Source organism: Triturus cristatus, chromosome 6 (assembly GCF_964204655.1).
Source record: "Triturus cristatus chromosome 6, aTriCri1.1, whole genome shotgun sequence".
In the NCBI taxonomy this organism is placed as follows: domain Eukaryota; kingdom Metazoa; phylum Chordata; class Amphibia; order Caudata; family Salamandridae; genus Triturus; species Triturus cristatus.
In genome coordinates this window covers 737,208,322-737,496,679 of record NC_140589.1, presented here as the reverse complement: position 1 = coordinate 737,496,679, position 288,358 = coordinate 737,208,322, and the positions used below count along the sequence as shown (strand labels likewise).

The 288,358-nt window shown below is 47.9% G+C and overlaps 1 protein-coding gene across 4 annotated transcripts; it reads left to right on the top strand.

Moving 5' to 3' along the window:
* The first annotated feature begins 53,023 nt into the window (after positions 1-53,023).
* LOC146817800 (heat shock factor protein 2-like) lies at positions 53,024-257,207 on the top strand. 4 transcript variants are annotated; one of them, XM_085611270.1, is made up of 13 exons: positions 53,024-53,202; positions 62,575-62,683; positions 79,519-79,646; positions 87,799-87,912; positions 92,721-92,845; positions 93,255-93,330; positions 95,369-95,415; positions 147,407-147,476; positions 186,882-187,021; positions 207,814-207,987; positions 225,504-225,579; positions 234,263-234,344; positions 256,595-257,115. In XM_085611270.1, exons 1-13 carry the CDS (start codon positions 53,101-53,103, stop codon positions 256,879-256,881), a joined length of 1,530 nt encoding a protein of 509 aa, XP_085467396.1. In that variant the 5' UTR covers positions 53,024-53,100; the 3' UTR covers positions 256,882-257,115. The 4 variants fall into 4 exon arrangements, with proteins under 4 accessions (XP_085467396.1, XP_085467400.1, XP_085467397.1 ...); XM_085611271.1 differs by having other exon boundaries at positions 53,045-53,202; positions 207,850-207,987; XM_085611274.1 differs by lacking the exon at positions 87,799-87,912 and having other exon boundaries at positions 53,031-53,202; positions 207,850-207,987; positions 256,595-257,207.
* The last annotated feature ends 31,151 nt before the right edge of the window (positions 257,208-288,358 follow it).

Here is a 288,358-nt window from a genome sequence, read left to right as displayed (position 1 = left end):
GATGTATGTCACTTGGTCCTGATGAATTGCCATTCGATCCTCCTGACGAGCAAGGCAAGAAACATGTTGACCTGTACAAATACGAGTAGAGCGTAAATGATTTTATTTATCACAGCCACATATACGCCACTCGACCTTCATTTTAATGAGGCAGGGAACCTATCTGAATAAAGGTCTCTTATTGGATTCCCTTACCTTTTTTAATCACTGCACTCACCACATTTACTCACTTTGGGCCCCTCACCCCCACTACACCATACGGCGTGGAACAAAAGATCTCCGCCAAAGAGCCCCGCATTGGGTGCCCGTCGGGTATTGCAGCGCCGACCCGACGAGGAGCAGGCCCAATGATGAAGCATGACACCTAGCTGGCTGGGTGTGTGAGGGCCCTAGTTCCAAACAAGGGAATTCCCCTATCCCCTTGTAATATCAGTTGGACTACTTCCGTAGTAATAGTTACTTTGGCTCTCTTACCTGCTCACGACTCTTTTTAGGAACTACATACTCTTTCTTGTTTTGATTCTTATGGGCATGTATGTAGGACCTTTTAAAGCCCACTTGTACCCCCCTCTTTGTTAAGTAATATGCACGGGTTACCCCCGTGGGACTTCTTCAGGTTGCCAAAGATGCAAATTGCCTCTTCTGGCCCATTGTTTTTATCCAATATATATAAAATGTATATATATTTTTTATTCCTCTTTGATGTAGCATTCACCTTGTCTGCACACACATTGAGGGGCACTCTTTCTGAGTCCGGGTTTTAGTGGCCTTTGGATTCTTTACTCCTGATACAACCATTCGTTGTGTCCCTTTTTCACCTGACGCACTTAACATCCTCGGCGAACAGCAGTACACACCTACTACAGTGTATTCACCTCACACCTTTTTTAACAGACCGTTAACTGATATTATCCTTTTTTTGACAACTACGCAATCGCTTATTCCTTGGTTGCCTGTTTTCTATTTTATTTTTGGGTTGGAACCCCGTTCCATTCTCAGCTCCCTACCTAGGACACTGCAACATAGGTAATTTACTTGCCCCGACTGGGTTTGACACCATGTCAAGATGGCCGACACGGTTACCCCCGCGTATGAGCCTATGGTGTCCCTAGTTCCTGGCGAGATCACGTGCAGTTACCCTTCCGGGGCTGGCCCCGCCTGCATTTGAGCGCCGGTGGCTATAGAGACACAAACTCAAGCTGACTGCAGCCATCCCGTTCCACCGGCGGTGGGGTAGGTCTCATAGTAGGATCCATTGCTGATCAGGTGAGCCTGTATTCATCCACGAGCGGTTCCGGCCGCCGTTGTAATATAACTGAGGTGCTGGCTTTGGGTGAGAGGCGGCTGAATCTAGCGGTAAGCGAGTGCCTTTAACCATTAGTTAACCACCACCAGTATGAGCCGCGACACAGGGATAAGATGCTCCCGTCCCTTTACCCTGTAACCTCTCATAGTGATGTTCCTTTACAAGTCATTGACAGGGTCCGTGTTGGCTCTTCCGACTAGTTTTTTTGGGGGCTTTGTTTGACTCTGCCCTTGTATTGGAGTTTCACTTTCATTACGCTGCCCCCCCGCCACCCTATTGCTTGTTTTGCATCATAGGTATTTTCCTTATCCCAGGTGTGCTTTAAACTAATTGGTGATTTCTTCACTATTCTGCCCCTATAGGACACTACATGATAGGTGTCCCATGACCCGCCGGCAACTGCTGAGGTATGACTCCTACAATTGTAGGTGAGTCCATGTGCCACTATCCTCTTGACGAGTTTGAGTCCTGTTTTTAAGTCTTCCATTATGATCTCACTGTAAGCCTTTTAAGAAACATTGACACTTAAATTTGCAACAATGTGAAGCATGTTTGCTCTTACCAAGGGTCATTATTATCAACTTATAATTGCAGTGTTGAGAGAGTCGTTGCTATTACTATGTCTACAACGATATATACAAATATGTTATTGTTGTTTTTCTTTACGTCGTCCTCCATCATTGTGGTCACTTCTCCCACAGTTTGATTAGTTGGGAGGTAGGTGCTTCCACCTCTCCTTGATGTGCAGATGTATGTCACTTGGTCCTGATGAATTGCCATTCGATCCTCCTGACGAGCAAGGCAAGAAACATGTTGACCTGTACAAATACGAGTAGAGCGTAAATGATTTTATTTATCACAGCCACATATACGCCACTCGACCTTCATTTTAATGAGGCAGGGAACCTATCTGAATAAAGGTCTCTTATTGGATTCCCTTACCTCTTTTAATCACTGCACTCACCACATTTACTCACTTTGGGCCCCTCACCCCCACTACACCATACGGCGTGGAACAAAAGATCTCCGCCAAAGAGCCCCGCATTGGGTGCCCGTCGGGTATTGCAGCGCCGACCCGACGAGGAGCAGGCCCAATGATGAAGCATGACACCTAGCTGGCTGGGTGTGTGAGGGCCCTAGTTCCAAACAAGGGAATTCCCCTATCCCCTTGTAATATCAGTTGGACTACTTCCGTAGTAATAGTTACTTTGGCTCTCTTACCTGCTCACGACTCTTTTTAGGAACTACATACTCTTTCTTGTTTTGATTCTTATGGGCATGTATGTAGGACCTTTTAAAGCCCACTTGTCCCCCCCTCTTTGTTAAGTAATATGCACGGGTTACCCCCGTGGGACTTCTTCAGGTTACCAAAGATGCAAATTGCCTCTTCTGGCCCATTGTTTTTATCCAATATATATAAAATGTATATATATTTTTTATTCCTCTTTGATGTAGCATTCACCTTGTCTGCACACACATTGAGGGGCACTCTTTCTGAGTCCGGGTTTTAGTGGCCTTTGGATTCTTTACTCCTGATACAACCATTCGTTGTGTCCCTTTTTCACCTGACGCACTTAACATCCTCGGCGAACAGCAGTACACACCTACTACAGTGTATTCACCTCACACCTTTTTTAACAGACCGTTAACTGATATTATCCTTTTTTTGACAACTACGCAATCGCTTATTCCTTGGTTGCCTGTTTTCTATTTTATTTTTGGGTTGGAACCCCGTTCCATTCTCAGCTCCCTACCTAGGACACTGCAACATAGGTAATTTACTTGCCCCGACTGGGTTTTACACCATGTCAAGATGGCCGACACGGTTACCCCCGTGTATGAGCCTATGGTGTCCCTAGTTCCTGGCGAGATCACCTGCAGTTACCCTTCCGGGGCTGGCCCCGCCTGCATTTGAGCGCCGGTGGCTATAGAGACACACACTCAAGCTGACTGCAGCCATCCCGTTCCACCGGCGGTGGGGTAGGTCTCATAGTAGGATCCATTGCTGATCAGGTGAGCCTGTATTCATCCACGAGCGGTTCCGGCCGCCGTTGTAATATAACTGAGGTGCTGGCTTTGGGTGAGAGGCGGCTGAATCTAGCGGTAAGCGAGTGCCTTTAACCATTAGTTAACCACCACCAGTATGAGCCGCGACACAGGGATAAGATGCTCCCGCCACTTTTACCATGTAACCTCTCATAGTGATGTTCCTTTACAAGTCATTGACAGGGTCCGTGTTGGCTCTCCCGACTAGTTTTTTTGGGGGCTTTGTTTGACTCTGCCCTTGTATTGGAGTTTCACTTTCATTACGCTGCCCCCCCCGCCACCCTATTGCTTGTTTTGCATCATAGGTATTTTCCTTATCCCAGGTGTGCTTTTAACTAATTGGTGATTTCTTCACTATTCTGCCCCTATAGGACACTACATGATAGGTGTCCCATGACCCGCCGGCAACTGCTGAGGTATGACTCCTACAATTGTAGGTGAGTCCATGTGCCACTATCCTCTTGACGAGTTTGAGTCCTGTTTTTAAGTCTTCCATTATGATCTCACTGTAAGCCTTTTAAGAAACATTGACACTTAAATTTGCAACAATGTGAAGCATGTTTGCTCTTACCATGGGTCATTATTATCAACTTATAATTGCAGTGTTGAGAGAGTCGTTGCTATTACTATGTCTACAACGATATATACAAATATGTTATTGTTGTTTTTCTTTAGGTCGTCCTCCATCATTGTGGTCACTTCTCCCACAGTTTGATTAGTTGGGAGGTAGGTGCTTCCACCTCTCCTTGATGTGCAGATGTATGTCACTTGGTCCTGATGAATTGCCATTCGATCCTCCTGACGAGCAAGGCAAGAAACATGTTGACCTGTACAAATACGAGTAGAGCGTAAATGATTTTATTTATCACAGCCACATATACGCCACTCGACCTTCATTTTAATGAGGCAGGGAACCTATCTGAATAAAGGTCTCTTATTGGATTCCCTTACCTTTTTTAATCACTGCACTCACCACATTTACTCACTTTGGGCCCCTCACCCCCACTACACCATACGGCGTGGAACAAAAGATCTCCGCCAAAGAGCCCCGCATTGGGTGCCCGTCGGGTATTGCAGCGCCGACCCGACGAGGAGCAGGCCCAATGATGAAGCATGACACCTAGCTGGCTGGGTGTGTGAGGGCCCTAGTTCCAAACAAGGGAATTCCCCTATCCCCTTGTAATATCAGTTGGACTACTTCCGTAGTAATAGTTACTTTGGCTCTCTTACCTGCTCACGACTCTTTTTAGGAACTACATACTCTTTCTTGTTTTGATTCTTATGGGCATGTATGTAGGACCTTTTAAAGCCCACTTGTCCCCCCCTCTTTGTTAAGTAATATGCACGGGTTACCCCCGTGGGACTTCTTCAGGTTACCAAAGATGCAAATTGCCTCTTCTGGCCCATTGTTTTTATCCAATATATATAAAATGTATATATATTTTTTATTCCTCTTTGATGTAGCATTCACCTTGTCTGCACACACATTGAGGGGCACTCTTTCTGAGTCCGGGTTTTAGTGGCCTTTGGATTCTTTACTCCTGATACAACCATTCGTTGTGTCCCTTTTTCACCTGACGCACTTAACAACCTCGGCGAACAGCAGTACACACCTACTACAGTGTATTCACCTCACACCTTTTTTAACAGACTGTTAACTGATATTATCCTTTTTTTGACAACTACGCAATCGCTTATTCCTTGGTTGCCTGTTTTCTATTTTATTTTTTGCTTGGAACCCCGTTCCATTCTCAGCTCCCTACCTAGGACACTGCAACATAGGTAATTTACTTGCCCCGACTGGGTTTTACACCATGTCAAGATGGCCGACACGGTTACCCCCGCGTATGAGCCTATGGTGTCCCTAGTTCCTGGCGAGATCACGTGCAGTTACCCTTCCGGGGCTGGCCCCGCCTGCATTTGAGCGCCGGTGGCTATAGAGACACACACTCAAGCTGACTGCAGCCATCCCGTTCCACCGGCGGTGGGGTAGGTCTCATAGTAGGATCCATTGCTGATCAGGTGAGCCTGTATTCATCCACGAGCGGTTCCGGCCGCCGTTGTAATATAACTGAGGTGCTGGCTTTGGGTGAGAGGCGGCTGAATCTAGCGGTAAGCGAGTGCCTTTAACTATTAGTTAACCACCACCAGTATGAGCCGCGACACAGGGATAAGATGCTCCCGCCCCTTTACCCTGTAACCTCTCATAGTGATGTTCCTTTACAAGTCATTGACAGGGTCCGTGTTGGCTCTTCCGACTAGTTTTTTTGGGGGCTTTGTTTGACTCTGCCCTTGTATTGGAGTTTCACTTTCATTACGCTGGCCCCCCCGCCACCCTATTGCTTGTTTTGCATCATAGGTATTTTCCTTATCCCAGGTGTGCTTTTAACTAATTGGTGATTTCTTCACTATTCTGCCCCTATAGGACACTACATGATAGGTGTCCCATGACCCGCCGGCAACTGCTGAGGTATGACTCCTACAATTGTAGGTGAATCCATGTGCCACTATCCTCTTGACGAGTTTGAGTCCTGTTTTTAAGTCTTCCATTATGATCTCACTGTAAGCCATGTAAGAAACATTGACACTTAAATTTGCAACAATGTGAAGCATGTTTGCTCTTACCAAGGGTCATTATTATCAACTTATAATTGCAGTGTTGAGAGAGTCGTTGCTATTACTATGTCTACAACGATATATACAAATATGTTATTGTTGTTTTTCTTTAGGTCGTCCTCCATCATTGTGGTCACTTCTCCCACAGTTTGATTAGTTGGGAGGTAGGTGCTTCCACCTCTCCTTGATGTGCAGATGTATGTCACTTGGTCCTGATGAATTGCCATTCGATCCTCCTGACGAGCAAGGCAAGAAACATGTTGACCTGTACAAATACGAGTAGAGCGTAAATGATTTTATTTATCACAGCCACATATACGCCACTCGACCTTCATTTTAATGAGGCAGGGAACCTATCTGAATAAAGGTCTCTTATTGGATTCCCTTACCTGTTTTAATCACTGCACTCACCACATTTACTCACTTTGGGCCCCTCACCCCCACTACACCATACGGCGTGGAACAAAAGATCTCCGCCAAAGAGCCCCGCATTGGGTGCCCGTCGGGTATTGCAGCGCCGACCCGACGAGGAGCAGGCCCAATGATGAAGCATGACACCTAGCTGGCTGGGTGTGTGAGGGCCCTAGTTCCAAACAAGGGAATTCCCCTATCCCCTTGTAATATCAGTTGGACTACTTCCGTAGTAATAGTTACTTTGGCTCTCTTACCTGCTCACGACTCTTTTTAGGAACTACATACTCTTTCTTGTTTTGTGCATTATTACATTTCACATTATTGTCATAGCACATTAGTAGGTTTCTCTCTCTATCAATCTCAAACCAGTTTGTGACTCTGCTGTATGCTTTCACGATGCAGTTTTAAACTTTCATGTGTTTCACGAGGCACACTGTTAGTCATGTTTCTTAAGTATGTAATAGTATCACACCCAATGAGCAGGAATTGATTGAGCAAAACACTCTTAAATAATCACGCTCCATCAGCACTAACTATAAAATCTAGCACAGCGTGGATGACATATAAACTTCCCAAACATTGAGAGCGTGCAAATGCCAGCTCATGGGACCTAACTTCAGATGTTCTCCGTACTGGGCATAGAAACTGTCTCTTCTGTAAGGTATAGAGGGAACAGAATAAGGTAAAATGTATTGTGCTTTGTGCTTTGGTACCATCATAAGGGCAAGGGTGGGGAACGCCATCAGAAACTGAATAGTTTTGAGGCAAAATCTAGTTAATAAAAATGTTTGGATTTCTGTTGGGATTACTTGCAAATAGAGTGCAGGGTATTGACTCAAGGTAGAAGTTAATGGTAGGTGCCCATCTACTCTATGACTCCTATTTGCCATAAGCAATGATGCAGTGTGTCTGAAAAAGAGCTCTTTCACTTTTTGCCATGACCAACTGGCAAAGTCAGTCGGGTTGGAGAAAAGGTCTGGGAGGCCGAGCTCATTAAAGCTCTGATTTATATGTTGGAGCCAGGGAATGTTAAGTGAATTGTCCAGATAATCAGCCACAATTGTTCTGCAACAGGGTGCCTCAGCTTTCTCCATACATTAAGCCAGAGTAAAAGGGGCTGTAATTTAATATAATCTTAAATAAAACCAAGCCCTACTTCTTCATGGCAGAATATGGTGGGAGTAGATTGTGGGGCTGCCAGCAATCTTCTTTAAAATTAGTTTTACATGTTTTGTAAACAGTAGTGTTAGCATATCCCAAACACCAGCACCAAAAGTGGAAATAGATACACATTTACTCTTAAAAATACATACTAATTCACCCACCGGTTTGTGCCCTAATCTTTTAGCAAATGTTAAAACAGCCTCAATCGACTATTGAAATTGAGGTAATCTGACATTCAATAAATATTTCCAATTAAAATTATTGTCAACTGATATATCCTGATCTCTAAAATGCGGAACTTTAGCAATTTCTGGGTCGCTAAGCAAGAATTTCAGAGTTTTAGATACCTTTGGTTCACATTTCTTTACAAAGGATTAAGTAAAATTCGTTGTTACTCCCAGATTGCCCATAAACCTATTAAGGGCATCCAAAAGCGATTGGAGACCATTGGCAGTCCATACATTCAATACTGCATCATCTGTGTATAATAATACAGGAACTAAACGTGAACCCATCATCGGGATATCCTTTCCAGTGTTACACAAGTAATCCTTGAGGCCATTAATGAACAGTAAAAAGAGGAACAGGGCTAATACACAGCCTTGTCTAACCCCTACTGCAGAAGAAATTTCTTCCGAAAGATCCCCTTCCCTACTATACCGATTTTAGCTTTGGTCTTCGCATGGAGTCTGGGGAGCAAATTTATGATTGCGCTGTCTATTCCCATTTCTGCCATAATCAGCCATAGTTTGAGCCACTCAACCTTGTCAAAAGCACACGTTAAATCCATGAAAGCCAGATGGACACACCCTTTTTTGGCCTCCGTGTATTTTTGTGCAAAAAGACACAGATTCAAGATTTGCTCAGTGGTATGCAAACCAGGGAAGAATCCGAACTGACCATCCAAGAGCCCTCAAGTCTCAACTGCCCAATTTTCAAATTTAACCGGAATTCCACTGTCCAAAATGTTGACTGTACTAGGGTGCTAAAGCCTCCCCTCTTCCACTTTTCCACAGCCATGTTGGCAGCCATCTTCACAAACAGCTGGAGTACCCACACAGGCATGTCAGATGCCTAAGGCGCCCTCTTTATCACCCTCTTTACTGCCCTTTCCTACAGTCTACACGTCTGTCTCACCACATACGGCACCTCTAATGACACTCCCGCCCCTTGATCAGCAACGTGGCTGTGACTCCGTGTCGCACAAGCCCCTTAGCAGTTGTTTCTACCAGTTGTCATGGGCATCCAATCATGTTGTAAGTGAGCCGCCATAGACATTACATTAGGCAATAAGCTCATTTTCAGTGAAAATGTGGCAAATGCAAACCTCTTGTTGGAAAATGGCCCTTTCTGCAGGGTCACCCCCAAATGTTTTGCCTTCCTCCTCCCCTTTTTGCCTATGTTGTTTTTGTTGGCCTTAGGGCTCTGTGCACTTTACCACTGCTAGCCAGTGCTAAAGTGCTTGTGCTCACTGCCCTAAACATGGTTTGATTGGCATATACTTGTTTGCAATATTTAATGAACCCTTGTAGAGTGGTATATCATATTCCCATGGCCTGTAAATAAAATGCTACTGGTGGGTCTTCAGCACTTATTGTGCCACCCACTTATGTAGTACCTTAAAATATGCCTGCCATTGAGCCTGAATACAGTGTCACACTACCATTTAAACCTGGCCTTTAAAACCCCCTGCCTAGCCTTAAACACCCCTTTTATTACATATAAGTCACACCCAAGGTAGGCCATAGGGCAGGGTGGTGTGTAATTGAAAGGTAGGACATGTACCTTAACGTTTTACATGTCCTAGTAGTGAAAAACTCCCAAATTTGTTTTTCACTACTGTGAGGCCTACAACTCTCAAAGAATAACAATGGGGATTCTTTATTGCATTTAATAAACTGTAATTCCTAAATGAGAGGAGGTAGATGTATCATGTTTGGTACCTGTGAAATTGGAATGATAAGCCGTCTTTAATAGTGAAGTCAAATTTATTATTACAATTTTGAAAATGACACTTTTAGAAAGTTGACATTTTCCTACTCTTAGCCCTGTGTGCCTGCAGCCTGTCTCGGATACATGACTGAGGATGGTGACAGCTGGGCTTTGTCAGGCCTCTAAAAATCACAAAAATGTAATCTACTCGACCTTACTGTAACATCCTTAACCAATAAATTGGTCTCAAATAGTGTGATCCTAGGCAAATATTTTGACAGCATGTATAATAAGAATTGAGCCCACATGTAGGGTACACATGATCTGTGACTTGCCTCTTAGTTTGCTAATAGAATTATCATGAGGGCGGGGCAGGAATATATCAAAGTTCATGTTTAAAAACTCACTTTTAAGAAATATATTACTAAAGTATGATGTGGTGGCACATTTTCCATTGAAATGTCCACAAACTTTCCCACTAACATGCAGTTTTACTAATGAAACTATATAGCGTAGAAACAATGTTTGGAAATTAGGTTTAAGCAAAAATATTTATTATTTGCAGTTCACCGAGTAAACTGTTCTGATTTGTTTCATCACATAAAATCTTTTTATCATCACACATAAATACAAAAATGTGCCTTCATAACTACTGAAATATAATTTGAAAGGTGTGTACAGTTCACTTCTTAGCTATTTCAATGTTGTGCTAGAAAAAAAACTGAAGTCTTACGGCCTTTCATTTTACACGTTTTGCACAGCACAATTGTCACACAGTTCACTTTACAAAATCCTCTAACTTCACAGTCAGAGAAAGATAAGCAAACGTATGAAGACAAACTGACTTTTTATCTCTGTCTATGAAAGTAGAGAAAAAGTGACGAGAAAAAAACAAGATTTAGCATCTCTATTACTCGTTCACTTTGTAAGTGAACAGAACAGCTGTTTTTTGTCAACTCGCCAGAACAGACGAGTCGGATCTAAAAATAGCTTGCACTGACGAAATCTGACTTGCCAAAGCGAGTGGGTGAGTAGATTACTCAAAAGGCCTGTTTGTGTATTCCCCCTAGATAGCCACACCTAATGGGAGCTTAGGTTTCACTTAATTGGCCATCCTAGGAGGTTAGGAGGGAGGAGCTTGGCACAGCCTCACACTTACACCTGAATAGGCTGTGTCCTGTCCCTAGACAAATGGCTGCATTCCCCCCCTGAGGTGAGTCTGGAGCCAGGGCAGGAAGGGAAGACCTCTGTCCACTTCAAAGACCCTTCTTTGAAGTCTACCCTACTTCAAAGGCACCACTGGGTATAAAAACTGGACCTCGGACCCTACCACTTCAGTACACTTCTGGACCTGTGGATACTCTGCCAGGAAGAAGGACTGCTGTGCAGCTGAAAGATTGCCACTCTGCTCGACTGCTGCTCAGGAAGAACTGTTTTATTGCTGTTCTGACTTGCTGCCCTGTAGCTTTTCTGGTCTGGGTGAGAAGGACTGGACTGGCATCCCTTGACCCCCCCAGAACCCAGAGTGACTCAGAGGGCTATTTAGCTGGCCTCCTGATATGATGCCTCAGGGACATAAAAGACATCCAATTAACCTGCTTTTGCACTTGGACTCTGCCACCTGTGAGTCTTCCCTACCAAGTGGTGCAAATCCAGTCCTGGGCCCTTGGAAGTGGGCCTAGGGTTCTTGCTTCAGCCAAACCCACACATCCTCTCTTCAACGGGCGTATTGGCACCATGGCGTGCATCTGAACCAGCACACCGCCCCTGTTATGTGACCAGAACTGGTGCATTGCCTCTGCTGCAAGGATCGACACCGACGCATCGCCTTTGGAACCAGCACTGTGCAACGCTCACCCCAGCACGAGGTCTTCATATTTCCATCGACGGCAGCCTTGACAACGACGCAGAGAACTCCACATCGCAGCCACTGTGCTCATCGAAGCCGATGCATCGCCGTTACTGTGCAGATCAAGACCAGCATATCTCCGCCACAGTGAGTATCGACACCAACGCAACGCTTTGACATCAATGCATCGCTTCAGCTGCGTCCCACATCCTCCTCATCAACAGGATCCTCGACTTCGACGCAACTCAGACTAACGTACTTTTGCTCAGTGATCCAAACCTGGTCCATGTAGCCGGCCTACGTTCCATCGCGGTCAGCCTAAACTTTTGTCTTTGTGCCGGTCCAGCGCACCCATAGGTCCTCTGTTGGCACCTAGTTATTTTTGGCGCTATTTTCACTTATTTCTTTAAGATTCAATATCTCCAGTTTTACTCATTGGGTTTTTGTCATTTTCGAGTCAAATAATTTATTAAAATATAATCTATTTTTCTAAGTTGGTTTGGGATTCTTCTTGTTTTTCACTTCATTACTGTTCGTGTGCTGCATAAAATACTTTAAACATTACCTCCAAGTAAAGTCTGACTGCTTGTGTGCCAAGATACCCAGCACAGGTTAATTTAGTGACTTTTCGTGGTTCCCCCAGCAAGGGACTGTGGCTGTTGCTTGACCAGGGCTTCCACTCCAGTGGAAAAACCCCATTTCTCACACCTCTCTTCAGAGAATAAATTTAAAGCCTGTTACAAAACGTCTGCTTAATCTATTTACACTGGATTTGAAGTAGTAGTGAGCCTTTCACCTTTAGTGATGCAAGATCCGTGCCATGTGCTGCAGCTGGTATTTCACTGGGAGTATGAAGGGTCACACTGCGCAGTGCAGGCTAAATGGCCCGAGATGGCTTTGAGGAGATCTACTAATAAAGCTGGAACCGCCAGCCACGGTCACATTCACTTACTTCCTGCTTTCTCCTCCTCCACACCTTGTCACTCGTGTATATCGTAATTTCTGTACCCTTCCCCCATTTTTACTCTCTTTCGTCTCTGAGTTCTCTTCTGTCCTTTTCAGCTTTTGCCATCTCATTTTCTATCTTCTCTTTCATTCTTGCTAAAGGGTCAACCACTTCCTTTCTTTTCCTTTGACCCAGTCTCTCTCTGCTTTCTCTTCTCATTTCTGTATGGTTTCCCAGAATCCTTCCAGACCTTCTGCACTCCTAATCCTGTCTCTTTTTTCACCCTCGACAAGCCTGTGCACCTTATTCTGGGCCAAACATGCAACTCAAAAATAGAATGCATTTAAACTACTTTCATTTCATTGAGTTTTATATTTTTGAACTTGTGCTGCAATCTGTCTAATTATCCTCACTCGCTTGCAACCTGAAGCTGTCACATGGGAGACAAAATGGCGATACATTACATGAGTCAGGAACCTAAACAGGCGCAATTGATTACTGGCAGTTCTGCTCTCTGTGAGGAGATAGGTGGATGTGGGCCAGAGGCACCATTCTGGCAGGCACTGCAAGGAAAATCAAAGCTGCTGTCCGCCACCTCAGTGTTCAGGTTAAAGGAGGCTCACCAATCACAACATTCTTTACTTGGTCACTCATGGTGGGTGGTGCTAGTTGCCAGAAAACATCAACAGGCTCCTCATTCAGGCTAGCAACTCGTGTGGAGGTGTCAGGGCGGCGCTATAAATGGGTTACTAAAGCATTTTAGTGCAGTGATGCGTAAACCACACTAAAGTGCTTTAGTCTAAACCCTGATGCGTGGTGCAGGAAAGTGGCTCTTTTTTGCATGGTTCCCCCCCACTTTTTGCCTGATGTTGATGTTCTTTGACTGAGTGTGCCCTGGGTTCCTGCCAACCAGGTACCCAGGGCCTATGTTCTTCCCCTAAAACTGTACAGTGTCTACACCCAAATTGGCACCTCTCTAGCCACATGTAAGGTCCCTTTTAAAAGGTACCCTAGGTATTAAGGGCCCTGTGGCCAGAGAAGGCCTCTAAGGGCTGCAGCACTTATTGTGCTACCCTCAGAGATCGTGTACCTTAACACCCACACACTGTCATTGCAGGCTGAGTGTTTTGGTGCAGAGAAAACTGAAGAGTCAACATGGAACACATCTCTGTGTGCCATGCCTGCGACCCATTGCCTATGGCATAGGCCAGCCACCTCTTTAGCTGGGTGCACTATGCCACTAGTGAGGGTACAGGTGCATGAGCTCTGTGCCCCTACAGTGTCTAAGTCTATTCTTAGACATTGTACATGCAGTAAAGCCATAAAGAGTATATGGTCTGGGAGTTTGTCATGACAAACTCTACAGCACCATAATGACTGGGAAGTTTGGTATCAAACTTCTCAGCACATTAAACCCACACTGATGCAAATGTGGGATTTAATGAAAAATGCACTCAGAGGGCCCTCTTGAAAACAACCAAACTCTAGTGTCCTCACTGACTGGATGCTTGCCAGCTGCCACCCCCAGACATGTTTCTAGACCCCTGGGTCAAGAGCCTCCTGCTCTGGAAACGAAGCACATCCTAGGCAGAGGTGCCAAGCCTTCTCCCCCAGGATGGGTAGGGTCCTCGAAGGGGAAGCTTTAAAGGCTTGCTCCTCTGTGAGCTGACCCAGTCATTTGCTGCTCCCAGGAACTGGCCCCCACTGGTTCTGACCCCCACTTTGGGCAGAAGAATCAGCGGGAATACCAAGACAGGAGGAGAGGTGTGCCCACCTTTGCCAACCCCACCCTTCAGGTGGGGGAGGCGAGGTGAAGTACAACTCTCAGTCACTGCCATCTTAAAGATGGGGCACCCAGCCAACCAGAGTGAGGCGTATGCCCCTTTCCCACTGGAGGGTGGCATAATAGGGGGTGTACCCACCCCAAGGAAGGGACCCATTGGTCTCAACCTGTACCTACCTGAAACTCCTCTAAAGCTAGTATTTAGGGGCAACCCCAAACCTTGCCTCCTCAGACAAGAAGAGAGAAGAAGAAGAAGGACCGAAGTGCCGTGCTGAAGGAAGAACAGGAGGACACCAACTGACTTGGCCCCAGCCCTTGCAGCCTGTCCCGACCTCGACCTGCTCCAGCCGAATCTCAGCAGCCAGCAGCCCCCCAGAAGCCTGAGGACCTGCCCTGCCTTCCCTGAAAAGATTTGTCTCCCATGAGCACCGGATTTGCTCACCAACAGACTCTGGCTCTGGCCAAATCCGCGAGTCTGCACCACTTTGCACCCGATGCCCATGGCCTGAGTTTGAGTGGCCCAATACCACAAGGAGGTCTCCCCGTCGATCCTGACCTGGGATCTGGTGATCCCTGACCTATCTCAAGTCTCCCGACTATCCCTGCAGCACCTTTCTGGAGGATCCCCCCGACTGCGGCCGGAGCCGGTAAGGAAAACCCAACGCCAAAAGACGCCCCTGCACCCAATGCCCCATGGCATTGGGTGGCCCAACCAACAGTGTCCCGGCATCCCACGACATCCCAACTTACCTCTATAACCTGTCTTCCCTCCAGAATATCTTCGTCCCCAAGCCTGCAGTGTTTGTTGAAACCAGAGAATCCCCATGAAAACAACAGGGCATCCGATGCCAAAACAGCACCCTGTACCCGGCCGCCCCTGTGCTCCCTGAACCTTGTGGCCTGCTCATGAGCAGCCACCAACCGGAGGCCCCCTTTCTCCATTGGATAACATTGGGCCTCAGCACTCTGCACCCGGCCGCCCTAGTGCCGCTGAGGGTGCTCTTGGAGTGCTTCCTTGACCCTGGGGGAACCCTTGTTCTAACTCCAGAAACCCAACTCCAGAAACCCAACTCCAAAAACCAAGTACTTACCTGTAAACTGATAGGTTAATTTCCTCCCATAGGATTGCATTGACAAAAACGTTCTAAGTTTAGAGTTAGAAATTCTATGAAAAGTCATACAAGTGTGTTTTGATAACAAATTGCATTACTTACCTTTATCCAGAAAATGTCCCAGTGTGGTATCTAGGTATACCACACTAGGTAAGAAAAGTAATCTGAAAAGTAATCCAACAAACTACTCACGAAGTAATTACAAAGTAAATGTGTTAGACCTGGCACCTTGGCGTGAGTCTCCCTTCCACTTTTTTGTCGCTGTGCCTCATGTGTTTTGCTGGTGTTAGCTGCTCAGAGGACTGTGTCACTGCCAACCAGTGCCACAGTGCAAGTGCTCCCTATTTAAAATGTATATGTTGGTTGGATTCCATGATTGGCTTATTTGGTTTACTGTCAGACCCTAGTAAAGTGCACCAGGAGTGCCAGGGCTTGTAAATACAAATGCTGCTGGTGGGCTTGCAGCACTGGTTGTGCCACCCACAGAAGCGGCCTGGTAAAATGTATCTAAGGTCTGCCATTGCAGGGCCTGCGTGCAGTCTGGTACTGTCATGCTGCCTGGGTAAGTGCACACACTTGCCAGTCCCTAAACCTTCCCTTAACTTCATATCAGTCACCCCTATGGTAGGCCCAAGGGCAGGGTGCATTGTAAGCATAAGGTAGGACAAGCCCTGATGTGTGTGGCATGTCCTAATAGTGAATTACAGCCATTTTCGTTTTTCACTATTGTAAGGCTACCTGTTCTCCATAGGCCAGAATGGCTGTTAGAATTGTTACATTCTATGATCCTAACAGACCCAGGGAACATGGTAGAATTTCGAGTTTAGTATGCCTGAACTCAGAATAATAAAATACATCTTTTAGTAAAGTTTATTTTAATATTCTGTGTTTGCAAACACCACTTTTAGAAAGTTGGTATTTGCTTGCTTGACCATTTCAGCCCGCCTCTGCTATGATGTGTATCTGCCTGTCTGGTTGTGTGAGTGACAGGGCTGGGGAAACCCAGAGGGGCAGGGCTAGGTAGCCTGGTGGTGAATAGGAAGATTGGCAGTCAGATGGGTGGGAGGAGTACACCTGGGCTCTGAATAGGGTTGTGCTCTGCTACCACAATGCTGGCTCCACCTCCTGCGGAGCGGCTGATGGCTCTGCCCTGCACCCTGAATAGAAAGGCAGAGTCATGTCAACAGAGTGCTCAAGAACTGGTTTGGACTGGGCAAAGGCCCCTCTAACCCAGAGGAACAAAGGAATTAGGGGTATAAGTATTGGGACCCTGCTCCCAAGAAATTAGATCCTGCTGAAACAAGAAGAACCTCTGACAGAGGAGAAGGAACTGGGAAAGCTGTAGGAGGAGTAACTGTCCCTGACCTGGGGGATTGGCCTGCAGTGGTTGCCTTGCTGCTGAAGGAGAGGAGAAAGACTACTAAAGACTTTGCTTCAACTTGTGCTTTGAAAAGATCTCCAAGGGCTTGAACTGAGCTTGCCCCCTGAACGAAGTCCCAGGACCAGTGGACTTCACCCCCAGTTCCCCAGAGTCTTTTGGAAGTGCCTGCTGCTGCTGTTGGGCCTTCTGAGGGACTGCGTGTCGCAAGGAGCTGGAAGCGCGACGCAAGGAAGAGAAGCGTGCCGCCGTCGGAGCCGCTGTCGTCGCATCTCGCAGAGAGTGTCGCCGCTGCAGCATCGCATCGAGCGGAAGCGTCTCGCATCATTCCGGAAGTGTCTCGCAACGCCGAAGAAGCGTGTCGCTATCGCAGCCATCGTAGCTGTCGCATTGCACCGCATCGAGTGAAGAGTCTCGCATCGAGGAGGAAGCGTGTCTCCATCGCAGCCATCGTAGTTGTCGCATTGCACCGCAACCAGAAAAGCTCCTCGCATCCACGGAAAAGCGTGCCGCCGTCGGAGCCGCTGTCGTCGCATCTCGCAGAAGGGGTGTCGCCGCTGCAGCATCGCATCGAGCGGAAGCGTCTCGCAACGTCGGAGAAGAGTGCCGCTGCCAAGGCCGCTGTTGTCGCATCTCGTCAAGGGTGACGCCGCTGTAGCTGACGCATCGAGTCGAGCCTTCTCGCAACATCGGAGAAGCGTAACGCATCTGGAAGATCCCGTCTTTATTTCTTTTGCACCAAGAACTTCAACGCATCTGCATCGCTGCAACACTTTCGTTGCCCTGCGTGTCGCATCTAAGGTACATTGACTTAAAGTGTCGCATTTAAGAACTTAAGAGCCCCGATATCGCACCACCTCACGCGGTCCCGGTCCCCACGGCGGGGAGTCCCCCCCCGGGTCCCCCTGCACCACCTTCGGGCCAGATGGGTCCCCCCCCCCCCTATTCATCTGCTGCACCCCACGGTTTCCCATCCCGGATAGCGCACACGCCCATTCCCCCTAGACAGGAGGCAACTATACAGCCGAATGGGCAATGGCGGACTCGGGACATAGCCTAGGCCTTGTCACTCAGAACTTCATGGCACTCCCCAGTTTGGTTCTCCTCCCCAGTTTTCTAAATAGGAAATGATCTGCTACAATATAGACCACTTCCACACGGAACAAGACATAGACATACTTTCTACATTGATGTTGGTCTCGGTTTCTACACATGTAACATACTCCTTTCCATGGAATGTGATGTATGTATGATTATATTCTAAAGTGCCAATAAAAAGAATTTTCAAAAAAAAAATTTAAGAACTTAAGAGAAACTAAGCAATCTTCTAACAACTAAGCAACCGTATTGTGTATTTTTAATCGTTTAATGGTCTTGTGATAATCCTATATAAAGAATCCTTATTTTTAATATAAATACCTGTGTGGTGTCCATTTGTAGTGTTGTCACTTGGTTACTGTATGTGTTCACAAGTGCTTAACCTATAACGCTCTGAGATAAGCCTTGTCTGCTCGCGCCAAGCTACCTAGAGGGTGAGCAGGGGTTGTTTTAGGAGTGTAACCCCCTACCCTGACTAGAGGAAAGGTTCCCTGCTTGTCACAAGTACCTACCTGTGCCAACCAGAGAACCCGGATTCTAACATTGGTGGTCAGCGGTGAGGATTCTGGACTTGCATTTGTGACTCATGTACAGTGATTTGTGAACACTACTTAGTGAGTGCAGACCTTAAACGCAACCAATACTTGTTGGTAGATTTCTTTTTTTGGACTGTCTATTTTTGAGCACTGCCAAGCTTTACCATGGTAGAGAAAGCAGCATCCGTAGTCTCTGTGAATAATGAATGGGAATGGGATGAAGAGAAACTGGACAGCTACCCGTTGAAACAGCTAAAGTTCTTCTGCAGGAAATTTAAAGTTTCTACAACTGGATGTAAAAACAAGGCAGAGTTCTACAAGGCGCTGAGGGCCTGGGTAGAAGCAAGGAATGCCATTGATGATGAGAATGCAGATGAGCAGCTGGATGGGCCAGTGGGCTCAAGAGGAAGGAGAAGCCCTTCCTCTGCTGGTAGCAGTGTGTCTAGTAAGAGTATATCTCTAGAGGAGCTGGCAGATAGAAGAGAGAGTAGGATGCACAAAATGGAAATGGCAAAACTCAAATTGAATGGGCAGCTGGAGCTAGAGAGCAAAAAGCTGGCTCTGGAAGAGAGAAGAATACAAATGGAGCATGAAACAAAGTTGAGGGAATTAGATCTGAAAGCTAAGAGTTTAGAGTCTACTCCCTCTGGTGGCAGCACACCGTCAGTGCAGACAGAATCAAGGGTGTACATACCCAAGGATGTGGTTAAGGAATTCTTCAAGAATGGTGACATAGGGCAGTGGTTTAAGGCCTATGAGGTAGCCATGTCTTCCCACCGGGTCCCTGAGAAAGATTGGGGAGCGGGGTTGTGGGGACGGTTCCTTAGTGAGAGGCGGGATACACTGCTGGATTTTCCTTCAGATGATTATAATTCCTATCCCCATATGAAGGCTGCTTTGATCTCTAGGTATGGGTTGACCCCTGAGTTGTATAGGCAAAGGTTCAGGGGTTGCACCAAGATTCCAAACAGTACGTATGTTGAGTATGTGACTTTTTTTGCAGAGCACTGGATGGTTGGGTGAAGGGTAGCAAAGTTAATGATTTTCAAGGGCTTCTTGATTTAATGGCATGGGAGCACTTGTCCAGTAATTGTTTTCCTGAGCTACGCCAGCACCTGATTGATAGTAGGCTGACTAACCCTAGGAAGCTTGCTGAGGAGGCGGACCGCTGGGTCAGTACCAGGGTCCACAAGGGTCAAGTGGGAGATTCCGCCAAAGCTGGGCAGGGTCCCCAGCAGAAGTGTGGGGGGGGACAAGGGTAAACAGAGGGAGTTCCAGAAGAGGCCCCAAAGTAATCCCCAAGGGAACCAAGGGAAAGGTTCTCAGCCTCCCCCACCACAGAAACCGCCCGGGGCCCCGACAGGTACACCTGTTCAGAAGGGGCCCATCAGATGTTACAAGTGTGGTAACATGGGGCATTTTGCCTCTGATGTGAAATGTCCATTGTTTGGTAAACCAGCACCCACTGGTGCTCCATCCCGGCAGGTGACTAGTGTAGCCCTGGGGGAGGAGATGGGTGTCCAAGGTGGGTGGGGTCCCACAGAGATGTCCCTGGTCTCATTAGGAGACAGTGAAGTGGTCCCCCAAACCCAGCTGCCTGAGAACACTAAAAAATACAGGCAGTGGGTGACCATAAATGGCCATAGGGTTGAAGCTCTCATAGACACAGGAGCCAGTGTGACGGCTGTCAAGCGCCACCTGGTGTCTCAGCAGCAGGTTGTCCCCGGAGCATTCTATCCGGTTGTTGCCGCCGCCAACACCGAGAGTCACTGCCCAGTGGCTCAGGTTCCCTTTGAGTGGGGGGGGTCTCTGGTACTCTTCAGGTAGCTGTGAGGCCCGCCATGCCTGTAGACTGTCTGTTAGGGAACGACTTGGAGAGCTCACCTTGGGCTAAGGTGGAGCGGAGTGCTCACCTGGAGACGTTGGGTATGCCGGATTGGGCGTGTGTCACCACACGGTCCATGGCAGCCAGTAGAGGTACTCAAGAGGTCCTGGAGCCTGAGATGCAGGCCCAGGGACCGGCCTTAAAGAGAAGGAGCAGGGGGGCGCGGGAAACCGGCCCCTGAAGTTCCCACGGTCCAGGAGGGAGCAGACCTTGAGGGGGATGCCCTGGAACCTACAGGGGAACAGATAGCGGAACTGGGGGACCTGCCTGAGCTGACCCATTGGCAGCAAGAAGGAGGACCCTCCAGGGAAGAGTTCTGCAGGTAGCAGAAAGAATGCCCTTCTCTTGTGGGTATGCGGCAGCAGGCTGCAGACCAGGCCAACGGTGATCAGTCCGGAACACATTTCATTTACTGGGAGAACGACCTCCTGTATTCTGAGCCTAAGGTTGCTGAGCCTGGGTCAGCCCGTGGGCTGGTGGTACCCCAGCGCTTCAGAGCCTTCCTACTGGGGCTGGCTTACGATGTACCCTTAGCAGGACATTTGGGGCAGGACAAGTCCTTTGAAAGGCTTGTCACCCACTTCTTTTGGCCCCAAATGCGCAGTAGTTCAGATACTCACTGTAGAACATGCCAAACTTGCCAGGCAAGTGGGAAGAGTGGAAGGAAGCAGAAGGCTCCACTCCATCCGTTCCCTGTGGTCGGTACCCCATTCCAGCGAGTGGGGATTGACATTGTAGGGCCACTGGACCTCAAGACAGCGATGGGCAATAGGTTCATCCTGGTCCTGGTGGACCATGCCACCCGGTACCCGGAAGCCATCCCTCTGAGGACAGTGACGGCCCCCATGGTAGGACGTGCGCTGATGGGAATTTTCTCCTGTGTGGGATTCCCTCTAGAGGTGGTGTCTGACCGAGGTACCAATTTCATATCTAAATATATGAAATCCCTTTGGCAAGAGTGTGGTGTAACCTACAAGTTCACCACACCTTACCACCCCCAAGGAAACGGGTTGGTTGAGAGATTCAACTGAACCCTCAAAGGCATGATAATGGGCCTGGAAGGACCCATGAGGCGTAAGTGGGACGGCCTCTTACCATGCCTCCTCTTTGCTTACAGAGAGGTGCCACAGAAGTCACTAGGGTTCAGTCCCTTTGAGCTTCTGTACGGACACCCAGTGAGAGGACCTCTAAGTCTAGTCAAGGAAGGCTGGGAGCAATCTCCCAGGAAACCTCCCCAGAATGTATATAGTTACATGCTGGCCTTCAGAAACCAGACTAGGCGTTTCAGGGAACTTGCTGAGGCAAACCTGGAAGCCAGCCAGGAGGAGATGAAGCGGTGGTACGACCAGAATGCCACTCTGGTAGAGCTTCAGCCTGGACAGAAGGTATGGGTCTTGGCCCCCGTGGAGCCCTGTGCGCTCCAGGATAAGTGGACCGGTCCCTTTGAGGTGGTGGAGCGCAAGAGTCCGGTTACCTACTTGGTGGACCTGTAGTCTCCTAGGAACCCCTTAAGGGTCCTACATGTCAACCGCCTCAAGCCCCACTTGGAGAGGTCCCAAGTGGGCATGCTCTTGGCAACAGATGCTGGGATGGAGGAGGAGACCGAGCCTCTTCCTGACCTCCTGTCAGTCAAGGAGCAAGATGGGTCAGTGGATGGTGTCATCCTCCCTTCCACCCTGACCCCTGAGCGACAGAATGATTGTCGCCAGCTGCTGGGACAATTTTCTGACCTGTTTTTCCTGGTTCCCGGTTTCACTGATTGGTGCGTCCATGATGTGGACACTGGGGATAGTACACCTGTGAGGCACAAGGCCTACAGGGTGACTGACAGGGTAAGGGCCTGCATCAAGGAGGAGGTCTCCAAGATGTTTGCCCTTGGGGTAATTGTGTCCTCAAGCAGTCCTTGGGCCAGCCCAGTGGTCTTGGTCCCAAAGGCTGCAGCGCCGGGAGCCACGCCCGAACTCCGGTTCGGTGTGGACTACAGAGGACTCAATTCGGTCACCAGGACTGACGCACACCCCATCCCCAGAGCTGATGAGCTCATAGATCGGCTAGGAGCTGCCAACTACCTCAGCACGTTTGATTTAACGTCTGGGTACTGGTAGATCTCCTTGACCGATGGGGCCAAAGAGAGGTCAGCATTTTCCACCCCTGATGGGCATTACCAGTTCCGGGTTATGCCCTTTGGGATGAAAAATGCCCCTACCACCTTCCAGAGGTTGGTCAACCAGGTGTTGGTTGGGCTGGATTCGTTCAGTGCAGCATACCTGGATGACATCGCAGTGTTCAGCTCCACGTGGGAGGAACACCTGCGCCACCTCTGGGAAGTGTTGATGGCGCTGCGGAGGGCAGGCCTCACGATCAAGGCTAGTAAGTGCCAGATCGGGCAGGGTTCAGTGGTGTACTTGGGGCACCAAGTTGGGAGTGGCCAGGTGGCACCCCTTCAACCCAAGATAGAAACCATCCTGAATTGGGAGTTGCCCAAAACCCAGACAGAGGTGAGAGCCTTCCTAGGTCTCACCGGGTACTACAGGAGGTTTTTCAAGGGGTATGGCAACATGGTTGCTCCCTTGACGGCGCTGACTTCGAGGAAGCAGCCCAAGAAGGTGATCTGGACTGACACCTGTCAGAAATCTTTTGAGGCCCTGAAAGCTGCTATGTGCCCGTGCTTTTGGCTCCCAACTTCTCCAAAGAGTTTATCGTTCAGACAGACGCTTCAGAGCATGGTGTGGGGGCTGTTCTTTCACAGATTAATGAAGAGGGCCTAGATCAACCTGTAGCCTTTATTAGCAGGAGGTTACTTCCACTGGAACAGAGATGGAGTGCTATTGAGCGTGAGGCATTTGCTGTGGTCTGGGCGCTGAAGAAGCTAAGACCATACCTGTTTGGATCTCACTTCCGGATTCAGACAGACCACAGGCCCCTCAGATGGTTGATGCATATGAGGGGTGAGAATCCAAAGCTGTTGAGGTGGTCCATTTCCCTACAGGGTATGGATTTCACGGTGGAACATCGCCCTGGTACAGATCACGCCAATGCTGACGGTCTATCCAGATTTTTCCGCCTTAGTGATGAGGAACTCCCTGGGTTAGGGTAGTTCTCCCCACTTTTCAGCTGGAGGGGACACGTGTTAGACCTGGCACCTTGGCGTGAGTCTCCCTTCCACTTTTTTGTCGCTGTGCCTCATGTTTTTTGCTGGTGTTAGCTGCTCAGAGCCCTGTGTCACTGCCAACCAGTGCCACAGTGCAAGTGCTCCCTATTTAAAATGTATATGTTGGTTGGATTCCATGATTGGCTTATTTGGTTTACTGTCAGACCCCAGTAAAGTGCACCAGGAGTGCCAGGGCTTGTAAATACAAATGCTGCTGGTGGGCTTGCAGCACTGGTTGTGCCACCCACAGAAGCGGCCTGGTAAAATGTATCTAAGGTCTGCCATTGCAGAGCCTGCGTGCAGTCTGGTACTGTCATGCTGGCTGGGTAAGTGCACACACTTGCCAGTCCCTAAACCTTCCCTTAACTTCATATCAGTCACCCCTATGGTAGGCCCAAGGGCAGGGTGCATTGTAAGCATAAGGTAGGACAAGCCCTGATGTGTGTGGCATGTCCTAATAGTGAATTACAGCCATTTTCGTTTTTCACTATTGTAAGGCTACCGGTTCTCCATAGGCCAGAATGGGCTGTTAGAATTGTTACATTCTATGATCCTAACAGACCCAGGGAACATGGTAGAATTTCGAGTTTAGTATGCCTGAACTCAGAATAATAAAATACATCTTTTAGTAAAGTTTATTTTAATATTCTGTGTTTGCAAATACCACTTTTAGAAAGTTGGTATTTGCTTGCTTGACCATTTCAGCCCGCCTCTGCTATGATGTGTATCTGCCTGTCTGGTTGTGTGAGTGACAGGGCTGGGGAAACCCAGAGGGGCAGGGCTAGGTAGCCTGGTGGTGAATAGGAAGATTGGCAGTCAGATGGGTGGGAGGAGTACACCTGGGCTCTGAATAGGGTTGTGCTCTGCTACCACAATGCTGGCTCCACCTCCTGCGGAGCGGCTGATGGCTCTGCCCTGCACCCTGAATAGAAAGGCAGAGTCATGTCAACAGAGTGCTCAAGAACTGGTTTGGACTGGGCAAAGGCCCCTCTACCCCAGAGGAACAAAGGAATTAGGGGTATAAGTATTGGGACCCTGCTCCCAAGAAATTAGATCCTGCTGAAACAAGAAGAACCTCTGACAGAGGAGAAGGAACTGGGAAAGCTGTGGGAGGAGTAACTGTCCCCGACCTGGGGGATTGGCCTGCAGTGGTTGCCTTGCTGCTGAAGGAGAGGAGAAAGACTACTAAAGACTTTGCTTCAACTTGTGCTTTGAAAAGATCTCCAAGGGCTTGAACTGAGCTTGCCCCCTGAACGAAGTCCCAGGACCAGTGGACTTCACCCCCAGTTCCCCAGAGTTTTTTGGAAGTGCCTGCTGCTGCTGTTGGGCCTTCTGAGGGACTGTGTGTCGCAAGGAGCTGGAAGCGCGACGCAAGGAAGAGAAGCGTGCCGCCGTCGGAGCCGCTGTCGTCGCATCTCGCAGAGAGTGTCGCCGCTGCAGCATCGCATCGAGCGGAAGCATCTTGCATCATTCCGGAAGTGTCTCGCAACGCCGAAGAAGCGTGTCGCCATCGCAGCCATCGTAGCTGTGGCATTGCACCGCATCGAGAGAAGAGTCTCGCATCGAGGAGGAAACGTGTCGCCATCGCAGCCATCGTAGTTGTCGCATTGCACCGCAACCAGAAAAGCACCTCGCATCCACGGAGAAGTGTGCCGCCGTCGGAGCCGCTGTCGTCGCATCTCGCAGAAGGGGTATCGCCGCTGCAGCATCGCATCGAGCGGAAGCGTCTCGCAACGTTGGAGAAGAGTGCCGCTGCCAAGGCCGCTGTCGTCGCATCTCATCAAGGGTGACGCCGCTGTAGCTGACGCATCAAGTCGAGCCTTCTCGCAACATCGGAGAAGCGTAACGCATCTGGAAGATCCTGTCTTTATTTCTTTTGCACCAAGAACTTCAACGCATCTGCATCGCTGCAACACTTTCGTTGCCCTGCGTGTCGCATCTAAGGTACATTGACTTAAAGTGTCGCATTTAAGAACTTAAGAGCCCCGATATCGCACCACCTCACGCTTCCCGGTCCCCACGGCGGGGAGTCCCCCCCCCGGGTCCCCCTGCACCACCTTCGGGCCAGATGGGTCCCCCCCCCCTATTCATCTGCTGCACCCCACGGTTTCCCATCCCGGATAGCGCACACGCCCATTCCCCCCTAGACAGGAGGCAACTATACAGCCGAATGGGCAATGGCGGACTCGGGACATAGCCTAGGCCTTGTCACTCAGAACTTCATGGCACTCCCCAGTTTGGTTCTCCTCCCCAGTTTTCTAAATAGGAAATGATCTGCTACAATATAGACCACTTCCACACGGAACAAGACATAGACATACTTTCTACATTGATGTTGGTCTCGGTTTCTACACATGTAACTTACTCCTTTCCATGGAATGTGATGTATGTATGATTATATTCTAAAGTGCCAATAAAAAGAATTTTCAAAAAAAAAATTTAAGAACTTAAGAGAAACTAAGCAATCTTCTAACAACTAAGCAACCGTATTGTGTATTTTTTATCGTTTAATGGTCTTGTGATAATCCTATATAAAGAATCCTTATTTTTAATATAAATACCTGTGTGGTGTCCATTTGTAGTGTTGTCACTTGGTTACTGTATGTGTTCACAAATGCTTAACCTATAACGCTCTGAGATAAGCCTTGTCTGCTCGCGCCAAGCTACCTAGAGGGTGAGCAGGGGTTGTTTTAGGAGTGTAACCCCCTACCCTGACTAGAGGAAAGGTTCCCTGCTTGTCACAAGTACCTACCTGTGCCAACCAGAGAACCCGGATTCTAACATTGGTGGTCAGCGGTGAGGATTCTGGACTTGCATTTGTGACTCATGTACAGTGATTTGTGAACACTACTTAGTGAGTGCAGACCTTAAACGCAACCAATACTTGTTGGTAGATTTCTTTTTTTGGACTGTCTATTTTTGAGCACTGCCAAGCTTTACCATGGTAGAGAAAGCAGCATCCGTAGTCTCTGTGAATACTGAATGGGAATGGGATGAAGAGAAACTGGACAGCTACCCGTTGAAACAGCTAAAGTTCTTCTGCAGGAAATTTAAAGTTTCTACAACTGGATGTAAAAACAAGGCAGAGTTCTACAAGGCGCTGAGGGCCTGGGTAGAAGCAAGGAATGCCATTGATGATGAGAATGCAGATGAGCAGCTGGATGGGCCAGTGGGCTCAAGAGGAAGGAGAAGCCCTTCCTCTGCTGGTAGCAGTGTGTCTAGTAAGAGTATATCTCCAGAGGAGCTGGCAGATAGAAGAGAGAGTAGGATGCACAAAATGGAAATGGCAAAACTCAAATTGAATGGGCAGCTGGAGCTAGAGAGCAAAAAGCTGGCTCTGGAAGAGAGAAGAATACAAATGGAGCATGAAACAAAGTTGAGGGAATTAGATCTGAAAGCTAAGAGTTTAAAGTCTACTCCCTCTGGTGGCAGCACACCGTCAGTGCAGACAGAATCAAGGGTGTACATACCCAAGGATGTGGTTAAGGAATTCTTCAAGAATGGTGACATAGGGCAGTGGTTTAAGGCCTATGAGGTAGCCATGTCTTCCCACCGGGTCCCTGAGAAAGATTGGGGAGCGGGGTTGTGGGGACGGTTCCTTAGTGAGAGGCGGGATACACTGCTGGATTTGCCTTCAGATGATTATAATTCCTATCCCCATATGAAGGCTGCTTTGATCTCTAGGTATGGGTTGACCCCTGAGTTGTATAGGCAAAGGTTCAGGGGTTGCACCAAGATTCCAAACAGTACGTATGTTGAGTATGTGACTTTTTTTGCAGAGCACTGGATGGTTGGGTGAAGGGTAGCAAAGTTAATGATTTTCAAGGGCTTCTTGATTTAATGGCATGGGAGCACTTGTCCAGTAATTGTTTTCCTGAGCTACGCCAGCACCTGATTGATAGTAGGCTGACTAACCCTAGGAAGCTTGCTGAGGAGGCGGACCGCTGGGTCAGTACCAGGGTCCACAAGGGTCAAGTGGGAGATTCCGCCAAAGCTGGGCAGGGTCCCCAGCAGAAGTGTGGGGGGGGACAAGGGTAAACAGAGGGAGTTCCAGAAGAGGTCCCAAAGTAATCCCCAAGGGAACCAAGGGAAAGGTTCTCAGCCTCCCCCACCACAGAAACCGCCCGGGGCCCCGACAGGTACACCTGTTCAGAAGGGGCCCATCAGATGTTACAAGTGTGGTAACATGGGGCATTTTGCCTCTGATGTGAAATGTCCATTGTTTGGTAAACCAGCACCCACTGGTGCTCCATCCCGGCAGGTGACTAGTGTAGCCCTGGGGGAGGAGATGGGTGTCCAAGGTGGGTGGGGTCCCACAGAGATGTCCCTGGTCTCATTAGGAGACAGTGAAGTGGTCCCCCAAACCCAGCTGCCTGAGAACACTAAAAAATACAGGCAGTGGGTGACCATAAATGGCCATAGGGTTGAAGCTCTCATAGACACAGGAGCCAGTGTGACGGCTGTCAAGCGCCACCTGGTGTCTCAGCAGCAGGTTGTCCCCGGAGCATTCTATCCGGTTGTTGCCGCCGCCAACACCGAGAGTCACTGCCCAGTGGCTCAGGTTCCCTTTGAGTGGGGGGGGTCTCTGGTACTCTTCAGGTAGCTGTGAGGCCCGCCATGCCTGTAGACTGTCTGTTAGGGAACGACTTGGAGAGCTCACCTTGGGCTAAGGTGGAGCGGAGTGCTCACCTGGAGATGTTGGGTATGCCGGATTGGGCGTGTGTCACCACACGGTCCATGGCAGCCAGTAGAGGTACTCAAGAGGTCCTGGAGCCTGAGAGGGAGGCCCAGGGACCGGCCTTAAAGAGAAGGAGCAGGGGGGCGCGGGAAACCGGCCCCTGAAGTTCCCACGGTCCAGGAGGGAGCAGACCTTGAGGGGGATGCCCTGGAACCTACAGGGGAACAGATAGCGGAACTGGGGGACCTGCCTGAGCTGACCCATTGGCAGCAAGAAGGAGGACCCTCCAGGGAAGAGTTCTGCAGGTAGCAGAAAGAATGCCCTTCTCTTGTGGGTATGCGGCAGCAGGCTGCAGACCAGGCCAACGGTGATCAGTCCGGAACACATTTCATTTACTGGGAGAACGACCTCCTGTATTCTGAGCCTAAGGTTGCTGAGCCTGGGTCAGCCCGTGTGCTGGTGGTACCCCAGCGCTTCAGAGCCTTCCTACTGGGGCTGGCTTACGATGTACCCTTAGCAGGACATTTGGGGCAGGACAAGTCCTTTGAAAGGCTTGTCACCCACTTCTTTTGGCCCCAAATGCGCAGTAGTTCAGATACTCACTGTAGAACATGCCAAACTTGCCAGGCAAGTGGGAAGAGTGGAAGGAAGCAGAAGGCTCCACTCCATCCGTTCCCTGTGGTCGGTACCCCATTCCAGCGAGTGGGGATTGACATTGTAGGGCCACTGGACCCCAAGACAGCGATGGGCAATAGGTTCATCCTGGTCCTGGTGGACCATGCCACCCGGTACCCGGAAGCCATCCCTCTGAGGACAGTGACGGCCCCCATGGTAGGACGTGCGCTGATGGGAATTTTCTCCTGTGTGGGATTCCCTCTAGAGGTGGTGTCTGACCGAGGTACCAATTTCATATCTAAATATATGAAATCCCTTTGGCAAGAGTGTGGTGTAACCTACAAGTTCACCACACCTTACCACCCCCAAGGAAACGGGTTGGTTGAGAGATTCAACTGAACCCTCAAAGGCATGATAATGGGCCTGGAAGGACCCATGAGGCGTAAGTGGGACGGCCTCTTACCATGCCTCCTCTTTGCTTACAGAGAGGTGCCACAGAAGTCACTAGGGTTCAGTCCCTTTGAGCTTCTGTACGGACACCCAGTGAGAGGACCTCTAAGTCTAGTCAAGGAAGGCTGGGAGCAATCTCCCAGGAAACCTCCCCAGAATGTATATAGTTACATGCTGGCCTTCAGAAACCAGACTAGGCGTTTCAGGGAACTTGCTGAGGCAAACCTGGAAGCCAGCCAGGAGGAGATGAAGCGGTGGTACGACCAGAATGCCACTCTGGTAGAGCTTCAGCCTGGACAGAAGGTATGGGTCTTGGCCCCCGTGGAGCCCTGTGCGCTCCAGGATAAGTGGACCGGTCCCTTTGAGGTGGTGGAGCGCAAAAGTCCGGTTACCTACTTGGTGGACCTGTAGTCTCCTAGGAACCCCTTAAGGGTCCTACATGTCAACCGCCTCAAGCCCCACTTGGAGAGGTCCCAAGTGGGCATGCTCTTGGCAACAGATGCTGAGATGGAGGAGGAGACCGAGCCTCTTCCTGACCTCCTGTCAGTCAAGGAGCAAGATGGGTCAGTGGATGGTGTCATCCTCCCTTCCACCCTGACCCCTGAGCGACAGAATGATTGTCGCCAGCTGCTGGGACAATTTTCTGACCTGTTTTTCCTGGTTCCCGGTTTCACTGATTGGTGCGTCCATGATGTGGACACTGGGGATAGTACACCTGTGAGGCACAAGGCCTACAGGGTGACTGACAGGGTAAGGGCCTGCATCAAGGAGGAGGTCTCCAAGATGTTTGCCCTTGGGGTAATTGTGTCCTCAAGCAGTCCTTGGGCCAGCCCAGTGGTCTTGGTCCCAAAGGCTGCAGCGCCGGGAGCCACGCCCGAACTCCGGTTCTGTGTGGACTACAGAGGACTCAATTCGGTCACCAGGACTGACGCACACCCCATCCCCAGAGCTGATGAGCTCATAGATCGGCTAGGAGCTGCCAACTACCTCAGCACGTTTGATTTAACGTCTGGGTACTGGTAGATCTCCTTGACCGATGGGGCCAAAGAGAGGTCAGCATTTTCCACCCCTGATGGGCATTACCAGTTCTGGGTTATGCCCTTTGGGATGAAAAATGCCCCTACCACCTTCCAGAGGTTGGTCAACCAGGTGTTGGTTGGGCTGGATTCGTTCAGTGCAGCATACCTGGATGACATCGCAGTGTTCAGCTCCACGTGGGAGGAACACCTGCGCCACCTCTGGGAAGTGTTGATGGCGCTGCGGAGGGCAGGCCTCACGATCAAGACTAGTAAGTGCCAGATCGGGCAGGGTTCAGTGGTGTACTTGGGGCACCAAGTTGGGAGTGGCCAGGTGGCACCCCTTCAACCCAAGATAGAAACCATCCTGAATTGGGAGTTGCCCAAAACCCAGACAGAGGTGAGAGCCTTCCTAGGTCTCACCGGGTACTACAGGAGGTTTTTCAAGGGGTATGGCAACATGGTTGCTCCCTTGACGGCGCTGACTTCGAGGAAGCAGCCCAAGAAGGTGATCTGGACTGACACCTGTCAGAAATCTTTTGAGGCCCTGAAAGCTGCTATGTGCCCGTGCTTTTGGCTCCCAACTTCTCCAAAGAGTTTATCGTTCAGACAGACGCTTCAGAGCATGGTGTGGGGGCTGTTCTTTCACAGATTAATGAAGAGGGCCTAGATCAACCTGTAGCCTTTATTAGCAGGAGGTTACTTCCACTGGAACAGAGATGGAGTGCTATTGAGCGTGAGGCATTTGCTGTGGTCTGGGCGCTGAAGAAGCTAAGACCATACCTGTTTGGATCTCACTTCCGGATTCAGACAGACCACAGGCCCCTCAGATGGTTGATGCATATGAGGGGTGAGAATCCAAAGCTGTTGAGGTGGTCCATTTCCCTACAGGGTATGGATTTCACGGTGGAACATCGCCCTGGTACAGATCACGCCAATGCTGACGGTCTATCCAGATTTTTCCGCCTTAGTGATGAGGAACTCCCTGGGTTAGGGTAGTTCTCCCCACTTTTCAGCTGGAGGGGACACGTGTTAGACCTGGCACCTTGGCGTGAGTCTCCCTTCCACTTTTTTGTCGCTGTGCCTCATGTTTTTTGCTGGTGTTAGCTGCTCAGAGCCCTGTGTCACTGCCAACCAGTGCCACAGTGCAAGTGCTCCCTATTTAAAATGTATATGTTGGTTGGATTCCATGATTGGCTTATTTGGTTTACTGTCAGACCCCAGTAAAGTGCACCAGGAGTGCCAGGGCTTGTAAATACAAATGCTGCTGGTGGGCTTGCAGCACTGGTTGTGCCACCCACAGAAGCGGCCTGGTAAAATGTATCTAAGGTCTGCCATTGCAGAGCCTGCGTGCAGTCTGGTACTGTCATGCTGGCTGGGTAAGTGCACACACTTGCCAGTCCCTAAACCTTCCCTTAACTTCATATCAGTCACCCCTATGGTAGGCCCAAGGGCAGGGTGCATTGTAAGCATAAGGTAGGACAAGCCCTGATGTGTGTGGCATGTCCTAATAGTGAATTACAGCCATTTTCGTTTTTCACTATTGTAAGGCTACCGGTTCTCCATAGGCCAGAATGGGCTGTTAGAATTGTTACATTCTATGATCCTAACAGACCCAGGGAACATGGTAGAATTTCGAGTTTAGTATGCCTGAACTCAGAATAATAAAATACATCTTTTAGTAAAGTTTATTTTAATATTCTGTGTTTGCAAATACCACTTTTAGAAAGTTGGTATTTGCTTGCTTGACCATTTCAGCCCGCCTCTGCTATGATGTGTATCTGCCTGTCTGGTTGTGTGAGTGACAGGGCTGGGGAAACCCAGAGGGGCAGGGCTAGGTAGCCTGGTGGTGAATAGGAAGATTGTCAGTCAGATGGGTGGGAGGAGTACACCTGGGCTCTGAATAGGGTTGTGCTCTGCTACCACAATGCTGGCTCCACCTCCTGCGGAGCGGCTGATGGCTCTGCCCTGCACCCTGAATAGAAAGGCAGAGTCATGTCAACAAAGTGCTCAAGAACTGGTTTGGACTGGGAAAAGGCCCCTCTACCCCAGAGGAACAAAGGAATTAGGGGTATAAGTATTGGGACCCTGCTCCCAAGAAATTAGATCCTGCTGAAACAAGAAGAACCTCTGACAGAGGAGAAGGAACTGGGAAAGCTGTGGGAGGAGTAACTGTCCCCGACCTGGGGGATTGGCCTGCAGTGGTTGCCTTGCTGCTGAAGGAGAGGAGAAAGACTACTAAAGACTTTGCTTCAACTTGTGCTTTGAAAAGATCTCCAAGGGCTTGAACTGAGCTTGCCCCCTGAACGAAGTCCCAGGACCAGTGGACTTCACCCCCAGTTCCCCAGAGTCTTTTGGAAGTGCCTGCTGCTGCTGTTGGGCCTTCTGAGGGACTGCGTGTCGCAAGGAGCTGGAAGCGCGACGCAAGGAAGAGAAGCGTGCCGCCGTCGGAGCCGCTGTCGTCGCATCTCGCAGAGAGTGTCGCCACTGCAGCATCGCATCGAGCGGAAGCATCTTGCATCATTCCGGAAGTGTCTCGCAACGCCGAAGAAGCGTGTCACCATCGCAGCCATCGTAGCTGTGGCATTGCACCGCATCGAGAGAAGAGTCTCGCATCGAGGAGGAAGCGTGTCGCCATCGCAGCCATCGTAGTTGTCGCATTGCACCGCAACCAGAAAAGCACCTCGCATCCACGGAGAAGTGTGCCGCCGTCGGAGCCGCTGTCGTCGCATCTCGCAGAAGGGGTATCGCCGCTGCAGCATCGCATCGAGCGGAAGCGTCTCGCAACGTCGGAGAAGAGTGCCGCTGCCAAGGCCGCTGTCGTCGCATCTCATCAAGGGTGACGCCGCTGTAGCTGACGCATCAAGTCGAGCCTTCTCGCAACATCGGAGAAGAGTAACGCATCTGGAAGATCCTGTCTTTATTTCTTTTGCACCAAGAACTTCAACGCATCTGCATCGCTGCAACACTTTCGTTGCCCTGCGTGTCGCATCTAAGGTACATTGACTTAAAGTGTCGCATTTAAGAACTTAAGAGCCCCGATATCGCACCACCTCATGCGGTCCCGGTCCCCACGGCGGGGAGTCCCCCCCCCGGGTCCCCCTGCACCACCTTCGGGCCAGATGGGTCCCCCCCCCCCTATTCATCTGCTGCACCCCACGGTTTCCCATCCCGGATAGCGCACACGCCCATTCCCCCCTAGACAGGAGGCAACTATACAGCCGAATGGGCAATGGCGGACTCGGGACATAGCCTAGGCCTTGTCACTCAGAACTTCATGGCACTCCCCAGTTTGGTTCTCCTCCCCAGTTTTCTAAATAGGAAATGATCTGCTACAATATAGACCACTTCCACACGGAACAAGACATAGACATACTTTCTACATTGATGTTGGTCTCGGTTTCTACACATGTAACTTACTCCTTTCCATGGAATGTGATGTATGTATGATTATATTCTAAAGTGCCAATAAAAAGAATTTTCAAAAAAAAATTTAAGAACTTAAGAGAAACTAAGCAATCTTCTAACAACTAAGCAACCGTATTGTGTATTTTTAATCGTTTAATGGTCTTGTGATAATCCTATATAAAGAATCCTTATTTTTAATATAAATACCTGTGTGGTGTCCATTTGTAGTGTTGTCACTTGGTTACTGTATGTGTTCACAAATGCTTAACCTATAACGCTCTGAGATAAGCCTTGTCTGCTCGCGCCAAGCTACCTAGAGGGTGAGCAGGGGTTGTTTTAGGAGTGTAACCCCCTACCCTGACTAGAGGAAAGGTTCCCTGCTTGTCACAAGTACCTACCTGTGCCAACCAGAGAACCCGGATTCTAACATTGGTGGTCAGCGGTGAGGATTCTGGACTTGCATTTGTGACTCATGTACAGTGATTTGTGAACACTACTTAGTGAGTGCAGACCTTAAACGCAACCAATACTTGTTGGTAGATTTCTTTTTTTGGACTGTCTATTTTTGAGCACTGCCAAGCTTTACCATGGTAGAGAAAGCAGCATCCGTAGTCTCTGTGAATACTGAATGGGAATGGGATGAAGAGAAACTGGACAGCTACCCGTTGAAACAGCTAAAGTTCTTCTGCAGGAAATTTAAAGTTTCTACAACTGGATGTAAAAACAAGGCAGAGTTCTACAAGGCGCTGGGGGCCTGGGTAGAAGCAAGGAATGCCATTGATGATGAGAATGCAGATGAGCAGCTGGATGGGCCAGTGGGCTCAAGAGGAAGGAGAAGCCCTTCCTCTGCTGGTAGCAGTGTGTCTAGTAAGAGTATATCTCCAGAGGAGCTGGCAGATAGAAGAGAGAGTAGGATGCACAAAATGGAAATGGCAAAACTCAAATTGAATGGGCAGCTGGAGCTAGAGAGCAAAAAGCTGGCTCTGGAAGAGAGAAGAATACAAATGGAGCATGAAACAAAGTTGAGGGAATTAGATCTGAAAGCTAAGAGTTTAGAGTCTACTCCCTCTGGTGGCAGCACACCGTCAGTGCAGACAGAATCAAGGGTGTACATACCCAAGGATGTGGTTAAGGAATTCTTCAAGAATGGTGACATAGGGCAGTGGTTTAAGGCCTATGAGGTAGCCATGTCTTCCCACCGGGTCCCTGAGAAAGATTGGGGAGCGGGGTTGTGGGGACGGTTCCTTAGTGAGAGGCGGGATACACTGCTGGATTTGCCTTCAGATGATTATAATTCCTATCCCCATATGAAGGCTGCTTTGATCTCTAGGTATGGGTTGACCCCTGAGTTGTATAGGCAAAGGTTCAGGGGTTGCACCAAGATTCCAAACAGTACGTATGTTGAGTATGTGACTTTTTTTGCAGAGCACTGGATGGTTGGGTGAAGGGTAGCAAAGTTAATGATTTTCAAGGGCTTCTTGATTTAATGGCATGGGAGCACTTGTCCAGTAATTGTTTTCCTGAGCTACGCCAGCACCTGATTGATAGTAGGCTGACTAACCCTAGGAAGCTTGCTGAGGAGGCGGACCACTGGGTCAGTACCAGGGTCCACAAGGGTCAAGTGGGAGATTCCGCCAAAGCTGGGCAGGGTCCCCAGCAGAAGTGTGGGGGGGGACAAGGGTAAACAGAGGGAGTTCCAGAAGAGGCCCCAAAGTAATCCCCAAGGGAACCAAGGGAAAGGTTCTCAGCCTCCCCCACCACAGAAACCGCCCGGGGCCCCGACAGGTACACCTGTTCAGAAGGGGCCCATCAGATGTTACAAGTGTGGTAACATGGGGCATTTTGCCTCTGATGTGAAATGTCCATTGTTTGGTAAACCAGCACCCACTGGTGCTCCATCCCGGCAGGTGACTAGTGTAGCCCTGGGGGAGGAGATGGGTGTCCAAGGTGGGTGGGGTCCCACAGAGATGTCCCTGGTCTCATTAGGAGACAGTGAAGTGGTCCCCCAAACCCAGCTGCCTGAGAACACTAAAAAATACAGGCAGTGGGTGACCATAAATGGCCATAGGGTTGAAGCTCTCATAGACACAGGAGCCAGTGTGACGGCTGTCAAGCGCCACCTGGTGTCTCAGCAGCAGGTTGTCCCCGGAGCATTCTATCCGGTTGTTGCCGCCGCCAACACCGAGAGTCACTGCCCAGTGGCTCAGGTTCCCTTTGAGTGGGGGGGGGTCTCTGGTACTCTTCAGGTAGCTGTGAGGCCCGCCATGCCTGTAGACTGTCTGTTAGGGAACGACTTGGAGAGCTCACCTTGGGCTAAGGTGGAGCGGAGTGCTCACCTGGAGATGTTGGGTATGCCGGATTGGGCGTGTGTCACCACACGGTCCATGGCAGCCAGTAGAGGTACTCAAGAGGTCCTGGAGCCTGAGAGGGAGGCCCAGGGACCGGCCTTAAAGAGAAGGAGCAGGGGGGCGCGGGAAACCGGCCCCTGAAGTTCCCACGGTCCAGGAGGGAGCAGACCTTGGGGGGGATGCCCTGGAACCTACAGGGGAACAGATAGCGGAACTGGGGGACCTGCCTGAGCTGACCCATTGGCAGCAAGAAGGAGGACCCTCCAGGGAAGAGTTCTGCAGGTAGCAGAAAGAATGCCCTTCTCTTGTTGGTATGCGGCAGCAGGCTGCAGACCAGGCCAACGGTGATCAGTCCGGAACACATTTCATTTACTGGGAGAACGACCTCCTGTATTCTGAGCCTAAGGTTGCTGAGCCTGGGTCAGCCCGTGTGCTGGTGGTACCCCAGCGCTTCAGAGCCTTCCTACTGGGGCTGGCTTACGATGTACCCTTAGCAGGACATTTGGGGCAGGACAAGTCCTTTGAAAGGCTTGTCACCCACTTCTTTTGGCCCCAAATGCGCAGTAGTTCAGATACTCACTGTAGAACATGCCAAACTTGCCAGGCAAGTGGGAAGAGTGGAAGGAAGCAGAAGGCTCCACTCCATCCGTTCCCTGTGGTCGGTACCCCATTCCAGCGAGTGGGGATTGACATTGTAGGGCCACTGGACCTCAAGACAGCGATGGGCAATAGGTTCATCCTGGTCCTGGTGGACCATGCCACCCGGTACCCGGAAGCCATCCCTCTGAGGACAGTGACGGCCCCCATGGTAGGACGTGCGCTGATGGGAATTTTCTCCTGTGTGGGATTCCCTCTAGAGGTGGTGTCTGACCGAGGTACCAATTTCATATCTAAATATATGAAATCCCTTTGGCAAGAGTGTGGTGTAACCTACAAGTTCACCACACCTTACCACCCCCAAGGAAACGGGTTGGTTGAGAGATTCAACTGAACCCTCAAAGGCATGATAATGGGCCTGGAAGGACCCATGAGGCGTAAGTGGGACGGCCTCTTACCATGCCTCCTCTTTGCTTACAGAGAGGTGCCACAGAAGTCACTAGGGTTCAGTCCCTTTGAGCTTCTGTACGGACACCCAGTGAGAGGACCTCTAAGTCTAGTCAAGGAAGGCTGGGAGCAATCTCCCAGGAAACCTCCCCAGAATGTATATAGTTACATGCTGGCCTTCAGAAACCAGACTAGGCGTTTCAGGGAACTTGCTGAGGCAAACCTGGAAACCAGCCAGGAGGAGATGAAGCGGTGGTACGACCAGAATGCCACTCTGGTAGAGCTTCAGCCTGGACAGAAGGTATGGGTCTTGGCCCCCGTGGAGCCCTGTGCGCTCCAGGATAAGTGGACCGGTCCCTTTGAGGTGGTGGAGCGCAAGAGTCCGGTTACCTACTTGGTGGACCTGTAGTCTCCTAGGAACCCCTTAAGGGTCCTACATGTCAACCGCCTCAAGCCCCACTTGGAGAGGTCCCAAGTGGGCATGCTCTTGGCAACAGATGCTGGGATGGAGGAGGAGACCGAGCCTCTTCCTGACCTCCTGTCAGTCAAGGAGCAAGATGGGTCAGTGGATGGTGTCATCCTCCCTTCCACCCTGACCCCTGAGCGACAGAATGATTGTCGCCAGCTGCTGGGACAATTTTCTGACCTGTTTTTCCTGGTTCCCGGTTTCACTGATTGGTGCGTCCATGATGTGGACACTGGGGATAGTACACCTGTGAGGCACAAGGCCTACAGGGTGACTGACAGGGTAAGGGCCTGCATCAAGGAGGAGGTCTCCAAGATGTTTGCCCTTGGGGTAATTGTGTCCTCAAGCAGTCCTTGGGCCAGCCCAGTGGTCTTGGTCCCAAAGGCTGCAGCGCCGGGAGCCACGCCCGAACTCCGGTTCTGTGTGGACTACAGAGGACTCAATTCGGTCACCAGGACTGACGCACACCCCATCCCCAGAGCTGATGAGCTCATAGATCGGCTAGGAGCTGCCAACTACCTCAGCACGTTTGATTTAACGTCTGGGTACTGGTAGATCTCCTTGACCGATGGGGCCAAAGAGAGGTCAGCATTTTCCACCCCTGATGGGCATTACCAGTTCCGGGTTATGCCCTTTGGGATGAAAAATGCCCCTACCACCTTCCAGAGGTTGGTCAACCAGGTGTTGGTTGGGCTGGATTCGTTCAGTGCAGCATACCTGGATGACATCGCAGTGTTCAGCTCCACGTGGGAGGAACACCTGCGCCACCTCTGGGAAGTGTTGATGGCGCTGCGGAGGGCAGGCCTCACGATCAAGGCTAGTAAGTGCCAGATCGGGCAGGGTTCAGTGGTGTACTTGGGGCACCAAGTTGGGAGTGGCCAGGTGGCACCCCTTCAACCCAAGATAGAAACCATCCTGAATTGGGAGTTGCCCAAAACCCAGACAGAGGTGAGAGCCTTCCTAGGTCTCACCGGGTACTACAGGAGGTTTTTCAAGGGGTATGGCAACATGGTTGCTCCCTTGACGGCGCTGACTTTGAGGAAGCAGCCCAAGAAGGTGATCTGGACTGACACCTGTCAGAAATCTTTTGAGGCCCTGAAAGCTGCTATGTGCCCGTGCTTTTGGCTCCCAACTTCTCCAAAGAGTTTATCGTTCAGACAGACGCTTCAGAGCATGGTGTGGGGGCTGTTCTTTCACAGATTAATGAAGAGGGCCTAGATCAACCTGTAGCCTTTATTAGCAGGAGGTTACTTCCACTGGAACAGAGATGGAGTGCTATTGAGCGTGAGGCATTTGCTATGGTCTGGGCGCTGAAGAAGCTAAGACCATACCTGTTTGGATCTCACTTCCGGATTCAGACAGACCACAGGCCCCTCAGATGGTTGATGCATATGAGGGGTGAGAATCCAAAGCTGTTGAGGTGGTCCATTTCCCTACAGGGTATGGATTTCACGGTGGAACATCGCCCTGGTACAGATCACGCCAATGCTGACGGTCTATCCAGATTTTTCCGCCTTAGTGATGAGGAACTCCCTGGGTTAGGGTAGTTCTCCCCACTTTTCAGCTGGAGGGGACACGTGTTAGACCTGGCACCTTGGCGTGAGTCTCCCTTCCACTTTTTTGTCGCTGTGCCTCATGTTTTTTGCTGGTGTTAGCTGCTCAGAGCCCTGTGTCACTGCCAACCAGTGCCACAGTGCAAGTGCTCCCTATTTAAAATGTATATGTTGGTTGGATTCCATGATTGGCTTATTTGGTTTACTGTCAGACCCCAGTAAAGTGCACCAGGAGTGCCAGGGCTTGTAAATACAAATGCTGCTGGTGGGCTTGCAGCACTGGTTGTGCCACCCACAGAAGCGGCCTGGTAAAATGTATCTAAGGTCTGCCATTGCAGAGCCTGCGTGCAGTCTGGTACTGTCATGCTGGCTGGGTAAGTGCACACACTTGCCAGTCCCTAAACCTTCCCTTAACTTCATATCAGTCACCCCTATGGTAGGCCCAAGGGCAGGGTGCATTGTAAGCATAAGGTAGGACAAGCCCTGATGTGTGTGGCATGTCCTAATAGTGAATTACAGCCATTTTCGTTTTTCACTATTGTAAGGCTACCGGTTCTCCATAGGCCAGAATGGGCTGTTAGAATTGTTACATTCTATGATCCTAACAGACCCAGGGAACATGGTAGAATTTCGAGTTTAGTATGCCTGAACTCAGAATAATAAAATACATCTTTTAGTAAAGTTTATTTTAATATTCTGTGTTTGCAAATACCACTTTTAGAAAGTTGGTATTTGCTTGCTTGACCATTTCAGCCCGCCTCTGCTATGATGTGTATCTGCCTGTCTGGTTGTGTGAGTGACAGGGCTGGGGAAACCCAGAGGGGCAGGGCTAGGTAGCCTGGTGGTGAATAGGAAGATTGGCAGTCAGATGGGTGGGAGGAGTACACCTGGGCTCTGAAAAGGGTTGTGCTCTGCTACCACAATGCTGGCTCCACCTCCTGCGGAGCGGCTGATGGCTCTGCCCTGCACCCTGAATAGAAAGGCAGAGTCATGTCAGCAGAGTGCTCAAGAACTGGTTTGGACTGGGCAAAGGCCCCTCTACCCCAGAGGAACAAAGGAATTAGGGGTATAAGTATTGGGACCCTGCTCCCAAGAAATTAGATCCTGCTGAAACAAGAAGAACCTCTGACAGAGGAGAAGGAACTGGGAAAGCTGTGGGAGGAGTAACTGTCCCCGACCTGGGGGATTGGCCTGCAGTGGTTGCCTTGCTGCTGAAGGAGAGGAGAAAGACTACTAAAGACTTTGCTTCAACTTGTGCTTTGAAAAGATCTCCAAGGGCTTGAACTGAGCTTGCCCCCTGAACGAAGTCCCAGGACCAGTGGACTTCACCCCCAGTTCCCCAGAGTTTTTTGGAAGTGCCTGCTGCTGCTGTTGGGCCTTCTGAGGGACTGCGTGTCGCAAGGAGCTGGAAGCGCGACGCAAGGAAGAGAAGCGTGCCGCCGTCGGAGCCGCTGTCGTCGCATCTCGCAGAGAGTGTCGCCGCTGCAGCATCGCATCGAGCGGAAGCATCTTGCATCATTCCGGAAGTGTCTCGCAACGCCGAAGAAGCGTGTCGCCATCGCAGCCATCGTAGCTGTCGCATTGCACCGCATCGAGAGAAGAGTCTCGCATCGAGGAGGAAGCGTGTCGCCATCGCAGCCATCGTAGTTGTCGCATTGCACCGCAACCAGAAAAGCACCTCGCATCCACGGAGAAGTGTGCCGCCGTCGGAGCCGCTGTCGTCGCATCTCGCAGAAGGGGTATCGCCGCTGCAGCATCGCATCGAGCGGAAGCGTCTCGCAACGTCGGAGAAGAGTGCCGCTGCCAAGGCCGCTGTCGTCGCATCTCATCAAGGGTGACGCCGCTGTAGCTGACGCATCAAGTCGAGCCTTCTCGCAACATCGGAGAAGCGTAACGCATCTGGAAGATCCTGTCTTTATTTCTTTTGCACCAAGAACTTCAACGCATCTGCATCGCTGCAACACTTTCGTTGCCCTGCGTGTCGCATCTAAGGTACATTGACTTAAAGTGTTGCATTTAAGAACTTAAGAGAAACTAAGCAATCTTCTACCAACTAAGCAACCGTATTGTGTATTTTTAATCGTTTAATGGTCTTGTGATAATCCTATATCAAGAATCCTTATTTTTAATATAAATACCTGTGTGGTGTCCATTTGTAGTGTTGTCACTTGGTTACTGTATGTGTTCACAAATGCTTAACCTATAACGCTCTGAGATAAGCCTTGTCTGCTCGCGCCAAGCTACCTAGAGGGTGAGCAGGGGTTGTTTTAGGAGTGTAACCCCCTACCCTGACTAGAGGAAAGGTTCCCTGCTTGTCACAAGTACCTACATGTGCCAACCAGAGAACCCGGAATCTAACAAAATGTATTGTAATTTCAACTGTTTATTTGACTTACCTGTAACCAAACCAATTGCATTTGACTGCATTCCAATGTATCCAACTGCATTATTCTTGAAAAGTACTATTACACTTATCTGTGCCAGCCTTGCTTGGTTCTAGAAATAAAATACAACTAAATAATATTTTTATACAAAACAAATTGGTCAGAGTTCAGCCTTGGCGTGTGTGACATCATTTGTGTACAATGAATGCTCAACGCTACCCTCTGATAAAGCTTTACTGCTCGCCCACACTACCACAAATAGAGAGTATGGTATCATCAACTTTAACCTCTATAAGACTTTGGGGATCCACTGTACTCTGTGCACACTATACCTTACTTTGGTATAGTATATACAGAGCCAGCATACTACACGTGGTACTTGCCAGAGCTGTGTTCATGTTATCAATATCGGGCGTTCAACAATATAACTCTGGTTTGCAAGCGCAACATGCTCCCAGGTGCATAAAATATCACATACATATTCGTTCTCAATTTGGATAATTTGCACTAGAACACATGGTTGGAGACTACCCCTATGCCTGCATAAAATTCCATTCACATATTTTTCCTTTGTGAATCGAACCTATGAGGTTGATCTCCTAAGCCTACTTGCTGTTTTCCTGGAAAGAACCAAATGTTTGGAGTAGGTCGCACCTTCCACAATCATCCACCATGTAGTACCTTTTCCCCATCTACATAGCTGCCTATGTTTCAAATTGCTAATATGTGACATTTCCATGGCTGCAGTGCATTTATGAGTGACATTCAACAGACAAATGTGTGACACTAGATTGACACTTTCTCGTAAGTAAATCCAAGCAATGAGGTGCATGGAAAGGGAAAACTATCAGAAATTACAACCTTTTGAGCTATAAGAAGCTCTAAAATATCTTGAAATTGCTGAAAAAAAACCTTAAATGGAAGATTAACCCTTGCTTTACAATGAACACTAAATCTGTGCATATTTTGCTGCAGCCTCTGTTATGTTGTGCATAATACAATTACAGCAAATAGTTAAGACTGGCTTTAAGTGCAGGCCATCCGAACTGCATATTTCATGTAATGCTGGCAACTAGGCGGTTACAGCTGCATCGAGTTGGACATTGTCAGACATTACTCATGCAATCTCAACACAAAAATAATTATTTTTCTGTATAAAACAAGTTATTTTTCACAGTCTCAGTCTACAATATTAATTAAGAAAGGCATGCCTCTAAACGGTGCAAGCTAAATGTATTTGTAGCCTAATATGGTAAGCACATGCTGCAGAGATCAGGCGAATTTCCCAGTACATTGTCTGAGATTGAGAGTCAATGTCTCACCTGACTGCCAATGTCCACAAGTGCTTTGGGAGTGCATTTGCCATGTAAGCGTTTCACACTTGAGCTGTGTGTTCTTTGGGCAGACGGGGCAGGGCTACAACACCAGTGTAGCGCGGCGGGGCCTGTGTCGTAGTTGGCCACAGCAGCGCTAAAGAACGGACACAGGACCACCACTAACTCCTCGTGGCCAGAAGACCCCGAGCGGTCTTCGACCTCATTTATTTATACCCTCGGGACAAGCACGCCCCGAGGGGTGTATGTATGCGTGTATAGTGCAACATTGTAGGAGAGAGTCCGGATGGCTCTCTACATCCCTCCTTTCTTTCAGTTCAGGACTATCAAGTTCTCCACGTTCATGGAGATGTATATACAAAATCCTTCAGCCTCTGACTCGGGACTGGATTCGGCCGGAGACCATACTTCTGGCTCCGGACACAGGGCTTCGCTGATGCACTCAACGGGGCATACTCCGAAGCTGAGCCTTTTGTACCTCCGGAGGCCAACATGTGTTGAAAAGGTGGTAATGTACCGGCTCTCTGGCTCCAGTTCCAGCTGGTGGTAGCCGGCGTTCAGGTCCAGCTTAGAGAACCACTTTGCCCCATTGTTGGAGGGAGGACCACCGGGGAGTTGGGAGGACCACTCCGGGGCACCTTCCTACCGCAAGGTTTATAGCCGAGCGCCGCTGAGAAGCCTCCTAGGAGAGGTCCTTCTCCTATGATCGTACTAGGCCCAGTAACACCACCACACAGGACTCCGTATCAGTTGCTTATCTAGGTACTTTATCATGGGTAGCACATTCGAAATATTTACAGGGGGATCGAGAGATCCAGAGAGAGTCTCAATGTCTTTGTAGGGACAGGGTAGCGGGACAGTCTTAGTACCAGCCTGGTACGGGGGAGCTCTGCGCCAGACCTTGCGTTAGGCCGAAGGTGGCTCCGGGGACCGGAGCGGCAGGTGCTGGTCTCAAAGCAGCTCGGACGTGGAGAGCCACGACGGTGTCTGCAGGGCTCGGGTGGTAGTTCCGCTTGGGTCGAGCCGCGACGAGGTCAGCTGGGCTCCGATGGCAAGTTCAACAAGGTCGGGCCGCGACAGCGTCAGCAGGGCCCCAAAGGTTCGTGAAGGTCTTTAAGCACGGTGGAGCCGCGACGAAGTCAGCAGGGCTTAGAGCGTGGTTCCAGGATGAGTCTTTCTCCGTAGGGTCAGCCGCGATCCGATCAGCAGGGCTCTTGACTCCGGGATACAACTGCCGTCTTGTTGCAGGGTCGCCCTAGATATAGGTCTGGAGCCCTTTGATGTCCGGACCCTTGCGCCCGGGGGGCGGAGAGGCCGGGTCGGGAGCGGCCAGACGCCCAGCAGGAGAGGCGCCAGGCCCCAGAGAGCTGTGGGGCGATCACACCTAGGTGTGGGAGGACGGTTGGGGGTCCCATCGATACTGCCCTCCGCCGGGAGTGGGGAAGTGTTCACGTGGTACCCCCCTGGCCAGGGGTTGGTGCCTTGATGTCGGGCCTTGCTGGGACCGAGGCCGGGTTGAGCGGGGTCACGTAGGCTGGTGCGCCGAGTCACGTACAATCCAAAATGGAGGAGCCCCGAGGTGCAGGGGACCTCGTGCAGCTTAGCGAGGGGGAACAGGACCACGCCACGAGGCCGGCCCCAACACGCGTCCCCCCCAGCTGAAGGCAGGGAGAGTCACCCATCTCCTTGGGGGTTCTCCTCGCCGAGGCGGAAGAATCTGGACAGTCAGCATTGGCGTGGTCGTTGCCGGGCCGGTGCTCCACGGTGAAGTCCATCCCTTGCAGCGAGATGGACCATCGCAACAACTTGGGGTTCTCGTCCCGCATCTGCATTAGCCACCGCAGGGGCCGGTGGTCAGTCTGGACTCTGAAGTGGGTGCCGAAAAGGTAGGGCCGGAGCTTTTTGAGAGCCCATACCAGGGCGAAGGCCTCCCGCTCGATGGTGCTCCACCTCTGTTCTCGGGGCAGCAGTCGGCGGCTGATGAAGGCCACCGGTCGGTCGAGGCCCTCGGTGTCCATCTGGGAGAGGACCGCCCCAACCCCGTACTCCGAGGCATCAGTCTGAACCACAAATTCCTTGTTGTAGTCAGGGGCCTGTAGCACAGGGTAGCGCACATTGCCGCCTTGAGGGCTTCAAGAGCGGTCTGACAGCGGGGCGTCCAGTGCACCGCCTTGGGCCGCTTTTTGGAAGTGAGCTCCGTGAGGGGGCCCACAATACTGCCATAATCCTTGATAAATCGCCGGTAGTAGCCTGTGAGGCCTAAGAAGGCCCGGACAGCTGTTTGGGTTGCGGGGGGCTCCCACGCCTGGATGGCATCGACCTTCAACTGGAGGGGCGCCACCTGGCCACTCCCCACCTGATGGCCCAGATAGGTCACGGATCCTTGACTGATCTGGCACTTGCTGGCCTTAATCGTGAGCCCGGCCCTTTGGAGAGCGGCCAGGACTTCTCTGAGGTGTTCTAGGTGCGCGGCCCAGTGGTCGCTGAAGACTGCAATGTCGTCTAGGTAGGCCGCGCTGAAAGCTTCTAGCCCGGCCAGGACCTTGTTCACCAGACTCTGGAAGGTCGCTGGGGCGTTCTTCATACCGAAGGGCATCACCCGGAAGTGGTAGTGCCCATCGGGGGTGGAAAAAGCGGATCGTTCCTGGGCGCCAGGGGTGAGCCTGATCTGCCAGTACCCAGCGGTGAGATCGAAGGTGCTTAGGTAGCGGGCGGCCCCTAAGCGGTCGATCAGCTCGTCTGCCCGTGGCAGGGGGTGGGCATCGGTCTTGGTGACTGCGTTTAGGCCCCTGTAGTCCACACAAAATCTGAGTTCCGGGGGGGTGCCGGGGGCGGCGGCCTTCGGCACCAAGACCACAGGGCTGGCCCACGGGCTGTCGGATGGCTCGATGACTCCGAGGGCGAGCATCTTGGAGACCTCGGTCTGTATGCAGGCTCGGACTCGGTCGGGCACTCTGTAGGCGCGGTGTCGCACCGGGGGGCTGTCCCCGGTATCCACGTCGTGGACGCACCAGGGGGTCACCCCGGGCGTAAGAGTGAAGAGGGCAGCGAAGGGTTGCAGCAGCTTCCGGCAGTCATGGCGCTGTTCTGGGGTCAGGGTGGTGGAGAGGTGGACACCCTCCAAGGAGCCGTCTTGGCCCGATGACCCCAGGAGGTCGGGTAGGGGCTCGGAGTCGCTTTCGCCCCCATCGTCGGTAGCCAGCAGCAGGCTTAGTTCAGTTCGGGCAAAGTGGGGCTTGAGCCGGTTGGCGTGTAGGACCCGGAGGGGGTTCCTCGGGGACTCCATGTCGACCAAGTAGGTGACGGGGCTCTTCCTCTCAACCACCTTGAAGGGCCCGGTCCACGTGTCCTGCAGGGCGCAGGGGTCCACGGGCGACATGACCCAGACTTGCTGGCCCGGCTCGAACTCGATGGTCGAGGCATTTGCGTCATACCAGCGTTTCATATCTTCTTGGCTGGCTTCGAGGTTGGCTTCTGCCAGGGCCCGGAACTACTGAGTCTGGTTCCGCAGGGCCAAGAGGTACCTGTAGACGTCGGGGGGGGGCATCTTGGACGTTCGCCTCCCAGCCCTCCTTGACCAAGCTGAGGGGCCCTCGGACGGGGTGCCCATACAACAGTTCGAAGGGGCTGAAGCCCAGGGATTTCTGTGGAACCTCTCGATGGGCGAACAGGAGGCATGACAGCAGGACGTCCCATCTCCTCCTCAGGGGCTCTTCCAGGCCCTTGATCATCCCCTTCAAGGTTCTGTTGAACCGCTCGACCAGTCCGTTCCCCTGGGGGTGGTAAGGGGTGGTGAATTTGTAGGTGACCCCACATTGTTGCCAGAGGGATCTCATGTATTTCGAAATAAAGTTCGTACCCCTGTCGCTCACCACTTCTCGGGGGAACCCCACCCTGGAGAAGATGCCCATCAGGGCCCGGCCCACCACTGGAGCTGTCACAGTGCGGAGTGGGATGGCCTCGGGGTATCGGGTGGCGTGGTCGACCAGTACCAGGATGAAGCGGTGGCCCAGGGCGGTTCGGGGGTCGAGGGGCCCCACGATGTCGATCCCTACTCGTTCGAACGGAGTGTGGACGGCAGGAAATGGTTGGAGGGGGGCCTTGACTCGACCCCCAGTCTTCCCGTTAGCCTGGCAGGTCTGGCAGGACCGGCAGTGGTGGTCCACGTCTCTCTGCGTTCGGGGCCAATAGAAATGGGTCACTAAGCGGCTGTAGGTTTTGTCTCGCCCGAGGTGTCCGGCGAGGGGCACGTCATGCGCCAGGTTCAGGAGGAACTCTCGGAATCGGAGGGGAACCACCAACACACGGCCGGCTCCTAGTTCGGCGACTTTCTGCTCACTATATAATAAGTCATTGTCCCAATAGATCCAGTGGGTTCCCGTGGGGTCCCCCGAGGCCTGGGCGGCCGCTTGCTGTCGGGCCCCCTCGAGGGACGGGCAGGCCTTCTGATCTTGTTGGAATTGTTCGCGGGTGGGGCCCCCGTCGTGGCGCCACTGGGCCAGCTCGGGGATCTCGCTGAGGGAGGCAGCCTCGTCGGGTGAAAGTTCGGATGGCCCGGCCTCATCGTCAGGCTCCTCCGTGCCGGAGGAGGGTGGCAGTTCTCGACCCGCAGGCTCGTCAGGGGCCGCTGCAGCGGCTGGTTGGGCTGTCATGGACCGGGTGGTGGCGCAGGCCCACTCGGGCAGCCCTAGCATTCCCAGGTGCTCTCGGCGCTCCACCTGGGCCCAGGGGGAGCTCTCTAGGTCGTTCCCCAGGAGGCAGTCCACTGGGGCGTCGTCGCGGACAGTTACTTTTAGGGTGCCTGACACTCCTCCCCACTCGAAGGGGATCCGGGCCATCCGGCACATGCTTTCGGTGTTGTCCGCGGTCCGGACAGGGCATAGGACATGCGGCAGGATCTGTTCGGGGGTCACCAGGTGGCAGCGGACAGCGGTCACACTGGCCCCAGTGTCCCGGAGGGCTTCGGCCCGTTGTCCATTGATGGTGACCCACTGCTGGTACTTCTGGGTGTTGCTCGGGATGGAGGCTCGGGGCACCCTTTCTCGGGAGCCCAGGCATACGAGCGACATGGCAGCTGGTTCCCACTCGGGGGACCCGTCGTCGCGGTTTTCCTCCTCTTCCTCTCCTTCCCCCAGGGCTGCGGCGGCTATTTGTCGGGGAGGGGGCCCAGCGGTCCCATTTCGTCGGTTCACGGGGCAGGCCGGGTCGCTCGCATAGTGGCCTGTCTGTTGGCAGCCGAAGCAGGTCACTGTGGGTCGGGGTCCATGCCTGGCGATGGGGGTCCCCCTACGGACCAGGGTCGGGGACGTGTGGTTGGCGGCTTGGCCTCGTGGCGGGCTTCGGGGCGGTCCAGCCGGGAATTCTCGACTGCGGTGGGACACCCCTCCTCTGCCCCGCTGGCGAGGAGGTCCCGTGGTACTCCGTTGGTAGTCCCCCACGGGGTTCCGGGGGACCCGGGTGTTGACCCATCGGTCAGCTTCGGCGGCGAGCTTCCGGGGCTCGGTCAGCTTGCTGTCAAGGAGGTGTTGCCTTAGTTCGACAAAGCAGTTGTTGGCGAGGTGCTCCCAGACAATGAGGTCGAACAGTTCGTTGTACGAGGTGACCTTGCTCCCTCTTATCCAACCCTTCAAAAGCTCGGCTGAAGAAGTCCACGTATTCGACCCATGTGGTCCCGGGGAGCTTCTTGCAGTCCCGGAAGCGCTGCCGGTACATCTCGCCTGATAGTCCGTAGTGGGTGAGTAGGGCCTCTTTCATGTGGTCGTACGAGGTCATCACTGCGTCGGGGAGTTGCAGCAGGGTATCCCGGCCCTCGCTGAGGAACCTCCCCCATAGGCCGGCACCCCAATCCTTCCGGGGTACCCGATGGGAGGTCATGGCTACCTCGTATGCTCGGAACCATTGCTGGATGTCGTCGTTTTTATAGTACTCCTTGACGACATCCTTGGAGATATGAACCTTTGGCTCGGTCAGTGGCAGCGCGTCCCGGGATCCGGGGGTGCTGGTCTCCCCCGTTTTGGATTTCAGTTCGAGTTCCTTGAGGCCCCTCTCGTGCTCGAGGGATAGCCGCTTCTCTTCTAGTTCCCAATGGCGTTTCTTTTCTTCGATTTCCTCCTGCAGCCGTAATTGCTCCAAGGCCAATTTTTTCTCCGCCAGTAGGAGTTCACCGTCCAGCCGGAGTCGTGCGAGTTCCAATTCGTGTGTCCGGACCCTCTCCCGTTCTCGCATTTCTTCGTGGGATAGGCCGGCTTCCGGGATGCTTCGCCCCCCATCTGCCGGGGTTATGGTCGGCGGCAGGTTTTCGTCCCGGGCCGAGGTCCCTTCGGCTCGGGGTGGAGTGGCCTCGGATTCTGCCCATGCTTTCAGGGCTTTCTGCATCTCTTCCTTGGTGCCCAATCCTGTGGTTGGGATCCCTTTGTCCTTGCAGAATTGTTTCATTTCTTTGTGGGTGTATTCTTCCAGCCTTTCTGGCTGGAAGGTTGCGGCCACGGTTGTTTCTTGGCTGCTCATGGTTCTCTTTCTTTTTCCGTCTGGTTAGGCAGCGGGTGCGTTACTTGCCTGTACGATTGCGTCTGGCTCGGATCCCGTCGCTGGCCACCAAATGTTGGAGGGAGGACCACCGGGGAGTCGGGAGGACCACTCCGGGGCACCTTCCTACCGCAAGGTTTATAGCCGAGCGCCGCTGAGAAGCCTCCTAGGAGAGGTCCTTCTCCTATGATCGTACTAGGCCCAGTAACACCACCACACAGGACTCCGTATCAGTTGCTTATCTAGGTACTTTATCAATGGTAGCACATTCGAAATATTTACAGGGGGATCGAGAGATCCAGAGAGAGTCTCAATGTCTTTGTAGGGACAGGGTAGCGGGACAGTCTTAGTACCAGCCTGGTACGGGGGAGCTCTGCGCCAGACCTTGCGTTAGGCCGAAGGTGGCTCCGGGGACCGGAGCGGCAGGTGCTGGTCTCAAAGCAGCTCGGACGTGGAGAGCCGCGACGGTGTCTGCAGGGCTCGGGTGGTAGTTCCGCTTGGGTCGAGCCGCGACGAGGTCAGCTGGGCTCCGATGGCAAGTTCAACAAGGTCGGGCCGCGACAGCGTCAGCAGGGCCCCAAAGGTCCGTGAAGGTCTTTAAGCACGGTGGAGCCGCGACGTAGTCAGCAGGGCTCAGAGCGTGGTTCCAGGATGAGTCTTTCTCCGTAGGGTCAGCCGCGATCCGATCAGCAGGGCTCTTGACTCCGGGATACAACTGCCGTCTTGTTGCAGGGTCGCCCTAGATATAGGTCTGGAGCCCTTTGATGTCCGGACCCTTGCGCCCGGGGGGCGGAGAGGCCGGGTCAGGAGCGGCCAGACGCCCAGCAGGAGAGGCGCCAGGCCCCAGAGAGCTGTGGGGCGATCACACCTAGGTGTGGGAGGACGGTTGGGGGTCCCATCGATACTGCCCTCCGCCGGGAGTGGGGAAGTGTTCACGTGGTACCCCCCTGGCCAGGGGTTGGCGCCTTGATGTCGGGCCTCGCTGGGACCGAGGCCGGGTTGAGCGGGGTCACGTAGGCTGGTGCGCCGAGTCACGTACAATCCAAAATGGAGGAGCCCCGAGGTGCAGGGGACCTCGTGCAGCTTAGCGAGGGGGAACAGGACCACGCCACGAGGCCGGCCCCAACACCCATTAAGGTCTGCCACGATGTCGTCCATCATGGGGGTGATATGATGTTCCCTCTTTACTGAGGCATTAGGCAGTCGCATGTCGACACAGAGTCGGATGGCCCTTGTTGTTTGGGCTTGGGCGCCACGACCAGCGGGGACACCCATGGAATAGAGCCCGAGACCGTCTCGATTACGTCTAGTTCTTCGAGCTTTCGCAGCTCCTCCTCCACTTGCGGGCGCAAGTTGAAGGGCACCCGCCGGTGCCTGAGAGCCACCGGCCGTACTGAGGGGTCAATGTGGAGCTTGAACCTCTTGCCCTTGAGCTTCCCGAGTCCGGTGAAGAGAGCTGGGAACTCCAGCATTGCTTCCGCATGGGAGTCATGGATCTGATTGGCGAAGAAGACAAGTCCTAGGTCCTCTGCTGTATGGCAGCTGAGTAGAGTTCCCTTTTTACCCTCTGTGACGTGTAACCGTGCCTCGGTGGAGTAGCTCCTGCTGGCGATGGTGGTCTGAATGACACCACGGAGAGGGAGAGAATCAGTGCCTCCATATGTGTATATTCGCCGTGGATGGTGCAAGAGGGGGTCGCGGTGACAGACGGTCATATTGGTCGGAATGCATCATATTGACAGACGCACTGGTGTCAATGAGGGATTGTACCTCTGTGCCTTCGACTGAGACTGAGCACATGGGAGGTGGTCTTCGACGGGAACCTGTCCGACTGACATACGATACCACGAACACGTCTTCGTCTTCGTCCTCGTATATCGGGCGTCGTGCCTGTGGCTGGTCATCCGGCACTGGCGGTGGGTTGTCGAGGGCGATCTGGCGAACCCGCTGAGACACGCTTCTGGGTCTTGACGATGGTTGCCGGAAGTGCCCTCCGCGGCACACTCTGGCGTAGTGGTTTAGCCTTCCGCAGCGGGAGCACGTTTTCCCTTTCGCCCCGCAGACGGTTGTTGCCGGGTGGTCTTCGCCGCAGTATCCACACTGGTGGCGGTTTGGGCGCATGGCGAGGTAATGTGGGGCGTCTCTGGATGGCCTCCACCTTTTCTTCTTTGATGTGCGGGGTCCTAGGCAAAGACACAGCGGCAACCGGTGTGTGTAAAGCAGCTTCCATCTCTTCTGCCCGGGCGTCTGACAGTTCATGAGAGCGAGCTAGGACCAGGATTTCGTCCAGAGAGATTCCGGGTTGTCGGAGGATTCGCTTCCGCAGGAGCTTTGAGCGGCAGCCTAGGATGATCTGATCTCGGATTTCCTCCCGCTGGTCTGTGAAGGGGCACGTGCTAGCCAGCCGGCGTAGCCGCGCGTAGAACATGTCGACTGATTCGGTATCGGTCTGCCACGCCCTCCGAAACTTGAATTTCTCGAAGTCGGGGTTGAGCTGTGGGTCGAAGTGTCTATTGAGCGTGGCGAATGCCGCCTCGTAGTCGTCGTCATTCCCGGTGTTTGGGAGCGTCTCGAACAGGTCATAGATCTCCGCTCCTCCGTAGTAGATAAGGAGTGATCGTTTTGCGGTTCCATCAGTTTCCCGGGTCCCCTTAAAGTAATGATTTCGCCGTCCGAACCAGGCCTTCCATCATGGCGCAGCAGTGGCGGGATCCGAGACCTCACTGAATGGGGGTAGTGGTGCGACTGTGGTGTGGGTGAACATTGGTGGTGGTGGGTTGGCACCAACGATTGGATTTTGCCCTCCATCTTGCTGGGCGGCCGCACCTGCGGCTGGTGCGTTGCTCATTGCGGCCAGGCAGGGGCGCGTAGGCGCAAGTGCGCGGCTTGCGCATCGACGTGCAGCTCTGGGGCGTGTGCTTCAGTCTGTGTCCTTGTTTTGCTGACTGTGCAGGGGTCCGTGTGACTGCAGGTAGGGGCGCGGCTGACTTCGTGGCACAGTTCTGTGCATGGGGAAAGTGTGCGCCAGCAGGGCCTAACTGCCACAGCCCCCTTCGGATGGTGCACTGCCGTCCCTCCTGGCCAGGGACGTCCACGTGGCGTAATCCTGTTGTGTGTGTCTCTTCACCCCTTTTTTTTCACTGTAGATTTCCCTGATATTAAAGCAAACATAGCCTGCAATAAGCTGAAAAAACATGCAGTCTCTCGTACTTTCCAAGATACTAATACAGCATGTCTGTAGAAGTTTAAACCGCCCCTATTTGCAAATGTAGTAGTGGGACACTTTCCGACCATCTCATTCTAGAGCTTAATTTGTCAAAGAAAATATGTACCGGTGCCCAGAGATTTCATCAGCCTCCTGTCGGTGCTGTTGAAAGGTCGGGGTGCCAAATCCCAAGGCTGAAAGTCTTTAATAAACCTCAGGCCTCTTTAATTTACTGCAAAACACTCCCTGCCCCCTTTATCTCACTCTTGCAGGTTCCTTGTCCCTTTGATTACACCCACACATCCGGAGATAGCCAAGCTAGTAAAAGCATGACACATACTAACGCCTTTTCCAAGACAATATATATACGCTGATTTACGTGATGGCCATTTCTAATGTTAGAGATTGTCTTTAAACGAAAATGAAACTCTCAAATATACTTCAAACTTATGTAGAAATTCTGAAGGAATCACATTGTTAAGGAGTGGGAAACACTATTCAAATAGCAAATAATTAATATAATCGATACATATCAGTGTTCCATAAAGTCTACTCTTTCATGTATAATCACAGTTTCCATAATAGTATGGAAAACACGCGTGTTAAAATGTGCAAAGCCTTAAATTATGTTTCACAAACAAAACAGGAGGTGCGATTTTTAAGATCCTTACACTGAGATGCGAACACATCACTGTTCAAACATGGCTGCTCTGCTAGCACCCTCACAAGTTCTAATGCGCTTGCCCGTCTTCTATGTCTCTATAGTGTACGTTCGGAGTATCTGATGCAGCAGTACTCGGTTTTGATCACATGACATGAGTTTTCTGCTGGTAGAGCGAATCTGCTCTCGAAGAAACAATGTTCAACATGAAGCCCCATTGTAGCGTTCCCAAATTCCTGACCAAGATCTGGGCTTTGGTGGAAGATCCCAAGACTAACGATTTCATCTGTTGGAGCCAGGTGCGTGGACAGTCTCAGGAGCGCAAAAACTCAATAGCCAGGTGCAGCCGTAAAAGACAGCCACTTGAACATAACCGCCTCTCAGGAAAAGTGATGTGCACCAAACCAAAACCAGGCATTCTATTTAAACTTTTTTCGCCCAGTCAATTGCCTGCAGTTGGTTTGTTCAATTATACACTGACCTGGTTGAAAATATGCCTTCGCAAATTTAGTTTTTCATACGAAACTTGAGGTCTATTGAGCGTTGATGTTTTCCGCATTTCCCAAAGTATCAACATTGACATTTTCAGTCTGTTTATATCTACTGTTTTGCATATAACAAACAGGAGCATATAATAGGACGTAGGACGTGACTGTGACAAAAAGTCACCGCACTTTTACCAGCCCCGTACCAAGCCTCCCCCACGCTCCAACACAGGGAGAGAGAGAGACAGACACACAAACACTCACTCTCTCCTATATCTGTTTTTTTCGTCCATCCACAACGACCCGTGCTACTTAACTATGTGGTGCTTTAACGCAGCCGTGCTCCGATTCCTTATTCAATACACGAGTGGTCTTAATTTCTTCAGAAAGGCAATTCTCAGGTCCAGGAATGGAGGTGGACCTGCTGTTCTTGAGAATAACGCCAGTAGTTTAATTGTATTGTTCTGTATTGCAGAATTAATATAGCGCTTACTACGCCTATGTGGTGAACTGAAGCACCTACAGGTGTAGCAAGGTACGTCACGTGGGGTTGGGAGGATGTTTTCTGATCCTATGGGGAAAGTGTTTCCATGTTAAGAGTGAGGGATTGTTATTATTTTATTGACACTAAGCATAGCAGTGTGTGGAGGAAGAGGTGTGAGAAACAGAGAAACAGGTTTATGGTTTTCATTGTGCTGGCAGCTTTGACCAACTCTGCAGGACCCTGTATGGTATTTCTTATGCTTATGGTCTGCTTAGCTGGTTACTGTTCTATGTTATTTAATCTGAGATATTATGCGTAGTTGTGGTCCTGACCTGGCATGGATGGAGGGAGAAAGAAGTGGAGGAATCTGCTGGCATGGGCATTTTGACTATTGTTCCATACATTAGTGTCATTGTGAGATGCAATGAAACGGTAGTGTATACATATTTGGGACCTGCAATAGTGGGGTAGATTAAAGTCTTCTGCTTTGTCCAGCAGAGTGTGACAGATTTGTTCAGTTATTCCGTTCCTGTTCATTTGGTGAGGTCTGTCTTTTTTGGCTATACAGTACTGGTGATGGACAATCCTCGTAGCAGTCATATCTTATGTGAATTTAAGAGGTATAACCTTTTGTGTGTTTGGTATGAGTTACAATTGTCTGGTGACCGCTGAGCATTATGGTCTTAGTATTATTAGTGTTAGTTAGTGGACCATAAATGTAATATATGAAATTACGTTACTATTTTATGCCCCAGCAAACCCTAGTTCAGCCCCTCTTAGCTTACCTGCATATCCAAAACTGTTTGGGTTGTTTCCAAACTGTAAGCTGAATGTTGCGCTTGAGGGTGTGAATGTTTATCTAGGCTCTGTTGCCCGGGATTTGTTGGAATGCAGTTATCTTGGCAGCATACTGCAGAATTAGTTTCCGGTGTTGAGAGACACATCAAGATCACGAGCACTTGTTATCAATCTGTTAAAACTAGTGAAATTGAAGGTGTGTGTTGAGGCTGAAAGAAATGTGAACTGACTTGAGCAGTAAGCTTGGACCTCACCCTGCCTATCTCTGGCATTGTTGTAGTGGTCTGAAGCAAAGGTTAGGAGGGGGTGGAGTCAGAGCTATTTACTTGCAGAACAAACATGGTAGATAGCGTGGTAACAGCATGGTGACTGAACATGTGATTCCTATGAAACGTAGCAACAACTTCCAAGAGATCTGGGTCATTTTCTAGGCCATAACAATATTGTTACTATTGTCAATGGAGGTAACACTAACTTAGTCGATAGCTTATCTGATTTGGGCAGTGCAGTGGACGATGCCAGCGAAATTTTTAATAAGTACTAAAGGCACCCTGTTTAATTACATTGGAGGCTCTAAGTTTGGTCTGTGTACTGAAGATACTTCAGCTTTCTTACTTCGTTGTTGAGAGACCTTAGAAGATGGACTTTGGTCTCTTGAAGGCCTCTTCTCAAATTTCTTTAAAACCTTTTTTGGAGGCTCGTTAGTAGGTGTTGATTCATAGCAGAAGTTTCGATGAATGGCCTTCTGGCGCTCTTTTTGAGTTATTTTTAGCCATCTCTGAGGTACCTTCAATCAAGGGTTTCCCTGGCTGCCATCTTCTGAAGCCACTTCAGCAACCTACCCTTTCTGTCCTGCAAAGTCTTTAGCTGAAAAGGTTTGGTAGATCTTGCATTCCTGTGCGTTATGAGAGTGATAGAGGCAGTAGATCTGTTCTTTGCAGGGATCCTCAGAATCTAGCCAAAGCTTCCCACAAGTACCACAAGGGTGAAAATACCTTTCTTTGATGCATCTGACATAATGTTCTTTCAAAGTTCATAGCAAATGATGGCAAAAAATGTTATGAAGTAATCACACTGGTTGAAAAGTTAAAGAGTTGATCGTTTTCAGGTTTTCCTGAAGTAGTTTGAGCAGAGCTCATGGAAACTCCCTCCACACAACAAACAGTAGGAAATCTGAAGTATGGTGGCTTCTGAAGGAAGTGGTGATCAGTGCTACAATCTAATTGGTGGTTGGAGTTTAGTCATTTTCAAATTGAGTTTAGGAAAATAAAGTGAATGTTTTGCAGCCTTTGCAGGGTATGCTTGGTATAGTACTGCTTTTAATTTTTTCCCAGCTCGACGACTGGGAATGATTCCATCATGTGACTGTCTGAAAGATTCAATACTGGAGATTTGTTTACTCGAACAATTGGCACAGATGCTTCCTTTGTGAGCTGGGAGAGCAAAAATATAGTGTCCATTGAAGGCCTGTGTTCAAGGAAGGAAAAGACTAAACAACTTCATTTTTCTGGAGCTCAGAGCAATTAATCTAGCTTTCAAGACTTTTCTATTGTCTATGTCAACGCACAGTATCCTGATTAGAACAGTCACTTCCAATACCAATATATTGCCCTATCTGAAGAAACCAGGAAAAATGAAATTCAGACCCATATTGCTGAAGGCTCCGATGATTTAAACGCAGCTTTTAGCCAGGAGCGTTTTATTCATCAACACCGTTCACATAAAGGAATATTGGGCAAGATCATGCAGAACAGTTGCTAAAGGAAGCAATGTGACATCAGATGAGAGCCTCTTACCCTTTCAAATGGCAAAAGCTCTACTTTTGGTACCAGCAAGAGGATCATAACTTTCCCCTGCCAAGATTTCATTTTACTTTAATTGTTGCGCACCCCCAAATCTAAGTTGCAGTTTACTTCAATTAAAGGATATGTACCAGACCGTTCACAGTGTTTTATTGCAGCATCACTCATGGAAGGCAGCTTACGACTTTCTGCTTGGTAAACGCAGAATCACCTTGAACTAGCAGAGGCCCCGGACTCCAAGATCCACCCATTGGATAAGAGACTTAGGGGCATATTATCAAGGGAAACATCGCCGCTTTTTCGGCACATAGCTCTGAAAAAGCGGCGATTTTTTTTGTTATCCCCCATTCAGAAGGACACGCTAACAAGCGTTAGCTCGTTTCCTTGCGACTTTGCATGTCAGCGATCAATATCGCTAATGACATGCAAAGAAGGCGTTCCTGAGCACAACAACATGGGAATCCTCGCTAACACGACTTCGCGATATTTACAAGCCATGCAGCAGACCCGCAAAGCGATAAAAATAACCGCGCTAACCGCGGTTATCGCAGGAATGTAATGCCTGCTTTTAAATTGATTTAGGCATACTGATAATGGGAGGTGAACTGCCAGGTTAGGTCCACACTCCCCTATCAGCAAGCTTCTCCTTAGCGCTGCGGAATCATCGCTGGATTTCACGCGCTATTCCTGATAATCGGCCTCTATTGCTGGAATTACATCGCCTGTTAGCAAAACGTTGATAATGCGTCGCTAACACGGCGATGTAATCCATCTATAAAGTAAATCGCGCTAAGCGCGATTTGCGTTAATTATCGCATCTCCTTGATAATATGCCCCCCTGTCTGCTTCCATTATTCTGAAACCTATGTCATGCCACTCCCTCAGGTGTCCTGCTGTAAGGATTTTTGGGACCCACTCCGCAGCTATCTCTTGACTCTCTGATGTCCCCTATATATATTGGTAATAACAACTGTACACTTCTTTATTGTTGATGCTGAGGGTCAAATGCTGAGGGTTAAATGCGTTAGTAATTGTGGGAGCCGGCCTCGTGGCGTGGTCCTGTTTCCCCGCGCTAAGCCGCACGAGGTCCCATGCACATCGGGACTCCTCCATCTTGGATTGCACGTCACTCCACGTGACCACCTGTATGACCCTGCTCTACCCGGCCTCGGTCCCAGCGAGGCCCGACATCGAGACGCCACCCCCGGGCTCGGGGGCTACCACGTGAGCCCTTCCCACTCTCGGCGGAGGGCAGTATCGATGGGACCCCCTGCCGTCTCTCCACACCTGGGTGTGATCACCCCACAGCTCTCTGGGGCCTGGCGCCTCTCCTGCTGGGCGTCTGGCCGCTCCCTACCCGGCCTCTCCGCCCCCTCCGGGCGCACGGGTCCGGACATCAAAGGGCTCCCGTCCTATATCTGGGGCGACCCGACAACAGGGCAGTAGTTGTATCCTGGAGTCAAGAGCCCTGCTGATCGGATCGCGGCTGACCCTACGGAAGAAGACTCACCCTGAACCACCACTTGAGCCCTGCTGACGACGTCGCGGCTCCACCGTGCTTAAAGACCACCACAAACCTTTGGGGCCCTGCTGACGCTGTCGCGGCCCGACCTTGTTGAACCTTACCACCTGAGCCCAGCTGGCCTCGTCGCGGCTCGACCGAAGCGGAACTACCATCCGAGCCCTGCAGACGCCGTCGCGGCTCTCCACGTCCGAGTCGCTCTGAGACCAGCATCCAAGGTCTGGCACAGCGCCCTCCCGTACCTGGCTGGTACTAAGACTGTCCCGCTACCCTATCCTCTTAACGAACACTGAGACTCTGATAGGATCCCTCGATCCCTCTGTAAATATTGCCCGTATTACTGCCGATAAAGAATCTAATCTTGCAACTACTATTGAATCCTGTGTGGTGGTGTTACTGAGCCTAGTACGATCATAGGAGAAGGACCTCCCCGAGGGGGCTTCTCAGCGGCGCTCGGCTATAACTTTGTGGTAGGAAGGTGCCCGGAATAGTCTCCCCGACTACCCGGTGGGCCTCCCTCCAACAGTAATGATCTCAATGTTGTAATTCACAGCAAATAAACTTATTTCCTTATGTTAGTATTGAGACAGTATTGATAGAACGATATGTGGAAATTACATTTCTTCCTCATTCTTTGCTGTATAATGTACAATATGCCAATGTATATGTTTGAAAATGAAAATAAAGATAAGAAAACAGATCTATGTAAGACAGTTACAAGGAAATCTGTTCATATTCTAGCGAGGCACTTTTGTCATGAATATGATACCAAGTTGCTTTAAGAAGGAATTCTCACTAGATGTTAGAGGGGATAATTTTGCAAAGACCCAGATTACAGCCTCATAAAGAGATGCGCTTTGTCCCTGATTCCTGTGTACCTCACATTCTGGAGACCCAATGCCCCTCAATCCCCATCTCTAAGGTAATTAGACATGCAGCAGACTTGACCAATGCACTCTTGCTTTCAGCCTTGTGTTCAAACATATGCTTATCTCACGATAAAGAGAGTCAGACACCTTGTCACAAGGCGATTCATCCATTACCAGCTTACTTTTAAAGCCATGCGGTGGCTTGATTCCAGAACTCCCCAAACCCGTGTAACTTATTTTGCAATCCTTTGGGACGCCTGGATATCAGCAAGGTGTCATCTGTCAATAACAGGGTGAAAACTGTATGACCTCCTAACAGAGTCTAATTTTTGATGCCACTGATGTGAAACTCTACTACCTACAGGCCTTGAAAAATCTACTCGCCCACTCGTAATTGCGAGTAAAATTTTATCAGATCGAGCTATTTTGAGCATCTACTAGTCCCATCAAGCCAGTGAACTTTGGCTGGAAAGGAGCAGGTGTTCTTTTGTCTTTTTACTAATTGCTGCCTGGAAAATTGAGTTAATTTTTCTCTCTCTTACTAAAGTTAGAGGTTTTTGTCAAGTGAGCTGTCTGAAGATGTCCGTTATTTTTCTCTAACGCATAACTTAAAAATAAATAGCCTGAAAATAATATTTCAAAATATATCGGGAATTACCAAAGCAGTTTCTTTTATAATTAAGAAGTGTGTTGCAAACAAAGAGTTAAATAGGAGCAAAACAAAACAGAACTCTTTACTTGGTGATGTGCAAATGACTCATATTTTCAGAAACTCTATTTTCAAACATTATTGCTTGAAGACTATATAGTTTTATCAGTAAAACCGCATTTCAGTGAGAACGTTTGTGCCCATTTCAATGTAAAATCTGTTGATTGCAAATGACGGTGTGCTACCACTTCATGCGTTAGTTATTTATGTATTTATCGAAAGTGATAGTTTTTAAATATGATTTGAGAAACATTGCCCTGATGACAATGCTGTAATGAGCTAAAAGGCAAGTCAGGGTCATGTTTGTGTATCCTATATGTGGCTAGATTTATAGTATATATGGAGAAAAAGTTTAGTCTATTAAATCAAACAAAAGAGTTTGCACAGCAGACATACTGAACTCACACATTTGAAGGTGCTCTCATATCTGATAATGAAGAAAATGGCGGCTCAATGAATTAAAATATTTGCCCACGATCACATCATTTGAAACCTGTTTATGGGTCAAGAGCATTACAAAATAGGTCGAGTAGATTGTTTAAGTCACTAGACCTGCAGGTCTAGTAACATTTTAATGATTTTTCGAGGCCTGACCTACTTAATCATTGATGAGAAACTCTACTACCTATTTAATGTATAGGGTAAACAGCAGTAGTGCTGGTGAGCACCTCTGCCAAAACACCTTTGTTGATTGGGAAGGATTTTCACCCCGCCCCATTTGGCTCCACCTGGCCATGGCATGGTTCCCATCATGTAGTGCTACTAAAGTCTTCAAAAGATTTATGGGCAGACCGAACAGCAACAAAAACCCCATAGAGGCTCTTCTTTCTTAAGATGACATATGTTTCCAGCAGCATGTATAATATGAAGACTTAGAAATATGATATTATTTTGTATCCAGACTTTTGGCCTAAAATGAATATATTTTGTTTGTTGTCATTCAAGCTGATAGAGCAGTCGTGTTCAGAGTCGTCCTTATGGCTTTTCTTGTGTATTGGGACTAATTTTGCGCTAACCGAGGAAAGCGGAATATGGACACCTTTTAAAAAAAATTCTATTGCTTTTGAGCAGGATAGAGTGTACTCATGAAATGAGATCTGTGTTTATACAGACCAGCCGGGATTTTGTCTGGTCTAGAGCCTTTTCAGTTTTTCCTCGTTTGATCTCTGCTCCTGCCTCTACAAGAGGATCCGGATCACAGGTCGAAGCTGTTATCATATTGATGTTACTGAGGGATATGTCTGTTGCTACAGTACTGCTATCCCAGTAAAGGGAGGGAAAATAGGCATAGCATCACTCATTGGTTTATGTGGGCTCAGGGCTGGAGCTCTGCTGCTCTAGAAATAATTATTTACCCAGTTGACCCATAAAGAGATTTTGTTACTTTCTTCAAATTTTCAAAATATTGTAACAGTTGTGGCACTGAAGCTGCACAATAATATTATCCCCATCCTTCTTATGCATAACTGTTAAGTGTCCGAAACGTAAGAAAAGCGCCCTTTTTCTTATCCATAGAATCAGTCATCAAGTGGGTATGACCATCAACTACTACTACTATTAGCACAAGGCTCTAGATGCAGAGTATTATATGAACTCTGATTGCAGGATAGAAAATGTTGTACATGATCTTACCTGTCAAGCTAGGGCAGTTAATGCTAAATTCCACCGCTGGCCATTTCTTTTGAGACTTGCTCCTTTTTGAATGGGTGGCCATTGAATTGACCAGCATGAGTTCCCTTTTGATGCTATGAGCCATCTCTCCTACATCCTGGCTGGACGATGCGTCTGAATCCACATCAAAATCTACGCTGTGTGACAGCACCCCCAGAGTGACGGTCCTAGATGTGAAATCAACCTTTTGAGTCCAATAAATCAAGTAATGATTTCATTGGCGTGGGGTGTGACGGGAGGCAGTATGCATAACGAGTGGACCACCGGTGTATTTATACCTTGCTTCAACACCTGAGGTGTTTTGCAGGAAAGGAGTAACTAATTCAATTGAATTCAGGATTCTGGTGGAGAATGCCAGATGTGTGCTGCACTCTGTTAAGAAGGATGTTAAATTCAGCTAATAAGACATCAGCACAAAAAGCGCTGGCAACCTCCATTCTTCCTCTCCAGCAGCCTCTCCTTGATGTTCACTGAGGCACTTTCTGTGTTGCGATGGCATGTAAAACCCAACTGCACTCTCCATGAAGACTGTTCTCTTCCACAAGTTCTGTGGTTACCACCTTTCAAGAATGTTTTGTGAGAAGCTGACCTCTCCCTATTGGTTTAAAGCTAGTGTGAATGGCAGAGATCAGAGAGGGTATTTTTAAGATGGTATATCTTTCTACCCTCCTTCAAGAATAATTTGTTAGCAGATAACCTTGAAAACAATCTGCCTTTACATTTTCCCTTCTTTACAAACAGCATTCCTGTAGTTTTCCCGAAAATCTGTCATTTCTTGCAACTGGCTAGCCACAATGGACGAAAATGCAAACAACAGCCTGAGGTCTGACCTCAATAAAATGAAGGCACCCCACAGAATACAAAATGGTTTATGGCCCACAAACTATAGACAGTTGTACCTATGGATGACCTACTTTCTAGTCACATAAAATGGTTACAAGGTGTGATTTACATATTGTATCAAAGATTTTCTTTGCTATTATGTAATTTTATGTACTCCTTATGGTGCCTAACCAAAATAGAAAGTTATTTCCAAAGCCCTGCTGGAAGAGTAGAGGAAACCACGGTTCCGAGTGGCATAGGTAGGGATGTAGATCGTGAAACAGGGAGCACCTGGGCAGGTTGGATAAGCCTGAGAGTTTCTGAAGCCAAATTATTTTTCTACAAAGCACAAGATAGCTTTGTTTTTTCGTGGCAGAGGGCTGCCTTCTTCAGGAAGATAAATTGATGTAATAAGTTTGTATTACTTATTTAATACTCAAATGTCCGTTTTGCAAGCTATATGGATTTGGATCTGCCACTTATTTTGGCTGTGGTGTTTTCTTGTGTAGGATGGAAACAGCTTCATTGTGCTGAACGAAGAGAATTTTGCGAAGAACATCCTTCCCAAGCACTTCAAGCATAACAACATGGCCAGCTTTGTTAGACAGCTAAACTGGTGTAAGTACTTAAGCTACCTCGACCGCAGTCAATTTTTGAACATTCTATTTGTTAATTCTATGCGTCTAAAGAATTGTAAGCCATTGTCAGTGAATTCACTTCATAGTCAATTAATATTTCGTAAAAATGAAAAATTATTTATTTGAAAAACAAAAAGGTTTATACTTGTATAGCCTCCAGAACGTGCTTCAGCCTGACCTGTAAAAGAGGTGGAAATGTAATGGTTCCATTTGCAGAAATATCTGGTACAGGAACAGTTGGTGTAAATGGATCAATGAATAGTAAGTCTCCTCAATTATTGACCCTTGTGTCTGTTCTCATCATGTGAACTGGATGGTCTATTCTTGTGATTATTTTTGTAACCATTAACCAATACCATTCTAGATTGTTTTGCAGTGTACCACCCCCATGCCATATCTTCCTGGTTTATGTTCACATTTATATCCACCAGTTTTTAAACATCTGACCTCCATGCTAGGTTTTTGTTGTGACACCCAGGCTATCAAATGCATTCAAGTTTTTAAAACAGGACCAGGTTTAGTATAGCAGTGCATACGAGGTGAAGCCAAAATGATGTCAAAGTCTTCACCTGTGCGGACCAATGTTTCTTAACCTTTGAGTGAGTGTGTGAGCAGTTGTATGGGTCTGTGAATGGGTGTATGAGTGGCTATATGAATCTGTGAGCAGATGTGTGGGTGGCTGTATGGGTCTGTAAGTAGGTGTGTGAGTGCCCCCAAGGACCCTCATCATCCAAAGGAACTTCATCCCCCAACCTGTAGTGCACCAGCAGACGTGTTTGTTGAGTGGTGGAGAAAGGAGTTGGGACCTCCGACCTGCTCTCAGCGATCCTACTGTGTGGGTCTTACTGGTGATAGCAGGAGGGGTTCTTGGCCCCCAACGATCCTCAGCATCCAAGTGGACTTCTTCCTCCAACCAGTAGTGCACCAGGAGGCGTGTTTGGAGAGTGCTGGGCAAAAGGAATAGGGCCTCTGACGACCTCTCAGCAATCCCGCTGTGTGGGACATACTGGTGGTAACAGGAGGGGTTGTTGTTCCCCCAGGCCTCTCAGCATCCAAGGGGACTTTTTCCCCCAACCAGTAGTGTGCCAGGTGGCGTGTTTGCAGAGTGCTGGACAAAGGGAGTGAGGCCTCCGACGACCTCTCAGCAATCCTGCTGTGTGGGACATACTGGTGGTAACAGGAGAAGTTCTTGGCCCCCAAGGACCTTCAACATCCAACGGGACTTCATCCCCCAACCAGGAGTGCGCCAGGAGGTATGTTTGCAGAGTAGTGGAGAAAGGTGGGAGGGCTCTGATGAGCTCTTAGCAGTCCATCTGTATGGGACTTACTGGAGGTAACAGGAGGGTTTCTTGGCCCCCAAGGACCCTCCGCATCTAAGAGGACTTCACCCCCTAGCCAGTAGTGTTCCAGGTGGCACATTGGCAGAGTGGTGCAGAAAGGGGGTGGACCTTCGAACCCTAAGCAGTCCCGCTGTGTGGGACTTACTGGAGGTAACAGGAGGGGTTCTTGGCCCCAAGGACCCTCAGTGTGCGAAAGTGCCACATTTGACATGGTTAGCCCCCACTTGGTGGCTGGAAAATGAAGTGGTTTTGATCGTAGTGCACAGGGCACCTGCCAACTAGGTTCCCTGAGCCAGTGCTTCTTCCCTAAAAGCGAATTCCACAATTGGCCCTTCAGGCCCCCTGTAAGTCCCTAGTAAATGGTACCTGGGTAACAAGGACATTTTTGACTGAAGAGGGTCCCTAAGGACCCCTCACCAGTGCATGCAGACTGCCACTGCAGCATGCATGGCCTGGTACAGATAAAATGACAAAGTAGACATGGCACACTGCCTGTGTGCCATGTCAACTAGCACTGCCTAAGATATAGCTATGTTATCCCTCTAGCAGGCCTTACCAGCCCTAAGGCAGAGTGCGCTATATCACAGGTGTGGGCATATCTGCATGAGCAAATATGACCCTACGATATTGGGGTCTATTCCTTAACGTTGTAAGTGCCAGGAAAGCCATAGAGAGTACATGGGCTGGAAACTCAACAACGCGAGTTGCACAGCACCATGATGGCTTCACTGAACACAGTGTATCTGGTACTAAACTACTACTCTCCATAAACCCACACTGATGCCAAAATGGGATTTATTGTAATAAGTACCCAGAGGGCATCACAGAGGTGCCCCCTGAAAACCTACTAACCCTGGTGTGGTCACAGACTGAATGTAGGCAGCCTTCCACCACCCCAAGACATGTTTATGGACCCCTGGGTCGAGAGCCTCTGCTTTCTGGGACCAGAAACAATGCACATCCTGGGCAGAGGTGTCACACCTCCTCCCCCAGGATGGGCACAGTGCTTGAGAGGGAAGTTAACCAGTAGGGCTCCAGGAGGCTAGTTTGCAGAGTGGCAGAGAAAGGAAGCGGGGCCTCCTAAGAGTTCTCAGCAATCCTGCTGTAAGGGATGATAACAGAATAGGCCTCCCTCCCACATGTTTTTTTATTAGCTGGCCCCAGGGAGGTGGTGGTCCCCGAGGCATGGGGGTCGCATGGCCCTCGCTCATTTTTACTGTAAAGCCCAGAAGTAGTGATGGTCCATGGTGCTCTAAAGAACCCATGGAGGGGGATCCGTGTGGCCCCTCCAATATGTAAATGAAGCCTCGGGATGGGTGGTTCCCGGGGCTAGAAGAGCCTCTGGAGGGGGTCACCGTGCACCCCCTCCTTTTTTACCAAATGCCCTTGATACCTGGCCCACCCAGGGGCTAATTTCAAAACAAGCACAGATACCCACACTTATTTTTTTCTCTGAAACCACTGCGATTTTCAGATAATTTAAAAAAAATGCTTTTTGGCCCTGTCGGGGTCCCAGGATCAGATTCAGTGGGTCAGGGTTTTCCCACCTTGCCTCCTTTTTGAGTTTTTTCCGATCGTTTTTTCTGGGACTCTGCTGAAGCTGAGTCCCAAGATGGCTGCCACCACTTCCTATTTCAAGTGTTGGCAGCCGATCAGATCTCAGCTCGAGAGTGGGAGGATTTGTGAAGCCTTTGTGTCCCTATATATATAAAATAGTTTTTCTCTTAATATCTGAAAAAACACTGACACATTCACACCAATTCACAAAAAGGTCGCTTTCTGGACAAACAACTACCTTTCTGCCAAATTTGGTGTAATTCTGTTCAGCAGTTCGGGCTGTAGTCATGTCTAAAATTCCTTTGGAAAATTGCATGGGGAGAACGCATTTTTGGACCCCCCTCTTCTTTTTCTCGGCCCCCACTTGACAAATCAGCCTGAAACTTTCAAAACATGAGCTGAACCGACTGCCCTAGTTTTGAAAATGTGTGTGTGTGTGTGTGTGTGTGTGTGTGTGTGTGTGCGTGTATATATATGTGCGTATATATATATGTGCGTATATATATATATGTGAGTATATATATATATGTGTATATATATTACATAAAAAATTCTGGTCTAGTTATTCATCAGGATGTCAAATATGCAGTTAGACAGTTCAAGATTTACACCCGATTTATTACTTTAACCTTAGTTTAATTTCTTTCTATATCACATACATGCCAGTAAACGAATCATCGAAACATAACAGAAAATACGCAAAACACAATACAGATGTAACATAAACATAAAACGAACACAAACATTGTACAGATTAAAAAATATACAATGCAGTAGGTTTAACCAATTTATTTATATTTCTGTGATTGGCATAATCTGCTAAGTCATTAGGCTTTGTAGTGTAGTCACATTTGACACTAACATTACATATTTGGTCTTTTTCTAAATCCTATTTCTTCCTGATATCCCTGTTACAAGGCAGATGTTCAGGCCTTGCTGCCCTTCACTTTTGAATGGTGGCATCGCCATTCTTTTTTGTTGCCACCTGCTTTTGACTGGTCCCTCTGGGCTGCATATTGCTGTCAGCTGCTTGACACCAAAAGATTTGACCACATGACCCCTATCCAGGTTAACGTACGCTGGTTGGCTTTGCAAGGGTTGCTTCATCACTTACATGACATTTGATCTTGGGCAGCTCTGTATGTGGCTGATAGCAGTGCATACAGAGAGTGCCAAAGAGTCACCCAGACTGCGGGCATTCAAAGATTGCCTTTTCCCATATTGAAGCACTCTAGCTGGCAGTTTCTATAACAGTTTCAGCACCAAGAACATGCAATTCATTAGCATTTGAAACTTGTCTGCTGCATCGTAATAGCTGTCCATATTCTTTGAAATCCTATTTCTTTCTCTCTACTTTCTTCACTTAGGTTGTGATTGGTTGGTTTTCTTTGTCATAGTCATTTGAAAAAGTGTATTGTAATTCTCTTCATAATTTAATGTATACCTGCAAATTATTGAGGTTAGGCAGTATTTTATCAGGTGTGTTAACTATAAAGAAAATGTGTTGAGGCTTCAGTGTCTTACAAAATACAAGGCAATAATGATGCGGATTGAAAAGAGTTGCCATTTGCAAGTGTTTCTAACCTGACTCCTACCAAAAATAAAACTCCTTAAAAAGGCATAGAGGGGGCGTGGTCTAACTGGCGATGCAGTAGGACACACGCTGGAGGAGCGCCGGCAGGCCGCCGCGCACTAACGCTATCACTGCGGAGCTGGGGGCTCCCTGACGCCAAACTCGGGGGTGTCCTAGGTGCGGGGGATCTGTGGCACCCCTCGACGACTGGATCGGAGGCTTCCAGACTTGTAACGCGGGCGGACCCCATATCCCGAGAAGATGCCTGACGCTGCCCACCGCCTCCAGAGGTGAGTCTTTGCGGGAGTGACCGTCCTGACAGTGGAGGGTGCAGACGGCGGCCCTGGGATGCAGGCGCGGCCGGACCGGCGGTGGGCCTGTAGCCGGGCCGGATCCGCCATTTCCCGCGTCACAGCGGTGGGGCGCCTTGGACCCCGGGGCCCTGCTGGGTGGTTCTCCCGGTCCGGGGGGGCCCTCCCCTTGCCTCGATAGTCGGTGGTGGCCGCAGAGTACTGGTAGGAGGCCGCGGCTTGATTTCCTGCCGCCATTTCACCTCCCCCCTCCTTGTGGACATCGTGACAGCGCCTTCAAGAGTGTAAAAGTCCTGGGCTGCATCAGCTTGCGGTTGTACGGCTCCTGCGTGGAGGAGCACACACTTCCATCTGCCTTGTGCCTGTGAGAGTCCTTGCAGTGGCTTGCGTGGAGCGGCGGCGGCGCGGGGGTTTCTAGGGCCTCCAGGAGTTCGCTGCAGCGGCGGTCGCCATATTGCCTGGAACTGTGAGTACTAGAACTGCTGGGGTGCGCATCTCTGACCCCTCGCTGTGGGCCCTGTGGGGGCATTGGGGGCGGGTGATCACCCTGGTCGGCACAGAAATTCTACCATCAGGGAGGCCCAGCTATCATCATGCCCCTCACAGGTGCGGGGCGGGAGATGCCCTTGGGGCTGCCACTGGCCACCATTTGTAAGGTTGTTGACCGGGACTGCGTCGCGGGATAGTTTGGGGCCCTGCCTGCTTGCCACGCTTGAGCCGCATTGCCCCCCGGAGGTAGCGGGGGCGGCGGGAGGTATCATGGGTCATCAGGCTGCCCAGCGACAACGCCTGTAGCCCGCCAGTTTGTGTAGCGGTGGGGCCCGGACGGCGGCGGTTGGTGAAGGGGACTGGCCGTTGCCGACACTCGCTGACCTACAGGTAGCTGAGAGGCCTGGCGGTGAGTGACGATCCCAGGCGCAGGGAGGCAGCAGAAGCGGACGGGGGGCGGCTTTTGAATGTGGAGACCCCGGCGAGACCTTGCTTCCGGTGCCCCGCCTTTGCGCTGTGAGGACGTCCAGTGCCGGGGGTTGCCTGGGGCCCGGGCCGCCTACGTGCGAGACTCTGGTGGAACAACGATCGGGGATTCCTCATACTGGGGGGGGGGGGGGTCCTGGAGACTTCCTTAGGTGCTGCCTGTTCCCCGCTGAGTTGCCTTCGCAAGCCCCTTGACACCCGTTTGACCTGCTTGCCTGGCCTGCTCCTCCTGCTGGCTGGTGCCTGTCCTTACCATTGGGGGGACGCTTCCTTACCGGTAGGGGGGGGCGGTCTGCTCCTTTGACTGTGCATTGTCGTCGGCTGGTGTTGTCCACTTTGCTGGACTGCTTCTCCCCATCAATTCACGAACTTCCCTGCTTGGAGGCTTACTGCTGTCATCTTGCCTGATGCTGGTGGTGTCGGGCTGTGGCGCCTTGGGCGTCACTCGCCTGAGCCTGGTCTGATAATTCTCGCTCTGATGGGTTGAGAGCTGGGGCTCGGGCCTGACTGCATGTTTCCATAGGGCGCTCATGTGCTTTAAAGGGCTGCGGGGGGGCCGACAGGGGCTGCTGGCATCTTGAGTGACTCAATACTGCGGAGCTGTGGTGGTGACCTGACTTCTGAAATCCCCTACTCTGCACTACTTGGGTCTGCTGGGCCCGCGGTGAGACTGAGCACCTCTGACGGAGTCTGCGGTGGAGAGGGGGACCTTTCACGAGGCCAGTGCTTTGCAGTAGCGGCGGGGGGACCTCCGTTATCTGTTAGGTCTTCACATCGGCTGTCCCACTGTGTCTCCAGTATGACGCGCACTAATAGAGTCAAGGATGCCCCGGGGCTAGCCCCAAAGGACAACTCGGTGGCGGCTATGTGGGGCTATATGGGCTCGTCTGCATCCGCGGAGGGACAGGCGCCGGCTGGGGGGGACTCGCTCCCGGTGACACAAGCCTTTATGTCCTCCTTCATGTCTGAACTGAAAACTGGCTCCCTGCGCACCGAAGTGCACTCTTGTGTCAGAGAGCTCCGGAGAGAGGTTGCGGATCTTGGGAGACGGGTAGATGGATTGGAGAAGACACTGGATGCCCGGACGGAAGACCAGGAGCAGCTTTGGCAGCGCCTGGCTGTCCTGGAAGACCAACACATAGAATTGCAGCTGAAGCAAGAGGATTTGGACAATCAAAGTCGCCAGAATAACCTCCACATCCGGGGGGTCCCTCTTGGTGCGGAAGGGAAAGACATCATGACGTATGTGGCGCAGCTGCTGCATGAAGTGTGGGACTGTGACGATGCCTCTCCCCGGCCCTGAATCGGGCTCACTGGATCTCTGGGCCTGCGGGCAGATCGGGCCTTCTTCCTGATGTATTAACCAGGGTCCATTTTTTTACAGAAAAGGAAGCTATTCTACGGGCGGCACGGGCCGAGCAAGATCTCACGTATGAGGGACATAGGATTCAGATTTTCCAGGATCTGGCCCCCACTACCCTTAGGCACCGCCGTACCTTCAAACCAGTGACTGATAAGTTGCAAAGCCTGAATATCTCCTATCAGTGGGGTCATCCTTTTGCGCTTATATTTACCTGGGAGTCTTGGCGAAGGGTGATCCGGTCCTACAGGGATGCAGCGCAGTTGCTTCGACTCCCCGCCTCACGACCCGACAGCCCCGCTCTTCCTCCATCCTCTGCAAGGGTTTCTGCTGAGCCAGCCTGGTCAACCGTGCGCCGGCGTAGGCGCACCCCTCCTCTCAATGAACAGGACTCCCTGCAGGCTAAACAGGACATTATAGAACACATTAAGTCCTTAGAAGGCGACAAATCTGACTCTGGCCCAGAAACTCCACCTCCGTGATCAACGATCTGGGTGTTTGTGGTGACTCCTGGAGCTCATCTCTACGACCACTGCTCCTTATGGTCTAGTGCTTCCTAGGTGAGCTTGGTCTATGGGGGGGGGTCTTGCAGTCCCCCAGCTCTTAATCCTCCTTTCTCTTTTATGTGCGGGGTGGCTAATGCCGGAGCCCTCTCTTTAGTTTACTTCGAGACCGGTGGACAGCGTACCCCCCTCTGTTCCTGGAAGAGTGACGTCTCTAGGCTTGTCCAAACCCTCGGGTGTAGGCTGGCCGGCGATTGGAACAGGGAAATGTGGCCCGGTTGGCCGACGTTGGGTTCATCACCTCTCACTTTCTGTCCTCCTACTTACCTGTATCTCTCCTTCTTCTTTTCTGCAGGTGCTAGGTATGGCAGGTGGTTGCTTCAGCTATCACGGCGCGCGCTTGGGGCTAGAGTCGGCACGCTCCTGCGTGTCCTCCCTACCCCCTGGAAGCGCATCCTTCGGTGGCATGATGGACTAACTTGGAACTTGACTTCCCTATGGCTGTTTCTGGCCCATTAAAGATACTAACCCTTAATGTTAAGGGTTTGAATTCCCCCAACAAGTGGCAACAGGTGTGGCGCTACCTGCGACAACGTAGCCCGGACATTCTTTTTCTGCAAGAAACTCACCTGCTGCATATAGACACCCCTCGCATGGCACACCCAAGCTATCCCCTCCAGTTCTGGGCTGTTCTCTGTAGGCCTGGAATCAGGCAGGGGCGCGCTAAAGCTTATCGCAGACGGGATGGACGCTTCATAAGGGCGGAGGTGCGGGTGGGGGGACGCCTACTTACACTGTGCAATGTTTATGCACCGAACCAGATGCAAGACTCCTATCTCCGAGCACGAATTCGGGAACATGTACCACATGGCGAGCCCTCCTTAATTTTGGGGGGAGATTTTAACCTTGTGTGGGACCCTGCGATGGACCGTAGCGAGGCTTCCTCCAATGGGGCGGGAACCATGTCCTCTGCACTACGGAAACAGATAACGGATCTTGGTTTGCTGGATGTTTGGCGATATCATTCACCGGAGGTGCGGGATTCCTCGTACTATTCCCACGTTCACCGTTCGTACTCGCGTATTGATTATTTATTCAACTCCCATGATGCCGTCCGGGACACGGTGGGGGTGTCTATGTCCGACATATCGATATCTGATCATGCCCATGTGGAGCTATTACTGCAAGTTTCGGCCACTTCTCCTGCCCGCTCTCGGCGGTGGCGCCTACCGCTGCACGTCCTGCGCGACCCGGCGGATGTGGAAAACATACGGTCCGCCATTGACTCCTATTTTGTAAACAATGATCTTCCCGAAACTCCGTTTCCAGTGGTGTGGGATGCGGTTAAAGCTACCATCCGCGGCCGCATCACCTCCTTAGCGATTGCACGTGCCCGGGGGTGCGCCGCCTGGAGGACAGCCTTTCCAAGGACATAAAGGCGCAAGAGCAGCAGGATCAGGGTCATTCCTCGGTCGCGAATCGACGACTGCTTGCTAACCTCCGGGGTCAGCTACGCACTAATAAGGCAGAGCGGTCCCTGCTAACCTCAAAACAATGATATTTTGAGGGGGGAGACAAAGTGGGCAGAGTACTGGCGCAGAGCCTGCGGGCACGCGCGGCGAAGGCCCACATATCAAATATCCAAACACCGGATGGGGTCTGGGCTACCACGGAACGAGCTAAATGTGAGGCCTTTAGGGCCTATTACGCTGCCCTCTATAGGGCGGACGACCCCTCGCCAGTCGATTTATAGATGACTTCCTAGCCCAATGCCCCTGGACACCAATTCACCCACAACATGCCCAACAATTAGAAGACTCCCTCACGGCGGAGGAATTGGCCAGATGGCTTGCCATTGGTTTTCTACCGTATGTTTCTGCCGCAGCTCCAGCAACATCTCTTGCGACTGTATAACTCCTTCTCGGGTGCGGAGGGACCGTCGTCCTCTATGGGTATGGCGGAAATAGCCCTTATTCCTAAACCGGGCAAGGACCCCACGCTTTGTGCGTCTTACCGCCCCATAGCTTTGCTGAACACGCATCTTAAAATCTACACCAAAATGCTCGCTAGACGCTTGGACCCCCACATGCCCGGCTTGTGGAACCCGACCAAGTTGGCTTCATCCGCAGCAGACAAGGGGCAGACAACGTGCGTAGAATCACGCACCTGATGGGGAAAGCCCGACTCTGGAAAATACCAGCGTGCCTTCTCTCGCTGGATGCGGAGAAGGCGTTTGACCGAGTGGATTGGGGCTTTCTCCGAGCGGTATTACAAAAGGTCGGACTGGGTGAGAATATGATCTCTATGATCATGGCTCCTTATCTTTCTCCGCAAGCTCGGGTTCCAGTTAATGGGCAGCTTACAGATCCCTTCTCAATCTCTAGAGGTACAGGACAGGGCTGTCCCTTGTCACCTCTGCTGTTTGCCCTGGTGGTACAGCCCTTAGCGGAAATGATTCGGCAGCACCCGGACATACATGCGATCCCCCTTGGGGATCGGCAAAACAAGGTAGCACTCTTCGCGGATGACCTTATCCTTACCTTGTCTCGCCCGCATACATCTCTTCCATACCCTTCTGCAGTCTTTTGAGCAAGTCTCGGGCCTCAAAGTTAACCATGGCAAATCCTGGGCTCTGAATCTCACGATCCCACCAGAAGAGGTGCCGGTCCTGAAAATGCTCGCTCCTTACCAATGGGCCACGGAGCACATCTGATATCTCGGCCTCCAACTGACCCCCACCTTGGACACATGGACCCAGGTGAACTGGCGGGAGTGCCGGAGGACTGTTTTGGAAGACCTGAGGGGTTGGAAAAACCTCACGATCTCTTGGTTGGGTAGGTTTAATGCCGTAAAAATGTCAATACTTCCTAAAATCTTATATTTATTTCAATGCCTCCCCACCCCTATACCGCAACACCAAATACAGGGCCTACAGCGCGATCTCATCCGCTTTATCTGGGGCGGGCGCAGGCCGCGATTCTCCCACAGGACCCTCATGTCACCGCGCGACAGAGGGGGCCTTGCGTGTCCTAACCTCTTGGACTATTATTGGGCCTCGCATCTCCGTTTCGTGTCGGAATGGATAGCCGTTGAGAGTGAAAAGGTATGGTTCCATATGGACAGGACGGTAACTGGGCGTTCAATTTGGGACCTTGCCTGGCACTCCCGCACGGCAGGCTCGCGCAGTGCCTACATAGCCGTCCCTACCAAAACGGTTCTGGATATATGGGACACAATTGCAGTACGTAAGGGTTTAACGACCTTTCCTTCCCCCCCCACACTCCTATCTCGGGCAACCCAGACTTTCCCCTGGCCCTTCATCCGCCAGCCTTTGCTAATTGGGTGCAGGGGGATGTAGGGTGATTGGTGATCTTTACGAGAGAGGCACACTTAAGACGTTTGCCCGGTGTCGGGAGGACTTTGGACTCCCGATGAACGTGGGTTTGCAGTACGCGCAGCTGCGGCATTTGGTGTCCTCCCCAGAGATGCACAGGGCCGCTACTCGTCCGTTCACCCCGTTTGAATGGCTGGTCCGTTCCTTTGATGAGTCAAAGGGCCTGATCTCTCGCACATATCAGATTTTACAACATCCCCCGGCCCTATCTCCGCACCCCTACCAGCGCCAATGGCAGGCGCTCTCAGCCACGGAAATCACCTCAGCGCAGTGGCATCGGCTTTGGCGGGATATTCCTGGGGTTTATCGCAGTGTCCCGCAGAGGGAAAATGCATATAAAATCATGAAGCAATGGTACTATACGCCTACTCGCCTGCACAAAATGTTCCCTAGCGTGTCCCCATCGTATTGGAGATGTTTTGAAGGCTCCTGGAGATTTCATGCACATCTGGTGGGCGTGTCCGCTCCTGACCCTGTTCTGGAAGGAAGTCCTTAGCCACATTAAGGGGGTGCTGGGGTTTCCGCTGCCTGATTCCGCTATTGTGATCCTTTTGGGCCTTAAGCCTGTCAGTTTGAAAGCCCTTACCCGCAGCAATTGGACCATAGTGCTTCATATGCTAGGGGCGGCCAAACACACTATAGCGTTGTCTTGGAAAAAAATGGACTCTCCCCCAATAGCGGCTTGGTACACGCGTTTATGGCATGTGTTAACTATGGAACTTTTTACAGCGCGATTATAATCGCGTGATACACGCTTCACTGCTGTTTGGCGGCCCCTATTCCAGTACCTTTGTAAAATAGAACATGCGCGTTATTTACCCTCCAATCTCAGAGCATTACGCCTTTTTGAAGACGCCCTAATTCCGTCAGATCCCAGTAGACTCCTTGCATGATCAGGTCAGTCCTCAGAGACGCCCCGTATGACAAGCCCCAAGACCAGCACGCCTCATGTTCTGCGCTGGTGCGTACACACTCCCGTCCGTCTGCCTAGCCACTATTGCTACTGTCATTCTCCTCTCTTCTTTCCCCTCTTTCTCTCTGGCCTCCCTCTATCTAGTTTTCTCTATCAACTTTTGGCGGGCTTCGTGCCTGCGTTCTTATGGTTTTTGTTCTTGAATTGCAAAGGGTCCCGACGCTTCACATAACGCCTCTATATTGCCATGTGTTTTGCTACGCGGTCGGCCCCACAGGTGTTGTAGGCGACATGCTGTGTTTAAAATTGTTTTATACTGCTTTCCTATAACCATCCTGAGGAGCCTTGAATGAAGCGCGGCCGACCCTGACTGGGTTGTAGGCTTAACGCTTTGTCAATGTGGACCTTGGTTCCCTTTTGTTTGTAAGGGAAAAAGAAAAAGACAAGTTTAAAAAACAAACAAAAAAAAAAGGCATAGAGGGGTCGTGTCAGAAAAAAAACAGTACATCGGCAAGTTATGGGCTTGTAACTACAAATTACAAAGATTTACTAATTTTCTGGGATTCACTTCAGTCTAAAGGTGTACAAACAGAAATATCTGAAATTTGGGTGTCTACTTGTTCCCCTTAATATAATTCTCTGTATTATGGACAATACGGGGGTCTTGTAGAATTGCCCGATATTTTAAGTGTCTCCTTTCCCTCTAAATAGTAATCTCTTATTTTTAAAGGTGGAGCTAAGTTGTTTTAACCAACAAAAGTAGCCCTTGAATCTTTTAGGTTCATAAAGATTTTCCGTCCTTGGGCAATGACCCTAGTTTTGATGGGAATATTTTGGATTAATAAACCATCAGAAGATTATTAAGGGTTAAGAAGAAAAAAAACTGTGCTTGTGTACCTCATTTGGACGTCTGCTTGGAAAAAGGATTATAGGTCAACATTAGAAGTCAAGGTTTGTGCTACGATACTATAATTTAATAATTGTTTGTTGCTTTATGAAAATTCACTTTTCTTCTAGGTCTTGGCAGATTCCTTCATCTATTTGGCTTAACTTTTTGGCATATATTGGTTCTGGGTGGTTGTTATACATCTTTCTTGGCATGCCTTGTCCACCAAATGTGCACAACTGTTTAACATTTGGCATATCCATCCTGCAAGAAAGACAATGGTAAAGGTGTGCAGAAAGTGAGGCAAACGTTAGATACATACATTTCTGCAGGGTAAAATTTTTTGACATGTTTAGCCTACTTCTAACATTAATTAAGTTACCTGTCAAATAGTTCTCTGGAGCACCCAATGCCTTGGTACTTAATGTGTAGAAGGGAGACATGCTAAAGTAGGTAACTTACCATGTCTCTGCAGTGTTAGAATTTAAAAGTGCTACTTAATCTATACATAAAGCAGTATTGCATTTGCAAAGGTAAACTTGATGCCTAAAATACTTAGATATCTGCCTAGGCCTCTGGACCAGCTACAAGAAAAATTGGACATAATTTGTTCAGTATTAGAAATCCAGTTCATTAGTTAACTTCTTATTTTGTTGGAATGTCACCAAAATAATTGTTATAAGAGTTGCACTATTCTGCCTGCACCAAGGGAGCATCTTGAAAGTAGATTGCCAGGCGTTACCCTCCTTCAAACAGCAGGGACTATGTAATTCGAGTTCCCTAGTGCAAGGCTGACCTGAAACATCTTTAACAACCCTCAGGAGCTGATACTAAATGCTCACAAAAAAGCACAGACGGAAACAATTGTTTGGATGGTTTTATTCTTGTGAAAGCAGAGTTGAAGTGTGGGTCTGTTTTTGAAGCTCTCCTGTTTCCATCCAAGCTGGCGCTGCGCCTTCATGTTGGCATAGCGAAACCAGTAGGTCTTCCACTGTTGGCCAGAGGGAGGTACCTCATTTTAATAGACCAGCTTCTTAGCTGGCTAGAAGGGCCTCGGCATAGGAACCAGTCTCCTGCCATCTGTAAAATCCATAGAGTATTGCTTCCAGTGATTGTTTTAGCCAAAGATCACATGCTTCGAGAAATATACTGGCCCACTCGATATGCCAAGTCAGATTTCATCAAGATGGTTTATTATTATGGCCTACTGGCCCGTTCTGGCAAGCTGACAAATAACAGATGTTCTGTTCACTCACAAAGTGAATGAGCAATAAAGATGCCTTTAACTCTTGTTTTTATCTTGTCAAATTTGCTCTGCATTCCGAGACAGAGGTCAAAAGTCAATTTGTCTTCTTACATTTACTTTTCTTTATCTGACTGCAAAGTTAGAGGGTTTTGAAAAGAGACCTGTCTGGCGATTGTGCTGTGCGTGGAATGAAAGGCTGTAAGATGTCAGGTTTTTTTCAAACACAGCATTTAATATCTAATAAGTGAACTGCACAAACATTTCAAAATATATTTCAATAGTTGTGAAAGCTGTGTAGTGAAAAAAAAGAGTTTTACAGGATGAAAGCAAATTGGATACGTTTGTGGCAATTTCAAAAGGAAATGTGCTGTCTGTAGATGACAGTGCACTCCAACATACTGTTTTAGTATTATATTTATTCAAAGTTCGTTTTTTAAACATGAACTGAGAAATATTCATGCCCCCGCCCTCATAACAATGCTATTAGTCAACTTAGAGGCGAGTCAAGGGGTCAAGTGTACCCTATATATGGGCTAGATTCGTATTATACATGAAACAAACATTTAGTCTATTAAGTGAAAGAAAAAGGTTTGTTTATACAGTATAAATGCTGAACTCACATATTTGAAGGTGCTCTCATATGTGATAATGAAGAAAAAGGCAGCTCCATAAAATATTATACTTGCTTAGGATCACACAATTTAAAACCAGGCTTCGGGTCATTTACATTACAGTTGGATCGAGTAGATTATTCAAGTTACTAGACCTTCAGGCCTAGTAACATGTTTATGATTTTTCAAGGCCTGGATCAGGAGACTTGACAATGTTCTATTCAAGGATCAGGAGATTTGACTAGCTGCAAAAGTGTGAAGGGCACGGTGTAGTAAGTGTAGATTCAGTGACCTCCACCAACTATGCTCTGCTGGGTGACTTCTATATCATGGGACTCTCACCACCCACCACCTAAGAATTATAATACTGTTGGATTTTGAAGTGGCAAGGAGATGTTGACTTGCTGTCTGCCTGAGCGTGGACGCTTAAGTTCTTGACTCTCGCTCTCCTTTGTACATGCACTGTCGAGTTGATTCTTAAAGGGTCCAGGAAGCTGTTGTCCACAGGCAAATCCTGGACAAAGAAAGCTAATTGAAAGAAAGAAAGAAAGAACCAGCACACCCAGTGGGACTGACATTTGGTCCAAAGGAAATAAAGTTATAGAAGTATGTCTTCCCCTTCGATCTTTGGTTTGGATCCTCTACAAAAGCTCTTCAAAGTTTGGAAGCTCTGGACCATTTAGGAAGAACTTGTGCAATTTTAATGCAAACAAGCAAATACCCATCACTTTGGCATCACATAATTGACAGTTGTCATCGAATATTGCAGTCATTTGTCTTCAGAGACCACTTGCTACCAAAAACTGTGCTGTGCAAAGCGTGTGAAATGAAAGGCTGGAAGATAAGTGGGGAGATACGTGCTATATGTTTGGTTACATGTGTTGCGCATTACCTCCCCTTTACTTTTCTTTTTCTCCTTCCCTGTTATACGCGCAGTTTCTCAATTTATTTGGTCTCTAATTACGAATGTATGATTGGCACTCAATTACAGGCTGAACACCAACATTCCTGCAGGATCCAAGAGACAATACATGCAGTGGCATGTGGTAATAGACACTTGCCAATACGCCTGCTTCAAAGGACTCTTAATGTGCAGGCTAAATATGTGATTATTGTGTGTACTTACACACTTGCATTATCCACTTTTCCTTCATGCACCTAGTTGATGCTGTCATCTCGCAAAAGTACCTGTAAGCCTTGTCCTTGATTATTTCTCCTGCTACACTAGACATGGACTGTTACTCTAATCTATGTATGCACTGAACCATGTATGCTGGATGTATTCCCCAACAGTGCTTGATCTTGTATGCCTAATGCTGTACCGTAACTTAAAACTCAATGAAATGGATTCACACAAAAAAAATGAAAGGCTGTAAGAGGTCAGGCTTTTTTTCAAACACAGCATTTAAATAGCTAACAAGTGAACTGCACAAACATTTCAAAATATATTTCAATAGTTATGAAAGCTGTGTAGTGAAAAAAGAGTTTTATAGGATGAAAACAAATCAGAACACTTTACTTGGTGATGTGCAAATGATAAATATTTTTCCTGAAACCCAATTTCCAAAGATTGTTATGCTCCATATAGTTTTATCTGTAAAATAGCATGTTAGTGGGAGAGTTTGTGGCAATTTCAATGGGAAATATGCTGCCTGTAATGACAGTGCACTACAACATCATGTTTTAGTAGTATATTTATTAAAAGTTAGTTTTTTAAACATGAAATGAAAAATATTCCTGCCCGCCCTGATGACAGTGCTATTAGTCAACTAAGAGGCAAGTCAGGGGTCATGAGTACCCTATATATGGGCCAGATTCGTATTATACATGGATCAAACATGTTCTGGGTTTTATAGAACCATCTTTTCGTCACTCACAAGGTCTCTGTATTAAGTTGAGGTGTGTCTTGTATCCTGTGATATATATTGTCCTCAGTGGATTTACTTGTGTTTTCTACAGGCCAGAAGAAAAGAATAGCAGCTATAGGTGCAATCCAAGGGGGAGTATTGTAGAGTGTAATTTTAGCATGTAATCTCTGTTCAAGAAATGGAAATCAGAGAGGCTGTGGGTGATGCAGCATAATATTCACATTAGTGGTTATAAAAGTTGAACTTTTCAAGCCCTGTATGCATTTCTTGATTTTTAGACGGATTCCGTAAAGTCATACAAGATGAAACTGGCACATTCAAGCAGGAACGAGTTGGAACTGGCAAATATCACCATCCCTTTTTTAAGCAGGGCCAGGAAGAGTTACTGGCCAGAATTAAGAGGAAGGTAAGGGGTGCATCCATTTCCTCAATAGTGATTAGTAACCCTGCAAAGGTTAGTCCTGTTTGCATTCAACACATACAGAGCATATCGTTTTACAGAAATCATTGGGCATAATTCCATAATCTGCACAGTGTAGTACCCTGTATCCAGGTGTGGAATTCCACATATATTTCAAGTATAATTTGAAGATAACTAAATATACATGAATGTATGTAAGGATTATTACAAGGCCACCATTAGCTAATTAGTGGCTCCTTGGTGTAGGTTATCATAAAATGTGTGGTACTAACTCTGCAGAATATTTTTGGGAGGAAACAACTTAGGTTATCATACAATGTGTGGTGCTAACTCCGCAGAATATAATTTGGAGGAAGCGAAGAATTTGTATGGGCATTGCTCTCCTCACTTGACCTCTGTACAACGGGAATTGTGCTAATGTGTGCTGAGGAAGAATGGGTAGTAATATAGTTCAGTTGCCAGATGAGTCGATATACGTTTATAATCATGCCAAACTTTGTCTTTTTTTTTCATGTAGCCAGTATTTTCTGGTGGGTCATTTCTGAGCTTATCTGTGTTTAAGTTTTCGGAGCACTGCGTATTCCTAGGAATTGCTGTAGCACAGGCTTTTAAGAGTTACATTTCTTGTTGCGAAGAGCATCTGTGTGACTCAATATAAAGATTTTAGAAACTGCTTTTTATGTACCACCTGCTTCCTCCTCAGTTTTCCAGAAAAACAACTGAAGGTGTGGGGGCAGAGATGCTAGCTTGATGATTGGTGCAGAGGGGTTTTATGATGTAGATTGCACATGTTCTCTTAGTCCTGGTTTGCGGTACTCAAGTGACACTGGTTCAATTCCAGGTCAACTTACTCATGTTCTCTGTCCTCCTTACCTGTCCTTTCCACATGGGTGTTGTCAGCTACCCACTGACACCGCATACTCAAGGTTTCTGTAGATCAAGAATCTTACTCTGAGTGGTCATATTGTTGCTTATAATAACCCCCTCCCAACTCTCTCTCGATCCGTCTTCACAGAATTAGCAAACGTATAAGTTCACTTCTGCAAAATAGAAAACATTATTAGTCCCTTTCTTCACCATGCAATCCCCTCTTATACCTACATCTGGTGAAATCTTAATGGACCAAGTTTTGCGGAAATAGACAGCATGATCATCCTCCTGTTATTTTTGCCAATATTAGCTCTTTCTCTAGCCCGGCAGACGTTAAGCTGGAAGGAGAAAGACCTTTAATGGTGTGATAGGTTGTATGGACGGGGAGAGCTTAGCCTGTAAAGACTGGGTACTCTCCTTGCAGTAGCCTGCTGATTCTGACCCAATATTTCAGAAAAATGGCAATTGGGAAATGTATCTTTTCCCCAGCACCCCCTTCATGACAAGATGTGCTTGTGGCTGAGGAAAATATCCCGGCTTTCTGAAGAGGAAAAACATCCACTAATGGGTCAAGAGGAAAAGAAGGATGGAGAGTGTCTTGGCGCTAATTTGAGGGTGAAGCGTTTGGTGTAAAGGCCTTTACAAAAATGAGGGTGTTGGGATATCAGCAAAGACATTGCATTACTAGTATTAAAAGGGGATCAGTACTAATGCAAGGAAGGTTGAATGTTATGTTTTAAGTAGAGACCTTGTACCAAGATGGCTGCCGACTGACCTCGACGAGAGTTGCTGCAGCTTCTCTCCCTCTGCGCTTTCTTAGGATGCCGTGACAAAAGGACGCTAAAACCACCCCATTTTTTGTACTCACCTTCGCAATGATATGAGGCTATTGGGCATCGGGTGTCAGCTGAAAGCCAGGTCGTTTGCAACTGTTCCCTACCTGCTGTCTCGAAACTCCCGGTACTTTCCTGGCATGCCCCTGGAGTGCTGCTGGTATTCTGAGCAGATTATAGCCCCGAAAATGGAGAAAGCCGACAAGGCGGCCAAAGCTGCAAGCAAAGACTCCCTGAATGTATCTGCGGGCGCATGGGGGGCCGCTGGAGCTCCCGGTGTCCTTAACTCCAAAGCTATCAACACTGCTCCTGTGTCTACACGGGGGCCGAACCCAGCACTGCGAGGAGGTCCGGCGAAAAAGGCTGACGGCAGTGGGAAGGATGTCGGCGCTGCTGGTGGGACCCGGCTTCGTGCGGCGGCGGCCACAGCAGGAACACTGCGACAGCCGACGGTGGTGGACGCCTTCTTCATGTCCTCGCCTTCGGCCCCCTCCGGCCAAAGAAGCAAAGGAGAGCATTCCCGGTTTGACGGAGGCAGGAGCAACAGAGACTGGGGAAGCCATTCAGCCCTACGTGGGAATAGCGCTGCATGAACAGACCGGAGCAGTGCTTGCAGGTGGATCTGGTTAAGCAAGTAGAAGCCTTGCAGGTAGAATGCACAGAACCCTTACCATCGCAACTTCCTTCCTTGGAGACTGTGGGCGAGCGGGCGGACAATGCTGAGGCCGCACTAGAGGGTGGTAACTCAACAGCATCTGTGGGGTCATTGGGGATTTGTGCAAAGAATGGGACTGAGACCGAAAAAATAAGCAGCAACTGCGCTATCAGCACTGATGTAAATGAAGGGGTATGCCTTACTGCACTTGCGGATAACACTGTAGATTATAACCCAAAACAAATCCCACAGCGCCATGAGATGACGCATGGATCTCCCTAGGGGGGTAAGTTCTACTCGCTCAATGATGACTCTGAGTTTCCGTCACTTAGCGACTTTAATACTTCTGAAGAAACGGGCTCAGGGGAATCCTGACTTGGCAACGGTACGAAAATTGGAGTGGGATTATTCGGCTACTAGCATGGTTTATGAGAATGATGGGCAAGCGGGATCAGGTGGTCCAGCTGTGCCTCCTGGACCCTCTGTTCCTCCCTCACTGGACTTAGTATACTCTACCCTAAAACAAATGCAGGGGGATGCCAGAATGGAAAGTAGGAGGTCGCTTCAAGCAACTAAAAACTGCAGGCCTCCATCCGTAAAGTAAATAAACTATGCACTGAAATGGCCGAAAGGGTCACCCATGTGGAGGATAGAACTGTTGCTTTAGAGGAAGAGGTCAATAAACTACAGGAATTTACGGAACAGCAGGAAAAGCAAGCCATGGACGTGTGCTGGAAACTCAAGGACTTCGAGAATCGGCAATGGAGAAACAATGTCCGATTATTATGGATTGCCGAAAATGCTGAAGGGGGAAACATAATGCCCTTTGTTGTATCTCTGCTATAGGGAGCTTTTCGGATCTTGCCCATTGAAATTGGGATATGGAGGTCCAGCGGGTCCATCGCTTTCCAATGGTGCAGAGGAGGAATAACCCAGCCAGGCAAGAGGAGCGCCCTAGAGCAATTCTGTTTTATATCGGGAACTTTCTTCTTCGACAAGCTATAATAGACAAGGCAAGACTAGACGCCAAGCGGACTCTTGACGGACACACCTTTTTTGCACGTCCAGATTTTTGCCACACCACGCTGGAGCGCAGATGGAGACTCCGACAGTTGATAACTGCATTTCAGGGGCTGGGCTGTGAGGCGTACTTGTTATTTCCTGCTCGTCTCAAGGTTATTGTTAACGTGCGGATTCAAATGTTTTCTTCTGAAGTCAAAGCTAAAGAATTTATGACAGAGCTGAAGGGGGCAAAAGGGAGGGTTGATGATGTAGCCCGCTAGCTGCAAGGGGGCCTGACAGCAGAATGACTGATTATTAACTAGTGCTTTTGTATTTTATATTTCCTCTGCTAAGCTGTGCGAGGGGGTTTCTTTGGTTGTGGTATATATAGGGGTAGAGGGGGAGAAGAGATAGCAGTAACTTGAGATGTGAGATCGGGTGCCACACATAGGTCATGATTGACTTATTTGCCTGTACGGGTTATTGGGGGGGGGTGGAGAGGAGGGAGGTCTGGCTCAGGGGGGGGTTTGGGGTTCAGGGGGGTAGGTCACAGCACAGCACAGTACAACGTATGAGGAAATACGGGGTTAAAGGTCTTAGGAAGTATAGAGAATGGTTCTCCTTTAAAAGGGAAGTGGAGGACACGGTGGTATTAAAAGAAAGGAAAAAAAATAACTCTACGCAGAAGGAAAGCTACCCAAAATTGCTTTATGAATCTTATGAATCTTAATCTCCTCAATTAATATTTGTGGGCTTAACGATCAAGCCAAGCAGTGGCAATTATTTTGAAAACACTGCGAGCTATGTGTTCAAGAGACCCATATAGAGGGTACCAGAGGAGGAATTCTTGAACAACTTGGGTTTAGGCTACTGGTGGCCACTAAGCAAGGTACTAAAACCAGAGGGGTCGCTATTCTCACCCGAAAGAAATATATAATTGTTAAAAGAAAACTGTCAGATAGGTGGGGTCGGTGGGTATTAGTGGAATGTGTGTTTGCTGGGGAGCCATTCACTGTGTGCTCGGTGTATGGGTCAACTGCAGATGACCCAGAGGTATTGGAGTTTTCGGATGATGAGCTAGCCAAATAGCCTACCCCACTAATAGTATGTGGCGATTTCAACATCAATGGGCTTGGAGGACTCTGGGGAAATGCTGGCGAAATATATTCTGGACGTAAGAGAAAGGTCTTTTAAGGCACTTACTAATATGGTTAGCAATCATGGACTCATAGACCTATGGAATCATTTAAATATAAAAGATCCCGGTAGTACGTTTTTTTCTGCCCCACACAAGGCGGTTTACTGACTTGATTAATTCTTTATTTCACATTCCTTAGTGCATCGGGCTAGAATAGAGAAACACCCAAGGATATTATCGGATCATAACTCCCTAGTCCTTACAGTGGCTTTCACTAATGGAGAGAGGGGTGAGCAAGAGGACATGGACCTCTGAAAGGGGGCTTCTAATAGACTCTGAATATGTCCTCCATATGAAGGGATGGATTCAGGCTTTCTGGGATATAAATAGACACAGTGCAGGTGCAGTGTGGGACGCTTTTAAAGCGGGGGTTAGAAGGGAGACACTTAGTTTTAGTCTACATCGGCAGAAGAGGGAGGCGCAATGTGAGGAAACGCTCTATAAAAACTTAGCCAGGATTGAAGAGGAGCTGGCAACAGCGGTGAATGCAGGTTTGTTAATTGACGATACCCTGCTTCAGCTAGCCTGGGCCAAGGCAGAAATTGGAGATCGGGCTGCCGCAAAGGCAGCGGAATGTTAAACAAAAAACCTTGTTACCATGTCTGGATTTACATTTCATGGATTATGGGTTTATACCAATGGGAGTTAAAGGAAAACTTGAACTGGTGACTGGCTAAAACCTTGGTAGGAATTGGACATGTTGAAAAGGTCCCCTTTCTGTCATGGTCACACCCATTTACTCACCAATACTGATGTTTATGACTGGAAGTGCACTGGAAACCTGCTAACCAGGCCCCAGTGACAATACTATTTCACTAAAACAAGGTAAAAGATACAATTGTGATACAGTTGGCATGCACTGTGGCACCCCGTAAGCCCTTAGTAAATGGTACCCATGGTACCTAGGGCAGGGGTACCACAAAGGGTCACTAAGGGCTGCAGCATGTCTTATGCCACCCTAAGGGACCCCCCATACAAATTGCATGCAGAATGCCATTGCAGGCTGCGTGGCATGGTGAAATCACGACATGGCACACACCTCTGTTTGCCATGCCCAAGTCACTGCATATGATATATGTAAGTCACCCCTACAGCAGGCCATACAGCCCTAAGGCAGGGTGCACTATATCCTATGTTAGGACATACCTGCTTGAGCAGATATGCCCCTGTGATATCTAGTCCAAACTACTAGATATTGCAAGTGAACGGAGAAGCCATGTTAAGTTATGTACTGGCCACTGGTGTTTACGAGTTACCAAGCTACATAATGACATCACTGAAACCTATGGTGTTTGATATCAAACACCTTGTCTTAATGAACCCATTCTGATTCCAGCATTGTATTCATTATGACATTCATCTAGAGGGCACCTTAGAGGTGCCCCCTGAAGCCTACTAGTCTTCTAGTGTGATGGCTGACTAGTCCTGTCCAGCCTCCCACCACAGATGAGTTTCTGAACCCCATGGGTGAGAACCTGCGCTCCCAAGAGGTCAGGGACAATGCCTGTTCTGGAAGGAGGTGTTATCACCTCTTCCAATCAGATGACTAGTGGATCTGCATATCAAGGACTGAGACTTCAAAGCCTCTACCGCCTTTGATGTGCAACCTCCGCTTTGTCCTGACCGGGAGAATGCCACCCCTGCCCTGAGGGCCATTTGGCACCAGGACAGGTGGGAAATTAGCTATGCAATAGGTGTGTTGCGCTCACAGGCTAGTCACACTCCTAAGGTGGGCTACCTAATGTGCGCCACAAAGGAAGGGTTCCACCATATTATTTTTGATGTAACTAGGAAATCTGGGACAGGGTTATGCTCACTCCTCACAGAAAGTAGCCATATAGGAGGTGTAGTGACCCCAAGGGTAAGTAGTCTATTGGCGCCTACCCTTCACTCCCCTTAACACCCCTAAATCTAGTATTTAGGGAAGCACCTGGCATCAGAGAATCCGATTCGGCTGACTTAAGAAGAAGGACACAGAAGAGCTGAAGTAGCAAGAACTGAGGATCAGCAACTGACTTGGCGCCAGCCCTGCCTGCTGTCACCGACAATTGCAACAAAGTCGACTCGTCCTGCAGCTGTCCAGCCTCCACAAGTCTGGGAGGGCAGTCAGCACTTCGCATAACAGCCAGTATCTCCTGTGGAGTAGCGGAGCTACTTCCCTGCATCCTGCAGGCACCGAAACGCAAGCTCCAGTTTACCGAACTGCTGCCCCCCGGCCTCACCGACGCAGCAGCCAACCAGAAGGAGGTGTCCCGTGCTCCCAGAGGTCAGCCACATCTCCCCAGCGAGTAACTAGACGCTAAACTATCCAGGAGCTCTCTAGCACTAATACCCAGGGTACCGGTCCCCTTGTAGCAGCCAAGACTTGTTGGTAGTTCAGTCCGGACACCAACCTTATATAGACCCACCAGCTGATAAGCCCAGCTCTCTCTTTGTGTCCCCATCTCCAGGTCGTCACTTGAAGCAAGTGTCTCTGACCGCAAAGACCCGACACCTCAAAGCATCTCTGCACCCGAGCACCACAGCCCGAGTGCAAGCGAACTGACGGTGCCTCTAGCAACCAGAGACCACCCAGACCTGAGTCCACATTTGAGTTCTGCCGGCCTGTTCCCCTAGTCCCTGCCTGCAGCCTCTTCCTGCAGGCTCACTGAAACAGAGTGCCGCTGACCGCCACAATCCGCTGGAGCAAAGACCACTGCACATGAGCCCCACAGCCCAAGTCCACACCAACCGACGGTGCATCACAGCTCCAGAGACCCTAAAGACCCAAGCCTCCGTTTGGGTCCGAACCGACTGGACCCCCAATCTCCACTTGCCGCTTCTGTTTACAGGTACCATTTCCTATTGAATTCAAGGAGCTGCACGACATCAAAAAGTGCCTCTGCATCCGATTTCTCCAGAGCCGACCGAGGAGACCTGTTGGTGCTGCTTTGGACCTTGGCTCATACTTAAGGTTTAGTCCTGAAGAACAGTCCTGTAAGTCGTTGATAAGTGGTCCGAGGCAGTCTATGTTTTCACCATAGGTTAACATTGCCACAAATACAGTATTGTCAATTTAAATGCTAAAAACCTATCTTGAAAAGTACTTACTGATTACAAAGATCTAGGGTGCCTAAAAAAATATAAAAATCTGTGTTATTTTTATAACTTGGTGTTGGATTTCTTAATTGAGCATGTGTCCTATTTATTGACTGTGTTTGTACAACAAATGCTCAATTCTCTCCTTTAATTAGCTTGCGCTGCTCGACCACACTACCACAAAATAAAGCACTTGGGATTTTTTAAGAAAGCCCTGTAAACCAGCAAGGGTTGCCTGGACTCTCCACACTCGGTACTTCGTTTTAGTGCACTATATAGAGAGACGGCTTCCTACAGGACAAAAAGAGAGAGAGAGAGAGAGCGTGTTACTGCTGAGCGGACAGAAAGCACCCCGTACTAGTAATAAGAGAGAGAACCAGGCAAAATGGGGAAGGAAGAGGATAAATGAAATGGGAAAGGAGGAAACCTATAAAAGAAAAATATTTTACAAGAAACCTATTTTTTAATTTTGTGAATGTCCCCACCACTCCTTTGTTTCAGGTTAAAAAAGAGGCATCCAAAGATTGTTGGCAACCTTCCATCGAGGGAGTGGACCAGCTCCCCATACCGGAAGGATGCATGCTTCCGCATACTCGCCAACATTTTGTTAAAGAGGTAGGATTTGTGTTTTTAGCTAGATAAACACCATTTTGTCCTGTTAAGTAAAACATTTCTACATATGCCATAAAGTGCTGTAAAACACTGCTACCTAAAGAAAGGTGCATAATGGAAATCATTGAGTACATATGTGGGATTCACCCACATATATTGAGAGAGAATATACTCCCCCATCTCATTAAACCTGACCTCATTGCATACCATCCCCACGTTCATATGCTCTGATTGCTTACTTTCATCTTCGATCAGTAGCGTCTTGTTTGTTAGGAAGGCTGTTAGTGCAAGAGCGTAGGCATATTGGTTAAGAAAAATCACAGCAGTGCATAGTCATTTTAGCTTCCACATTACTATGGGACAAATGCATGAGATGCTGAACAGATACTTGACAATGGAAATATAAATAGTTGCAAGTATTCTTGGGTAGTTACGCAATCCAGGCATACGTAATTATTTTGATGAAAATATCAGTTATTGGGGTGCAGTAGTTTCCTTATGGAGCAGGGTCTTCCTTTGAATCTTGGTTTTGAAGTAGGTTTTTTATAGTGTGCACCTCTAACGTAACAGTTTTCACATGGAGGTGAAGTTCTTAAAGTAGATAGTAAACCATTTATTCCATCCCTTTATTATGTCAAGTGGGTTTTCTTCGACAAGGAAAATGTGCCCTTGATCAATTCTTCCTTCGGGACCGCAAGCTAACATCATACATTTCTGTAAATCTAACAGCAAGGATAACAGATCCACTACAGACTGTTTGCGGTCTTAAGTCCAGCCTCTGGTTCTGTTATCTTTCCAGCCTGGTGCAGAAGAAGCAGATACATGCATGCTAACTCTACTATTTTACACTGTTCAGGAATCTTTATGAAGACACTTTCAGGCTTTCTGCTGAAATCTCTGACAAACCCCAAAAAGTAGTAAGAGAATGTAAGAGGAGGTCCAGTGTCCTACTCGAGTGTTACTGACGCAAGAGTAGTCACTAATGCATACATGCCAGCTTTTAAAAACATTCAAGGGGAAGATATGGAAATTAACAAGAGACCTCAATTTTAACTTGCATTGGAGGAAGCTGAAAGGATTTTTTTTTTTAAACAAAATCGTGTGGCTCCTCCCTAAATTGGGGGTGTGTTTTATATCCGTGTGTATTGCCGACTGTGTGTAAGACCATAGAGTACTCTGTCAACCATATTACGGAAAAAGGCTAACAAAGTCAATTAGAACTCTGCCTCCGCTCACCCATCAGGGGAACATACATCATATTTAACAATCTGCCATTACGGTTGGAGTCATTTTGGAGAAATGTTGCCCGTGGAAGAGCTGAAGCGCTTCATTTAAAGGTTAAAGCTGGATGGCAGGTCAGCATTTTTTTGTTCTTTTTGTTCCAGTCTATGCTGAATTCAGCAGCATCCTTCCTTTCTAGAATTTAAAGTCACCAGCAATTTGCAGCTTGAGGGCCTTGGGACACCTCTGTTAAACATTTTTATTTATTTTTTAAACAGTTGATAAAGCAGTCGGATGTGAGCAACCCACCATCAAAAAGTTAAACAAAAGGTTTATAAGTAACACCAAAATGGACTGCCAAAGCCAAACATTGCTTTGTTTTTCGCTCTTGGACACACTTGCCTCTGTTTCTCTGAGGAACACAAGCATTTCATGAAACAGGATCTGAAAAAGGTAAGTAACCGAGTTGGAGGAATGGGGAAGCTGTGTAATTCCCTTAGGAGTGATTTAATCTCGGGGAACTTACCTAAGACCATTCCTTCCAATTTCCTAACTTTGGTAACTGCTGCAGGGGTGGTCTTCTTTGTCTCCCACAGTATTTCTTCACCCTTCTGGACTGAGTCATCATTATTGCTCACTCCAGCTCCCTCAGTCCATCCTGTATATCCTATCGGTGACAAAATGCGGGCTAGGGCTTTGTTTAAATTAGGGCGCTGTTCAAGTTTCTCTGCCTGGTATTCAAAACAAACCATGACTATGGAGTAGATACAATCCCATTTACTATAATCTTGCATATTCCTACTACTTAACAGTGCTTCCAGGTAATGTGCGTCTGCTGCTCTGTAAGACCAGTTCAGTGTATATATCCTTTTTGCTTGTTGTGTAGCTGTGTCTCCATATGTTATGCCTCTGTTTACATCTGGGTTGTGCTAACCATGGCTATTAAGCAGTGTTACATGGCTTGTGTCTTGTTGCTTGTAGGTGTACTCCGTGTAGCATACTCTACAGTATGACCGTCTCAACTTCAGGGTACATACAGACCACTCATAAAATGCGATGGAGCTGTGCAACAGCTCGTGGTGTTGTGCAGTTGTGTTTGCTGCACCATGCTTGAAGCACATCTTTCAATCTCACCCCACACCTCCCATACATACATCCCATATATGCCATTCCACATCCAGCACCCTATCAACCATGCCCTCCTGAACTGCACCTGGAACCTGATGCAATTTGCAGTGCTTTATGACCTAGTCATTAGTACAAAACACTGTGTAAATCCTCCAATACTCCAAACTGTTTCCTGTTTCACCAACTTCATTCCAAAATATTATGGTTTGAAACTTTTGCCCCCTTGCCCCCCTTGACATCTGTACTCACTGAACTAAGAGTATGACTGCCCCTCGAACAATTCAAGAAGTCCTATCTGGAGTACAGCAAACTATTGGTATCTACTGACAAGGTCATCCCCAGTTTATGTTTGATGTTATTTAAATTTGTATGCATTTGAGCCCTATTCCTCAAACCCCATGATAAGTGTATGTAATCGCCATTTTACCCATTTGTGTGTACTAACTTTGCCATCTACTGAAATGCATTTATTTGTTTGTGGTGTGTTATTGGAAATTTATACAAAGCCGTGCTGTTTAGGAAATGTTTGGAGCTGCGTCGGAAATGCAGATACAAATCCAGAATGCTGATTTTTAAATAAGAATTATGTTTTTTTTCCAAGGCTTTTATTATAGGGTTTGGATCTTATAAACGGGTCCACAAACGTACACAAAACAATGTATTCTCTTCAGAAAAATTTTATAAAACTTTTTTTTAAAGTATACATTTTGGAACAATGCATTTTATTCACAGGAAAAATAACAGCTGTCGAGCTTCATCAATAGTATGAGTATTATATTTTATAAAAACTGGCTTTAAAAATAGGCGATGAGGAACGTGTAATGCAGGACATATAAAAATTACGGGATTTAAAATTTTGAATGCCATTAATGCATAACCACAAATTCTTTCTTTAGCTGGTAAACTTTGCCAGACACCCATAATATATTTCCGTGGTAAAATATTCATTCTTAATAAGAGGAACAAGCATCTAATTCTGTAGTCTAAATTCCAATTTACGAATGGTTGGGATCTATTCAAAGTGTAAGTGCAACAATAAGATTATATCTTTCCTCTTTTAAACAAAGTTCAATATCATGCCAAGCACTAATGTTACTTGCCAGGTTTTTCAATAAGCATTTTAATTGCAAAATAGAACCTTTAAAACATTCTGTTGAATGTGAAACATTTTAAATGCGTAAGAAACAATTCTATAAAAGACATCATTTTCCCTATTCTTATTCCCTATTCTTACTGTTATTAAAAATGTCTCTGAAAATTAGATTCCTTAGGGTATTCTTTTCACTCCTAAGTAGACAGTGACACCAACGAAGCAATGCATCTAGCGCCTGCACAAACGTGCTAACCAACCAAGCTCCAGGCTGATGTCTTTGGGTAGCTGCAAGAGTGTGCAAGCTACACAGCTTACAAAGAAATAGACCCTCAATTGTATCCATAAAGACCCATTTTTTCCACTTTAATTATGTGAGTGGTATACAAAAGACTCAGAAGATCCTATGGAGTTATAAAATGGTCTAAGGCTGTATGCATGGAAAATAGCCTCACTTGAAAAATGTTGAATATTATCTTTTCATTTAAATGACTGGATAGAAAAATCCCAAAATATGGATAATTATTCAAAAATTGCAAGGTTTTATAATCAAATTCCCACTTAATCTTAATTTCCTTCATATATTTTTTGCTTTTGTAAATCAGAACTTTACTATTTGTAGTGTTAATTTTAAGAAAAATGAGAACTTGCAAACTGGTCTAGACGTATCAAGCATGGATATTGTATGGTCCCCTACTGTTGGTGCATCACACTTAAACTCAGATGTAGCTGGAGGCAAGTCCTACTTATATAAGGAAAATAGTAAGGGAGCCAACAGACAGTCCTGTTTAAGACCACTGTTGGTTTAATTCTGCGGTATGCCTATACTAAACAATTTCTTTTACACAGCATGTGTCTGTCTACACGATCGAATGCCATAGAGAAATCTATAAAAGCAGCATAAACATTGACCACAGATAATTACATATTTTTCCAAAATGAATTGTAAAACATGCCTATGTTATCCAGAGTGAAACAATTGTTTTGAATCCTTCTTGTTTCATAGGAATTATCTTTTTCTTGGTCACCCATTATTTTAAATGCTCAAGATGACTTTTAGCAAATATCTTCCCACCAGAATCGAGTAAGGTGAATCTTCCTACAATTATTCTGAAATTACGTGGGCCCTATTTATGCAACGGTACAATAATATTCCCAGTCCAAGATTCTGGAGTAACTGCTTAAGGATAGCAGTATCGAAACACGGGAGGTATTATTTTTTTACTAAACATTACAGATCAGCATAGCCCCTGGAATTTGGGAATCACAGGAGTGAGAACTCTTCTTTGATTTAAACTAGAGAATAACTTTTGAGTGTTATAATATCGCTTTCTCTTTGTTAACAATTACCGTATTATGCTTTCTTCTGCAGGTGCCATTAGCTCGCCTGGAAGATCGGACAAATGGACCAGAGGATGTACACAAAATCCTATCCCTCATCCAACAAGTTCAAGGGAGACAAGATGTTGTCGACTCCACAGTGGAATCTTTAAAGAGGTGCGTAAAACATGCATATGATGTGTTCTCCGAGAACTGCCATGGTCAACAATGACGATGGGTCTGATTTAGAGTTCGGAGGACAGGTTACATAGGGTATGATGCACTTTCAATATGGCGGACAGTCTGTCCATCACGTTATTGCCGCAGTAGCCCTCCCTCTGAATTTTACATCATGCCCTATGTCTTCTGCATGTTTTATCTCAAGTTTGATCTTGTCATCCTACAAGTTTCAATGCCTTCAATGTGGTGTCTTGATAAAGTAGAAAAATAAGAGCAACAAGCGGTTCTCACCTTAAAAATGTTCATCGCATCTCACGACTAATTCGTTCACCTGTGTTTTATGCTGTATTATTGTCCGTTTTAGGAACAGGCTCATGATTAACTACCTTCTACCTTTTATTCCCAGGGATAATGAGGCTCTGTGGAAGGAAGTCCTGGACCTGAGACAGAAACACTTCCAGCATCAGCAATTTTTTGCGACTGTAAGTCACTACAGCTTTTTATACTTGCCCTAATTGAAGTCGGCAATATATATCATAACATGCATGCATATTCCAAATTCATGCACATTTGATACTAAACCATTTTTTATAATGACTTTATGCTCTATACATATTAAATGATGGCTTCTACTACTAACTTTAAAAAAACAAAATTGTATTTTGACTTTGGCTAGTGTGCTATGGAAACATGGATCAAAATTACAAGTCATATTGATGCTATAAAGATGGTTAGCCCAAACTGATATAGATTATTTGTCAGTAAGACACAGTAGGTGAGCAACATTTTAGTTTTCAAGTAAAAAAGGACTTTTACCTGTGAAAAGACACAATTAAACTACCTACATGTTTCCTGCAGATGGTTCTTATGTAAACATGAGTCGGCTGTTGGACTTGTGTATCGCTATAGCAGTAGAGTAGCACATCACTCCCCGCTTAAGACCTTGTGAATTAACTTACCATGTGCCCCCAAACTCTTCTCCCTCCACTTAGCCTCCTTTTAGGTCATTATTGGCTTATTTTGGTTCTCCTGTCATCTCTTAGCTGCCAGCCTCCAAATGATTTGCTCCTACCCCTTCCTCAGACAATCAGTCTTGGGTTGCATTACTGGCTGTCTCTGTGGTATCTGCTACTGATTGGCCACACTCCGCAAATGCACAACCATGCAAAGTGTGAGATTAATTGCTTTCCATCCTACATTACAACAACAATCCAATATATAGCTAGACCATTTCTCTCTTCCAGTTCTGCTAAAAACCTCTAGGTTCTTAGTGATAGTGAAATAATGCTCTCCCCCATAGTCACCCCTCCGGCCAGTGACCCGCTCAGGCATCTAAAAATCTGCTCCCGCCTTATCTTCCACTATACTAAGACCCTGGTGAATGCTTTAGTGCTCAGTACACTAGAATAATGCTGCTGTTTCTCATGTAATGCTCCTTCCAACCCCTTGAAAAAGTACTCTACTTTGCCACCACACTACTCCTCTCCCAGTGCAGACAACAGAAAAGGCAGTTTATTTAACAGTGCACCTCATTTGCTATCCAGGGTCTTCAGATTTTCCAATGACCTTGCCATATATTCCTTTCTTTAAGCTGATCTCTTTTTAGGCCCTTCATCAGTAGGATCCTACCTGCAGTTAATACTGTCAGCAGTCAGAGCAGCAACATCCTCAGTCGAAAGATTAAACCATCCATATCCCACACAGCCTCACCTTGACTGGAAACTCAACGTAGACGTATTGGGCAATTTTATAACTTGTGGCAAACAGTATTGTCTTTAGCCACACAAAATTTACCTCGTAACTGCTCAAGGTTATGAGTTCTTTCCGAGAATGCCCGTGCACAGTGGTGACATATTGGGAATCTCACACTGCTGGGAATTCACAGACTATGTTGTTCTGCTTCCCCTTTTAGAAGCTTCTTTGTTATTACCTTATTGTTGATCTCCCATTGAAGTTTGGGCAACACAACCTATCACGAGAGTATCAGACGCTTCCGCTGTTTCATTTATTGTATTGTATTTCCTACAAATGTCATGGCAGCACCATACAGATATTTGTTAGCAAAATATAACAGTCTGAATTGTTTTCACTTTGTTCTGTTTTATTTTATAAACAAGACCAAATTTAAAAGCTGAACGTTAGGTGGTTCTATTTCCATTCGGCATGAAATACCTTAAGTGCTTTTTACTGATGCATCCAGTTGACTTTTCACTTGTGAAGTAACTTGTGTATCATGCCTTAGAATTTGTATAATCGATTTTTGAACTGCTCAAAGGCTTTCATGATTTTGATCATCGCCATTATTTCAGATGGGTCCTTAGTTTTCTTTATCACTTTATTTTTTGCTACAGCAGGCAGTAATTTGTATAGCTTTATCTGTACCAGCACAAAATGTGTTGAGTGTGCTAAGTTAGTGAGTTTAAAGTAAAATGAATAAACTGATTGTAAAATCTCTATCAACTGAAGATAGTGTAAGTATCGTATGATGTAACCTCTAAATTTCAAAATGTCGTTTTTCAGATGGCTCAATCACATTCCTTGGACCAAGTCTGTTTGCAACAAAATCAGTAAGTTCATATCTACTGTATGCGTAGTATCAAAACTCAGTCCCCAAAGTTGGCAGTACATATGTGTGTGGCCAGAGTACACTGATTCATATAGTAACATTGAAATATTGTTGGTTTCCACTAATCAGTAGAAACTGCACATTTGTGGACGACATAAACTTAGGATGGTACCAGACTGATTCCATGCACCGAGCGGAATATGTTGTTCCCTTAGACCAGCTTCATAGTGCCACCATAAGCCCCCCTAAACTAGACAAGGAGCAAACAGTTCTGGCAACCACTAAATGTGACAACCCTCTTTCGGCAGGAACCATGGTGGCAGACCTAGAGCCTTTCGCTCAGGCACTCGTGCTCTCGTTTGCTCAGAGAAATATACAAAGAATACACAAAGGGCCATTTTCAATGTTTATTGAACCAAAGTGATTCTTGTATAGAAAATATGTGCTGCAATGATCAATAAACAGAACCAGATCAAAGTCATAAGTGTCAGGACAGTGAACGGGATGAAGAGTTCCACCATCTTGCTGAGACAATGTAGATATGTAAGCATGTGTAACAGTATAACAATCTAGCATACTCTTAATATGCAAACCCTAACCTACGTCTAAGGGCATACATGTATGCCTGCCAAGAAACCCCCTACTGGATGATCCCATTACCTGGTAGGTAAGAATGTAGGTACCCATCTTGGTCACCAACTCGACACCACTCGTGGAGGTGTCAGTCAGCTGCTGGGCGAAAGCATCAACATGCTCGAAGTCAGCCGAAGTGTCTCCTCTGATTATACTCTGAAACAAAAGACTATATATAGAAAATGGCATCCTTGCCTTGGGCTGCGATTGTCATCAGGCTGCCCTCGTTTGTATTTCACAGATAGCTGTGTCGCTGTATAGATGTAAATAACAAACACATTTGCACAAGGCATGTGAGAGCCTTGTACACAATGCCAAGACAATGTGATAGTGTTCTTGCAAAGTTTATTCGTATTAGCAAGGTCCTTGTTTTCAAGAATCTAACCCAAGTGTCACAAATGTAAAAGTGTGTCAAAAGTCAATGTGGGAAAGTGAAGGCAGCTTTAGGAAAAAGCTTTGTACCTGTAAAACTGGCAACAGGTCTTACTAGGCTTAACTGGGACACATGACAATATGTATGATGACAAACATTTGTTTCTTTGAACTGTTAGTATTTGATAGAGACTTCTAGCCACATATTCCTTACCTTTGAATTTCCTCAAGCCGGATCTGGAAGATTTTTCATGAGCAGTACCCCTGCGCGCCGGTAGGCGTCATCGATTGGCTCCACGTGGCAGCATACCTGCTGTAAGTTACATCCTCGTCACCTTTATAGGCGCCACCTCCGCATTCTGACATCAGTTCTTTTATTTCCACGCCAGTCAGCGCTGATAGAGGAGAAGAGATACCCCTCTGTCAGTTTTTGACAGGAGTTTTGCAATATTTTGTCTACCTTTTATCAGGTTTTATCCTCCTGGTGTGTCGAGGATGTCATCGAGGAAGACCGGTTTCAATCCCTGTGGCGCCTGTCGCTGTGACATGCTGGTGACAGACCCACAGCTCATGTGTTTCTGGTGTCTGGAGTGCGACCACGACTCCTAGTCGTGCTCTGACTGCCGGGCCATGGCGCCTTAGGCTTTAAGGGAGCAGTCCCTGAAGCTGGTAGCGGCCCAGTAGTCAAGTCTTGACCAAGAGGAAGGTCTTGGAAGCATTCCAAGATTCCAAAGTCCTTTTCATCCCACTCAAAATTATCGGGGCATTCAGGTAAGAGGCACAAAAAAAAGTAAGTAGTTGAAGCGTGCTTTGACTTCTCCTCATCCGTTGGTCGACTTGGCGAAGGAACACCGGCGCTCGAGGCTTGGTTCCTCGGAATCTGCGCCAGGGCAGACTCTGCGTCGCTCCAGTTTTCTGGAAGCCGGAGCAACCCAGCTCAAATTAAGGATCTATTTTTGAGCAGCCCGACCCCTCTGGTGCACCTTCTGGCACTGCGGAGGTTGGAGGGGGCCCAATATGGTTCCACACCAGCAGCTCTGGCCTATGATGGACCCCCATTGATCCAGACTGGCTCCGGTCGTGCCACTCTGGCCTTCCCCTGTGCCGACCCGATTCTGCTCCCAGAATACCACTTGGAGCTGTGTCGACCTATGCCGATTCCAGCACTGACCGCACCCATACTCTAGGTTGGGAGGGGTCTCTGAACCCCTTAGAATACCAGCCTTATGATCAGGATATGGACTGGTGTGAGGAACTGGGTGATGCCAGCAGACTAGATACGTCTCCTGATACCGACATGCTTTCTCTCCCTAACATTGCTACAGAGGAGGAAGCTACATGGTGTGGAGGGCGGCTGCGGTCCTTGACCTTCAGTCGCCCATGGTGGAAGCCAAGACTGACATCTAGATGGGGGTGCTGTAATCGGGAGTCTCCACCTCTGCATTCCTACTCCTGTTAAACAAAGCCCTCATCAATGTCCTTCTGGGGACCTTGGCAAAACCCAGCACAGGGGCTCCTGTGAACGGGACAATTGCCCGCCACCCCGCTCCAGGGGACCCAAATTCCCTCACTCAACACCCTGCACCAGATAGCTTGGTGGTCAAGGCCTCCACTTTCCATGGCGCATTCCCTGGTTCTCCCCTGGACAGGGAATCGAAGAGAAAGAACAGCTTGGGAAAGAAAATGTTTTCCTCCACCCTTGCATTGCGGTCAGTGAACACTGCATGCTTATTAGGCTGCTACTCCCACACCCTGTGGGAAACGGTTGTGCAAGTGCTTCCACAGGTCCTGGAGGAGGCCCGGGCCATTCTCGCCCAAGCAGTTACAGATGGAAGAGACACAGCGACGTTCACTGTAAGCTGTGGCTTGGACATGACCGAGTCACGGGTTAGAGCGGTTTCGTCAAACGTGGCCCTCAGACGCCACATATGACTGATAATATCTTGCTTTTAGGGGGATGTCTAGGCTTCCCTTGTGGACATGCACCTCTCTCTTCGGAGACGAGGCAGACTCTGCCCTAGGGCACTTTAAGAACTTGCAGGCTACAGCCAAGTCCTTGGGCCTCTCGGCTGCCCCCCCACGTCTGCCTTTAACTCCTTTCGTGGCCACGGAAGGGGCTTTCAACTGCACACACCCTTTCCGAGCCATTCAAGCTTCCCAGCCTCTGTGTGGCCGAGGGTGCTGTTCCTACCGACCTCGTGGGTCGGGTAGCGTGCGCTTATGTCCAGCCACCACCCCGGCACCTGCAGCCTCCAAACCTTCCTAATCTTGCCATTTTAGATCATCGACGTCCAGTTGGTGGTGGGATCTGCTATCACCTCCACCGCTGGCAGTCCATAACATCGGACAGGTGGGTTTTGCAGATCAACTGAAGGGGCTACTCCCTCCCCTTCGAGATCACCCCTCCCTCCATGCCTCCATCTTCCGACCAGCTGAACATGAGCAGGGAATGTTCTCTCTGAAGCTGGGTGGGTGGCATCTTGAGGAGTGTAAGATCAAGTTGCCAGCAGTTTGTTTTCTAAAGAGTTCGGTGTTCACAGTCCATCCTTTAGTGTCAGTCTTACACCTAGGAAATGAATAGTATTCTGACTGTGTTGCATGGTAAATCTTATATTGATGTTGTTATTCATACTTTGTGAAACTGTTTAAAATCTATTTCATTGCCCTCCCAGGCAAAGAAAATGTCATTAATATACCTGAGCCATATCGCGGTAATGACGAAGCATTATACCAAACTATACAAATCTGGCTTGCGCAGGGACAAAAAACACATCAGAGCGGTCCAAGATTCAGTTTAATTACCCACATTGACTGTTGACCAGCATCTAGAATTAGACTCTCCATTAACAATGGATGAAGTTCGGGAAGCACTGACGGCGCTGGCTTCCGGGAAAACCCCGGGGCCAGACGGACACCAAACTGAATTCTTTAAGACCTATGCAGAAACCCTGGTGCCCCGACTGCACGCCTTATATACCTCGGCAATAGGTAGTATGACCCTACCATAATAACATAAAGTGTGGTGGAGGGTCCAAGGAATATTTATAGACCTCCCACGGATTATTTCCCCAATCAATACTGTCAAAAACATACAACTAATCCGGGGGTCTGCTACAACAACCACCTATCTGGGGAGTCTCTGAACATAAATGTCAAGAAGAGTACTACAGAAAGAAATTACAGAGTGAGAAGACCCTTATAAACAATCGGATTCCCATCACTCACCAAAGTGATCAGTTTCATCATCTGGGTATCCATCCTACCATCCACTGTACCTCTTGATCATAGAGTAATTCCTAGTGGATTGTATCTTGAAAGAGTCATGTAGGAGGAACAAAGAAACAAGAGAAACCAAACTCTCAAAACATATAGATGTGATCTCAAGTGGTGTATGGGAGTGATGAGTGCAGTGCAATGGTGTGAAAGTGGAATTTAAAAAAGTATTTACAAGCGAGAAAAACTTTTATTGAAATATCTATTGTAATCCTTACTAAAAACAGTGCAAAAAGCAGCTTTCAAACATAACTGCTTGTGGGTAAGGTCGACATGTTTCAGCCTTTTGGACTAGTGGTCCACGGCTTTCTTCAGGACCTGTCTATAAATGTTGTTGCTACTGCATTATTAAAAGGAGTGTCAAAACAGTGGAAACACAAATAAGAAAACAGTTGAAAATAAGGTTGGAATTAATACAACCTCGTGTGCCAAATACAAATCCTCCGTATCGACGGGATGCAGAGGGCACCTGTAAAAAAAGCACATATGTGTCTAAATTTCTTTTCATAAAGGAAAAAAAATGGGTATTCAAACTACACAGTGATACATTAGGCTTAAACAATGCCATACCATGGACTGCCCTACAAAAATAGTTGTGATCACATTGTGGTCTCATGGTCAGATCCGTAATGATTCCTCCTACTATTTACACTGGACAGTTGTTATAAGAAGGGGAATTATTGCTTTACTCTACATTGGTTTCAGGTAGTATAGGAACATCAAGCATAAGCAGTAAGGACAAAACATCACCCCACTGTTTTAAAATGCAAGTGTTTAGCTCATTGTTAGAGGTCATTGGTTTTAGGCTGCAACGTCGGACACAACGGGGTTTTTTATGCAAATATACTGGCGGACGTTATGGACTACAATTCCCTAGTCAGCCGACGTCATTGTGTAGTTCTAGATGGCCCCTATCAGCGTGTTCTAGATTTATTATACCTACAGCCGTGGGAGGCAATAGAGATTATACAGTGGCGCAAAAAACATTAAGTGAATGGGGATCACTGTCCCTCACTGGAAACGGTAGGAATATTCTCTCGTATTCGCCTTTTCACGGCGCCATCCTCAAGTCTGTCCTTTATTTGTTCTGATTGAGGCACTAGACAACTACTATTGAACTACAAGTTCCTTGTTTGGTGACGTCACTTGGTAGTTCATCAACGCCTCGCCCTGTACGTTTCCGATTCGATTGATAAGTGCAGAGAATTGAGCATTTATAGATTAGTGCACTACACCAATATACATGGCGACTATGGTCCTTCAGTGTCGGAATGCAGTTTATTACCAACACACTACATTTTACGACAGTGGCGACGTCACTTTGTAGTTCTGTGTGACGCAGATGTTGAGAGCCTTGGCCATCCTAACAGTTTTCAGCTGTGAGATTTCATGATATAAAAAAAGCCCGAACTTCCTGTCCGTTACCTCCACATCCAGCTCGGGTCGAGCTAGAGGCAACGACAGACAGGTGAGATCTCTTGTGCGGGCTGTTTTATCGGCATGTCCAAGACATTTTTTATGCATTTTTTATGCATTTTATATTCTTTCGTGGTTCACATATGTCTTTGTCCAACTAGTCCGGCTTATTCAATGCCAAGGAGGGATTGTTAATGGGCCTTCCAAGTTGATTTTACATTGAAGGAAGTGGGGCTAAGACTTCTAGTAAAGCCGGGAGCTTGGGAGCAGCATTCTGTTATGTTTGAAAGCTGCTTTTTGCACTGTTTTTAGTAAGGCTTACAATAGATATTTCAATAAAAGTTATTCTCTCTTGTAAATCCTTTTTTAAATTCCACTGTCACACCATTGCACTGCACTCATCACTCCCACACACCACTTGAGATCACATCTATATGTTTTGAGAGTTTGGTTTCTCTCGTTTCTTTGTTCCTCCTACATGACCCTTTCAAGATATAATCCACTAGGAATTCCTCTATGATCAAGAGGTACAGTGGATGGTAGGATGTATACCCAGATGATGATACTGATCACTTTGGTGAGTGATGGGAATCCGACTGTTTATAAGGGTCTTCTCACTCCGTAATTTCTTTCTGTAGTACTCTTCTTGACATTTATGTTCAGAGACTCCCCAGATAGGTGGTTGTTGTAGTATGACTCTACCCCCATCAATGTGCACAGCTAATGTGGTCTCCTTACTAAAGCCGGGCAAAGAACCATTGTCCCCTGGATCATACAGACCTCTAGCAATTTTAAATGCAGATTATAAAATATTAGCAAAGATCCTAGCGAACCGGTTGGCGCCGTGTATCCCTGCCCTGGTGTTCCCGGACCAGAGCGGGTTTGTTCCTGCTCGCAACAATGACCTCAATATCCATCGCTATTTTAGGGTACACCCTTTGAACTGGCCTCGCTCGGGTTGCCTGCTGCTCGACCTCGAGAGAGCTTTTGATTCCCTGCCTAAATGTGGCATAGGGCCTTACTTTCTCAACATGCTAAGGCTGCTATAAAAACGTCCGACGGTTCGGGTCAAGGCAGGACCTTAGATCTCAGATCCTATAAAAGTGGGGCGGGGGACTAAACAGGGCTGCCCGTTGTCCCCTCTTCTCTTCTCACTGGCAGTGGAGCCACTAGCGACTTACATCTGGGCCCATGTCGACATGGGTAACCCTCTAGGAGATGGCACTCACACAATTTCACTCTATGCGAATGATTTGTTGCTATATGTGAGAGATCTCCATGCCATTCCGGCATCACTAAACCTGGCACTAATAAGGTTCGCCAAAGCCTCAGGACTACATGTAAATGCAGCGAAATCCATTCTCTCTCCTTTCTTGATGACAGTGGCGGACCCGGGTTACACCCTTGTGGGGTCACAGTGCCGCGGTGCACTGGTGCGTTTAGATACTTGGGGGTACGGGTGTACCGTGACAGGGAGGACCTTTTTGAGGGGAACATCATCAGAGCCACCACTGCCATTCAGTCGCAGATGGGTTTCGGGTAGGATTTCCCTCACAAATATGGCGATTCTCCCTCGCCTCCTTTACTACTTCACTACCCTGTCTATTTACATTTCGCCCCCATTCTTTTGTAAGTGGGAAAGGACAATCCGGGATTTCATTTGGGGGGCGTTGAGACATAGGGAAACTATATTTGCCAACAGGTCAGGGAGTGCTGGCAGTACCCAATTTCGAACACTATTATCTAGCCGCACAACTGCAATGGGTAGCCAGATGCCTGTTTTCCCGGCACCTGACTGATAAAGCCTCTTTGCAACCTCCAATAACACACCACGCCCTGCTTAGTGCATTTCATCTGTGTGCAAAACCTGGGGACCTGGGGTCACTGTTGCCCAATATAGCATATAAATGCTACCGCAGATAATTATTTCTCACTAAAGGCACTATACCATACGCCCCAGCCATCCCCTAACTGGGTACGCCACGGGGCAGCACATACACCACAGCAGCTGAACAGCGTAGCTGGGACACGGCAAGTATTCAAGACACCGGGGAACTTTTTCTGGATGGCTCCCTCATCCTGTACTTGGAGCTTATATCTGATGTAAATATGCAGCCTGGTCAATTCCTATTACATCATGCACTCATATCCTCTCTATTTTCTAAGTGAGGCAATCTGGCCTCGGAACCGCCCATGCACCACACGATGCAATACCTGCATGTGATGGGGGATGGTGGACACCTGACACATTGGTTTGCGTCATCATTACGAGAGCACACAACACTTGACCTGACCCTCCCTGAGACAGCACTGGGAGGCCGATCTGGGTCATGCTTTCACGGATAAGGAGTGGGTAACTACTTCGGAGGGGCCGACGTAATGTACTTCGTTATCAACAATTCAAACAGATCCAATTCTTCATACTACACCAGGCATACCTCGCCCCGGGCCAGATTAATAAGTATTTTCACCTACCCGTTTACCGGACGCAGACATACTACATATGTTATGGCGTTGCCCTGCTCTAGGCGAGTACTGGTCTAGCATAGCTGCCACATTGGCCACCAGCACAGGACGCGACATTCCCTTCTGTTGGGAAACATACATTTTACACCTCTTTAGTAGAAGCAAGAAGAATAGGGCTTCCTCCCGATTTTTAGACCTGGGCCTGGTAACCGCGAAACGCTTGGTCACCAAAATATGGAAGTCCCCGATACCTCCCCACACAATAGCTTGGCAACAATTACTGCTTAACTGGGCTAGGGCAGAAGGGGTGGCTTTGCGTAGAGAAGCTCTGTTGGGGCTATGCAAGTTTCCCTTTGCTAGTAACTGGGACGCCGTAGTAGTAGCCTTGCAGGATCTAGTGGCAGTTGCGGTGGAAACACAGGGTGAGACACGACACCAGCCCATCCAACACTCAAGCTCAGCTGGCACACATGTTGAAGCCCAGGAGGGGTGAAACCCTACTGACATAGGCAAGGCATCGCCATCAAGAGATTTACTAGAAGCTATCACTGACAGGGTTCTCGCTGGATACCATACCAGGCAACAGGTCTCAGGCAATCTCCCTACCCCTGATTACTTTACTTTGTCCTCATTTTGTTGTAACCTACTCCCACAGTTTGTATGAGTGGGACAATCATGTTCAGTAGATAGGCACACTGGATACCGCAACATCTCACTAAAGTCATTTTACAATTATAATGATACTCGTTAAGTAATAATCTGTGCCTCCACAGCCTCAAGTTACTACTGTATCACTGTACTCTGTATCATGAGCTGCATTACCCTAATGCTTTAATGATGTATGATGCCACTGCACTGATGTACTTGTTCGGAATGTTTATGCAAAAAATGTCAATACAAAAGATTTTAACAAAAAAAAAAATATATATATATAAACCTGAGCCATATACTTATCTGTTCAGTCCATTTGGCTAGATCATTGCTCCAGAGCACCTGCTCCTCCCACCAGCCCCTCGTCATTGCTCCACGAGGACGTCATAGCTCTCTTGGCCAAGGGAACCATAGAGAGGGTCTTGGTGCCAGAAGTAGGCTGTGGTTGCTATTCCTGCTACTTTCCGGTCCCCAAGAAGGACAAGGGTCTTCATCCTATACTAGATCTCCGAACCCTTTACTACTTCCTCAAAAAGGAGAAGTTCAAGATGCTCACATTGGCTCATGTCTTGTCTTCTCTGGACCCAGGAGGCTGAATGGTAAAGCTGGACTTGCAGGTCGCCTCTTGGGTGTTCAACAAGGTGATGGTGGTGGTCGCAGCTCATCTGTGCAGGTCAGGGGTGCCAGTCTTCCCCCTATGTCAACGACTAGCTGCTAAAGGCGAACCTCCTGCATTCGCTGAGGTTCACTCTCAACGTGTTGGAGTCACACCTGACTCCCTCTCAGGCGCTCCTTCACATCTGAGCTGTTCTGGACTCAGTGTAGTTTTTAGGCTTACCCTCACAAGCAGCAAGTGCAGGATATTCAGGCTATGATACCAATGTTTCATCCTCGAACCTGGGTTTCGGTGAGACTGACTCTGGGGCTGCTGGGCCTCATGGCCTCCTGCAGTTAGCTGGTGAGGCAGGCCAGATGGCATGTTTGTGCTCTGCAGTGGGACCTAAAGTTCCAGTGGGCACAGTATCACGGGAATCTCTCCGACATGGTCCAGATGAGGAAACTGCAAAGGACTTGCAGTGGTGGCTCAACCACGATTGAGTCAGAAGCAGACCCCTCTCCCTTCCCCAACCAGATCTCACAGTAGTTACAGATGCGTCACTCCTGGGATGGGGCAGACTCCTGAGGTGGAGATCAGAGGACTCTTAGCTCCTGTGGAATCTGGAATCCACATCTATATGCTGTAGCTTCATGCAATCCGACTAGCATTGAAAGCCTTTCTACCCTCCATTAAGTGAAGGCTGGTGCAGGTGTTCACGGACAACACCATCGCCTTGTGGTACTGCAAAAAAAAGAGTGCGGGTGGGGCTGTGGACCCTCTGTCAAGAGGCCATGCATCTCTGGACATGGCTGAAACAACAGGGCATATCCCTGTTGGTTAAACACCTGGCAGGTTCCCTGAACACCACAGCAGACTAACTCAGCCCTCGATACCTAGCGGATCACAAATGGCGCCTCCACCCAGAGGTGGCGCAAGGTCTCTTTCAGCAGTGGGAAGAGCCTTGGTTAGATCTGTTCGCCTCCTCTGACAACGCGAAATGTCAGCAGTTAGTGCACTGGACTTTCCAAGGCGGCTCTCGCTGGGATACACTTTTTGTCTCGAGTGGAGCTCAGGTCTCCTGTACGCCTTTCTGTCCATACCACTCCTGCCCAGAGTTCTCAAGAAGATCAGGAATGACCCTGCCCAAGTCATCCTCGTAGCTCCAGACTGAGCTTCTGGTATTCTGAGCTTCTGAACATGAGCGTCGATCCTCTAATCAGGCTGCCCCTTTGGGAACATCTTCTGTCACAGCAGAAGGGAAGGGCTCTCCACCGAACCTGTCAACTCTCCTCCTTGTTGCATGGAGATTGGGTGGCAGCAGTTGATAGCTTTCGACCTTCCTCCTGAAGTCTGCAATGTTATTCTGGCAGCCAGACTTTCCTCTACCAAGACGGTATACGCCTGTCATTGGAAGAGATTTGTATCATATTGTACAGAAAAGTCAATTGACCCACTTTCTGCCTCCCTGTCTGATATTTTGCTTTTTATTCTTACCCTTCCTTGCCCAGCAGGGCTCTGCTTTGTGCACTTTTAAGGGTTATCTTTCTGCTCTGCCTGCCTTCTTGCGGCTTCCTGACTAAACCTCTTAATGTAAGTCCCCTATTGTAAATTGATTTTTGAAGGGCCTTGAACATTTGTTTGTTCCTTTTTCTTTTATTATGTCTCAGTGGGACCTTAATTTGACCCTCACATTGTTGATGTGTGCTCCTTTCAAGGCCTCTTCACAACCACCCCCTCTGGCTGCTCACGATTAAAACAGCCTTCCTCGTGGCAGTTACATGTACCCTGTGGGTGAGCGAGCTGCAGGCTTTATCTTCCAAGCCTCCATTCTTATCAGTTTATCCGGACTTGCCTGCCGAAAGTGGCAACACCGTATCATGTGAGCCAGTCTGTCAACTTGCCCACTATCTACCTGCAAGACACCTGGACTTCTCCTCACTTGCACTTGTGCCCCCCCCTTGCATCCGTCGCCGCCACGGCGGGGGAAGCTCCTTATCCTACATCGCCACCAAGACCTGGAACAAACTGCCCCTCCACCTCCCAACAGCACCCTCCCTGCCGGTTTTCAGAAAGAAGCTCAAGACCTGGCTTTTCAACGGAGATAGGGCACCCTCAGCGCCCAGATACCCCTATGGGTGACATTGTTTCGTTATACAAATGCTGACTGATTGAGTGATTTATGCATATAGTCAAATTATACATGTTTACATGCACAGGCATATGTTGTACATTTTCTTTTTGAGTATGGTGGTCATGTAGGAAATAGCCAACTCTTGAGTAGTCTTTTGAAAATAAGGTAGTTATCCGTGGATCTTGGGTTTGGGGATAGTGAATTCCACAGTTTGGCTGTTTGAACAGTAAGATGTACCACCCATAATTTTTTTTGGGGTGTTGAGGCGAGGTGGCATTCTGGAGCGGAGGTTCCTTTGTTGTATGTATTTGGTGATTTTATTCTTGATGAAAAGTGGTTCTGTTCCATGCATTGCTTTGTCAGTGATACAAAGCAGCTTGAAGGTGGATCTTCTGGCAACCAGTAACCAATGTAGGGCTCTGAAGGCACAAAAGATATGGGCTTGTGGCTTTAAATGGAGTAGTCTGGCAGCAGAATCTGAATTTGTTGTAGCCTTTTTATAGTTGATAAATATGATCAGTGGCAGAGGCCATTTGCGTAATCAAGTTTAGACAGTACAAGAAAGATGGTAGCTTGGACCTGGAAATCCTAGGTGGGGGAAGATGTGTTGCAGATTTTTCATAGTAATGAAGCTTGATCTTGTTAACTTATCCACTTGGGTATTCATTGATAGGTTGGAATTCATGGTAATTCCAAGGTTTCTTACTTTCTTGGATACTTTAGGAGGTGGTCTCAGTTTGTCAGACCAGACGCAGAGTGGGTCATATAATTTTTCTAATTGGCACATGTGAGTATTTCAGTTTTGGACGCATTCAGTTTGAGATGACTCCAAGATTTCCATGGATCAACAGCTCTGAGGCAACTGAAGATTTTTGAGCCAATACCTTTGAGGATTTCCAGTTTAAGAAGTATTTGTGTGTCATCTGCGAAGTTATAGCATGCGAGCTGACATTCATTGATCATTGATGGTAATGACTTCATGTAGATGCTAAAAGCATGGGTAAGATGATAGAGCCCGGAGGGAACCCTGCTTTTGTGAAGTACGGTTTGGAAGATAAAGAGGGAGCATGGATGACACTTATTCCGTTTTGAAGGTAGGATGTGATCCACCCCAGACCAGTCCCCTCTATGCCGACTTTGTAGAGTCTTTGGATTAGAGTGTCATGATCAACTGTACTGAAGACAGCTCAAAGGTCCAAGAGAAGTAGTGCAGGGACCCCATTCCGGTCTACTGTATTTTTAAGGTAATTTCAGATGGCAGGGAGGTCAGATTCTGGGCCTCTTCCTGAACAGAATCCTTTTTGGAAGTCAAAGTATGGATTGGCTTCAGCGAATTGTGGCATCTGGGTGAATGCTGCTCTTTCTATCAGTTTGCCCAGGAAAAGTCCATTTGTAATCGGTCTGTAGTTGTTTGGGTCATGTTGTTCCAGAGTTTCTTTAATAATGGGAGACATACTCCTGTAGTTAAAAAAATTATTGAGGATTGTTTTGACCAGTGTGGCAGCAGAGATAGTTAAAAGAATGTTCTTGAAGATTTATGGTGGACAGGGGGCAGAAGGGCATCCAGCTGGCCAGCTTTTTTTGACAAGATTCATACATTTAGTTTCTGATAGTTGTTTGAAAGAATGTAGAGGCTGGGTTAACCTACTCTTGGAGGGGATTGCTAAGAAATAGGTTGGTGCTGGTGGTTTTCCTTTGTTTTATAAAAGAGTCTAACATGTCTTTTTTGGTTTTGTAATGATTTGCCAGTTAGGCAGAAAATTCTTAAGAAATTGGATGAGATCCATCTGTGCATTTAGGTTTACGAAATTCAGTGAGAATGTGATAAAATTCTTTATTTCCACATGTGGCATTTTGAATCCTCTTTGAATAGTAGCTTTTTAGGATTTGAGATTGTTAACTTGTATATTCTAAGTTTGTGTAGGTGAAGTTTGTCTTGATTTTTGTTTTTGTTTTAAGCCTGGTGCGTTGCAGCTTTCCAATGTGTTTTATATTTTTTAGTTCTGGATTAATCAAAGTGCTAGTTTTCTTTTATCCTGTTTTTTGTTTTTAGTGGTATTAGGACGTTAAAAGCTTCCTGGAGCCACTGATAGGGTTTTTAACTGAATTCATTATGTTGTTTAGATCTGTGTTGAATGTTAGTCGTGTTTCTAAGTGTTCACAATTGAGTTTGTTCGACTGTCAAAATGTTGGTGCATGTAAGGTGGCCTTAGGTATGGCGATTTGTGGTGTTTTGTATTGGAAAGCTACCAGATGGTGGTCTGACCATGTGACTGGAGTAATCCTTTGAAAGGTAACTAGTTTTGGATTTGCAAAAACGACATCTAGGATGTGTACAACGATGTGTGTGGCTTTGTGGACGATCTGATGTGGTGATGTGACTTTGTTTTCTAGAGGAGTGTAAGAGGGGTGGGCGGAAGAAGAACCGAGGAGGCCGGATTACGGGCTCAATGAAGTTGCTTTATTTTAGGTTACAGTGCCAACAAAAAGAAAAAAAAATCAATATGGAAGGGATGATAGCGTCTTCTCCTGCGAATGGAGTCTGGGTCGCCTTTCTTCCGATCCTTGAGCATTCTTTCGTTGAGAAGGGGTAGGAGGGATGTCCCAGGAGGCTCGCACGGGAGAGAAGCAAACAAAAACAAGCATTGGCATAGCCAATAGGTCTCGCTTTTGGGACCTTATAACTGTTTAGCCAGAGCTATTGGCTTTTCCAATGTCTTTAAGCTTTCATAGAGCAGCGTGGCTGCTGTAGAGCATGTTGAAAAGTCATAACAAAAAAGTGCTATAAGCATTTTTGTTACCTTATATATAACCAAGTAGACATTATGTACAGCTGAATGACTTGTAAAAAAAGATTTAACATAAAAATAATTTCTTCAAATTTTTTTGTACTTGCAATGTGTGTGAATGTGATCCTAGTGAAAAGGAAGAATGGCATTGCTCACAGGGAAGTTTTCCAATGGATGAAGTGGGCTGATCCAATGCCATGTGCTGGAAGTTGTAAGGAGGGGAAGAAAACTATGAATGAGAGAACAAAAGACCAATGAATGAAGTGGGCTTGCTTATGCATACATTTAGGAATCAAAAGGTCTTGGCTAACGCCAGGCCAAATAAATCAATAATAAATGGGCAAAGTCAAGAAGATTATCACACCACTTATCTTCTCTAAATACTTAAGTGCAGGAAGAGATGAATTAGCCAGCAGCTCTTGTGCGAGTCTGCCGTGTGTTTCTGTGCATGTGTTTAGATTGGGCTATTAGTTTTAACATGAAGCACAGCCCCCATGATCTCGGCAGGGAAAGGCAGCATCTGCCTGTATAAAGACGAGTTTTCGGATCACTGACATCACCCCATGAACACAAATGCTGTAGAATGCACTTGGTGGTGAATAAATGCATGTGCTGTCACCAACACAGGGCTGTATCTGTCCCTAAAAATATGTAATTTTAGTTGTGCGAATGTGCCTTTTACACTGCGTAATGGCTGACAGCCCATGGCAGCTTCCTGGCCTACTTAAAAAATCTTTTTTTTTTAAATAGCCTGAGAGAGGTTAGGGCACCACTGGAGGAGTGGTCGAGAGAAGTAACTAGAGTGGGTGGGGTGCGAAGAAGCAACTGAGTTACCTGAAGCTGGGCCCTGGAGAGGACAAAAACTATATCTAATTAAAGCCAGTAGGGGTGGGGAATGCTAAGCAGTGCATGTTAAGTGGGATAAGGGAGCAAGACGGAGCACATAGGTGAGGGAGTTGTTTGTGGGTGGTGGAAGCTGCACACAGAGGATAGAGCTGGAAAACAAGTGCACACTCATTGTATATAAAAAGAAAAAAGCTGTTCCCTACATGTGAGCAGCGGAAGAATATACGTCGTCCATTGGCACACGGAGAACATCAAAGCGGCCGTGCGGCCGTGAAAGTGATCGTGATCAAGCACGGCGCGCGCGCCCACGCACATGCACTGTAGCTCTAAGCTGGCCATGGTAGCACTTTTTTGAGCCCTCATAAAAAGTCTCGCCAGACCAGCGCATGCGCTGGGTCAGGCGAGACCTAAAAAAAAAGCAGTTAGCAACCCTGTCTTTGCACTGGTCTGGCAAGACAGAACCCTTCACCGATATAATGGAGTCCGTAGGGGTGCGGCGTATATAAAGGAACAAAAGAAGGAAAGGTGGACTAAAGGGAAGGGTGAAGCACGGTGTCAGCGAAAGCAAGGAGATACAATCTGTGGATCGGATGCTAGGGGACACCCTAAGACGTCTCTGACCTGTCGCAGTCGGTCAGCACAGAAGCCACACGCAACGGTGGTGAGGCAACTTAGGACCTCTAATAGGGTGGTGATATGGCGTGCGGGATCGGGGTAGGTGTAGGAGATGGTGGGGGCACACACACACACAGTGAATACACTCGGTGAACCCTTAAACTAACCTCCCTGACGGCCCTCCCTGTTACTCCCTCCCTACACTCCCTCCCAAGTCACGTACCGCATCAGCCGCAGCTCTCCTGAGCTGCGGCGGCTCTCCAGCGTCATCCGGGGGTGACCACCACTCTTCCGTCCAGGAGTCGAGTCCTTCATCGTCTTTCGGATCCTGAAGGTTGGGGCTCTCCGTGGTATTCCTCCCGTCGCTCGCGAAGCTCTGTTCCCGGTATGGCTCCTGTAACACGGCGTCTTCCTTCTCCACCTCTGAGCACAACAACAACGCGCCTTCCTGGTTCTCCGGTTCTGCCTTTAGTGGGCGTGGCCCCGCCCCTCCGTGTCTCGATTGGTCGAGAGCACTCAGCTGTCCCTGACATCCCTGTGGGCGAGGAGAGGCAGGCGGTGTTAACTCCTGCTTCCCCGGTCCTGGTGACTTGCTATACGTGGATGCAGTGTCATGGGGATACAAAGGCAGGAGTGATAGCGTGGCATTCCCGTCGACCCTCTCACATCCCCCTTCCCTAACTTTCTTGCCAGCAAGAAAAATATCGAGGGGATGACGTGATAAGTAATCTGCATTACCCTGTTTCTTCCCTTTTCGATGTAAAGTGGTAAATCGGAAGGGTTGGAGAGCTAAGAACCACCTCATGACCCTGTCATTATGACCATTGTTGCGGGACAACCACTCTAAAGGGGCGTGGTCAGTGTAAAGGGTGAACTCCCTTCCTTCCAGGTAGTATCAGAGCGATTCGATTGCCCATTTGATCGCTAGGGCTTCTTTTTCTATCAACAAATAATTTATTTCCCCGGGGAAACAGCTTTCGGCTGAAATATAGTATAGGCCGTTCTTGTCCAAGGGGGTCTGTTTGGGACAGTACAGCGCCTAGCCCTTGTTCTGATGCGTCCGTTTGAAGGATGAAGGGTTTTCTGTAATCGGGGCTCAGGAGAACGGGTTTGGAGGTAAGGGCTTGTTGTAGGCTCTGGAATTTCTGCTGGAGATGTATGGAGGGGTTTTGTAACTCTTTTCCAGTGTTTTTATGCTTTTGCAGGAGATCAGTTAAAGGGGCTGCTGTTTGAGAGAACTCGGGAATAAAACATCGATAATCGCCCAAGATACCCAGGAAAGCCCTCAGCTCTCTTTTGGTGCGGGGAAAAGGGATGTCTGCTATGGCTGCGATTTTTTTCTTTCCGGGTTTGATAAGCCCCTCCCCCAGTAAGTACCCAAGGTATTTCACGGACCTAGAGGCCATCCGGCTTTTAGTGGGGTTAATAGTAAGGCCACCCTCTCCTAAAGTCCGAATGACTGTGGTTAGGTTGTTTAGATGTTGTTCCCACGTGCTGCTATGAATGACTGTCATCGATATACGCTGCGGCATACTCAGCACAGGGTCTGAGCAGGGTGTTCATTAACTTCTGGAAAGTGGCAGGAGCCCCGTGCAACCCAAAGAGCAGCATGGTGAACTGATACAACCCTCCAGGGGTCGAGAAGGCTGTCTTTTCTCTGTCTGTTTTTGTAAGGGGGACCTGCCAGTATCCTTTATGCAAGTCCAACGTGCTGATGTATTCTGCCTTGCCCAACCTCTCAACCATCTCGTCTACCCGAGGTAGTGGGTATGTGTCGAACTGCAAGATCTTATTAACCTCACGAAAATCTATACAAAATCTTATGGAGCCATCAGTTTTTGGCACTAACACGATGGGTGAATTCCATTTACTTTTAGATGGCTCTATGACCCCCATATGAAGCATTTGTTGTACTTCCTGCTCCACAGCCTGCTTACGAGACTCGGGAAGGCGATACGGGCATAGTCTCACCCGCTTCCCAGGCTGCGTAATGATTGCATGCTTGATCAAGTTGGTTCTCCCTGGGGAGGTGGAAAACACCACCTGAAGAGGCCTCAAACAGGTATCCAGGGTGTTTCTCTGTTCTTCGGTCAACTCCGAGTCTATACTTTGGAGGCATAACGCCGAGGAACACGAGGTCAGGGCCACAGGGATGGGTACGTCCCCGTCCCATTGTTTCAACAGGTTTATGTGGAAGATCTGTGTGTTGTTTTTGTTTCTGGGATCCATCTCGAGGTGGTAGGTGACTGGTGTAACTATCTCAACTACTCGGAAGGGACCCTGCCACTGACCCAACAACTTGTGGTCGGAGGTAGGCATCATGAGGAGGACGTGGTCGTCCTTCAGGGCACGTGCTTGTGTTGTTTTATCGTACTGTTGCCTTTGACTCTCCTGTGCGTTTTCTAGATGGGTTCTACATATACTTCGTATCTCCTGAAGATGGGTCTTTAGGTTCATGACATATTCAGGGAGGGGTTTGGTCCCTTCGGGTCTTTCTTCCCACTCCTCCCTGGCCATGTCGAGAAGAGTACGGGGTTGTCGACCATACAGTAACTTGAACATGAGTATCCGGTGCTTCTCTGGGGTTTGCACCGAATAGTGAATAGCGCCAGGGGTAACATATCCTCCCACCGGCGGGTCTCAAGATTTAACATTTTCTTCAGGGTGACATTGTACCGCTCCACCAGCCCGTCCATCTGGGGTGGTAGGCCGCCGTACGTATCTGTTTTATTTTTAGCTGGGAGCAAACCTGCTTCAAGAGTTGAAAGATAAAGTGTTCCCTGATCAGTTATAACTTCCCTAGGAAACCCCACCTGGGAGAAGATGGTCACCATTGCCTTGGCTATCTGTTGGGCATTGGGATGTCGGAGGGCCACTGCTTCGGGAAACCGGGTGGCGTAGTCCACTATCAATAACGCATATCTACACCCACTGCGGGAGGGGAGTAAGGGCCCGATAATATCCATCCCAACACGAGAGAAGGGTTCTTCAATAATAGGCAAGGGATGTAAGGGAACCTTAGGGGATCGATACCGACTGTTCTTTTGGCAGATGGGGCACTTCTTACAATACTGACGAATCTGCTGGTATATACCCGGCCAGAAGAATTTCCTCAGGATGTCTTTTTCTGTCTTTTCCTCCCCAAAATGACCCCCTAATAAATGGCTATGTGCAAGGAACATCACCTTCTCACGATAGGACTGGGGTACAAGCAACTGGAGCGGATGGTTCTTTCCCCCTTTTCTATAGATCAGTCCTCCTTTTGTAAGGAACTGGGGACCTACTTGGGTAGGGTTCTCGGCGTCTGTGGCCTGGTTCCAAGCTTCTCTTAATGTTGGGTCTTCCCTTTGGGCGGTGAAGAAACCCCTATCATACTGCCAAAGGGGCTCTTCGTTTGTCTGGGTCAAGGCAATCCTAGTCCAATTTCCTTTTTCCCTTTTCTTCTGGTTCCTGCTTTTCGGGACTTTCTCTGACGGGTGGCCCAGGACAGGTTCCTGTGCAAAAGGAGCGGATTGGCACCAGTCGTCCCTATCAACACCTTGATCCGGTACCACAGTAGACAGTTGGGGATAGTCGCAGCCTAGGACTAATGGCTCTGGCAAGCGAGGTACCAACCCTACCCGCAGTGACACGGGTTGATAGGAGGGTCCGTGTTGTATCCACACATCTGTAGTGGGATACCGTTTGTTGTCACCATGAACGCACTGGATATTGACCTCTCCTGTGGTTCTGGTGACCCCTCCCGGTATGGCAGATGGTTGCATCACGCTTTGTAGGCAACCTGTGTCCATCAGAGCCCTTCAATTCTCTCCGGTCACCCTGACGGTAGCAGGGTTTCTTTCCCATGGGATTGCAATAAGACTGGGTGAGTCCAACCTCCATCGGTTTCTCCTTTTGAGGACACACCCGGGCAATGTGGCCATAGGCACCACAGGCAAAACACTGAGGTCCGGGATGGGGTGTGGGTGGTCGGGGGGAAAAGGGGCACAGAGTGTGGTATAACAGAATGACAGAGGTTGAAACTGTCACGGCCACCCTCACCACAGATACTACTGTGCTTCCCCCCTTCCCCTCCCACTCCCCCCCCCCCCCGACCTATCCTTGCTCACATCTTCAACTTTCGAGATCGCAATGTGATTTTGCAAACGGCACGAGTTGCTCCTCCGGTCCATCTTGAATTACACTGTGACATTCTTTCCAGATTACACAGCAGCGGTCACTAAACAATGACGTAGCTTTCTGGAAGTAAAGACAAAACTTAGAGCCCGAGAGCTCAAATATTCACTGCTGTTCCTGGCAAAGTTGTGGGGAGAAGCGGAGGGGAAAATCTGGTTTTTCGCTACACTTGAGGAAGTACACAAATGGCTGGAGGGATGGCGTTAAGCCTCGGGCCTAAACGACTGGGCAAGAAACAACAACAGCAGCAGCTAAAGGTTACGGCAACATCAGAGTCAAGGGAGTCAGATGCAACAGAAGACGTGCTGCAAGCGACGGGCGGACACTGAAAGGACTGCACAGATATGGGACTCTAGCCCGGGGAGGGGTAGAGAATTATAACGAATAGCAAGCGGAACAACAGTATCGTCGACACTAAGGAAGCGGACCAGTGCTCGAGACTAGACTAACTGTAAACTTTATAAGAACTGGCGAGTAAATTGATGTGCACTGACCTATCTAATTGGTGGGCGGCCCATCGACATATAACGTCCTGAACATGGGGATGGTCCGGGGTGATCAGCGGACAGCTCTCCCCCCCTCACGGAAGTAAAAGTTCTGGGGAATAAGCACTCTGCAAAGTTTGGGTGGCAGGTAGTTTTAAACCCGTCGTGCAGGAAGAGGGGTGGGGGCCGGGGACCAGTTTAATGTGAGTTTTATTTTGATAATACAGGTAAATTGCAGGATTATGGAATATATACAAAGTGTAAGTGTGATGTTGATGCTGCATTGTTTGCTATACTCTCTCATTAACGCTGTAAACTATGATGCATACACACATCCTGCTCGATCTTTTAGACCGCATGACCCATGACCCCTAACACGGACGGCTCTCCTTTATCTGTGATATCATGGAACGTAAATGGCCTTCGAGATAAAATAAAACGAGGGCTGGTCTTACAATATCTTAGGCGCAAGGCACCAGCGGTGGCCCTGATCCAAGAATAGCACCTGTGGGGTCTACCTGTAAGGCCCTGGATAGATGAGGTTTTAAAATGGTGGCACACTCCGAATTTACTTCGGGTTCACGGGGGGTGGGTGTTCTGATTAATAAGTGCTTCCCCCTTATTGTTACCGGATCTAGGACAGACGATCAGGGGCATTTTGCAGCAATAACGTGCCAGTGGGAAGGACACACATATAATTTAGTTTCAGTATATATCCCTCCGGCTTTACATCAGTTGGCATTTCCGGCCCTTGGTAATTTTCTCCTGACACTCCCACAGGGCGAGTTAATAATAGGGGGAGACTTCAATACAACATTAGATGCCACAATAGATCGGAAACCCCCCCCAGGGATCAATGCGGCAAAAACCTCCATTTAGTAGAATTCCTTGACGCCTTTGGTCTCATAGATGTTTGGCGATCAAGATTCCCGCAGGAGCGGCAATACACCTTCCGCTCGGGAGTGCATAACAGCCTCTCAAGAATAGATTATGTTCTTACGCTGGCGACTGGTTTAGAAAGAATTGTGGAGGTATCCCACTTACCTAGGGGTATCTTGGATCATTCCTCTGTGTTAATCAAATATACATCGCATAGCGCGGGACGAAGTCGCATCTTTCCCATATACCCTGGATTTCTTAAAAACCCGAAGATATGGAAAGGTCTAAATAGAACGAGTCAGTACTTCGCGGAAAACGAACACTCAGTAACATCCCCGACGATTTTATAGGAGGCGAATAAAACAGTACTGCGAGGCCAAGCAATTTCGCTAATCACATGTCATAAACGAGACAAGTTACAGCACTTAGAGACGTTAGAACAAGAGGTGCGCCAGGCTGAAGCACACCACGCCTCGGACATTAATGACACCACGGCACATAGGTTGGACCTGACCAAACAAGAATATAGGGACTATATGTGGGAGGGGGCAAAGGCTAGACTAACCGCAACACAACATACCATTTACGAAGTTGGAGATAAAGCGGGTAAGCTTTTAGCCTGGTTAGATAGGAGGGAACGTGCTAGTCGCTGGGTGGCACAATTGAGTTTAGAAGATAGAGTTATCACCACAGACTCACAGCAAATAGTTGATGCGCTAGCATGCCACTATAAGGGAATATATACATCAACAACACCGGTCACAGTGGCTGATAATCTAGACTTTCTCAGAGATATCCAAATGCCAACACTCGCACCTGAAGATACCCAAGCACTAGACTCAGCTCTGACACGAGAAGAACTTACATTAGAAATAGGAGCGTTACAAGCTGGGAAAGCTCTAGGACCTAACGGGGTACCTATCTAACTCTACAAAATAGCAACAAGTCAAATCGCGCCACATTTGCTTAACATGTATGTAGCCATCCTAGAAATAGGAGAACTTCCCAGGGATCAACGGCTGGCTACAATAGTAGCCATTCATAAACCAGGCAAACCACCACAGAAATGCACATCCTATAGGCCAATTTCACTGCTAAATGCAGAAGCTAAAATTTTGGCAAAAACATTGGCCGCTAGGTTGCAACCACATCTCACCACGCTGGTGCATCCAGACCAGTCGAGGTTCATGCCGGGCCGTAATACGACACTTAACCTGCGGCGATTGAATAGCATAATGGTCCGCGTCCCCTTCATCAGGGAGGATGCTGTCATTCTCTCCTTGGATGCACATATGGCCTTTGACTTAGTTGAATGGCCATTTCTTTTTGCTGTCCTTAAGCACATGGGTTTTGGCCCTAAATTCTGCGCATGGGTACAGTTATTGTACACAACACCACTGGCGCATGTAGTGGCGAACGGGCGCATTTCAGCTGATTTCCCATTGGGACGGGGTACAAGGCAGGGCTGCCCGTTATCTCCGCTGTTGTTTTCCCTGGTGCTTGAACCATTGGCAGCATGGATAAGAAGAGACTCGATTATCCGGGGGCTAAAATGGACGGAGGGATGGGAGGATCGTAGCTCATTATAGGCTGATGATGTGTTGCTCTATATGGCATCCCGCGAGCGCTCCATCAGTAGACTCCTAGATGTTTGTGTGGCATACGGCAGGTTCTCTGGCTATACCATCAATTGGGATAAATCGCTCATGTATGTTCTATATGTCCTCGGCGAAGAAGGCGTTATGGGGGCACTGTACAATAAATCCTGGAAAAACACGCTCACGGGGCCCACGGCACACACTGTGCACATATGGTTCTCTGCGCTTCATGCACTAGACTGGGAAGGGGTAATAACACAAGCTACACCACTGTGGGAAACCCGTAGATTAGGTAGACTATGCAATAGCAAAGGTTTCCAATAGTGGGACCTAATAGGTATCTCCAGGGTAGGAGATTTGTGGAAGAAGGGAGGTGTCATCGCGTTTCCTCAGCTGCAAACGACGTATGGGATGGGGCCAACCGAAACTTTCCGCTACATGCAGATCAAACATGCACTCAGAAAAACGATTCCGCCAGGCACTGAACTCCCAGAGGCATCACCGCTAGAGGATAGACTATTGACAGACCACATGACTAAAAAAGCTATTTCCCAAACCTATCGCAAAATTACCAACAATCAACCAGACCCCACAAAAACTCTAAAGGAACGATGGCAGACGGACATAATGAACCTGGATGAGACAGACTGGCAGGAGGCGTTGGCGTCACGGAGAGAGGTTGCTGTACCCTCTAAATTAAAATTAGTACAACTAAAAATACTGCACCGAATCTTTTATACAAGAATAACCATGCACCAGCTGCGCCGCATCGACACACCACTTTGTTTACAGCAATGTGGTGAAGCGGGTACGTTTTACTACACTATGTAGGAATGCCCGGACATCAAACCATACTGGGTAACTATCATTGGCACAATCTCAAGGTTTGGTGGGGCTGACGTAGCGCCGGAACCCAGGACATGTCTCCTTAATATCTGGGAGCCGACAGATCTTAACCGAATGGCCCAAGAATGGGCGACGCTGGGCATGATGATAGCCAAACGCAACATAGCTCGACACTGGGGAGCAAGGACACTTCCCACCTATCAGCGGTGATGTAGGGATATGGATAGCGCAATGATAGCAGAGAAAGTGGCCTATGTACATAGAAGGTGCCCCAAAAAATGAACACGTGTGTGGGGTAAATGGAATACTTTCAGGGGCAACATCTATGAACCGCCTACAGATGAATCGATGACGGATGTCAGCGAATAATGGTCATGTTCAATGGTGCGAACCGTTAATTGTACAATGTAACATGACAGTGTTATGTATATAGAGAGAAATTGTTGGGAAACAAAAGTTGTAAGACACTCACTATGTAATTACACAGTGTAGCATGTGTATGTCTGCACTCTTATATCCACGTACTGTGTACCAATTATGCACGATTTAAATGAAAATAAAAAACAGTTTACAAAAAATAAAAATTGCAGGATTCTAGAAATAGTAGGGTTTCCACAGATCTCCTACATCAGAGCTCAGGTTCTTACTATGGTGCCGCTGCCAAAAATCAACCAACTCATTAAATATGACAATCCTCTTCTTAGGTATCCTCACAAAAAATGTATACAATTCATTCTCTGTGTTTAAGCCCTTCTCCAGATCACATAATGTGCTGATTATCCAGCTTCTGTCGGCCGAAAAAGCAATTCTTGATCAGAAACTCCTGCCCCTGCAATTATCCTTTGTATCACATGAAACGTAAAGTCCAGTTTTCCAGGATGACCAGTGCTCTTAGAGAAAACCAAGCCACTGTTGTCATTAAAATAAGCAAAAAGGTGTGACTATCCCAGTTCTTCAGTGGACATTTAATATTTTGACTTATTCATGCACCATGTCTTCAAAGGGGGGGTGTTAGACCTGTCAGCCCTTTGGGTGGTCCCTCCTCATCATTATTTATTTTGTCCCACTTTTGCCTCAAACCCTGTTTGAATTTTTCCTTTTTGGGAACCACCAGACTTTTTCGTGTTGCTACAGATTCAGGGAGCCATTTTAGCTACCCCTGAAACTTCTGTCTGAGGGCCTGAAGCACAAAATGGTGGCCACCTGTGACATCACCAGCATCCACTGGAACCTACCAGCACCTTCCAGAACATTCCAGGAGCTTCCAGAACCCTGTGACCGTTGGAGGCGGTTTAGAATGTTGGGAGGATAAGAGAGGCAGTTGGCAGTTGGAGCTGGCAGTTGGCACCTGACTGGTGAAGAGAGAGGAGCACAACAGTGAAGGAGGAAGGAGTGAAGCAGCAGGGGTGGAAACTTGTGCCTGGAGTGGGGTCCATAAACCCACCCTTGATACTTGTCCCTACTGATGGATCCCAGCCTATAGCCCTGTGTGGGAAGAAGACAGAAGAAACTTATCCTAAGGACCTGGACAGCAGGAACAGGCCTTAGAACCAAGAAAACAGCAAGATTCTGACCTGAGAACTGGTTTCCCTGGAGTCCGGCGTCGAGTAGCCTGACGACCTGGAGCCCGAGGTGGAGAAGCGGCGCTGACTGAAGTAGCAGACGTCGTACCCGGAGCCGCCAGAGGTCGTGAGAGGGCGCCGACGGAGGTCGTGAGGAATACCAGAGGTCGAGGAGGAAGTGAACCGAGGTCGAGCGAGCGGCGTCATCGGAGGAGTGAAGTCCGCCCTCCGGAGTCGTCGGAGACCGAGGTAGAGGAGCACCGGAGGTCGGGAGTGAGGATCGCACTCCGGAGTCGCCCGGAACCTGTGAGGAGGAGCACCGGAGGTCGGGGGTGAGGATCGCACCCCGGAGTCGCCGGAAGTCGACATCGAGGCCAGGCCGGCCGACGTCATCGGAGCCGAGAGCGCCATCGGACCGGAGCCGCCCGAAGTCGACATCGTGAAGAGACTGCCTGACGCCGTCGAATCGGAGGTCGAGATCGACCCGAGGCCACCGACATCGGACTGGAACCGCCTACCGGCGTCGTCAAAGAACGGACATTGTGCCGAGGCCGCCGAGACCGAACCGGAACCGCCTCACGGCGTCGACACGACTCCAGCGGCGTCGGAACATCAGAAAAAGGGCAGTAAGTGGAGTAGAGGGCGCCTAAGGCCCTGTGGAGACCTGAGAGACTGCTCTAAGGGGCTAGGGAGGTGCTGAAACCAACCTGACTGTGCCTGGGGTGAACTGGGACTAACCTAGAGAGGTTGTGTGGAGAAGGAAAGCCAGGGCATTGGTATTTCCCCCCTTTGATCTACCTCAGTTTAGGCCTCAGCCTTGTCCCAGCCAGGGAGTAGCCTCCCCCCTCAAGCCTTCCACAACCCTACAAGCTGTGCCTGGGCCAAATCAGCCCTTAAGAAGTGAAGTGTCATCTGATTATATGAGGGGTGCTGTATACTTGTAATTATTTATTGGGGATACTGTATTTATTGAATTTTTATCTATTTATTGCTGCACTATATTTATAGGTCCACAGGACTTGTTGGTGTACAATATTTATTGGTACAGTATTTATTGCCTCAAAGTATTTAATTGTCTGTATATATTGCACTTGTATTTATGCCCTGTTATTTATGATCACCCCTATTTATTTCATCAAACAGCCAATATTTATTTGACCTGCACTAATTGGAACTTGTATATTGTGATTGACCTATTTATTTTTCCAATCAGCAACTAAGAGAAAAAGATAAAGAAAGAATATTTTCATAATTTTTACGGTGTAGAGTCGTTTTTGGAACGGATGCACGCATGGTTATTGTATGGGTATATTGTATGCTTAGCACTGCGCCTGTTTCCTGACCACTCGAGCCAAGCTACCACAGTGTGTTCGGGGAGTCCACCACCACCCTGCGGAGTGGGAGTGGGCGTTTCCAACATAAATTGGTGGCAGCGGTGGGATAGAGCTGTGCCTACATATACTCAACAATAACTGTGGGTAGTCCATAGGCCTACACCGGGAGTTTTCTCACAGCGGCCTTCCAAATTGTGGGTTTTTGTTTTTTCCAAATTTACTCTGGTGGTGGGAGGAGGTATTACTAAAGGTACCCCCCTGCATTGTTACTGCACAAAACCTGTCCTCTAACCTGAGTGGGCAAGATGGAGTTTGTACTGGAAGATTTAGAAACGTACACTGTGGCCCAACTCAGGGAGTTTTGCCAGCGGGAGGGGGTGTACTGTCCCCCAGGAGCAAAGAAGGGTGCACTCCAAACCAGCTTAAGGGCTTGGGGGGAGGCACGCCGAGAAAGCAAGGCTGAGGAGGAAGACAGGGATGGAGAGCCTAACCCCGAGGGGGCTGAGATGTACCAACCTGAGGTGGGGAACCTGTCAGCAGGGCCCAGGACACTTTCTAGGAAGGGCAGCACTGTCTCTAGCGGGGGCTTATCCAGCGTGGAGTTAGCAGATCGGAGAGAGAAAAGACAGCTCACATGGGATTTAGCAAAGCTGGAGAAGGAGAAGGAGGAACAGAGGTTGGCTCATGAGACGGAGAAAGAGAGGATGGCTCATGAGATAAGACCGAAAGAGATAGAGCTTCAGATCTTAAGAATTGGGGCACCAACTGTTCCTAATGGTGGCAGCAAAGACCAAGAAATCACCAGGGAATCCAAACCTTACCTGCCAAAGGACATAGTAGCTAGCTATGGGGCGGGTGACGACATCGCCAAGTGGCTAGCAGCCTATGAGGTCTCGTTGAGGGCCCATGGGGTTCCAGTGAAGTATTGGGGAGGAGGATTGTATAGGTACATGCCTCCAGCTGGTAGGGATGCTTTATTGGCCCTCGAAGAGGATGAGCAGACCCACTACCCCACCATGAAACTGGCGCTCATCAGAAAGTTTGGACTAACACCTGAAAAGTACAGACAGAAGTTCAGGGGTAGTCACAAACTGGGCACACAGAATTGGGTGGACTTCCTGGACTATGCAAAGAAGGCACTGGAAGGTTGGATTCAGGGCAGTGAAGTAAGGAACTACGAGGAGCTGTTTGACCTAGTACTGAAGGAACACCTACTCGAGAAATGTTTCCCTGAACTGCGGCAACACCTGGTGGATAGCAAGCTGACCAGCCCCCGGAAGCTTGCTGAGGAGGCGGACATTTGGGCTAGTACCCGGGTGTCCACAAGGGGGACTGGAGGGGATACTCAAAAGGCCGGACAGGGCGCCCCCCAGAAGAAAGAGGGGGGGGAAAAGAAAAAGGAGTTCTCCAAAGGCCCCCAAAATAACTTCCAAGGGAAGGGAACAGGATTCACCTCTAAGGCTAACCCACCCAGAAACCCTAATCCTGGCCAGAGTCAGCAGCCAAGGGTTGTCCATTGCTACGAGTGCGGTGGCGTTAGACACTATAAAGGAGATCCGAAGTGTCAGAAACGATCACCCCCTCCCACTGGAGGAAAGCCCCCCGGAGTAGCTAGTGTAGTGCTCGGGGAGGAGATGCCCTTAACTAAGGGAAGGGAGTGGGCGGGTGTCACTTTAGTGTCCCTGGGAGAACGGGAGATGGTTCCCAAGATCCAGGTGCCCGCAAATACCGCAAAGTATGGGCAGTGGATCACCATCAACGGCCAAAGAGGGGAGGCTCTGAGAGACACAGGAGCCAGTATGACTATGGTGCGTAGCCAGCTGGTGTCTCCAGAGCAGGTAATTCCCGATGTACTCCACCCAGCCGCGATGGCTGACGGCAGAACAGGTCACTATCCAGTGGCCGAGGTTCCCTTTGAATGGGGGGGGGGTTGCAGGTTCACTTCGAGTTGCCGTAAGCCCTGCCGTGCCAGTCGATTGTCTGCTGGGCAATGACATGGAGCACAACGCTTGGAAGGAGGTGGAATACCGGACTCACACCGAGATGCTGGGTACACCTGACTGGGCCTGTGTTAGCACAAGGTCCGAGACTACCCGAAGAGGGAGTTCATTTCGGCTGGAGCCTGGAACAAAGGCCCAGCCAGCTGCCAGTCAAGGGAAGAACCGAGGACAGGAGGAGCCTGCCTCGGCGTCTCCACCCCGTAGGACGGATAGGCCACCGGAGGTGGTGGACCAGGAGTCTGCGGAGGGGGACGTTACCAACCTGGAGGACCTACCCATCCCGGCCGAGTGGCACGTGGAGGGAGGCCCGTCCAGGGAGGAATTCTGCCAGGGCCAGAGGGAGTGCCCTACCCTTGAGGGGCTGAGGCGACAGGCCGAAGCCCAGGCAGCAGGGAACGTTGAAAGGAACTACAGTGTTTACTGGGAGGATGGCCTCCTCTACAGTGAACCCAAGGCACCCCTACATGGATCGTCACGAGCCTTGGTAGTTCCTCAACGTTATCGAGCCTTCCTTTTAGAGTTGGCTCACGAGATACCATTGGCAGGACACCTGGGGCAAGACAAGACCTTCGCCCGTCTTGTCCCACACTTTTATTGGCCTCAGATGAAAGTGACGTCCGATACCTACTGCCGGACATGTGTGTCTTGCCAAGCCAGTGGGAAAACAGGGGTGAAGCTGAAAGCTCCCCTGGAACCACTTCCTGTCGTTAGCACCCCCTTTGAAAGGGTGGGCATCGACATTGTGGGTCCATTAGATCCCCCGACTACAGCTGGTCACAGGTTTATCCTGGTTCTGGTGGATCATGCCACACGGTACCCAGAGGCGATACCTCTGAGGACCATAACAGCACCTGTTGTGGCTAGGGCCCTGATGGGAATCTTTACCCGAGTGGGTTTTCCCAAGGAAGTTGTGTCCGACAGGGGGACCAACTTCATGTCAGCATATATGCGGGCAATGTGGAAGGAGTGTGGAGTGACCTACCGGTTCACAACTCCTTACCACCCCCAGACCAATGGTCTGGTGGAAAGGTTTAACAAAACCTTAAAAGGCATGATCCGAAGTCTGCCTGAAAGCCTGCGGAGGAAATGGGACGTCCTCCTACCCTGTTTACTTTTTTCCTACAGGGAAGTGCCACAGAAGGGAGTGGGCTTCAGCCCCTTCGAGCTTCTGTATGGGCACCCTGTACGTGGACCTCTTAACCTGGTGAGAGACGGATGGGAAAGAACTCCCAGAAAGCTCCCCCAGGATGTGGTGAGCTACATGCTGGCCTTCCGGAGCCAAATGGCTAAGTTGTGGAAGCAAGCTTCTGACAACCTGGAAGCCAGCCAAGCAGTGATGAAGGCGTGGTATGACCACAACGCTCACCCGGTGGAGTTGGAGCCTGGCCAGAAGGTGTGGGTGATCGAACCCGGAGAGCTTAGTGCCCTCCAGGATCGCTGGTCAGGACCCTTTGAGGTGTTGGAGAAGAAGGGTAAGGCTACCTACTTGGTGGACCTGAAGACCCCTCGTCAGCCCCTGCGGGTGCTGCATGCCAACCGCCTCAAACCCCACCACGAGAGGCCCGAAGTCATCTTGATGATGGTGACTGACGGAGGAGAGGACGTGGAAAGCGAGCCTCTCCCTGATCTGTTTGCGTCTCAAGAAAAGGATGGGTCGGTGGAGGGAGTGATTCTCTCCCCATCTCTAACTCCTGAACAGCAGGAGGACTGTCGCCAGGTCCTGGGGCAGTACTCTTCGTTGTTCTCCCTTGTCCCGGGTAGGACTCACCTGTGCGTCCATGACGTGGACACAGGAGACAGCCCACCTGTGAAGTCCAAGATCTACCAGATGTCAGACAAGGTGAAGGCCAGCATTCATAGTGAAGTCACTAAGATGCTGGAGCTAGGAGTGATTGAACCTTCTAGCAGCCCCTGGTCTAGTCCGGTGGTGTTAGTACCGAAAGCTGCACCACCGGGTGCCCAACCAGAACTGAGGTTCTGTGTGGACTACCGGGGACTGAATTCAGTGACCAAAACTGACGCTCATCCGATCCCTAGGGCGGATGAATTGATTGACCGGCTGGGAGCTGCCCAATATCTAAGTACCTTTGACCTTACTTCAGGGTACTGGCAGATCTCGTTGACTGATGGAGCAAGGGAAAGGTCAGCCTTCTCCACGCCCAATGGCCACTACCAGTTCTGTGTGATGCCCTTTGGGCTCAAGAACGCACCTGCCACGTTTCAGCGCCTGGTAAACCAGATCCTCACCGGAATGGAGAGTTTCTCTGCTGCTTATCTGGATGACATAGCCGTCTTCAGTAACAGCTGGGAGGATCACTTGCGTCACCTGCAAGCTGTTCTCCAGGCCCTGAGACAAGCTGGATTGACGATCAAGGCCAGCAAGTGCCAGATCGGGCAGGGGTCGGTAGTGTACCTTGGACACTTGGTGGGTAGGGGAGCGGTGCAACCCCTCCAGGCGAAGATCGAGGCCATCATGGCCTGGGAACCCCCCAAGACACAGACTGAGGTCCGAGCATTTTTGGGCCTCACGGGATATTACCGCCGCTTCGTGAAGGGGTACGGTACCATCGTAGCCCCCCTCACGGAGCTCACGTCCAAGAAACAACCTCGACGGGTAGTCTGGACGGAGGCTTGTCAGCAAGCCTTTGAGAAATTGAAGAAAGCCATGTGCGAGGCCCCGGTCTTAAGGGCCCCAGACTTTTCCAAGAAGTTCATTGTCCAGACAGATGCATCAGAACATGGCATTGGGGCAGTGTTATCGCAACTCAACGAAGAGGGTCTGGATCAACCCGTGGTTTTCCTATCCCGGAGACTACTTCCCAGGGAACAGAAGTGGAGTGCAATAGAGCGTGAAGCCTTTGCAGTGGTATGGGCTCTGAAGAAGTTGCGGCCATACCTGTTTGGCTCGCACTTCCTGGTTCAGACCGACCACAGACCCCTTCGCTGGCTGATGCAGATGAAGGGGGAGAATCCCAAGTTGTTGAGGTGGTCTATTTCCCTACAGGGGATGGACTTTCAGGTGGAACATCGGCCTGGAGTGGACCACGCCAATGCAGACGGTCTCTCAAGGTATTTCCGCCTTAGTGATGAGAACTCCCAAGGGGTTGGGTAGCTCTCCCCACTTTCAGCTGGGGGGGACGCGTGTTAGACCTGTCAGCCCTTTGGGTGGTCCCTCCTCATCATTATTTATTTTGTCCCACTTTTGCCTCAAACCCTGTTTGAATTTTTCCTTTTTGGGAACCACCAGACTTTTTCGTGTTGCTACAGATTCAGGGAGCCATTTTAGCTACCCCTGAAACTTCTGTCTGAGGGCCTGAAGCACAAAATGGTGGCCACCTGTGACATCACCAGCATCCACTGGAACCTACCAGCACCTTCCAGAACATTCCAGGAGCTTCCAGAACCCTGTGACCGTTGGAGGCGGTTTAGAATGTTGGGAGGATAAGAGAGGCAGTTGGCAGTTGGAGCTGGCAGTTGGCACCTGACTGGTGAAGAGAGAGGAGCACAACAGTGAAGGAGGAAGGAGTGAAGCAGCAGGGGTGGAAACTTGTGCCTGGAGTGGGGTCCATAAACCCACCCTTGATACTTGTCCCTACTGATGGATCCCAGCCTATAGCCCTGTGTGGGAAGAAGACAGAAGAAACTTATCCTAAGGACCTGGACAGCAGGAACAGGCCTTAGAACCAAGAAAACAGCAAGATTCTGACCTGAGAACTGGTTTCCCTGGAGTCCGGCGTCGAGTAGCCTGACGACCTGGAGCCCGAGGTGGAGAAGCGGCGCTGACTGAAGTAGCAGACGTCGTACCCGGAGCCGCCAGAGGTCGTGAGAGGGCGCCGACGGAGGTCGTGAGGAATACCAGAGGTCGAGGAGGAAGTGAACCGAGGTCGAGCGAGCGGCGTCATCGGAGGAGTGAAGTCCGCCCTCCGGAGTCGTCGGAGACCGAGGTAGAGGAGCACCGGAGGTCGGGAGTGAGGATCGCACTCCGGAGTCGCCCGGAACCTGTGAGGAGGAGCACCGGAGGTCGGGGGTGAGGATCGCACCCCGGAGTCGCCGGAAGTCGACATCGAGGCCAGGCCGGCCGACGTCATCGGAGCCGAGAGCGCCATCGGACCGGAGCCGCCCGAAGTCGACATCGTGAAGAGACTGCCTGACGCCGTCGAATCGGAGGTCGAGATCGACCCGAGGCCACCGACATCGGACTGGAACCGCCTACCGGCGTCGTCAAAGAACGGACATTGTGCCGAGGCCGCCGAGACCGAACCGGAACCGCCTCACGGCGTCGACACGACTCCAGCGGCGTCGGAACATCAGAAAAAGGGCAGTAAGTGGAGTAGAGGGCGCCTAAGGCCCTGTGGAGACCTGAGAGACTGCTCTAAGGGGCTAGGGAGGTGCTGAAACCAACCTGACTGTGCCTGGGGTGAACTGGGACTAACCTAGAGAGGTTGTGTGGAGAAGGAAAGCCAGGGCATTGGTATTTCCCCCCTTTGATCTACCTCAGTTTAGGCCTCAGCCTTGTCCCAGCCAGGGAGTAGCCTCCCCCCTCAAGCCTTCCACAACCCTACAAGCTGTGCCTGGGCCAAATCAGCCCTTAAGAAGTGAAGTGTCATCTGATTATATGAGGGGTGCTGTATACTTGTAATTATTTATTGGGGATACTGTATTTATTGAATTTTTATCTATTTATTGCTGCACTATATTTATAGGTCCACAGGACTTGTTGGTGTACAATATTTATTGGTACAGTATTTATTGCCTCAAAGTATTTAATTGTCTGTATATATTGCACTTGTATTTATGCCCTGTTATTTATGATCACCCCTATTTATTTCATCAAACAGCCAATATTTATTTGACCTGCACTAATTGGAACTTGTATATTGTGATTGACCTATTTATTTTTCCAATCAGCAACTAAGAGAAAAAGATAAAGAAAGAATATTTTCATAATTTTTACGGTGTAGAGTCGTTTTTGGAACGGATGCACGCATGGTTATTGTATGGGTATATTGTATGCTTAGCACTGCGCCTGTTTCCTGACCACTCGAGCCAAGCTACCACAGTGTGTTCGGGGAGTCCACCACCACCCTGCGGAGTGGGAGTGGGCGTTTCCAACATAAATTGGTGGCAGCGGTGGGATAGAGCTGTGCCTACATATACTCAACAATAACTGTGGGTAGTCCATAGGCCTACACCGGGAGTTTTCTCACAGCGGCCTTCCAAATTGTGGGTTTTTGTTTTTTCCAAATTTACTCTGGTGGTGGGAGGAGGTATTACTAAAGGTACCCCCCTGCATTGTTACTGCACAAAACCTGTCCTCTAACCTGAGTGGGCAAGATGGAGTTTGTACTGGAAGATTTAGAAACGTACACTGTGGCCCAACTCAGGGAGTTTTGCCAGCGGGAGGGGGTGTACTGTCCCCCAGGAGCAAAGAAGGGTGCACTCCAAACCAGCTTAAGGGCTTGGGGGGAGGCACGCCGAGAAAGCAAGGCTGAGGAGGAAGACAGGGATGGAGAGCCTAACCCCGAGGGGGCTGAGATGTACCAACCTGAGGTGGGGAACCTGTCAGCAGGGCCCAGGACACTTTCTAGGAAGGGCAGCACTGTCTCTAGCGGGGGCTTATCCAGCGTGGAGTTAGCAGATCGGAGAGAGAAAAGACAGCTCACATGGGATTTAGCAAAGCTGGAGAAGGAGAAGGAGGAACAGAGGTTGGCTCATGAGACGGAGAAAGAGAGGATGGCTCATGAGATAAGACCGAAAGAGATAGAGCTTCAGATCTTAAGAATTGGGGCACCAACTGTTCCTAATGGTGGCAGCAAAGACCAAGAAATCACCAGGGAATCCAAACCTTACCTGCCAAAGGACATAGTAGCTAGCTATGGGGCGGGTGACGACATCGCCAAGTGGCTAGCAGCCTATGAGGTCTCGTTGAGGGCCCATGGGGTTCCAGTGAAGTATTGGGGAGGAGGATTGTATAGGTACATGCCTCCAGCTGGTAGGGATGCTTTATTGGCCCTCGAAGAGGATGAGCAGACCCACTACCCCACCATGAAACTGGCGCTCATCAGAAAGTTTGGACTAACACCTGAAAAGTACAGACAGAAGTTCAGGGGTAGTCACAAACTGGGCACACAGAATTGGGTGGACTTCCTGGACTATGCAAAGAAGGCACTGGAAGGTTGGATTCAGGGCAGTGAAGTAAGGAACTACGAGGAGCTGTTTGACCTAGTACTGAAGGAACACCTACTCGAGAAATGTTTCCCTGAACTGCGGCAACACCTGGTGGATAGCAAGCTGACCAGCCCCCGGAAGCTTGCTGAGGAGGCGGACATTTGGGCTAGTACCCGGGTGTCCACAAGGGGGACTGGAGGGGATACTCAAAAGGCCGGACAGGGCGCCCCCCAGAAGAAAGAGGGGGGGGAAAAGAAAAAGGAGTTCTCCAAAGGCCCCCAAAATAACTTCCAAGGGAAGGGAACAGGATTCACCTCTAAGGCTAACCCACCCAGAAACCCTAATCCTGGCCAGAGTCAGCAGCCAAGGGTTGTCCATTGCTACGAGTGCGGTGGCGTTGGACACTATAAAGGAGATCCGAAGTGTCAGAAACGATCACCCCCTCCCACTGGAGGAAAGCCCCCCGGAGTAGCTAGTGTAGTGCTCGGGGAGGAGATGCCCTTAACTAAGGGAAGGGAGTGGGCGGGTGTCACTTTAGTGTCCCTGGGAGAACGGGAGATGGTTCCCAAGATCCAGGTGCCCGCAAATACCGCAAAGTATGGGCAGTGGATCACCATCAACGGCCAAAGAGGGGAGGCTCTGAGAGACACAGGAGCCAGTATGACTATGGTGCGTAGCCAGCTGGTGTCTCCAGAGCAGGTAATTCCCGATGTACTCCACCCAGCCGCGATGGCTGACGGCAGAACAGGTCACTATCCAGTGGCCGAGGTTCCCTTTGAATGGGGGGGGGGTTGCAGGTTCACTTCGAGTTGCCGTAAGCCCTGCCGTGCCAGTCGATTGTCTGCTGGGCAATGACATGGAGCACAACGCTTGGAAGGAGGTGGAATACCGGACTCACACCGAGATGCTGGGTACACCTGACTGGGCCTGTGTTAGCACAAGGTCCGAGACTACCCGAAGAGGGAGTTCATTTCGGCTGGAGCCTGGAACAAAGGCCCAGCCAGCTGCCAGTCAAGGGAAGAACCGAGGACAGGAGGAGCCTGCCTCGGCGTCTCCACCCCGTAGGACGGATAGGCCACCGGAGGTGGTGGACCAGGAGTCTGCGGAGGGGGACGTTACCAACCTGGAGGACCTACCCATCCCGGCCGAGTGGCACGTGGAGGGAGGCCCGTCCAGGGAGGAATTCTGCCAGGGCCAGAGGGAGTGCCCTACCCTTGAGGGGCTGAGGCGACAGGCCGAAGCCCAGGCAGCAGGGAACGTTGAAAGGAACTACAGTGTTTACTGGGAGGATGGCCTCCTCTACAGTGAACCCAAGGCACCCCTACATGGATCGTCACGAGCCTTGGTAGTTCCTCAACGTTATCGAGCCTTCCTTTTAGAGTTGGCTCACGAGATACCATTGGCAGGACACCTGGGGCAAGACAAGACCTTCGCCCGTCTTGTCCCACACTTTTATTGGCCTCAGATGAAAGTGACGTCCGATACCTACTGCCGGACATGTGTGTCTTGCCAAGCCAGTGGGAAAACAGGGGTGAAGCTGAAAGCTCCCCTGGAACCACTTCCTGTCGTTAGCACCCCCTTTGAAAGGGTGGGCATCGACATTGTGGGTCCATTAGATCCCCCGACTACAGCTGGTCACAGGTTTATCCTGGTTCTGGTGGATCATGCCACACGGTACCCAGAGGCGATACCTCTGAGGACCATAACAGCACCTGTTGTGGCTAGGGCCCTGATGGGAATCTTTACCCGAGTGGGTTTTCCCAAGGAAGTTGTGTCCGACAGGGGGACCAACTTCATGTCAGCATATATGCGGGCAATGTGGAAGGAGTGTGGAGTGACCTACCGGTTCACAACTCCTTACCACCCCCAGACCAATGGTCTGGTGGAAAGGTTTAACAAAACCTTAAAAGGCATGATCCGAAGTCTGCCTGAAAGCCTGCGGAGGAAATGGGACGTCCTCCTACCCTGTTTACTTTTTTCCTACAGGGAAGTGCCACAGAAGGGAGTGGGCTTCAGCCCCTTCGAGCTTCTGTATGGGCACCCTGTACGTGGACCTCTTAACCTGGTGAGAGACGGATGGGAAAGAACTCCCAGAAAGCTCCCCCAGGATGTGGTGAGCTACATGCTGGCCTTCCGGAGCCAAATGGCTAAGTTGTGGAAGCAAGCTTCTGACAACCTGGAAGCCAGCCAAGCAGTGATGAAGGCGTGGTATGACCACAACGCTCACCCGGTGGAGTTGGAGCCTGGCCAGAAGGTGTGGGTGATCGAACCCGGAGAGCTTAGTGCCCTCCAGGATCGCTGGTCAGGACCCTTTGAGGTGTTGGAGAAGAAGGGTAAGGCTACCTACTTGGTGGACCTGAAGACCCCTCGTCAGCCCCTGCGGGTGCTGCATGCCAACCGCCTCAAACCCCACCACGAGAGGCCCGAAGTCATCTTGATGATGGTGACTGACGGAGGAGAGGACGTGGAAAGCGAGCCTCTCCCTGATCTGTTTGCGTCTCAAGAAAAGGATGGGTCGGTGGAGGGAGTGATTCTCTCCCCATCTCTAACTCCTGAACAGCAGGAGGACTGTCGCCAGGTCCTGGGGCAGTACTCTTCGTTGTTCTCCCTTGTCCCGGGTAGGACTCACCTGTGCGTCCATGACGTGGACACAGGAGACAGCCCACCTGTGAAGTCCAAGATCTACCGGATGTCAGACAAGGTGAAGGCCAGCATTCATAGTGAAGTCACTAAGATGCTGGAGCTAGGAGTGATTGAACCTTCTAGCAGCCCCTGGTCTAGTCCGGTGGTGTTAGTACCGAAAGCTGCACCACCGGGTGCCCAACCAGAACTGAGGTTCTGTGTGGACTACCGGGGACTGAATTCAGTGACCAAAACTGACGCTCATCCGATCCCTAGGGCGGATGAATTGATTGACCGGCTGGGAGCTGCCCAATATCTAAGTACCTTTGACCTTACTTCAGGGTACTGGCAGATCTCGTTGACTGATGGAGCAAGGGAAAGGTCAGCCTTCTCCACGCCCAATGGCCACTACCAGTTCTGTGTGATGCCCTTTGGGCTCAAGAACGCACCTGCCACGTTTCAGCGCCTGGTAAACCAGATCCTCACCGGAATGGAGAGTTTCTCTGCTGCTTATCTGGATGACATAGCCGTCTTCAGTAACAGCTGGGAGGATCACTTGCGTCACCTGCAAGCTGTTCTCCAGGCCCTGAGACAAGCTGGATTGACGATCAAGGCCAGCAAGTGCCAGATCGGGCAGGGGTCGGTAGTGTACCTTGGACACTTGGTGGGTAGGGGAGCGGTGCAACCCCTCCAGGCGAAGATCGAGGCCATCATGGCCTGGGAACCCCCCAAGACACAGACTGAGGTCCGAGCATTTTTGGGCCTCACGGGATATTACCGCCGCTTCGTGAAGGGGTACGGTACCATCGTAGCCCCCCTCACGGAGCTCACGTCCAAGAAACAACCTCGACGGGTAGTCTGGACGGAGGCTTGTCAGCAAGCCTTTGAGAAATTGAAGAAAGCCATGTGCGAGGCCCCGGTCTTAAGGGCCCCAGACTTTTCCAAGAAGTTCATTGTCCAGACAGATGCATCAGAACATGGCATTGGGGCAGTGTTATCGCAACTCAACGAAGAGGGTCTGGATCAACCCGTGGTTTTCCTATCCCGGAGACTACTTCCCAGGGAACAGAAGTGGAGTGCAATAGAGCGTGAAGCCTTTGCAGTGGTATGGGCTCTGAAGAAGTTGCGGCCATACCTGTTTGGCTCGCACTTCCTGGTTCAGACCGACCACAGACCCCTTCGCTGGCTGATGCAGATGAAGGGGGAGAATCCCAAGTTGTTGAGGTGGTCTATTTCCCTACAGGGGATGGACTTTCAGGTGGAACATCGGCCTGGAGTGGACCACGCCAATGCAGACGGTCTCTCAAGGTATTTCCGCCTTAGTGATGAGAACTCCCAAGGGGTTGGGTAGCTCTCCCCACTTTCAGCTGGGGGGGACGCGTGTTAGACCTGTCAGCCCTTTGGGTGGTCCCTCCTCATCATTATTTATTTTGTCCCACTTTTGCCTCAAACCCTGTTTGAATTTTTCCTTTTTGGGAACCACCAGACTTTTTCGTGTTGCTACAGATTCAGGGAGCCATTTTAGCTACCCCTGAAACTTCTGTCTGAGGGCCTGAAGCACAAAATGGTGGCCACCTGTGACATCACCAGCATCCACTGGAACCTACCAGCACCTTCCAGAACATTCCAGGAGCTTCCAGAACCCTGTGACCGTTGGAGGCGGTTTAGAATGTTGGGAGGATAAGAGAGGCAGTTGGCAGTTGGAGCTGGCAGTTGGCACCTGACTGGTGAAGAGAGAGGAGCACAACAGTGAAGGAGGAAGGAGTGAAGCAGCAGGGGTGGAAACTTGTGCCTGGAGTGGGGTCCATAAACCCACCCTTGATACTTGTCCCTACTGATGGATCCCAGCCTATAGCCCTGTGTGGGAAGAAGACAGAAGAAACTTATCCTAAGGACCTGGACAGCAGGAACAGGCCTTAGAACCAAGAAAACAGCAAGATTCTGACCTGAGAACTGGTTTCCCTGGAGTCCGGCGTCGAGTAGCCTGACGACCTGGAGCCCGAGGTGGAGAAGCGGCGCTGACTGAAGTAGCAGACGTCGTACCCGGAGCCGCCAGAGGTCGTGAGAGGGCGCCGACGGAGGTCGTGAGGAATACCAGAGGTCGAGGAGGAAGTGAACCGAGGTCGAGCGAGCGGCGTCATCGGAGGAGTGAAGTCCGCCCTCCGGAGTCGTCGGAGACCGAGGTAGAGGAGCACCGGAGGTCGGGAGTGAGGATCGCACTCCGGAGTCGCCCGGAACCTGTGAGGAGGAGCACCGGAGGTCGGGGTGAGGATCGCACCCCGGAGTCGCCGGAAGTCGACATCGAGGCCAGGCCGGCCGACGTCATCGGAGCCGAGAGCGCCATCGGACCGGAGCCGCCCGAAGTCGACATCGTGAAGAGACTGCCTGACGCCGTCGAATCGGAGGTCGAGATCGACCCGAGGCCACCGACATCGGACTGGAACCGCCTACCGGCGTCGTCAAAGAACGGACATTGTGCCGAGGCCGCCGAGACCGAACCGGAACCGCCTCACGGCGTCGACACGACTCCAGCGGCGTCGGAACATCAGAAAAAGGGCAGTAAGTGGAGTAGAGGGCGCCTAAGGCCCTGTGGAGACCTGAGAGACTGCTCTAAGGGGCTAGGGAGGTGCTGAAACCAACCTGACTGTGCCTGGGGTGAACTGGGACTAACCTAGAGAGGTTGTGTGGAGAAGGAAAGCCAGGGCATTGGTATTTCCCCCCTTTGATCTACCTCAGTTTAGGCCTCAGCCTTGTCCCAGCCAGGGAGTAGCCTCCCCCCTCAAGCCTTCCACAACCCTACAAGCTGTGCCTGGGCCAAATCAGCCCTTAAGAAGTGAAGTGTCATCTGATTATATGAGGGGTGCTGTATACTTGTAATTATTTATTGGGGATACTGTATTTATTGAATTTTTATCTATTTATTGCTGCACTATATTTATAGGTCCACAGGACTTGTTGGTGTACAATATTTATTGGTACAGTATTTATTGCCTCAAAGTATTTAATTGTCTGTATATATTGCACTTGTATTTATGCCCTGTTATTTATGATCACCCCTATTTATTTCATCAAACAGCCAATATTTATTTGACCTGCACTAATTGGAACTTGTATATTGTGATTGACCTATTTATTTTTCCAATCAGCAACTAAGAGAAAAAGATAAAGAAAGAATATTTTCATAATTTTTACGGTGTAGAGTCGTTTTTGGAACGGATGCACGCATGGTTATTGTATGGGTATATTGTATGCTTAGCACTGCGCCTGTTTCCTGACCACTCGAGCCAAGCTACCACAGTGTGTTCGGGGAGTCCACCACCACCCTGCGGAGTGGGAGTGGGCGTTTCCAACAGGGGGGAAATACAGTTGAAGTCTTACCAACGCGTGGACTGATTTGCCATCCTCTCGTACAGAGCAGGAGTATACATACTGCAGCAATGCACCACAGATAATAAAGAAATCCATGAATGTGCAGATACCATTAATACAAGAAAGGAAGGAGTAGCTTCTCTCACGTGGGTGCAGAAGTCTTCCAGGGTCAGCTAGCACATGGAGCACCATCAGATCTCTCATCAGTGCCCTGCCTCTCCGTCCAGCAGAGTAGGGCCTACATGACTAATCAGTGACATCTACAGGTATATTCCGGTCCCCTCCAGCACTTTCTTGGTCTTGTCAAATTCAGTTAGGATCCTCTGACTTCCACAGAAATTTCCCTTTGCTTCCATTAGCAGCATAAAGTGAACCCATTACCAACATTTTGCCCTTAGTGGCTATTTTAGTAAATACATAGAGAACCCAGAGGTCTGAGCATCGTGCAATTGCAGAAAGGAGCTGGCTACCCGACCCATCTTGAAGACTAAGGTGCCAGGTGGAGTGGACGAAGGATTACAGACAGAATCATTTCCACACACAGTCTCTTCTCAATATATCAGATTCTGTTAGTCTCCTGAAGTAGCAGTATATCGGGAAAATGAGTGGTCATGTAGGAAAGGTTGTTTTTCTTTAGATTAAATGAATGAGATTGTTTACATTAATAGATCAAATAGAGAGATCATTGCATATGGATACAATGTCCATATGTGCAAAGATGGTGACAAAGATGGGGAGGAGAGAATGTATAGGGGAGATAATGTGGAGATCCGTAATATCCAGCATAGAGATGGGACATGTGAGGAAGAAGGAAAGAGAAACAGCAAAGCCTCTAAATACCACTCTGGGGGTAAAGGGATTCTAGTACAGCAATGACTACTGCAAGGAAGGTGACACTCCATTCTCTAATGGTGGAGAACACAGTAATGGATAGGCAGGAAAAGCCAAATATCACTCAGCACATTCTAATATGTCTCCCAAGAATTTTAAAACATTAAACAGATGAGCTAAGCACACATGCACCCCCTACAGAAACCAAAAAAAAGAAGGCAGCTGCACTCTGGTGATATTGTGAAAATGGGTGTTAACAGTTGCTGTGGTATTTGTATTGAAGCAGTGCACACAGGAAGGGAGGTTAAAAGCCCTTGATTTGACGGTCAAGAGAAAACTAGAGCATGGGCAGCTGGAGTCCATCTTACCAAATGGTGAAATAGAACAGGATTTGTGTTAGAGGAACAGGTGTCTTATTTAAAATATATAGGGCCACAGGAGACGAAAACAGTATCAAACACACAAACGACAGTGGGCCAGATCAGATTGTGGCAAATCATGGCACTCAAATCAAAACGTCTTAGCTTTCCAGGATTACCTACGCTTGTACTCCTCTCTACCTGTTGCCCTATCCAGCTGTCTGTCCCAACCAGACCATTTTCTTCTTACTGATATTGGCATTCAGTTTACAGCCTATCAATGTCAGTGCCTTTGTCTATTGTTGTGTCCTCTGTTCGTTTCAAGCAGCCAACAATCTGGAGTTTAGCTTTAATTGTTGAATTTCCAAACCCAATCATTGAGTTTGCTATTGATATATTCATTCATGTGAATACTCCTGCAGTAGGACAATGTGCAGCCTCTGCATTTCATATAAGAGTATACTGAATAGCGCTTGTTAGCTGCTGTTCACCCCCTGATGTTCCCCGTGTGGAGATTGTAATCCCTTGGACGTCTAGACATAGAAGGGGGAGTGTGATGTCTGCCGTGGGCTGAAGGAACATAGGGGCAAGTTGTGCACTTGGGAAGTATTGGGTCGACTAAAGAAGAGGAGAGAGGAGCCAGCCAGGATCGGTAGGGGGTGTAGGGAAATAAACTAAAGAGAGAACATTGGGCAACTGGAGGCAAACAGCGGGAGACGAAAATGGCGGCGCCGTAACCTTTAGACAAAATCTTGGAGGCGCTAACACCTTGCAAATCTGCGCTTTTGTTTATATTTATTATTTGTGGTAAGAGTCAACAGCAATGGTAAATAAAAAAATAAAAAATGTTTAATTTAAATACATGCTTTTGAAACCTACCACATATCTCTTTTAGAAGTCCTCATAGCAGGTCGAAACGGGCGAGTGATCCAAGATTTGTTGTTTAGGTAAAAATACCGCAACAATCGGCAGTGAGATGGAGAACAAGCGGCAGGGAAAGCGTTCGCTTTCACTTCCGCTTTAAAAACAAAGAAGCCCGCAAATGGTGCGCGCGCGCCACTGCAAGCCATGTGCTTTAAATTATCGCGCCCGTGTCTGGGCACGATAATTGAAACCACATGGCCTATTGGTGTCTATTACGCGCACCAAGCGCGTAATAGACACCAATAGGCCATGAGCGGAGCAATGAGCCCGCCTTTGGCCAATTGCATGCAGTCTTTTACAAAAAGACGCACGCAAAGGCCAATCGGGTACAACAAAAGGAAAAGCACACGCACGAGCGTGTGCGATCCCTAGGTCAGCTACCCAAATCCCATTTTTCAGGTACTAAATGTCTCGCGCTGCGCGAGCAGTTCTGCGCACTGAAACGCTAGGCGCGAGACCTAAAAAGCATCGCCAGTTAACCCAACTGGAAGATGAGCTTCAGCAACTGGAACTAGATAATACCAATATGCCGTCGAAGACACGCTACACCGCCTTACACTACAATGAGAAGAGTAAAGGATCAAAACAGGGGAACACATGATGGCCAAACACCTTATTATGCAGCACCGATTGTATGAACTGGGAGAAAGGGCTGGAAAAACACTGGCCTGGCTAGAAAAGAGAGAACAGGGGGAGAGATCGGTGTCAAGCTTGACGACGCCAAATGGTAGGACTATAACACATCCCATGGATATAGCGGAGGCTTTTGCAGATCATTTAGAGCAGATTTACTCTCCCACTACGTACACTGCGGAGGATTCTCGTCAATTCCTCTCTGACAGCAACATACCAACTCTTTCTGAGATGGATAAAGTGGCTCTAGAGGATGACTTGACAGATGAAGAGATCAAAAAGGCCGTAAGCCAAATCCACTCGGGGAAGGCCATGGGGCCCAATGGGACTCCCATTGAATTCTTAAAAGTAACTGCCTCCAAAGTCGCCCCACATCTGCGAGCCATGTACAATGAAAGCTATGAGTAAGGGATACTGCCTAGTGTCCAACATGTGGCGTCCATAGTTGTAATCCGTAAGCCGGGGAAGCCTGGTGATAACTGCGGCTCATACAGGCCAATCTCATTAATCAACGTAGAAGGCAAGATCCTAGCTAAAGTTCTCGCCACCAGGCTGGTTACGGTTATCTCATCCTTGGTACACCCTGACCAATCTGGGTTTATGCCAGAGAGGAATACAGCACTCAACATTCGCCGTCTCAACAATGTGCTGGCACGTAGGGAATTCTTGGAAGAAGACGCAGTAGTGCTGTCTCTAGATGCCTCCATGGCGTTTGACTCTATAGAATGGCCGTACCTATTCGAAGTCCAGGCGAAGATGGGATTTGGTCTGAAATTCTTAAGCTGGGTAAAATTACTATACACAGATATACAGGGCCAAGTGAGAGTTAATAACTATACCTCACGGACATTCACACTGCGGAGGGGACCTCGTCAGGGCTGTCCTCTTTCCCCACTGATATTTTCTTTGATGTTGGAACCGTTGACCGCCTGGATCCGTCGGGATGTTATGGTGAGGGGCTTGAAATGGGCGGAGGGTCAGGAAGATCGAATATCCCTCTATGCAGATGATATTTTACTATACCTAGCCTCCCCATATAAATCCATACATGGCATCCTGAACATCTTTATGAACTTTGGGAAACACTCTGGTTATCAAATAAACTGGAGTAAATCGGTACTATTTATGCTCCGGGGGCCGGTTCCCCGTCTCCCACAGAATTGCAAGATTGAAGTAGCAGTGGAGGGCTTTCGATACCTGGGAATATATGCCAGATCTGACCCAACCCTTTTTTATGATCGCAACTTAGCCCCCCCACTGGCCCTGCTAAAAACAAATGTTAAACATTGGGGGTCCCTGCCCCTGTCAGGTCGCGCTGCCCTTTTTAAGATGCTAGCTCTTCCCAGCTTTTTATGTATTCTCCAGAATTGCCCACATCGAGTTCAGGATATGTATTTCTCAGCAGTGGAGAGCGAAGTCCGTACACTGCTCTGGGACGGCAGGGCCCCCCACATCGCTATCAAAAAATTGATGAAAGGATGGTATGATGGGGGAATAGCCCTCCCAGACCTTAGACTCTACTACTGGGCCTCACAACTGGTGGTGGTAAACCAGTGGATCTATCGCTCTCCCAGTGATCCCGCCTATGTGTTAGATAGATATCAGACTGGACGATCTGGTTACCTAGGAGCGCTATACTCCAAAGTGAAACGAGGGCGATATTTTGGGCCTCTCTCTCATACTGTAGAGATTTGGCACCAGGTAAATTCACGTCTGGGATGGTTGAATGTCCTCACAAAAGCAACACCGCTATGGTATGCCCAGAGGTTGGGTTCTCTCTGCCATCAACCTGGCTTCGATAAGTGGGATACTATTGGGATTTCCGTGGTCAGAGACCTAATTAAAAGCGGGTCGATCCTAAGTTTTAAGGAGCTCCTGGAACATTATAAGATGGCGCAGGGGTAACTGTTTAGATACATGCAAGTTCGACACACCCTCACCACAGCCCTGCCAAACCTCACAGAGATACCAGAGTCGTCACCGCTGGAGGATTGGCTGCTAGATGGGCCACTACACTCCAAAGCCATCTCATTGACCTATAAAAAATTATGTAACAACCTGCCTGACACACTACACAAACTTAGAGAGCAGTGGGAGGGAGACTTGGGACCCCTCGAAGATGAGGACTGGCAGGCAGCCCTGCTGTCCCCGAAAGAAGCGGCCATCACCCTCCGCTTCCGATTGATACAATTTAGAATTCTCCATAGATCATATCTAATAGGAGTGACATTGGCAAAAATAGGGGCCAGAACTGATGCACTTTGTCTTAAGGGCTGCAGCCAAACAGCTACCTTTTACCATATGATATGGGAGTGCCCAGAGCTCTTACGACTATCGGAGGGGGCCACAATCCATATCCAAACTGCCTTGGGGAAAGCAATGACTCTCACACCAGGATTGGGCCTGCTTAATATATGGGTGGCAACAGACCTCACAGAGGTGGAACAGCAACTGGCCAAACTCGGCTATACCCTTGTAAAAAGGGAAATAGCCAAGGGGTGGGGGGCGGCAAGTGCACCGTCAATCCAGATATGGGCAAAAGAACTTGATAAATGTATGATTGCTGAAAAGGAAGTATTTATAACGCGGGGTGCCCAAAGAAGTTGGATAAGAAATGGGGCAAATGGAACGTATATCGTGGGAATATCTGTATCTCCCCGATGGAGGAACTTGAAATGAGACGAAGTGGAGATCGAGAAGAAGATATTGTGTAAATGTGACTTTTCTTCCCTCTGATATTGTAATGATGTAATAAGTGATTGTCCATAATACTGATTGCTAATGTATGCGTAACTACGAATGAAACTAATAAAAAGAAGTTATAAAAAAATATATATATCTCACTACGATTTTAAGACATAGTTTTGGGTGATGACTAAACTCGAATGACAAGGGAAAGGGATGCCGATGGCCCATTTTTTTGTTGCATTCGGTGGGCAGAAGCCGCAGGAGGGAGTGCACAAAGGGGTGAAAATGAGCAAAGCTCACCAGCGAAGAGGCATCATGTGAGACATGGGGTAGGGGGGGTGGCGGGGCTGGCAGTAGCGACAACGGAAAGCGCCCCACTCTACCCTGGCTACGCTGTTGGGATCATATCAAATCATCAGCAGTTTTTAGGTCTCGCCTAGCGATCCAGCGCATGCGCTGCTCGTCTTGGCAAGATCTATTGTCGTCGGTTTTTCGGCGGAAGGGGGACAGGAAATGTGCACGCGTACGGGTCAGGTGTACGCGTGCACATCGCCTGTCCCGTACGGGTCATGTGTACGCGTGCACATCTCTTGTCCCTCCCTGTCTCCTGCTCGCTGTGCCTGCGCGGACAGGAGATGTGCACATGGAGACAGCTTGTTGTTCAAGTAACTAAGGCGAGCCACTTGGCAACAGTCTCTGCTGAGCGGAAGTGAGGAGGAGGAAACCTACAGATGGCGGAATCGTGGCAGAACAGCCAGATCCCGACGCACGGTGCGCTGACTGCAGGCGTCGTGCCAGCGCCCTCCAAACCTGTTACATACAGAAGCATAACCTTTTTTTTTAATCAACACATCGATTTTCGTGCTAATTAACTTGAGATACAGGTTACAGGCGCATCAGTCAGGTTGTCTCAAAATGGAGGCATGCAAGAGGCATCTAGCGAATGTTTACACATAATGCCCTTTACGATAATAGAGGGCGCAATCTAAACTTGCAGGCCCCATACGTTTTAGCATACTGTTACTCTACTGTAAAAGATGTCTTACACAGATCACTTCTAGCCTGCATGCGTGGCGTGCGTGTGCACGCAGGTCCGGGACTATTAGCCCAGTGACTAATGTATCCTCCAAGGGGATCGGCGTTTGACCTTATGATCTCAGGTAGAAATCCTGATGGGTGCACTCAGCCCTTCATCCTTAGAAGGTCGATAACATGGGCACCACTAAGCTGGGTAACAATAAACATCTGTCATTCAGAGCTAAGCTGCTGCAAGGGGTCAGCGTGCCCTTTACAAATACACATTGTTACATTCCTCTCTACTGGAGTAGGTTCTCTCAGTCTTTGTCTGTGACCTCTCCATTTATCCAAACCATGATAGGGGGCAGCAGGAGGTCAATTGTGCACCAGCACACGGTGACCCTTTCAAACAAGCATTTGCATTGCAATAGGTCTCGCATTTACGCAAGTTTGAGCTATTCGCATTGTAAATGACAATGTCTTTTATTTGTTTTGGTTTTTAAAACAAATAAAAGGCATTGTCATTTGCAATGCTAATAGCTTAAACTTTCGCAAATGCGAGACCTAATGCATTGCGACTGCTTGTTGGAGTGGCATCCGGAGTGGTCATAGACCCCAGCACCAGAGTGCGTGAAATGGAAGAGTCACTGTCGTTCTAGAATCTCAAAGTGTCACAGTGGGCTAGGGCCAGGGTTGGATTGGGATTAACAATCGACCTGGGCACACAAAAAAAAAAGTGGCCCACATATTGTCTTTCTGCAAAACACTGCTTTGGTGAAATTTTATTTTTAAAAAATGTACGGATCAGTTTACACTGGTAAAAACACACCTGAAAACAAGTGAGGCCACTTCTGCTTAGGCCCCCCTGCCCCCGCTCAATATGCATACATTAATGGGCCGGCCCAGCGAGAGAAAGGGAGTGACACCTCCTCCTGTTGATAAAAGGGAGGTAATGGACGCCCATCTGCCCCCAGAAAGGCCACTCAGGCACCCACTGGGCCCCTGGCAGTATCTGAACAATGCAGAAACTACCCAAATCGGCCCCACAGACTGCTCAAAAAAGCAGCTCACGGCTGGAACTGGACACCAGCCCCTCTGGCATTGCCCGAGTCCCGCGTTACCAATCTAACCCTGGCTAGGGGGGATGACGCAGCCTCCAGTACCGACTGCCGTTCTCCTCTCAGCGAGCCTGAGGAGCTCAGGCTTTCCATGGCACGTTTCCTGGGGTGCCTTGAAGAGCAGTCCCGCCTGCAACATCATCTGTGCCAGGAATTGTGCACCGGAGCAAAGTTTTGTAATTAGACCACCCAGTCTCTGGCTGCTGCAGGGTCGACAAAAAAAATGCCATCTGTTGTCATGCATCACTTGGAGCTGGGCAGGAAAGAGGAGGGAGTAGGTGAGGTTCAATTCTCGAAGCCTGCCTTTCAATGCTGTGTAAGATGTCTGTTGGTGCTGGACAGTGATAGTGTAGTGCGGAAGAAGCATGATGTTAGCATTGTTGATACGTAGCAGGGATAATTTGCTAGCCTCCTTCAGTAACTGATCCTGGTCCCTGTAATGGAGATTCCGTGCTACCAGCTGTCTGGGAACGGGTCCCAGAGTCGGACTCCGTGCCTGTATCCTGTGTATTCGTTCTTTGTAGAAAAAGGGAGAGAGTTTTCTGTTGGCATAAAGCTTTTATTCCAAGTTTCTATGAAGGATATTGCTTTGAGGCCCTCCGCTCCCTCTGTCAGTCCACTTCATGAATGTTTCAGCAGGATCGTCCCTCTACATCCTCCACTCACTCCTCAAGGCAGCGGATCTGCGACCAGTAGTCACATGTCCACTGACTCAGGCTGTAGTTCTACAAGTGTCTTTTCTGTGTTTGTGACTCTGAGAGCTTCTTATGTTCATCGTGGTACAGACTGAGGTCCACTGCTATGGCATCTATTTTGTGCTCCAGTGATGTCCTGGTGTGTTCGGTGGCAGTCAGGATGAAATCCAGTTTCTCCGAGAAGTCCGCCTTAGTGAGGTCCTTTTCTGTAGACCTGCTCAGTGCCCCCGACGCCTATGCCACTATTGTGGATCTGAGCATTTCCATTGTGGCTAGAGGTGATCAGGATGTGATGCCGCAGACAGGCCTTCTTACAGCAAGTTGTCAGTTGCACCTGTCGCATAAGCAGCCCAACTAAAAAAAAAAGTACATTTGCGCTAGTGCTGTAAATGAGAAGCATGGGTCATGATAGCTGCTACTGTGAGGGAGGGGGCAAAGCGAAGTGGTCAGAGGCTTCTGGGGTCCCGTCCTCCCCACCCCACCCCACCTTCCAAGGTGGCAGCGGCAGTTGGGTTAGCAGGTGGTGCTGCAGGGGATAGTGGGGCCCAAGGCTGATGAGTGAGTGAAGGGAGTAGCACCCTTCCTCGCCAGTGCAGTACCACAGTCTGCAGGCCAAGCTTGGGCCCCAATGGAGCTTCAGTGCTGCAAGCGTTGGGAAGGCCACAAAAAGGCTGGGTGTGCGTTGGAGGTGGGGGAGGAGCGTGTCCCAGTGGGACACCCGTGGCCCATATATTGGTGTAGCAGACAAGAGGAGTATCCGGGGAGTTTCAGGGTCGTATCATTAATGGTAGGCAGGCCCCACGTAGGGTCTTGTGAGTGCAGATTGCCCTATCCCACCGGGGGAGGGTCGACACAGACCAGGGCAACTTTTGGATTTAGTGTCCTAGGGCCTCCGGGGGGGTGGGGGGAGGGGCTGGGTGTATCTGATCTGTTCTTCAGCGGGCGTGGGAGCAGTACGGTCCGGGTCCACCCCTCAGCGTGAGGTGACCTCGCTGGTCTGTAGAATAGGTTGGCCCAAAGTGCATCCCCATTCTGAGTAATAATAGCTACTGCCAACTCAGTCCAGGCTGTGCGGTGGTTGGCTGTCCCAGAGCACAAGCCTTTTGTATTAGTATCCCTGTGAGGAGGCAGTGCTGCCATTGGTTAGGTGTCTCTCCAGTCCCCTGAACCACGTGGTTTCATTGTGTGTGTTGATGGGAGGAGTTTGATAGCAGTTTCCATTTGGTCACCTTGTGCATGATGCAGTAGATGAAAGTTTTTGTTTGAGAAGGCTGGTTTTGTTCTTGATAGACATGCCGGTCTGCACACTCACCTTCCTTGTCCACGATCCCTGAAATCTTTTATAAGTATTTGATCGGCGACAGCCACTAGAGCATTTCTTTGTTTAGAGTTGAATTCTCCATCCCTGATAGAAACCCCTTGTCCTGCTGTCTCCAAGGCAGTTTACCTAAATGTGAAAGCAAAAGTGATTTACGATTTTGGCTAGTCTAAACTTTTCCACCCTTTGGCTTTTGGCTTGAGAGTCTAGGAAAACTTGAAAAGAACAGGTATTTTTCCAGGATTGGATAATCTATGCTGTCCTGCTGCCCGGGAGGAGACACAACAACAAAGGGCATTATCTGGGTGCTGGAATGGCAACTTCACCTGTTTTCGTCCCAATCTCCACCTTTTCATTTATATTGCCTGTATTCTGAAGGACACAGGCATCCTACTGTAGATGTAACCAGAAGAAGCACAAGGCATCTCACCTTGGCATCCATGGTGTGTGATCTGGTTCTGTTGACTGGAAGTGGTCATTCTGTCCTAGAACTCTTTGAACCATCTTTCTAACCATATTAGTCTTGAGGTATCAACATTTAAAGTTATTGTCAAGTCTTAACTCTTAAGTCTAGCTCTCAGAGGGAACTGATGAAGCCAGTGACCTCAGTCGGTACACCCAGTCCTGTGGGGGTCTCTGCCACTGGGAAATCTTAAATGCATGTGGTATATTTGGAGAACTTGGCCCCCAATCTTTACACTCCAATGGGATGCCATGGTATAGGCTAGCCCTCTACTACATGTGTCCCACTAAAAGAATTGCAAGCTGTTGGATGCTAATTGGCTGTAGGACTCCCCTGAATTTGTGACCTAATTGCACACTGGTATCCAGGCTTCTGGTACATTTTTCCATATAGATAAAGCAATTACTGGACATTGAGGTTATTGATTGTTATGTACCTTGTTGGAGCCCTACTACCTCCTTAAGTAACTTGATGACTCTGACTTGTCTGGTTTTATAGACAATTGTGCTGGAGACACAATAATGAACCCTTTGTTTCTAAGAGTTTTCCCTGTGCTGGGTATCTGACTGGTATGTAGCTTCTACTCTTGCACAATTCAGATATGTCCTTTTGTCCTGGCCTCCTCAGAGAAGGGAAATGAGGTGGATCTTACCTCACAGGTACAAATATATGGAGTTATTGTTTGCCTTCAGGGATTGACGTCTTCACAACTCCTCAGATGATAATGTTTTAACACCACCTAATGCGCAAGAAGGTATGCTGAATGTTTTTTTATGGACAAGTTAGTATTCCTATGCAAGTAATCTGGGGTAAAATGGTGTCTGTCGGGAAGTGTTACTGAAGGTAGGTGACTTTTTTCAGCCCTTGCATTGTTCGTGATGCTAAATATTTCTGCATGCGCTGTGGTCTGCCATTCTTGAACAGCCGTAAACATTTGTAGTTTTGATTCACCTAACATTAACTATATGCTCTTACTGTTCTGTGCTGAATCATTTGAAGACTGTGGCTTCTATCAGTTGTGCTTCATTTGTACTTGAAATCCATTTTATTTGGTACTATTTAATTTTGCCGCTAATTTTGCGAATGATTGATAGGTTTTTTTTCTTCTTTTTTTTAGACCATTGATGATTGACAGCGCTGGACACTATAACCAGCTTCTTGCGTCAAAGTCTGAAGGCAATAGAAATGTAAGCACCATGATGTCTTTTTATTTGATGAAAAAATAATACTGACCAACTCCAAGGGCGCTAGTCCACTCTTCTTTTTAGCACTATTCTGCAGCCCAAATACTCATTGGATAGGAAATTGTTTCTGTGATACAAGGTGTAGATGTTTATTTATTCTATTTCCTGTTTCTGCCTACCAAAAGACTGATATAGAACTCTGATTGCAACGACTTATTGTTAATAATAAGCAGACAAGAAAACAACTCAGAAATGTTATATGTTCGACTGACAGATCGCTCAAGTTTCAAATTGACCGTTAAGTAATGCATAACATAGCTAAATAGACACTAGCCACAGAAAACGTCTGAGTTCCTTGAACTATATATTTTCTATCCGTTTTAAACATTGAAGACCTCTAAATCACTTTTGCATTCACATCATTGTTAATATAACACAATTGTCTTTCCCATCTGTGCTAAACACATTTCTCCGTTAGTGATGAGTTTAGTATTTGATGTGGAGTGAAGAATTTGAACTCAAAGCAAACTGGGACCGCTGTGCATTTTAGCCTTTAGTTAGACAACCCTTTCAACAGTGGTTGGGTTAACAAACATGGATCCAAATACTACACCACTAATGGTGAGAATTCAAACTATGGAAGAGACACCTCACGGGACATCCAAGTGGAAACAGAAGAATATCATCTACTGTGTCTCGGGCTTCCGCGCATTGGCGTCGGGCTCCCTGGTAGTGGACAGGTGTGCATTCCTCTAGAAAGCCCTTCAGATCCTCTGTGGTCACATCTGCCTTAGACTTATAGAAGAAGTGAAGATAAGCCACCAATTCCTCTGCTAGTTCTTTCTAACACACTAACACTGTAGCATCATTAGCTCATAATGTAAGTTCTTGTCTGATCTCCTCTCTTCTGATCATGCTATCATCTTCCCTGCTTTGATGCACCTAGAAGCACAGCTGGAACTCTCCACTCAGCAGAGTTTTATATTTCTCCCTCTTAACTCTGGAGTCTTCTCAGTAAAATCTTATCTGGCTGCTATACATGTACTTTGTCCACTTGTATTATGCTCCTCTAGGTCCATGCACTTCTTGTCGCTCTCTCATTCTTTACCAACAGTATCTGATATCGTGTCTCCCCATACCACGGGTTTGTATGCTTCCTATTACGTCACCCCTGCGGCCACTGTATCTTATTCACCTTTAAGTAGTTTATTGTAGCTTGTCTAACCCTATCAGTCACCTTCAGGTGAATTAGGTGCCATGTATCTAATTTTCCTTCAGGTCCGTGACCCTCCCTATAGGTGATGAACATCAGTGAAGAGTTATCAGGGCTCCCACAAACCAAGTAGTTCTTCTCTTCCAAACTCAGGATTGCATTGTTTGCAATGAAAAAATAATTTGTTTGTAGGCTGTGTGGCTGTAGATACACATGCTCTGCATACTCCAGCCACCTAGTCCTGGGCTTGGAAGTTTACAGGTTGGTTTTCTTCGACAGAGTCTTTAGAGTCACAGAATGCAATGTGACTCCTCCCTTACTAGACAATGGTATGGGCATAGACTCAGTCATCGAGTTTGGGCATACACCAATAGGGCTCATAGATTTATTGTGTCTTACAACATTTTTCAGACCCACACAGTGGAACATCAATACCCCCCATTGAACAAACCAGTTGCATTCGCTCTAGCCATAACTGCTTTTGCTTCATTAACTCCCTCGGAAGACTGACACCCAGTAATTTAGTCCCCAAATGCCAGGGCCCCTGCACCCTTTCAGGGCCACATGCCCTCTTCATCGACCTTTGACGCTGAAGAATGTGGATTCTCAAAGGCTGATGAACCACAACAATGCTCCTTGCCAATCCTGTCTCGCCATTCACTCAAAGAAGTCCTTATGGTATCGAAGGAAGAAGCGCACTGCAAGAGTAACCACCGGATTGCAGCCGATAGCCCCGACATTTTCTGCAAACAGGGCACTTACATTGCTGAGGAAGGAGAGGACGCTAGCTCCTCCAGCATTCTGCCACGCCAATACACACCCAGCCAAAAGGACATCTCGTCCAGCGGCTCCGAACCTGAGGAAGTCTGACTGTCTCCAAAACCAGCAGTCCTCGGATGTAGACTACACCCAGAGTTGAAAATACACTCGGCTCTGACACTAATTCTAAGCCTCACAACAGGCCCCATGCTGAGACAGAGCACTGCTCCCAAGGGTGTAAGTCATCAAGTGCCATGCTCAAAATGGCTAATCTTCCCTGGGAACGTTTTTAAATCATCAGTTCTTTTCTCTTTCCCACTGTCTTACAGAAAAATAACATAATCCTTCGACCAAACTATGTAATGATCTTTCAGAAAGAAAATTCTAGCAATCCATGCTCAGTTTCCAACTCATAGCCCGATTGCTAATTTTGATGACTTCAGCCTGCCTTCTGGTCCTATACTACCAGCCTTTAATCTTATATCTCTGGGGGAATCAGCTGAAGAACTTACTAAATGTAAATGGGTCACCTCTAAACCCATGCAAAATCTGATGGTTCGAGGCATGTGGGCTGCTGAATTCATATCTGTGCATAGATCGCCGCCTAGTGTTGGGTCCGGATGTTTGCACGTTGTTGTCCTGGAAGAGTCTTCGAAGTATCCTGGGATAGGTGACTCCTCCCCTGGACTACAGTGCGCATAGGCATCCTCTCCATCCTCAGATTGTTTTTTTCCGCCATTGGGTTCGGATGTGCTTATCTTGACTCAAGTTAGGAAAAACTTTTTACAGGCCAAAAGGCCTTTAGTTCGGGTCGGTACTGTTCCCGATCGGTATCGATAGTTATTTGTTAGTCTACTAACTTTAAGACCAACTCTTTTCGCATCATATCCGACCATCGACCCGACTTCGACGATGGAATCGAGGACACCATTCAAGCGGTGTCCTGTATGCAATGCGAAATATCCCCATGTCGACGTCCACCCGGTGTGCAACAAATGCCTTTCACCCGATCACGACGAGTCCACATGTATGGCCTGTGCCCGATTCCGATCCAAAAAGACTCTCCGAAATCGACGAGCGGCGAGACTTGAAGCGCAGCAAGCGGCACCTGCCCCGACCAACATCTTCAGCGCCGAGGACGAAGATGTGGAAGACGTGGAGAACCTACCCTCCAGCCCTGCTTCCGAACACAACTCCGGATCGGAAGACATCGAAGAACGACTCTTTCACAGAGACGAAGCCGACACCGAGGTAGGAGACTACAATGAGGCCTTAGGGGCCGAAGAGAGTAGCTCCGGTGACGAGCAAGGCCTACCCGTACAGACGGAGGATATCCCAGTGCGTCAGTCTATGGCTCCGGTCGAGGGATCGCCTTCGGGCCTTACCCAAGACCTATCCCGCAGTTCTTCAGCCCCGCCCTCTGGCCCGGCCTCGGACATTCAGCGGCAGCCATTACTACCCAAAACGACTGGTTTCCCTTCATCGAAACCGAAAGCCATATCGGTTCCACAGAAACCGAAACTAAAAGTAACACTGGTCGGATCGAGGCCCACCACACCTTCGACGCCAGCCAAACCTGTCGGCACCGACCGCACCAAACGGGACTTCGGTGGCGAGCTCGCAGCAGCCGACGTCGGCGCCGACACACGGAAAAAGGCCATCGGTGCCGCCAAACCGCCTCGGCTCCCGGCACCGAAACAATCGGCTCCAGCCACAGTGGTCAAAATAGCTGCTGCGTCTCACACTACTTCGAAAGCAGCACCAAAGGCACAATCATCGACGCCGTCGACAGCTACTACCTCTCCTCGACTCGATGACCCCGTGGCGCCGAAAAAGTCCACGCCTGCCTCTACAGAACCGGTCGGCGCCAAAGAACCGTCGGCGTTCCAGGTGCGGCAAGTTGCAGCATCCTTGCAACGCATCAAGGAAAAGGCAGCCCTACAGGACCCTTCAGGCCCGAGCCGAAAAAAGCTCAAAAAGCTTCTCCGGCACCGGCCAACATCACTTTTGGCCTGCCGCCATCCACGGCACCCAAAATGTTCGAAATCAGAACACGTGTCACCCACACTAGGATCACGCCTGCCGAACGCTCTCCTACGGAGACGTCACCATCCCACATCATCGATGCCGACACCGGCAGAATGATGTTCCACAAGCGGAGGATAACTTCCGAGCCAGCTTTGGACTCCTACCGGATCCCTCTAAAGAAAAAGCTGCCAGTGGATTCGGAACCAGTTCTTTACGAACCTATCCATACCTCTTATCAAGATCCACAGTCCTTCTCTCCGACACACTCTGAAACCGACGTTTTGGAGGACTACATGGGTGACCACGTCCCCTACCCCGGAGACATGGACCCTGACGGCCAACAGGACCCTGATCAGGCTTGGGATGACCCTGCAGACCCGGGTGCACATATGGATACACAGGACACGCAGCTATATGGCGCGAAAACATCTCCCACAGAGGACACTGCCGCATTCAACGCCCTTATTGAACGTGCTGCGGCCAATCATGGTGTGCAACTCCACTCCGACACAATCGAGGACGATTTTCTAATGGATACTTTCGCATCCTCAGAACGGAATATCAAAACTCTACCCATGTTGAAAGGTGTCCTCAAACCAGCAAAGGACATTTTCAAAGAACCCACCAGGGCACGAGTAATAAACCCCAGGATCGACAAAAAATATAGGTCGGCGCCTGGGGACCCTACCTACATTAGAGGCCAGTTGCCTCTGGATTCCATCGTAGTCGCCAATGCTCGCAAACGGGCGCACTCACAGACAACTGGGGATGCTCCTCCCCCGGACAAGGAGTCCAAGGTGCTAGAGACCTCCGGCAAAAGGGTTGCAGCCCAGGCAGCTAACATATGGCGTATTGCCAATACTCAGGCGCTCCTAGCTCGCTACGATCGCGCACACTATGACACATTAGAAACATTACTCCAACATCTCCCTGACCAATACAAAGAGGGAGCAGAGATCCTCATCAGGGAGGGACAACTCCTCACTAACGCATCCATTAAGTGTGCACTGGATGCCACAGACACAGCTACCAGAGCAATAAACACTAGCGTCATGTTACAACGACACGCCTGGTTGCGAATCTCCGGATTCAAACCGGAGGTTCAGAATAACATCCTCAATCAGCCGGTCAACCCCGACTACTTATTCGGACCAGAGGTTGACACCACCCTAGAAAAAATAAAAAAGGACACAGACACTGCAAAGTCCATGGGGGCTCTCCAAACGCAGACCTTTCGGAGTGGCTCCTTTCGTCGCCCCGGAAATAGAGGAGCAGGTAGAGGACAGGGGTCACAGCAAACCTACAACAAGGGCAACACCCAAAGTACCTACGATAAAAACACCCGGGGTGGATATCGTGGTTCAAGCACAAAGGGTAGAGGACGCGGATACGGCAATACCAGATCCTCTCCCAAGAACAAACAGTGACGCCCTCTCCCTTCCTCCCGACCACATAACACCTGTCGGGGGAAGGCTACAAAGGTTCCTGTCCACGTGGAACTCCATCACCACGGACAGGTGGGTCAAAGATATTATCAAACACGGTTACTGCCTAGAATTAACCTCAACTCCACCCACAATACCGCCAAGACACCGTCCTATGTCCTCAGAGCACTTAGCGCTATTACAGCAGGAAGTGCTAAGTATGCTGCAAAAAGGCGCAATAGAGGTCGTACCCGTCCACGAGCACGGTACAGGGGTGTACTCCCTGTACTTTTTAATACCAAAGAAGGACGGGTCACTCAGACCCATACTAGACCTGAGACCCCTCAACCGCTACATTCTCTCAGAGCATTTCCACATGCTCACCCTCCAACAAGTCCTCCCATTGCTCAAACAGGGAGACTTCCTAGCCACGCTAGACCTCAAAGATGCGTATTTCCACATACCCATTCACCCATCACACAGAAAATATCTCAGGTTCACTATTCAGGGGCAGCACTACCAATTCAAGGTTCTTCCCTTCGGCGTGACAACAGCGCCCAGGGTCTTCACAAAGTGCCTAGCTACAGTGGCTGCACATTTACGGAGGCAACACATACACGTCTACCCTTACCTGGACGACTGGCTTGTTCAGGCAAAGTCAGCCCAGCAATGCGCCAGCCACATGTCCCGCACCATTCACCTCCTTCACAGCCTGGGGTTCTCACTAAATTACCCAAAATCACATCTCCAACCCGCACACGTACAACAGTACCTCGGGGCGACCATAGACACTCTGGCAGCCACAGCTCAGCCAAATTTAGTGAGGATCAACAGCATGCAAATGCTGATTTCCAAGTTCAAACCCCAACACTCCCTTCCCGCGAGAGTGTTCATGCAGTTGATAGGCATGATGGCCTCCTGCATTTTCATAGTCCCACACGCGAGACTACATATGCGCCCGCTTCAGGAGTGCTTAGCCCGTCAATGGACTCAGGCTCACGGGCAACTAAAAGACCTAGTGTTGGTGAGCCGTCGGGCATACAACTCTCTGCATTGGTGGAATCCACAAAACCTTTGCAAGGGCCGACCGTTCCAAGAGCCTGTTCCACAAATAATACTGACAGCGGACGCGTCTCTCCAGGGATGGGGAGCTCATGTACTCAATTACACAGTGCAGGGACTATGGACAACACAACAAAAGAAGATGCACATCAACCTTCTAGAACTGATGGCAATCTTCCTAGCCATGAAGGCATTCAAAGTACACTTGTGCAACAAAGTCGTGTTGATCCGGACGGACAACATGACTGCCATGTACTACATACAGAAGCAGGGAGGAACACACTCTCCACAGTTGTCTCATCTGGCTCAGAGCATGTGGAAGTGGGCCATTCAGAGGAACATGTTCCTCATGGCGGAACACCTCCCCGGCAAAGACAACCAGATGGCGGATCTGCTCAGCAGACACAGCCACCAGATGCACGAGTGGGAGTTACACCCATCAGTACTCCAACCGTACTTCCAGCAGTGGGGTCACCCAGAAATAGACCTATTCGCCACAAGCGAAAACGCAAAATGCCAAAGCTTTGCCGCCAGGTTCCCACATCCGCAGTCGCAGGGCAATGCGATATGGATGAACTGGTCCGGCAGATTTGCGTACGCTTTTCCCCCAGCACCATTGATACCGCTGGTGGCTCGCAAACTCAGACAACACTCACTAACACTCGTCCTGGTTGCTCCAACGTGGGCACGCCAGCCATGGTACACCACCTTTCTCGAACTTTCCGTGGTGCCCCACCAAAGACTGCGGATCAAACCCGCGCATTTGACGTAGAACCATGGAGAGATTCAGCACCCAGATCCGCAACAGCTGAACCTGGCAATCTGGCTCCTGAAGTCCTAGAGTTTGGCTACCTAAGCCTGCCACCTGACTGTATGGACATCATTAAGGAGGCCAGGAGACCCACTACCAGGGCTTGCTATGCAGCCAAATGGAAAAGGTTCGTCATTTATTGCAATAATACTGACATTAACCCGCTAGACGCATCCATCCAAAACATAATTTGTTACCTCCTACACCTGTACCGATGCAATCTGGCATACACCTCAATACGTGTCCATTTGACCGCAATATCAGCCTATCTCCAAAACAGGCAGCACCTCTCTTTATTCAAAGTGCCTGCCATCAAAGCCTTCTTGGAGGGACTTACACGAGTAATTCCCCCAAGACACCCACCAGCACCGGTGTGGAACCTCAACCTGGTCCTCACCCGACTGATGGGTCCACCCTTCGAACATCTCCACTCATGTGAGATTCAATTCCTCACCTGGAAAGTAGCTTTCCTAGCGGCAATCACTTCGTTAAGAAGAGTTAGTGAACTCCAGGCACTAACCATTCAAGAGCCATTCATACAGGTTCACGCCAACAGGGTCATACTACGTACCAACCCCAAATTCATGCCCAAAGTAATATCGCAGTTCCCCATGAATCAAACTATTGAACTGCCTGTTTTCTTTCAAAACCCACAAACTGTCGCAAAAAGAGCACTCCATACACTAGATGTAAAGAGAGCCCTCATGTACTACATCGACAGGACTAAAGTCTTTAGGAAAACAAAACAACTTTTCGTTGCCTTTGCCCCACACCACAAAGGTAACGCCATCTCCAAAGCAGGTATAGCCAGATGGATCGTTAAATGTATTCAAATTTGCTATCAAAAGGCTAAACGCACATTAACGATTCCCCCACGAGCCCACTCAACACGTAAGTTAGGGGCCTCCATGGCTTTCCTTGGAAACATTCCTTTGCATGATATATGTAGAGCAGCCACCTGGTCCACTACACACACATTTACCAAACACTATTGTGTAGATGTGCAATCAAAACAGCAGGCAGCTGTAGGACAGGCTGTTCTCAAAACTCTTTTTCAGACCGCTGCAGCTGGCACTGGTAGCCACCGCTAATAGAGGGTACTGCTATATATTCTATGCACAGATATGAATTCAGCAGCCCACATGCCTCGAACTGAATATGCTACTTACCAGTATGCATCTGTTCTTGGCATGTAGGGCTGCTGACATTCATATCGCCCTCCCTCCTCCCCGGCGCCTGTAGCAGCTACAGCTCTCAGAATTACTGTAAGCATGGTCATCACTTTCTGTATCTACTCCATCACTGCCACAATGGCGAAAAACAATCTGAGGATGGAGAGGATGCCCATGCGCACTGTAGTCCAGGGGAGGAGTCACCTATCCCAGGATACTTCGAAGACTCTTCCAGGACAACAACGTGCAAACATCCGGACCCAACACTAGGCGGCGATCTATGCACAGATATGAATGTCAGCAGCCCTACATACCAAGAACAGATACATACTGGTAAGTAGCATATTCAATCTAATAATATTTTACACGCTTCTCAATCCTATTGTAAAGGAGATCCTGAACACCTCATTGGAGTCAGCATCAGTTTCTAAGTTTTGGAAGCAAGCTCTTCTAATCTCACTTAGAAAAACACTGAACTTAATATTTTAAGTAATTTCAGACCTATCTCACTTTTGCCAGTCGTGCTGAAAATGTTGGACAAACTAGTCAATAAACAATTTACCCGTTACCTGGAATCTAATCATCATCTACATGACTCGCTATCCAGATTTAATTCATGTTTTACCACCAAATCTGCCTTGCTCTAAGTTGCTAAGTTTATTAAGGAGAATCTCGAACAGTATTCCTCCGCGATGGTGGTCTTATTTGACCTATCCTTGGTGTTTGATACGGTATGTCACAATCTCATTAAACAGGCTCAGGAAAATTGGAATCCAAGGCGGTGCCATGCCGTGGGTGTAGTATACTGTATCGTGCTGTTTTATTCCCGTACTGTTCCTTTAACTTCGTGGAATCTTATTCTAGAATGGTAGTATGTCATGTGTAGTTCTAATCTTCATGTCAGTTGCTTGTCTGTTCCTGCTCGGATGCCTGCTGCATCCGTGGGCTCTTTATTTCCTCCTGCTTATCCGCAATCTTATCTATGCAAATAAAGAACGGAAAGACATTCAAGGAGTTCCTGTTTTTACTTGGATCTACATACCACAATTTGGTACCAGAAGTGGGGTAGATTCCTTATCGCCACAATTTTACGACGGAAAAGAGCCCACCGGAGCGATTTATTGGAGCGATTTACATCCTCGTTCACATTTCAAGAAATTTATTCACATTTAAGGTCAGTGGAAAAGGAAAATTTATTCATTTCACGGCTACTGTAGTGTCACGCGAGGCGCGAGACGACTACGTTCAAATGTCGCTCACCTCGTCATTTTGACCAGTACGTTCCTCAGCCGAATCTGAATCTTGCGGTCATCATTCCAATCGTCTACCTTCATTCCAGCTTCCACTGCTAACTACCGCACTGCATCCTGGGAGAGCGTGATTTCGTCACACGCTCGTTGGCGGCCATCTTTAATTGGGCCTTTTACGCTACTTCGACTCCGAGTCAAGATTACTTCCGTTGTTTGGCACTTGCATTAGCTACCACGCACCGTCGCTTCACCAGATCACTTCATGACTGTTTCTGTTATGGTTTATCTGCTTTGTACGGCGGTGATTCGCACACCAGGTCTACTTCAGCTAGTCATCTCTGTGAGAAGTTGGCCTGATGTATGATGTCACTAGTTCTAGTGTACACCTTATATCAGTCCAAACAACCCTTATGGTGATTGGTTGTAAAGTCAACCTTATAGACCAGCTATCCTAGTGGTAGCATGGACAAGAGCAGTCTTAGGCTAAACTCTGAATGGCATGTGAAGCCAGCTGTGATACCATATATAATCCCTTGAATACCAAATGAAAGGACACCACAACAGATATATATATAAAATAAAGTGTATTTATTCTAGTCAAACCCTCAGCACTCTTTATGAGATTAGAGGTAAGTACAACACAGTCTTATTTAAGCATACATTAAGTCACACAGGTAAGTAATACAGTTAGGCCCTAGGGGCCACGCAAACCATATACTAAGTAAGTGGTATAAGGACCACTGTCACGGAAATAGGATAGGCCTAGGCCTAGGGAATCGCTGGGGCTACACTACACTAGCAACAGTTAGGAAGTGGGAGGCCCACGGGATTCAGGTGCAGAGTGGAAACACTCACGCGTAATGCGTAAAAGTCGATAGAATTACTAGCAGTTAGAAATTAACAGTTTAAGGACACTTCTGAAGCAGCTAGAGAGTCGAGACTCGGAAACTAGACCCTAGGATAGTCACTACCCTTGTGAGCACCGAAGTACCCAAGTTACCTAGCCCACGGGCTGCGGGTGCATAGGTGTGAACTTGCGTCGGGTTTCGTCGTGGACTTCTATGGATGCCTGAAGGAAAGTTGCTGACAGGCAGTCAGTGAAGAGTGTCCGGTGGATCCCAAGGCTGGGATCAAGAAGAGAGGAGACCTGCAAGCAGAAGGGACAGAGTCAAGGTCACTAGCCAGTGACCACGTGGAACCAGGAAGGAACCAGGCGATGTCGTGAAGATTGCAGGTGAAGGTGAAGGTGAAGCTTGTCGCTGCAGCCACGGGAACCAGGAGACGTCGAGGACGACCAGGACCAGGAGGCGAGCTGTCCCACGAAGGCTCTTGCTGTCGGCGGTGTCAAAGTTGAACTAGGACTCACCAAGCCTTGGCAAGCGGAACCCACGAAGAACGGTGGACTTGCTTCTGGTGCAGACCAGGAAGGTCTGGGGTGCTTCTCCTTTGCAGGGAAGCGGGAGCCAGTCTGGAGGAGCCAAACCAGCAGTGAAGATTTCGGGATGCGTCGTCACAGAGGCCACTAGCCAACGGGCAAGCAACCGGACAGGCGCGGCAAGCAGGAAAATGCAGAAGGGCCCCACGCAGGACTCGAGGAGTGTGGGGGGCTGATCTTCGGTGCAGATGGTGCTTGGGGTTGGGGCTTCTCAATCCCCGGTGCACAACTTCGAGGGTGCCTCAGAAGCTGCGCTGGAAGATGCTAGCCACTTTTCCCAGGTAGCCGGTCCCACGTCTCTCGTCGCCTCCACGGATCTCAGCTCGGCTGTGGATGTGGATCAGGGTCAGAGAAGTCTGGAAGTCAAGGCTCTGGTCGGGCTCTGCAGTCGGTTCCTCGTATAACTTTAGCAAAGCAAAGGGTAGTCTCTTGATGGTGCCTGTTTGCACAGGGTAGCCACTCCTTGGCCACAAGGGAGATTCTTCAGTCTTCTTCTTTCGTCGAATGTCGAAGGTCCAGAGTTTCTGTTCAAGTTGCAGGTTCAGGATAATCTAATTTCCTGGGGCCCAGCTACCACTCTTATACTAATCTGGGGGGCTGGGTTGCCTGCTAGGTCACGCCTTATGGGTGGGACCTGGGAGGGGGTGGTTACACCCCCTTCCCTTTGCCCAGTTTCGCGCCAGGACTGGGGCTGGAGTGCCCCAGCACCGGTTTGAACTGGACTATGTACGGGACACCTTGTGTGCCCCAGGCATGTCTCATTCCTTTCAGCCCTCCCTGCCCCAATACACTAAAGTCTGTCTGGGGAGGTGCTAGCACCTCCCCAAGCAGGAAACCTATTGTCCAAGCCTCCCTTGCCGGGATCACTCCCAGCAGCAGGAGGTCAGACTTGTGTCTGTGGCAGCAGCATCCATTTTGTGATGCTGAGCCTTTGGTTAGAGTTAAACAGCAAAGTAGGATTTTAACATGTCTCTCCCTCTAGAAGGGGGGAATAATATCCTCATCACCAGAAATGGTATGGGGGTATTATTCCAAAGTGTTAGACACCTTACACGACATGTTTTGATAAAGCCAAACCATAGTTACCATAACCGTTTAAGATTATAAGGCACTTTAAGAGTATATGGTAGGCTATATCATAGAACAGCTATAAGGACATGGTTCCGAAAGCTGCAGACAGGCTCAGCTCATGCTAGAGCACCGTCTCACATGTTACCAAGTACTCTGCCTCCAGGATTGTTAAGGCCTGCCATAGGAGTGACTGATAGGTACACATGTGTCTATATATAAGGGTAGATATAGGCATACTATATCTAAGCAAGGGGTGATTACACGACCTTGTCCCAGCTGAGTGATCAGCCAGTTGTGTCTGATTGGAAGGCCAGATCAGGGGTGGCATAATACATGCTGCAGCCCCTTGGAGGCCTAGTGTACACCTATGCCCTGGGTACCTAGGGTACACTGTACAGGGTCCAATAAGGTGATCCTTACCAATTGGGAATGTACCTAGGGTACATGGAGTCCATTTTAAAGAGAGAGCAGACAGCCTGAGACCCTGAATGGCAGGATCTCAGGCCAACTAAGTCGAAAAACCAGCTAGACACTAGGCAAAAAGTTGGGGGTAACCATAGTCAGATATCCACCTTCCTACAATCTCATCACTGTGTTATAACTTTACCTGTGTTGCACATCGGTGATTCGCGCACCTCTCCACCTCAGTGAGTTGTTCTATATTTATATTAACTCCTATTCTCTAGAGTAACAGCTTACTTTGCCACAGTTTTTACACGAGCCTAATTTGCTGGTCGATCATTCTAACATTTTGATATAACTATCTACTTTGACTTCTAATGGCATCCAGCCAAAGTGTCATCCAACCAGCACCTTTTCTTATCAAGCCGGGCAAACCAGACTTGAAATGGTCAGAATGGTTAAGAGAATTTGGAAATTATCTCACTGCTATTGATGCCGACAAGTATCCACCTGCGAGGAAATTAGCACTGTTGGTGAATCACCTTGGCACAGCTGGTCGCAGGGTGTTTGAGAATCTTCTGCACCATCCTGCTCCCAATTCGGAAGGTGCCATCTGGAATGTTTTCGTTGAAGCCAAGCTGCGTAGGGGAGTTCCTGTTTTTACTTGGATCTACATACCACAGTGGGTCAAATCTTTTCTTGATGACATGATGCAGGCTGTTATTATTTCACCTTGTACGTCCACCCCGAAACCTCTTGGCTACGACGTCTAACAGGGCTCAGCATTAAGTCCTTCTCTTTTTAATACCTATCTAAAACCACTGGCGATCCTAGTTGAATCTTGGGGCCTGATTGTGATCTCATAGTCCGACGATACTCAACTTCTCCTGTCTTTTCAGTAGAATGACGTTGAAGCTCTGATTTAATTTAACCAGTGCCTTAAGTGAGTAGTAGAGTGGATGCGCAATAACCTTAAGCTAAATTCCAATAAAGCGGAGATCCTCTTTGAGTGGTCTTCCGGTTCAGCAGGTGCAGTCCACTCTTTGATGCAGCCTCTATTTTCTGATTCAGGGAGCAGCAGGCAGTCTCCTTCTCCCTTCTTTCGAGTCCAGTAGTGATCTGAGGACTGAGGGTCTGGAGTGCCACTTTTATGCCAAATTCTCATTTGTGGGAGGGGTGGACCCTCTACTCAAAAGAGCTGCAGATCCCAACTTTATGCCACTTTCTGGGGGGTTGGCCCTCAGACAGTCCCAGGATAACCCTCTCTACCTAAACCAAGATGGCGCAAACCTTCTTCTCCTTTGAGCGGCCCTGGGTACACCCCAGAGGGTACCCAGCTTAATTAGCCACTCCTTGTGAAAACCCGTTCTGCAACAGGTTTTCCCCCTCTGGAGGTGCTGCCAACTTCGCTGCCTACCCAAAGGAGCAGGTAGGGGAAGGTGTGATCGCCATTTGCTTCTCTGAAGCAATAGCCTCTTCAAAGCTGGTCCATCTCTGGCCACCACCCACTAACCATCCTGGTGGATGAGGTCACCCCTCCTCCCTTCAGCAATTCTCTTTGTTCCCTGTTCCTGGGAGCGCTTCACACTTCCTAGCAGGGAGGCAGCATGTTGTCTTGGGTGACAACTGTTGCAAACAAACAGGAAACGCTTCCAAATGTTTGGGCAACAAAACGGTGACTTTCTAAAGTTACCTTTCTGTTAAAAGTTACCTCATGTCTGATCTCAGCAGTGAGTCGGGTTTAATGTAATGATTGTGTTACCTTGGAGTAATATTTTTGATGGTGCCAAATGTATGTTAGCACTTAGTGCGGTGGCTAGTGAAACTCCATGTTCACCAATGGGAGCACCAGCCTTACTATAGTAAAAATTTCAATTTTGTGTTTTCACTGTCGGGCCATGCTAAATACAAAAGAAACATGTCCTTTTTAGGTCTCGCCTGAGACAGCGCTTTAGCGCTGCTCTGGCGAGACTTATAGTAAGCGAGTTTTGGAAGTGCAAACAGTGGCTTTTCAGGCCTCCAAATACAGTGCATGTGCCCTGGGCGCGCGCACCATTTGGCAGCCTGAAAAGCACTGCCTGATCACTTGCTTTGATGTCCTCAGTGAGCCGCGCGGCCACTGAGGACATCAAAGTGCACACCATTTGCCACCCCCTTGTTTTTTCCTTTGATCCCTATCTTTCCCTTCCTCAATCTCACCCTCTCCCTGCCTTTTACAACTGCGGCCCGCACCACTGCGCCCGCCCCCACTCCCCCCTCCCACTCCCTCCTCGTCAGCTTCAGTGCGCTCTTGTTCTCTGTCTCCCAAACATCATCCAGCAACGATGCCATGGCTGGTTTCACTTTCTTTGTTTAATCACTTTGGCCTTTTATTTACCCCTCCCACCTGCCAAACAGCATCCAGCAGCATTCACCATGGCTTTTTATTTATGTAATAGAGCGCCCGTAATGCTAGCCTCAAAAGAACACCCAGCCAACCTCCCTAACAGCATCAAGCAGGGATCGCCGTGGCTCCCCTCCCACCTCCTAAACCGCAATAAGCAGCAATCGCCGTGGCTGGAGTAGGTGTAGTCACGGGTTATAGCTTTATTTTGGGGGTTTATGATTCTGGTTATTTCTTTTGAATTCAGTGCAACACCCTTGTTTCCAACACACAGCTGTGCCTGGCACTAATTGGGGTAGATTTATTCACATGGGTTCCTTCTGAGCTGTGAAACATCCAACGAGTACCTTGGCTAAACCCAAAAAATCAACCCCCCACCGCCCCGGAAGGTGGGGGGGGGGGGATAGGGGGAGGTACACCTTACCTTGGACCCTTCCCTGGTTCCCTCTTAAATCCTACCCCAGCATCCTCCCTTTCAAGCCAGTTGTCACATAACATTTATTTTTAGTCACAATTCGGCAACCACTATTCACAGCATTATCTCTGGAATGGACTCCAGAAGCGTGCACAGCTAAGAACCTTCGACTATTCGAGGCCTCAGTGTGCGGAGCAGATGACTCTCCCCAGACGCCACTGGCCCAGGCAGGCTGCTTCTCGCACCCCTTGAACCCCCCCCTCCAAGGACCCCTTATCACCTTTCGCCAGTCACAGCATTTCCACGGAGCTCTCTGATTGCACAGCTGCCGGGCCCGGCTCCTCTCGGTCTGCTGCTGCTGCTCCTACCGATAAGAGTGCCGGCTCGTGGCATCTTTTCAAAAGCTGGGATTGAGCGTGGGCCGGTGGGATACCTGTTAAACAGAACTGAGCCCTGGCCCCTGTCCCTTTGTGCAATCGCTTCTGACGTGTTCACGTGAAGGCAAAGAGACAAAGCCAGAGTTTTTGTTTTGTTTTGCAGTTTTATATAGCGCTAACTCTACCCGAGCGCTTCACCTGAGCACCACTTAGTTTACGTTACACACGCACATTCATCTTCGGATGGCGCAGGATGTTGAGCCGACACCGAGCTCGAACCTAGTTCCCCAGTTTTAAAGTCGGCAGCTCTGGCCATTACGTCATATCCTCTCCGCTGAGTGTGGCTATACTGCCTCTCTTGTATTAGTGATAAGTGAGAACCCTCCCCACCCCAGCCTCCCCGACCCCTCAACTGACTTTAAAATCGATTACTTTGGCCTGCCTGTAGGTAAGGGATATGTGTTTGTGTGCCAAGCACAGTGACGTGTTCAGTGTCACAGGCAGACAATATTCAATGGACTCGGTTCTCGCAGGTCATCTGTGTGTCTCCTCTCACAACATAACATCCCCAGTAGCTCGTTTTACTTTATACTTTTGTACAAAATGACCAGCTGCGGTTTTTTTCCTTCCACGCTACAGATTGCCGAGGCGGACGCAGCCAGTAACAAGCATTTGCAATGCAATAGGTCTCGCATTTATACGAGTTTGAGCTATTGGCATTGTAAATGACAATGCTTTTTATTTGTTTTTTTTTTTTAAACATAAATAAAAGGCACTGTCATTTACAATGCCAATAGCTCAAACTCGTATAAATGCGAGACCTATTGCATTGCAAATGCTTGTTTAATAATATGCACCCTGCCTGGTTGGCTACACAAGCCTTCCATAGGGGCAACTTACTAATATAAAAAGAGAAGGTTTAGTGCTGGCAAAGGGGCTTATTTTGCCATGTCAAGTTGGCAGTTTTAAAGCTGCCCCATTAGGCTGCAGTGGCAGGCCTACAGGAATGTTTTTACCCTGTTACTGTGGTGGTGGCACAATTAAATGTTGCAGTCTGGTAGTGACATTTAACTTACTAGCCCTGGGTACTTCTTGTACCATATACTAGGGACTTGTAAGTAAGTTAAATGAGCCAATCGGGTATTAGCCAATGGTACACTACTTTGAGGGTCAGAGAACATGCACTTGGGCCTGGATAGTAAGGTCCAGAGCACCACAGTCACCTAACCAGCAGCCTCAGTTCAAAAGCTTGGGTGCAGTGATGAACATTAAAGAAGTAGTCCTTTCCTACAAACAACAACATCTGTTGTACCTTAGATGCCACAGTCACAGACTCTTTGGGCATTGTTAACAGTGTTCTCGTCTCAGATGCCATGACTAGCTCCGTATTTCAGGGTTCAAGCCGGAGTTCCAACAACATCTTCTGAATCTCTCATTCAAAGGGGGACACTAGTATGGGCTACATGTTGATAAGATGCTGGAAAAAATCAAGATGTACACCGACATCACAAAATCCATGGGTGTCCACCTAAATCTTGCTGCTAGGGGCTGATTTCAGAGGCAGCAGCTTTGAGGAGGAGGTAACACAACTTTCCCTGACCAACCACACTCTTATCCGAGGTAGCAGCAGTCTGTTCACCAGCAGGGAGGAAATGGTTATACCAGAGGCGCCTACAGGTGCAATAACAACAAATATAAGAGTAGAGGCCTGTCTGTGGGGAGACGTTACGATTTCCTCTGCCACTCGGAGAAAATCACCTCAAATCAATGGATTCTGGAGGTGGTTCATCATGGCTACTGCCCAGAACTCATCACAACGTCCCCCAAACATCTCAACTTGCACACATACCCGGACGGGGGGGCGCTAGAGGGCGCGCTGCGTGATGGCTGCTTCTTGAGGCTGCTCCGCCGGTCGGGAGTAAACATTTGCCAAATGCCACGCTTCTGGGGGATCAATCTGTCTAAAAGATGTGGCTCCATGCATTGGAATGCCTGCACTACTTCAGGAGCACTCTTAACTACATAAATAAGAGCTTCGCGGCGCGAAAACAGATTGTGAAGAGTGGCGGCGGGGAGCCTGATCGGCGCTCCCAAGATGGCGACTGCGAGACCTCAGTAGCAGCGGAACCTATAACACATAGCGCGGGATCAATTGTGAGCTTGTCCAGTACACCAAGCATAGCCCCTTAAATCGGAATGCCAGTGGTGTAGCTGGGATGCTTTCATATTAACAATTAAGCGCTCCGCGGAGAGTAAACGGATCATGTGGAGCGGCGGTGTGGGGGCTGAACGGTGCTACCAAGATGGCGACTGCGAGAATACAGCAGCGGCGGAACCTGTAAAGCATGGCGCGAGATGAACTGCAAGTTTGACCGTTAAACCAAGAATAGCTCTTTAAAGCGAAATACTGGCGCTGTAGCTGGGGCACTGTCATTTTAATAACTAAGCGTGTGACGGAGAGTAAACAGATCGTGTGGAGCGGTGGTGAAGAGGCTGCACGGTGCTACTAATATGGCGGCTACGAGAGCTGGACAGTGGCGGAGTCAGTAAAATATTGCCAACTACGAACTGGCTGGCCGATCGGAATCTTGCGCTGCAAGCAAGGTAAAGTAATCTCTGCTGCCGCCGACGATTGGGACATTATTACACGGGAGCAGCACCCGATCTCTGCGAGCACAGTGCTAGCCAGGACGGTCATAAAATGGCAGATATGAGCGGTGGAGGTTCCGCTGGTATGCTGCTGAAGTAAGTTGTGTGGGCGACTGGATTGAATGGCAATACGCATACCCAGCAAGCAGACAAATGCACATGAATTCCAGAGCGGCGCCCTGTAATATGGCTTGTCGGCGCGTTTTTCACTGACGCCAAAGTAGCTGGCGGATTGTTCGTCGCTTCTGGAGAAACAGCGCGATTATTTCCCTTCGGGACACCCTCGCCACTGCACTGCTTACAACGTGAGACCAAGGTAGCAACACCATATATACTGCAGACACACCTCGACAGGATTGAGCAGGTTGGTGCTGACAGGAATGAACTGTTTGAAACTGCGCTTGTCCCTGTACGGAGTTTGCCCGAAGATTGCGCTGACCTCTAAATGTAAATTGATTACATGCCGTTTAGCGTTGACCTGGGCTAACTAGTGGACGCTCTTGCAGGGGGTTTGTCTGGCATCATCTTCTTATCGCGTGCCTCATACTGACAGGTGCTTCTGATCACTATGACAGATGTAGTCCTACTGCGGCGTTGCGATCCGCCGGCGGGTTGCCGATGCAGTGAGAAACAAGTGGCTATCCCCGCTATCTATAATCGTCACGGACCCTACCACCACGCTCTCACATCACCAATAGACCACTGGCTGTCATATTAATTACCTGACTGCGTAGTGCATTATCTTGCAACCTGCTAAAATTACCTGCGGAGGCCCGCCATACTGCTAGAATGGGTAAACCAGACAGACAGCAATCGAAGCTCTCTTTTGAAGCCAAGCTCCCTACTAAAGAGTCAACGGCGCACTCAGATACGGAGTTAGATGTGGAACAAACTACCAGCAAAGTCATGAAAACTGAACTCCAGGCAATGCAGCAAAGCCTCCAATCTATTAATGGGAAATTGGATTCTCTCACCCAGCGAGTGGACAATATGTCCAATAAACTCGATAAGCAGGAAGAGCGTCTCGATGCAGCAGAGGACCGCATCACTGCTGTGGAAGACGAAGCGCATAGCACATCGTGCAAATGCACTGACATGGAGAAAATCCTGGAGGTCATCAAAAGTAAGGCCGAAGATTTGGAAGCAAGATCACGTCGCAATAATGTCCGAATAGCTGGAATTCCTGAAAGCACAAATACGGGACGAAGGGGAACTTATGTGGAAGACATGCTGCGTGAGGTGTTTGGAGCCACTAACTTCTCCACAATGCTGATCGTCGAACGGGTGCATCGTTCGCTTGCACCCAGGCCTCCACCCAGTGCCCCACTGAGACCAATAATTGCCCGGATCCTCAATTATAGAGACCGTAAAACCATCCTGAGATTGGCTAGAGAGAAGCAGCAAATCAATTACCAAGGTAATAACCTGGCTTTCTATCCAGACTTTACAATAGCAGTTCAGACGGCTGCGTGTGACATATGACGGGCGCGTAACTATACTTCAATCACCGAAGGCTGCGCAGGACTTTATAAAGAAGACAGTCGCCAATCGGAAGGCGCAAGGCCGCAAAGAAACAGACCAGGATTCTGACTAAATGCACAAAATTGTAGACTAATCTTTCACCATTTGCACACCGAATGTCCCAGCACGTGTAATGACAACACAGAGGATGAGCGTGCTTGTCGTCCGGTGCTGTATTAACCCTGAATATTGTTTTGAACATTCGGATCGAGAAAGACCTACCATCTGCATACAATTGTGGACTGATATGGTGGGAGGGGTGGTGACTTGGGATGCAAGTGAACTTAATATATGTGAAATACCTGTTCGGGGGTTTTGTATCTGCATCCTCATCCTGGCCACACCGTGCGATTCCTTTGGTATAAGGGAGGCGGCTGAATGTTTTGATCCCCGGAACACAGGCCGAGGACAGGTGGGATTGATCCTTCACTGGCGGTAAGAACTGCACCGTCTGTACGCATTGGTACCTGAACTGTATGATACACCCAATAGACTTTTGGGAGGGTGTACTGATGTAATTTGTCGCTGCCATGCAGACATACAGCCCATACCATGGAGCAGGGCGCTTTTCCTCACTTACAACCCGCCTTCGTAGATATGTGCAACATAGGAATAATAGCTCATTGATTGTACACAGTAACCAGGATGTGAGGCCTATTTTTAGTCTGCTATCTATACGGCACCCAGGCACTCCCATATAATTCACCGGGTCCGTAAGACACCACTGCGGGAGGGGCAGGCGGGAAATCAGATGCATGCAATTCGCAGTCTCAGTATGTGTCACACAGATGCCGTTCTATTATTATTCGCTTATTGATGTACTGGACATGGCACATATATTATTGTATCCACCCAGAGTAATGACACACTCCCGGACCACATCCACCACGGTGGATGTCGTTGCTAGTCCTCGGCGGATTCTCCCCAAGAGGGAGCTCCCAAACTACGGTTCTAGGTATGTTGCATTGGTTGAAATGGGATTGTCTTTGGTGTGTTTGGGATACCAAGGTGGGGGGAAAGGGAATGTTCTTTGTTTTGTAGGTTACCTCAACAGCATCACATTAACACCTTACATATCTTTCATAGTCATACACGCAACTTTATACTGCTGACTTATATGACAGATATGCGTGACATGCACACTATGCACGACCATGTCGTAACTATGGACCATAATAAGAATGACAGATAGACTGCATTCATCTCAACTTAACCTGTTGTCATGGAATGTGAGAGGATTGAATAATCTGAAAAAGATACGCCAGATATTTGCCTATCTAGATAGATTACACGTACATATAGCATTATTACAAGAGTCTCACCTGGCTCCGTCCACTAAATGTACTATAGGAAGTCGATGGGCGGACGCGGTTCTGACTTCTTCATGTTCCTCTTATTCTAGGGGGGGGTGATCATTTTAGTGAAAAAAGGTTCACAATTCCGTGTAGAGCACACCATAGCGGACAAATTGGGCCGGTTTATTATAGTCATAGGGCACCTCAGAGGTCACCACACCACAGTATGGACCAAACGTGGATGGCTCGGGGTTCTATAAATCACTTTGGTATAGGCTGGAGGCATATCCAGATATCTCTGTTGTGGGGTGGAGATTTTAACCTATCATTAAACAAGCACTTGGACAGATCAGACTCATCTAGAGAACCCCATAGGCAAGCAGTGGCTACGCTACAAAACATTATGGAGAATCTAAATTGGTGGACATTTGGAGGACACGTTACCCCCTTCATCGGGAAGCTACATATAACTCCACAGTACATAATAGCTGGTCCCGTATTGATTACTGGCTGGGAACGGAGGAGGTCCTCTGCTGGACTCGTCATATCCGGCATTTGCCCAAGACCCTCTCCAACCACAAACCAGTGCTGTTAACTATGGAACTGCCCCACTACATGCCGCCGCCATACATATGGCGATTTAATGCCAAAGCTCTAATGGATTCCTCATACACTAACACCATAGAACAAGCAATCATTGATTATTTTGCCTTTAATAAGGCCTCCACAGATTATCCCAGTCTACTATGGGAAGCATTTAAAGCTACTATTCGCGGAGTCTGTTTAGTATGAATGTGGGCATTCTAAAGGATATCCCCACTCAACTCGCTCAACGGGAAGCTCGACTGTGCGCTCTAGAGCGGGAGTACGAACAAACTCACGACTCATCCTTCCTAGGTGATATTAGGTTGGTCATGACAGAATACCAAGAGTTTGCAGAATCGGAGCTCAAATATATTTCAATACATCACATTGCACGGGCATATGGGGAGGGGGCAGGCCGGGCCATGCGTTAGCAAGTAAAATCTGCACTGGACATAAACACATACGGTACTCTCAAAAGACAATAGTGGCGCAACTCATTATGATATGAAGGGCATCCTGCAAGCTTTTATGGATACATACGGCAATCTATATGCATCACGTAACACGGCCACACAGACGTAGCGATAGCTTGGTTGTCTGATGCACAGAGGGAGTATTTGTCACAACCGGTAACAGTAGAAGAAGTAATTGAGGTAGTCAAGTCCCTGCCCAATGGTAAGGCGCCGGGACCAGACGGTTTTACCAGTGAATTTTATAAAACGTTTATAGATATACTTGCACCTCACTTAGTAGAAATGTATGGGGACGCCCATATTAATCAGATTCTCCGCCCGACGCTGCGAGAAGCCATGCTCATTGCCCTACTAAAACCAAATAAGGATCCGGAGCACTGTGAGTCATACTGGCCACTGTCTTTAATAAACAATGACACAAAAATTTTAGCCAAGCTGCTTGCCCAGCCACTACAACCCTTAATGAATAATCCTATACTACCCGATCAATCCGGCTTTATACTGGGTCGCTCCACAGCCCAGAACACCTGAACACTATTTGCATTATCACATTATTTGACCCCAGACCTTCAAGCAGCTGCAGTCCTTTTGGATGCAGCAAAAGCATTCGATTCGATCGAATGGACTTACCTGCACACCATACTGCACAGGATGGGATTTCCCCCGATCTTTCTGCAATGGATTCAAATATTATACACACAACCCACAGCGCGGATACGAGTTAATAAATATGTATCTGATGCTATCCGGATTGAACGAGGAACGCGGCAGGGTTGCCCCTTATCACCCTTACTATTTGCAATTGCCCTTGAACCGTTGGCTTGAAAGATACGGCAAGGTCATAAATATGCAGCTCTTCAATTTCTACAAAGGCCACTCAATATCTCACTATATGCAGATGATATGGTGCTTTATGTTAAGAATCCGGCTACTAATTTGTCCCCGCTGTTGAGAGAGTATATTAAGTTTGGTCATCATTCTGGACTCCAAATTAATTGGGCTAAATCCCTTATTATCCCATTGACAGACACCACTCATCCACATCAGGCAGAGTTCTCCCTCGAATTACAAACTGATCCCGTTAAATATCTCGGAATCTAGTACCATCGGGACCCCGAAATAGTTATCCGTGCAAACTATGGGACAACAATTAGTAAGATTGAGGAAAAGCTGGAGCAGTGGATAAAGCTGCCTCTGTCATTGGCAGACCGGATGGCCATTGTCAAGATGGTTGTGTTGCCTAAGTTCCTGTACCTCTTTAATAACATTCCAATTACCCCGCCGAAAGCTGTCTTCCAAAAAATATCTACTGTAGTAAATCGCCTCATATGGGCGGGTAAACCAACGCGCATTGAGTTACGAGCCTTTCTCTAAAGGGGGCTTTAAGATCCCAGACTTCCTCCTTTATTATTTATGTGCCCAAGCGCAATACGCACACTTTTGGTATCATCCAATCCCGTTTACGCCCCATGTAGCCATTGAAGATGGGGATGCGCATCCCATTCCATTGACGGCTATTTTACCTTATCGAAGACCCTGCCTACACCCTCATGCTGTTAACACTATCGATACAACCAACGCAGCTTGGCAACGCATGGGAAAACTAGCCAATAAATTGCCACTCTACGCCCTGGCGCTACCTTGACATTTTCATCCGGAGCTGTCAGTTACCCAAGAAAAAGTTGGCACAGACTTATTGCGAAATGTAGGTATAGTTGCAATGGGAGACCTATATGCTAATGGATCCTTTATTGAACCAAAGGAACTAATCTACATTAGTAATCAGACGTTACTTTTTCAATTCATCTATCATAGACTACAAGCTGCCATTCGGAAGCTGTATCCCACCTATCCCAGCGAACCACCACAGCTAAACACCCTGCAAATGATTCTTACTACATCCAACAGCACACATATGGTGACACGACTGTATACACAACTTCAAGGCGATATTAATGACTCTACTCACAAAGCATTGGCGAGATGGAATATCACGCTAGACACTCCCATCACAGAGGAAGAATGGGTTATTTGTTGCACCACCACTAGCATGCTCACACCGAATGGCAATTTACGTATGCTTCATTATAAATAATTGCACCAAACATACCATACCCCCGCGCAATTACACAAGTATGGGCTCCGCCCAGATGCAAGATGCCAACAATGTGGAGTGGATAGGGCTGACTTTATACATCTAGCATGGTACTGTGCTGCAATTCGTGACTACTGGACTGAAATTATAAAGCTACTTAGTATGATGTTGGGAGTCACTATTACCTGTTCAATCCGTTCGTGTCTCTTGGGCCTAGTCAATAGTGTGAAATCCACCAAACGTAAATTCTGTATGATAGCACTACTATTGGCTAAACGTCGAATCTCGCTATGATTAAATATGTGGCCTATTGTAAAGATACCCTAAACACATATGAGGAAGAGTTACCTACAGGAGCTAAACCCAGGGATTATTGGATGTATCTGGTTGATTATCTTCAAACACATTCTATTGTATAAACATGATCTGTTATGAGAGGAAATTGCCTGATAGTATTTTAAATGGACACTATGCACAATACTGTATGACTACGATATATGATTTGTAACCTGTAATTTTGTTCTTTGTTTTCTTGAGCATTGTATGCTTTTGCAAATAATTATAAATAAAATAATTTTTTTTTAAACTTGCACACATACCCTCGGCAGACAACATCTTCACCTTCTCCAGGAAAAGATGCAACTGCTCCTCCATAATGGGACAATTGAGAGAGTGCCAGGCAAGGGCGTCTGTTCTTTATTTCCTCTTTTCCAAGAACTGCCACCTCAGGCCAATCCTGGACCTCAGACCCCTGACAAATGCATCTTGGTGGAGCGTTTTCACATGACAACCCTGCATGACTTCATCCCAGTGTTAGACCTCAAGGACACCTCCTTCCACATAGTCATCATCCATGCCCACTGGTGCTACCTTAACATTGTGGTAAGTAAACAACACTACCAATTTAAAATACTGGCTTTTGGGTTTACCGCTGCCTTAAAGGTGTTCACGAAGTGCCTGGTGGTGGTAGCCGCTCATCTAAGAAGGCGCAGAGCTCTTGTTTTGTCCTATCACAACGATTGGCTGATCAAGAGTGCAAGCAGCATTGACGGACCCATACTCAAACTGCAATCTCTCGCTCCACTGCCCATTATTCATCATAAATGCCACCAAGTCCCTCCTACAACTTCTACACGTTCATTTCTTACTGGGGACCAAATTAAATGCAGTTACATGCAAGTCTACCCCAACCAACATAGGGTGTTGACATGTCAGCAACTGATGCCTCTTTTTCAGGCCTATTGTCAGCTTACAGTCAAGACAGTAACCAAGGGATGATAGCCTAATGCATTGCCACATTCCCCTCTGCAAGGCCCCCCTCCCCCCCCCCCCCCCCACCCAATTACAAGAGTGCTTCTCGGTGCAATGGTCACAAGTGTCGTATCACTGGGGAGACCTAGAGTTGCTAAAGGCCAGTGCTCAACGTGCTCTGAAATGGTGGAACAGCAACAATCTGTTGCTGGGCAGACCTTTCTCAGACACAGTCATGCAGGTAACCATTACAGTGGATGCCTCGCTTACAGTCTAGCCAATATGACGACCGAGGGATTGTGTCCCCCTCAGTACCAGGGGTGGCACATCAACTACCTTGAGCTGCTGGCTATGGGCCTCTCTCTGAAAGCATACTTTCAAGCCATTAAAGGCAAAGTACTTCTCATCAAAATAGACAACATGACAGGCATGTATTGCCTCGAAAAGCAAGGTGATAAGCACTCTCTCCTGTGTCATTACCAAACTAGTACAAGAGATCTGGCTTTGCGCCACATATCACTGCATACAGCTCCTGATAGAGTACTTTCCAGGGGTAGATGTCCACTTTGTGGACCTGCTGAGCATTACGCATCAACAAGTCCACAAGTGGGATTCACTCACATCTAGCATTGAGGCACCCCACAGATAGACTGGTTTGGCACCCCATAACATAAAATGCCCCACCTACAGCTACCCGCACTCACAGTGCATGACCAGTGCTCTATAAATTATCTGGTCAGTGATACTTGCTATGCTTTTCCTCCCCTCCCACTCCTTCCGCACATGGTATGGAAGATGTGGCAAACATCCCTCACACTCATCCTAGTGACCCTCACATGAGGCAGTCTCGCTACTCAACACTCCTTGAGATGTCAGTCAGCCCTGACGAGAAGCTTCCAAACAGGTTGGATCCTCTCACAGAACAAAGGCCAGATCCAGCACCCAGACCCCAGGCAACTTAACCCAAAGATTTGGCACACAAGGTCTCAGATTTTGGTTATCTTCATCCCCAGCAGGAGCGCATGACCATCCTGCGGGAATACTGTAGGACTACTGTGCAGGACTGTTACGCTGCAGAGTGGAAAAGGATTGACCACTACTGCATCCCTAGGCAGCTGCACCCTTTAAAGCCTACTGTTTAGAACATCATTTGCTACATCTTGTGCCTGCAAATGTTAGGTCTCACGCTTCCATTCTGCTACACCCAGCCGCTGTTGGTGGCGACATACAAAACACATTCTTCCTTATTTAGGATAGCTCTCATCAAAACATTTGTGTCATCAAGAGGATCATACCTCTCAGGGTCCATTCTGTCTGTGCATGGACCCTTAATGTAGTGCTCACCAAACTCATGGGTTCCCCCCTTTGAACTCCTGTAATCTTGCCCTTTACATTTCCTCTCGAGGAAGGTGGCTTTCCTCCTATCCATAACGTTCCTTCGATGCATCAGTGATGGCAAGTACTTACCCTTCAAGAGCCTTTCATTGAGGTTCACAGGGCTGTACTCGGACTGTACTCCGACATCCTCCCCAAGATAGTATCCCTTTCCACCTCAATAAAACCATAGAGCTCCCCACCTTCCCTCTCGTCACTCGAAAGACTTCTTCAAAGAAAACCTGCAAAAATCCAAAACCTAACACTATCTGGGATGAGCATGCAGAGCATTTAAATCTACAACACTACGTGCTGCAAACAGATGCTTTAGGGTTAAGTAACATTTTCCTTCTTGAATATGTTTTTGGGCCCCTGAAAATGAAAATAATGCTGCTCGGTTGCAAGTTTCTGCCTCCACATGTCCTTCAGCCCTTGTGATCCCGTCCAGCTTCATTGCATATGTTAAGTCCTCGTGTACAAAGCAGCATTTACCTGACTGAGCATCCTGGCACTAAAGTTAACTGGTCCATGCTACAAAGCTCTCTCATAATTGGTCTTCAAAAGAAAAGATTTTCAAAACTTTACGAAATGGAAAATAGAATCAATCTTTTTGAGGTTGCATGGTAGTGTATTCCAGAGCTTAGCTGCTAAGCAACTAAAAGCCATACCAGGCCCTCCTCACCTTGAGCAATACCAAATTACAAGCTTTGGTTGAATGAAGTGATCAGCAGGGGATGTACCTGTGGAATTTTGGGCTTTTAATATAGAAGGCAAAATCAACATGCTTAGAGAGTTCAGCCTGATTCTCTTCTCCACTGGTAACCAGTGAAGTTTCTTCCTGTATGCTTACACATGTGCCCATTTAGTGCATGGATCAGCCTAACTGAAGCTTTCTGGGGGAGCTGAAGCTTCGCTAAATATTCTTTAGAGATCCCTTATTAACGGATGTTGCCATAGCCTAACTTTGATAGGATTAGAGCATGAGTCATGATTATTCTGTCATCCAAGGACAGAAATGAAAATATTTTCTTCAATTATTTCAGGTATAAGAAACCAGTGGACACAGGTTTATTGATTTGATCTTTTAGAGATACTTTCTCATCCAGCTGAACCCCTAGATTTTTCACCCCTGTTCAAGTGATTGAAGGAGTTCCTTCTTCCAGCAATTATATGCTGGAGCCAGTTTGTTTTGACCAAAAACTCCTTGTTATCGAGCAGAGTTTCTAGTGTTCATACTCATATATTTCGTGGTTACATGGAGACACTCTTTAAAAGAGAAGCTGTTAAGTTTACAGTTCCCATCGGGTTGTATGACTAGCTATTGTAGTCGCCGTATATCTTAAACTGGTATCCAAAACACTGAATTACTGAGACAGCAGAAGCACATATGTATATCAAACAATATCCGACTTAGTGATGATCCCTGTGGTAACCCCATGCTTAATTGGGTAACTCTCTGGCAAAATTGAAACTTTCTAACTTCAACCATATAGGTATACATTGCCTTTCTACACATAGATAGTCCTGTCTAACGGATCTTTCATTAGCATATTAAAATCTCCTGCTATCATGGTGGTCCTCTGAAGATGCTATCATTGTGTCCAAGATGTCATATATGGCGGTGGTTGGTAGGACTGATAAATATTTATACTAGCAAAAGCTATTTTCTCCCCATTCCATCATCCCATAGCATCACTTATCATACTTCCAACATTTCCCTAGATGAAACGTATGTGATTTCTTCAAAAGCACCTTGGACTGTTTGGAATATCCAGGATGCCCTTGCAACATCTACTTCCCCCTTCCAATAAAGTGACAATTATTGCTAATAAGATTAGTTTTTTGGACAGGGACCACCTTGGGTCCATATCTGAACATTAGTTTAATCACCCCCTCCTTGTTGTTGTTCCTTGTACTATTAATATTCTATGCCATGCATGTGGGGTGATTTAAACCGCTATTTGCCATGTTACTCTCTTGTTAGCTTACGTTTGCTTACCTGTTTTCCTTCAAATGTCCTTCCCAGCATTGCATTTTATGCTGTATGTCACCAAATCTAATATTATGATTAATGCCCTCCAACCACTATCCCACACTGCACGTGGTGAGTTCCAAAACTACTTCTCCCCTCACACCAATACGTACAAGGTAACAAATCTGGAGCAATAACTGTTGATATGGTGGCCTCAGATACCTGGACTTCTTCAGTTGTCTCCTCCTTTAAGAAGTATTGACTCATATGGCCTGCCAATCTCACCATGTTCTTGGGTTTAAGGATCGCAAGCATCTTGTTAAACAATAGAATATAGTTATGTTTTATTAAAATATTTCACCAGTGCTGACCGTACCCCTCCACCCACCTCTTTCCAGAGCCATCAGGAAATTCAGTATGTTACGTTTTTCAATTTTTTTGTAACACAGACCTGTCTTTTAAATCTAGTATTCTGTGCAAGTTCTTCTCTTTCAGTTCAGTATTATGGGCATAGTCTCTCACAGAGTGCATGCAACTGCTGCTGTTTCTAATTCTATCTTGGTAGACAGGACTTCTTGTGCTGTAGACGGCTTAGCAGATTCTAACTCTTCGGACCGCTGTCCTCTTAGGTCTTGATAATCCTTGCCAAAGTTCTGGTACTATTTCTATTGTTCCCTCATCTCTGTGGGAGATTTACTCTAGTTGTCCAATGGTGCTTACAGGATGCCAGCCATCCTCCTGCGACAAAAAGAACCAAGTTGTTCGAGACATGTGAGCTGTAGATCACAGTCTGTTCATATATCGCCATCTAGTGTTGGGTCCAGATGTTTACACTCAGTTTTTCTTCAAAGAAGTCTTTCCAGTCACAAGATAGGCGACTCCTCCTTTTGCTGATAGTGCGCATGGGCATCGACTCCATCTTCAGATTGTTTTTTTCCGTCATCGGGTTCGGATGTTAGTCGCTGCCTTCCAGCGCTGTTCCTTCGGTTTCCCTCGGTGTGCAAGACACCCTCGACGGTATTGTTTCCGATCGCGTATACCCTTCTTCACGTGTCGTGTTTAATTATAAAAGCCCTCTTTGGATCAGAGAGCTTGTGGTAGGCCGTCGTGCCTACCCGCGTCACTGCGACTTGCTGTCGATGGAACAAACTCCCTTCAAATCCTGTCCTCGGTGCCATGCGAAGTACCCGCGCACCGACTCAAACGGAGTGTGTAACCTGTGCTTGTCTCCTGAGCACAGGGAACAGGACTGCGACGCGTGGCAGGCTTTCCACTCCAAGAAGACACTTCGCAACTGTCGGGCTCGACGTTGCGACATGCAGAGTCAACACACAAGCTCTATTCTGGACCTCTTCGGACCAGAATCAGATGAAGAAGCCGGCGACACTATCGGGCTGAGGAGGAACAGGAACTGATCTCCATTTCCGAGTACGGCTCCGACTAGGATGAAGACATCCCGCATGAACAGCATACTGTGAGTACAGAATCTCCCTCGCCCCGACATCCATCTCAACCGAAAAAGAAGGCTCCGGACCAGCCCGCGCCCTCGGGCCCCGGTCAGCCCCTAAATCACGCTTCTGACGTCCCGCCTTTGGGCTTGGCACCCAAGCCTGTAAAAAAGCCTTCCAGCTCCAAAAAGCCCCACTCTAAATCGGGAGCCGAAACCTTTGGGATCAAAGCCAAGGTCTGGCTCCGAACCACATTACTCTGTACCGAAACATACGAACACCAACTGCGAAATTGTCGGCATCGAAACCTTCGGCGCTGAAACAGGCTGATGCACCAATGTCACCAAAAAAGCACAGTTTCGACGATCCACTCGATAAACCGCCCCCCAAACAGAAGTTGTTGTATATTAATCCTCAGACTGGACATATTACCACAAAAGTGACACTAAAAAGAAGGACCGATGCATAAGAGGAATATCACATTCCTTTGAAGAAGAGAACTGTTGGAACTAACCCTTCCCCTCTTACTCTTCCATCTCCTCCGTTTCTACCTGTGCCAACTTCACCTGAACATTCACTACATACACCTGACAATCAGGATGATGGGGATGGATATGGGGATGGGGATGATGATGATATTCAGCCTATACCTACAGACCCATGGGACGACTACAACACTAACTCGCCCTCAGGCAATGATCCTTAATTACACCCTACCAAGCCCTCTCCACCTTACGACAGTGTAGGCTACATTGAATTGCTGGGTAGGGCTGCTAATTACCATGGGGTGCAGCTCCACAAAGAGTCTCTCGAAGAGGATTTCCTCTTCGAAACCCTTAGCAGTACAGAAAAATCATCACACACCTTACCCATTCTCAAAGGGATGATTAGGCAATATTTAATGATCCCGTCAGGGCACGTATCCTTACCCCTAGGGTAGATAAAAAATACAAGTCTGCACAATCCGACCCAGTCTACATAAGGGGACAATTACCATTGGACTCATTGGTGGTGTCCAACGCACGCAAAAGGGCCAACTCCCAAACTACAGGAGATGCTCCACCCCCAGAAAGAATATAAGCTTCTTGATGCTTCTGGGAAAAGGGTGGCCTCTCACACAGCAAACTTCTGGCTCATATCTAACACACAAGCGTTGTTAGCTAGATACGACTGTGCGCACTGGGACAAAATAGAACAATTACTCCAAATTCTACCCCAAGAACATAGAGGTAAAGCGCAAGACTTGGTGAGGGAGGGACAACTCATCTCAAATAATCAAATCAGGTGCTCCCTAGATGCTGCTGACACAGCAGCCAGAGCAGTAAACAGCAGTGTCCTGTTAAGAAGGCATGCCTGGCTTGGCATATCTGGGTTCAAACCTGAGGTCCAGACTTTCATACTACATACACCCTTTGATAAGGAACACCTCTTTGGCCCAGTGGTAGATTCTTCACTGGAAAAGATGAAGAAATACACTGAAGTGGCTAAATCCATGGGAGCCCTTCAGTCAACACAAGGCCGTAGTTCCTTTCGGCACTCATTCTATCGAGCAGGGTCCTCAAAATACTTCCATAGAGACTACGTCCACCTACAAAGGCAATAACCAGCCCTCTGGCTCTAAAAATTACTTCAGAGGGGGTGACTGAGGAAACAAAGGTAGATGGTCAAACACACGTACCTCCCCCTCCAATACAAAACAGTGACTTACCAACTTGGCAGTCAATAACAACAAACAAGTGGGTTCTACAAATTATCCGTTCTGGAAATGCCTGGAGTTCATCAACACTCCTCCAAACATTCCTCCAAAGGCACACAAACTTTCACAGGACCACCTACACCTCCTCAAACAAGAGGTACTGTCTCTACTTCTAAAAGGAGCTATAGAACCAGTACCGCTACAACACCAAGGGTCGGGCGTGTACTCCTTTTACTTCCTAACACCCAAAAAGGACGGTTCACTCAGACCAATATTAGATCGCTGGGAACAACATTTTTACATACAGTCAGATCATTTCCACATGGTAACACTTCAACGGGTACTTCCTCTTTTGCAAAAGGGGGACTTTCTATCTACTCTAGACTCAAAGGACGCCTACTTTTATATCCCAATCCACCCTGCTCATTGCAAATTTCTCAGGTTTGTGTTAGCGGGTCAACATTACCAGTTCAAGGTACTTCCATTCTGAGTCACCACTGCCCCTAGAGTCTTCAGAAAGTGTCTGGCGGTAGTAGCTGCTCATCTGAGAAGACGAAGCATCCATGTTTTCCCATACTTGGAGGACTGGCTCATCAAAGCCAACACGTACTAACAATGTCTCAAGCATACTTCCATAACCATTCAGTTACTGCATTAACTAGAGTTCACAGTCAGTGTACCAAAATTTCATCTTCAGCTAGCCAATACTCAGAACTATCTAGGAGCCACTTTAGATACTCAAAAGGCACTCACGTTTCCCAACGCAGCCAGAATTTGCAACATTCAGGCTTTAGTTCTCCAGTTTCAACCCAATCAATCACTTCCAGCCCGGGTTTATATGCAACTGCTGGGGATGATAGCATCTAGCATCATGATCGTTCCCCATGCCAGGCTGCACATGCGTCCTCCCTAGGAATGCTTAGCCAGTCAGTGGAACTAGTCACACGGTCTACTAACTGATCTAGTGTTGATAAGCGGCTGTACTCATCGCTCTCTGCAGTGGTGGAACACACAAAATGTATCAAAAGGCTGGCCCTTTATAGACCCGGTTCCACAGATAGTTCTAACAGCGGATGTATCCCTAACTGGCTGGGGAGCTCATCTTCAGCAACACACTGTACAAGGCCTGTGGAGCCAATAGCAAACGTTGCTCCACATCAACCATTTAGAGATGATGGCAATATTTTTAGCTCTCAAGGCTTTTCAGACCCACCTAGCAGGCAAAACTGTCATAGTTCGTACCGACAACATGACAGCTATGTATTACATACAAAAACAGAGGGGGGACACTCTCTCCAACTGTCCCACTTGGCCCAAACATCTGGAGGTGGGCTATTCACCACAAAATCTATCTCCTAGTGGAACACCTCCCAGGAGTGAACAACAAGATTGCGGACCACCTCAGCAGGCAGAGGCACCAAATACACGAATGGGAACTTCACCCCCAAGTTCTCCTCCCATACTTCCAAGCTTGAGGAGTCCCTCAGATAGATCTGTTTTCCACACACCAAAAAACAAAATGCCAAAGCTTCGACTCCAGGTACCCACACCAGTTATCCAATGCTAATGCACTATGGATGAACTGGTCAGGGATATTTGCCTTCGCTTTTCCACCTCTCCCACTGTTGGAGCTCTCTCTGGTCCCGCATCAAAAATTGCATTTAATCTCCAGTCTCCTCACACAGAGCCATGGAGAAATCAAACACCCAGATCCCAAACAACTGGACCTCGTGATCTGGCTCCTGAAGTCAGAGTTGGTTATCTGAATCTTCCACCAGACTGTATGAACATCATTAGGGAGGCCAGAAAATATACCACAAGAGCCTGTTACACTGCTAAATGGAAGCGTTTTGTTATTTATTGCAATAACAATCATATCAACCCTCTTAATGCTTCCATACAAAACATTATCTGTTACACTTGCAGCAGTCCGCATTGGCTTATACCTCCATCAGACTGCATCTTGCTGCAATAGCTGCGTATCTTCAGAATAGACAACATTTGTCGCTCTTTAGGGTGTCTGTAATTGAAGCTTTTATGGAAGGACTAAAACGAGTCATATCATCAAGACTCCCACCTGCCCCAGCACGGAATCTTAACATAATTCTCACAAGATTAATGGGTCCGCCCTTTGAGCCCATGCACAAATGTGAACCACAATTCCTCTCTTGGAAAACAGCTTTCCTCATTGCTATCACTTCATTGAGGAGAGTGGATGAACTACAGGCACTAACCATAGAAGAACCTTTTTTCCAACTACACAAAGATAAATTGGTTCTTTGTAGCAATCACAACTTTTTACCTAAGGTAGTATCTGCATTTCACATAAATCAGTCGGTAGAATTACCTGTATTCTTCCCTCAACCTGATTCTGTTGCAGAACGAGCTCTACACACCTTAGATGTCAGAAGAGCACTCTTGTATTACATTGAAAGAACAAAATCATTTCGTAAGACCAAACAACTCTTTGTTGCTTTCACACAACCTCACAAGGGCAATCCTATCTCTAAATCAGGTATTGCAAGGTGGATTGTTAAATGTATTCAAATTTGCTACGCAGAAGCAAAGAGAACTTTGACTGTATCCCCTAGAGCACATTCCACTCGCAAGCTAGGGGACACTATGGCTTGCTTAGGTAACATCCCCATAGCTGACATTTGCAAAGCTGCAACATGGTCTACACCGCACACATTCACAAAGCACTATTGTGTAAATGTTTTAGCAAGACAACAAGCTAATGTGGGCCAAGCAGTACTTAAAACATTGTTTCAGAGAACTCCAACAGCTACAGGATAGCAACCGCTTTCGGAGGATACTGCTGAATAATCTATGCACAGCATGTGATCCACAGCTCACATGCCTCGAACAGAAAATGCTACTTACCCAGTATGCATCTGTTCTTGGCATGTAGAGCTGTAGAGTCACATGCACCCACCCACCTCCCCGGGTACCTGTAGCTGCTGTGGTTCTCTCTTTTACTATACATACATACGCATGGACAACTCTATTCTTTACTACTACTCCATTCTCACCCTCTGTGGGAAAACAATCTGAAGATGGAGTCGATGTCCATGCTCACTATCACCGAAAGGAGGAGTCACCTATCTTGTGACTATAAAGACTTCTGCGAAGAAAAACAGAGTGTGAACATTCGGACCCAACACTGGATGGCGATCTTAACACAGCATGTGACTCTACAGCTCTACATGCCAAGAACAGATGCATACTGGGTAAGTAGTATTTTTTTTCCTTCCCTTCCACTGCAACTCTACGGCGAGCTGGAATAATCATGTATTTCAATGTTTTTATCGCATAACGAATCATTCAAACCATCAACACTGTGTCTCTGGGCTGCCAATGTAAAGTCAGGGAGTAGTATACTTCGACTGGTTTCATAAAGAGAAATGGATAGTCCTCAGAATTTTCTGGTATTCTTACCATGCAGACATGATTACAAACTTTCTTTTCGAATGCCGTTGTGCAGCCTCTATTCTGGCCTGTACTATGCAGTTTTACAAGGGAGGAGTTCAGTAGTGTAACATCTGCAGTAGTTCCTTGCAGAGTTAGCTGTAACCCTCTCAGATATCTTGTGAAAATCCGCTTCAAAAGACTCACTTCCATGCTTAGGGAGTATCTTGTCTGTTTCAACTTCAATTTAGTTTGTTTAATGGAATTAAAGATTTCCTCATTGCGGGTTCTGGAGAGTGAGGCTGTGCCCTTCACGCGGTTTTCCTCCACTCGTGGATCTGATATTTCTTATTTCAGCCTGCAGCAAAGAAGATTGTATTTGTCCAGTTTATAAAGCTGAGGTTGTCTGGCCCCTCTCTCATGCCTGCACGTCCAATACCATTTTCTTACATTTAAGTTCTTCGAAAGCTATGATTGCCCCTGTATAATTAGGGCGGATTTCCCCCTAAAACTGCTGTTTACTTTGATATAGTTCAGTGGGTAATACGAGTTATGCATCATGTAGGGTTGAGTTGGAGGATGGGTAGGGTGGGTTTATAAAATCCAGGTAGTCCTCCACAAGCAGCACACTCCATTAAAATCGTTGAGTCAGGGTGTTGCACCGCCAAACCAAAGTTCATCTGTTACTGTTATGAAAGGTGCTGGGAAAAATTAATGCATGACAAGACCAACAATTGTTCAAGTTCTCCTTTGTAGTACCAGTCAGCTTACCTTTGTCCCTGCCACAGTTCTCCGACCTTCGAGAAGTGAAGTGTAAAACTGAGTTGCTGTGTCATGTGTTATCTTGTAGTTCAAATAAGTTAAGGAATTCAGTTGTCTTGGATTTGTACAGGATGATTTTTATTCTTTGTAACTAAATGAAGTTCCAAGAAGTGATGTGTAGAAACAGCCAGACCATATTTCGCTCCTTCCCAGCGTGTAGGCCTGGGGCTTTCTCAAGGTTGATATAACACACAATGTAAAAGTAGTGAAGCAAACATAAGAGTAAGACCAAATACACCAACATATGTGTACGGTCAGCCATGTCGAAGGAAGGACAGCCATACGAGAATTCAACCCAAGTAGGTATGAACTTCTGCAGACCCAACCCAAGGAAGATAAAGGAATTTTTCAATTTCGAAAGCAGCATAGTAGTTGGGTAAGTAATAGTGTGGACAGCAAGAAAATCAAATGAATTGTGCATGTATTTCAACCAGTTCCAAATATTAGTCCAGTTGTAATGGTGTGCGATTCCAAGGTTCTCCGACCTGTCTATGGTGATATGTTCCACTACCTGCCTGTCAAGTTGCTTTGCTGCTGCTTTAAAAAACAAAACCACATCCCAAAGTGGCATTCTCTTGCTGGAGACGCCATGCGGTTTATTTCCTTGTTATTGTCCCACTGGGTGCTCATATCCGAGAGAAAGCTTCAGGGTATCTGAGGTCCCTATCCAAGCTACACACTGCTCCAGACATCAGCTCCTATTCTACAGGCTCCACTTCCTCTTTCCGCACTCTCTGGACCTCCTCACCGGGGCTGGTAGCTGATCGTCAGTGGAACGGATACCCTTGGACTGGATGTTCCTGTCCCCCATTCACGAGATCACTCAACATGTGCTCAACCAGCAGAGCAGCTTGCACGTCCTGCTCAGTAGCTTCGCAACCGGAGGGCCCCTCCTCCCACATCAAAAAATATTTCCCTAATAATTTTGATAGTTTGATTAACTCAGCTATGTAATAGACTTACTAAGGATCCAATTCTAACGTAATTATTTTGATCCTACACTTATTTCACATACATTTTTCATCTGATTTTCATGCGAAATATATCGTGTCCAGTGAAGAACTACTACAAGAACTGATTATCAAAAAACCAAATTCATTTTATTAATAAATCACAAGTACGTTATACATCATTATATGCAAAGGCACCTGTATTGTCTATGGAATAATACTTTGTTTGTTTGTTTGTTGAACTCCTACACACCTCGCTCTTATCAATTGTTCTCCAATCCAGTATTCTGTTCTCCATCACCTTACCCGATTAGTCCTCTAAATGTGGTTGTTTCTTTAGCTTCTTCCCTTCAATGATCAGTCATCTCAAGTTGATTGTTTCAATAGATTTGAGAAAGAGGAAATAGAACATAGCTTCATATTTCTCCTTGTCCACACAGCAACAATGTTGTTTCGACTTTGCCTCCTCCTGGCTACAGTCTTCACCGGAAAAGATAATACTAATTTATCGATATTAATAGTTAGATCTGTTGAATAAATGGTTCTAATTGAAGCCTACGGTGCTATTGTCTGAAAACACTTACATTGTTTGATTGTTTAAAAGTGTCAAATAAAGCTGCATTTCTGGAGTGTCACTAAACACTTCCACTTAACATAACAAAAAAAATGAAACTTGGTTTCGTGTGTTTTAAATGTGTTGTTTAGAATTGAATAGGGACATGTATAATAACAGATTTACACTGGAAGGAGGAGTTAAAATAGATTTTAGTTAAACAGGGTGGGATTTTTATTTTTTCAATCTCTGCATCATTGGAGTGTTGCAAATCTGCACCATATCTGATATGCTGAGCAGGCTTCATTTGCCACATTACTTTGAGTACAGCATTTCACTAAGCGCCATGTCAATGGCATCGCCAGCGTAGCTACCCACCTTAAAGATTTCTAGGAACAGTCTAAGCTGCTATCGGAAATGTCCTCATACGTCCAAAGTGCACGTCAATATATGGGTTCTAGCCTCTTTATGACACCAACTTGTGCCTTCCTTGAGGGTACTTTTTTAAAATGTTGGCAGGAAAGGGGCGCCTCCTGTTAAAACCCTGTTTTCTCCTAAATTCTGTAAGATTTGTACAGTTATATTGACCTGACAATCATCACAGTGCTGAAATGGGGATACCATGAACATGGTGTACACCCTCTTGCATGATCCATGTGTAAAATAGTAGTTGCAATGCCTCGTAATCTTCAATGCGCATGTTTACCTTTTTTTGACACTACCTCATTCAGAAGGGTAGATGAAATTTCATGAAGACGTTTTTTCATTTGAGATTGCATTTCCACACAAAATGGTTTGCAATAAATATGAAATGGAATATACTGTTCAACTTTATAAAGAAGGAAAATTATGAATCACACATTTTCCTGCTGCCGTCTTTAAAGCTCGATTAGATCCATTTTGTGCACCTTGGCAAAATTAACATGTGCTATAATGCTCCTTCCAAATGTAAAATCCCACTCCTAAATCATGAAATCAGGTTTTGAGGATTTTATGTTCAAAAGTGTGCTTAAAAGTTGCCTTTGCAGCAGGATATTTGTATCACATTTGCGCATGCAGGTTTTTCCTCTCTGTGAAAACTCCACACAGGTAAATGTTTTGCATTCCAGTCCTCTTTAAAATCTGCCACTATTTCTATTTGGCAGAATACTCCTAGGATCCTTCACAAACTCATACAGAGTCCCAAATCAGCTTCAAATATAGGAGTAATTTTATGCAACCGAATGTCAAGCTTTTCATACTGGCCTTCAGCATCTGTTTACACCATGCTTGGTGCTTTCAATGGACTTTTACATGATCTCAACACTTTGTAACACCACATGTTCTACTTACGAGTTAGGTTGTGATGGCTGTGGATTTCTGTGCTGACAGATGAACAATCAGAATTTGTATTATGAAGAGAGCAGGTGTCTTCTGTCTAAATGAATTTATCCTTGTGACACCTTGATATGATGATGTTACCCTACATACATTGCATAGCTAAAATCTTTTTTGGAACTTATTCTTTCTTGCAGGTAACTGAAACACAATCCAGTTGCCTCACAAATCGAGAAACAGCATTCCAACCAATAGGCAGGTTCTCTGTGAAGAAAGAAGAACCATCACACAGTTCTGAGGATGAGTTGGATGATTCCTGGGCTAATAAAACTGAAAAGTGAGAATGCCTCTTCTAAGTTTGTAATGTTAACGAAGTCTAAGTGCACTGTGTGTATGCTTTATGCAGCCCGTTGTGTTGTGATAAAAGCATACTCAAGACATACACTCTAAGCCTTGTAAATGTTTGCCATTTTGTGGAGTTTTATAGCATGGTCTTTCTGAAACAGTCCTCTGGAGTGATGAATTTGTAAGTAATACCATGTAAAAAATATTTTGTTGGAGTTCAACAATTGAGAAATGACTTCAAAACCATCTTTATAACAAATATGAATAGCTGGATGAAACATTGACTCATACACACAGGACTTCAGATGAATATTTACCTCTCCTCGCTTTACTTAGAATAGTGAAAGAAGGTGAACAAGTAACTATATGTTCGAGGCATATGAGCTGCAGATTACACACTTTTACATAGATCGCCATCTGGTGTTGGGCCCGGATGTTTGTAGTTTGTTTTTCCTCTTGACAAGTCTTTGGAAGTCACGAGGTCGGTGACTCCTCCCTTGGATCGTATTGCGCATGGGCTTCGGCTCCATTCTCAGATTGTTTTTTTCCGCCATCGGGCTCGGATGTAATACTTCGCGCTCCGGTTCCGAACATTTCCAGTTCGACGATCGAAGCGGAATCCTCGCTTATCGCGGTATTGTTCAGATCCAGATCTCCTCAATCACCTTCTCTTCGACACATCTTCGATTCCAGTCGTCGACGGCGGCCTTTGGGCCTACCCAAGCTCCGGTCCCGGCTGATGGAAAGAACTCCTTTCAAGAAGTGCTCTCGATGTGGGTCCAAATTCCCCCACACCGATCTTCATGAGGTATGCAACCTCTGCCTCTCCCCTGAACACGAGGCTCGAGACTGTCCGGCCTGTAAGTCTTTCAGATCGAAAAAGACTATTCGAGATCGAAGAGCCAGACGAAACATGGCGCACTCCTCGACCTCCGTTCCAGTCGACATCTTCGGGGACGACGGCGAAGATTCGGGACAGCAGCACACCGAAGAGGACCTCGTCAGTGCTTCCGAAGCCGACGACTCCGATGTGGAGGACATCACCCCGGCGCAGAGGGTCGTGAGTACTATACCCCCTCCCACACCCGCGCGCACACCCAAAAAGGCTTCGGTCACACCTTCGCCTCCGGGCCTAGGCAAGACCAGAGACACTGCTTCACACAGCCCACCTTCGGGCCCGGTGAAGAAGCCAAATAAGCCTTCCGGCGGCTCGTGCTCGAGCCAGCCCTCCAGCGGTGCCGAGAAACACACTTCGGCACCGAAAAAGAAACCGCCCTCTACCTCGACACCGAGCTCCGCACCGAAGTCCTCGGTGTCGAAACCCAGCCTTTCCATACCGACGCCATCCTCGGTACCGACCAAACCCCATAAGGCCCTCGGCACCGACACTTCCACGCCGAAGCCCACCTCGGCGCAGACCAAGAAAACGGAGGTTCCCAAGCCCAATGCTAAGCACGGCACGGACAAGCCTAAAAAGTCATCGGCCCCGAAACCTTTGGCGCCGACGGAACAAACATTGTCACAGGAACTGTTTACACCGGATCCCTTGCAAAAGACTCTTACCAAGGATCCAAAAACTGGACATTTGGCACTCTCTTCTAAAAAGAGACATTTGGACAAACCGGCTCTGCCTCCACCTCCAAAGAGGAAGGACTCTGCTACCTCCCCTTTCAGAATGCCTTCCCCACCTCCTCCACCTCCGCCTTCTCCACCCCCACCTCATCGCTCTCCGACCCCGTCTCCAGACGATGATGATCAGGGGGACCCATATTACGATCCAGGGGATGTGCCCCAAGACCCCACCCCTACAGGATCCCCAGACCCATGGGACAACTACAATAATCCAGATATTCCAGACGTCCCACAAGATGACCTTTACCCTTCCAGGCCATCTCCACCGGAAGACTCATTAGGTTTCCCCACCTACTTAAGAGGGCGGCACATTATCACGGGGTAGAGCTACACACTGACCCAGTAGAGGAGGATTTCCTCCTCGACACCTTTGATACCGCACATAGGTCTACCTCCATACTACCTATGCTCAAGGGGGTGATAAAACATGCGCCAGATGTTTTTAAGGACCCAGTCAGGGCTAGGGTCATTAACCCACGCATAGAAAAAAAGTACAAAGCTGCCCCCACAGATCCTGCCTATATCAAAGGGCCAGCGCCACTAGATTCCCTAGTGGTTTCCACTGCACGTAAGAGGTCAAACTCCCAGGCGTCAGGCGAAGCACCACCACCTGACAAAGAGTCAAAGCTACTGGACGCGTCAGGAAAGCGCACTGCGTCACAGGCAGCTAATATATGGCGTATCGCCAACACCCAAGCGCTATTGGCCAGATACGATAGGGCGCATTATGATGGATTAGAAACCATAATGCACCACCTCCCAGAGATCCGCATGAACTCAAAGATGGCCGCACCCTTTTCCCCACCTAACTGCGCCGAGAACGGCCTAGTCGTTGAGACGCACGTCAGCATGACGGCCAAACCCAGACCAATGAGAGACCGGCAGGAGGTGACACGGCCGGCTTACCAACAAATGAAAAGGGAAACCAGAGAGCCGGAAGGAGAGAACAAGGAAGAAAGCGACGACGAATCGAAGGGAGAGGCCGACGAGGAGAAGAACGGGAGCAGGAACGCCGAACCGGGCTGGATACTAGTGACCAAAGAAACAACTGTGGCACATATCCAGAGAGAGAAAACTGTTTCCACGCTGTTACACCCAGTAGCCCAAGAGAGGCAAAGGACGCTGAGACGACCTTTGCCACAACTCCGGATGGGCGTGACTTCAGGCAAGTACAATTTTTTCAGTATTTCTCTGTTAAGCATTGGTAGGAGGGAAGGACACGGGGCACCCCCTATGAGAGATAGTCCTGAGTTTCCTCAGGACTAACATGAGTGCTGTCTGGGTAGAACTGGCACTGACACTAAAGCACAAACTATTTGAACATAGTACACAAATTACACAGGTGTGGTGACGGAGTCATCAGAGGGAGCACGGAGACTGAACTGACATCATCTTCTTTATACCAAGGGAAGAGTGACGCCAGAAGAAGACCACTTCCTAGGGTATTCCTATCTAGAGACCAAGGAGAGGGAAGAAGGACGCAAAGACAAGGATCCTGGAGAAAACAGCCTTCCTGACATTACCTCAACCTTGATGCCTTTCTTTGTTGTTAAAGTCTCTTAGAACAAACATGACCAAATAAACCCTCCAAACCATAAAGAGTTTACGTCTGGGAGTTTCTTATCCATGACCACAGCACATTACTCCATGAAAAGAGTGTTCTCTGGGAACAGTTTTTATGGACGGGCTGGGAGGAGAGGGCAACCTCCCAGCCAAAGATTTTTTAAGACCCAGTACCAGGATCCGAGGTAAACGGATATCAAGGAGGTACCTATTACAGGCAACCCTCTGGTTTCTATCCTCAGAGAAGAAGAAATAGTAGACCAGGAGCATCGAGGGCCAGGGGTCAAGGCCAGAGCTCTTCAATAGGTCAAGGTGAGTATGAAGACAAATTCTGGTTCTACCCAAGTAAAAGTTGGGGGAAGGTTGAAATTGTTCGCACAACAATGGAGGTGAATAATGGACGACCCATGGGTAAGTTCAGCTGTAAAAGATTATTTAAAAGATTTGGACACAGAACCATATCAAGAGAAAGAACCAAGAGAGTGATTTTCCAGAAAGATTTAGAAGATATTGTAACACTAGAAGTGCTTCAAATGTTAACATAAAATGTAATAGTGGAAGTACAAGATAACAGGTTGGGTTATATTAGTACCCTTTTTCTGGTGGAAAAAAAGGACAAAGGGTGCAGAGTGCAGACCTGTGATAAATCTGAGAGGGTTAAACCAAATTGTGACATACAGACATTTCAAGATGGAGGGTATGCATCTGTTGAGGGATATGTTGTGGGAAAGGGACTGGATGGTTAAATTAGGTTCGAGGCATGTGGGCTGCTGAATTCATATCTGTGCATAGATCGCCGCCTAGTGTTGGGTCCGGATGTTTGCACGTTGTTGTCCTGGAAGAGTCTTCGAAGTATCCTGGGATAGGTGACTCCTCCCCTGGACTACAGTGCGCATGGGCATCCTCTCCATCCTCAGATTGTTTTTTTCCGCCATTGGGTTCGGATGTGCTTATCTTGACTCAAGTTAGGAAAAACTTTTTACAGGCCAAAAGGCCTTTAGTTCGCGTCGGTACTGTTCCCGATCGGTATCGATAGTTCTTTGTTAGTTTACTCACTTCAAGAACAACTTTTTCGCATCATACCCGACCATCGACCCGACATCGACGATGGAATCGAGGACACCATTCAAGCGGTGTCCTGTATGCAATGCGAAATATCCCCATGTCGACGTCCACCCGGTGTGCAACAAATGCCTTTCACCGGATCACGACGAGTCCACATGTATGGCCTGTGCCCGATTCCGATCCAAGAAGACTCTCCGGAATCGACGAGCAGCGAGACTTGAAGCGCAGCAAGCGGCACCGGCCCCGACCAACATCTTCAGCGCCGAGGACGAAGATGTGGAAGACGTGGAGAACCTACCCTCCAGCCCCGCTTCCGAACACGACTCCGGATCGGAAGACATCGAAGAATGACTTTTTCACAGAGACGAAGCCGACACCGAGGTAGGAGACTACGATGAGGCCTTAGGGGCCGAAGAGAGTAGCTCCGGTGACGAGCAAGGCCTACCCGTACAGACTGAGGATATCCCAGTGCGTCAGTCTATGGCTCCGGTCGAGGGATCGCCTTCGGGCCTTACCCAAGACCTATCCCGCAGTTCTTCGGCCCCGCCCTCTGGCCCGGCCTCGGACATTCAGCGGCAGCCATTACTACCCAAAACGACTGGTTTCCCTTCATCGAAACCGAAAGCCGTATTGGTTCAACAGAAACCGAAACTGAAAGTAACACTGGTCGGATCGAAGCCCACCACACCTTCGACGCCAGCCAAACCCGTCGGCACCGACCGCACCAAACGGGACTTCGGTGCCGAGCTCGCAGCAGCAGACTTCGGCGCCGACACACGGAAAAAGACCATCGGTACCGCCAAATCGTCTCGGCTCTCGGCTCCCGGCACCGAAACAATCGGCTCCGGCCACAAAGGTCAAAATGGCTGCTGCGTCTCACACCGCTTCGAAAGCAGCACCAAAGGCACAATCATCGACGCCGTCGACAGCTACTACCTCTCCTCGACTCGATGACCCAGTGGCGCCGAAGAAGTCCACGCCTGCCTCTACAGAACCGGTCGGCGCCAAAGAACCGTCGGCGTTCCAGGTGCGGCAAGTTGCAGCGTCCTTGCAACGCATCAAAGACAAGGCAGCCCTCCAGGACACGCCAGGCTCCGAGCCGAAAAAAGCTCAAAAAGCTTCTCCGGCACTGGCCAACATCACTTTTGGCCTGCCACCATCCACGGCGCCAAAACTGTTCGAAATCAGAACACGTGTCACCCACACCAGGATCACACCTGCCAAACGCTCTCCTACGGAGACGTCACCATCACACATCATCGATGCCGACACCGGCAGAATGATGCTCCACAAAAGGAGAATAACTTCTGAGCCAGCTTTGGACTCCTACCGGATCCCGCCAAAGAAAAAGCTGCCAGTGGATTCGGAACCAGTTCTTTACGAACCTCTCCATACCTCTTACCAAGATCCACAGTCCTTCTCTCCGACACACTCCGAAACCGACGTTTTGGAGGACTACATGGGTGACCACGTCCCCTATCCCGGCGAGATGGACCCTGAAGGCCAACAGGACCCTGACCAGGCTTGGGATGACCCTGTAGACCCGGGTGCACCTATGGATACACAGGACACGCAGCTATATGGCGCAAAAACGTCTCCCACAGAGGACACTGCCGCATTCAACGCCCTCATTGAACGTGCTGCGGCCAATCATGGTGTGCAACTCCACTCTGACACCATCGAGGACGATTTTCATCATGGATACTTTCGCATCCTCAGAAAGGAATATCAAAACTCTACCCATGTTGAAAGGTGTCCTCAAACCAGCAAAGGACATTTTCAAAGAACCCACCAGGGCAAAAGTAATAAACCCCAGGATCGACAAGAAATATAGGTCGGCGCCTGGGGACCCTACCTACATTAGAGGCCAGTTGCCTCTGGATTCCATAGTAGTCGCGAATGCTCGCAAACGGGCGCACTCGCAGACGACTGGGGATGCTCCTCCCCTGGACAAAGAGTCCAAGGTGCTAGAGACTTCCGGCAAACGGGTTGCAGCCCAAGCAGCTAACATATGGCGTATTGCCAATACTCAGGCGCTCCTAGCTCGCTACGATCGCGCACATTATGACACATTAGAAACCTTACTCCAACATGTCCCTGACCAATACAAAGAGGGAGCAGAGATCCTCATCAGGGAGGGACAACTCCTCACGAACGCATCCATTAAGTATGCACTGGATGCCGCAGATACAGCTGCCAGAGCCATAAACACTAGCGTCATGTTACGACGACACGCATGGTTACGAATCTCCGGATTCAAACCTGAGGTACAAAATAACATCCTCAACCAGCCGGTCAACCCCGACTACTTATTCGGGCCAGAGGTTGACACCACCCTAGAAAAAATAAAAAAGGACACAGACACTGCAAAGTCCATGGGGGCTCTCCAAACGCAGACCTTTCGAAGTGGCTCCTTTCGTCGCCCCGAAAATAGAGGAGCAGGTAGAGGACAGGGGTCACAGCAAACCTACAACAAGGGAAACACACAAAGTTCCTACGATAAAAACACCCGGGGTGGATATCGTGGTTCAAGCACAAAGGGCAGAGGACGCGGATACGGCAACACCAGGTCCTCCCCCAAGAACAAACAGTGGTGCCCTCTCCCTTCCTCCCGACCACATAACACCTGTCGGGGGAAGGCTACAAAGGTTCCTGTCCACGTGGAACTCCATCACCACGGACAGGTGGGTCAAAGATATTGTCAAACACGGTTACTGCCTAGAATTAACCTCAACTCCACCCACAATACCTCCAAAACACCGTCCTATGTCCTCAGAGCACTTAGCGCTCTTACAGCAGGAAGTGCTAAGTATGCTACTAAAAGGCGCAATAGAGGTCGTACCCGTCCACGAGCAAGGTACGGGGGTGTACTCCCTGTACTTTTTAATACCGAAAAAGGACGGGTCACTCAGACCTAAACTAGACCTGAGACCCCTCAACCGCTACATTCTCTCCGAGCATTTCCACATGCTCACCCTACAGCAAGTCCTCCCGCTGCTCAAGCAGGGAGACTTCCTGGCCACACTGGACCTCAAAGATGCGTATTTCCACATACCCATTCACCCCTCACACAGAAAATACCTCAGGTTCACTGTTCAGGGGCAGCACTACCAATTCAAAGTCCTTCCCTTCGGCGTGACAACAGCACCCAGAGTTTTCACAAAGTGCCTAGCTACTGTGGCTGCACATCTACGGAGGCAGCACATACACGTCTACCCTTACCTGGACGACTGGCTTGTTCAAGCAAAGTCAGCCCAGCAATGCGCCAGCCACATGTCCCGCACCATTCACCTCCTTCACAGTCTGGGGTTCTCACTAAATTACCCAAAATCACATCTCCAACCCGCACACGTACAACAGTACCTAGGTGCGACCATAGACACTCTGGCGGCCACAGCTCAGCCAAATTTAGTGAGAATCAACAGCATGCAAATGCTGATTTCCAAGTTCAAACCACAACACTCCCTTCCCGCGCGAGTGTTCATGCAGTTGATAGGCATGATGGCCTCCTGCATTTTCATAGTCCCACACGCGAGACTACATATGCGCCCGCTTCAGGAGTGCTTAGCACGTCAATGGAATCAGGCTCACGGACAACTAAAAGACCTAGTGTTGGTGAGCGGTCGGGCATACAACTCTCTGCATTGGTGGACTCCACAAAACCTTTGCAAGGGCCGACCGTTCCAAGAGCCTGTTCCACAGATAATACTGACAGCGGACGCGTCTCTCCAGGGACGGGGAGCTCATGTACTCAACTACACAGTGCAGGGACTATGGACAACACAACAAAAGAAGATGCACATCAACCTTCTAGAACTGATGGCAATCTTCCTGGCTATGAAAGCATTTAAAGTACACTTGTGCAACAAAGTCGTGTTGATCCGGACGGACAACATGACCGCCATGTACTACATACAGAAGCAGGGAGGAACACACTCTCCACAGTTGTCTCATCTGGCTCAGAGCATGTGGAAGTGGGCCATTCAGAGGAACATGTTCCTCATGGCGGAACACCTCCCCGGCAAGGACAACCAGATGGCGGATCTGCTCAGCAGACACAGCCACCAGATGCACGAGTGGGAGTTACACCCATCAGTACTCCAACCGTACTTCCAGCAATGGGGTCATCCAGAGATAGACCTATTCGCCACAAGCGAAAACGCAAAATGCCAAAGCTTTGCCGTCAGGTTCCCACATCCACAGTCGCAGAGCAATGCGATATGGATGAACTGGTCCGGCAGATTTGCGTACGCTTTTCCCCCAGCACCGTTGATACCGCTGGTGGCTCGCAAACTCAGACAACACTCACTGACACTCGTCCTGGTTGCTCCAACGTGGGCACGCCAGCCATGGTACACCACTTTTCTCGATTTTTCCGTGGTGCCGCATCAAAGGCTGCGGATCAAACCCGCGCATTTGACGCAGAACCATGGAGAGATTCAGCACCCAGATCCGCAACAGCTGAACCTGGCAATCTGGCTCCTGAAGTCCTAGAGTTTGGCTACCTAAACCTGCCACCTGACTGTATGGACATCATTAAGGAAGCTAGAAGACCCACTACCAGAGCTTGCTATGCAGCCAAATGGAAAAGGTTCGTCATTTATTGCAATAATAATGACATTAACCCGCTAGACGCATCCATCCAAAACATAATTTGTTACCTCTTACACCTATACCGATGCAATCTGGCGTACACCTCTATACGTGTCCATTTAACCGCAATATCAGCCTATCTCCAGAACAGGCAGCACCTCTCTTTATTCAGAGTGCCTGCCATCAAAGCATTCTTGGAAGGACTCAAACGAGTAATTCCTCCAAGCCACCCACCGGCTCCAATGTGGAACCTCAACTTGGTCCTCACACGCCTGATGGGTCCACCCTTTGAACCTCTACACTCATGCGAGATTCAATTCCTTACCTGGAAAGTAGCTTTCCTAGTAGCGATCACTTCTTTAAGAAGAGTTAGTGAACTCCAGGCACTAACCGTTCAAGAGCCATTTATACAGGTTCACGCCAACAGGGTCGTACTACGTACCAACCCCAAATTCATGCCCAAGGTGATATCGCAGTTCCATATGAATCAAACTATTGAACTGCCTGTTTTCTTTCAAAACCCACAAACTGTTGCAGAAAGAGCACTCCATACACTAGATGTGAAGAGAGCCCTCATGTACTATATCGACAGGACTAAGATCTTTAGGAAGACTAAACAACTTTTCGTTGCCTTTGCCCCACACCACAAAGGTAACGCTATCTCCAAAGCAGGTATAGCCAGATGGATCGTTAAATGTATTCAAATTTGCTATCAAAAGGCTAAACGCACATTAACGATTCCCCCACGAGCCCACTCAACACGTAAGTTAGGGGCCTCCATGGCTTTCCAGGGAAACATCCCTTTGCATGATATATGTAGAGCAGCCACCTGGTCCACTACACACACATTTACCAAACACTATTGTGTAGATGTGCAATCAAAACAGCAGGCAGCTGTAGGACAGGCTGTTCTCAAAACTCTTTTTCAGACCGCTGCAGCTGGCACTGGTAGCCGCCGCTAATAGGAGGTACTGCTATGTATTCTATGCACAGATATGAATTCAGCAGCCCACATGCCTCGAACTGAATATGCTACTTACCAGTATGCATCTGTTCTTGGCATGTAGGGCTGCTGACATTCATATCGCCCTCCCTCCTCCCCGGCGCCTGTAGCAACTGCAGCTCTCAGAATTACTGTAAGCACGGTCATCACTTTCTGTATCTACTCCATCACTGCCACAATGGCGAAAAACAATCTGAGGATGGAGAGGATGCCCATGCGCACTGTAGTCCAGGGGAGGAGTCACCTATCCCAGGATACTTCGAAGACTCTTCTAGGACAACAACGTGCAAACATCCGGACCCAACACTAGGCGGCGATCTATGCACAGATATGAATGTCAGCAGCCCTACATGCCAAGAACAGATGCATACTGGTAAGTAGCATATTCATTATCAAACACGGTTACTGCCTAGAATTAACCTCAACTCCACCCACAATACCGCCAAAACACCGTCCTATGTCCTCAGAGCACTTAACGCTATTACAGCAGGAAGTGCTAAGTATGCTGCAAAAAGGCGCAATAGAGGTCGTACCCGTCCACGAGCAAGGTACGGGGGTGTACTCCCTGTACTTTTTAATACCGAAAAAGGACGGGTCACTCAGACCTATACTAGACCTGAGACCCCTCAACCGCTACATTCTCTCGGAGCATTTCCACATGCTCACCCTGCAACAAGTCCTCCCACTGCTCAAACAGGGAGACTTCCTAGCCACGCTAGACCTCAAAGATGCGTATTTCCACATACCCATTCACCCATCACACAGGAAATATCTCAGGTTCACTATTCAAGGGCAGCACTACCAATTCAAGGTTCTTCCCTTCGGCGTGACAACAGCGCCCAGAGTTTTCACAAAGTGCCTAGCTACTGTGGCCGCACATTTACGGAGGCAACACATTCATGTCTACCCCTACCTGGACGACTGGCTTGTTCAGGCAAAGTCAGCCCAGCAATGTGCCAGCCACATGTCCCGCACCATTCACCTTCTTCACAGTCTGGGGTTCTCACTAAATTACCCAAAATCCCATCTCCAGCCCGCACACGTACAACAGTACCTAGGTGCGACCATAGACACTCTGGCGGCCACAGCCCAGCCGAATTTAGTGAGAAGCAACAGCATGCAAATGCTGATTTCCAAGTTCAAACCCCAACACTCCCTTCCCGCGCGAGTGTTCATGCAGTTGATAGGCATGATGGCCTCCTGCATTTTCATAGTCCCACACGCGAGACTACATATGCGCCCGCTTCAGGAGTGCTTAGCACGTCAATGGAATCAGGCTCAAGGGCAACTAAAAGACCTAGTGTTGGTGAGCGGTCGGGCATACAACTCTCTGCATTGGTGGAATCCACAAAACCTTTGCAAGGGCCGACCGTTCCAAGAGCCGGTTCCACAAATAATACTGACAGCGGACGCGTCTCTCCAGGGACGGGGAGCTCATGTACTCAACTACACAGTGCAGGGACTATGGACAACACAACAAAAGAAGATGCACATCAACCTTCTAGAACTGATGGCAATCTTCCTGGCTATGAAAGCATTCAAAGTACACTTGTGCAACAAAGTCGTGTTGATCCGGACGGACAACATGACCGCCATGTACTACATACAGAAGCAGGGAGGAACACACTCTCCACAGTTGTCTCATCTGGCTCAGAGCATGTGGAAGTGGGCCATTCAGAGGAACATGTTCCTCATGGCGGAACACCTCCCCGGCAAGGACAACCAGATGGCGGATCTGCTCAGCAGACACAGCCACCAGATGCACGAGTGGGAGTTACACCCATCAGTACTCCAACCGTACTTCCAGCAGTGGGGTCATCCAGAGATAGACCTATTCGCCACAAGCGAAAACGCAAAATGCCAAAGCTTTGCCGCCAGGTTCCCACATCCGCAGTCGCAGGGCAATGCGATATGGATGAACTGGTCCGGCAGATTTGCGTACGCTTTTCCCCTAGCACCATTGATACCGCTGGTGGCACGCAAACTCAGACAACACTCACTGACACTCGTCCTGGTTGCTCCAACGTGGGCACGCCAACCATGGTACACCACCTTTCTCGAACTTTCCGTGGTGCCGCATCAAAGGCTGCGGATCAAACCCGCGCATTTGACGCAGAACCATGGAGAGATTCAGCACCCAGATCCGCAACAGCTGAACCTGGCAATCTGGCTCCTGAAGTCCTAGAGTTTGGCTACCTAAACCTGCCACCTGACTGTATGGACATCATTAAGGAGGCCAGGAGACCCACTACCAGAGCTTGCTATGCAGCCAAATGGAAACGATAAGTCATTTATTGCAAAAATAATGACATTAACCCGCTAGACGCATCCATCCAAAACATAATTTGTTACCTCTTACACCTATACCGATGCAATCTGGCATACACCTCAATACGTGTCCATTTGACCGCAATATCAGCCTATCTCCAGAACAGGCAGCACCTCTCTTTATTCAGAGTGCCGGCCATCAAAGCATTCTTGGAAGGACTCAAACGAATAATTCCTCCAAGCCACCCACCAGCTCCAATGTGGAACCTCAACTTGGTCCTCACACGCCTGATGGGTCCACCCTTCGAACCTCTACACTCATGCGAGATTCAATTCCTCACCTGGAAAGTAGCTTTCCTAGTAGCAATCACTTCTTTAAGGAGAGTTAGTGAACTCCAGGCACTAACCGTTCAAGAGCCATTCATACAGGTTCACGCCAACAGGGTCGTACTACGTACCAACCCCAAATTCATGCCCAAGGTGATATCGCAGTTCCACATGAATCAAACTATTGAACTGCCTGTTTTCTTTCAAAACCCACAAACTGTCGCAGAAAGAGCACTCCATACACTAGATGTAAAGAGAACCCTCATGTACTATATCGACAGGACTAAAGTCTTTAGGAAAACTAAACCACTTTTCGTTGCCTTTGCCCCACACCACAAAGGTAACGCTATCTCCAAAGCAGGTATAGCCAGATGGATCGTTAAATGTATTCAAATTTGCTATCAAAAGGCTAAACGCACATTAACGATTCCCCCACGAGCCCACTCAACACGTAAGTTATGGGCCTCCATGGCTTTCCTGGGAAACATTCCTTTGCATGATATATGTAGAGCAGCCATCTGGTCCACTACACACACATTTACCAAACACTATTGTGTAGATGTGCAATCAAAACAGCAGGCAGCTGTAGGACAGGCTGTTCTCAAAACTCTTTTTCAGACCGCTGCAGCTGGCACTGGTGGCCGCCGCTAATAGGAGGTACTGCTATGTATTCTATGCACAGATATGAATTCAGCAGCCCACATGCCTCGAACTGAATATGCTACTTACCAGTATGCATCTGTTCTTGGCATGTAGGGCTCCTGACATTCATATCGCCCTCCCTCCTCCCCGGTACCTGTAGCAGCTGCAGCTCTCAGAATTACTGTAAGCATGGTCATCACCTTCTGTATCTACTCCATCACTGCCACAATGGCGAAAAACAATCTGAGGATGGAGAGGATGCCCATGCGCACTGTAGTCCAGGGGAGGAGTCACCTATCCCAGGATACTTCGAAGACTCTTCCAGGACAACAACGTGCAAACATCCGGACCCAACACTAGGCGGCGATCTATGCACAGATATGAATGTCAGCAGCCCTACATGCCAAGAACAGATGCATACTGGTAAGTAGCATATTCAATCTCAAAGATGCATACTTCACAATCCCACTTCATGTAAAAAGTCAGAAACTGTTACTTATCATATGGAAGGGACAATTGTACCAATTTCAGTGTTTACTTTTCATCATCCCCATGGTACTTTACAAAGATTTTGAGACCAGTAGTTGGTTAACTGAGAGAGAGAGAGGGGCATATAGTCTATCTAGACAATATTCTGATTATGCATCAGAATACAGAGGAGTTGAAAGAACATCTTCCGATGTTAAAAGATATCTTGATGTCATTAGGATTCATAATCAACAAAGAGAAGTCTGTTGTTATACTGAGTCAGTTATTAGACGTTTTAGGTTTTGTTGTATACACTTTGGAAAGTCAATTGCAGATTCCTATTGGGAAGATGAAGAAAATAAAAGAGGAAATTAAAAAGGTGATTAAAAAGGAGAATTTAAATTTAAGAGATGAAGCATGTGTGATTGGACTGCTGTTATCATCGATCCAAGCAGCGTTCTCTGGTCCCTTACATTACAGGGCTCTACAGAGGCTGAGAGCGGCCTTGACAAAAGGCTTATGGTATGGGGACAGAGTAGTATTAAATATGGAAACAAAGGAAGAATCAGTCTGTTGAATGGAGAATTTGGAAGCATGGAATGAACGTGCAATATTTGGCACAAGACCAGATTTTTTTCTGGAGACAGATGCCAGTATGTCAGAATGAGGGGCAACTTGCTCAGATCAGGAGACAGGTGGGATGTGTTCGAAAGGATGGGACATATCAATTGTCTAGAAATGAGGGCAGGTTTGTTTGCCCTTTGCAGTTTCAAGCAGTTACAAGGCAGGTCAGTTTGGTTATAAGAGGACAATATGACAGCAGTGACATCTGTCAACAATTTAGGGGGGAGCAGATCGAAGAGATTGGCAGACTTTGGAGCACAAGATTGGACTGAGAGCAGAATATTTTCCGGGCATGCACAATATAGTGGCAGATTGGAATTCAAGGAACCTAACATATTTCAGCGATTGGAATCCAGAGGTATGTTATTTCAGGAAAATACCGTTTGTTGGATCCCCTGGATGTGGATCTTTTCGCATCCAGGTTGACCTTCCAGTTACCAAATTATGTCAGTTGGAGACCGGATCCATGTGCGATGGCAGTGGATGCATTTATGCAGGACTGGTCAGGGATGGAAGCATATGTAATTCCCCCTTTCTCAATGATACAGAGAGTCCTGTTACAGTGCAGGAGACAGAGGTGTCGAATTGTCTTAGTGACACCTTTTTGGAGGACTCTGGCATGGTTTCAGACTGCATTGGCATTAGCTATGAAGAACTCCTTTTAATAAGATCCCAAATGGGTTTGTTAAAAAGTTTGGAAGGGAGATAGCATCCGTTAGTTCTGTCTGTTTTGATCGACTTTTTAGTTTGGAAAGTTTCAGGGGATCAGGAAGATTCACAAAACCTTCAGAATCGGCTGCAGGATTATTCAGTAAGTCTTGGGCACCAGGAACTAGGAAGAGATACAAAAGTGTTAGGTTACGTTGGTGCATGGCAAGGGATCTGGAACCCTTGGTGGCTGATGAGATACAAATTCACTAATTTTTTTGCTGAATTGTTTGACAAGGGTATGACTTACAGAACAGTTAATTATTATCATTCTGCGGTGGTGGCAGGACATTCTTTGATTCCAGGTATTTCAGTAGAAAAGAGTCCTGTCATTTGTAGAGTCATGAAAGGGATAAGATTGAGAAGGAATCCCAAACCCAAGTATCAATCCCTCTGGGACGTAGAATTAGTCCTGAATAGTTTCAGAATTGGCCCAGTAATAAGTATCTAGGTACGAGAGAGCTAGCCTGGAAACTAGCAACTTTATTGTGTTTAATATCCTTTAGGCACGTGTCAGATGTGGGGGCATTGGAAGTGACAGACAGATTTTATCAACCAACAGGGGTCTTGTTTAAAATTTTTAAAAGAACGAAAACTACGTCTGCATCTATATTCTATCCAATTTGAGATAATTTACCTACATTTTGTGTCGTTAATGTACTAAAGAGTACGAATGTCGATTGCTGCAGAAAACAAGTGCTGGTTTGGAGCAACTCTTGATTTCGTAGGTTAAACCTTTTTGTGCGGTTACGAATGCAACAATTGCAAGATGGGTGAGACCCGCTTAACAGAGGCGGGTATTGACGTGTCTAAGTTTGCAGCTCACTATGTTAGCAGTGCAATGGCAAGTAAACATTTTATGTCAGAGGGAAGGTTAAATGAAATTATGAAGGCAACAGATTGGTCTAATGCAAATATGATTATGAAGTTCTATTTTAAACCTTTAGACCATGTTTCACACTGCACTTTGAAAAACTTTGAACATGCATAATGCTAGCCTCCTGTCTTGCCATAAAATGTAAATTCTTAAAGGTTCACTTTATAACGAATCGTGATTTTATTAAAGACAGCTAGGCTAGCATTTTTCCACCAGACCATCCCAGATAATATGGAGGAAGTGGGAGTGTTATACTTACTCATATTAATGCTTTATAGAATAATTTCTTTGGTATTGACCAGTATTGCTGGATTTAAAAATTGGAATTTCGCATATACTTATGTTTGTATATTTTTTCGGATCAGTCAGAGGTTGATGTTTTAAGAGTACAGAAGAAGAATATAACTTGGAAAAGATAAACAAAAGAGAAACATCATAGGAGTCATGGGCTTTTATATGGACTTGAGAGTTCTGTTTTACTTTGCGATGTAGTTGTGTTCTACTTTGGAACTTTTAACGGTTCTGCTCAGAAGTGGGAAATAAAAGTTGTATGCATAATGCTAGCCTCATTGTCGTTAATAAAATCGCAAATCTTTATACAGTGAACCTTTATGCATCAACATTTGCACAAACCATAACGATTCTTTACAGTATTAAATAGTCTGCTGTAGTAGGTATATAAACAGGTCTCTTGGGGGTGTTCTCATTGTAATTACAGGTAACAGAATGTGTTTATTTGTCATATTGCTTGACAGTTTAAGCAGTCTCAACAAGCACTGGCTTTCCGTTTCATTGTGATCTATGTCACCTCTTAAATGCCTCTTGAAAGACTGTGTGAGCTACATTTCTTAGGAGCAGAATTTAAAATTGCTTATTTTCAACAGGATTACATCCACAAATTGCATGCAAAGATCCTCCACCTTCTTTATTCCTTACAATCCTGCATTAAAAATTGAAAGTCTATCAAACTTTTGTTATTGTTACTTGCATCCATGCCTTTTTGTTTTTTTAAGTGCTCCACTGTTTCCCTTCTTCCTGCCTCTCTTGCATGCAAGTTTCTATAAATGTCATGCCTATCCATCTTAAGCTCTTTTGGAAACCACAATTTGTTAATTTCGGCAAGCAATTGCTTCTCACATAGCCCCCTCTAATAACCACCGCTGAGTCAATAATGTACCACTGACGTGAATTCATGGAATGAGCATGCAAAACTAAACTCAAAAACCAAAGGAATGACCACTAACTTTAAGCTCCCAGGTAGCGTGCTATTCGCCGTAAAATCGATTTGACGCCTCATCAGGGGTAGTAAGCGCTATATAAATGCAATTTAAATTTTAAACCCAAAAGCAAGCACCTGGCTATGGTGCATCCCAAAGACAAACAGGGAGAGGCTGATACAACTGTGAGGCAGAGTGAGTGGGACACCGTGATCGGACTGCTGGCGCCTCTTGAGAGGCTCATTGACAGGAGACGGCACAGATGCCAAGTGCAGAAGAGGTCAGTGTGTGCACACAACCGGACGCTACCATCGACAGGAGAGCTCAGTGGAAGACCCTGCAAGATCGGCTCTTGCTGGCAGGTGATATATGCTGGGTTTGTTTGTTTGTTTTTTAGAGTTTTATATACCGCGAACTTGACCCGAGGGTAAGCGATATCAGAGCGCTTTACATGAGCACCAGTTACGTCACATGAGGACACAATCATTTTTGTGAGGCACGGGCAGTTTACGTGATTTGCCCAGAATCACAGAATGTTGTGCGTCCTTGCCGAGACTGGAACCCGGTTTCCCAGATTTGAGGACAACCACACTAGCCGTTAGGCCAACTCCTCTCCCCAGGGTGAGAGCCTTGTTTCTCCAGCAGGGACTGAGATTGTTTGCCAGTCTGGAATGCTATTGTATCAGCTGATTGCATGTATGCCAAAAGAGGCCTAATCCTGTCAAAGACCTTACCAACTCTCCCTTCCCCATTCATTATGCTTTGTGGTGTCTGTTGTTTTGGCCCAATGCAAAAGAAGCCTCATGTTGCTTATTCATATACGAGACTAGGCTCAGATTTACCTCCTATGTGACATACTCTGCTGATGGACAAAATAAACTCCTTAGTCAAAGCTTGTGGTACGTGGAATCACCTTCTCTCCCCTGCTCTCATCCCCCACCCCAAAAGACAGCAACAAGAATAGAGCCTAGCTGGTGGTGGTTTGCTCATGCCCCCTGGATTTGATGGGGTTAAGCTCAATCCACAGGGCCTTTCGAATGAGGTTCAAGGCCCAACCATTGTTGTTGGCGTTAGAGGGTCATGCGTACCTCCCTTAAATTGGGATTCCAGGCACACCGCATATACTACCGCCTTGACTCGGGCTTTGGATTCACTGAAGTGATTCACGCATTCATTGCTTTGCCGGATTGGGTTAAGCCCAACCTTTATCCAATGAATTCAATTTCTTTATGTGCAGCCCACTGCGAGTATAAGGAGGCCATCTCCCCTTCTTATCTGATTAGCAGAGGAACCCAACAGCAGTGCCTGCTGCCCCTGATCTAGTATGCTATTGCTATGGAGCTACTTGCAGCTCGGCTGCGACAGCACCACGCTGAATGTGGACTCAAACACACAGTTTGAAGACTCGGGGTCTCAATGTAAGCAGAGAAGTAACCTTTTATATTAAAGAACTTGCGATTCATTTTTCACCAATACTGTGTGAATTCCTTCGATTCTGAGGCCTCTCTGGGTTTGCCATTAACTGTTCCAAATCTGTGATCTTCCCTCTGACCATGGCAATACTGCACTTTAAAAAAGGTTTCCCACTGAGATGGGCTACCTCTGCTGTCAGATACCTGGGGATCTGAGTTAGGGATATGGAGGTGATTTGGCTGGAGAACTGCGGCAGGCTGTTGCATTGTTGGAGGAGCCGCTCTCAGTTTGAGCCAGGCTCTCGCTGTCTATAGCTGGGAGATGAGAGGTTGCTACAATGGTGATTTTACCTAAGTTTCATTAGCTTTGTGAACGAACATCCCCTTTTGACTGATGAAAGGCTTTTTTGATTGAATCAAGTCCATTATGATCGGCTTAACGTGGGCCGGGAAACAGCCTAGACTGGCATCGAAGGTGCTACACTTGCTGTTTGATAAGGGAATAATGTGAGCGCCTGACTTCAAACTATACTAGTATTTTTGTGCGTAGGCTCAATTTGTACATCAAATGTTCTACCAACATTATATCAGACACAGGTGACAGTTAAGGCCGACAGTGCTAATTCTTACTCATTGGGTGCAGTGTTTTTACCCCTCCGGTGCGCCCTAAAGGCGAGATTGACTCTGAAATCTGCGGGGCGTGGAATTGGCTGTGCCTTAGGGCCCAACTGACTTGCGCAAACTGTCACTTGCTCGAAAGTCGGATATTTTCTCTCACAATGAATGTGCAGAATCGTCATAGCTGAGGCGTATGGGGATGAAGATGATGGGGCATCTATATCCCAAAGATAATTTTATTGCTATCCATAACATTCAGGTTGCTATGGAGTGCACTCCACTTGTCTTGTTCTTTTATGAGTGTTTGAGCAGCAGATGCAAAGAAATACACAGCACTTTTCCGCAAGATCCTGAGAGCCTTTACGTGCTGGACTGCATCCTGAGCTTAGCTTTTTCCAGACAAGTGACAACACAGATGTACTCCACTATGCAGGTCAGAGCTCCTGTTATTTGCCTAGAGCTACATTTAAGTGGCAAACTGATCTAAATATCGATATAACAGATGCATGGCACCCATCGTTAAGCCACTGTCTTTTGTCTTTTCTTGTCTTGGTCTTTGTTACAACCATAAAATTATTTGTTCATGGTGTTTTTTCATATATTTAATGGAGTTTGTCAATCTGTATTTTATATGTCATTGTCTTCCTATATTGTGTCTATTATGTCTCAAATTCACTGTCTGTTGTATATACGTTCAATAATGTTTTTAAGAAGATAAGAATAAAACATATGAAATTTTAAATATATCCAGGTATTGACACTGAGTGTATTATATCGTGTTTGTTTTTGATTTGAGGCGTTGATTGTTGTCTGACCTTGATTGCCTTGGGATTTAACCTCAAAAGCACTACTGCCGTGCTCAGACAGGCACGATGTCACCAAACTATAGGCTACAGCTGATACATGTAAAGGTTTTCTACAAACCTTACCTTATGCCCATCAAGCTGCATAAAATGGGTCTAATGAATGATATATGCTGTGTGTGCTGCAGCGCTGGGGATGCAGACGTTATTCATTTGGCCTGGCAGTGCTCAGAAGTTGCAAAGTTCTGGGCCTCGGTGCATGATTGCATTGGGGTGGTAGTGAGAGACATTAAGCCAAAAAGCCCTTTTGTTTCCCTGTTAGCCTATGTTAAGCTGGTCCTTGCTAGTATGCGCAAGCTAGCTGCTGTAATGCTGTTTCTGGAAAAAGGCAGTTGACCATGCAGTGGGGCTCAAAGCCTCCCCTCAGGCAAAAACATTTCATATTGTCAGGAACAATTGGAGGAATACAAGTCTTTGATTCAGGTCAACACCCATCCAAAAGATATCTAGGCTCATTCGGTATGTACCTGCCCTGCGGGTTGAAGACTCTCACGAAGACATCACGATACCCAAATTGAGAAGAGAGTGCTGTACAAGAATATTGAGCATGCTTGAAGCGTCTTCGCATGTAATGCTCTGGTGCCAATGACTGTAATGCTCCTTCAGCCTGATGTGCGCTTTTATGTAAAGATGAAGTGGATTGTGATTTTAACAAATAAATGTGAATTGGGCATAATTTGCCCAAGGGTATTGTGGGAAGGTGAAGGGACCCATGGCGGCACCTTCAAAAGAGTGATCTCATTTACTGTTTTGAGGACAATGTACAAGTTGTATTATTAAAGTGCAATACAAAAAAACAAGACCTTGTCATCTGTCAGAATTAACAAAAACTAGGTGGGCTGTTATTCTCCTATTTATCATGTTTCTAACTTTGGATACTCAAATAATTCCTTTTTTATTTCAGCAAGAGGTTAAAGACCTTTCAATCCAACTCTTGCAGGTCTTCCAGTGAGTCAGAGGATTTGGGTAAAATTCATGCAATTACAAGCTCCACATGTAATAACTTGTCAGCGAACCAGATGCCATCCATTGCCCGAAACCCTCCCTCCAGGCTCGCCTCTGTACAGTTTTTTGACAAGTATGTATTTCTAGTTTTATTAACATTAAATGATTTGATTAACATATCCAATAATCCAATTTTGTTCTGCTATGTTTTTTGGACTATATTTCTGCCATGGTACAGTTTATTTGGCAGCTCGAGCTGATTCTACTATCAAGATAATGACATAGTAGGATAATGACATAGTAGAAAGGGAAAATATATGGGGGATAAGTGCTGGATCTGGAAAAATGATGGATTGTGAGGTTAATGATAAAGAGAAGCCACAGTAAGGAACCATGAACAAAGATGAGATTAAAGAGTGTGTGCTCTGTAGTGAAAGACACAATGGGTAAATGAAAGTAATGATAAAATGTATTCTTCCATATATCTGCTTTTGCAATTTTGTACTCGGCGTTTATTTTTTGGTCTGTGACTGATGTGAAATATGTGGTTGCTAGCGATATTGTTGTCAAAATATTTTTTGTTCCATTCTGTGATTAGAATGGGAGCGAGAAGCAAATTGAAAATGTTGCTTTACGTATTTATGAGTTCGTTTTTATATTGATAACACACACTCTAGGACTGAACAGTATCTGATGCAAAGAGATTCATAAAGAGGGCAGTAACCAACTGAGAAGATTCTCAGAAAAGCGAGCTTCTCAGTAGTTACCTGAAAGCATATACGGAATGAAGTTGTGTCAAGTGAAACAGACCGTGGTTACGCATTCCAGGGCCCAACACTGAAATCATTTGGTTTTGGGAACTGTCAACAGGAGTCAAGTCCTCAGAGCGAAAAGGACAATTAGGGCATTGATGAAGGAGGTCCCAGGTCAGATATTTATGCTCAGAGGCATTTAGTTTGTGGGTTGGCGGTGAGAATTGTACAGTCCACCTTCTCCCTGACTGGCAACCAATGTAGAGTCTGTCTCATTTGGGGGGGGGGGGGGCGCTCCCTTTTTGTCCAGTGCAGAAAATTAGATATCCTCATTTTGGACATGCTGAACTGAGTCAGTTGATTGTTGGGACAATTCATGGAAGTCATGACTATAATCAAGTCTTGAATTAATTAATGTAGAAAAAGCATCTGTTCCAATAGGTTATTCCTAATGTATCATAATTTTTATTTAGGTGAAAAAATACTATGATAAATGTTTCATAAGTGTTTAAATGTGCTCTAAAAGACACTGACCTAAAGTTAGGGTAAACAAAATGTAATCCTACTATGAAGCATATGGAAATGCATAAATAGACCACACTAGTGGACAGTGGAGCATTCAATCAATCAATCAATCAATAGTTCTTTATTCGGTGGTTAAAAACCATCATAAAAGAGTACATTATAATACAATTTTTTTGAAAAGCATTAAATCAATATACAAGAACATTGAATGAGACTATAAGCATAAAATTCATTATCACTGTACAAACATCATAAAAAACCTGATCGCTATTGAAAAATGGGGAATCCTATAAGGTCGTTAACAGAACTATCCTCTAGTTATCCTGAGTCTTAGTGCAAATTTCAGGAAACTGATAACAGAGCATAAGGTTAGTGGGTCACTGGCCCTTTGTAAAAAGATCAGTGCATCTTTAGCATGGATAAACCTAGACTTTTTTAAAATCTCCTTTAAAAATCTGCGTCTTGGGGTTGCATACCAGGGGCATAGAAGTACAAAATGAAGGGTGTCCTGCGGAGACTTATTGTCGCAACCGCAGGCACCCTTCTGCTCAATTGAATGACTAAAACCAGCTGGTTCAGCTAGTAAAAAAGGTAAAAAATTGAGCCTAAAACGTGCCATTAAAAACCTGTCTTGGGCATTATACACAACACATAGGTAAGGTTCAATCCCTGACAAGAGATCTTTGGTCCCAAAAATTTCTCTTAAGGGTCTTCTTGTCCTGTAGGGTAATCCTTGACGGGTTTAGGTACAAATCATTACGGCCCATACTATCCAGGCTAGATTTCACGTAATTCAGCCATGGGATGTTTAGGCTTTTATCCCTCCCTAGACAATCTGTTAGGATCTGTCTGCTTAGTACAGCTTCCGGGTTACACCAAATTTTTAACCACGCCAGGATTGGTCTGAGTTTAATCAGATCCTCTAGATAGGGTCTTCCCAGTTCTCTGTGTGCGATAAAAGCAGGTGTGCAATTAGGGACTTTTAGGATTGAGCGAAAAATTTTGTTTTCTTCCCTCTGCAGTGGGTCAAGGTTTATAAAACCCCATACTTCTGAACCATACGTGACTCTAGAACAACACATCGAGCTATACAGGTTCATTGATTGTTCCGGGGACCAGCGCCCAACTCTCCTCCCATATCCTGCTATTGCCCCTGTTGATGCCGCCAATTTGCCGCATCTTTCCTGTACCAGTGGGGCAAATTTCAGGCCCTCATCGAACAGCACACCTAGATATGAGAAAGATTGCGCCCTGTCTAGCGCGTGATTCCCGATTTTATAAGTAAAGCTGGTCCGGGGTTTGTGACCTGCTGTCATCACATACGATTTTTTTAAATTGACAGACAGGTCTAGCGCACCCATAAATTCAACAAACCCGTCAATTAAAATCTGAAGACTTTTAGGGGTGCGTGCCAAAAGGACCGCGTCGTCTGCATACAGCAGCACCGGGATGTTGCGTGTACCTACCCTTGGAAAGTCTGTTTTTAAATTAATTAAAAATTGTTCTAAACTATTTATATATATATATGGAAAATAAAAAAGGGGCCAGTATGCAACCCTGCCTGACACCACTAGTGCATTTAAAAGGATCAGTCAACCCCCCATCCATGTTATAACGCACTCTGGCAGAGGTCTCTCTGTGCAGTTCCCTCAGAGTGCAAATAATCCCCGGGTCAACCCCTAAATGACTCAACATTAACCAGAGCTTGTTCCTATTTACGTGGTCAAAAGCCGCAGCCAAGTCCATAAATCCCAAGTAAATGGCTTCTTTACTGGCTTTTGTATATTTGGCGACCAATATATAGAGGTTCAGGCATTGGTCGGTAGTGGACCTACCTGACCGAAAGCCATACTGAACATCCGAGATAATATTATTATCCTCAGCCCAATCGATCAGTCTGTTCAGTATGACTCTTCCTAAAATTTTAGCCGGAACGTCTATCAGGGAGATTGGGCGATAACATTGGGGGTTATCTCTGTTACCCTTCTTAAAAATGGGTACTATAATGGCTGACGACCAGGACCTAGGCAAGCCCGCCATAATAGCAGCATTTATTACTCTGGTTAAAATGGGGGCCCATAATTCCACGTTACTCAAAAACAAGTCCGGGGGGGTCCCATCAGGACCCGGGGCTTTGTTTTTAGTTAGTCCCTCTATGCCCAAAACTATTTCTTCCAACGTGAACTCTAGGAACTGTCCCTGCGTAGCCACCCACCTCTCCTCTATACTGTCCCCCTCCCCATGGTTATACAAGCCCTCAAAATACGCTGTCCACTGTTCCGGGAGGATGTTTGTGGCAGCTGAGGGAGATGCTTTGTCCTGAAAACAAGGGGTATTTATTATTTTCCAAAATTCCGTTATATCCCTATTTTCAGAAGCCTCCCTCAAAGCCGCCCACGCTTCCCCCTGCAGCGCGACTTTCCTTCTTTTAAGTTCCTTCTTGTAATTTAGTCTGCACATGTGGACTTTTGGTAGGTCCCTAGGTGGAGCATTCAACACATGAGAAAGAAACTCAAGTGATAAGTGACATGAGTGGTCAAAAAAAGTATTTAATCCTAGCTGGAACACGTGGCAAGAGTATTAGGTAGCGGACTTGTCAAACACATCCAAAGTTCTGACTTATGTAGGTAATTTCTAAGATTCCAAATACCTCATTACCCCGCTTGGAAAGTGTTTACCATTTTGCTCAAGCAAGTGACCATGTGAGTTTGTCAGGATGAAATTTGGGATGAAAGTATCTGAATGGGAAGTTGTGTCCAAGTCAAGATCCCCAAGGGATATCTAGATGTCACAAGTTAAATAGAAAGATATTGCTTACAATGGATAAATCATCACAACTTGAATAAATTAAAGCAATTGTGGGATTCAAAGCCTGCGGGTACCTCTCACATTCACTAATAGAGATTCCTTGAAGGAATGTGGGGTGATTTGTGGGGATGGCAAGCTTACAACTTCTCAAAACTAAAGTGACCTTGTAAGAGTATAAAAAGATTTTGCATAATTTATCAATGAAGAACAAATGTGTCATCCTATTCTTGAAAACCTTCTATCACCATCCGCAGTTTAGAGGATGAGAGTAGATTATGGACTATCTGGAATATTTCACAAATATGGGAGTTTCTGACTCACCAGGAGTCTCAAAGTCTTCAAAGTATGATGAGGGCTTGGTTATCATCAGGAATACAGTAAATACTGGCTTTATGCCAGAGTGTGTTTTGTATCTTTACCATTGCACAGATGTTCATGCCTTGGACAAAGAGGAAATATTCTGCCAATGGTGGGCAGCTGAAGGATCCAAACAACACCAAGGAGAAAAACTGTTAAACTGGCAGCAACAAAGAAATCTGAATAGCTAAGCTATGCAATGGTTACCACTGGAAGCTAAAAGACATTATTTCATCTAAATATATAAAAGTAATACTCGGTCTACATCCGCCCACCTACCCCCCCCCCCCCCCCCCCCCCCACACACACAAACACAGTGCCTTATCCCCCTCCCTCCCACCCAACGCTGTGCTCCCTGCTCCCCAGAGAAAGCTAGTGCTGCACATACAGGCTCCCTGAGATATCTGTCGGAGAATTCTGGCTGGAGTTCCATAAATTGGTATGAATCTCCTTATTGAGTTATGTGTATCATTTATTGACTGTGTGTATGAATCAATCAAACTGCATTTGTAAAGTGCAACACTATCCTCCTAGGGTTATATGGCGCTGTGTCTCAGTCGAAGAGCCATGTCTTGAGTCTTTCTGATGTCTGCCAGCGAGAGAGCTCTACTGCGCGCATCCGCTGCGCGGTTGTGCGGCGGCCTCCAATAATGGTCCTGGTAGGTGGTCCTGGTGGTAATGGGCTCCGGTCAGGGACCGGGAACCAGGCTGCACAGGGACTGCCATGCAGCGCAGGGACACGAACAGCAGGCAGCGCAGAGACAATGGGAAATGTGGGACAACTGGCATCACAGGGACGGGGTCAGCAGGCAGTGTAGGGGCAGGGACAGCAGGTAGCACAAGGTTAGGGGCCGCAGGCAGCGCAAAGTTAGGGGCAGCAGGATGTGCGGGACAGCAGAAAGCACAGGGGCAGCAGGCGGCACAGGGGCAGCAAGCGGCACAGGGACTGGGACAGCAGGCGGTGCTGGGTAGGGACAGCAAGCGTCGCAGATGCAGGGACAACAGGCAGTGCAGTGACAGCAGGCAGCACAGGAACAGCAAGCAGTGCAGAGGCAGCAGGGAGCGCAGGGACAGCAGGCAGTGCAGGGACAGCAGGCAGGGCAGGGACAGCAGGCGGGGCAGGGGGTACAGTACCTTAAGCTAGGGGTCAGATGAAGAGGGGTAGCCCACCCCAGCCTTCTCCGGGCCCTGATGGGCGTGGATAGGCCCGCCGTTGGCCCGGGCTCTACCCGCGCACATCCTGCAAAACGGGAGCCGCAGGTGAGCTTTACCCTGCGCTGGCAGGTGTGAAAAAGTGACTAAAAGCTGGCCCGCCTCCGGGCCTGATTCGAAATCTAGTCCGGTCCGGCTTTCAAGCATGGTCGGGTGGTGGGTCTTGAGGCACTCCCTAGGTGGTGCAGGCAGGAAACAGGAGGGGAGACACTTCCAGCAACGAAAGGTGGATGGCCGCTTCCCCTTTAAATGTCTAACACTTCTCTATAAGCCCAAAGCTGCTCGACCACACTATCCCCTAAAACAGCACCTTGGGATTACTAGAGTGAGCCGCTGTTCACTCTTAAGGGAATACCTGAAATTTTTGCACAGTAAACCTCTTTTTGGGTCCTACACTCCGTTTATTACTGAGCAACTCAGGCGGCTGAGGCCCCAGATGGTGTTTCCAGGTTTAACACAAAGTAAACCTCTTTCTGCTCAAAAAACAAAGATCCAGTGACCAGAGCCTGAGTTTTTTTAGATCTGGCATTCTCCAATATTTTTTTTTTTTTTTTTTTTTTTTTTTTTTTGAAACCTTTATTGCAGAAGTCAAAAGAGATACAAAAATGGGCCTACAACCTTCGGGCCGGCCGCTAGCAAACAATAAGAGCATAGAATACAAGTGGGAAACACACGCTGCAGCGTGAGAGAGATCACAGGAGTTGGAAAGAAAAAACGTTGGCGGCCACACCGTCCGGACCCCCCAGATGGCGGTTCCATTTTTATGTAAGAAATAACAAACAAATCCACAAGGCAGCAAGAAGTCGAAGCAGCAGTATGAGCTCCCCTGGGGAGGACCCTACCGATCCACAGGAAAAGCGGGGGGGGGACAGGCCGGAGCGGAGACAAAGTGGACTCAGTACCCAGAACCAAGGAGACAAGGAGACTAGGGAGAGCATTCTCCAATATTGATGGTGAAATTCAAGCTACTTTGGTAGCAGTGGTGCAGAAGGGACTGGGAGCACCCACTGGACCCTGAGGCTTAACCTATTTCTCTGGATATTTGTTGTTCAGGACAAGCACAGCTTTAAACTGTAATTTCTCCAGGGCTATATGGGTTAGAGAGGTGGTTCGGAAGGATTCAAAATCTGGACAGCCAGCCCCAACTAAAGGGATCAAGAGCCATGCCATTGGTGTAAAAGTTCAGAACTTTCCTGTCTTCTTTCAAGGGGATGGCCAGTTTAGGGCAGTGCCCAGGTAATGTCTGGCTTCTTAGCCAGCTGCGTAACTCCTTTCATGACAGGTCAGCCCAGCTTCACTCACAGGTCACTGCATATGAGTCTCAGACTTCCAGACTTCTCCAAGCCTGAGAAGGAAGAATGCAACCGAGCAGAGGTTCTGTCTTGAGAGGAGCGTTTGATCTGTTGCTGATTGTGATAAGTTGGATTGTTGGTTGAGGGGAGAGGGGGTGTGATCCCTTCTCACGCAACAGCCACAATTCTTGTCAGGTTGAACCGCAAATGAAAAGTAACTAAATTTACCTGTGCTTAACCCTTTGGTAGAGTGACATAAAAGCAGTCAAGCAATGTGTGAAGAATTTATGCAGTAATAAATTGAAAACACAACACAATAAAAGTCACACACCACTTTAGGTACATTTTAATAAATTATTTAACACCAAAACAACAAAGATCCAAGCAGGAAAAACTGAGTTATGAAATGTTAAAGTTTAGAGTGGAAAATAGCTCCTAAACAAATCAAAGCGCCAACCCGGACATCTAGTCGCGTGAGAGTACACTTACCCTGCAGGTACTGCGGACCACACTCTAGCACTGCACCAGGTAACACCTCAGAATGGGGCGCTCCAAAGGAAAAGTACCTGACACCAGCACTACCGGCGCGCAGCAGCTGGAGAAACAGACATCCCTACCCAGCTAACAAACTGTATCCCACCAACCTGGAGGCAAACCCGGTTAAATTAGATCTAATCCTACAGGAGGTGAGAGACACGAGGAGATCTATTGAACAACAACTTGGTTCCCTAACAACTGGTTCTAGCCTCCAGAAGGCAGATCACGCTAAACTTGCTGCCACTGTAAAAGACAAAAAACTCGCCCTGGCAGAAATGCTACCACAGCATAAACAGCATGCAGCGCAAATAACACAATTGCAGCGACAGGTATCCGGGCTCCAGGACAGAGTTGACGACGCTGGAGGGAGAACTTGGTGGAACAATGTCCGAGTCATAGGTCTGCTAGAACGCTGTGAAGTGCCAAATGCTACTAAGTTCATGGAACAATGGTTTAGTGAGTTTGTGGCCCCGGAGGGCTTATTGAATTTCTTCTGCATGGAGAGAGGGCACAGAATCCCCACTGGCAGGCTGACCACTGGCGCTCCACCCAGCCCTTTGATTGCCAGAATATTAAACTTTAGAGACCGGGACATGTTGTTACAGACAGCCAGGGAATGGTCTCAAATTCAATAGGAGAACCAACGGGTGTCACTGTACCCAGACTACACCATGTTAGTGCAGCACAGGCGATCCCTATATCAAGAAATCAAAAAGAAGCTCAGAGCCCTAGACATTATGTACGCTTTACTGTTCCCAGCCCGACTGAAGGTCATTCATGACCAAAAAACACAGTTCTTTGATACCCCAGAAGAAGAGGAAGAATGGCTGGAGATCATGTTCCCACTGACAGAATTTGGGTCCTCCTCGCAAAGCATCTCCTGGACCCCAAGAGGCACTCGGAACCGACAATCACGCCGCAACAAACCAATCAACAAATCCCAAGCCGGGAGCCCAACACCAAAGCAAGCCCAGGAAGGGCGCTGGCAGCGGCAAGCACCATTCGAGACTGCAATCACCTCGCAACCTCTGACTCCTCAGATGATAACACTGTTCACTCCGACTCAGAGAGTAGCCTAGCGTTATTTAGAACTGTGGCACCTCAAACTGCTAATGATTTCCTGGGATAACGTGACACCAGATGGGGAGGTCTGAAGAGCATAGACTGAATACTTTGTAAGGTAACCCAAGCTTAACTGCCGATAGTGGCGCACACAAACCCTTTCTCATTCTCGAATTGGAGATATAGGAAAACACACCTGGTCCGTGCCGCGGCGAGCTCGTATGTCACTCACCTCACTAGCAGGGTCTTTAGAAATCACCCCCTAATGGCGAAAGCAACTACTAACTCGTTAAATGTTCACACTGTTGTGAATCTAGTTTGGACCAGTACAGTTCTAGTGCAGGACCGTATATTCAATGTTATAGTTAGGGGGTTCTTGGAATCTGGCCCACCTCATATACTACACCACATGTTGTCAATTCTGACCCATCCAATGCATAAGCGAAACACATGCAGCAACACGAACACATGCAGGGTATTTATAATATAATCACCTGGTAGTGTGGGGGCTGGGTTCCATACACAAGCGTCATAGAATACATGCGCAGTTGAACAGACGCAAAGCACATGTAGTGTTCATACAGGAGTCCCGCCTCGCTGAAGCAATTGAATTACGCAAGAAATGGAGAGGACAGGTATTCTCCACATCATATTCAGCTCTCGCCACAGGGGCAACAATCTGGGTCAGGAACAGAGTCCCATATAAGGCACTTGAACAACAGACGGACCCACTTGGGAGATACATATTAGTGAGAGGTTCACTGGATGGCACACAGTGCTGGGCTGTCTGTATGCCCCTAATTTTGCACAAGATCCTCATGGGTTTTAACTTGGAATTAGCATGCTGGAAAGCTTACCTGTGGATATTAGGCAGGGATTACAACGCTGACACGGATATAAGCATAGACCGCTCACATCCCCCTATTCAAGGTGCAGGGTCTATAAAACAAGCAGAGGCTCTATGTAGATGGACAGAAGGTTGGACACTGGGGGACGTATTGGAGCCTGAAAAATCCGACCAACAGAGAGTATTTGTTCTTCTCCCCGACCCATCAACTCCATACCTGGATAGATAGAATAATCTGCTCTGTCCTCCTTACTGCACCGATCACACACACCACATACCTAGGTAAGACCTTTTCTGACCACCACCCCTTAGAGATCACCCTAGCCTGGGGCAGAATTCCCATCCCGGTCCCCACCGTGGAAATTATGGCCACAAATGTTGGAAGACTCCGTCTTTCGTAGCATACTGGCAGTGGGTATCACAAACTACTTCACAAAAAACGCTGCTACAGCCTCCACGCCCCACATAGAATGGGATGCGTTCAAAACTGTGATAAGGGGCATAGCCAGAAGCACCACAGCCCGGGCTAGGCAGGAAATATATAATAATCTCAAAACAGTCAAAAACACCATGAATAAATAAGAACAAGAAGCGGTAGGCGACCCCACAAAGACAATGTGTAGGAAGGTGGAATCTGACTATATGGTTGCCCCCAACTTTTTGCCTGGTATTTGAATGGTTTTTGACTAGTCTGGCTGGGATCCTGCTATCCAGGACCCCAACCTATCTGCTTCCTCCCTAAAACTGATGTGAGTACCCTAGGTACATTCCAATTGGATACTGAGGACACCCTACCAGCCCCTTGTAGATGGTACCCTGGGTACCCAGGGCATGGGTCCCTCAGAGGCCTACCAGGGCTGCAGCACTTATTGTGCCACCCTGGGACAGCCATACCAAATGACACCACCAGACCACTACTGTAGTCTGGGTAAGGTGGTGCTTGCACCCCCTTACAGGGATACAGGTACCCTGTATCCCACCTATGTACAACACATGTATTCTCATTGGTCACCCCTCAAGCAGGCCTTGCTAATCCTACAAGGCAGGGTGCTGGGATATGTGTGAGGGGGGACCCCTACCTGAGTAGGGCCCCTCTGCAACCCTCGTAAAAATCATTGCTGGGTTGTTTGTAGTGTAGCCATACCATATACTCTTAACCGCATTATAAGTATATCATGATAGCGTGATAACTTGAGAATGGCTACACAGAACCATATCGTGTTTGGTGTCAAACATGTAGGAATCATACCCCCAGTCCAGCCATGGGCATGAGGGCATGATTCCCCCCTGCTAGAGGGGCGATATGGGAAAAGCGGCAGAATTTAGACACCAATTTAAAAGTGCACACGTATCACAAAATGGATGCTACTCGCCACCCACACAACTCTGGCTGCCTGTTGCTGGGCAAAACCCCAGCCTCGGCAGCTGGACAATAGGGATCCTGTTGCAGGGAGGTGCCAGCACCTTCTCAGACAGGCTATGTGGATTGGAACTGGGTGGGTGCAACATAGGATGCCTTTCAGAGTTGCACGTAGGCTGCTACAGCGCCTACATTCTGCATACACCGCCTGGAACCGGTTCAGGGGCATCCTGCCCCTCGCCCAGGCGGGAAACACACAAAGGGGAGAGGGTGTAGCCACCCTTTCCTGCCTCAACTCCCATTGGTGGACAGTGATCTGGACACTCCCCTAATCTTGTGGATAAAGGTGAATAACGTGTCCCCAGAGAATCAGATTAATCTTGGACTTCACAGACTTGACCTTCGACGAGCTGCTGCCCAGCTGACTGAAGAAATCTCCCTTGGGGTAAAGGAGTTACCCCCCTGCTTGGCAGGCACCTGAAACACTGCAAGTGACCCGGTTGGAACTTCGCTGCTCCTTCGGACATCGAGGACTCCTCTCAACCTTGAGGTGGGTTTCCTAGCATCCCAGAGGCCAGTGAGCGTACCCAGCATGTCTGAGCACCGTGGACCGTGTGGATGCCGAGATCCCCAATACCCCAGGACACCGGCCACCTCTTGCGTAGCACACGACCCTGACCAGTGGGGAAGTTGTGCTTTGGCCCAATATTGAGCCAACCTCTCGGCAGCAATTGTGCCAAAGATCAGCGCCCTAGCTCACTCCGGTGGCCCGTGGGCACCCTTTTACGCACTCCAAATTGCTGCCTTCCGCGGTCCCTTGTCTCTCGACTTGTGGGCCCTAGCGGAGGACAATCTTTACTTTTAAAAGTTCCCCTGGTAGCTCCAGGCCTCGAAGGAGACCTCTCTCAGACCTCGTGGGTCTGCACCAGTAGCTGATTTGTTCATCTTGCGTGGGTTGCGGTTGCCAAGGCTTAGTGGATCCAATCCGGACACTAACACCGCAGCGACCCTCATCCTTCGTGGGACAGTCGCCCTCCAGAAGCTAGCCTTCCCTAAAGCCTCCCGGAGCCCGTGGCTGCAGATCCAAGCTACACCTTTTTCACTTGAAGCACCCGACATTGAAGGGCTCTTTTCCTTGAGCTCCCTGGTCACTGTGCCGTGACTCAGACTCTGTCCCCTCTGCTTTCAGGTTCTTCTCTACAAGATCTACAACCTCATTCTTCACGGCATCATCGACGCTTTTGGCTAGCAGCAGTTTTGTACATTTTCCCATTGAAAATCAGCCCGAAATCGAAAACGACCTATGCACCCGGCTTCCCTGGGGCAGGTAACAGTGGTACCTCGGTACTCCCGTGGTAGTGGGCTCCTCAAAAGCTTAACTCTAAGTTTTTAACTTTGAACTCCTGCTAGAAGTGTCTTTAATCTGTTTAAATCAAACCGCGACATTCTCCATAGCAGCTATTTCCACTGCACCCGCCTCCCGTGGGTCCCCTTCCTCATCACCTGGGGTGGATTCTCAAGGGGCCAGCCCTAGGCATTGTCTGTAGAATTGTCGTGGTTCTTATACCACTTTTTTAATATATGGTTTGGTCCCCCCCTGGGGCCCTGTGATTCCAGTGCTATTTATTGTATCTATAAATGCTTGTTTGAATTGTAACTTTACCTCTAGCCTCATAAAGAGACTTGTGGGATTCTGTTTAGAATAAATACATATATTTTATATATATACCTGTGTGGACTACTCTTTCCTTTGGTCATTCAAGAGGTTATCTATGGTAAAACAATAAGCTTAACACTCCTTCAAGACTTAGCCTGAAGGCTGCTCTCCACAGCTACCACTAGGATAGCTTTCTTTAAAAGGTTGTCTTTTAAGCCTATCACCTTAAGAGTCGAATTGGACTGGTGCAAGGTGGCCACTTTAACTTGTGACCAGCATATGCCAGGCCAACTTCTCACACAATGTCTCTACGGGAGGCACGCTTTAAGCACGCAGAACTGTTGTAAACCGTTAGACAAGTAGATTACAAATCGTGCACCCAGACAAAAAATACCGAGGCCGATTAGGCAGGCACTCTTCTGGCGTGTATAATACAAAACGTGCCTCCCTCTATAACACTATAACAGTATATGAAATAACAACTCTGGAAGAGGAAATTGTGAAAACTCAGCGGTAAATCAACTAGTCTTTTTGCGAATATTATGAATAACTATATCAATCCCCCCCCCCCCCCCCCCCCACAATTAGCGAATGACTCCTTTAATGCATTCCTGGATAACCTAACATTCCCCCAGCTGAATCGAGCAGCCCAACACGACCTATCTGGCCTCATCACTAAAACAAGAAATAAAAGAAGCTATCCGGGATTTACCACGAAATAAGGCCTGGGCCTTGACGGCCTACCAATAGAGTTCTTTGATACCTTCTCGATGCCCTGATCCCGCAACTAGAACAACTATACCAAACGGCATTAGACACGGGGACAATCCCCTCCCCCACAATGCAGGCCTTAGTAATATCTCTCCCTAAGCCGGGTCGTTCGGCATCAGATGTTCCAGGGTACCGGCCATTATCACTCCTTGCTTCCCGAGTACAAAATATTAAGCAAAATCCTATTGCACTACTTACTTCCATACTTACAAAAGTTAATTCACCCAGATCAATGCGGCTTTGTACCAGCGCGGAGCACTTCCTTGAATATCAGGAGACCTTATCACGTAATGGAAACAATTTCTGTAGGCCACCATAATGCCGGCTGCATTACGCTAGACTTAAGACAGGCATTTGACACTCTCAGATGGTACTACATGGTCAGGGCCCTTAAAAAATTTGGCATACCACCAAAATACTTGAAGTGGGTACAACTCCTATACTCAGCCCCTACAGCGAGGGCCCGCACTGGTAGTCTCATCTCACGTGCAAACCCGGTTGGCAGAGGTACACAGCAGGGATGTCCCCTCTCCCCCCTGTTATTTGTGCTTGCGTTAGAACCTTTGGCCATTAAGCTACGGTCATCTGCAGAACAGATGGGCATCAGGCTGGGTAACTCTAGGCATGTGATATCCACCTATGCAGACAACATAATTATTTATGCCAATGACCTGACCAATGCTCTAGAGCCGACTTCGGGGATATTCTCACAATTTGCACAGAACTCGGGCCTCACCATAAACGAGTCAAAGTCTCAAGCCTTTTTCTTGTGCCATGGAGAACATCCAGATGCGATCCAGTTTGGGCAACTCTCCCTCTCTGTAGCGCAGCACACCTTCAAGTACCTGGGCATCCAAATTTATAGAAGTTTGCAAGACTTAATAGAGGGTAACTTAACCAAAGCAATAAGGGCACTCAGATCACAGGTAACCCCTGGACCTCAATGCCTTCTTTACAAACCTGCCAGTATTAATCCCCGCCCCTATATTTAAATCATTAGACACTCTACTATTATTTCTGATATGGGGAACTGGCCGCCGCAGGGTGGGCTTACTAAACTACAATTAGACACAGATAAAGGAGGACTGGGCGCACCTGATCTCCGTGCATATTGTTATGTGAGCCAACCTTAATGGCTGTTGTACTAGCTTGCCGGACGTAATCTGCTCGAATTAGGATACATGGCTCGAGATTTTAACCGAGGTATTCTGCACACACTGCTGTTACCTCGGGCCACATTACCACCATACTGGAGGAAGACGCTGCACTACACATGCCCCCCCCCATATGCAGATAACACACTGCTACTATGTATTCCTACATCCACGGGCCTAATTACTGAACAGAGAATCCTCGCGTGGTCTGAAGGGGGGTCACCACAGTGGGGGCGCTGCTCGACAACGGAACCCTAATGGACCACAAAAATTTCAACAGGCAAAATGAGGTACCAGGTAATCTATATTTAACACATGCTGCAATACTCCACTATGCCAAAAGTCACTGGGCCCCACTTGGGGTGGAACCCCCAGCACACAAACTGGTGCAGGGGATTTATCTAATGGAGGTAGGACGTCACCTTATGAAATGGCTGTATAAAGGCATTAGGGCACGTACAGGGATTCTCCTTACTGACCTCCACAATAAATGGGCTGAGGATCTTGAGAAAGATCTGACCGATAAAGAATGGATTATGATGTTAGAATACCCTCAAAAAAATATCCCGCAATGACAAATTCAAATTCATTTAGTACATGATATTACATAGGGCCTACCGTACCCCTCACCGTTTGCAACGTATGTTTCCGACTACACAACCACCATTGCCCTAAATGCAGGACGGCGGAAGCCGATATCCTACGCATGCTATGGTCATGCCCTGTGCTCACAGAATTTTGGAGAAATGTAGTCTTGAGCATTAGTTCGGTGACAGGCCTACCTGTATGGGAAGCAGCTGGCAGCTGTCTGATGGGTATGACTCGGCGCTCAAAAACACAAAAAGTGAAACTACGCTTCACTGACCTAGCGCTACTTATAGCTAAGCGCTCCATAACAATGCGGTGGAGGTCAGCTAGGTCCCCAACACTTTACACATGGCACAGGGAAGTGGAGAGGTGGGGGAGTGCGGAAAGCGCTGCCATCCAATGGGAGGAAGCCTGGGGTCCACGTAAAAATCCTATATCAATGGACTGGGACCTCGTAATGGAAGCATTCAAGTCACTTGAACCTACACCTGTACCTGCAGCCCAGGAGAAGTAGTTATGACCAACATGCCAGTCCCTGCACAAATCAAACAACCCTAAGAATAATTCTGTTGCGCAACACTACCACACAAACATGAACTGCCCCTGCATGAGATGATGGGGGGCATATGTCGAAGCCGGATGACAAAAATTTGCGCCGAGGTGGGGCCAGCAGATTTGGGAGAGTTGGGTGGGGAGGGAGGGGTAAGTTAAGCAGTTTCAGAATAATGTTAACACACTTGTATAGGTGCCTAGGTAACCGGCTGCAGATACAATCAAACTGACTATGCATTGTACAATATTTTATAAGGTATGCTTAGCTTAACAAATTAAAGCCTTGATCGAATTTTAAATGTAATTATGCTGCATACTACGGTACTATACCTATGTTTGTATAAGATACAAAACTCGAAAAACCCAATAAAGTGTGTGACTGTTAAAAGTTATAGCCGACCACAATGGAGCGCAGGATACATACACAAAGTGCATTGGCTCCTGTCTCTGCATGCCTCCGGACTTCAAAGAAATTTGGGAAGAAAATGTCTGAGAAGATAAAGTTTAGTGTAGCAACGCAGCTGGCGGTGTCCAAGAAGGTGGGGTCATTATCAAGAAGGTGCTGGATTAATTTGCGGTGAAGATTCCTATATTAGGACTTTGTTGCTGTGGAGAAGAACATAGCAGGAGCTGCTTGGAAGTCAGGTCAACCAACGATGCACCTTGGGGGGGATCAATGAGCATGTAGGTTCTGGTCTCCTCTTGGTTCTCAAAGCACATTTTGGGCAAAAAAATGTCTACATCCCAAGTTTTGGATTTGGGCTCTCCCGGCACCTTTAGAACCACTTATAAAGGCCCAGGACTGGAATGGCATCACTTGGAGGGTCAGGTGTCACTTAGTCATGGTCCTGGCACAGTTTCAAGATGGTTGAAGCCATTTCTGTCCCATAAGCTCTGATCAGAAGATCAGCCAGCTAGTCCCTGGAATCACTCTGGAAGTCCTGGCTTCAAGTAAAAGAGCAGGGCAGACCACTGGGGGCTTAGAACAGGACTCAGGCAGCAAAGCAGTCCTTATAGGTGCAGCAGAGCTGTTCTTCTGAAGTACACAGTAGTAGGCAGATCTCTGAGAGTACTTCCGCAGGTCCAGAAAGTTACCTGAAGAGTGGGTCTGTGGGTCCTATTATTTATACCTGATGCCTCCTTTGAAAGCTGAGAAACTTCTGAAGGCTTCCCCTCACAGACGAGTTTGGAATTTCCTGCCTCCCCACCCTGCTACTAGTCTTGTCTGCATGCATAATAGGTAATGTGAAATTCTTTGTGTGAGAAGAGGGCACAGCTCTGACCCCTCTCCCCCCCCCCCCACAGTCCTACCTGAGATGGCTCGTCCAGGCACACCTAGTCCCTCTATTGTGTGGAATATTCAAAGGCCAACTACACCCAGTCATTTCACCCAGGAACAGGCTTCAGGCACAAAATGCTTAGGACAAGAAAACTACAACTTTTTAAAAGTGGCACTTTCTGAATTGTGACTTCAAATCCAACTTTACCATGAAATAGAATTTTAAATTACAATTCCTCATACATCAAACATGATTTTCCTACCTACTCTCAATCAATAGTTATCACTTATTAAATGTAATAAGGAAACCCAATGTTATACTGTGGGAGAAGCAGACCTCACAGTTCTTTGCTGCTGCTTTGATGGTCAAGACATAGTTGATGGAAATTTGCATGGCAGTCACGTGAAAATTCTTGTGTTCATTTTGCAAGCATTAGTGTCAGGATGTGAACGTACAAACAGACCCTTGATCTAATATGTCTCCTGCCTCCCTTGTATCTACTTTTTGGCACTGGTGTTTATAAAATTTCCACATTTTATAGTTTCAACTTCAACTGATTTTACCCTGCCTACTCACTGGTGTTGTATATGAGTTTTATGTATTAAACATCTAATCAAAGATGGTGCTAGCAGGTTTTTACCTTGAATTCCCAGCCTTATCCAAATGGCATAGGAATGAAAGATACACGTCCTGGAGAGCCAAGCTGTACATGCAAGTGTTTTTTTATTATGTGCATAGTAAATAGGGATATCTAGCGAGAGATTGAAGAGGATGTGCACCTCATTTATAGGGTTTCATAAGTCTACTGTTTTCATTTAACTAAAAGGAATAGATTTTGTAGGACATTTACAAGAATTATTACAGACAAATCCATTTGTTTGTGTGTGTTCCTTAGAGCAAATGATCCAGGAAAGGATGAACTACCTGAATCCAAAAAACAACTGAATAAAGATTCTGATATGGATGCTTATGTAAGTAATCATGTCCAATTCCTAGAGACTGAAACTTTTGAACATTGTCATAGTTGCATTTGTCCTTTAGCTGGTTTTATTTGATTGGTTTAGGATTTTAAAGGTAAATTATTGAGGATTATATTCTATTTTTACTTAAAGCCATGAGCCAGCCAAAATCTCTTGATGTCATTTTCCACTAAGAACAAAAGTGCAGAGAGCTAAGGCTATAAACACATCTATAACTCGAAGCACAATCCATAAAAGCCTAATCATTAATTCATGGTATGACCTGACTCCACATCCCCTCTGAAGTGTTGAAAGCTGGAGATCAAGAGCATGGGTATTTGTTATTTATTAATGTATTCTTATGAAGCACACTCAACCCAAAGGTATCAGCGCTCTGTACATAAAACAATTTTGATGCAATGTAGCTCCAAATCACATGGAACAACTGCTATACAATAAAACTAATACATTCAGAGTAGCAAAGCAGGGTGGGCGAGGTGAAGAAGGCGGAAGCAGTAAAACATTGGAAACACGGGACAACAAGAGAAGGCTCATTCTAATGTCTGACAGGCGTTTAAACAAGGAGGGTGAGAATGTGTTGTTAAATAGGGTGCCTAGATTTTAATGAAACTTGCAAAAGTATTAATTGGCAGGAGGGGGGAGAGGAAGTAGAAGGAGATCAAGTGAAACGAAAGGTTAACGTATTGAAAGGGCCTAGATTAGAAAAAAAGTATGTGTAAGAGCCCATTTCAGAGGGCCACAGGGCAAGCAATATTACTGGGCCCAAATTAGTGGTTGAGGCCTTTTTCTTCTGATGTCCCTGGCCTACTGTGGATCCAGAGTAACTTGGCCACGTACTGGGACGCTTCAGCGCTTGACTGTCCATAGTAGCGTTGCTCGAACAATTCAAGGCTTTATGGTGGGAAGTAGAAAGAAGGTGTATGCAGACTTACAAATCAAGCAAGTCCTCCATCCCCAATAAATGACTGTCCAGCCAGATAGTTGCTTTTATGAATAAAGTACTATTTACATACGAACACAAAGTAAAATACAGCCCACAACAAATAATACACACAGTCTTTGTAAGGCTAGCACTCTAGTGTTGTCCAGGTAAATCCATGAGTCCCACCTTCCTGTCTAAGGATGGTGGTTGTTCCACATTCATGTGAGAGAATCATTCGGGTTAGGGCCCACTAAAAAGTAAAAATCTTAGAAGTTCCACTATGGCTTCTTAAAAGTCAAAGTGTCCCAGCACCATAGCACTTTAATTCAGAGCAGAGGCTGTGTGGCCAGGCAATCAGTCTTACCCGCTCTCGATGCAGCTGTGGTCTGGCAGGCCCAGGCACGCGTCAGCTGCCCGGCAGTGACCAGAAGTGTGGATGCTGCAGGAGGCAGCAGGCATCTATGATGCACCTTGTAGGAAGCTGGCTCTGTATACATCACATCACTAGGTGGAAATACTGTTCACAGAGCCCAGGGGTTTCCCAAAAGTGTACAGGGCTCAATGCAAAACCTAAAGTGTTCTATTACTGGTAGTGTAGGCGAGCAGCTTTAGGCCTAACACAGAGGAGTGTAAGACATTAATTGCACACGATAAAAGACACACCACTCAAGAAGGAGATCCAGACCAATTTCATTAAATTATACTTTGTTCTTTATTTTAAGACCCAGGTCTTGATAAAAAATACTTTTCACTTTCAAAAATCGACACTTTTAAACTATTTCACGCTGTTCAGTGTTATCTTATGGGTAAAACAATATTGCGGCTAAACAGCCGAGTATCGAACTTAAAATTTCAGTCTTCGGAGCCAAAGTCAGCAAGGGCCAGGGGTCAGGTAGGTACCAAAACTGCACCACCAGCAGCACAGGGGCGGTCAGATTCAGAGGTCGAAATCGGAGTATGACCCAATGCTTTCCAATGGAGATTAGGTATCTGGGGCCACACTGCTTGCAGATAAGCAAACGGTTAAGGGGCCACGCTTCGGGGGTTAGCACAAGCACAGGGAGGGCCATAAAGCAGCACCAAACATACACCACCAGCGGCACAGGGGCGGCCGGAGACAGGGTGCAAATTTGTCGTTGGGCATCCAGTGTTTTCCAATTCGGATTTTTCTGATGGCAAAGAGGCTGCAGGCGTGGCACCGGAGGTTGCAGGACTAAGACCAACGACAGAAGAAGTAAGTTTGGATTCAGAGGGTCGTAGGGGCACCATCGGTTCAGCTCACCAAGGCCCACGGGCTTCGGGTGCAGGGGTGCCTTTGGACGTCAGAATCTTCTTACCGGAGACAGTCACGGTCGGAGGGAGCCTCTGGATTCACACTGCAGGCGCTGTCATGGAAGGCAAGAGCTCAGCCAATTCTGGACACGAGATCAGGACCACCGCGGAGACTTCACTGCACAGGTGAGCTACTCAGACTTGGGCCGTAGGCATCGGGTGCAGAGGGGGCTGGAGACACTGATCCGCCTGGATCCGGAGTCTTTGGAGTCAGCTTCTTCTGGACAGGTCCAGTGTCCTCGCGATATTAGATTCTTTATTGAAGGCAGCATTCCTCCCAGGGGTTTTTGAGGTTGTGCTACAGACAGGCCGCAGGTTTCCTCTAAGCTGGAGACAGACCGGTAGGGCTTGGGCCAAGGCAGTTGTCTTCTGCTGCAGTGAGTCTTCTTTTCTTAGTAGGTTGTCGCAGATCTGCTTTCTAGGGCTGGGAGAGTATTCACCTAAATACTAAATTTAGGAGGCGTTTTAGGGGAGTAGTAGGTAGGGCCAATGGGCAACTTACCTTGGGTGACTACACCATCTATTATGCCACTCTCCTGTGGGAGGGGGCATAGACCTAGCCCTGACTGGAGGTGTCTCCTCATCTTCAATATGCTGGGGACTGATAGTTGTGCTTCAGTCGCCTCCCCCACCCTAGGGGTGGGGCTGGCAGAGGTGGGCACACCTCCTATTCTTTTGAGTTTTCCCAGCGGTTTTCCTGCCCTTAGTGGGAGTGTAAACCAGGGGCTGCCATCTGCTGCTAGCAGCAGAGAGTGGGGGGTCGCATTACAAAGGCAGCATGCCTTTGAAGCTTCCCTCTCGAGCACTGGCCCGTCCTTGGGGAGGAGATTTGACACCTCTGCCCAGGATGTGCATTGTTTCTGGTCCAAGAGAGCAGAGATTCTTCACCCATCGGTCCAGAAACGTGTGTGTGTGGCAGGCTGCCTAAAGCCAGTCAGTGCCCACACTAGGGTGGTAGGTTTTCAGGGGGCACCTTTGAGGTGCCCTTTGAGTACATGTTTTAATAAATCTCACACTGGCATCACTGTGGATTTATTACAAGGAGCTGTTTGGTACCAAACTCTCCTGGGTTCAGTGAAGCCATCATGGTGCTCTGTAACCTGAGGTGTCAAGTTCCCAGGCCTTGTACTCTCAATGGCTTCACTGCCACTTACAATATTAGTGAATAGACTCTACTACTGTCGGGTCATAAAACTGCCCAGGAGCAATGGCCCTCTTCTTGTCACATTGTTACACCAGGGCAACAACTCTTATCTTCTGTAGCCCCCACGTGGCCTACAGGGGGCTCGAACAGTAGCACACAGGCGGCCCTATTGGTGCATCAGTCCCCAATCTTCACTGCAGCCCCCACTTGACATAACAGGGTCGTAAGCAGCAGCACTTGGGCGGATGGCCCGATCACTGCAACGGTCCTCAATTTTCACCGCAGCCACCATATGGCATATGGGGGTCATGATCTGTAGCATTCGGACAGAAGGCCCAATCGGTGCAATGGTCCTCAACAGGGAAACTAAATCTCAAACTCTGCTTCAGAGATTCACTCATTAGAATCACCACTGGACCTCACTTCCTCCAGGTGCTTTCCTTCTCCTCCTAGGGTCCTCTGTTATCAGCAGAAGATGCTGGTGCTGCCAGTTCCAGAGGAGTTTATTCTTCTGGGTGATGTCCCCTCACCCAGTGGGGCGACTAGCAGAGTTTAGTCCCCAGTCCTGGTCACTACAGGCAAATGTCATGGTGAGCTTGTCCAAGCTGATATACAGCTCCAGTTTGACAATTTTGGGAGGCTCAAGCTCTTCTTTTTATAATCCATTTCCAGACACAGATGTGATTTAGTATCTTAGTCTTTGAAGTTCGTGATGTGGACTTTGGAGTGCCCACTACTGTGTCCTCTCCTTTGTCCAGGAAGCAGTCTGTCAATGCAAACCCAATAGCCCTAAACACAAACCATGGCAGTGACTAGAAGATCATACTTAGATATCAACCTCAATTATATCAAAAGTTTACCAAGGCCTCAGCCCTATTATTTATAATTCCTTTATCAGCCCTATCTCCTTTCTGAGATGTGCCCAGGCCCCAATGAACATTAACCTTTTCAGAATCAAAGAACCCTTTTGAAGTGCACAAGAGAGTCTGGCTCTCCCTTCTGTGTCCCACCCAGCTCTCAGAATGCATGCAATCCACAAATCTGTCTGAGATGGCTCTTTCACCTCCACATGCCTCGCCAAGGCCCTGGGGTTCCAATATGCAACTCTCAGGCCTCTGTTTACTGTAGCATACACAGGCACACATACATTACAAAACGCACACACAATTACGCATGCATTGCACAGTGCTAATAACTAATATGATGTAGGTCAAGGACGAGAGGAACTTTACATAAGTGGGCCTGAAGGCCTCACTCCAATGAGAGAGGTGGAAAAAGGCCTATACACTTACTGATCACTTTCACACAAAACACAGCATGCTACCTCCACTGCCCTCATGCTACTGAACTCTGGACACAGGCAATAGCCCTTTAACACTATCAGGGTAACACTTCCTGCGCCCCTTCTGTGTTGACAAGACCACAGTCCATGAAACAGCCTACGTCATGGCTCACACACATGAGCAGTACTCGCCTGTGATGAAAAATCAGTACCAAGGATCGAGATACTGCTGCAGCTGGTGCACTTTGAGCAGGAGTGCACGTCCACTGCTGTGTTAAGGAATTTTCTGCACCAACAGTATGTCAAGTTCAAACTGATGTATAAAGATGTTTGTCTAACAGAAATGTCCCTTTCCACAAAAAGTGATTAAGGACTTCAATTTTGATTGAAAGCAAGTTTCAAATTGTAGTTGCAGTACCAGAGAAGGCTTGAGTTGACACTTTTTACATTTTTTAATTTTTTGCACTCCAGAGTTTGAGTCTATAGTAATTTTCTGCTGCCAACAGATCATTTGATGTTTGACAGTAGGTATCCAAGTTTGTTCAGAAATAATGGCTTGTAACTAAAATATGCAGTGTTAAATATTATTCTAACTTCAAGTAGGAGCCTGTGAAAGTCTTTTAATACTGAGGACATGTGATTGATTGGACCACGGTGCAACTGCAGCCCTGACCCTCCTTGACCTGTCTCTCACCACAACTTGATCAGCAGACTCCATCACATAAGATTCCAGGGTGACGCCCTCAAATGAATCTCCTCATACCTCACCAGAAGAACCCAGAGAATCCGTCTCCCACCATTCACCTCGAAATCCAACAAGATCGTATGCGGTTGCCCCCCCCCCCCCCAAGCACTGTCCCTCAACACACCCACTGCAGCACGTACAGGTCCCCCCTAGCCAACACAATCAGATCACACAGACTCAATATCATCTACCACGCTGGTGATGCCCCGCTCATCCACTCGCTGTCAGAAGACCCCTCCACTGCCAGAGCCAGCTTCTATAGATGCATTGTGAGCATTGTAAATTGGAGGAAGGACAACTGTCTCAAGCTCAACACCGACAAGATGTTATTTCTGGAAACAACAACTCGCCAAGGAACAACGCATGGTGGCCTGTTGAACTCTGCCCTGACAGACCACGCCCGCAACCTCAGCATTGTCCTGTACAGCAAGCTATCTTTGAAGAAACAGGTTAACACAGTCTCATCCTCCTTTTTCCACACCCTACGCATGTTCCATAAGATCTTCAGGTGGATCGTTATCAACACCGGAAAGACTGTCACACATGCCCTAGTAACCAGCAGGCTGGACTACAGGAACACACACTACATAGTAATCACCACCTGCCTCCTGACAAGACTGCAGACAATACAAAACTTTGCAGAAATACTCATCCTCGACCTCCCCAGACAGACCCACTTCCATCCCCTCCTCAAGAAGTTACACTGGCGCTCTCTATCCAGATGAGATGTCAGTTCACCCACGCCTACAAAGCCCTGCACAACGAGGGACTAGCATACATCAACAAAAGCATAACTTTCCACCCACCTACCAGACACCTACGATCTGTCAGCCTCTCCCCTGCTAACACCTGAGGACGCTTCTTCTCTCATCTAGCAGCAAAACCTTGAAAAGACCTGCCCCTGCACGTCAGGACCGCTTCTTTTGCTCAGGAAAGCACTCAAGACCTGGTTATTCGAATGAACAGATGACCATCAAGCAATTAGCTTCTCTAGAACCTTGAGACCCTCACTAGGACCTTGTTTTGGATGGTGCAGCAGTCGCAGTGGCACAGGGACCAACAGCTCTCGGCAACCCTCTGAACACCCATTACTGCTAAGTGTTACCACTAAGCAAGCAGTCGCAAGCGCAGTTACCTTGCAGGCACTAGGGCCATGATTTGGATGGTTTAGCAGCTGCAGTGGCACAGGGGCCAAAAGCTCTAGGGCTCCCTCTGAACACCTATTAGTGCTACATGTCACCACTGAGCACGCAGTCCCAAGCGCAGTCGCCTTTCAGGCACTAGGACCATGATTTGGATGATGCAGCAGGTGCAGTGGCACAGGGCCTAAAAGCTCTAGGCAACCCACTGAGCACCGATTATTGCGATGTTTCCACTAAGCAAGCAGTCAGAGTTCATTATTGGCTCTTTTGTAACCGTTGCACCCATTGGACTTTTTTGTCTACCTACAACTTATGTTACATTCAGTGCATTTATATGGCACATTTTCACAGTTTTTGTATGGTCCTAAAATGCTTCTGAATCTGGACACACTAACACCATGGCACGAGCATTCTCGATTCAATAACATTAGCACTTCAGCCATTGTAAACACTATATAAATACTTATAACTTACCGTAGGGCATTCCATCCCAAGCATTAGCAAAGCCAATAGATCTCACCCATGCGAGATCTATTGGCTTTGTCAATATTTTTTTAGACATATACAGTTGCGCTAGCTTCAGTGCAGCATAACAGAAAAGTTTTTTTTTTTTAATGCTACAACGCGTACGACACTGGCTGTGTCATGCAACTTTTTTACATTACTTACAGCCATTTGCAACATAGCTAAAAAACATTAGCAAAGCCAATAAATCTCACATAGGCAAGGCCTATTGGCTTCAACAAAGCTTATTGTTTTATCTGTACATGCAGACTCTTTCCAAATTACTTCAGACAGGACCCTGTTTTTACATGTACATAACACCCAGTTCCTATTTGGCCAGTCACAAAGTGCGCAATCGAGAAAAAAAACAGTCATGATCCAAAGGCTCTGGCCATTACACAGTGGTGAATGTCAGCCATTTTTATGGAGCTCAATCTAACCTAACAAAACTCTTACTAACAAGATAGACAGTACTGGATGGAGCAATGAGCCTGGCCTCTTCTTATGGGCCCATTGCTTCATCCTGCTACATCAGTTTGTAACCTTAATATTAAATTGATTTAGATACAGTATGGACTCTCATGTTGCCAGGAGTTAAAATAATACTCCCCTGCATTGGAACACATTTGAACATTCCTGTGGTGAATGCCCAATTCAGTCCTGATTAAACAGTGCAGATTTTATCTATCTTACCTCCAGTAAAGACTTTCTGTCATGTTGTACTAGTGCAGAATGCAGCAACCCTGCTGGTCATCAGGCTCCAAAGATGAGCACATTTCCCCAGTTATCAAATCTCTTCACTACCTTCCATCTATATCGGGGTCTGTTTCACAACTAGGACAGTTGTGCAAACAGCTTTACATCAAAAGACCACTGAATTTGTGTTTTCTAATTTGGAGTGAGACACCCAAAATCGAGTGTTGCACTCTAACCAATCTCCTCGTGTGGTCCCTAGATGTGACAAAAGGTGATAGATCTTTTTTCCACCACTGTAGTCAAAGTCTGCAATGCTTTGACCCTCACTTTAGATGTTGAGGCAAATCGGAAAAATTATAGAAACTTATTGAACACCTAACTTCATAATCAATATCTTCTAATAGCTTCTTTCCCCCCCAGGTTTAAGGGGGTTGTGTTTTAGCCAGCTCCAAGAAGCCAAAAAACGAGCGCACTATATTGCATAAATAAAACCTAATAATCTGTCTGTGCCTTGACAATATCTGTAGTCACTGTTGAAAGTCCTATGACATTAATTACTTCATTTTGCAGTTTCAAAATGGTACTTTTAAAGGCACTCTTTTCTAAAATATTCAGAACCCCCCGCCCCTCTCCCCCAAAAATCACTGCCTTTGATGTCTTTCAGCAACACTTGCTGAAGTTCTGAATATTATATTTCGGCTATTAACATGTAACATGTCGAACGGCACACACGTTGGAGAAAACACTATTTTGGCACCACTTGAACGATTGCATAGTTGTAAAATTGTTTTACCTTCTTTGGTTTCCACTACGTCTGCTACAAGAGTCATTGAGTTTTATTCCAACTCGAGTGTAACATAAATATTTTATTAAAAGAAAGTTATTTGATGTGCTTTTGTGATCCTAGGAGGGTGATGATGGATTGGACATCAGTGAATTTGATGAAATAGAAGATCAAGATGATAGCAGGACCTCTTCCAGCGGTTTTGGTAGGAGAGTGTAATTTTACTATGATATTAATAACATTTTATTGACCTTGTACAGGATAACAGAAAAATAAGAAATAGATAAGGTTATTTACAAACGGTCCACATTCATGTTTTACAAACTTAAAGTAATCTATTCAGTTGGTAGCTCTTGAGAGAGCTGTAGGGACCTTCACTACATAATAACAACAATTTAGTAATAAAAAGAAAAAGTGAGCAAGTGTCTAGGTGAGTATACATCAGTCTGTTGCATACACTTGTCATCAAGTGGGATCTGACTATAATAATTGAAAGGTGAAAACAGCAATGTTGGCATCGACCAAAGAGTTGGTCTGAAATCAGACCTCTAATGACTGTGACTGTAGCCACATGTTCCAGTTTCTTTCATGCTCATCAAGTTCACTTGTGCATGTACTAACAGATGTGGCAGTTCATATGTTGGGGAAAATTACCTTTAGAAATTAGAGACAAACTGATGTATTCAGGGCTGTGTTGTTTCTCCACCGTTGTGGCAGGTCACTACAAAAGAATCTTTATGGGGGAGAATGTTCATATGATCACCATGGTGAAAGCTACACCCCCACAGGGCGAGGGCTCTCCTCTAACTGAAGGTTCATGTGAATACTCTATGGTCCACGGATGAGAAATATGGCAGTTACTTAGTGGTTTCTATAATTTGACTTTTGCACAGTGAATTAAACAATCAGTACATACACACAAACATATAGTTAAAACAACTAACCAAAATGTAAAATTTGAAAACATAGCCAGTAATCATACAGTCATTGAAATAGCCCCTTTAGGGCACCATTGGATGCCAGTCCTTGCCTAGGTTTCCCCGACATTGGAACTAAAGTGCTACACAATTCATTTTCTCTGCTGATGTTGCTTCTCTCTGCTGATGTCCTTCAGCCTGCATTTACTGTATGTCCAACAAATGGTCAGTAGTACGTTTCTCTTTTATTGTCCAGCTACTTGCAATGTATTGTGGTATTAGTCTTGTTGTATCATCAAAGTTATTGCAAAGTAGGCAGAATAATACCTCCCTATATGTTTCAAGGCCCTTTGTTGCAATGGGCACCTCTATGGTCACTTCTCTTGCTTCCAACTTTAGCGAGCATCTCAAGGCAAAATGAGGCTAATCTTTTTTCAAGTCACATTTACAAATGCCTATTGAAGCTAACTTTCTCTTCCACAAGATAGTTCCATTGAGGAAAGAGCCACTCTTAACCACCCCAAATAACCTTCTCTTTGGTTTGTTCGCCTCTTCAAGTGAGACTGCAGAACTAGTGATACATCAAACAATTGCCTACCCACAGTCCGTAGTCTTATCTCCTGCCATTTTTTCTTTGTTGTGACAGACCACAATCTTGATGTTCGTGATCTTGAGATTTGACCAAAGTATCAATTTCAAGACTTGAATAACTAGCTTGGATTTTCCAAGCGTGCATTTATTTTGTCAGGGAGGTCTCTCTTAATGACTTCTTCCAAGCCTTGTTGAAAGTCAATTTAAAGATGACCCCAAAATGATTGCATATATTAAAGGTACCTATCTACATCTGTCCTGAATAGATCCATAGATGACCTCAATCTCCAAGGCAGTAGTTGGATTTCCTCTTGGCAGCTGGAGCAACATCTTTCAGAACTTTCTCTTATAGGGGACAATTTTCTCTACAATTCTGTCCATCCCCGGCGTTAAACCCCGTACACTATCTGGCTTGCCGTTTTAGCTTTCACCACTTTGTTTATTTGCATGGAAAATGTATTTTCATGTTCGCTGGTAAACCAAAGGATGGCATTAAACAGGACTTCATAAATTATAATTGCATTGTTTACATGCTTTTTCCAGCATAAATTACTTGACAGTGTTATGCTGAAGTGTTGAAAGGAGTAAACTTCCTGCCCAGCACAAGTGTTTTCCAAAAAGTATTTGTCTTTGACTTCTTTGGTAATCATCAAGCCATTTGACAGTAGTTTTCCACTGGTTGCACCTGAGCTTGTAGACCTTTTGGGGTTCTGACAGAATACAGTCATTGATAGACAAAAATATGATGACTTGAAACCCCGCAATGGCAGAAACGTCTTGCAAAACAAGCAACACTTTCTTCTGTAAATGTTGTGCAAGTAAGCAACCTTGCTTTACTCCTGTAGTTGTTGAAACTGGTCTGCTCAGCCTTCCTTTTTATGTCACTTATTTGGAAGGTAGTTTGTGTGGACAGCATCTTAATAATAGACAGTAGGGCGCAGTGTCACTTTTAATATTAGCAAGTTTCCACCAAAGGCTGGCCCTTACAGCAATAACTGAGATGCAATCCAGAAGTGCCATTTGTTTTACTGTGCTACCTTTGCGCACAATATGCGCAAACACGAAGACTTCAACGATAGTGGATATATCGTCTCTGAAGCCTCTTTGAAATTGGTTCAGTCCATTTTGCTTCTGTTAGAGTCGGGGATCTCTGGTTGGCGCAAGGTTGCCCTTGTGTCAAGCAGGAACCCTCTCCTCCACGTCAGGGCGCAGGATAACCCCTCGCGAATGACCCTTGCTCACCCTCTAGGTGCGTGGCGTGAGCAGCCAAGGCGATTCCTCAGGCGTTGTTGGTTAAGCACTTACAATCATACACACAGTAAACACATCAATCCCCCCAGAAACGGACACCAGACTTGGATATATATAAAAATACGCTTCTTTATGTAAAAATAAGGATATATATCTCAGCAGACTTATCACAAGACCAATAACGTTTTCGCTAGGCCACCAGGTTGTAAAGCAGGCAAATGTTCTTTGTTCGTAGCTTCGAATGGAGACCTTGTAGTCTCTTGCAAATGTTACTTGTGGTTCCAGTACTCACAGAGATCGGCTCCTGCGAACGGGGAAATAAGGCGTTGCGGGCCCCGAGCCCGATACTGGAACTTCTTTCGTGATGTGGAGAGTCGGCACAGGTCGGTGCGACTCTCAGCTTGGGAAGTGTTCTTGGGTCCTCAATCAGCAGGTGTGGGCACGTAGGCAGGCGCGGCCAGTGACCCTTTAGCACGGCGGTGCCGGAGGGTCTCCACAGCGGGGGCGGCGCGGCCTGAGATGTCCGGGGATAGCGAAGCGGGGTCGCAGGGCACGGTCAGTGCAGCTGGATGACCCGGCGTAGATCACAGTCGTCGGACGGCTTCCGGCGGGAGGGGTGATAGCGCGGTCAGCGCGCTCCAGTAGCAGGCGGTGACAGGGATGCAGGCGGCCTGGCCCGGGGACAGAGAGCGGCTCTGGACGGAGCGGGGGCTCTCACGGGTTTGAGGCAGGCAAGCTTCTGAGTGTCACGGCCCTAGGAGGGGCGATGAGGGGCGCAGTCTCTTTCCAGCGGGATGCACACACGGCTCGAATTGGAGGACGAGCAAAAGCACAGAGAACCCACTGGTCCTGGGGTTCAGTTCAGGGGGCAAGCTCAGATCAAGCCCTTGGAGAATGTTCAAGCACAAAGTAGCAAAGTCTTTTCAGTAAGTCTCTTCCTCTCCTTTCTCAGCAAGGCAAGCAGCAGGCCAGCTCCTCCAGCGTCTTCTTCTCCTTCTAGTCGGGCAGAGGTTCTTTGTGGTAAACAGGATTCTGATTTCTTAGGAGCCAGGCTCCTACTTTTATACCATGATTCTTTTGTTCTTTAGCGCCAGGGGGCCTAAGCCTGGCTCAGTCCAGTTCTGGAGCACTTTGTTATGGTGACTCTGCTCTTTCCTTTCAGCAGCAGGGCAGAGACATCAGCCGCCCCACAGGGGGCGGCGCCGGCTTTGTGGTGGCAGAGCACAGGTCTATTCAAGAGTCAAGGTGTACTCCTCCCACCCATCCTGGTGTCATCTCCCGGCCCACCACCTGGCAGCCAACCTGTCTCTGGGGATCCCCCCACCCTGCTCCTTACTGTTGCTAGGCAGAACACACACACACACAGCAGAGGCGGACTGAGATGGTCAGGTCAGTAAATACTAACTTTCTAAAAGTAGTATTTACAAACCCAGGATATTAAAATAAACTTGACTACAAGAAGTATTTTATTATTCTGAGTCCAGGCATACTAAACTTGACACTCTACCATGCTCTCTGAGTCCACTGGGGTCACCGCGTTGGCGTGATCCCAGCAGCCCATTCTGGCCTATGGAGAGCAGGTAGCCTTCAATAGTGAAGAACGAAAATGGCTGTAATTCACTACTAAGACATGCCACACACATCAGGGCATGTCCTACCTTATGCCTACAATGCACCCTGCCCTTGGGCCTACCAGAGGGGTGGCTAATATGTAGGTAAGGGAAGGTTTAGGGACTGGCAAGTGGGGGCACTTGCGCAGTCAGCGTGACGGTCCCGGACCGCGCACAGGGTCTGCGGTGGCAGACCCTAGACACATTTTACAAGGCCGCTTCCTGTGGGTGGCGCAACCAGCGCTGCAAGCCCACCAGCAGCATTGGCATTCACAAGCCCTGGCACCCCTGGTGCACTCTACTGGGGACTGACAGTGAATCCAATAAACCAATCATGAACATCAATTACAGGTACACTTTACCTAGGGAGCACTTGCACTGCGGCACGGATTAGCCGTGGCGCAGTGCCCTGAGCGGACAACACCAGCAAAACAATCGAGGCACATCATCAAAAAGTGGAAGGGAAACTCACGCCAAGGTGCCAGGTCTAACACGTGTCCCCTCCAGCTGAAATGTGGGGAGAACTACCCTTGCCCAGGGGGTTCCTCGTCACTAAGGCGGAAATACCTGGACAGACCGTCAGCGTTGGCGTGATCTGTACCAGGACGGTGTTCCACCGTAAAGTCCATACCCTGTAGGGAGATGGACCACCTCAACAGCTTCGGGTTCTCACCCCTCATTTGCATCAACCATCTGAGGGGCCTGTGGTCCGTCTGAACCCGGAAGTGAGACCCAAACAAGTAGGGTCTCAGCTTCTTCAGCGCCCAGACCTCGCTCAATTGCACTCCACCTACTTTCCCGTGGAAGTAACCTCCTACTGATGAAGGCTACGGGTTGGTCCCAGCCCTCCTCAGTCATCTGTGAGAGAACAGCCCCTACACCATGCTCTGAAGCATCTGTCTGCACTAGGAATTCCTTGGAGAAGTCAGGGGCCAAGAGCACGGGCGCCGTGCACATGGCAGTCTTCAGGGTGTCGAAAGCTTTCTGACAGGTGTCAGTCCAAATCACGTTCCTGGGCTGCTTCTTGGAAGTCAGCTCTGTCAAGGGGGCAACAATCGTTCCATAGCCCTTGACAAACCTCCTGTAGTACCCAGTAAGCCCCAGGAAGGCCCTCACTGCGGTCTGCGTCTTGGGGGGTTCCCAAGCCAGGATGGTCTCAATTTTGGGTTGCAAGGGTGCCACCTTGCCACTCCCCACTTGGTGTCCCAAGTACACCACGGAACCCTGCCCGATCTGGCACTTGCTTGCCTTGATCGTGAGGCCTGCTCGGCGCAGAGCCATCAACACTTCCCAGAGGTGGCGCAGGTGTTCGGGCCAGGTGGCACTGAACACTGCGATGTCATCCAGGTAGGCGGCACTGAACGCATCCAGCCCAACCAGTACCTGGTTGACCAACCTCTGAAAGGTGGCAGGGGCATTCTTCATCCCAAATGGCATGACTCGGAACTGGAAGTGCCCATCTGGTGTAGAGAATGCTGACCTCTCTTTGGCCCCATCGGTCAAGGCGATCTGCCAGTACCCAGACGTTAAATCAAACGTGCTGAGGAACCGGGCAGCCCCCAGCCGATCAATGAGCTCATCAGCTCTGGGGATGGGGTGCGCGTCAGTCTTCGTTACTGAATTGAGTCCTCTGTAGTCCACAGAGAACCGGAGTTCAGGTGTGGCTCCCGGCGCAGCAGCTTTGGGCACCAAGACCACGGGGCTGGACCAAGGACTGCTGGAGGACTCAACCACCCCTAGCGCAAGCATTTTGGAGACCTCCTCCTTGATGCAAGCTCTGACCCTGTCAGTTACCCTGTAAGCCTTGTGCTTCACAGGTAAGCTGTCTCCTGTGTCCACATCATGGACGCACCAATCTGTGACACCAGGAACCAGGGAGAATCTGTCGGAAAACTGCCCCAGCAAGTGGCGGCAATCTTCCTGTTGTTCGGGCGTCAGGGTGGGTGAGAGGTTAACTCCATCCACTGACCCATCTTTCTCAGAGGCCACTAAGAGGTCAGGAAGAGGCTCGGTCTCCTCTTCCATTCCATCATCAGTGGCCAGCAGCATGCCCACTTCGGTCCTCTCTAAGTGGGGCTTAAGGCGGTTAACATGTAGGACCCTCAAAGGGTTCCTGGGAGACTGCATGTCCACCAAGTAGGTGATAGGACTTTTGCGCTCCACAACCTCAAATGGACCTGTCCACTTATCCTGAAGTGCACAAGGCTCCACCGGGGCCAAGACCCACACCTTTTGTCCAGGTTGAAGCTCTACCAGAGTGGCATTCCGGTCGTACCACCGCTTCATCTCCTCCTGGCTGGCTTCCAGATTTGCCTCAGCAAGTTGCCTGAAACGCCGAGTCTGGTTTCGGAAGGCCAGCATGTAGCTGTATACATTCTGGGGAGGTTTCCTGGGAGATTGCTCCCAGCCTTCCTTTACCAAACTCAGAGGTCCTCTTACCGGGTGACCATACAGAAGCTCAAAGGGGCTGAATCCTAGAGACTTCTGTGGCACCTCTCGGTAAGCGAAGAGCAGGCATGGCAAGAGGACGTCCCACTTACGCCTCATTGGACCGTCCAGGCCCATGATCATGCCTTTGAGGGTTCGGTTGAATCTCTCAACCAACCCATTTCCTTGGGGGTGGTAAGGAGTGGTGAACTTGTAAGTTACCCCACACTCCTTCCACAGGGATTTCATATATGTGGATATGAAATTGGTCCCCCTGTCGCTCACCACCTCTAGAGGGAATCCTACTCGGGAGAAAATTCCCATCAGTGCCCGTCCCACCACGGGGGCCGTCACTGTCCTCAGAGGGATGGCTTCAGGGTACCGGGTGGCATGGTCCACCAAGACCAGGATGAACCTGTTGCCCAGGGCTGTCTTGGGGTCCAGAGGCCCCACAATATCAATACCCACTCGCTGGAATGGCGTACCGACCACAGGGAAAGGTTGCAGAGGAGCCTTGTGCTTCCCTCCGCTCTTACCACTTGCCTGGCAAGTCTGACAGGTTCTGCAGTAGGAATCTGAATTCTTGTGCATTTGGGGCCAGTAAAAGTGGGTGACAAGCCTGTCATAGGTCTTGTCCATCCCCAAATGTCCTGCTAACGGCACATCATGAGCCAGCCCCAGTAGGAAGGTTCTGAACTTCTGGGGTACCACCAGCACACGGGCTGACCCAGGTTCAGCAGCCTTAGGCTCGGAATACAGGAGGTCACTCTCCCAGTACACGTAGTGTGTTTTGGCCTGAACACCATTGGCCTGGTCTGCAGCCTGCTGCCGCATACCCACGAGAGAAGGGCATTCTTTCTGCTCCCTGCAGAATTCCTCCCTGGAGGGACCTCCTTCTTGCTGCCAATGGGTCAGCTCAGGCAAGTCTCCCAGTTCGGCAATCTGTTCCCCGGTAGGCTCCAGAGCATCCCCCTCAGGGTCTACTTCCTCCTGGGCCGTGGGAACTTCGGGGGCCGGTTTCCCGCGCCTCCTGCGCCTTCTCCCTAAGGCCGGTTCCTGGACCTCTCCCTCAGGCTCCAGGACCCTCTCAACACCTCTACTGGCTGCCATGGACCGGGTGGTCACGCATGCCCAGTCGGGTAGACCCACCATCCTCAGATGCGTGGTCTTCTCCACCTTTTCCCAAGGGGAGCTCTCCAGGTCGTTCCCTAGCAGACAGTCTACAGGCATGTCAGTTCTCACAGCGACTTGTAGAGTACCAGAGACCTCCCCCCACTCAAAGGGAACTTGAGCCATTGGACAACGACTCTCTATGTTGTCAGCATTGAAAACCCTACAGTAGGCATTGGGTACAATCTGCTCTTGAGACACCAGGTGTTGCCTCACCGAGGTCACGCTGGCTCCTGTATCTCTAAGAGCCTCAACCTTCTTTCCATTGATGGTCACTACTTGCCCATATTTCTTAGTGTTAGAGGGCAAGTAAGTTTCGGGGACCATCTCACTGTCTCCTAGCGAGACTAGGGTCATCTGCCCGGGACCCCCACCCTCCTGGACTGCTACCTCCTCCCCAAAGTTAACACTAGCTACTTGCCGGGGTGGAGCACCAGTGGGTGCGGTCTTACCAAACAGGCGACACTTAGGATCAGAGGCAATGTGACCCGGGTCACCACACCTATAACAATTGAAGGGCCCCTTTGGAACAGGTCTACCTGTCGGGGCCCCGTTCTGCTGCGGGGGTGGGGGAGGCTGAGAACCCTTCTGCTGGTTCCCTTGGGAATTACTTTGGGGGCCTTTTTGGAACCCCTTCTGTTTACCCCTGTCCCCCCCACTCTTCTGCTGGGGACCCTGCCCACCTTTGGCGGAGTCTCCCACTTGACCCTTGTGGACCCTGGTGCTGAGCCAGCGGTCCGCCTCCTCAGCAAGCTTTCTCGGGTTGGACAGCTTGCTATCAATCAGGTGCTGGCGTAGCTCAGGAAAACATTGACTGGACAAGTGCTCCCATGCAATTAAATCAAGCAGCCCTTGATAATCATTCACTTTGCTACCCTTCACCCAACCATCCAGCGCTCTGCAGAAAAAGGTCACATACTCCACATACGTACTCTCAGGGATCTTCTTCGTCTCCCTGAACCGCTGTCTATATAGCTCCGGAGTTAACCCATACCTGTTCATTAAAGCTTCCTTCATATGGGGGTATGAGGCTTGGAGATCTAAGGGTAAATCTAACAGTGTGTCATGCCCTTCAGCAAGGAACCTTCCCCACAACCCCGCTCCCCAGTCTTTCTCAGGGACCCGGTGTGAAGACATGGCCACCTCGTAGGCTCTAAACCACTGCCCTATGTCATCCTTTCTAAAATACTCCTTTACTACATCTTTGGGGATGTACACCTTGGACTCTACCTGCACTGGTGGAGTGCTGCCACCAGAAGGAGCGGTGTCCAAACTTTTCGCCTTCAGCTCCAACTCCTTCAATCTTATATCATGATCCATTTGGCGTTGTTGTGCCTCCAGGGCCAACTTCTGCTTCTCCATTTCCATTTGTCCTGCCAACTTTGCCATCTCCATTGCATGCGCCCTGTCTGCTGCCCTGTCTGCCAGCTCCTCTGGCGACCGGACTCTGCTGGGCTCCTCAAGGTTGTCGGGTGGAACGATGTCCCCCGCATTCCGTGGGTCTCTTGACTCCTTCCAGGCTCTCAGCGCCTTGGCGTACTGGACCCTCCTCTTGAATCCAGCATGGGGAACTCGGAATTTTACACTGTAGCCTTTCAATTGCTCCATCGAATAGCCTTCCAGTCTCTCCCAATCCACCTCATCTATTCCAGAAATCACAGAGAGTGCTCTTCCAGCGGAGAGTGAGCTAGGCATGGTTGCAGTAATGGCAGATGTCTCAACAAAGTTCCAAAAATGAAAACCTGTGGCTGCGTTATTTGGTCTGCTCTCACTATCTGGTGATTAATAATTCACTGTATGTAAATTACAAGTGCAAATCCGAAATCCCAGCCGCTGCCAACAATGTTAGAGTCGGGGATCTCTGGTTGGCGCAAGGTTGCCCTTGTGTCAAGCAGGAACCCTCTCCTCCACGTCAGGGCGCAGGATAACCCCTCGCGAATGACCCTTGCTCACCCTCTAGGTGCGTGGCGTGAGCAGCCAAGGCGATTCCTCAGGCGTTGTTGGTTAAGCATTTACAATCATACACACAGTAAACACATCAATCCCCCCAGAAACGGACACCAGACTTGGATATATATAAAAAATACGCTTCTTTATGTAAAAATAAGGATATATATCTCAGCAGACTTATCACAAGACCAATAACGTTTTCGCTAGGCCACCAGGTTGTAAAGCAGGCAAATGTTCTTTGTTCGTAGCTTCGAATGGAGACCTTGTAGTCTCTTGCAAATGTTACTTGTGGTTCCAGTACTCACAGAGATCGGCTCCTGCGAACGGGGAAATAAGGCGTTGCGGGCCCCGAGCCCGATACTGGAACTTCTTTCGTGATGTGGAGAGTCGGCACAGGTCGGTGCGACTCTCAGCTTGGGAAGTGTTCTTGGGTCCTCAATCAGCAGGTGTGGGCACGTAGGCAGGCGCGGCCAGTGACCCTTTAGCACGGCGGTGCCGGAGGGTCTCCACAGCGGGGGCGGCGCGGCCTGAGATGTCCGGGGATAGCGAAGCGGGGTCGCAGGGCACGGTCAGTGCAGCTGGATGACCCGGCGTAGATCACAGTCGTCGGACGGCTTCCGGCGGGAGGGGTGATAGCGCGGTCAGCGCGCTCCAGTAGCAGGCGGTGACAGGGATGCAGGCGGCCTGGCCCGGGGACAGAGAGCGGCTCTGGACGGAGCGGGGGCTCTCACGGGTTTGAGGCAGGCAAGCTTCTGAGTGTCACGGCCCTAGGAGGGGCGATGAGGGGCGCAGTCTCTTTCCAGCGGGATGCACACACGGCTCGAATTGGAGGACGAGCAAAAGCACAGAGAACCCACTGGTCCTGGGGTTCAGTTCAGGGGGCAAGCTCAGATCAAGCCCTTGGAGAATGTTCAAGCACAAAGTAGCAAAGTCTTTTCAGTAAGTCTCTTCCTCTCCTTTCTCAGCAAGGCAAGCAGCAGGCCAGCTCCTCCAGCGTCTTCTTCTCCTTCTAGTCGGGCAGAGGTTCTTTGTGGTAAACAGGATTCTGATTTCTTAGGAGCCAGGCTCCTACTTTTATACCATGATTCTTTTGTTCTTTAGCGCCAGGGGGCCTAGGCCTGGCTCAGTCCAGTTCTGGAGCACTTTGTTATGGTGACTCTGCTCTTTCCTTTCAGCAGCAGGGCAGAGACATCAGCCGCCCCACAGGGGGCGGCGCCGGCTTTGTGGTGGCAGAGCACAGGTCTATTCAAGAGTCAAGGTGTACTCCTCCCACCCATCCTGGTGTCATCTCCCGGCCCACCACCTGGCAGCCAACCTGTCTCTGGGGATCCCCCCACCCTGCTCCTTACTGTTGCTAGGCAGAACACACACACACACAGCAGAGGCGGACTGAGATGGTCAGGTCAGTAAATACTAACTTTCTAAAAGTAGTATTTACAAACCCAGGATATTAAAATAAACTTGACTACAAGAAGTATTTTATTATTCTGAGTTCAGGCATACTAAACTTGACACTCTACCATGCTCTCTGAGTCCACTGGGGTCACCGCGTTGGCGTGATCCCAGCAGCCCATTCTGGCCTATGGAGAGCAGGTAGCCTTCAATAGTGAAGAACGAAAATGGCTGTAATTCACTACTAAGACATGCCACACACATCAGGGCATGTCCTACCTTATGCCTACAATGCACCCTGCCCTTGGGCCTACCAGAGGGGTGGCTAATATGTAGGTAAGGGAAGGTTTAGGGACTGGCAAGTGGGGGCACTTGCGCAGTCAGCGTGACGGTCCCGGACCGCGCACAGGGTCTGCGGTAGCAGACCCTAGACACATTTTACAAGGCCGCTTCCTGTGGGTGGCGCAACCAGCGCTGCAAGCCCACCAGCAGCATTGGCATTCACAAGCCCTGGCACCCCTGGTGCACTCTACTGGGGACTGACAGTGAATCCAATAAACCAATCATGAACATCAATTACAGCTACACTTTACCTAGGGAGCGCTTGCACTGCGGCACGGATTAGCCGTGGCGCAGTGCCCTGAGCGGACAACACCAGCAAAACAATCGAGGCACATCATCAAAAAGTGGAAGGGAAACTCACGCCAAGGTGCCAGGTCTAACAGCTTCTCTACCCAATCTTTCGGTGCCTTCCGGATTAGTCAGGAATACAATTTGGAATCAATGTCAACCTAAAAGGCAGTAAGCTTTGCATTTGAGAAGTAGAGTAAATAGTGCAGCGTGGTGCCTTCAGGAACACTTGACAAGTAGATCTATTATCTATAGACTTATATTGGGAGTCCTAACAATAAAAACCCACTTTCATTTCCTGGTAGATCCCAGAGGGGGGTGCAGGCCACAAAGGCACAAGGAATTTAAAATTTCGTTATAATAATAATAATCTGTTTTTACTAGTATGAGAAAGTGCCCTCTTTCTGCATGGTTGCCCCCGCTTTTTGCTGACTTGCTGATGTGCTTTGACTGTGTGTGCCCTGGGCTCCTGCTAATCAAGTACCCAGGGCCTATGTTCTTTACCTAAAACTTCATTGAAGCCTAAACACACTTGGCATCTCTGGCCACAGGTCAGCCCCTGGTAAATGGTACCTCAGGTGCCCAGGGCACTGTGACCAGAGAAGGCCTTTAAGGGTTGCAGCCCTTATTCTGCCACCCTTAGAGGTCCTGTACCTTCACACTCACACACTGCATTTGCAGGCTGCATGTTTTGGTGTAGAACAAAGTGAAGAGTCGACATGGCACACATCCCTGTGTGCCATGCCTACAACCCACTATGATGGCATAGATCAGTCACCCCTCTAGCTGGGTGCACCATACCAGTAGTGAGGGTGCAGGTGCATGAGCCCTGTACCCCTACAGTGTCTAAGTCCATTCTTGGACATTGTAAATACAGTGCTGCCATTAAGAGTATATGGTGCTGGGTGTTTGTCATTATGAACTCCACAGCATCATCATGGCTACACTGAAAACTGAGAAGTTTGGTATCAAACTTCTCAGCACATTAAACCTACACTGATGCCAGTGTGGGATTTAATGGAAAATGCACACAGAGGGCATCTTAGAGATGCCCCCTGAAAATTAACCTTCCACTGGTGTCCAGGCTGAGTGGCTGCTTTCAGCTGCCACCCCCAGACATGTTTCTGGACCCCTTGGTCGAGAGCCTGCTGCTCTCTGGGGCCTGAAACAATGCACATCCTGGGACGAGGTGCCAAGCCTCCTCCCCCAGGATGGGCAGGGTTCACAAAGGGGAAGTTGCCGCCTTTGTGTGCTTCCTCAGGCAACTTGCTGCTTTCTGTAACTGGTCCCCACAGGTTCTGACCCCCATTTTGGGTGGGAGAACTGGTGGGGAAAACAAGTTGGAATGCTAGGTGTGCCCACCTCTGCCAACTCCACCCCTCAGCTGGGAGAGTCGAGGTTAAGCACAACTCTCAGTCCCGCCATCCTGCAGATGGGGGGACTCAGCCAACCAGGGACAGACCCATGCCCCCCTCCCACTGAGGGTGGCATATTGGGGGTGTACCCACCCGAGGGAAGGGACCCATTGGTCCCTACCTTTTACCTACCTATAATGCTCCTAAATCTAGTATTTAGGGGCACCCCTGAACCTTGCTTCCTCAGACAGGAACCTGCAACAAGAAAAGAAGAAGAAGGACTGAACCGCCGTGCCGCAACTAACAAGAGGAAGACGCCCATTGACTTGACCCCAGCCCTGCCGGCCTGTCTCCCCCTCGAACCTGCTCCTGTGAAGTCCTGGTGTGTCCTGCAGCCAGCAACCTCGAAAACCCCGGAGGACCTGCCTACATTCAACCCCAAAGACTTTATCTCCCGTGAACACTGGATTTGTTCATCTGCAACCTCTGGCCCGGCCAGAAACCGCAAATCCGCACCCACCGTCTACGGCTCGAGCTCCAGTGGGCAAACACCACGAGGAGGTCCCCTCGACGATCCTGACCCGAGATCCGGCGACCCCTGACCTGCCTCCAGCCGATGCCTTCTGCCTAAATCCAGAAGGTCCCCACAGCCACGACCAGGAGCTGGTAAGAAGATCCGACCCCAAAGGGCACCCCTGCACCTGACGGCCTTGGGTGTCCAAACCGACGGTGCCTAACCAGCCCCCAACTTACCTCTCGAAGTTGTGGTCGCACCCAGAAGACCTTCGTTCCCAAGCCTGCAGTGCCTTTGCAAACCGGAGGTTCACCATAGGAAACAGGGCGCCTAACGGTGAAACAGCACCCTGCACCCGGCCGCCCCAGTTTCGCTGAGGGTGCAACTTTGGTGCTACTTTTTTTCCCCATTTGCCCTGAGCTAGTTCAGGAGCTTTGCTCCCACAACCAAGTGGCCTGCTCGTCAGTAGCCACCAACTGGAGGCCCCCTATCCCCCATTGGCTAACATTAGGCCTAAGCACTCTGCACCCGGCCGCCCTAGTGCCGCTGAGGGTGTAACAAGAGTGCATCCTTCACCCTGGGGGACCCCTGAGTCTACCAGAACCTCATCTCCCACTACCAAATACTTACCTTAAAACCGATAACACTATTTCCCTCCATAGGATAACATTGACTGTTTTTCTTGGAAAAGTTTCCAAGTGTAGAGTTTGAAAACCTAAAGAAATTCTTTAAAACTGCACTGTTTAACAAAAACGAGTTTACTTATCTGTTTACAGGAAATACCCCAGAGTAGTATCTAGGTATACTACTATGTGTAAGAAAAGTAATCCAAAAAGTAACTTACCTGGTATTTTACTGAAAAGCCTATGTACTGTATTAATAAAGTATTGCATTTCTCTGCAACCATACTGTAAGTCAAAACAAAGTGCATATGCAATTACAATTCAAACTGTTTACAAACTGCATTACTACTGTAAAGTATTCATTGCTTACCTGTGCCAGGCTTGCTTGGTTCTAGAAATGAAAATAACTAAAAGAATATTTTTATACAAAAACAATTTGTCTGAAGTTCAGTCTTTGAGTGTGTGAATTAATTTGCTGAGTGTGTACAACAAATGCTTAACACTGTCCTCTGATACTGCCTAACTGCTCGACCACACTACCACAAATAGAGTGAGGTGCTATCTAACTTTAACTCTGCCTACCTTTGGGGTTCCACTGGACTCTGTGCACACTATACCTTTGGTATAGTATATACAGAGCCAGCTTCTTACAACTAGATTTGCCCAAATTTAGTAAAAAGGTATAACAAAAACCTGGAGCCAAGAGCAGAAACAGCAGAGCATCAGAACACACCATCCTGCACATACCCTGCCCATCATATGACATAAAGCTAAAAACTGCAGTCAGACATAATTGGGCGACCAGCACCGAGTGATCACTCAACATCTCCTCAGTGCAGGCTCACCACTGCTTGCATTGAGTTTATTTAGGCCAAAGCCACAAAATTACTGTGATTTTGCCGCCACCTCTGAGACCAGGCAGATGTATGAGCTGACCTGTGTGCAGGGCAAAGCCTGGTAGCAGGGCAGAGCAGATACCCAGCATTGGAGCTTGGAAGCAAGCTAAGCCAGCCTACTCCTACTTCTGATGCCACTCACTTATCTTATTATGTTAACTAAAGGCCATTTGAAAATCCAAACAACAGTTAAGTCAGAATTCCATATACGTGCTCAGGAGATATAAAATGTCAGGCTATAATTAACATTAATTCACTAATCGCATTACGAACTTTATCTTCCTCAAGGCTTTTAGTGTGACACGCGTCAATGTTTCATACTTTGATAAACTTACTTCCTTTTCTCCATGTTCGGTCATAGTGCTCCAGGGTGCTACATTTTTTACAGGCGTCTTTAGAGGTTGTACAGTATTTAAAACTTGATTGATGCTTACTATTTCCAGATTGACAACACTTCCCTAATATATTTAATCCTTCCAGTGCAGCCTTCATTGCCACATCACCCGTTTATTATTTCTTAACTTTCCTTTCTGTGACCTCTTTTAACTGATATGTTTCGCACAACTTCACTCTATATCTTGTTCTCTTTTCTTACTCTTCTGGGTCTACTAAAGATACCAGCACTCAGGATAACAAACGTTACTATGATCTCAATTTTGCACAGATACTCAGTGCAAGAGTGCACAGCCCTTCTGGGTTTCATGTCTTCCTGCTTTACCTTGATAGTTGAGTGCAGGTATGTTTCCTTCTAAAGATTGGTTGATCTCGTCCCCCTAGTTCCTGCTGTAATGCATGAATGTACTGTTTCCAGGTTTTATTAAACGTTCAAAAAAGGTCTTAGAATCATTTCTGATTGCTGCGAATGTACGTAAGTTCCTTTTCCTTGATAGACCCCAGATTTTTCAGTGTTTGAGTCATGAATGGGTTCACTAAAATGCCAGCAACAAAACTCCCCTATGACCTCTCTCAGTTGAGCTGTTTGAGAGATACATGCTTTACATTAGGTTGCTGGGAGGTTGCCACCATTTCAGTGCTTGATGGGAAGGTAGGTCTTAGTCATATTACATCTTTCCAATTCTCAGATTCTTCTATCCATCTCCCAAATTCCTGTGTTACATGCATTCTTAGTCTGCACTTAACTGCACAGGAAGCGAGGAACAGAAGCACAGTTGCACAAAACTGTGTTGAAACTGAGAACTGTAGGTTAATGTTGAAATCTTTTCAGGCAGTCATAATAATAAAACATGGTGCAGATTATTACAGTTAGTGACTCCGCAAATCAACACATCCGAAACTGAGATGAACTCGTCCATCCTAGCTGCCAGTGAAAGCATACAGTATATGACATCAAGAAAGGCAAGCAAGGACAATGCACTTCAGGTGTCAATACAAGTTATAAGACGCGTCAATGCTCACTCAGTTTTAGTCACACAAGTCATCCAGTAAATATGGCAGTGATTCTGATCATATCAACATGGGCATGGCTGACATGGTTCTCACAGTTAGTTGGAGATGTCCATTGCTCGACCCAATAAACTGCTGGTGCATCTGCACTGTAGAGATTAGCAACTTTTGCAGTGGAGTTGAATGTTTAAATTCATATTGAATAGCTTTTTGCACTTGGGGTAAATGCTTCTAGGGTGTATGTAATGCAGTAGTTGCAAGAAAAGGGCAAACATTGATATTCAAGGCATGTGTGGCTGTAGATACACATGCTATGCATACTCATACCGTTTAGTGTTGGGTCCAGATATGTGCAAGTTGTTTTTCTTCAAAGAAGTCTTTCAAGTCATAAGGTAAGGTGACTCCTCCTCTTGGTTTTAGTGTGCATGGACATCGACTCCATTGTTAGATTGTTTTCTATCTGCCATCGGGCTCAGACGTGTATTACGGCACTCTGGTTCGAGACCGTTTTCACGGTCTTTTCGGTGCATAATCCACTCTACCCTCGTCTGTATTGTTTTGAACACATTTTCCTCCCTCGCGTATTGAAATTCGGAAGAGACTCACTCGTCTGGTCAGAACGGTCCGATCGTGGCCTTCATACTTTCATATGCCTACATCTTGCTGCAGTGGCTGTCTATCTACAAAAGAGACAACACTGATCCTTATTCAGAATGGCAGTTATTTTATTTATTTATTTTTATTGAAAAAGAGGCATGTAAACAATCAGAGCACATTACTCAGAAGATCCGTAGAGCACAGTAATACGGCATTAATAACTCATGGCACAGTACATTTTAAATGACGTCAGAAGTCCCATACTATACAACTGCAGCAGCACTCTCATCCCCACTCCCAGGTGGTTCACATATATCCCCTCAAAGTGTTCCAAGACCCCCATATTTGTGACCATTTCGTCGGGCACCCCCTAGAGGCATAGATGTGAACTTCCGTCACCATGCACCAGTCCATGTCCTTAGCTCAATCGGCAATGCTAGGTGGGTTCAGGGCCCTCCATAGACGTACAATGTTTCGCATGGCCACCATGAAGCCCAGAGCCACCCAAATTCTCTCCTTAGCGCGGAGGTCTGTGGGGTCCCAAATGTTCAATAAAATCAATTTGATATTACATGGTATCTGTTGTCCCAACGCCTCCTCCATCATACACACCACTCCCTCCCAATATTTCTGTATTATAGCACATTCCCACAGAGTATGGATAAAGGTGCCCTCTTACCCACATTGTCGTACACAACTACTGTCTTGGGCGTAGCCAATATGAACCAATGAGGGTCCAGACAAATACACTCTGTGAAGGATTTTCAGTAGGACCAATCGGAGTCTGTAGGAAATGGCGACCTCCCGTGAAGACTCCACCGCTGCCCGCCACTCCTCGTCATCCAGCCCAGCCACGTTGTGGTCCCATTTACTTCTAAGGCGGATCGGGCATGTTGTTGATAAGCTTTCTATATATGAGAGATATAGCCTTCTCAGGCAAATCACCATCTAATATCCTGTCCTCCAGCGGAGAGGACTCAGGGAGGTCAGGCCCTTTAGGTAGAACTGCAAGCAAAGCGTGTCTGATTTGAAGATACCGAAACTGCTCAGAATTGGCCATTTCGTATTCTTGCTGCAATCGGGAGAATGGTATAACCTCCTCCGATTTCCATAGGTCCCCAATTCTGGAGATACCAATGATCTCCCATTTATCGAACCCCTGGGAATTCGACAGCCGACCCAACCGGTCACAGTACCAGAACGGCGTGGCCCTGGTGAGCTTGCCCTCCCAACCCAGGCTTCTAGTAGCGTCTTTCCATATTTGCACGGCATGTTTAGTCGGACAGGACAGATGTCAGAGATTTTCTGTACAACGCCCCCTCAAAGCCGCCTCCTGGGAGGAGCCATCGGTCTATCCGAAAGGCCGGGTCATCATGCCTTCTTTATCTGCATTGATTGATAGCAACGAGCTGCGAGGCCCAATAATACCTTTTCAAATCAGGAAGCCCAATTCCACCATCAAACCAGCCCAACGTGAGTTTTTGCGTGGCAATGCGGGGGGGCTTACCCTCCCATAGCAGTTCATGCACTACAGACTCTAGTTCCTTGAAGTACGACGCTGCGACCGGAATAGGCGTGTTCTGCAGTGCATATAGAAGTCGGGGGAGGGACATCATTTTAAATAATGCTGCATGCCCCAGGAGAGTCCGGGGAAGCGACTTCCAGTGCTGGACATCAGATTTTAGACGTGTTAGCGGAGACCGGAGGTTAGTCTCATAAAATCAAGACAAGTCTTTGGATACCCAGATTCCCAGATATTTAAACCCTTCCACGGCCTCTGTCAATTGGCAACCCCGGGGCAGTCGGGGCTTCTGCCCACTAAGGACGTAGAGCACAGATTTGGACCAGTTGATCCTTATCCCGCGTATCTACCAAAGATGCGAAATATGTCCATTACCACATTGAGCGACTTCGCTGGGGAGGCTAGATAAAGCAGGATGTCATCCGCATACAAAGATATGCGGTCCTCCCAGCCGTGAGTCCATGTCAGGCCCCTGATAGCAGGTTCCCAACGGATCCAAGCTACCAAGGGCGCCAAGGCAAAGAGGAGCGGTGATAGGGGACAGCCCTGCCTGGTGCCCCTACACAGAGAAAAAACAGGGAATTTACGATTATTGACGACCACCTGCGCCAATGGTTGGCAATATAAAAGGCGCACCCACTTAATAAATTCCGGGCCAAAGCCTAGCTTGCAGAGGACCACAAACATGTATGGCCAGTCGATGGTATCGAAGGCCGATGCAGCGTCCAAGGACACCACCACAGCATCCTCACTAATAGTATCTGCCCTGCAGAGGACACCGTGTAATCGGCGGAGGTTAAGAGATGTGTTTCTTGCCGGCATAAACCCGGACTGGTCTGGGTGGATCAGGGTGGGAAGAACCTGTAACAGACGAGTGGCGAGGATCTTAGCCTTGCAATTGAGTAGCGAAATGGGCCTATACGAAGAACACTGGTCTGCGGTCTTGCCCAGTTTGTGGTTGACAATGACGGTAGCCAGTCTATGGTCTTTGGAAAGAATTCCAATCTCTTTACTCTCCCGGTAATAATCTGTGAGATAAGGGGCGTTCGTGTTCGCCGTCAACTTTAAATAATTCTATGGGAATCCCATTGGGACCTGATGCTTTCCCCCCGCGCAAGTCATGGATGGCCTTCTCCACTTCGGTCACAGTGCGGTCATGCTCCAGATAGGAGCAGTCCTCTGTAGTAAGAGCCGGTACGTCTATATCGCGGAGTAGAGATAAAGCCTCAACCTCTGAATAGGTCGTGCGGGAAGTATATAGGGAGGGGTAGTATTTTCCAAACGCATCCGCAATGTCTTGCGGTGCGGTAACACAGGAATGCTGGTCGGTGTCTAGTTCAACCACTACGCACCCCGCCCCCTCAAAATGCCAGTTAACGCTTTCATGGAAGGCCTTAAAAGAGTAATAGAATAGTAAAAGAGTCCCACCTGTGTGGAATCTCAATATTGTTCTCACAAGGCTTATGGGTCCACCCTTTGAACCATTACTCAATTGTCCCCTCCAATTTCTATCTTGGAAGGTTGGTTTCTTAATTGCCATCCCTTCACTATGGCGTGTTAGGGAGCTCCAGGCACTAACTTTAGAGGAAACGTTATTCCAACTGCATAGGTATAGGGTGGTTCTGCATACAACCCAAATTCCTTCCAAAGGTAGTGTCCCCTTTCCTCATTAACCTATCGGTTGACCTACCGGTTTTCTTCTCTCAACCAGATTCTGTTGCAGAAAGAGCTCTTCATACACCAGATGTTAAAAGAAAATTAATGTATTAAATGGAATGGACAAAAGACTTTCGCAAAACAAAACAACTCTTGGTTGCGTTTGCACACCCTCATAAAGGAAAACCCATTTCAAAATCAGGCATTTCCAGATGGATCGTTAAATGTATTCAAACATGCTATATCAAAGTCAAAGAAAATTTGTCTATACCCCCAGAGCACACACTACTCATAAAATAGGCGCATCCATGGCTTTCTTGCGTACTATCCCCACAGCTGACATTTGTAAAGCAGCTACATGGTTTGCACCACATACTTCCCCAAAGCACTAATATCTTAGCACGCCAACAAGCTAATGCAGGACAGGGAGTGCTACATACACTTTTTAAAACAACTGGTTAGCTACCGCTATTGGAGGACACTGTTGTACAGTCCATGCAAAGCATGTGTATCTTCAGCCACGCATGCCTCAAACGGATTATGTTACTTACCCTGTAAGCATCTGTTCTTGGCATGTAGTCCTGTAGATTCACATGCACCCACCCTCCTCCCCGGACACCTATTGTCATTGCCGTTCTTATCTATTCTTTGATAAGCATGGACATCTCTTTACTAATACATACTTATACTCCATTCTCACCCTTTTGCGGGAAAACAATCTAACAATGGAGTTGATGTCCATACGCACTATTACTCAAGAGGAGGAGTCACCTTACCTCGTGACTCGAAAGATCCAACACTAGATGGCAGGAGTATGCAAAGCATGTGAATCTACTGCACTACATGCCAAGAACAGATGACTTCTTGGCAGTGAAAATAGTCACACTAGTGTAAATATTTATATGCATAGTCTGACTTATGGAACTAGTGTAGACATAAGCATGGTTCAACAGTTTTTGGGTTGAAAGCTTTGTCAACTAATGTTTTGGGCAAAGTAACTGACATAGATTTATAGGCCGCTATTTATGTCCAGATTGATTGCACTGCCCGCTGTTGCACCCATGCAAAGAAACCCAATTCGGAATACATCAGGACAAAGTCTCTAAACTAAAGACATAACTACGGTTTTCCTCAGAGTTGAGAGAATGCTGAACTGTCCATCTCAATAGCGCTGAGGTACAGGCCACTAGAGTAAATGCAACCTCTCCTGCTTTCCTCAGCAACGCTTTCTTTTTTTAAGACTTCTTGTTGGTCTGTTATGTGTGTATGGCTAGGTAATCCTTCATTTATTTTCTTAACATCTCAGAAGCTGCCTACTTCAAAGAGTAGGACTTCACAAACACCAAATAGCAGTGTGTGAGTACTTGGAATATTGGATCCAAAACCTTTGTGGTATATGTAGGTTATCAAATTGCTCTCATTTTCTATCCTACACTTGATAGGTTTTAGATGACTTGTTTTTCCTGCGTTCTTTGTGATTCCACATGGCCCATGGAGTCATTGTAGTTAGTATAAAGTGTCACAAAACATAGAAGGAAAATGTTTTAAAGAATGAAAGTGCAATATAGTTGCCTGCTACTGTGCTGATACAAGTGCGTTAACTTGCCTTTTAACATGGAACCCCATGTTGACAATGATTTGTGGCCTCACATAATGTAACAATCCTAAATGCTTTGTCATTGTAGTTTCTTGTTGTTGCCGTATTGTTTTAGATATCACTGCATATTCTGAAATAGTCTTTCTGTATGTTTTGACAGTGACTCAGTTCAGCTTTTAGAACAGTGCTGTTCATGTTTCTTTTCCCTTCTGTTTCAATGTGGTGTTCTTTGGAGGGTTTCAGAGTTGTGTTAGTTGTAAGAATCTTAGATGATGGACAAATATGTATTCATGGGGTTATCTAATCCATGTACGGCATAAATAACGTTATACTCAATGGTCTTCTTCCAATAGGACACATGAGGAAAAGAAGGAAAGTGAATGAGTTTGCTGGCCAAAAGATTGGACACCTCCTTGACCAGATGCACAAAGACAACCTTGAACTAACGAAGCGGATGTTGGCTTTAGAAGAACAGTCCCTTCAGAAGCTGTCTGAAATTTCAACCACGTTATCCACGTTATCAAATTTCTTCATGAGTACGCATCATAATGATAGGCCACCACAGCAGTCGTTTTTGCCAAATTCACAACCTACTTCAAAGCCTGAAGATATGGACAATAGTTATCAGACTACAAGCTAAGCCCATCTCATTTCTTTCAGTGTGGCTTGACCTAAAAGGAACACTCCAACTGCAGGAAACAGCTAACAAATATACCCAAAACCTGTCTATCTACCCATGCGCAGGAGGACGTTAAATCAACAACCTTGATGCATTGGTTTTCAGTAGCTCACACAGATTACAGCAGTGAGAGTGTTGTACAGCAATCTGTGTAGCTTGTACTCCTGGTAGTTATAAACAACCTGATGAACTCTGTGTTGTGTGCCTGTTTTGTAATTGAGAAGCACAGATGTAAGGTTAATTTTAGTTGTGTAGCAAATGAAAAAGATTAATATTTTTTTGAGTTAGATGTTTATATTGGACAAAAATATTTTTATCAGACTTTTGTAGAACAGAACGTTTTACCAGCCAGTGGTTAGCTGTCCTTAACAGAGTAGCATTAGTATTGAGTAGTTGTGCACACTTCTTTGATTGTACGGTGAGGAAATGGCACAGTAACAATGGGAACTACAACATGTTTTTACCTCCACAATAGAGACAAACACAGCATCCTAACAATAGGAATGAAATAGCTTAAATGATTTATCAAGTTTTATTTTACCACTTATGTTCCTCTTACTTATCCCCCCTTCCCCTCAAACTTTCACCCCTGTTCGGCCTTTTCTTTGGTCCTGGGACATGCAGTGGTGACTGGTCTGTATCATGTCGGAGAACTGGCATTTACCATTGGTATCCCAAGGGCCACCACTATATTTGCTCTCCGATTGATTAATCAAGTTATACCCTTTGGGTACTTGGCTCCCTCTAGTTATCGAGTGCAAGCAGTCAAAGCTTACAGTAGGAGCTTGTATGGCTGAGGAACTCAGACACAGTATTGCTTATTAAACAACAGTCAATAGTTTCCATCACCAGTCAGTGTTATAACTTTGAAGACCAATTGTATTTGTTTCTAGAGGTAGGTAGAAAGAGTAGTTAATAATAAGATCTACAAACAAAACCATAAGGTTTCATCATCCTCTGGGACCAAGTTAAGATCTTAAAATCTTCCTTTTGTTTTGTTTTCCTGGAAACCTTGACTAAGGAGTCACAGGCCACCGGTTGATAATTTTGTATGACTGTATCCAGCTAAAGTCACTGTTCCTAAGCGCCCAGCAGCAACACAGGATAGGTGGTTTTTACTCGAGCAGGGCGAAACTTTGGCACAGGGTCTGGGCTGGCAGCTTTCCTTTCTACCTACATGGTATGACATATTTGGTTTTGGGGGGTGAATTTCCAGGGAAGGCCTATGTGCAGACTGGTTATCCACACTGGTGAATGCAAGGCCGCATTAAGGAGGACAACTATGTTGTGCAGTACACCCATAGTGTAGATGTACCCCTCCAAGTGCTCATAAGTAAACCACACACATGTACAGTTAACCTTCTCACGTGTTCCACTCATGATGAAGGCAAGGGACAAAGTTATTGGAGCTGGTAGATCTTTAACTGCAGAGCGCAAGAAAGCATTTCCCCAACAGAGGTACAGGTAAAAAGACATGTGCTTAGAAGACTGTTTGCTGCCATCACCACGATTCACCGGATAGTCTTGGATGATTCGGTGCATTAATGAAAAAGATAGCTCCAGTAGACCCGCACGATTGTCAAGTTCAGTGGAGGAAAAAGACAGACCTAGTCAGAAAAAGACAAATGAGGCAAGTCGGTAGAACTTTTCCAAGCCAATGACAAGAATTACATCTACCCATTGGAATCCTGATTCTGTTGGTTTTATGTCATCAAACTCCCTGGTGCCCATTCAAGGGTCACTCATACCAGCTCCTCACCTATTAAAGAATAAAAAACGTATTCTGTCTTTAGAAGCCGTGATATGCACAACAATTCGGGACTATTTTTTTGAAGAAAAATACCAACATTATCAGCGGCAAGCAAGAACAGCAGGTTAGCAGCTGCATGTTAAATAAAAAGTTGCTGATGACCTTCTCAGTAATCCATAGATCTAGTGGTCATCAAAGATAGCTTGAAATTATCTTGGCGTACCAGTCCAGGCATACTAGGTTGTTTTGGCATGTTCAGCCTTTCCCCCAGGCTGATATTCTGCACTGCGTTTACTGGCCTTGAAGTCAGACATATCTTTTAGAATCTTAATCAGACATGCTCTGTCTGTTCTGCAGCAGTCTTTCAACAACACAAGTAGAGTCCTTAAATCATGATCAGATAATCTATCAGCCTAAACCTTCTGGTGCCATCAGATAAACCCTAAAGATCATATGAACAGCTGTTCAAACTGACAACTTTAATCTATGAAGTGATCTCAAAATCCACATGACCAAAATACTTCAAATGGTCTACTGGACATACTACATCTACCATTCCCATATTCACAAAATCAGATTCTGCATATGGTGGGGCAAAAACAAATTCCCAGGTTTGTAGAATCTGTTACACACACATTCTCTCATCTTTGTTGGAGTAATATTTTTGGTTTTTACTCTGTTGCTTGTATGTGGCCTTACCCTAGAAGTCGGAAGTTGTATTTGGGTCAACTCTAGTTCTTTTGTTTTGCATTATACTTGGTGCGTGCTATTTAACTCAAGATCCAGAGTTCCAGGAATGTGACAGTGGTAATTAGCTGACCCAGAGAGTGCCTTGTGTCACCACTCTTTGAAATAGGTAACTGGTGACTTCATGCATATATTGTGCTCAGATTGCTTTATCAGACATCTGAAGATTGTTTTGACAGTTGTATGACAAGCTTGAGTTGTAGAGCTCTGAAGGCTCCTTGAGTATCAAAACACCATAAAAGTGACACACTTAAGATAGACCGACTAGCACAGTGATCTGCTATGTACAGGCCATCTGCCACCATTGCTTCTGCTTTTGGTCCCTTCTTTAGCTGTCTATGGTAAAAATCGGTACCTGCTTGCCTATATTCTTTTAGTACCAGAAGAATGTCTCTCATGATAACAAAGCCCTGGTTGTTGGGGCATATGGTTAGTGCATGCTACCCCTCGAAGTTATCGTGGACAGAATGAGTTTGAAGTGTGTTTAGGTGTGTGTTTAGGGGGTGTGTGTGTGTGTGTGTGTGTGTGTGTGTGTGTGTGTGTGTGTGTGTGTGTGTGTGTGTGTGTGTGTGTGTGTGTGTGTGTGTGTGTGTGTGTGTGTGTGTGTGTGTGTGTGTGTGTGTGTGTGTGTGTGTGTGTGTGTGTGTGTGTGTGTGTGTGTGTGTGTGTGTGTGTGTGTGTGTGTGTGTGTGTGTGTGTGTGTGTGTGTGTGTGTGTGTGTGTGTGTGTGTGTGTGTACACATTCACAGTGGTAGTGAACAATGTGTAGTTATAGGTAGGACTGGGTTTCCATAGGAAATACATTTTTTCAGTTTGCTAATAATGTTGGTGCCGTTTGATGAACTTCCCAAAATATTCCACAAAAAAGGTTAAGCCAACTAAGCTCATTCCTGGAAAGATTCGGGGTGATCTGTCACGCGGGGCTGAGAAACGGGTGGGGGTCCCAAAATATGCTATCCTCATGCAGTTTTTCATAGGAAAATTGAACAGTGGTACAGTAAAAACTGCTGAATAGAATGACGCCAAATTATGTCACAAAGCTAGACTGTTCCCAGAAAGTGTGCTTTTTGTAATTTGGTATAATTCCATCCAGTAGTTTACTACTGGCGGATGGCAGTTATAGTTGGGACCAAAGTTTCCATAGGAAGAGTGTTTTTTATTTTGCCAATAACTTTGGCGCCGCTTGAAGAATCTTCCTGAAATTTTCAAAAACCTTCCCCTTTTTAGTTCAGCCGCTGTGTTGAAAATTTGGGGGTGATCCAGCAAGCAGGTGCCAGGAAGAAAAGGGAGTTGTCCCAAAATGCGTTTCTTTTTTGGAACCTGACTACAGCCTGAACCGTTGAACAGAATTACACCAAATTTGGCAGAAAGCTAGATGTTGGTCCAGAAAGCGTGCTTTTTGTGATTTGGTGTAAATTTGTTCAGTAGTTTCAGATATATTAAAGTTTAAAAACTACAGATATCTGGGGAAGCCAAGTCCCACAAAAAAAGTAAAACCTAATGAAAAGAAAGTCCTTTGTGGCTAACTACCTCTCCTGTTACCTCCAGTAAGTCCTACACAGTGGCATTGCCAAGAGGTCTTCAGAGGCCACACCCCCTTTCTCCACCACTCTGCAAACGGGACTCCTGGCGCACTACTGGTTGGGGGGGATGAAGTCCACTTTACTCCTGAGGGACCTTGGGGGCCAAGAAGCCCTCCTGGTACCTCCTGTAAGTCCTACTGATTAGGATTCCTGAGAGCTGGTCGGAGGCCCTGCCCCCCTTTCTCCACCACTCTGCAAGGCGACTACTACTTATAAAACCAAAGGTTACAGGGGCGTTATAGTTAAGCTCAGGTTTCTCATACTAAACCATTTTAGTTAGTGAACTAACTATAACTTGCGCCCATGCAATGCACTGTTTATGATCTCACATATTACCTCACTTATGACATGGTCAGTGACATCATGCGAGTAAATGTGTGGGTAAGGCCCTGCCTGGCTCTCCCGGCCAGGGAATATATGTTTGCTCTCGTCCAGTAGGAGTAAACAAATTAAGCCGGCTTGTGCCAGGACCCAGGATGGGTGCTGATTGAGCAGCTGACCGGGGCCATGGGCCTCCCATTGTGGCCCCCAGCGAATGGGACATGGGATCTCCCCACATGGCTTTCAACATTTAGAACAGTTCTTGGGTGCCCCAGATGGGACCCAGGCCCCTGAAAAAAAGCATGGGGCACGAATATTACATGAGCAGACTAGCTGCTCATTTCGTATTAACTGCTCCTGCGAGGGAGCACACCATAAGACCCTGCGAGGTCTATTTACATACCTTGGTACATCCTCATGGTGCCCCCTTAAAGTGGCCCGCGTAACACAAAGCATTTTTTTTAATGTTGTGGGGGGGCTGCAGTGAATGTAGCTGCCCCCTAGGAGCAGTTTGTCTTCTGCGTCATTGAATACATGATCCAGGAGAGCTTACCATATGTTTTTTAAAGTACTCCAAGTTGCAGCTGTATATTCTTCAGCTGGAGTGCAAGGACAATGTGTAGTTTGTGACCTGAAGAGTAAAAAAAGGCTCAATTCATGTTTATGGTGGTTCTGAATAAAAATGTGTTAAAGTATTTTTGAGACAGGAAGTATCAATCATTGCTATATATGTACATGGAAATACATTGGATAATAGTTCTTGATTAATTATTGTGGCGATTTTTTGACAAAGCCAATAGGTCTGCATTATATAAAATGATGTGCTTACCCCTTGCTAACGCCAATAGTCCAGCCTTTTATTTTTTGGATTATAGCCCTTTGGCAAAGCCAGTTATGCCTTAATTAAAATGACATTGCTTTATATTGTTACTTTGCATTAAACTCAGAAATTCACTGGAAAAAACAAAAGGTTAAAGTAGTGACATTATAGTTAGGTCTGGTAGATATATATCACTTTACATTAAAACAAATCACTGGAAAAAAACAAAGGTTAAAGTGAGGTTATAGTTAGGTGAAAATGTCAGTTAAAAGTAATGTTTTAATCTGGAAAAACACTTCAACAATTCATTAGTTATAGTTAGTTCAAGTAACTGAAACTTTCGCCTTCGCCTTGCACTGCTTATTACCTCACCTCATTCTAAAGTGCAATTTTTTTTCTGTGAATGTGCACAAGCTAAATGCCATCTCTCGCCAGTAAAGAGAGTTAGTTGATGGCTGAAGTGGGCAGACCCATAGCCGCATGGTTTATGCTTTTGTGAACAAAAGAAGAGTGTGAATGTTACTTGAACAAATAAATGAATTACTTATGTGTATATGTATATTTTTTTTATTAAGAATTTGTGGAATTCATGAGCTTGTCAAGACAGCAAAGCTCTGGCTTAAAATTTATTTTATTTTTAAACTTGTGTGTAGATGAAGGAACATTTGGATACACAGGGAAAAAGGAAATCGAAGGTGTGACCAGGTTTGCAAAGAAAATGAAGTTAACTTCTAATTAAAGAGATATAATCAATGCTGGATTAATGTGCAAACAATTAAAAATATGTATTTTAATTGCCCCAAAATGAATCCTGAAGTAATTAATGGAGACAAACACATCGAGCTCTACCAAGCCCCTTTTTCTAATCCCAGTACTAGTTAAACAGTCAATGCAGCAATCTGGAATCTTGCTTTTTGAAACGTCCCAAATTTTGCTAGGGTGCTGGCTGCTGCCAGAGCGAAGCAGGGTATGATTAAAAAACTCAATAGGACCTCCTTTTCTTTGCACAAGTTAAGCTAAGTAATGGCTCTCAGCAATCGTGCGCGCCGGAGTTTCCAAGGCGACACTTGCTTGGAGATGCTTTTTATCTCGTATGGAGCTCCGGTCTCCTATACACTTCTGCTCCTATACCACTCCGACCCAAAGTTCTCAAGAAGATCAGGAATGACCGAGCCCAAAGTATTCTGTATTGGACTTGGAGATTCTGGTGCCCCCCCAACTGTTGTGCATGACCATCTTTCCCCGATCAGGCTGCCTCTTGGAGAGGATTGTCTGTCGCAGCAACAGGTTCTGCACCCAAACCTGCACACTTTCATGTTTGAAGATTGAGCAGTTACAGTTGACAGCTTTTGACCTTCCTCCCGAAGTCTGTGCTGTTATTCTGGCACCCAGGCATCCCTCCACCAAGTCGGTATGCGCCTGCTGTTGGGATACGTTTGTGACATGGTGTGATTCTAAAAACATCAACTCTCTTTCTGCACCTCTCTCTAAGGTTCTTTTATTTGCTGTATTTTTGGCCCAGGAGGGCTCTGCTCTGGGCATAGTTAAAGCTTATCTATCAGGCATTGTGTGGTTGCCAAACCACACTTCTTTAGTCAAGTCACCTATTATGTCTACATTTCTTAAAGGCTGGCAGCACGTTTCCCAATAGGCCATTCATTATGCCCCAGTGGGATCTAAATTGTATTCTTAAATTTCGCTAAGCTTAATGTGTACACCGTTTGCACCTCTGCACTTGTGCCCTCTTTGGGTATTGACCATCAAAACTGCCTTTCTGGTGGCCATTATAGCGACCAGGAGTGTCAACGTGCCCCCTGGACCAAGACTCCTTTCAATCCTGCTTCCCTTTGAAACCTTCATTTAAATAAGCATAGCCCCCTATGCACTAGTATCACCTGCCTTTCCTAGACCCTGCAGTTCGTCAAAGACAATACAACTGTGTTTGAGCTAAAATTCTTCTGACAACAACACACATGTGAGGTGTGTGCAAGGATATGATCTTACCTCTTTATCTTTTCACTTGCAGAGTCCTACTTCTGACTCACATATTGTATCAACTCCTCCTCCAGTTTTTAATGATGACTCCGACATTTGTTTGGCGGTTATGTGACACTGCTAATGTATTGCATCAGAGTTTAACCAATGAAATGACTCCTACAAACTTCCTAATATTCTTTGCACCATCCTTGAATACATGAAGAATTTGAAGAGCAATTTGGCCATGGCTCATTTTGAAAAGTGGGTTGGCCGTGGATCATTTTGAAAAGTGGGTTGGCCAAAAGAAGCATGACTCCTTTACCCAGCAAGCTTCAAAGTGGCTGTAAGTAGGGCGTGGCCACAGAGGCAGACATGTTTCTACCCCACAGGACTCATCTGCCATCCATTCTCATCCAGGAGAATGCAGAGACTAAACCCCTCCATTTATCCTGTTGAAAGGAAGTCCCTGCTGTTGGATTGCCCCAAGCCAGTTTCGCTGCCCACGGTAGACTGCGGTTGCTGAACGGGTGCAATATGTGCATTTGAGGCCTGAGATGGCGGCCACCTCTGCTGGGATGGCATGCCCTGCGCAGATATCGTGGGCCGTGCCTGACCGCGGCTGGGACCAGAGAACCCTGGAGGTGGAAGTAGAAGAGGTTTCTGCAGATGCGAAGAGTGGGTGCGTTTGCCGCATCTCCCCCGTGATCTGTGGGCCAGCTGGGCCACGTGCAGCCACAGTATTTGGAATGGGCGAATGCTGCGCAACCTATCTGGATTGAGGCCGAGCTGGAGCTACATGGGGTTGAGTGTCGCCACCACTGTACCCACTGAAAGAGACTGACCTGTGATGACCGTGGGGATCCCGGGACCCAGTGCTGCCTGGAGAATTGGGGGTGAGGGCAGGCCTTCACTGGGCAGTGATCAGCTCACTTGGGTCGCGGGCCCTGCTGCTCCATCATCGGAGTTCAACCTAGGGCCTCTCACCACAATGCCAGTGCCCACTGGCCAGACCTCTCCTGACCGACAGCCTTGCTCTCCAGCTGCGACCCAGAGATGAAGAAAGATAAAGGGTCCAGAGCCCACGCCAAAATAGACAGGTTGACAGGGTGCTATCGTCTCATGGAACAGAAATGCTGGCAGAAGGCTCCAAATCACAGCAGACATCCCCCTCTAATGACCTGGGGACTATACTACAAGCCATGCAATTCTCACAAGATGTGGTCAAAGCTAAGATTGGGGGGGAGGGGGGTGGGGGGAGTACAGACTGATGTCTCTCTCTTGCACCAAGACCTCTGTAATGTTGTCCACTGGGTAAATGAGGCTGAGGGTAGGGTACCTACCCTTGAGGACGAAGTGGCCTCCCTTAAGTGCACAGTGTTCAAGCTTCTCTCCACCACCACCACTGTGTTGGAGCCCTGTGCAGAAGACACAGAAAGTAGGTCTTGAAGAAACGGGTGTGAAATTTAATAAAATATCTACTTGTCCATGGGACAGGTTGCTTCTGAAATGTACTTGTCCTGTTGTCTCTTTGGCGCCATGTAGTGCAGCAACAAATTATAGCAGCAGTCTCATTATATAAGAGCACTGATAATAGCCTCTCCGATTATGTCAGGGCTCATACTATAGTAAGGTCTGAATACCAGCAGTTCCCTTATTTTGCCACCTTTCCGTAGATCTGCGTACTGGGATTGGAGGTAGCGGTAAGCAATAGTTCCAGGGTTGGAATGCCCTTTTGAGTCTGTGCAAACATACTGGCATGCATGTTTTAGGGGTTTTCACCAGCTCTTCTCTAATCTCCTCCCATACTAAGAAAGGTTGGAAATGTACTCCTTGACAAAGGAAGAAGTAAAACTTCGTCCAGGTTTGGAAAACAAGTGGTACAAGGGAAAGGGAACTTGTAAACTCTCAACAGACTTTTGCATGAGCAAATCTACACATGCATATTTGCTCATGCTAAAATGGAGTTCACAAACATTATCTAAGAGTATGATTTCCAGGCCTATTTCCCTAAATTCGTGTGAATTCATGAAAGCCGCAAGTCTGCTCTAATCCAAGGGCATAAGCCATGGATGCACCTTTGTGATTTTCTTTTAAGAATTGGGCATCTAATTCGGTTATGTGCTAACCAAGATCTTTTGTTTTATTGAAAGTGTATCTCTTCCTCTATTGGCTGGCTTCACTGTGACAGCATGCTGCTCTTTCACAAGAAGCATATCAGCACACAAAGTTTTGTTTACTGCCAGGAACTGTTGTCGCAATGTGTGCTTTTTGAGAGCAAAAAATATTTTTGTATTTTGCCAATGTTTGTTATAATGGCGAGGGCCTGGCAGCTCCTACAACAATAAAGTTTTACAAAAGCCATGCCAAAACACACATTGACAAAACCAATAGGCTGACCACCAGTGCCAGACCTATTGTCTTGGTCAATGCTTGTTTATTTTCATGTTTCCCATAATCTTGTTGAAACTGATTTTCCATTTTTAATATTTGGGGGGGAAATACTAGCATCTATGAACACATTTTACTAACTGATACTTCTAAGAAATGGTACCTAAAATTTTCAGTACTTTAGCACAAAGTTTTTTTCCCAGTTGCATTTCTGATTATTTTCCTCTGAAAGCAAAGAATCATCAATCTTGCTTTCAAGCTTCTGCAGATATTTGCATCTTATCAGAGAGCATTCTACACATTTTTATACTGGAACAACTGTCAGTAGTGCAGTCAGAGCTTACAACATTTCCGCGGAGCGCTCACCCTAATAACAAAGGCTTTGTATTAAAGAACCATAAATACAACTTTGAATAGCACTAACATAGGGACACAAATATTACCTTAGCAGCAGACAATTTCCTTCCCTGATCCATGGTGTGTTACTGTAAACTAGCAATTAAAGGGTTTGTGCTGCAGGGGTTGGGCCTACTTGTCCTACGGACAAAAGAAACATAAAAACCTGTCGTCCTTGACCCCAAATATGTCCTGGGTATTGGGCTTTAGGAATTCCACACTCCTGAGAAACAACCTGCGTTTTATTGGATTTCCAGAAAACGCTGGGCTCCTGCACCCGGAGCGATTCTTGGAAAAAAGGTTGGAATCCTGGGTACCAAAGGAGCAGCTGCCCCCTGGATTTATCATCTAGAGGGAATATCATGCTCTGGCTCTGCGACCCCACTCGCAACATGAGCTAGATCATCCTAATCTCCACGACCTTCCGCTTCTGAGGCTCCCAGCTGCTATGCGCTCTGACCTAGAGGAGCCCTTATCCCTTGATGAAAATTATGATGCTATTTCCGAAATAAAGGTGGGGAAAACGCCAGGACCCAATGAGTTCCCTATAGAACTTTACAGGAAACTCCAAGATATGCTTGTTCCACACCAAACAGTTCCCGACTGTTTCAACATGGCCACCATAGTGGTTCAACACGTGGTGGGTTCTCTAAATGCCAGTACAGACAAACTGAGCCGAAGATGCCTAGCTGATTAAGAATGGCAGCTCCACCTGGAGGTGGTGCAAGGCTTTTTTCAGCAGAGGGGAAAGCCTTGCTTAGATCTGTTTTCCACCACTGAGAACATTCATGCTCAGCAATTGTGCGCAATGGAGTTTCCAAGGCGACTCTCGCTTGGAGATGCTTTTTATCTCATATGGAGCATTGGTCGCCTGTACACTTCTGCTCCTACACCACTCCAGCCCAAAGTTTCCAAGAAGATCCGGAATGACCGTGCCCAAGTTATTCTGGTAGCTCCAGATTGGACTTGGAGAGTCTGGTACCCCAACTGTTGAGCATGACAATCTTTCCCCGATTAGGCTGCCTCTTGGAGAGTATCGTCTGTCACAGCAACTGGGGAGGGTTCTGTACCCGAACCTGCACACCTTTATGTTTAGAGATTGAGCAGTGATAGTTAACGGCTTTTGACCTCCCTTCCGAAGTCTGTAATATTATTCTGGCTCCCAGGCATCCCTCCACCAAGTCGGTATGCGCCTGCCGTCTGGATATGTTTGTGACATGGTGTGATTCTAAAAACATCAAACTTCTTTCTGCACCTCTCTCGAAGGTTCTTCTATTAGCTGTATTTTTGGCCCAGCAGGGCTCTGCTCTGGGCACAGTTAATGCTTATCTATCAGGCATTTTTGTGGCTACAAACCAAGCTTCTTTAATCAAGTCGCCCATTATGGCTACATTTCTTAAAGGCTAGCAGCATATGTTTCCCAATAGGCCTTTCATTAAGCCTCAGTGGGATCTAAATTGTGTTCTTAAATTTTGCTAAGCTTAATGTATGCACCTTTTGAGCCTCTGCACTAGTGCCCTCTTTGGCTATTGACCCTCAAAACTGTCTTTCTGGTGGCGATTACATCGGCCAGGAGGATCATCGAATTGCAGGCACTCCCTGGCACAACCCTCTGTACACCACTTTCTACCCAGGAAAAGCTGTTCCTCTGGACACGTACCTCCTTCCTTCTAAAGGTTATAACCCCTTTTCATGTAGGCCAGAACATCACCCTACCTATTTTTTTTTGTTCTGCCTCAGCCCTCTAAAGAGGAGGAGAGACTCTGCCTGGAACCAAAAAGAGTATTGTTGTTCTACCTTGATTGCACAAAAGAGTTCTGGGTAGACGATCAACTCTATGTGGGGTACGCAGGAGTCAAGGAAGGGAAGGCTGTGCAGAAATGGACTATCTCAAGATGGATAGTGCTCTGCATCAAGATCTGCCAGGAAGTAACCCCCTGAATATTTGCTTGCTCATACCATCATAGCTAAGTCTGCGACCTCTGTGTTAACCCGCAGAGACCGTCCTGGACATTTGTCAGGCAGCAACATGGGCATCTTTGCACACATTTACCAAGCACTACTGTCTGGACAGTCAGGTCCGTTGCGACGGGCCTTTTGCCCGCTCAGTCATGCAGGACTTTCTGGTTTAAATTGGATTTGAAGACCCACTTCCGGGGAGGCATTGTTTCGGTATCTATTCTAACGTAAGGATATGTGGCTAGAAGTCTGTATTAGATGAACAAGTTACTTACCTTCGGTAAAGCGTTATCTGGTAGAGACTATCTAGCCGCGGATTCCTTGCCTATCCTCTCCGCAAGCTGATTACAGTGCAAGGGACACCCTTCTCAGGGCCTTAGTATTTCACACAAGTGGTCACTTCTCATCGTGGCTGCCATGGAAAGTCACAAAAGTAACTGACATCAGTGCACCAGGTGGTGCCTATATTTATACCACGCACGTCAATTTCAGCGTGAGTCTCGACGCAGAGCCAAACCACTCTACCTATTAGCGTACATAGGTACTGCACTGGATCAAGTTCCCAATCCCCAAGCGGTGCCCCTCACGTCCTGGACCCTTGGTGTGGTATCCGTTGAGCTCCTTAAAATAAAAATAAAAAAATCCTAAAGTTTTGGGCTCGTTCACACCAAAATCTTGCTGCCCATGCCGACTGCCAACGCAAAGCTCCGGTTAACCCAACTTCTGTGCTACAGCATTGACAGCTCACTATGACCCCCAACGCAAAGAAACGCCTGACAGGATCTTCGCACTACAGCATCGAACATCTGTGACGCCTGGGCTGCTGTTCATGCTACAGCAACTACCCTCCACGACATTTTCCCTGCTCTTCGTGGCCTCCTCCACTGTGAACTGGAATCTTTGCGCGGAACCATCCTGGTCCTGCTATCCAGCCCACGCCACATCGCGGTCAGCGTGGACTTGTGACTTTTACCCAGTCTTGCATGACCGACTATCCGCAAGTGACGCTTTGTGCTTTTAGGCGCAATACTTACCTTAAATGTTTGAAATCTCACATCTCCGGTTCTAGTGATTGGATTTTTGTTGTATTTGGCGTTGAATAATTTATTACATTTTACTCTTATTTTTCTAAGTTGGTTTTGGATTTTTCTTGGATTGTGTTTTCACTTTATAACAGTTTAGGTACAGCATTAATACTTTACACATTGCCTTTAAGTTAAGCCTGACTGCTGTTGTGCCACGTTAACAGAAGGTTAAGCACAGGTTAATTTAGTGACTTTTGTGGTTCACCCTGACAAGGATTCTGTCAGTTGCTTGAGTAGGTTTTCACCCTCCTCAACCAACAACCTGATTTATCTCCTTAATGGGGTGACATTCATATTTAAAAATTAGGTTTTTACCTGTAAAAAGTGTTTATTTTGATAAGTCGAATTGCAGTTTTTACATCGTTACAGTCAGGCTGCACAGGGTAACCATGTTTGCTCTACCATTGTAGTGGATGGCAGTATAGGTGCTGCAGTCCACTAGTGGCATTTAACTTCCAGGCCTGGGGTATTCCATGTACCGTATATATTAGGGACTTTTAGCCAAGTTAAATATACCAAATAAGAGTATGCCGATTCAACCATGTTTAATGGAGAGCACAGGCACTTTACCACTGGTTGGCAGGGGTAAAGTGTACAGAGGTCTAAAGGCAAGACATTAAGAAAGAAATAATGGGGGGGCGGAGCTTGGCTCGCGATGAAGATGGCCGCCTGAGCCTCGAGCTCCTCCACGCCGCCAATTATCCTGAAAATATCCGACCACCCTTCACCAACAAACGACATTTGGGAAGTATATTCTTGTGCCTGAGTGCCTCCGCATCCCGACACTGAGACTCCGGGCTCCCTTGGCCGCCCCTATCCGAAGTTATGGGGCTTACCTGCAGGCGGAGCGCTGGGCCTCGGCTCCCCGGGCTGGAGTGGCCGTGGGGCGGAGCTGCGTCGCCCTACGTGCGGGACGGCGCTTTCAGAACAAGCCGGTCCCCGGCGCTGTGGAGACTTGACTCGCTTGGCCCCTTGCGGATCCCTGCGGGGGTGGGGACGAAGCCTTGCCCGATCGGGACGCGGTTTGACCGGTCCCCACTGCACGAGCGAGGGAGCTGGATCGACGTGCTGGAAGCTCTGAGGGGAGTCTATGTATCCCCCCATCCCCCCCTGGCAGAAGCGCGGCGACCCGGACCGAGATCTGTGCCACGAGGCGGCCTGCAGCGGGGAGGAAGCGTCGTGGAGGGGCCATCGACGGAGAGGATAGTGGACTGCAGGGTGAGCGCTCCCACCCGGACTACGCTGGAACCTAGAAGGTGCGAGTTACGGCCATTTTGCGCCCGCCCTGGGAGACAGTGAGCACCTGATGCCAGACGAGCCCCGGATGGTGCTCGTGTACTGAGAGTGGGCTGGTGCAGGGAGCGCTAAACTATGAACAATGCCCTGGGAGGAATAGTGCCGAGGACAGCCTGACTCTTGCAGTGAGCGTGGGAGCAGCGGACCTCTCCCGAGCCCCGGCTGGGGCTGTGTCTCCCCTGGGAACGTTACCCTCAGACGCCACGAGAGGAGGGCATCGCCCTCGTGGGGGGGGGGGGCGTTGCCTCGTCCGGACACTGACCGCTTTTGCTTCGACCAGCGCTGCTGCGGGAGACGGACATAGTGGACATCTAGAAGTAACGCAACCACCGCTGATTCACTGGCCACTCGCCCCGATAGGAGTCGTGCCCCCTGGTACGCCTGGCCTTCACCACGTGGTCTGCTGCTGCGGGTATGCCCGGGACATTGGGGATGCGGTGGATGGGTCGTAGGCGCTCATATCGATATTATTGCCAGCAATAACGCACCTGGAAGACTGCACAGTCTTTAACGCCCAGCCGGCCCTGCATAGCGTAGTGACATTGCAGGGAGCGGCCCAAAAGACAAACCGTAGTAGTCTATTCTGCTCTGAGTGGCACGGCCCGCATGCTTTGAAGACTCCAGAGTGGGTGCTTCCACAACTCATATCTACGACGTATCACTGCCCCAGAAGCAAGCGGAGACATCTCCGGGCTCACCCCGCACGCGTGCCGGACACTCCCCGGATCGCCCGGAGCCTAGGCGGACCAGGTGCGGGCACAGCGGGGGCCAGACAACATGAGGGGGAAGGGCCACCGCGGAGGGGCACAGGCGAAGCTGGAGAAGTATACATTCCTCAAAGACCGAGGGGCGTCCCCCCCCCCCCCGGATAAGACTGCTGAGTTTACGCTGGCGGATGTCATGGCCACGCTGACCCAGATGCAGGCCTCAATCGGCACGATCTCCACGGAGGTTACACTCCTCAGGGCTGATGTCGCTAAAATTAACTCAAGACTGACCGAAGTTGAGGCCGCCACGGCAACCCTCACCCACGACACGGCCGACCATCAGAAACGCATACAAACTCTCGAACAGATGCAAAAACAACTACTGGCCAAGGTGGACGACCAGGAAGGCAGGTCCAGAAGAAACAACGTCCGGGTCGTTGGGGTACCGGAGAGTGAACGCGGCCCGGCATTGGACCTCTTTGTGGAAAAACTAATCACCGAACAGCTGCAGCCTCGTGGGCTGTCAAAATTCTTCTCGGTGGAGAGGGCGCACCGAGTACCGGGTGGAAGGCCTCGACTGGGAGCCCCCCCGCGCCCGATCCTGGCCCGCATTTTCAACTTTCGCGACCGCGATGCAATCCTCCAGGCGGCTCGCGGTGCACCCCCACTCCGGGTGGACAACAGCATAGTCACCCTCTATCCAGATTACACTGCGACAGTGATGCGGCAACGGAGAGACTTCACAGCGGTCAAGGCGGAACTCCGCACTTGAGAACTTAAGTATTCCATGCTCTACCCGGCGAAGCTGCGGGTGGAGGCTGAGGGTCGCACGTGGTTCTTTGCATCGCCTGCGGAGGTGTCGGAGTGGCTTGAGGGGTGGCGTCCAACGAGAGCGAAAGGTCGCAGGGAGCGTGCCCCTGGCGGCCTCTCCGCCTCCCCTAGGAACTTAGATGTCGAGGAGTCGAGAGCAGAGGATGGCGTGCCTTGAAGTCGAGCCTATACAGGAACAGCCAGCATTGGGGATGGTGGATGGGCCTGGCCTGGGTGCGCCCGGCGGCCAATGATGCCTAGAGACGAACAGGGGCTGCAGATTCTAGGCCTTGACGAACATATGGTGTGGGGATCGGCGGCGGAACTGTGAGCGGCTTCCCCCCACACGCAAGTACCAAGTTAATGGGAACTAAGCAGTCTGCTGAGTTGGGGTGGCGGGTAGTTCTAAATCCGCTGGGCAGGGAGGGGGGTGGGGGGAATGGGGTTTTCTTGGAATGTTGGTTTGTGTTTTCTTTTAGGTTCATCAACTACTCATTGGTCTATTAGGCTTGCTAGGCATGTGCAGGCACACAAGGGCGACACACGATCGTGCGCATTTCCCACATCCATTCACGAATACGGCGTCACCCACTATGACTCCAGAGACTAATGTTAAAATACTAGACGTCCATACACAGCAGCGCTGTCCTTCTTTCAGTATTCTGTCCTGGAACGTTAATGGGTTGGGGGACAAGATCAAACGGGGGTTAGTGCTGCAGTATCTCAAGCGCAGAGGGCCTGCGGTGGCACTCTTGCAAGAAACACATTTAGTGGGCACTACCACCAAAGCCCTGGACAGGTGGGGGTTCAAGATGGCGATACATTCGGAGTTCACAACCGGGTCCAGAGGGGTGGGCATACTGATCAACAAACGCTCCCCCCTGATTCTTCTTGACTCTCGTCGAGAGGAGCATGGTCGCTTTGCGGCACTGACCTGCCAATGGGAGGGGAAAGTGTACAACTTGGTGACCGTCTACATCCCCCCGACACTGCACCAGACCTCCTTCAGGGCATTGGGTGAATTCCTGTTGGCGCTGCCGCAAGGCGAGCTTATCATGGGCGGAGACTTTAACGCGACTATGGACCCTTCGCTCGATAGGTCATCATGCAGGGCGCATGGCGGGGACACCTCCATTCTTCGAGAATTTACTGGGGCGCTTGGCCTCATAGACACATGGAGGGCATATAGGCAAGAGGAGAGACAGTACACCTTTCTGTCCGGGGCACACAACACTCTTTCCCGCATAGACTATATCTTCACATCACCCGCTGGGTTCAAAGGGATGACCGAAGTATCACACCTCCCTAGGGGCATTTCGGACCACTCACCAGTGGTCATTTCGTTTGCGACCGTCGACCTCTGTAACCGCACTGTATTCCCGATTCACCCCGGGTATCTCAAAATCCCTAAAATCAGTAAGACCCTTAAAACGGCGACCAAACACTATTTCACTGAAAACACTGACTCTGTCGGGAGCCCAGCAACCCTCTGGGAGGCTTTTAAAACAGTCTTACGAGGGCAGGCCGTCTCCGTCATTACGGCGCACAAGAAAACCCAGCGACTCGCTGTGCTGGAGCTCGAGCAAGGGGTGAGTGAGGCGGAAGCGCTTCATGCCACGCAGGCTGACGAGGACTCGGCACATAAAGTACGCATGGCGCAGCAGGAATACTGGTCCCATCTTTGGGAGGCAGCACGCGCTAAACAGGTGGCAACTCAACATACGATCTACGAACTAGGGGACAAAGCAGGCAAACTCCTGGCATGGCTGGAAAGAGGGGAACGCGCGGCGCGGTGGGTGGCTCGGATTCAGCTCGGAACCGGGGAATTTACCTCGGAGCCGAGGCAAATAGCGGGGGCTTTCGCGGCCCACTACAAAACGATATACACTCCGGAGGCCTCCTCTACCGTTGCTGATAATGAGCTCTTCCTTCGGGACATCATAATGCCGCGACTGCCCCCTTCGGGCGTAGCGGCCCTGGAGGCGGACCTGACGGCTGAGGAGCTTACACTGGCGATTCTGGCCCTCCGCACCGGGAAGGCGATGGGGCCTAATGGAATCCCGATTGAATACTATAAACAAAACTCCTCACTAGTGGTCCCGCACCTGTTAGCCATGTATAGGGACGGTCTATCGACCGGGATCCTCCCCCGCGATCAGAGGATGGCCACGATAGTGGCGATCCCGAAACCTAACAAACCTACGCACGAATGTTCATCTTACCGCCCGATCTCATTACTGAACGCGGAGGCGAAGATCCTAGCCAAGGTACTTGCGACACGACTACAGCCATACCTCTCTACCCTAATACACCCGGACCAGTCGGGATTAATGCCCCACCGAAACACTGCCCTAAACATACGACGTCTACATGGAATTGTTGCGTGCCGCTCCTCGATAGAGGAGGACGCGGCCATCCTGTCACTAGATGCGCGGATGGCGTTCGATAGGGTAGAATGGCCTTTCCTGTTTGCCGTTCTTCGTCACATGGGACTGGGCCCCAAGATTTGCGCGTGGATTCAGCTTCTTTACACCCAGCCACTTGCACAGGTAGTAGTGAACGGCCACGTCTCGGACGCCTTCCCTTTGGGCCGGGGGACGAGACAGGGATGCCCCCTTTCTCCGCTCCTTTTTGCGCTGGCTCTAGAGCCTTTGGCGGCATGGGTGCGACAGGACCCTGTGATACGGGGCCTCAAATGGACGATGGGGTGGGAGGATCGTATCTCCCTATATGCTGACGATGTCCTCCTGTACCTTGCCTCGCCGGCACGCTCCATTACCTGTCTCCTCGACATATGTGCATCGTACGGGAGGAGGTCAGGCTATGAGATCAACTGGGAGAAATCCATCCTTTACATGCTCCAGGGCTCCCCACCTCGCCTTCCGAGGAGCTGTAATATCCGAGTGGCCGCTGATGGCTTCAAATATCTTGGCATTTATGTGACGGCGGATCGCGACAAATTTACGGCTGAAAATCTAATGAAGCCCCTGCAAAGGCTCCGTGCCGACGTCAAACACTGGCGCTCCTTGCCCCTGACATTGCTGGGAAGGGCTTCACTCTTCAAAATGCTGGCCCTCCCTAGATTCCTATACATGCTACAAAATACCCCTTTCCCGGTTGCACCCTCCTATTTCACGGCTATCAACGCAGAGATTACCAGCCTCCTATGGGAGGACAAGGCACCACGGATAGCTCTACACAAGCTCACCAGTGGCTGGTACGATGGCGGTATAGCCCTCCCAGATATCAAAACCTATTACTGGGCGTCGCAACTTATGATTATAAACCAATGGCTCCATGCGCCTGGAGATGACCCTGCTTACCGCATGGATAGGCAGCTGCTGGGGGGGAGGGGGTGTTGGGAGCCCTATACAACCCCAAAAAAGGTCACCCTCCGGCGGGGCCCGCAGCACACACCCTCCGGATATGGTTCGCGGCACAGCGCGCAATGGGCTGGGCCGGAAGGATTACCCAGGCTACGCCTCTCTGGGACACGAAGCGGCTCGGGGTACTCCGCACCACCAAGGGATTCCACCAATGGGATCTAATCGGTATCTCCAGGGTCGGAGACCTCTGGAAACGGGGAGAGGTGGTCACTTTTCCCCAATTGCAGGCGGAGTACGACTTGGCTGATACTGAATGCTTCCGATACTTACAAATCCACCACGCTCTCCGGGCGGCGATTCCACCGGGGACACGGCTCCCGGAGTCATCGCCCCTAGAAGACCGGCTCCTGACAGAACATCTTATTCAAAGAGCGACGTCCCTCACATACCGGAAAATAATAAATAATCGCCCTGATCCTTTCCTGACCCTTAAGAGTAAATGGGAGGCAGAACTTGGGGACTTAGATGAGACGGAGTGGCAGTCCGCGCTGTCGTCCCCCAGGGAGGTGGGCATATCGTCCAAGTTCAGACTAGTCCAACTTAAAATTTTGCACCGCACCTACTACACCCGTACACTCCTATTTAAACTACAGCGGGCGGAGTCCCCGCAATGTCTCAGGAACTCTGGCCACGAGGGATCTTTCTTTCACACCATATGGGAATGCCCAGCCATCACGATCTACTGGAGGGGGGTGATGCACACGCTCTCCCAAGTGACCAGAATCCTGACACCCCCGGAGCCTCGGCGATGTCTCCTTAACATATGGGAACAAACTGATCATAAGAGAATGACACAGCTCTGGGTGACGTCAGGGCTCATGCTGGCAAAACGCAATATAGCCCAGCGATGGGGTTCGGGGCAGGCGCCTACCCTGGCGCAATGGATACGTGACATGGACCAAGTAATGGTGGTTGAAAAATCTGTATATATACATAGAGGGTGCCCCCGGAAATGGTCCCAGGTGTGGAATGGGTGGAATGTATACAGAGGGAATATATGTGAGCCCCCACCGGACGCATCAGATGCTGAACTCAGTGACCAAGAGTAGTGCGCCGTTCGAATGCAGGGGTTCGGGATGGGAACGACGATATGCTACGTGTGAAATGTCTTTATGTCTCACTTGTAACTATACTGCACTGTGGAATTCCGTTTGGAGTAACCTCATGCTACGCCTGAAGATCGATGAGTGGTGTTTATTTTCTTTTGTGTTTGCAAATTTAATAAAAATATTTCAAAAAAAAAAAAAGAAAGAAATAATGCAAATACAGCATTCAAAAGATTCACCAGCTCTCTCTAAGAAGGGGCTTACTACGTCAAGTACACTTTTTTCTGTCAAGGAGATGTCCAAAGATGATAGAACCATTGTTCTAAATGTATATAATTTACGAACCGCATGATTATCTACTGAACCAAAAATATATTTTTGAGTTGAAACCTATGAACCTAGGTTGACGCTCAGGAGTTGTGAAAGAGTGTAGGTGAAGCTTGGTCAAATTGTGGCAGAATGTATTAACTTCTTTCCATAAAGGTATCGTACTGGGTGACTTAAACTAGGATTGTGTGACACGATTGATTAAACAAGCCCAATTGAGATATTTTCAGAAACCACAGGACCACATCCAATGGAATTACAGGACTATCGACCTCATTTGAGAACAAGCATTTGCAATGCAATAGGTCTCGTATTTACGCGAGTTTAAGCTATTGCCATTGTAAATGACAATGCCTTTTATGTATGTTTTGAAAACAAAAACTTAAAAGCACAGCCATTTACAACGACAATATCTCAAACTCGCGTAAATGCAAGACCTATTCTTTAGAAGGTCAAAACAGCCAATGTGGGAAGCTCTCTGACTCGTTAATGGTGGCCCACTTTTATTTTGGTGCCAGAGACTACTTTCTGTCCCTGACTGGATGGCCCATTTAAACCGCATGCAGACTGCTAAAAGTATTTTACTAATGCCCACCCATTGACACATTCAGGTATTTACCTGAATGTTTATACAGCGCGTCCTACCTTGAATCTTTAAAGGTCACATTAGGTGTGACTATTATTCTTCGGCAGAGGCAACCTGGCGTGAACAGCCATTTAATCAGCAGTATTTTAGAAACTCAGCAGACTGGGAGATTTCAAAACGGCGGAAACTGCGACACGGCATTTAATGTGCAGACTTCGAGGGCACCTCTCAGCGTGGAACTGCAACCACCGCCATTATGGGATCAAGAGACAAGGTTTTATTAAAGCCAAAGAAGAAACTGGATACTGACAATATTTTAATGGTTGAGCAACCACAGTCCTCACAGTGGCGATAGACGAGGTGTTTTAGTGTCTCTTTTGAACGCCTAAAAGATGTTTTGCAAAAAGAAGCACTGGCCTCAAGGTGTGTGGGGGGGGAGTCACTATCTGCACTAATTAAATGTAGAATTTTAGGAACAATATATTTTGTGTTCTTTCAGGAAAGCACATTCCTTCCAGGCTCAGGAGCAGCTGGGTGAAGATTCATGGTTTTGCACCCAGCTTCATCTCCACTATGCTTGACAAACCTGAAATTGAGCAAAATGACTGTTCAATGTTTCCTCGATGGAAGAAAAGACAACCTAGGGTCCGATAGAACAATGTGAATGAGACATACCACAATGTATGGGGGGGTGTCAGCCTCTAAAGGGCATTAGGGGCACCGAATGAAAGGAATTGTAGGCCAGTAGCTGTAGAATCCAGGGGATAGTAGGGTCAGCCCCCTGAGACATGGTGGACAGTAATATCAGTCTCCGCTCTCAAGAGATCATAGGTCAAAGAAAAACAATAACATTCTAGAGTTGACCCAGCGCTAAATTAAGTGCCAAGCATTCTACACTCTAAAATGCTATAGGTTTCGGGGTGCACTGCACCTTGTAAAGATACCAGTGTGCAGAAACACTCCATTGCATAGGTGTAAAAAGCTGCATTTGTAGACTAAACACTGGAAAACCCGAGAAATGCAAATGACACTGCGGCCCAATGGGTCCTAGATATGAAATCTGGCCCTGTGCTTCCCAGCGCGTTTATGTTTTATAAAGGACTCCAACCCTAATCCGTCCGGCCGGTGTCTAACATCCTCTTCATTTATTTACACCTCCACCTGACACGCTCCGCACCGCCGTGTCCCATAGAAGGGCGATTAAAGTCGTGGACAACATCCATCAGCAGGTGCAGCGCAATAACGATGTACAGGGCTATTCGAGGACAACCGGGATCTTTGAGACAAAAGACTTTAACAAGCCAAAGAGCAAACATGAACACAAGTTCAGCCTCTACCATCACTGGGCTGGATCTCTGTGGCTGCTGCTAGCCCAGACTTCTGAAGCCGCAGAAAAATCAGGTGTGACTCCGATGACCTTTAAATCGCTGCTTCATGAGTGCGCTGTCAGAGCTATGGCTTTTAGAAAAAGTAAGAGAAAGCTTTGCTGCAAAATGCATGGGTGATGACATGGGGTTTATGCCGTAGAGCACAAGAAAGAAGGCGAGAGCATGGAATCTGATCCTAACAATAAACACAGAGGAGCGGGGGCAATGGAGCTGCGCGCGCACCACAGAGGCGCGGGGGTGAGGGAGCGCGGCCGCGAGGCGAACGCACGCTGCTGCGCGTGCTAGCCACCGTTGGGAATGGGCGTAGCAAAGGCGGGACATGTGCCCGCCTTTGCCCAATTGCGTGCTTTTTTTTTTTTAAAAAGCACGCGAAAGCCAATGGCAGCCACAGAAAGCAAAACCACATGCACAAGCGTGTGTGCAGCTTTCAGAACCCCATACAAAAGGGCTCTCGCTGCGCAAGCCCTAAAAAAACTCAGCGCACATTCTAGGGTAGGGCAATACATCTCTATCAAGCCAGGCAGGCAGGGGACTTTATGACTACCAATGGCTCCTTGACTTCCGAATAACAGCAGACCTGAATTCTTGTAGGCCACGGGACGTGCTCCTGTTGCGGGTAGGTTATTTTGCATTTTAGCATGAGTGGACAAGACATTTGCACTCTTCGGACTGCCTCACGTCGTCAAGACAGATAATGGACCCCCATTCCAAGGGCACGAATTCAAGGATTTCCTGGTGCGCCTAGGCGTCAAACATCGCATCACACCGCAGTGGCCGCAAGCAACCGGAGAGGCAGAGAGATTCATGCGGACGCTGAACAAAGTGCTACGCATATCAGTGGCAGAGCAGTCCGACCCGGAAGTTACTCTCCAGAGGTTCCTGCGGAAATATCGGAGCACGCCACATTGCACCACTCACAGGTCCCCATGGTCGCTGATGCTGTCTGGGCAAAGGCGAGACAATATTCCCGTGGCCGATAACTGGGAACCTGAACCTTACGACCCGGCAGGCACGCAAGCAAGGAGGTCAGCCAACAATAAAAGAGCGAGCAGGCGGAGAAGAGCCCAGGTCGGACCGATGACTCCAGGGTGTGTTGTTCTTGTGAGAAATCGTAGCAGCGGAGGAAAGTTCCGCACACGCTATGAACCCGGACTGTGGTTAGTCAAAGGCGTGAAAGGCACTGCTGTGACAGCCGAGAAAGATGGAGAGGTCATCACTCAAAACATATCTTGGTTCAAGAGAGTGCCGAACTCAGAAATGGAGAGATCGATTGTCAAGGAAGTCCCTGACGGAGGTAATGGGGGGCTAGGCGGAAGTCATAGCGCTACAGGTGGTCCGAGTATGAGCGGGGTGGCTCCGGAAAGTCAGAGGGACCTCAGTACAGAAGAACGGTCGGTGACAGAAGAGCCAGTGAACCCGAGAGGGGACAATCAGCGACATCGTTACAATTTAAGACCTCATCCGAAGCCTAATCAAAGGCTCACTGACTATGTGTTGATTTTATTTTTTTTGGTTTGAACTGATTTGGGATGGGATATAGCGGTCTAGTCGTTTGCCGTGTAGCAGAGCAGAGACCCCCGACCCGGAACACGCTACATACATTGTATCACCTTCTGGCCAGGCGTGGCCAGAAGGCTTTAAATAAACAGCCCGGAGTCTCTCGGGACTTCCGGTCCATACCAGTTAGCTATGTGTCCATGTCGTCTTAATTAATGTCCTGCTACGTGCCTCCCCACTGGTGAGACCCCAACAATTTGATCAGCTGTAATGACAAAATAGACATGTATATTACGAACAGACGAATGCAATTGACTGGAGCCAAAAATAAAATGAACATGAGGCTCTACACATTTGTTTGCAGAGGACTGATACAAGAGATTTGCGGTATAACTTTACCCCAGAAGTTCAAGAGTACAGGACAAGTGGCTAACATAAGAAAATTACCTATTGCTTTTGTATCTATTGTATCATATCAGGTGCTCAGGGAAAATGGAGACAACTTAGTTAGAAAATAGCGTATCTTTCAGATTAATACTGTAGTCGGATTCACAGGTAAGAGTAGGGTTGTGACATATTTATGAACTGTTGAAAATGTGTGGAGCTTGAACCATGGTCCCTCTCAAAATATGCTAGCTTCAAGTCTTGCACACCCCATACCACATTCTGTATAGATCGGAATACTGGCGACAACTGTGACAGCACTCTCAACACGACCTTACGATTCTCTAAATAGGGTTGTGCAGGCCATGCAGAAATTTCAATCTGCGTTTAATTAGCTATGCAGTGAGTAATGTTGAAAGCAGTGGCTCTTTGGATCAGAACTGTAGCTTACCACTTTGCTGTTTGATTGAAAAGCACTTAGAAGTAGGACTATCAAATTCACCCCAACAGTAATTTATTCAAAATGAACATTTTTCAGAATCAGCATTGATTGGGTAATAGCTGCAAAGTTAAAATATTTTGTTTTTTAGGATGATGTCTGAAAATTGACCGCCACTAATCTAGATGTTTGTCTTAGAGAAGAATGCGTATGTATAAATATCATTTTATATCAGAGAACATTAAAGTCCTTCTCTAGCTCAAGAGTTACACTTCACGTGTAAAGAAACTTGAAAAATAATCCTGTTAGAATTTTGAAAGAAACATTAGATTGCCTCAAAATCCCCAAATTCACCATTTTAGGAAGCTAAGCATTTACTTTTCCCCAGGTACTGCTCGTGCCCTCACACATAACAAAGATTGAGCTAAGATCCAATAGCTGGGATCGGTAAATGACAAGTGGTTTTCTTTTGATGGCCATGAATCTAAGACTGAATCAGACACCCAGGTGATTGAGTAATGCTTTGGCCATTAATCTAAGACTGAATCAGACAACCATGTAATTGGTTAACGCTTTGGGGAGAGGAAGGAGACTAAGGTTGTGCAGCTACCTTATATATGGCATGTGCGACTTCAGAAGTTTTGTATTGTAATTTTTATGTACTGCTATTGAACTATTACTAATATAAGCTTTCATCAATTGCTTATTGGTAAATTAATTCTTAGATTTTGTTTAAACAATATCCATCAATTCTGAATACAAATAAGGAATTTAGTCAAAGAATATACAAGCACGGGTGTATATAAAAAGAATGTTATATTTTTCAAAGAATGTTTTGGAGGGTACTATGAGTATACACATACAATGTAACAAGAGAAAATTCGATAACAATTCAATGGTCCTACAGTATTACATTTGTATACACTTTTCCTTATATAAGTAGATTTTCGAAAAAGTGTCTTATGTCGACGTTTCGGTCTCTTATGCAATCGTCCATGAGACCATCTTCAGGAATGCTGTGTACTATATGGATGACCCCTGAAGTCGATTAAAGTAATCCTAGTAGCTGCACACTGTTAATAGTTGATCGCGATGTATATGGTCACAGGCGATCTTTTAACAAGTATCTGCTTTTATGTATGTCAGAACTATCATCACAAACAGATGATATTCGTAGACTCATATCTTTACTTAGAGTCCTTGAGAGGAGTACATCAAGGTAAGGCTTCAATTATGAATGAATCTGATAATTAATTCCTCGCCGGGGAGTTTTAGCGCTCTCGATACAAGTCTACGAATATCATCTGTTTGTGACAGTCTATGTGCACCAAGGATCCAATGATGCATGCGAGTGCTGCACTCAGCTATGTAAATCTATAGCAATCAGCTCTCCAAACTTTTGTCTATAACAGTAGTGAAAACCGGTGCAGTTCACACATACAGCTACATTTAATAAGGTTTTGAGACAGTTTTGTAATGTCTATACACTTTGTCATGACAGGTGTAATTTATTCTAGTGGCACCTGCACCCCAGGTTTAGAAAAGGATAGGACCATTATAAGATGTTGCTGAACGTAAAGTGGTGGCCTGGCGACAATGACCGGAAAGGGTTAGAGCTAGTTAATGCAGCCCTTATGGGCCCAGAAGAGGGGGTTGAGGTAAGTAGTATTTGTTACAGCATATGATTAGACAACATCCTCCACAGCAATCCTAATGGCGAACAAGTCATAAGTGACTAAGGAAGAGAGTGGTGGCCGTCTTACCTACAAGCGTGTGAGCCACTCCTTGAAGCTATGAATTATCAGGGTGATCATGGCCCAGAGGAGTATGGGGTCTTGGCATGACGTTTGTTGTTTTTCTTCTGCTATACTTTCTGCTTCTTGCCTTGCTACCTCCGAATCACTCTCCCTTCAGCTCCTAAGCTCCCCTTCCCAGGCTCTCCTTCACTGAATCCAGGACCTCCACTGGTGTTAGGTCTGTGGACTTTGAACATCACATTATCTACTCACTAAATCTGTCCAGCAATATTATCAGCGCCCCCTCACTCCTGGACAGACCCACTATACCATTCTACTCAGTGGCATTGCTATCTGCTGATCCACAATGAAGCTGGAAGCGCAAGTGAAAGTATTTTTCTCATCATACTGGTGAAAACCAAATAGGGCAAAGTGTGTCTGTGATTTTGAACACTTTTGAGAACTGTTTGACTCTGGCTATCAAAGTCGAGTTAAAACTGGTACTGACCTCAGACTGTGACAATGAGAACCTTTGCTTGGAATCCTTGAAGCTAAAATTGGGTGTCTCTAATCCACAGTCTGCATAAGACACAGCATCTGTATAGGGTATCAGAGCGCTTTACACGAGCACCAGTTGAGTTACATGAGGACACATTTATTTTTGTTAGGTACGGAGAGATTAAGTGATTTGCCCAGAATCACAGGATGTTCAACGTCATTGCCGAGACTCAAACCCAGTTCCCCAGATTCGAGGTCGACCACCGTAGCCGTTAGGCCAACTTCTCTCCCCTTGTGAATTGATTGTGGGGTGAAATCCTACAAGATGAGGAGTAGGGGCAGAAGTCGCTATGTAATGCATGGATAGTCATGAGAAGTGTCATTTTAAACAAGGTGAAAGTAAATGCAGTCCTTACAAGTGAGCAGGTGATTGTGACACTATAAAGACCACTACTCCTTCAACAAACCCCAGTAGTAGTTACACTTCTTTTTGCTGCACCCCGTTTTGATACTCCCCACTGGCAGCACACATGAAACAGACTGAGGTGCAGATGCTCTGTGCCATAAAAGGGGATTTAGAACAAATGAACAACTTGCAGCAGTCCAATGAAGAGCGGGTAGTGAATACAGGCTGGCGAGCCAACTAATTAACAGGGAGACCTGAGCCAAGGATCGGCTCTGGCTCTAAGAACCTATGTACGAGCCGAGCCCTGAAAATATTTGCCATCTAAATCGCTCTACAAACATTACGTTAGATTATAATAAGTTATCTTTGAGATTCAAGGAAGAGTATTTCTTCAACACACAGAAGCATTTCATCTTAGCACATCAGTATATTTGTAAAGTATTTCTAAAAAGTGGGAGTTTTTAAACATGAACTGAAAAACCTTCCTACCTGGGCCCTGGTGACTTTGCTATAAGTGAACAAAGAGGCAAGTCAGTTATATGCAGAAAATATGGCATAGATTCCTATTTTAGATAGAACAACTTTATAAGCTATTAAATCACACACAAAAAGTTTTTTTGTACAGCACACATCCGGACTCAATTATTTGAAAATGGTCTTGTATGTGATAACGAACAAAAATGTTCCTCAGTGAAATAATGTATTTGCCCAGGATCACACAATCTGGTCAAGCAGAAACTGATCCCAGGGTTTCCAGTTTCAGGTTGTGCACTTCAGCCACTAGATTGGTACCTCTTAGTGCCATCAAAGGTTAAGGCTTTTTGGTCTTAATTCTTAAAGGATGTGATTAGATTTTGGTTCCTGGCAGAATCCACCTTTTATTTTGTGCAGTTTTACCCAGCTTTACAACAGATAACTTATATTGAGTTTTATCAGCACTCTGCTGCATCAGGCTTCCAAAGGCCACAGTTGCTGCTGAATCCTTGCAGGCCCCCCACTCGACAAAAATAATGAAATCAGCAATTTAACAACTGTCTGCTCCGAGTGCTCTCATCCACCGTAGCAAAACCCATGCACATAATAGAAAGCATTTCAAGTCCTTCCACACGCATTCTGCTCTTCAACCCGGCCTTGAAAACTCGCTGTTACTGCAGTTCAGCTCCAAGAAAGTGAGCTTTTTGTTGCACCGCTCACAAACCATCTCTTGGTCGTGCATGGAGCAGTGAAGTGCGCGCTTTGGGAGAGTGTGTGCGCGCTGGTGAAAGGCAATGTGCGTGCCTGCTCAGGCACGCATGCTACAGGGAACAATGGGCGCCACCCTTGCACACTGTCAGTTCCTCTTTTTCCACACTCTTAGATGCGGGTCTGGAGCTCTATTGCTAACATTTTTGGTTACTTTTTTCAAATTTTTAAAAACTTTTTACAGTGTGCAGGGTTGTCACTACCCAAGAGGACCGGGTTTAAGTCATGCCACACTTGTCGCAAGTAGATGTCATTAAGAGACGCACATGACATCTGACTTTGCTGTCCTGGCACCAAACAGGATTCCAAGTCTTGTGACAAATGCACCTGGGTGCTACCAAAGGAATTCAAGGAACAGCAAGCCAAACAAATATTAGAAGTGAGGTCAGTCCAGCTTAAAGTTGAAATATTGTTCCAATTCACAATCATTGGATAAATCCAGGACTCCTCCCTGATGCTCCTACTCCAGAAGAGGTAGCCTAGTCGGCACTTGAAGGACCTGCCCCCCAGTTCGGACATCCAAATCAGATTAAATTCTGATCCGAAGCTGTTAAGTCCTGAATTCCTTGGGCCAGCGTCAGCTTTGTAGAAGATTGTGACCTTCAAGGAGGCCATGCTCCAATTCTTAAAGATGGTTCCAGATCCCCCTAGCATGCTTTCAGGCCCATAAATCTTTTAGCGGGTCCTTCTTCTGTGGCAACTGACCCTGTTTGACCTCAACACGTTCCATCTTGGATGCCAGTCTGTGCCTCTGCCTCTTTGCCTTAGGCTCCACTGGTTGTTGCCGGATCTGCACAAATTGCAGATTCAGACGAGAATCCAGTTGTGAATCCACATTGGACTTCGGCTAGGCTGTACCCTATGTTTTGCTGTATAATACCATGGAACAGCCTACGGTCTAGAATGACTCCTGTTTCCTTGTCTCAGTGACAGTATTTCAGGAGAGTGGTGGCTTTCTTTAGGCCTTATCCTCTTCAAGGCCATGAGCATGTTCCCCGTGATGAGAAGGAGGCAGACAACTTTCTCCCACTTCATTAAACTGATGCTGGCTTGCATCTTGTCTGTTTTGCTTGCACTGGAGACTAAGGCTAAACTTTTAACTTGACATTTTGCAGTCTGGGCCATGAACTTCATTTAAAGAAGCCTCGTGGCAGTCTAGTCCACGCCTTGCTCGCCCATGTCAATGAGTTGCCCTATAGTGTGTCAGCATAGGCATGCACCAGGTGAGCCAGCCTTCCTACTGTAGAATCTTACTCCTGTGAGCCCTATCATTCAAACTCTTATGAGCAAAGTCAATAAACATTCCTTTCCCACTGTAGCAGTGGATAGAGGATCTAAGAAAACAGATTATATGGGTAAGGGAGTCTTCTGTTTGGTTAGTGTTGGGAATGGCAATTTTGCATGGTACTACACCAGATTGTTGCTTTAAATGCTTTTGCTGGCTGTAGAACTCTGTGCTCTTTACTCCTGTTAACCTGAGATAAAGTACATATGCCCCCCCCTTTAAACATAATGAAATTGGTATACTCATGATTGGCATAATTACCTTGGGTACAAGTCCCTAGTATATGGTACAGCTGCGTACTCAAGACCAGTAAGTTAAATGTTATAAGTAACTGCAGCACTCAGTGAGCCATCCACTATAGTGGCAATGTAAACATGACTGCAGGCCTGCCACCAGTAGCCTAGCGTGCAGGTTTAAACTGCAAATTCAACATGTCAAAATAACCCCTCCCTTTAAATACTAATGTCACCCCTAAGTTGGCCTTACATGACCATAAGACAGGGTGCATGTTACTTAAAAGTAGGACATGTATAGATTTAATGTTAAATATGTCTTTACAATGAAAAAGCACTCAGAGTGGTTTTCATTGTAGTAGGAGTAGTTGTTCCATTGGAAGGCATTGGGATAAAATAATAAATTTAATATTTGCTATGTCCGCTTAGAAAACAGCTACAGAATTCATAGTTGTACTTTTAAAAATATTTATTACAAGCCAAATTCATTAGTAAAGGCGGATTTTTAATAAATATTTTTGATCAGGTACTTATTAGAAAATTTAGCGGTTGCTTGCCTAGAACCTCCAGAAGCCAATTAGCATGAGGTACCAACTGTTACCCAGGAGCTAAATAGCTCCCCTGATGAAGTGTGAACTTGCTCCCAGAGCCTTAGGTGTGGGGAAGTTAATCTGTTTCTCTGGCAGGCTGATTATCTGGGCTATACTCCAAAGAGGTCTACCCTGTCACAGGCTGATTTTGCTGATTCCTGGGCCTGCCCCCCTTCCTTTGTCCACCTAGCCCGTCACGCACCTGGTCCACCGTGAGAGAAGCTGCACCCCAGAACCAGGTTTGAGAGACCACAGAGGAGAGGTTGCTCATGGCCTTGGCCATACCTCTAGGAGCTGTGCACAGGAGAAGAAAGATTCTGCCATGTTGGTTTTGGACAGAGTGGGGCGCTGTGGGACTGTTTACAGTAAAACAGACAGGAAGTGCTGCAAAAGTGGGTAGGATCTCCCCTGGGAATTTTTACCCTGTTGGCTAGTTTTCCCCTATCCATAGGCTGGCACTGGGCATAATAGTGCCACCCACAGTACCCTCCTCAGATCACTTCTGGACCTGTAGAAGAACAGAAGAGGAATTAACCTGCTGTTGGTGACCTCAAAA

What these genes read in the sequence shown, in the direction of transcription:
- LOC146817800 (XM_085611270.1), top strand. Translation starts at nt 53,101, where the DNA reads ATGTTCAACATGAAGCCCCATTGTAGCGTTCCCAAATTCCTGACCAAG. An exon ending in GCCAACATTTTGTTAAAGAG is followed by an intron (nt 87,913 to 92,720) that starts GTAGGATTTGTG and finishes TTTCTTCTGCAG; the next exon opens with GTGCCATTAGCTCGCCTGGA. An exon ending in GTCTGTTTGCAACAAAATCA is followed by an intron (nt 95,416 to 147,406) that starts GTAAGTTCATAT and finishes TCTTTTTTTTAG; the next exon opens with ACCATTGATGATTGACAGCG.